At 38.8% G+C, this 288358-nt stretch overlaps 6 protein-coding genes and 1 long non-coding RNA gene across 10 annotated transcripts in view; 5 read left to right on the top strand and 2 right to left on the bottom strand.

The window, feature by feature from the left end:
• RSRC1 (arginine and serine rich coiled-coil 1) overlaps positions 1–96251 on the top strand; it is a 414405-nt gene extending 318154 nt beyond the window's left edge. The window contains exons 7-10 of the mRNA XM_057315931.1: positions 15366–15434; positions 87574–87680; positions 94798–94944; positions 95598–96251. Coding sequence (XP_057171914.1) covers positions 15366–15434; positions 87574–87680; positions 94798–94944; positions 95598–95690 — 416 coding nt within the window. The 3' untranslated portion in view covers positions 95691–96251. The remainder of the gene's footprint in view (positions 1–15365; positions 15435–87573; positions 87681–94797; positions 94945–95597) is intronic.
• A 19498-nt stretch (positions 96252–115749) lies between these two features.
• On the top strand, positions 115750–149911 carry MLF1 (myeloid leukemia factor 1). 4 transcript variants are annotated; one of them, XM_057315932.1, is made up of 8 exons: positions 115750–115841; positions 132514–132661; positions 136472–136513; positions 140046–140129; positions 141242–141370; positions 143076–143235; positions 144832–144970; positions 146498–149911. In XM_057315932.1, exons 2-8 carry the CDS (start codon positions 132542–132544, stop codon positions 146598–146600), a joined length of 777 nt encoding a protein of 258 aa, XP_057171915.1. In that variant the 5' UTR covers positions 115750–115841; positions 132514–132541; the 3' UTR covers positions 146601–149911. The 4 variants fall into 4 exon arrangements, with proteins under 4 accessions (XP_057171915.1, XP_044239452.1, XP_057171916.1 ...); XM_044383517.3 differs by having other exon boundaries at positions 115811–115995; XM_026497367.4 differs by lacking the exon at positions 136472–136513 and having other exon boundaries at positions 115816–115995.
• Positions 149912–152938: 3027 nt separating this feature from the next.
• On the top strand, positions 152939–195493 carry GFM1 (G elongation factor mitochondrial 1). The gene is made up of 18 exons (XM_026497374.4): positions 152939–153168; positions 154452–154604; positions 155511–155643; positions 156081–156285; positions 158213–158329; positions 160407–160557; positions 164725–164882; positions 165486–165570; positions 167807–167944; positions 169491–169592; positions 171187–171243; positions 174401–174538; positions 175413–175495; positions 185715–185877; positions 187917–188061; positions 193434–193594; positions 194255–194308; positions 194455–195493. The coding sequence occupies exons 1-18, from the start codon at positions 153079–153081 to the stop codon at positions 194584–194586; spliced, it is 2265 nt and encodes a 754-aa protein (XP_026353159.1). The 5' UTR covers positions 152939–153078; the 3' UTR covers positions 194587–195493.
• LOC123000937 (60S ribosomal protein L30-like) lies at positions 160564–164628 on the top strand. The gene has a single exon (XM_044383519.3). It carries the CDS (start codon positions 164226–164228, stop codon positions 164556–164558), a length of 333 nt encoding a protein of 110 aa, XP_044239454.1. The 5' UTR covers positions 160564–164225; the 3' UTR covers positions 164559–164628.
• On the bottom strand, positions 174555–183789 carry LXN (latexin). Its single transcript, XM_026497375.4, has 6 exons — positions 181391–183789; positions 180034–180096; positions 178760–178937; positions 178327–178463; positions 176123–176185; positions 174555–175853 (listed from the first exon to the last, which is right to left on the bottom strand). The coding sequence occupies exons 1-6, from the start codon at positions 181517–181519 to the stop codon at positions 175755–175757; spliced, it is 669 nt and encodes a 222-aa protein (XP_026353160.1). The 5' UTR covers positions 181520–183789; the 3' UTR covers positions 174555–175754.
• An 8635-nt stretch (positions 195494–204128) lies between the features above and the next one.
• Positions 204129–252608, bottom strand: RARRES1 (retinoic acid receptor responder 1). The gene is made up of 6 exons (XM_026497377.4): positions 252173–252608; positions 237474–237536; positions 234635–234818; positions 231078–231214; positions 205379–205441; positions 204129–204826 (listed from the first exon to the last, which is right to left on the bottom strand). Exons 1-6 carry the CDS (start codon positions 252449–252451, stop codon positions 204677–204679), a joined length of 876 nt encoding a protein of 291 aa, XP_026353162.3. The 5' UTR covers positions 252452–252608; the 3' UTR covers positions 204129–204676.
• LOC113254124 (uncharacterized) lies at positions 204263–221422 on the top strand. The gene is made up of 2 exons (XR_006409350.3): positions 204263–204347; positions 204868–221422. It is a non-coding gene; the product is annotated as an uncharacterized LOC113254124 (long non-coding RNA).
• Positions 252609–288358: the final 35750 nt, after the last annotated feature.

Below are 288358 nucleotides of genomic sequence, written 5' to 3'. Positions count from 1 at the left end.
TATTTGCAGTATTCTTTAGCATAGTAGGGGCATCCTAATTAGTAGGGCATTGATACCACTCCCTCTATCAGAATGTGGTATATGAAAAGTGCATTTAAAACATACTTTTAGGGGCGCCTGGGTAGCGCAGCCGTTAAGCGTCTGCCGTAGGCTCAGGGCGTGATCCCGGCGTTTCGGGATCAAGTCCCACATCGGGCTCCTCTGCTGGGAGCCTGCTTCTTCCTCTCCCACTCCCCCTGCTTGTGTTCCCTCTCTCGCTGGCTGTCTCTCTCTGTCAAATAAATAAACAAAATCTTAAAAAAAAAAAAAAACCCATACTTTTAACAGGATTAAATCAGGACACGGCATAAAGCTCCTTTGGGAAAAATTTGTGAACTCAGCAGTGGAAGTCTGCATTTTATCAGAAGTGTTAGCATTTTTAGTATAGAGATGTATGTGTTAAAGCACTGAAATCCAGCTATTGGCCTCAGACTTAAATGATGAGTCTCTCAAGTTGAGGCAACCAAAATCATGGCATGTACTTAAATATTGAGCATTTCATATTCCTGAAAGAAAACAATCAACTTCACAGTATTTATTAATAGCATGACAATTTCACCCCAAATTATTTACTCTCATACTTATTTTGTAATAGCATTTCATTTATGACTTTCTGACTTAATTAAAATTTAACTAAAAAAGTCAACTATTCTTTATACTTAGAAGCACTAGTAGAATTGGATTTGTATTATACAAGGTATTTCCACACAGTTTTTTAAAAAGTCATTATAGCATAATGAGAAGAGCAGACAGACCTGTTATAATTCTTGACTCACTCATTTATTAAGTATGTAACCTTGAGCAAATTATTAAGCCTCTTTGAAACTTTTTATTTCATAAATTAGACATGTTACATTTTATAAATTTAAGGTGTACAGCCTGTTACTATGATATATATATATATTGTAATATGATTGCCTTTGAAGCAATACTTATCACATTACATCATTATAGTACAATATCATTGTCTGTTTTCATTAGACTATGCATTAGATTTCTATGGCTCTTTTACTGATTGAAAGTTTGCGTACTTACACAGCATCAGTCTTATCCGTCTACCCCCTTCCCCCGGTATCCACCATTTTATTCTCTGTTTTGTTTTGTTTTTTACAGGTTTGACTTTTTTAGATTTAACATATAAGTGATATCATACATTACTTGTCTTTATCTGTCTGACTTAACTCACTTAGCATGATAGGCTCATACATGTTGTCACAAATGGCAGCATGGCCTCCTTTCTCACGACTAAATAATTTTCCATTCTGTATATACACCACATCTTTTTTTCCCTATTCACCCATTGATAGGCATCAGGGTTGTGTCCATATCTTGGCTGTCGTGAGTAATTCTGTAATGAACATGGGTGTGCCTATATCTTGTCTAAGTCCTGTTTTCATTTCCTTGGATATACAGCCTGAAGTGCAATTGCTGTGTCATACAGTAGATATATTTTTAATTTTCTGAGGAATGTCCATATTGTCTTCTGTAGTGGTTGTATTAACTTACATTCCCACCAACAGTGTATAAATGTTTCCTTTTCACCACATCCTTGCCAGAGCTTGTTTTCTCCTGTCTTCTTAATGATAGCCATTCTAACAGGTATGAGGTGAATATTTCATTGTGGTTTTTATTTGCATCTCCTTGATAATTAGTGATGGTGAGCATCTTTTCATGTACTGTTGGCCATTTGATGTCCTTTTTGGAAAAATGTCTATTTAGTTCTGCCCATTTTTAAATCATGTTGTTTGTTTGTATTAGTGTGTTCTTTTTATATTTTGGATATTAACTCCTTATCTGGTATATGATTTACAAAGCTTTTCTTCCATTCTATAGGCTGCCGTTTCATTTTGTTAATTATTTTCCATGCTGAAGTTTTTTAATATGATGTAGTTCCATTTGTTGAATTTAGCTTTTGTTTGTTGTTTTGGCTCATGTCCAAAAAATCATTGCCAAGACTGGTATCAGTGAGCTTCTCTGTTTTCTTCTAAAGGTTTTATGGTATCAGGTCTTATATTGAAGTCTTTGATCCATTTCAAGTTCATTTTTGTGTGTGGTATGAAATAGGGGTCCAATATTATTGTTCTGCATGTGTTTCTTCAGTGTTCCCAGCACCATTTGTTGAAGAGACCATCCTTCCCCCATTGGGGGTTCTTGGCTCCCTTGTCAAATAGTAGTTAACCATATATAATAGGACTTCATTCTGGGCTCTCTGTTTACTGTTCCATTGATCTCTGTGTTTGTTTTTGTGCCAGTACCATACTGTTTTTATTAATATGGCTTTGTAGTATAGCTTGAAATCAGAAAGTGTGATGCCTCTGGCTTTGTTCTTTATTCCTCAAGATTGTTTTGTCTATTTGGGGATAATTGTGGTTCCCCACAATTCTCACATTGTTTCTTCTTCTTCTACTTCTACTTCTACTTCAAAATGCCTGTGGTATTTTGATGAGAATTGCATTGAATCTGTAGATGGCTATTGGTGGTATGGCCATTTTAACAGTATTTATTCTTCTATTTCAAGAACACGGGATGTCCTTCCATTTGTTTATGTCTTCTTTGATTTCTTTCAACAAAGTCTTGTAATTTTGATTGTACAGATCTTTCACTCCCTTGGTTAAATTGAATCTTAAGTATTTTATTGTTTTGATGCCATTGTGAATGGAATGGTTCTCTTTATTTCTTTTTTGATGCTTTGTCATTAAGGTAAAGGAATGCTACTGATTTCTGTAAGTTGATTTTGTATCCTGCCACTTTACTGAAATCATTGATCAATTCCATCAGTTTTTTTCTGTTGACTCTTTGGAATTTTCTATGTGTATGATCATATTGTCAGCGCATAGTTATAGTTTTATTTCTTTCTTCCTGACTTGGGTACCTTTTATTTCTTTGTCTTACCTAATTGCTCTAGCTAGGATTTCCTGTACTAAATTGAATAGAAATTATGAGAGTCTTGTCTTTTTCCTGATCTCAGAGGAAACTCTTTCAGTTTTTCTCCATTGAGTATATTAGCTATGGGTATGTCATATCTGGCCTTTCTTATATTGAGGTATGTTCCTTCTATACCAATCTTTTAAGGGTTTTTATCATAAAAGTGTCTTGTATTTTGTCGATGCTTTTTTCTGCATTTATTGAGATGATCACATGATTTTTATCTTTTTATTGATTTGATTACATTTATTGATTTGCATTGAAACTTTCTGAGTATTGTATGAAATAACGGTATCTGAAAATACTTAGCACAGTGACTGACACATAGTAGGCCTGTATAGGTTTTTGTTTCCCCTTTAAGAACTGAAGCCATGAAAATGAATGATATAAATAAAAATATATAATTCTAATTTCTGAAAGAAGAAACACCCTTTATAAAGTAAAAATAAAGTAAAAATTATAAAAAGAAGTAGGGCATAATGTTTTTATATGGAAAATTATTGCATCTCATCCTTGATTTCTGGCATATATAATTAAGCATTGCCAATTCCAGACTTTGGTTCTTACTTTCAAAACAATTGCTTACTTTTAGTTACTCTTTAAAAATATGGTATTGATAATGTGTTTGAAGCATTACAAATCACTTAGCAAAGTCTACAATATGATTCCTTTCAAAGAGAATAATTCTGGAACTCCAAACCCCAGAGTTTTTCTAAAATGCTGAAACATCTTTCTTGGAATGGGGGTTATAATGGTGGCCGGCTGACTTCAACCTGACATCTAGTTGATGGATGTGCAATAAGTCAAAGGAACACAGAAGGATGAAGTTATTTTTATTTTCCATATCAGCATTCTGTAAAAAAGAAAAAAAAATCTAGTATTGCTTTTTTTTTTGAGACTAGACATCACAGCAGTTCTGTATCCCTATGTTGTTTTTATTGGATTGTTTTCATCTTTTTAGACTCTTATTCTTAGATTTTACTTAATGACATCCTAATTACTGTGGCTAAGTAAGCAGTTGATTCAGGTTACAGAATGGGAAGTTGGGTAAGCATCAGCTAGCAACACAATTAGAGAAGAGAAATATAAGCATGATCAGAAGGCTATAGGACTTTACACATTTTTTAAAAATCTGTTAGTTATCCACTTTTTCCTCTTAAGTTGTAATTAGATCTGTTTGATTCTTTCTTTGGCATTGAAACACTCATGGATTCCAGCAGGAACACTGGGAAGGAAAATATCTATTCCAGTGAAGGGCATTAAGATATTTTAGGTACAGCAGCACATCTGTTGGACATACTTAGTGTGTCATTCAGTAGTGAAATTGATCATCAGAGCTTTTCTAACAAATGACATAGAAGATTCTCTGATAGAACAAAAAGAAAGGACATGTAAAGTAATCCTGGCAAGTTTGGATAATCCTTAAGCCCACTTAAAGCTAAGAATTAAGAGAAAATCCAGAACACAGCGTAGGATAAAATAGTGAAAGAAAAAGCTTTCACTTTGGGAACTACTACAGAGTATAAAAAGGGAATTTTATGTAAAAGCAAATAAACCCAAATCATGCAATATGTTCCAAACATACTCCCACACTGGTGCTTACAGAAGAAGGAAGGAATTAAAAGATATCATATAATTTTGTAGTTTTCCATTTGTCACTCGCATTGAATCAACAATTTTTCAACATCACCACCATTTATTACTACTGTTGTTTTAACAATTTGCAGAAACAAATGTAAATGGTCCGCTGAGTTATATAATAACTTTAGGCATGAGATGATACAAAACCACTTCTAGACTTCAGAATAATTACACTTTGGCAGAATCAGAGCTATAAATACAGGGAACAAACTGATGATTGCCAGAGGGGCAGGGGTGGAGGGTTGGGCAACATGGGTGAGAGGGAGATACAGGCCTCCAGTTATGGAATGAGTAAGTCAGGGGAATAAAAAGCAGAGCATAAGGAATGCAGTCAATCATACTGCAGTAGCAGTGTAATGGGACAGATGGTAGCTATACTTTGAACATAGCATAATGTATAAACTTGTCAAATCACTAAGTTGTACACTTGAAACTAATGGAACATTGTCTGTCAACTATACTCAAATTAAGGAAAAGAATAATTATGCTTTGGAAGTAATGGTTCCTGTCTCCGACTATCAAAGGGGAGGGTTTTGTAAAAAATTAAATAATGAAATATCCTTATACCTCTTAGAATCTGAGTTAGAGAAAAAATTAAAATAAGTTGGTGAAAACATTAGACTAAATTAGCATTTCCCAAAGTATATTTTGTTTATTTATATCAAAAAAGAATGGTTCTTTGGTAATATAAAGTTGAGAAACACAGGCTAAACTAAGTTAAACAGGATTTTAACTGCCGAATGTTGTAGAGCTTTAAATTTGTCAGTGAGTATTGTGGCTTTCCATGAGGGAGGATTCAGTGAGTGTTGTGTTGCCCAATCTTATTCCACTGTGGGACTTGTTTAAATGGAGGATCATGGAGAATTAGTATTCCATGGAACATGCTATGTATAATGGTAGGCCAGAGAATCTCTAAAGTTCCTTATAACTCTAGACATTTATGATTTTCTGAGAATTTGACTGCATTGCATATGATTTGTAGTGCAACTTCATTCTTGACTTGTGGTCATTTTGAATCTCTAGGGTCTCCCTGGCAGTAGACAGTCTGAGCACTGTCCGTGGTTAAAAGTCCCTTGGATTCTATGATAGCATACCTCCTGGCTCTCTTCTTTCTAATGTTTATTCCATGGCCCATCAGGACTGAACTGAACTGTAAAATAAAAGATAAAACATAAATGTGCTGGTTCATGGAGACTTCATGACCCAGGTGATTGGCCTGTCCTCCTGGCTAACATTTAGTTATTCTACAAGAGGCAGCTCAAGTACACCTTCTCCTAGAAGCCTTCCCTGACCATGTCCTCTTCCTTCATTACTGCCAGAGCACCTGTATGCAGGTATTTGCTTGTTTGTTTTTACATTTCCCCTTCTAGTCTTCTTCATCTCTCAATCCTCAGCACTTAGTTCAGTGATTAGGGTACAGTATTCTGCCGGAGAATTTTATATTTTCTTCTTATCTTTTCTTATATTTTCTTTTATATTTTCTTCTTTCTATTTCGAATGGACAGATGAAGGATTTAATGAAGAAAATGCTTATAAAGTGATCTAGCAAAAATTAATGTTTTTAGAGCATTTATTAAAAATGAACAATGGCTTTTTTCTTCCTTTTTGCATTGTCTATGCAATTTTATGTCTGTAGAATAGTTTTTCAGTTATAGTGACTTGACCCTTATGGTGTTTGAGGTAGATTCAGAATAATCATTTCAAACATTACATATGATTAAACATTTTTGGGTGTACATTTGTATTTATTAGTATTTATTAGTAGATTAGTATTTATTAATTGCACAAGTTTGGTAAGGAATAAGAACTTACAATGAATAGATCTCACCTCTATGCCATGTGTGCAAAGAACGATGCAGAGGCACCAGGGTGAGCTAATATTATGATCATCCTTATATAATCTGTAAATATGCAGAAACAGCAGCCACATTCATATGTAAATTTATAAATGAATTTGTTAGTGTTACTAGCGAGTTTTTAGGTTTTCCACTGTGCTGAGATCTAGATAAGTGCAAAAACTATAGGTAAAACCCCACAAAAATATCTGAAAAAGCCTTAAAGATCATGGCCTATTAGGATTTTTTTAACATTACATTTTTCATATTATATATTTTTTTTCTCTCTGAAAGTCATCCTTAACTGTTTCTTATCTAATAGAAGTTTCATATTCTCTAAATTTTTTTCTCGTTGTTATTTTTAAGTTCACATCTAGACCTTTAGAAATCTCTGGGGTTTGCTGTTTTTAAACGTGTAAAGAAAAATCAGGCTTTTCTAGTAATTTCACTTCCTTGAATTCAAAATTTTCATGATTTTATCAACCAAGTTGTTAAATCTATAATTATCTACTTTGAAGCGTGTACACCATCCTTGATCCAAAATTATACCACTTGCCACATATCTTTATAAATTTCTTCCTGTATAACACAGACCACTATGTGTGTTTTAGACTCTTAATAAAAGTTGTTTTCTCTACTAACAATGACACTTTTCTTGCTAAAGCCTTAAAAATACCACAAACTAGTAACGGTTGCTACCAGATAGGCTGCTGGATTTGGTAAACTTACTCAGTATTTACACCTTTGTTACCTCTTCCAGCAGACACTTATTACTCCCCCTTTTCATCAAATTCTCGAAAGAGACCCTGGCATAGCTGAGCTAAGACTGCAAAATCAATTGATTTTTCTTCTCTGGGTTAAGGCGAAAACTGCCTTAACCCTCAACGTGAAAGTTCAAGGAAATTAAATCCTAAATGCAAATATCACTTTTGCTCTTTGCTAATTGTTGCTCTCACAGACACATAGCATGAAAATTAGTAATGCCTTTATTCAGGCATTTTCTCACTTAGATCCATAGTTCACTGTAGTGGTATTTTTCAGAGACAGGGTTACTGTTGAAGTATGGTGGTGTAATACTTCAGAATCGGAATTACACTTAAAAGAACCCTGCTCACTGTACTACTTTAAATGAGCTCCTGTATTTTGGAAAACTGTAGGGGGAAGAGAACTCAGAAATTCCCTTTAGACACAAAGACTTTTGGGATTCAACATAGTGCTGTGACAAGAAGCTCTCTAGATAGATTTTCTAATGCCACCTTAAATATACAAAACAAATAAGCATGTAATAATAGTTGTCACAAAGCAAGAGGCCTCTTCAGATTTTCCATGTGATTTTTTAATACAGTATCTTCAGATAGAAGTTTCTTCATAAACAGTAACTTGTTCATGGAAGCAATTTGTTATTCTCTGATTTTGCTTAATGTTTGCTTCCAAGTAAATAGATAGCCAAGAACTAGGCTTTAAAAAACATTAAACTAGAATTCACAGGTTCTGTATCTTCATTATTCTGACCTCTGGCTAATTATTTAGCTTTCTTGGGCTCTTTATTTCTTCATCAATAAAATATGCATTGTAATAACTTACCTAGATAAAATACTCCAAATTCTTTGGGAAATGAAACCTTATCGTTTATATTCTCTCTCTTTTCTTCATACTTTTTAAAAAAGCGTATAACAACATTTAAACTGAATAGACATGTGCCATTCATGATAAATGTAGTAGGAAAGAATACCAGAAAATTTTCTTAAATGTGTTTTGATGACTAATCCAATAAAGTCCATACACATGTGAAGGATGGGATAGGCAATCCTGGATATAATAATAGTGTCCTGAGTACAGATTATCCTGTTTTACAACCATTGCTTAAATATTTTGACACACCAATACCTACAAAATGCCCTCGTGTCTTGGTCCTTTTCTTAGTGTCACTGTGAAAAGCACAGAGAATTATAAAAAACTGAAATAAGCAGAAATACACATTTTGCTAGATGTCTTATTTACAACTTATTGAAACATTTCTCTCTGGGCTCCAAAATTTATGGTAGAGTATCACAAAAATCACAAAACGTTAGTATCTTAAGAGACTAATTTTCTTTATAGAAGGAATAATAGAGTACATATGTATTTTTTAAATAAAGATAATATAATAATGTAAAGAACCTGTTGGATTTGGATAGAAACTCTGCCACATTTGAGCTTAGACAAATAAATTAGGAGTTTTTCATGTTTCATAGTTCCTGTCTCCTTTTGTGCATTTACTTACATTTTCATGTATTTTATTTTATTTAGTAAATGGAATCATGCTATATATTGTTTTACGGCCTGCCTTTTTTACGTAATATCTGTCTTAGATATTAAGAAAGATCTCATTCTTTTAACAGCTTTATAGTATTTCACAATATCTTCTTAGATAGATGTTGGAATATATGGGTCTCTTTCTTCTATGCTTTTAATTCTATGACCTTGAAAAAGTTATTTTACTTCTCTGTGCTTCAGTTTCCTGATCTGTAAAATGAGGATAGAGCCAATTTGAGAATTAAGTGAAATACACACACATATATAAACACAAAGGCTCATAGTAAACCTTCAATAAATGTTAACCTTGATGATGATGATGATGTCATCTCCTAACTTCTCTCTTATGTGTGTATCTCTTTGTTCTTTTCTACTACGCTCAGGGAAAATTCCTTGGTAAGGTCTCCTCTAACACACTCATTTAGTCTTCAGCTATATCCATTCTGTGCTTCAGTTTATGTATGGAGTTCTAATTTGATGATCAAAATTTAATTTTCCAAGATGCAATCAATATCTTCTCAGATCGCTTTAAGGTTATTACGTACACTGATTCCAAAAAAATTTTTTTTTGCTTTATTAACTCTCATTCCTTTGTGTAATTTTTTTTAGAGTGTTATCGTTGTATTGTTTTTTGCTTGTTTTATCTCTCAAGGGATTGATTTTCCTCGAATGTCTGGTAATTCTAGGTTGGCCGTTCATCTTTATATTTGACAGTACCTGTAATCCTGCCATTTCAGCTCCTTATACCCAGTGTCCATTGATTGTGTCGGGGGTAAGATGTATTGCTGGTAATGACATATTAGTAACTTATCATCCCTTTTGTAGGGGTTAGTCGTTAACCAGCTCTTGCCTCACTGGGCCTGGCACCTCCCACACTCATTGCTTTAACCTGTGGTCAAACACTATGACCTGTACCCCTACTATCACATTGAGGGGGCATTGCCGTTGTTCAGCTGCTTTAATCATAATTCCCCATTTGACAGTTGCCTCAGTCCTACCACCTATGTTTGGTCTCCATTGACTTTAAAATTAAAGCATCCGTGGAACTTCTTCCATGTTTCTGTAGGCTTCTGAATATGATTGGGCTGTGATTTCTTCTAATCATTTTTCCATAGATCTGGTGCCATCTGCTTTCTGTTTTTAAGAATTCCTTGACATTTCTGGTCTACTCGTGATGGTGCAATGTCAGAGATTGGGCTACATATAGGAAAGAACTTCCAAATGAGGGTTGTTAAACCCTTCCAGAAAGATTTTCTCTGGGAATGTTAATATAGTCCTTTCTGAAAGTAGGGGACAAGTGATACCCTGTCAGTCTTTTTCAATTCTTGATTCAACTGATTGATTTCCTCTCATAGGGTATATAAACTACCTCCCCAGATCATTTAAAATCTAACTTAAGCAAACATCTACAATGATCTAAAAAACTATATCCCTATGGATTTTTTTAGTGGAATTAGTAAAGATGAGAATAAATTCTGCTAATATCTTCTTAACTACACGTACTGAATAGTTTCTCTGTTTAGCCCCACACCACCTCTGCAGCTGCTTTTCTGATCTTCATCATTCAAATGAACAGCGTAGAGGATTTTCTTTTCTGAAAGGAGACTTCACTTTAGAAGGAACGGCATAATATTTGTGTTGACTTTCAAAATCCTTTTAATTATCTGTTTAGGAAACATTCATCAAACATTTCATGTATTAGGCAAGGTGCACAAACTGCTGTAATAAACAATTCCATGATTTCAGCTCCTTTAAGGCAATATAAACTTGTTTTTTGCTCATATCACAGTGTAATGCAAGTTGTCAGGAAAGCACTACTTTCTACAGAAATTCAGTGACCCAGATTCTTTTATCTTGGGGTTCATGCTCTGTGGGTCCTCTGTCCCGGCATTTGGATAGAGAAAGAGAATGAGGATTGCGTGGGAGCTTTTTATAGGCTGGGCATGGAAGCATGATACACATTACTTATGCTCACTTTCCTTGGCTTGAACTCGGGTAAATGAATAGCAACACTGAACTTCAAGGGAGACTAGAAAATGTAGGCTGGGGGCGCCTGGGTGGCACAGCGGTTAAGCGCCTGCCTTCGGCTCAGGGCGTGGTCCCGACGTTATGGGATCGAGCCCCACATCGGGCTCCTCCACTATGAGCCTGCTTCTTCCTCTCCCACTCCCCCTGCTTGTGTTCCCTCTCTCGCTGGCTATCTCTGTTAAATAAATGAATAAAATCTTAAAAAAAAAAAAAAGAAAGAAAGAAAATGTAGGCTGTCTAAAGACTTCCGAAGAAGAGAATGCCAACAATTTCTGTCACACCTACTATGTGCCATCCTCTCAAGGAGTTGGCTATTTCCTCTAATGAAGGAGCAAAGTAGTGGACCTTCCATAAGGAAGGTATTCAAATGCTTAAGAAGAAAGGAGGAAGCAATCGGATCCACGTGGAAACAAGGGGTATTGATCAGAGAAGTTTTCATAGAAGAGAGTGACGTTTCTAAAACTTTCTGATAAGGTTTTCTCAGCAAGAAAGTGAGGTGGGCACACCAGCAAGAACAAAAGCCTGACAATACAAACAGAAGGCAGTGTGGCCCTGCAAAGCCGTGCATCCCTGAGGCAGTGAAGGAGGAGTGGTGAATGATGAGGCTAGAAAGTTACATTGAGATCAGAGTGAAAGGCTCTAGATGGTATGATAAGGAAATGGGATTTGTATATATATGCAACAGGGCGCCTTCAGAGGTAGTTTGAGCAGGGAGTGACATGATCATATTATGTGTTTTAGAATGGTACATTCATTCACTTAACAGTTATTGAACATCTCTGTGTTCTAGATACTGTGCTTATTGCTAGGGATACAAAACAAGGAACATATTCCTTGCTATGGTGGCAATAGAGAGGCTTCATTGAAGGGAACAGGATTAAAAGTACAGAGATCAAATAGGAACTCCCTTCTTATTCAAAGTGAAAAGACATAAGGCCCCGAAAGTGATTATTGGCAATGAAAATGGAAAGGACTGGATGAATTCTGTGCATAAGGATAAGATTTGGAGAGGAGTGTCACAAAGATTTCCAGCCTGAGAGAAAATAGGAAATACCAAGGGAAGAGGACCAGGTTTGAGGGCAAGGTCATGAGTTCAGTCACGGACATGATTTTGAAATATCTATGTGGAGGTTTCTATGTGGAAGTAATTGGAAAAAGAGTTCTGATAATCAGGAGATGGGCCAGAAATGGAGCTATGTATGATAGACATATGGGTTTCATTTTAGACCTTCTATAGACTGCCTAAGAACAGAACTCCAAGAAGTAAAAAGTGGGTAAAAGAGACCACGGCCAAAAAAGGTTGACAAAGATTTTTGACAAAGATGTGGTTGATTAGCGGTTTGGGTTTTTTTTTTTTTTTTAAGATTTTATTGTTTATTTGAGGTGGGGGAGCACGAGCAGGGGAAGGGGTAGAGGGAGAAGCAGACTCCCAGCTGAGCAGGAAACCTGATAGGGACTCAATGCCAGGACCCTGAGATCATAACCTGAGCTGAAGGCAGACACTTAACCGACTGAGCCACCCAGGCGCCCCAGGTTAGCAGTTTTTTAAAAAGGGGAGAGTATAAGGATAAAACTGAGATAACCAGTAGATTTGGCTGTTATAGAATTTTTGGGAGCCATTTTGCAAAAGCTGTGGGGGCAAAATCTAACAGGAACAAGAGAAAGCAGTAACTTGATTAGAAGAGTAAATATTGTACAGGATTTGTCAGACTTTGAATGTATTTATAGTCTGAGAATAAAGAGTGAGTGAGTTTGAATCTTAAGAAACAGAAAAAACCCTAAAGGATTTGGAAAGGTTTAGGTTCTAAAGCACAAGTAAATGGATTTGCTTTCTGAAACAAGGAAAAAGTAAGGATTGATAAACATAAAATTTGGAGGTAAATGGAAGTGAGGCTGAAAAAATATGAGAATCAGGGAAGCTGATGTGAGGTTCTTGGCACTTGTGGAGAAAGAATAGTAAATTGTCAGAATGAGAATGGAAACCAACTCTGGATGTTGATGAAAGATGAGCAACATGGAAGGATCCATGTTAACTTCTAAATCATTGGTATTTTCGTAGAGCTGATAACATTTAGATACTGTTTTGTAGGAAGGCTCTGAAACAAAAATAGAAAAAAAAAATGATTAGATGTGTTGATAGCAGTTTGGCAAAACAACAAAGGAATCAGGGTAATGAGGATGTTAATATGTGTGGAACTGAAATGGTTGTCTTGGGGTTCAGTTTGGGTAAGAAAGGAAGCAGAGCCTGGAGAGGACTGTCAAGTCTGGGGGAATTTGGAAGAGCCAAGGGATTGGAAGTTGTATATAAGGTTAGTGGAAGATGTAAGTATTTTTGGTAAATGGTGTGCTTTATAATAGATCCTTCTGTAAAGTCCAAAGGGAATGATCATAAATCATAAGAATACATCTTACCACTTACCATTAGTGTTCTTTGATATCAAATTATGTGGTATATCTAATGAGATTCAGTATTCCCATCTGTAAAGTGGGATTGCCATCTTTTAGAGAATATAAAAAAATTTAGGATAAACTAAATCATGTATGAATGACTATACATGTTTCCCTGTTCACATTTAAATAATACCAGAAAGCGTTTGGAAAGAAAAAAAAGTTTCTTCCAAATTCCTTTAATAATTGATGCGGGATTTATCCTAATGACTCAGTTTGAATAAATGAATTTTCTTTGAATTTATTCAGATTCTTTGTACAGAGCATGTTGATTATTGATAAAATTTTCAAATGTGTGCTTTTTAAATTATTATCTGTGCTATTTTGACATAATTCAAAGAGGTGTTTTTTATTTACACACACACACACACACAGAAATCTTGATTGACAGCATGAAGCTCCATTACATAAAATATTTAACCACAGCACAAGAGCCATTTGCAGTTTAAAAAAAAACATATAAAACAATATTCCAATGAATTGTCCATGTAAAGCAACAAATCAGTAAGAAAGGACAAACTGGCATAGTGAAATAGATAAATCAGATTTAGGCAGGGTAGTTTATTGAATTTAAATTGTGCCCAGTTGGCCCAAGAGCTATATATAAGCAATCCATCTTACGTTGTTAATGGAGGTTCTTGAAATCCACCTGATGTTTGCATTATTAAATTTCAGTCTAATGAGCTCGGCTAATACATATTGAAGATGGTTGTAAGGAGTAGAATGTGAATCTGAGCGGGATAATTTGAAAGAAACATAAGCTGAGCATTTTACATGACTCAAGGGGTATATCTACAATTACACATATAACCAAAATTGAATTTAAATGGAATTTCTATTATCCTTGTCCTTCTACCAGGGAGAATAAAGTGTAAATGAAGTAAAAGTCTTTAGAGTTACTGGTGGTTTGTTTTTATTATCTAATTTAATAGATTCTTGCAATGATACAGAGTGGCATAAAAGTTTTAATATTTCATGACTTTAAATGCAGTCTAAGTGTGTATTAAAGCTTGTAAATGGAAACAGATGTCTATGTAATTGGATATAGCACTTCACAGTACTATTATATAAGTTTTATATTTTAAGAAAGTGTCAATATTGATGGTGAAGAAAAATAAAACTTTGAAGAAAAATAGTTATGTATGTGGTGTGTGTTTTTTTAATTCCCCTTTTAAGCCAGGTTTTATACTTCTAAAGAATATGTTGATTTTGCATAGGAAAAATATATGCAGCAAAAAAACTGGAGAGCATGTTTATTTTTTGAATCACGGTTTACATTGCTGTTATCATTATAATAAAGGCTCATCCAAAGTTTAATGCTGGCACAGTTTGGTTCTTTTTCTTTTGACGAGGCAATACTTTTTTAACTTAATATTTCATCAACTATAATGCTATTAGAGACTTATTTTCACTTAGTTCACTCATCAGGCAGTGAGCTGGCAATAAAGGAGAATCGCTCCTTTGAGACATTAATGCTTTGGAATAAATGATGTGCTAGAACAGAAATTTAATTAATTTACAGAGTATATTGATAGTCCCTTGTTACTGGGCTGTATATTTTTAATCTTCTTTAACATCTGTAGTAAAGTGTTTGAAAACCCCTGCAGTTGAGCAACTAGTAGATAATTAAGTAATAAGGGAAGAGGTTTCTAGAGGGAAAAAGATTCTTTTTACCAAATGCTGTCATAACATGAATAAAGAACTGCTACTATGATATGCAATGAAAAAAAATAATATGCTACCTAATTTATACTGTTCCAAAGATATTACAAGCTTCTTACATTTAAAATGTGAATTGTAGCTTAAGAACTTTCGCCCAAAGTTTAAAATAGATTGCACTGACAAAATCAGATGACTTTTAATGACTATCAGTTATTCCCAATTCATATACCATCATATAAACTTTATATTGCTTGAATTCATTTTCTTTTTTGTACAGAGATTATCTTGAACTAAGCCTCAAAGATTCTAAATAGACATTTTAAATATTCTGAATAAATGTAAAAGGTATATTACAGATTTTCAGCCATTCTGTTTTTTTCTTCTATGTCACAAAAACTATGCAATGAACTTCTTTTCCCTTTCCCCAATATTTACAATGTTTTATGATATAGACATAAAATAAGTACAGAAATTCCATTGTTTTTGTTTCAGCAAAAGCTGATGAAGCGTTGAAAGCAAAAGAAAGAAATGAAGAAGAAGCAAAGAGAAGAAAGGAGGAAGGTAAAGGCCTGTGTCATTTTGTTTCAAAGTAGTCATTCTATTGGGGAATCACTGGCATGATCGTCTTCATTCCTGGGTAAACCATAGATTCTAATCAAATGCCTTGGGGGATACCTCATGCTACTTCATGAACCTCAACTCTGACATAATATCACACTATATTCAGTGTCTTGGATATTAATTACTGTTTGCTAGCATAAGATTAGTTTATAAGCATCCTAGTATATATTTTGAGGAAACTGGGAAGATGTAAAATTATGAAGTAGAGCTGGTGCTGGTTTGTTTCCTTCTGACTTTTAACTATAAAGTTAACAGATTATCAAAATCAGTCATAGAAATGGATTGAATTTATGTGTACATTTTGAAATATTTTAGCAGTAATGAAGAAAAGTACCCTTGTCAACAACACTTTAAAAAGCTGTTAAAAGGGAACAATAAAATATGAAATGTCGGAAATTATCGTAATTCAAATTAAGAAATTCATGTCAGAATTTTTATAGATTAAATATTTTCTGGTAATAACATTGAAGCCACCACCCAAAAATATTACACAAAGAAGTCTAATACATTTCTATCTCCCCTAACAAAGTTTTATTTCTCCTTTAGTTTGTTATGATTTATGTGAGTGAATATTTTACATTTTTCATTCACAGAGGCCTTAGATGTACTGTTGTAAATACAGTGCTTAAAGCAAGATCCAGGCAAATCTTTCTCAGTGAGTTAAGTTGATGATCCACTTGGACTGACAATCATGTCACTTTACTGGCTAATTAGCAGGGTAACTATTTCCTCTGTGAGCTTTCAAGAAACTGAAGCCTGATAATGTGTTCCAAAAATATTGGCTTTGAGTGCTATTGTCTAAATCTGAAAACTGTGATTTTTATCTTAGTACATATCATTTACTGTGACAACAAGGAAAAAAAATTATTGCACTCAACTTACAGTGGAGGCTTGAGATCCTGTCAAATCTAAAACGTTTGTGTGTGATAGCTTGGAATGCTTAAAAGCAGTATTCAGTTGGGGCCAGGGTCCCAAACAAGTAACCAACAACAACAAAAACTAGATTTAGGTGGCAGAACCTTACAAATAAGTAGATTCAAACTAAATTTGGACTAATTTATACATAAAATGGATAGTGTTCTTACCCAGTTTGACCCCCATAAGTCCTGACTTTATGCTTTTGTCCTAGATCAACTAATTTTATGCATAGTAGGAAAACAAGTGAACTCCCATGGCAAGAATTCTCAGTAGAATTCTCTTCCTCCGGCCTTCTGAAGTGCACATTTTGGCATTGTTAGTGGAAACAATCTATCTGATTTCGGTGATTTTTACGGTCACTCACAGAAAAATAGATACAGTACTAGATGCAAAGTAGCCTAAGCAAATTATAATATTTTAGTACTGCAATGTTATGTGGTATTCTGATCAATGTAACTAATTAATAACGTAATAGCCCTTATAAAACACTGTGGTACTGTAAATTACAACCAACAGAGTGAATGTATGTTGTAATAGTTATTAGTCTAATCCTATTAATTCAAATCTTAATTGGAGTCATGAGCAGTTGAAAAAGGATGACACTGATGGGGTAACCACAGATATTGAAATTGCTAAGTGCTTTATTATTGTGAAAAATATATAATATGAATGATTGTCCTAATAAGACAAACTTTTTAAATACTGTGGAACCCCTCATTTACATAGTGATAATTGATATTTATAATAATCTCTTTTTTTTCCATTAAATCACTTCTAAACATTTTAAAAGATACTAAAAATTTCTTAAGTAACTTTAACATTATATTGCAATTCTTTTGAAAGTATTTCTTTCCTTTAAACATTCAGGAAGTCAAACTGACCTTGCACTTAGTCTGTGATATACAGTAACCTTTTTCATTTCAGTACCTGAGAAGTGTTTGAAAAGCACATCCCTCTAATTATAGCTGTTGTAATTAGCATCTTTATAAGTCTGTCATCCTGACAAGAGTATAAACTCTAGGACTGTGAAGGATTTAGTATCCAGGATGCTTAGCACATAATAAATACTCAGTTTCATAATTATGGAATGAATGAATGAATGAATGAATGAATGACCAGTTTCCCCTTCGCTCTCTTAAATCCACGCTTAAATTAGTTATCTTAAGTTTACAGTTGATTTTAAATAACCTCACTGAAAGTGTAACCGAACTTTGTTATGTCTCTTTTCTAAGATAAGACCTCATCCATTAGGCTATTTCACTAAAGAATTACAGCAATTCAAAAAGAAAACAAGGAATTTCAAAATACTATCAATATTTGCTAGTGGATTTATCAAGTCTTTACCTAAGCTCACTGAATTTTGTGTGTATCCAAAAGTCATAGGAGTATTATTACCATAAATGTTGAAGAAAAATTCTACTAGGAAAAGAACGTATATGACACTGATTTCATTCCTGTTGTTTGCTTCCAAAATTTTTTTCTTATATGTTGTCTAAATACTTGAGTGCTATCAAATTAACTGAAAATGATTAATGTATAAGCTGCATTTATTTTATATCATATAATTAGTCTAGCTACAAACTGAAACCTGAGATACATCTGTATGTGTATGTGTATATATTTCTGCATCGGAAAGAGTAATAATCCTGTATTTCCAATCTATAAGCCCCTAGTAATTCATTCTATCACATCATTTATACGGTTCATCTCTTAATTTCTCAGCATGCTGATATTCAGCACAGGGTTGAAAGCATTGTTAAAATGTAGATAAATGTTATCTGCCCAGCTCCTTTTATCCATTCTCTGTTATCTCAAAAAAGCTATTGCATTAGCATAGCAAGATCTGTGCCTTGCAAATACACTCTGACTATTATGCAGTCCTTTCCTTTGAGTATTCTTAAATAGGTATCATAATTATGTTTGCAAGTATCATAGCCAAGATAAAGTCAGACTACTCACCAAAACTTGTCTGGAGTAACTACTTTGCCTTCTACCCTTGACACAATGGGAGCCCAGAGTGCTTTTCATGGTCTTTACACAGCTCTGTTGAGTTTCCACTTATGAATATCACTAGTACATTGGTATGGATCCTCTTTCTTGAACCATTTATTCTCTAACTTTCCATTTAAGTTGAATTATATAAAGGTTACATTATTTAGTAAAAGTCAACTGAATATTTAAAGTTCAGGTTTTATAGTTTCCTTCTTTAAAAATAAGTACTTTTCCCCTAATTCTAGATTACATTTTAGGAAAAATGAATAGTATTAAATCTATCAGTTCTGTTTTCTTCCTTATTCTTTGACATAATAAATGCTTGACTTCAGCTTCTGTTTTGCTTTGTATGTATTTGAAAATGTTCTGACTGTATGTAATTAGAAGTCATTTCAACTTTTATCCTTTTGGGGTTTTGTTGGTTTTTTTTTTTTATTGTTACATGCTTTAGCAAAACTGCTTAGGTTTTCTGTATTTTATTTTTATATTTAATATAGTATTTATTTAAGGGTTTTAATTGTGTTTTAAATCCATTTGTAAGCATAACAGTCTTGTGTTGTATTTTGACTTCTCTCTAATCTGAATTTCTTATTTGTGCCATAAGTATAGCAGCTTTTGAATTCTTTTTCCCCTTGTGTTTATTCAAAATAGCCCTACCCATCTGTTAGTTTTCTACTTCAAATATTTTTTTTCCAAAAATGTTAGGCAACCCAGTCTAAATTATTTATGGAAATGGTGGACAGTGATAATATGAACACAATATGAGGTAGTCAAGTGTCCAACTCTTGGTTTCAGCTCAGGTCATGATCTCAGGGTCCTGGGATCGAGCACCACATTGGGCTCCATGCTCAGCGTGGAGTCTGTTTGACATTCTCTCTCTCTCTCTCTCTCTCTCTCTCTCTCTTTCTGCCCCTCCCACTCATGCTGTCCCTCTCTTTAAAAGAGATAAATAAAATATTTAAAATAAACAAACAAATAAATAAATAAAAGCCTTCATCCTTAATTGGCTACCCATTATAATATGCAGTATTATTTCCTTCTTAGATTTAAACATTTGAAACCATCCCCCCCTTTGTCTTACTTTATTAGGTAGTTCCATTCCAAGATTTAAAATATCCTTTTTAAGGAAATTTGTGTTCCCATGTATCAGATTTAATAATTCTACATCTTTCGTAGTGTAGTATTTTGTAAAATATCTGTACAGTCTTTTAACACATTAGCTCTGATGTTAGAAAGCTGTTTTATTTTTAAAATTTAATCTGCTTAGCTTGAATGCATTGCTTTATTCCTTATTTATTTAGTCAAAAATCACTCAAGAACAAATACCCAGTTATTTAGCCTAGCCATCTGTCCGATTTCCCTCAGCAGTGATTTGTCCTTTATAGTCCCCTTGATTCTGTGTCTGCAAGATCTTGATTTTAAACATTTTAATCTTTCTTTTGTATAGTGTTGTCTGTCATATTACACAACATCAGCTGTTTATTCCTTAGTTTTAACGTTTCCAGTAAATGTGTGCTAATTCATGTTCAACTTTTTTTTTATTATTATTATATTTATTTACTTGAGACAGAGAGAGAGCACAAGCAGGAAGAAGGGTCAGAGGGAGGAGAAGCAGACTCCTCACTGAGCAGGAAGCCTGATGTGGGGCTCGATCCCAGGACCCTGAGTCATGACCCGAGCTGAATGCAGCTGCTTAACTGACTGAGCCACCCAGGCGCCCCATAACTAGATTTTTAACAAAGAAAAGGATGCCTCATTTTCCTAAAACTCACTAATACTATTTTTGCTTCATATGCATTCAACTGTGCTCTGTGTGGTCTTAGAAGCTGGTTTAGATAACATTTTATTTATTTTCAGTGAGGTTTTCATGTATATGGAATGCAGGTACTCTGATCTCTATTTAACCATTATTGGGCCTCCAGTGACCGACTGTCATGTATTTCCTTACTAATTTAAATATTGTCTGTGCTCTACACACACAAATTTCAATACCCAACTAAAGTCTACAGCTTTCTTTTCAATCAGATATTTCATTATAAATTAAACATTAGATACCTGACATACATATTGAATGCCCACAGGTGTACAATCCTGTGAATAACCAAGGGAAGTCATTGCAATATAAGGAGTCAACTGTACCCAGTGGAAATAGCCCTAGCTTATTCTAGCTGAAGTAAGAGAATGAGATTCAGAGTGCCAGCTCTACCATTTACTGGCTCTGTGACTGAATAAGTCCCTTAACTTCACTGTGACTCTAAAGTGAGGAAGATGATAAAATCTGCCGAGAATTGTGACAAATAGAAATGGCATACAGGGACACCTGGGTGGCTCAGTCAGTTAAGCAGCTGCCTTTGACTTGGGTCATGATCCCAGGGTTCTGGGATCGAGTCCCGCATCAGGCTCTTTGCTCTGCAGGGAGTCTGCTTTCCCTCTGCCTGATCTGCCTGCCACTCCCCCTGCTTGTGTCTCTCTCTCTCTCTCTCTGACAAATAAAATCTTGAAAGAAAGAAAGAAAGAAAGAAAGAAAGAAAGAAAGAAAGAAAGAAAGAGGAAGAAATGGCATACAGAATTTAAAAATCACTTTATACTACATAGTACTGTATAAATGTAAAATATTTTTTACTCAGAATTGCAACACAAAAGAGCATAATGATCATCTTCGTATCATTCATCTTTTTTTTTAAGATTTATTTATTTGAGAGAGAGAGAGTGCACGTGTTTGCTCGCATGAGTGAGGGGAGGAGCAGAGGGAGAGAATCTTCAAGTAGGCTCCCTGCTGAGCGCAGAGCGCATTGTGGGGCCCAGTCTTACGACCCATGAGATCGTGACCTGAACCAAAACCAAGGGTCAGATGCTCAACCAACTGAGCCACCCAGGCACCCCATTCATTCTTTTTCTAACTTTTATCAATTCAAAAAGTAATGCTGACCATCCAGCACATGCTGGGTACTGTTCTAAGCCATATGAATAGAGCAGGAAAAGAAAATCAAGGCTCCTATACACAAAGAGCTTGTATTTCTCGAGGGAGGTGTCAGAAGATAAACATGAAAACAAGTAATAAAATACAGTAAAATCAAATAGGGATTAGTGTTTTTTTATGCTCTGTATGATAAGAGGTCCCTTAAGCCCAATTTCCCCCTCTGTTAGTATACAAGAATGATGATAATAAGTCAACTATCATCTAAGAATGTAGTTGTGATATAGTGGATATGAAACCATTTTATAGACTTCACAAAATGTTGTGGCTATTTTATTATAAAAAAGTACTTTAGAGGGGCGCCTGGGTGGCACAGTCGTTAAGCGTCTGCCTTCGGCTCAGGGCGTGATCCCGGGGTTCTGGGATCGAGCCCCACATCAGGCTCCTCCGCTAGGAGCCTGCTTCTTCCTCTCCCACTCCCCCTGCTGTGTTCCCTCTCTCGCTGGCTGTTTCTGTCAAATAAATAAATAAAATCTTTAAAAAAAAAAAAAAAAGTATTTTAGAATGCCTCAGTGATTCACAGTAAAAAAGGGAGATCAGAGTTGAAAATATAAAATCACTTATTGAAACTTATGGGATGAAGATAATATGGTGGTACTAGCTTATTTGAACTCACCCTCCTTCTGAGAACAGATTTTTAAAAGCTGGTCAAAATATTAAGGCATATGTTTGAAGGCATCGGAGAGTTATTCAGGCAGTGGAGAAGTATGGGTCCCAGTTCCAGGAAAAAATGGTGAGCTCAACATTTGGAGCCAGTTTTTCCCTAGAGATGATTCTAGTAGTAGCATCTGTCTGCCAATTCTTAAAGAGGTCACTGAAGGACTAAGAATCTGGGCAGAGCTTTTGAGAGACTCATGGAGCTATGGGGATAAAATCTAGAATTCAGGGCCAATCAAGGAAAGAAGACTCTGATAAAACAGCAGGCTTTAGGTTGAGATCTTAACAGATTATTCCCTAAAAGTAAGGATGAGCCAGAAATAGGCACCTCTACAGAACAAAGCCTGGATTTGAATCATCTTGATTCCTGATTGAATTAAGATAATTCAGGATTGCTGGTGCATCTAGCCAATTACCAAAGCAGATATAAATCCTTTCTGGAAGAAGGTAGAATTATCCCAAATTATCTTTACAGTTGTTTCTATATGATATCCATTTAAAATAGCCAGGCATATGACAAAACAAGATAAGTTGAAGAACCATGAGAAAGAAGAGGACAAGAGAAACAACAGTCAGTAGGAACAGATTCACGGAGGATCAAGACAATGGAGTTGTGAGATGCAGATTTTAACATTACTCGGCTTAATTTTTTCATGAAAATAAAAGATGATACTGATAATTTCAAGTCATAATTAGAAACTCTTAAAAATTTAAAAGAAGGTATTGAACTAAAAAGTTCATTAACTGAAATCAGGAACTTAATGAAGGCTTACGGTCCAACTCTGCAGAGCAGAAAAAAGAAAACTGAAAGATTAGAAGAAAGCATCTTGAATGAAGCAGTGAAAAACAACAGGATGGAAAGTACAGGTAAAAGACCTAAGGAATAGGATAAAAAGATTCACAGTGTCTATATTTGCAGTCCCAGAAAAAGAAAGATTTTAGGATAAGCAGTATTTGAGAGGAAATGGCTGAGAATTTTCCAAAACTGTCAAAAGACATCAAGCTGCAAACTAATGAAATGCTACAAACTCCAAACTATATACATACAATGGAACTTCACTGAGGCATATTACATTAAAAGTTATAAAAGCCAAAGACAAAACATCTTAAAACAGCAGAGAGAAATAGGTTATATTCAAAGTAGCAAATATCAGACTGGAGCTAATTTCTGAACAGAAACATTTAGGAAGGCATACTTAAGCCAATACCTGGTAGAATGACACCTTTAAATTCATGAAAGAAAATAACTGCAAATTTACAATTCTAAACCCAGCAAAAATATCCTTCAAGAATGAAGGTGTAATGTCAAATCACTATGTTGTATACCTGAAACTAATGTAACTTGTACGTCGACAGTATTTCAAGAAAACTTAAATAGATATTTTTGTCTTTATTTTTAAAAAAAGGAATGGGGGTGCAGTAAATATAGTCAAAAACTGAGTGAAATTGTCACGAGCAGACCCTTCACTAAAAGAAATATTAATGAAACAAATGAAAGCTAGCTGTCATTCCACTTGCTAGAGACACGGAAAATGTAAACATTGTGTTGGTTATTGTGGCTATTTGCCAGTAGAGATATGTGAAATAATAAATGGTGTTAGGGGAATATGGTATAAAGTAAGCATTATACATTATTCATAGGTATGAAAAGAAGCATATATTTCCATACCCTAAGTATTTTGAATCACAGACTTTCTGATCATGGAAGGATTTCCTTCTTTCTCTGAATGATATGCTGTTAATATTCCATTGTGTGTATGTGTATGTACACCGCATCTTTATCCATTCATCTGTTGATGGGTACTTTGGTTGTTTCCCATATGTTGGCTATGGAAATAATGCTGCAATGAACAAGGGAGGGAGATATCTTTTTGAATTAGTTTTTGTTTTCTTCAGATAAATGCCCAGAAGTGGAATTTCTGGATCATATGGTAATTCTATTTTTAAATTTTTAAAGAACCTTTGTACTGTTTTCCATAGTGGTTGTACCAATTTACATTCCCACCAACAGTGCACGAGGGTTCCCTTTTCTCCATAACCTCATCAACATTTGTTATCTCTTGCCTTTTTGATGATAGCCATTCTAATAGGTGTGAAGTGATATTTCACTGTGGTTTTGATTTGCATTTCCCTAATGATTAGTGATGTTAAGCATCTTAACATGTACCTGTTGGCCATTTAGATGTTGTCTTTGGAAAAATGTCCGTTGAGTTCCTCTGCCCATTTTTAAATCAGATTGTTTTCCTTTTATTTGAGTTGTATGAATTCTTTATTTATATATTTTGGACGTTAACCACTTATCCAATATGTAGTTTGCAAATACTTCCTCTCATTCTGTAGGTTGCCTTTTCATTTTGTTGATTTATGCTGTGCAGAAGCTTTTGAGTTTTATGTAGTCCCACTTGTTGATTTTAGCTTTTATTTATACTTTGGATGTCATATCCAAGAATCATTGCCAAGACCATATATATTTGTCGTATATATTTATGATTGTTATATCTTCTTGATGAATTGACCTATTTACCATTATATCATGACCTTTCTTGTTTCTTTTTACCATTTTTGGCTTAACGTCTATTTTGTCTTAAGTACAGCTACTCCTGCTTTCTTTTGGTTTACACTTGCTTGAAATATCTTTTTCTATCCCTTCACTTTGAGCCTGTATGTGTCCTTAAATCTGAAGTGAATCTCTTGTAGATACTATGTAGTTGGGTCATTGTTTTTTTTTTAATCCGTCCAGCCACTCTGTGCTTTTTGATTGGTGAATTCAATACATGTACATTTAGACTAATCACAGATTTCCCCTGTTATCTGAAAGTAGAGCGTTCCAGTGAAATATTTTAAGCCAAAATGGTGTAAAGCAAAGCAGTTATCATTAATGTATATGCAAAATTTTTTGAGCATCCCCAGACTTAAAAACTAACCTCTTTTCTGATACTTCAGGACACATCTTGCCAATATATGCAAAGTCAGTTGAAATAAAGCACAGATGCTCACAGGCATAGTCCAAGCTATGACTCTAGGTGCTGAAATGCTGAGTGTAGTTCCTGGGAAGGATCTTGGCAGTGCCATTCTTGGGGTACATGCTGCCTCTACCGTAGCTCACTGTAAAACAAACACAGAGTGCTATTTTTACTTTTTGCCTTTTTTCGTAAAAGCGAAAATCCTCTTTGGATTGCTTTTGGTTAACAAAAATAGGTGCTAACGTAGGTCTTTTGTAAAAGTGAAGTGACATAATGTGAACTTGAGTTTTCAAACAGCAAGGGATACCTAGATTGGTATGTACTAATGCCATTGTATTAGTTGCTTTCTGGCTGTTTTATAGTTGCATTGTTTCTTTTTCCTCTGTGATTTTCCATAGTGGTTTACTCTGTTTCTCCTTTCTTTATCTTTTGTGAATCTACCCTAGGTTTTTGCTTTGTGGTTTCCATGAGGCTTACACAAAATATCTTATAGATAAGATAGTCTGTTTTAAGCTGATAGCAACTTAACTTGGATCACATACAAAAGCTCAAACCTTTTAATTCTCCCTTTTATATTTTTGATTATCACTTTTACTTCCCCCTTTTATATTTTTGATGTCACAATTTCATTAAAAAAAAAGATCGATTGATCAATTGATTTGAAAGAGAGAGAGTGCGCGAGAGGCAGGGAGGGGCAGAGGGAGAGAGAGAATCTCAAGCAGACTCCCTGTTGAGCACAGAGGCCAACAAGGGCTTGATCTCATGACCCTGAGACCATGACCAGCTGAAATCAAGAGTGGGATACTTAACCAACTGAGCCACCAGGCACCCCACGGTTGAGCTCCTTTTATATTGTGTGTTTGATAACAAACTGTAGTAACTATTTTTAATACTCTTTTCCTTTAACCTTTATACTTTAGTTAAGTGATTAAAACACCATTCTTTTTCAGAATTAGAGCTTCCTAAATCTGTGTATTTATCTTTACCAGTGTGGCGTATACTTTCATATCTTTTCATGTCACTAATTAACATTTTTTTTTTGTTTGAGGAAGTTTCCACATTTCTTGCAAGGCAGATCTAGCGGTGATGAACTCCCTAAGCTTTTATTTGTTTGGGCAAGTCTTTATTTCTCCTTCACATCTGAAGTATAACTTTGATGTATAGAATATTCTTGGCTGGCCTTTTTTTTTTTTCTTTCAACACTTTGAATATGTCATTCCACTCTCTCCTAGCCTACAGGGTTTCTGCTAAGAAATCCACTGATAGCCTGATGGGAGTTCCTTTGTAGGTTACAATCGTTTTTCTCTGGTTGTGTTTAGAATTCTCTATCTTTGATTTTTGATGGTTTCATTGTAATGTGTCTTTGAGATAATAGGCTGATCTATTAGCTTCATGAATATGAATACACAAGTCTCTCCCAGGTTTGGGAAGTTCTCAACTATTGCTCCTTTATATATTTTTTTAAGATTTTATTTATTTATTTATTTATTTGAGAGAGAAAGGAGAGAGAGAGAGAGAGAGCATGATCATGGGAAGGGACAGAGGGAAGGGGAGAAACAGACTCCCCGCAGAGCAGGGAGCCCGATATGGGGCTCATTCCGGGACTGCGGGATCATGACCCAAGGCAAAGGCAGACACTCAGCTGACTGAGCCACTCAGGTGCCCCATCAGCTATTGCTTCTTTAAATAAACTTTCTGGCTTCTCCCTCTCTTCTTCTTCTGGAATGCCAGTTATTGTAATATATGTACATTTGATAGGGTCTCATTGATCATGTGGGCTTTCTTCACTCTTTTTTATTTTGTTCTTTGTTCCTCTGTTTGAGTTATTTCAAAGTGCCTAAGCTGTCACTCACTTAATTTATCTTCCAGTTGGTCTGTTCTGATATAGATGCTCTCTGTTGCATTTCCTTCATGTCATTCATTGAATTCTTCAGCTCCAGAATTTGTTTGGTTCTCTTTTGTGATTTCTGTCTCTTTCTTAAATTTTTCGTTTTGCTCATGTGATGTTGTCCTGGATTCATTGAATTATCTTTCTCTGTTTTTTGTAGCTTGTTGAGTTTGCTCAGAACAACTATTTTGAATTGATCAGCTAGATCACAACATTCCATCCCGTTGAATTCAGTTATTCGAGGATTATTGGTATCTTTAGGTGATAACATGTTTCATTTGTTTTTCATGTTCCTTGTAGTTTCATGCTACTACTTTGCATTTGAAGTAGCAGGTACCTCCTCAAATCTTCACTATATGCCTTTAGGTGGGAAATTTGTTGGTCCTGATATATCTGGGATTTTCTCTGACCTTGCATGAATACACCTGTTCCACACTTCTTGCTCTCTCTTGTGGCCAAATTCGTAAGCTTTTATGCCTTCTCTGGTTCTTACAACTCACCATGCTGGCTGCTGGAATCTTGATTTTTAAAAGGTGGCTCGTTTTTGTGGTTTCTCCCTTGCCCACAGACCCTGGTCTATTTTTCTGAGTGTATTCTGTTTATCATTTACTGAAGTTCACTTTTGCTGCCACACTCAGAAGCATGCACAAGAGCCAGCTGCTGAGTTGGGGAGTGGAAGTGTGGGGTTAGCACTTGTAGCACTGGGGGTGCCCATGGCCCTGGTGGGGGTATCCTCAAGTGAGGTACTCCCCAGAGGCTCATGAGCAGACTTCCTGCTGAAGTCCTGAGTGTGGTCATCCAGAGCTGCATCCATTTTGATTCCCCTTGATGTTTTTGTCCTGATTTCCCTCCATCCCTCCCTGCAAATCATGGAGTCCCCACCTCAATACCCCAGGTTCTGCTAAAGAGAAACAAGTTTCTCTAGCAGCATCCCACATAGATGGAGGAGCAGAGCACTCACTCCCTGTTCTCCTTTTTCTCCACAAGAAAGGTCCCTGCCGCTGGTTCAGCTCCATACAGCATTGCCTTGGGGGACCAGCAGTGGCAAAGTTATTCTTTTGTCTCCGGTGCATCCAAACTCATTTGTTTTTGTTTTTATTTTGGCCATCGGCATGCTGGATTCTTCTTTTGGGAAAGCTGGACTTCTACTCTGTCTCGTCCATGTGTTTCTGCTCAACTCAGCCCTCTCCATAGTTTCCTCAACCATGGCTAAGAGGGTTTGGGGTAGGTTTGCCAGCTCCTGTTGGTTTTGCAGTCCATACTAAGGTCTGTCTACTTACTACCACATGCACAAGTGGGGAAGACTCCTTCCAAGCCCCTTGGCATATGGTGCTGGATCCTACAACTCTCATAAGGTGCTCTTGTGCATGGATGGGTACCAAATTACTTGTTTAAAAAGAGGGATAAAAAGGAGTGACATCTTATACCTCTGATGTCACTTCTTGGCCTAACAGTAAAATTTAATCTGAAGGGTGAATAGTTGGTAACATTTTCAGTGAAAGTCATTTTGATGAGGTTTTTCTCTAAATAATGAGAAAAATCCCCGGAAGTATGTAGATCAAAATTATTACTTGCTAAATTGCAACTTTCTTTTTTATTTTAAAAGTTTCTGCAAATACCTTTTGTGTGTCAGTTTCATTATATGAGGAGGAGTAATACCACAAAAAATAAGTGACTTTATCCACCTGCTTATTCTGACAGTTATTATCCAACAGGTTCAGCTTCTTCTTAAGGCCAGTTCTTGATCGTGATAGTGACATGTCATCTACACAAAAGATGTTTATCTGTTTACTAAGCCATCAAGACCTGCAACCAATTGATCTAAAAACTGTATTTTGTTTTATAAGTATTAGTTTGAAAGAAAGCTGGGAATTACAATTTTATAATATTTACATTCAAAAATCAGTCTTTCAAAACTCTATACCTTCGTCTTCTGATTTTAGAAGTGCCACTACGAGAGCGACTTTAAGGGAAACTGTGCTGCCAAAATGATTGCTCTGGTGATATGTGATTTCTGCTGTGGTATCAGAAGCTGAAGATGAATCAGTTAATACCATGCATTGTCTTACACTACACTTCACCATCTTCTCAGAGAAATGAAACAGTGTGGCAAAGATCAATAGAACGGTTATAACTGAAGCCTGCTTTTACGCTGTGTTTAAAAGATCTATTCTTGTTTATCAGGAAGAAAACTGATATTGAGTTGTATAAGCTAGCAACATTATCTACCTGTCAAGTTATCTTACATTTAATTTTTAGCAGAAATAAGGAGATACATCTATTTGCTAAAGATCAAACACAGGCCCGTGTTCACATCAGGAGGACAAATTAGCAAGTACATGAATCAGGTTCTATTTATGTAAGATGATGATGGCTTAGCCTCAGTAAAAACACTCTGCCTTAATCATAGTATCAGTATCTGGAAATAGTAATTACCTGTTAACTGAGAACAGATGAAATTCAAATAATTTTTGCAGTTCATAATTGTTAACTTTAGTAAGGCTCAAGTCTTATTAATAACTTTAATGATGTCAGAATATGTTCACTATAACAAATTATTAGCTCTATAAAAGAAATATGATCAAAATCCAATTAGGTGTATAAATGTTTATCTCCTACAGCACACCTTATAATCTGCCTTTGGCCATAAGATGTACGGCTATAACATATTCAGAGATAAATATTTTAAGGATATTAAATTATTGATTATATGTTAATCAATATGTATTATAAATAATGAAGTCAGTCCTAGTTTCTAAATAGAATATTTTATCCTAAAAATATTTTATTTCCCAAAACATACTTTTAGGCTTACTGGCAGACTAACAAGCTTTAATCTTGCTCTTAGAGGTTCAGATGAGCATCCAAGAAGAATTCTAATACGAAAAAGTTTTACAGAAAATCAGCCTTATTTCTCTATGCTATTAGAAATATATTTATGTGACCATTTTTACTGTAATTGGCTTTTCTTGAAAGTATATGTAGAAGTTGGTTTTTTTTTTTTGGTATCACGTGGTGTTCTTTGTTCTTATTTTATGTTACTAACTGATGGCAGAAAATTAGAAGATTAATATAACTGATAAAGTTTTTTCTAAATTACAGCTGTTTAAATTTAATTTACTTGGTGTAAAATTAAGAAATAGAATGGAGAATATTGTTAAAATAGTTTATGTCAGACCTTATTATTTGTGCAAATTTCATATGATTAGATAACTAAACACTGTTTTAGAATAGAGAAAGCTGAATTTGCTTATCTAAAATCATAGTCTGCTCAATTCTGGACATTTCCACTTTATTATAAACTATCATTAATCCAAAATGATCCCCAGGACCCAATGAGCTCATTCCTGGTGTCAAGAAAAAAAGAATTATTTCCTGTTAAACTGAATATTATTGCATAGAGCAAGTGGGATTGAGGTAGACCTAAATTTAGATTATTTTAGAGGAGACCTGAAGTTCAAGAAACTGAAATATGAAGATCATAACCCTAGACTGGAAAACCAAGCAGAAGCTAAGGCAGAGGATTTGGGCAACATCACACTAGAGCCCAGGCTTAAAAGATATGAGGCCATGAAACGAGGCTACCTCACATGAGGATTGAAAATAACAGTCTTCTCTTTCCAAAACACTTGAAATAGCTTCATGGTGGAAAAATATCTCCTTTCTGCATCCTTTCAACTTCTCTCTGAGCATCATCTGTCCAGCATTTTTTATATATACAATACACATTAAGAAATAATAACCCAGTACATATGTGCGTATGTACATATAACATAACATGTACATATGTACATGAAAAAATTACAAAAAATACTTATCCACTCTCACTTTTTTTCCTGATTACATTGCATCTTCAAACAAAACAAAAGCCACTCATTAATGGATCATGATTCTCAATTTGAAAACATTGCTCTGGAATGGGTTTCCCTCAATTTCTCCCTTACTCAAGTCACTCTCATACCTTAAGTATAAAGCCTGAGAAAATGTTCTGCTTTTGCCTAGGATTTTAGTTAAACTGAAGGTACTAAATTACTGCACACATTATTGGAGTTTTTTTAAGGTAGAATTTTAAGGTAAATCACTATACCGTAGTAACATGAAATGAAGTTAAGCCATTCAGAATTAGAAGCAACTGTATTCCTGTAAATTGGCACCCCGTGTGAACTCAGTAAATAATTCTTAACTGAGTGTACATCATTTCCCTGTAAGTATCTGCGAACTTTTAGAGGACAGTATGTGTTCCTACTTAGGATATAATTAACTGGTAAGTTTCTAGTTAATGTAAAATTTACAGCTTGTAAGTTGAATATTATATGTAGGTGATATATTTCTTCACATCTTTAAGTTAGAGTTTATTAAGCTAGATCAGAAGGACCTTCCCCGTGAGCACTGTTTTCCAACACAAATCACTAACTGCCAACGGAACTCATGTTAATGGGAATTTGATAACTGAGCCAAATCTGACTTCATAATGATTTAGATTATAAACCTGAATCCAAGTTACAGCAGTGGCCTGAATTCATGTAAGAATGTGTTGGAAGCCAGTCTATATTCAGTTTTTTTCTGTGCATGAAAATCTTTCAATTTACGAATAAATTTAAAAATAACATTATCTCAGAAATGAAAATCCAGATTTGGAACAAGTGGACTTTTGAAAAGAAAGAAAATAAAAAAGATGGGGTTTTCTTCCTAGCCAGGTTGTTTAAAGTGAATGTCCTCTAAAGTAAAAATGGCATTCCAGTTTTATTATAGCGCCAGTGATACTGTAAGTCACATAGCTGTTAGGTTGGTAAAGCCAATATTTGAGTACAGTTCTAATGCCAGAGCCCAAGATCTAATCACTATAGTAAATGATCTTCCACTGTGCTGTCCTGTGATGGTATCTCTTTTGAAAGTGATTTTATCCTCTCCATTGCCTCCCCTCAAACTAGTTTACAGTCATATATCTTTTTTAGAGATGGGACGCATAAAGATAACAAGATTTAAATTGCCACATTTTAATCTAAATGTTTATTTTTTTATGGGGAATTGATATACTACTTAGGATCTGTTTTGAAAATTTGTTTCTTAAGACTTTGTATATTGCATTTTGTTTTGCCTAGAGTTATCCTTTTAAATATAATTACATTTTTAATAATAATATGAGCCTATTTTATAGAAAATGTGAACAAGATATAAAAAGTTTGTCTGGGAAACTCTTTGTCTCTCCTCTTCTGAATGACAGCCTTGCTGGATAAAGTATTTGTGGCTGCATATTTTTCCAATTCAGCATGTTGAATATTTCCTTCCACTCCTTTCTGATCTGCTTTCCCTTGTAGGTTAAGTACTTTTTTTCCCTTGCTGCTTTCAGGATTCTTTCCTTGTCTGTGTATTTTATGAATTTGAGTATGATATGCCTTGGCGATGGTTGGCTTTTGTTGAATTTAATGGGAGTTCTCTGTGCTTCTAGGATTTTGATGTCTGTGTCCTTCCCTGAATTAGGGAAATTTTCAGCTATAATTTGTTTGAATAAATCTGCCCCTTTTTCTCTCTCTTCATCTTCTGGGACTCCCATGATATGAATGTTAATTATGTTTTAATAAGTCACTGAGTTCCCTAGATCTACCTTTGTGGTCCATTACCTTTCTTTCTCTCTTCTTTCAGCTTCATTATTTTACGTAATTTTATCTTCTGTATCATTGCTTCGTTCCTCTGGTTTGTCAGTCCTCATTTTTATGGACTCCATTTGTGTTTGCATCTCAGTTATAGCATTTTGAATTTTGGCCTGACTTAGATTTTGGTTCTTTTATCTCTGCAGTAAGGGATTCTCTAGTATCTTCTATGCTTTTTTCAAGCCTAGCTAGTATCTTTATAATCATTGTTTTAAATTCTAGTTCAGACATCTTATATCTGTATTGATTAAGTCCTTGATTGTGAGTTCTACTTTCCATTCTTTCTTTTGGAGTGAATTTCTCTGTCTTGTCATTTTGTTCAGAAAGGAGAAGAAGAAAGAAGAAAAACAAAAAAAAACTAGATATTGGGTGTGTTTTCGTCTGCTTGTTAAAAGAATCTAGATCCCAAAATACTATCTATCTATCTATATGAAAATAAACAAAAATAAAACGTATAAATAAAAATAAAAAATAATAAAAAAATTTTTTTAAAATGAAAAATAAGAAAATAAATGAAAAATAATAATTAAAAAATAAAGAATAAAAGTAAAAAGAAAGCTATACCCCGTTTCCTCCAGAGCTGAAGCTTTGCAGCACTCTGTTCAGCAGACTTGTTGAAGCGAGTTGTTTGTTCTGGTCTTCTGGGGGAGGGGCCTGCTGCACCGATTCTCAGGCTAACTTGTTTCAGTGGAAATGTGCCTCCAGGGCCAGAGGGGTGCGGCTTGATGTAAGCAGTTCCGGCCTTCACTAGGTGGCGCTGTTTTGCTCCCTGAAGGCTTTCAACAGGGGTATGGGTACGAGGAATATGGCTGCGCCTGGTTCTCTAGCCCCTGAGCTGAAAGTTTGCTCCCTCAACTTTTCAGTGAGTCCTCACGAAGAGCAGTTAATCACCGTTGTTGTGTCCCCAGTTTCCATCTGAACCCTGTGTTTACCCTGCCTGTGTCCAAGCTTTTTTATCACAGGCACCCAACTAAGTTTCCAAACTCCAAATTTTAGGGAATCCCATGGTGTGGATCACACTGTTCCTCCAGGGGAGGGTCTTGCCGTGCTTCAGCCGTTTGCCAGCTGTCCCAGGAAAGCAGTCACACTACAGCACAGTAGTTTGCAGTTTATGGCAACACAGAACAGAAAACTGGCACCAAGACCTCCTGGTCCCAGCCAGCTTTCCTGCTCCTATGCCTGGGAACAGTGCAGCATGTTGGCGCCACCCAGGGGATCCTCAGACCACATTGTCACTCCTGGGATTCTGCCTTGCTAACCCACCTGAGCGTCTTTAAGCCAGGCACATCTGCCACTATAGCAGACTTCTAAAAGTTCAGGTTTTGTGCTCCATGCTTAGGATACTCTGCAGTAGCCGCATAAACGGGCTTCCTCCCCGACATGATATTCACGTTACATCCCCCTTGAGACTACTCTCCGCACCTCCTCCCTTCCAAAAGGTGATCGCTTTTCTACGTGTAGACTTGGAAGTTCTTGTTCTCTCTAACTTCCGATTGATTTCATTGGTGTTCTGGATGTTTTGGTAACTATCTAGCTGTGTTCAAGGGACAAGACAAGCTTAGGGTCCCCCCACTCCTACGTCATCTTAATTCCTCCCCTGTAGTCAGTTTTTTAATTGGTTCGTGTGTGTGTGTGTGTTTTTTAATTGGTTCGTATTTTTGTTGAGAAAACACTAGGTCTATGGTTTGAATGATAATCTGTTTTCCAAATACAGACTTTATTTAGGAATTCTTCACTAGAATATGTATATTGCTTGGCTTCCTTCACATTTATTGGTATGACGGAAGCATGGAGCAACTTTCTGATTTCCTCTTAGTTCCTCGAAGTCAATTCATATTCCCCAGGAGTGGTAAAGCACTCTAGGTCTCACATATAATCAATGGTTTGGGCACAGCAGGCGTCAAAATTGATGTTGTTCACCTGAAGATAGAACTGCCTGAAAACCAGCTGGACTGAAAAAATAGACCAGAAAAAACTGAATGTGTTTATACATACACATACTGCAGTGGTGCCGCCAGTTAGTTAATCCTTAGTAAAAGAAAACTCATCTGAGTGGTTATCCCCATTTTTATTTTTTCATATAAAGAGAAATTATTTAGTGCTTTATTTTGCAGCCTCAGTGCATATTTAAACTACAATGAGATACTAGTTCGTACCTACTAAGATGGCTGTAATCAAAAAGACAGATAATAACAAGTATCATTGATAATGTGCAGAAACTGGAGAGAATGTAAAACATTGCTTGTGAAAAGGTAGAATGCACACTTTGAAGAACAGTTCGACAGTTTTTTAAAAAGTTAAACATAAATTTACTGTATGACTCAGCAGTTCCACTCATGGAGGTGTTTAACACAAGAAGACTTAGGGGCACCTGGGTGGGACAGCGGTTGGGCGTCTGCCTTCGGCTCAGGGCGTGATCCCAGCGTTATGGGATCGAGCCCCACATCAGTCTCCTCTGCTGTGAGCCTGCTTCTTCCTCTCCCACTCCCCCTGCTTGTGTTCCCTCTCTCGCTGGCTGTCTCTATCTCTGTCGAATAAATAAAATCTTTAAAAAAAAACACACACACACAAGAAGACTGAGATGTATGTGTACAAAACTTGCACACAAATATTCATAGCATTATTCACAATATACAAAAAGTGGAAACAATTCAAATATCCATCAAGTAGTAAACTGGTAAACAAGATGTGGTATACCCATCTGATGAGATACTATTGAGCAATAAAAAGGAATGCACTGTTGATACGTGTTACAACATAAATGAGACATAATGCTAGGTTAAAGAAGCCAGACACAAAAGACTGTATATTGTATTATTCTATTTGTATGAAATGCCTAGATAGGGGCGCCTGGGTGGCTCCCTGCTCAGCAGGGAGCCTGCTTCTCCCTCTGCCCCTCACCCTGCTCGTTCTCACTCTATCAAATAAATAAATAAATAAGTAAAACCTTAAGAAGAAGAAGAAGAAGAAGAAGAAGAAGAAGAAGAAGAAGAAGAAGAAGGAAGAAAAGAAAAGAAAAGAAAAGAAAAGAAAAGAAATGCCTAGATAGGCAAAATGTCCAGAAATCGTGCTGGGGGTAAAAACAGGGAATGTTTGCTAACTTATCTCAGCATTAGTTGGCTTTCTTCCTTTTCAAACAAAACAAAACAAAATTAGAGGGGTGCTCTTTCCTCCTTTAGGGCCTTCACCTGTGCTATTCTCTATACCTGAAAAGCTGGAAAGCTCTAACTTTCCTTTACCTGGCTAATACATACCAATACTTCAGGTGTCAGCTTAAATGTTATATCTTCAGAGCAACTGTATCCTAAACTCACAGTTTGACCAAGGCTCCTTGTGATAATTTCTTTTAGCACCTCATGCTGTCTTTTCATAGTATTTATCACAATTGTTAGTCATTTATTTATTCATTGAGTATTTACTGAACCACCTCCTATATGCCAGGCACTCTTCTAATCCTGGCCTACAGGAGAAAACAAAATATGGAGCACATTATAGTGGGGAGAGACAGATAATGAACAAATTAGTAAATATAGAATATATGAAAAGGTGATAAGTGGTAGGGAGAACAGTAGAACATGTTGAAAGATAGATGTTTTTTATATAGTATCTTCAGAAAAGGTCTGTCTAGGGGCACCTGGGTGGCTCAGTTGGTTAAGTGTCTGTCTTTGGCTCAGGTCATGATCCCAGGGTCCTGGGATCAAGCCCCACATTGGGCTCCCTGCTCAGTGGGGAGCCTCCTTCTCCCTCTCCCTGCTGCTCCCCCTACTTGTGCTCTTACTCTCTCTTTCTCTCTCTGACAAATAAATAAATAAAATCTTTAAAAAAAAATAAAGAAGAGACTCTTAATCTTAGGAAACACACTGAGGGTTGCTGGAGGGGAGAGGGGTGGAGGGATGGGGTAACTGGATGATGGACATTGGGGAGGCTATGTGTTATAATGAGCACTGGGTATTATATAAGATTGATGAATCACAGACCTGTACCCCTGAAACAAGGAATACATTATATGTTAATTAATGAATTTAAATTTTTAAAAAAAGAAAGAAAAGGCCTGTCTATATTAAGATGACATCTAAGCAGAGTTTTGAATGAAGAATATACATAACTTTCAAAGTTAGTATTTTCTTGGTTTCCTCTTTTTCTTGATAAATCCCATTCCAATAAATCCGTATTCTTAAAATTTGAACTGATTGATATTGTGTCTTCTTGATAATTCTTCAAAATAAGAGATACAGAAAATGCAAACAGCGTAATTATATCTCTTGCCAACTAATGTATGTGAATTTGTATTACATAGCATCTTATCACTGCAAACGCTTCGGCAAGTTAAAATATATTAGCATTTTCTCCAGAATGCCAGAATCATTTTACATTATTACCAAATTCTGTCCACATCTCTGAACATATGAAAAAAAAAAACAACCAATACTAATTTCTTTTGTAGAGATGTTAGAGAGTAAGAAAAGAGTGTAATTTACTAAAACTAGGAAAATTAAACTTTCATACGTGATGAAATTGAGACAGTCTTAAACATTGTACAAAGGCACAATTCAGACTATTCTTACCCTTTTCCTAGATTGTTAATAGTCTATTTGTTTTGACATTTATCTTTTATATCTGTAGAGAGCTGTATGTTACCTGTTGAGAGTTATTTTTTATTGGTAAGGACAGTCTTGTATATCTACAGAGATAGGATATCCTTTTATAACCTCCCTCTGTCTTTCCATCAATTATTTCTTTCTTTTACAGCAGTACCTTAAAGTAATAGGGTCAAAACCTGGGTAAGTTTCTGAAATAGACAAGAAAAGCTATTTAGTAGAAATTATTGTGAATCAGAAATCTGGTCTGTTTTGTCCAAGAAATTCCTTTCTTTTCTTCTCAATTTTAATATATGAAGTCCTCAGTAGTGGCTTATCAATCAGTTTTTTTCTGAAAGAAACATCTAGGGAAAGAGGTTAAAAATGGAGAGCACGGGGCGCCTGGGTGGCACAGTGGTTAAGCGTCTGCCTTCGGCTCAGGGTGTGATCCTGGCGTTATGGGATCGAGCCCCACATCAGGCTCCTCCACTATGAGCTTGCTTCTTCCTCTCCCACTCCCCCTACTTGTGTTCCCTCTCTCGCTGGCTGTCTCTATCTCTGTCGAATAAATAAATAAAATCTTTAAAAAAAAAAAATGGAGAGCGCTATTTTCATTATTTAATATGTAGAAGGTTACTGAATAAAGAAAAAAAGGAAAAAATTAGTAGAAGTAACTTATTAACAAAAAAAAAAACCTCATGGAAGATATCAGCATCATAAGGCATTTTACTATTGTGGATTAATTTTTCATTTTTTTGAACCTACCAATTATAATAGATTTTAAAAATCCATTGGATTAATCAGATCGTCCTGGCACAGCTGTCAGAATATCTTTGAGAGTTTTTTAAAAACAATATATGGATTCCTAGGCCTCACTCCAGACCAGAAGAATCAGGATAAGCCTAGCGGTTGTTATTTAAAGAACAAGTACCAAGCCATAGATTGGCATTTTTGAACCATTGCTCTAAAACCATTTATTTTGTAGCTAATAATATGAGATGGTCTATTATGTATTTTACAAATGAAGTTGGCTTTAACGAATACAAATTATTGTCTCCTTCGAAGGAGTCAGTTTTCAAGGCATTCAGTGAACTCAGCCTTATGACCGTATGGCATCACTCAATTTTGGTTTTGGTTTTGCCTTACTAGAAACAGTTTAACCAAGCTTGATGCCCTACTTCATTCACCAGGTATGATTTCAGATGTCCAACAATACTGGCAGAAATATAATTCAGCCTTCAAGGATTGAGTATTTGACAACGTTGAGATTATTCAAAAGATTGCTTGGGGGGCTATGAAAATCCAAACGTTAAAGCAATGTCTCCATCATTTGAATAAGTGATGTGTGAGGGAAAACATTTATGTGTTCTGGATTGTTTTTTTAAATCAGTCTTATTATTTCAAGCGTCATCTCCTCAACTGAATTATAGCACCTTGAATATGGAAACCGTATGTTTCATACTTCTTTGTAATCTCAGTGTTTGCACAATACCTTACTCCGAATGGTCACTTCTAATATCTGATGATAATATTTTCCCAGTAATAATGTCTCTACACTGAACTAATGAGTCTTTTACGTGTAATACTTGGTGATAAACAACACAGACTTGTTAGGGCAGTCATGTTTGTGATATTGCCGGGAGCTGTAAAATGACTTATTTAACTGATCACACCTTTAACATTGGCCTTATTACTAACAGATTTTGAGCCAATGGGTATTAGATATAGTCTAGAAATCTTGATTACCCCTCATTTTCTCTTCATTTTTAAAATTACAGATCTTGCTTTCAACCTTTCAATGTTTTTATTCAGAAGAATGTTTTCCTTAGCAAAAGTCAAGGGTAACTGTTTAGCAGCTTCAAGTTCATCTTTCACATGTATGTGCTCAGTGTTCGCCTCTGGAACCAGTCAGAATTCCCACAGCATGCAAAACTACAGGGGGAAGAAAAGATTAGAAATCATACAAAGAGGGAGCACCTGGGTGGCTCAGTAGGTTAAGCATCTGCCTTCAGCTCAGGTCATGATGCCAGGGAACTGGGGTCAAGCCCCATGTCAGACTCCCTGCTCAGCGGGGAGTCTACTTCTCCCTCTCCCTCCGCTCCCCCTGCCCGCCCCAGCTCGCCCCAGCTCGTGTTCTTTCTCTCTCACTCACTCTCTATCTCAAATAAATAAATAAAATCTTTAAAAAAAATCATACACAGAGAAAATGAGGGTTTTTTTTCCCGTAAGAATTAAAGTTCTCCATCTGTTAGTATATGTGGATGTAGTAAAATCTAGCTATAATGCAAAGAAATCTGTGTTACCGTAGTCCCCCCGTGTCCACAGTTTCAGTTACCCACGGTCAGCCGTGGTCCGGAATCAGATACCTTCCTTCTGACATTGCATAGCCTAGCACATGTCACAATGCCTACATCATTTACCTCGCGTCATCTCAGCGTTGATCATCTCACATTATCACAAGAAAAGGGGCAAGTGTAGTATAATGAGATATTTTGAGAGAGATGGGGAAGGCCCCATTCACATAAATTTTATTTATTGTAGTGCATTATTATTAATTGTTGTATTTTATTATGAGTTATAACTGTGCCTAATTTATAAATTAACTTAATCATATTATGTGTATATAGGAAAAAACATAGGGTTTGGTACTATCTATAGTTCCAGGCATCCACTGGAGATCTTGAACATATCCTCTGCAGTTAAGGGGGTCAGGGGGGTGGCAGGACTACTGTTTTTAGAAGTTTTGTAACCAATTATTTTGGAAGAAAAGAGGTAGATAATAAATTAATATAAATTATTTTGGATTTCTTTCAAAGAATAAAAAGCCCTAAAATTGAGAGGTCAACCAATTGTAAATATCAAGTGTTTTACTCTTTCTCTAGATTTATTCATTTAGCTTTTAATTAGCTTGGTCATTTAATTAATCTAGAAGTCAAAAAGATATTTATATTTATCTGAGGAGATACTTAGAGAAAAAAGTTATACATTGGACTTGAAAGTCCTCTAAATGAGAAAATTGGTGGGGTTTTTTTCTGATTTTTACTTTATAGTCTCTTAGATAGAAATTAGGCAAATTATAAACACCATGGCCTGCTTATCGGTAACTGACATTTGAGCATACTAAAACTAGATTCAGTTGTGCGTTGTACACAAATTTGTCTTTGAACTATTTTACCTTGAAAGGTGACTATTAGAAAAATATAAATGCAAATGTATTGGTTTGGTGTGGGGGTTTTTTTAAGAAGAATTCCACCTTAATACCACTTCTGCAAAATTAAATCTTGTATGCACTTTCCTAAACTCCCTTAGATTATATTTATAGTCTGTGGCTTACAGAATCTTATCATTATGCCTTTAAACATGGTTTAATTCATTATCATTAAGTGCCTATCCAGGGGTATTGTAACCCACATAATCTAGATCATATCATCACAGGTGTATTTACACAGGAACTCTGTGAATCTCTGGGGAAACAGACCAGAGACCTTTGAAACTGCTAATTTAAATCTAATTCAACAGAATTAAGATTTCCAAACAAAATTTAGAAAGAAGGACAGCTCTGAGCTTTTAGAAATGGCCTGCAGAAATAGAAAACCACCTCGCTGTTTGAAGGAGATGTTTGAGCTTTATTCTTACAGGCTGGTTTGTGGGCTGCCAGCAAGCAGCATCATTTATACTGACCTCTGACTCAGCCCCCGAGAAAGTTTTCACAGTTTCCTTGATCATCATGGATTGCTTTGTGTTTAAGGTATATCTCAGTCATGTTAAGTGTCAGACAAAACCCTCTTATTGGTTTCCTCCCTCATTCACTCCCTAATCCCCCTCAAACTAGAATCAATGACCCTCCTTTATGTATCCAGGTCGCTCTGAACTGCTCTGTTCACGTAGTTTAAGTACTGAAAGACTAATCACAAGAACTCATCAAAAACTTGCTTGTGAATAAATAAACTTTAATGATTTTCTAGTCCAGCCCTCCCACCCATTTCACACATTAGGAAATTGAGTTACAAATGGTTACTCAGACAAATCACACAAGAGAACAAACTAGATCACATGATTGGGAAAGGTCTGTGAGTTTGGAATTTAGGTTGGTCAATAGCATTGGAGTGAGTTTGTTTTTTTCATTACGTCAGCTGCAGTGAAGTTGCCAGTTCCTAAAGACGGCAGATTAAAGCAGCCCACAGAACTGCTTTGTCTCACACTAAAGACAGGAATCAAGCAAAAGTAATTTAAAGAAACTAATTGAGATTATTTTAAATGTGAATCTGTATACAAACAAATATTGGAAGCTTCTTGAAAGTATGAATGGTGTCCTATTTTTCTTTCTGTATTCTTTTCCGTTTTATAATTGGATCAACGCCCCTGCTTTTTTACATTTAAAGAATAGTAATGAGAATGTTTGTTCCACTAGAATGTGAGCTGCAACACAGCAGAGACCATGTGTGTGCTGGCTCTGGTATGTCCAGCACCCAGCACAGGGCAATTAATGTAATAATTAAAAATGATGACTCCCCAAGGAATTCTAAAAAAAAATTGGAGAGTAAAGAGTTCATTTTTAAATGTGACATTGAACCTTATCAATATAGAAAGTCAACTTAATAATAAAATCCTTTCGTGTTTTATTTCCTATTGTTTGAATATGCTTGTCTGTTTTTATCCTCGGTTTTACTGAAATTAATAAATTCTTTTTTAATAGTGAATTAACAAGTTAGTGTGATGAAATTCACATTTATGAAGTCAAAGCTACCACTCAGTAAAGAAAAAACAAATAGATGAGTATAGTTGCTGAGGATCTCATCCAAACACTAAATTAAAACAAAAGATTTAAAACTATAAATTCAAAATGTATTTGCATGTCTGCATATTTTTGTATGATTAGTAAGCCTACTAATCTTTTATGTTTTACCTATGTAACATAAGTCTTACTCCAGCAAATATTATTCTTTAACTCAATTTTTTATGTAACAGTTATAATCAAATCCATGATGTTATAAGGAAATTAAGTTTTTTAACTTCTAGTTTTCCATTTAGTTATTCTTCTCTTATCTAGCATTAAGAAGCAGCAGTTCTCCTAAAACAGCTCTTGGATTTCTCAACAGATGGAAGTTTATCTTAGATCAAAACAAAGCTTCTGTTTCAGTGTAGTCCTGCCTAAAGGCAGGAGAACAGACTAGAAAACTTAAAGTCCCCTCCATATCCTCCCTATATTTTGTTGGTAAATTTCACTAAATAGATGGACCCTATAATACCCATAAAAGAAGATAGAAATTCCGTACTTTTCTCATCAACTTTCATGCTTTGTAAAGTCATTGTCACCTTTATTATTGAAAAACTGGGCCTCAGAAATATAAAAAACAAATGAAATACTTTAAATAAAATTATTGTTTCTCAACCCATTGGAAAAAAGTTCTCATTTCTCCACTCTACAGTAATAGTATCCCTACATTATTTTTATTGTAATTGTATTGCCAAATCAGGTGTGAGATTAGATGTTGGATGTTACATGTAATCTGCACAGAAATCAAATTATTTAACCTCTAAGCCCACAATACCCCCTCCTGGTTTGCTGTTAAATATTCAGTATTTTCTTGTCATGAATACAAATGGAGGACAAATTAGAATCTACAGACAGCTGACCTGAGCTTCAGATTAGAGACTGGGGGGCTTGTGCTGTTTTAAATGTTTTAATTATCATAGTCCCAGTAGCCAGTTGAAGGACACACATAAAATCATTTTTTAACAAAAGAAAAAGAAAAAGCTTCATCTTCCTTTTTCTTCTTAATGTGAATGTTTGAGTGTGATTACATTTGCACTTCCATTGGAACTATGCTAATTTGCTGCATGAAATTAGGTCTATTAGTAGTAATAATTTTTAAACCACTAAACATTTACAGTAGTATTTTCTGTTGGTGTGTGTTTTCCTTGTAGGAAAGATGATGTATATTCCTCCTTTTATTTCATAAGCTATAGATCTGTATTTACTTGTAAAGCCTAATTTAGACAACAGGTCTGATTGTTCATATTCAGTGTGGGGAAAATATATGGGAATAATGGATGAATTTAGATGTGATAGCATGTATTTGCATCAGCAAAACGTAGAGAACCCAAGTAAAATGAGCTAGAAGAATCATTCTGGGAACGAAAAATATTGAATGCTTCAAAGTTTGAGATTTATTTTTATATGTTGCTGCTCAATTGAAAACTTATATAGAGTTGAAAGGGTCTGAGGTAATTAATAAATAGAACGTTGTGTTGGCTAATGAAATAAAGATTTTATGGATATTTACAAGGCAAGGAGATAAACTTTTAATCTTTAAAAAGACAAATTTAAGTTTTTTTTTAAAGTAACTTTCATTAATATTCATTTTCAAGAATATATTATTCTGGTGCCTACAGTCTTGAATTTGCATTTTTTGTTTCTTGTATATGTTTGTGTAACGTTGATTTGATTAGTTATGCCTGACTAGTAAGCAGTGAAACATTTTTATATACTCTTGGGAAATAAATTTGGCAGAAAATCAGCATGAGTAGATTTAATTATCACTCTGAGACCTTTTCCTTTTCTAGCTTAGTGATCCTGAAACTCCATGTGTCTCACTGAAATCTGTGTGGACGCTAAGCTTCGCTTCCCAATTTGTTCCTCCACGCAATGATAAGCCAAGCAATTACTGGTTTATTGATTTTTCATCACGGCAAATTTAAAGTTGATTTTTTCCTGAAAAGGCAGGGGTGATTAAGTGTTTCCCCTCGGTTTAGTACAAGAGAGCTATGTGGCAGAATCTAATATCCTGAGGTCAACCTCTGCAGGCAGATAATACGGTGTCTTGGCCACGTGTTAAAGAGAGAAATCAGGGCTACAAATGTGATAGGATATATGTGGAGACAGTTTAATTTGCTCCATTTATATGAACAAGTCATGTGGCACATGCTTGGAAAACATCATTTTGAATGGGCTTAGAAGTGAGGCCCACGTGGGCAGAAAGAATGAGTGAGTACAAACAGGAAAGATGTTATTAGTTATTAAGGGAATTTCACTATCATTTTTAAATGAAAATAAGTAAACCATTGGTATCTAAGATGTTCAAAACATAGAAGGAAATCCACACATGCCATTATGAAGATTTGCTGTTCTGTAAAGTGTAAAATTAAATCTCCTGTCCTGTAAGCAAATTATGATTAAGCTGTGCATACTAGTTTAAAAAATATATACTTTCTAATCTCTTCAGGCAGTTCTCTAGCAGTGGTTTATTTTTGTGCTTTTCAAAGGTAGAAATTTTTTAATCAAATACTCAATTCCTGACTCTAAAGTAATTTATAAAATGCTTTGATCAGTATTTGGAAATAATATTATTTCATAGAAGTTACTAATTACCAGTTGTAAATAGGAGTAGAGATAAATGGACATTATTGTGGGAAGCTTTAAATCTAAGAACAGTAAGAAGGCTCATCAATAATTTGAATATTTACCATAATTCTTATATAAGATGGAAGTGTTCTGGGTTTAGCTTTTCCAGTTATAGCAAGCAAATGTATTTGCTAGAATATAAAATAGAAGGTGCAATTTTCTTTGTGATGGTTTTTCTTCATCTATTGAAAGCTAAATATTTTACTGAAATGTTGAACAAATTTAACCCAGTCCTAAATCTGCAGAGCCTATTTTTCAACTGGTTTTATTATTTTCCAGTATGATTTTTCAATATTTACTCATTAGCAATCTACATTATTAAACCTTTATCACTATGATTCAGATTCTAATTGTTTTCCCCTGGTAACCTAAGAATGAAGATTGTAGGCTGCTTTCTGTATCTTGTTTACTAAACAGTCCACTTGGTTGTATCGTCAGTCATTACCTGACATTAATTGTAGATTATACTTTTGGTGAATAACTGAAATAATGCCACATTTTTAATATTCAAATGTTTTTATTTCTTCAAAAGGATAAACATTTAAATCCCTTTGAAACAGTGGTGCTAAATGCAAGTGTTTTATTATGTACATTAAGCCAAGCTTACTTCGAATTCTAATATATCTTTTTAAATCTTGCACAAAGGATATAATATAAATATATTAAGATCATTAATAGCATCTGTTCTCTCACTAAGCACCAAAGCAATGTACAGGCCCAGAGTTCTCCCTCTGATCAAGTACTTTCCTATGAATTAAAACCCATGTGGCTAGAATTAGATTGCACTTTCCATTCAGGAACCCCTTTTCTACTTCATCAGTGGATGAGTTCTGAAGTGTTGCGGTTTTTATTTTTTCTCACATCTAACAGTAACTATCTGGCTACTTTTTGAAATTGGTGAAACTGCCACCTCAAAGTTATATTTTGAAAGATTTGTGAATTATTTCTAGTCATGTGGCAGATTTACATGAGCTTATTTTTCAATACAGGTTCAATACAGTATGATTTTCACTGACCTGAAGCTGTTATTTAAAGACATTTTCCCCTAAAATAAAAATTGCAGAAAAAAAAGTTCTACCTTTAATTAAAGTTTTCTGCCTGGGTTGGTGGGACATTCACATGTATTTGAAATACCCATACTGTACTCAAAAGAATTTAGGACATGATTTGAAAGGCTGTTTGTAAGCATCAGAAACAAAATTAATTTTTGTTTCAGCAAGTATGCTTATTTGTTCAGCAACCACACTAATTATTTCTCCAGGTATTTAACAGTACTGTTCCACACACAGCCTCTTCCCTGCCCCAGAACCATTCCAGGTATTTTCAGACTAAGAAAATGAAAATATATGACTCCTTCTTTAAATGTTCCTCCCTCTACCAGCCTAAATGTTAGTTTATATAATGACTAAGTGATAATTAACGCTTTACCTGATTTCTAGTGTTGACTGAGCAGCAGTGACCTCTTACAGTTAATGGTTGTTCAAAGGAAGAGGTCCATATGGAAACTGGACCACTGCCTTGTTTTTTCATTCATATCCTTCTGTTAGCAAAACCCCAAATCTCTTCCAAACACCATGTTAAATGCGAGGGCTCTGAAGATAAGTAAGGCAAGGTTCGCTCTAAAAAAAGTTTGCAGCCTATTGGGGAGATATGTCATGATATGTATAAAACAAAATAAATAAGTATAAAACAAAGTAGAAATAAGCCCCAGTAAAGAAATACAGGTAGACTGCCTGTGAGAAGGGGGAGATTACTTGCAGCAGAGAGAATTGGGGAATGCCATGAGGAAATTGCTTACATTTTTCAAATCTGTCAGTATGAACAAGCCTGTAGTAAACATGTAGGTGGTGGGGGAGGTGAGAGAACGGCTTGTGAGTGCTTTTACCGGTGCTAGTACGGAAGCATAGCTTACCTAATTTCAGCCCCTCAGCAGCCCTGTGAATTGTATGTTCTCATTTTGTAAGCCAGGAAACTCGACGATTTAAGTGACTTGCTCAAGGTCATACACCTAGTGAGTAGTAGAGCTGGAACTTGGAAATTCATGTTCTGACTTCACACTTCATCCTTGGAACTGTGTGACAGCCAGGAAGCCTGCACAGCAATTGGACCTCGATCTTGGCTTTCACAGCAACGTGCTCTGAGCTATCCCAGTGCCTCCCAAACCTGGTGTATATCAGAATCACCTGAGGGGGGGTTTTAAGATATTTGGATTCCAAACACCTTATAGTTTTTGGAATTTTGAGGGAGTCAACCTAAGAACCTGTATAAATTCTTAAAGTTTCTGAGGTGACTCTGATTTTTTAGGCAACACTGCTGCACAGACAACATCTCTATATAGTCGAACTAACCAGTTACAACCATAATATACTACATACTGACAAGAATGAGTATGTGGTCATGTATTCATATTTAATCATATTTCTTTTGCTAACCCGTCATGATTATTTAAATATTTGATGGTATAATTTTGAAAGTGTCAGAACTACCAGTCAAAATTTGCAGAATGGGTGTCAGTAACTTGCAAGAAAGCCCTATGGACAATAGCGGAGCACCCTTTTAACAAGGCTGCTTCACAGATGCTCTTAATGGCAGAGAACGTTGCTGTGAGCAGAAACATAGACACCAACAACCCTGACTTGAAAGATTCAGAAAAATTATATTTTGAACGTGAAAAAGTTTTAGGACTACCATAGCCAATTTGTTTCTCTATCTCAGTCTTTTTGTATATGTGTAAGGGTGATATATAATTTTTTACACTTTGTTTCCAATCTAAAAGAGCTCTTTCAATAGTTATAAAAAATTCGAAGTGATAAGAAAGCATTGTGCCATGGTCTGACAGCTTTTTCTTTCTTACTGATATGTGAAAGAATTGTGCATTACAATCAGTGGCACCTTAGCTTTGATGAAATATTAGTCCCTGTATGATATTATTTTTGTTGTACTATTTTATCATTTAGTTTCTCTGTTGTGACCTGCCGTGTTCAGCTCAGATAAATAATTCTTCGTGATGATGACTGACCAAAGTATGTTTCTCAATCAATGCTGAGAATGTTAGTAATTTTAGACATTAAAGAGGAGGTACTTAAATATTAGAGTATATCAAGATGTTATTAGAAACTTTAGAAACGCTAGCAGTGTCCATTATAAAAATAAAAACCCCTGATAGTTTTCTGTTTGTTTGTTTTGATTTTTATTTATGTGTTTGAGAGAAAGAGAGAACGTGAGTGAGAGAGGGCACGAGCAGTGGGGAGGGGCAGAGGAGAGGGAGAAGCAGTCTCCCCGCGGAGCAGGGAGCCTTGTGCGGGGCTTGATCCCAGGACTCTGGGATCATGACCTGAGCCCAAGGCAGATGCTTAACCTACTGAGCCACCCAGGCATCCCTCCCCGATGGTTTTTAAAATAAAATTTTCATTTGACAGGTGAAAGAGGCCATTCCCACATTAACCTCTACGGTTAAATGAGTAGCTTATTTCTAACGAAGTTAAGCCAGGAGATGAGTCTCTTTGTTTAACACTTCTTAAAGTAAAAGTTAACATCCTGCCTTTATCTAATTGCTATCAAGGACATTAGCTTATTTGGCTCTAGCGTGATTCAATTGCATGAGGTCATGCAGCCTAGCTGTAATAACTTAAAGTGCTTCACTTGGTGATAAGAAAATATATTAAAATGCTCTCAGGTTCATTAGTTATTGCCTAAGGTCATGCTTTATGGTCAGTCCATTTACCAAAGTTTGTTGTAATAGCACTGACCTGAACTCACATTTTTAAGCCTTTCACCATAAGAAACATATTAAGTTTTAAGAAATTATGTTTGTATTTTAATCCACTTAAAGTTGTTTATTTTCATTTTCCCACTTGGTAGAAGAGTTGGAAATATATTAATGATATCCTGTCACTGAAGAATACATAAAAGATTTTTTTCTTCAGCCTTAATTTTGAAGACAAATTTTAAAACCTTTAACAAAAAAAATTCTGCTATGTAAATGGGAAGGCTTTGATTTAATTTCATTTTTACTTTGATTTCAAATCCTTCTCTATACTTTCATAAATAACCAAATGAGAGCGGGTCCCTCCAAGTCCACCCTTTGTATCCCTTATGAGCATGTGTTGCTTCATTAGGCTAGCTCCACCACCTGGTGTGGAATCTTTGGTCTCAGGAGACTCTGTCAACATCTGGCATTGGCTATGATCTTTATATGTATGGTTAGTCTTTCTATTGACATTTTATAAAGAAAAAGAATGTGAGACAAATTAAGAAATTACATATAGGACAATATAAAATTAAGCTGTAGTGGATCTAATATGCCATATTTTACATTACAGTAGATAGAAGAAACAAACCAGTAAACAGAAGATTAATAAGTATATCAAATTAGTTTATTTTAATAGCTTAGTGTAATATATATGATATAAAAGATACATTTATTTTATATGGGATATTGTTTGTTGAGTTATCCTTAAAAAGAAGTGATATATTTCAGTCTGCTATTAAACCTTAGTTGTGCATTTTTAGTATCCTTTTTAGTAGATTAAAAATATAGGATGATTTGATAGTCAAACAGGAAAAGGGATTGCTATTTTATTTCCTTTCTGAAAGATAATGTAGTTGAATTTCTGAACTAGGGAATATTGAGATAATGTATGAAAGTGAGTGTTTTCTTATCACAGAACAACCAAAGAACATCGTCCATTATGTCCTGAAAAAAAAGTAAAAGAGAATGGTATTGGGTAACTATAACTGAACTAGCTGCAACGGAAACAAAAATACTATGGCTGGTTTTTAATTGAAAATCTATTTCTTTATTACCTTAAAGAATTTTTAAATAAATATAACAAAACAAACTGATTATTTTTAGTGTAATTCTTTAAATTATCCTATGTACTTAAAATGAAGCAAAACAGGCACCATGGGCAGAAAATAAAAGCAATGTGTTGTATGTTTTTATAGATGTAGTCATTCCATGTAGTAGTATGTAATATTTTTATTAGAAGCAAATTAAAAATGAATTATCAAATAAAGTATAGCTGTCCTTTGTATCTATTTAATTTAGATAAGGTGAACATTAAGCTTCATAATGTGTAGGCTTACTTACGGTATGGGACAATGTTAAGATCATATGTAATAGGTCTGTAGGTGAACAGAGAGAAATTTCTGCCTGTAGCCCAGAAGATGGAGACTTACTCTGATCTTAATCTGCTGACCTGCTGAGTGATCTTGATTAGTGTTCCTATTATATGTACAGCTAAGATTGTGAAGATTGTGCAGCTATTAAATGCATTACTTTTATAACTTAATGGGACAAAGATTAACAGTAGCATTGAGCACTAATTTAATATAACAGATTCACTAAGTGTAATTTTAGCAGTTGAAGACAAACCTCTCTAATAATTGGGGGGGGGGAGTGGAAACATCATTTATTATTCTGATACTTAAGTGAGGTCAGTACGTTAAACTATACAAAACTTTTGCTTTTCAAATATTATCTTTCCCTATTTTGAGGTCAACTGAAATTGGTCATTTTATCATGGTTTTCCTGGTTTATGTGATTTATATAATAGATATCTCATTTCCTGTTGTCAACTAGGAAATAGGCCAGAAGAAGGAACTCTAGAGAAAGTAAAATAATAGCTATAGCAGTACTTTCACTGAAAACGTCTTTGCTCATGGAAGACTTTTTTAAAAATTTCACAGAAAAAAATGGGAAAAGATGTATAGTACCCTATTTGTGGAAAGATGTAAACTTAAACTGGTTTTCACAGTCAGATAATTCAGTCAAATTCTACATTATTCAGGATTATGGGAGTACCAGGATTTTGGTTTTGGGGTTTGTTTTTTGTTTGGCTGGTTGTTTTCCTGAGCAGGTATAGGCTTTTTAGATCCGAAATGAAGAATGTTAAGGGTTTTCATATAATTGACCCTGTTAAAATTGTATCGTTTTTAACTGATTGGCAATTCCTAAAAGTGTATTTAAAATTTTAAATAGATTTGATTAACCATTTGGAGTGTATAGCAACATAATATTATTGGACAGATACCATCATCTTCAGTTATCAAATTATGTGCTGAAATAGTGAAAATGAAGATACGTCAGTGTAATACACACGTATGATCACAGCACATATCAACAGTCAAAACCGTCTGTACTTTCAGTATTTTTGATGCCGGTAGTCTGGGTATGCCTTCTATTTTGATATATTGAAGAGAATTTTTCTTATCTCAGTAGCATTTATTCATAAAGGTTTTTTTCTGACTTGTATTATTTATTGTAAGCCTTTCCTAACAGTGTTAAATAATAAGACAGTTTTTAAAGTCATAATGTATTTTCAATTAAATAATACTCTCATTCCATTCAGATAGTTTTGAACAAATCTGCCAAAGCTATTCATAGACCATTTTCTCTACAGAATGCTCTCTAGATAGCTGCAGCTGTAGAAAATTGATCTGAATGTGTTCTGCTCCAGGACACACTCCAGAAGTAGGCGGGAGGTGGGGCGGTTCTCTTGTTATTTTCCCTTTCTTTTTTTCTGATAAATAAATTGCCAGTAAGTTCTGGTTAAATGACTTCTGTTCTCAGATACTTTTCAAGTTAACATGTCATTTCTGAGTGCCATTTTATTCCTCTCTGTTCCATCAGAAATAAATGAAGTCATAAAATGATAGAGCTGTGAGGAATCTTAAAAATCGTATTTAGTTCAGCTATCTCATTGTTGTCTTACTTTATAACCAAGAATTCATTTTCCCCCATCTCCTCCACTCCCCACCTCAAATAGCACCCCTACCCCCAGCTCACCAGAAATGTGCTGTGGTGAAGAGGAAAAAGCAAAACCAGGTCGAGGGGAGGAAAGTGGCTGTGGTTCAGAGAAAGAAGCTCTAAATGTCATCTTGCTTGAAAAAGTGGCCATTTCTGCAAGGAAAACTTGCTCTGGGGGGACAGTGGTACTACAGCAAGAGGTAGAAAGAGGCAGTCTCGTATCCTATGTTAACTAACTCTACTCAGTGGTTCCTGACCTGACTCTGGAGTTTTACAGTAGCCTATACCTTCATTTCTCTTCAACATGGACTCGGGGAGTTCTAGGAAGCAGATTGAAGTAGAGTAAGACTTGTTAAATCCCTTATAGCAAATGCTGCAAGAAGCCCTTAATCATCACCTACTGAGTTGAAGCATTAGATCGCCGTTCATGACTAACCAGTTGCTGAGTACCTTGTCTTGGAGGCTTCAGTAAACTTATTCTCTCAACTTGGGAGTAGAAGCTTTTGAAGCAGTTTTAGTCAGGTCCCATATTCATGTTTTGAGGTTTGGACTCTTAATTTGTTTTCTGTTGAGGGGTGAACATGGCAAGAGGAGTCTAAGCGGAGAATAAGAAATATTCGTTGTCACATGCCTTCCTTTTGGAGTTGCTTCAAAAACAACTTGTTCTTTTTTTAAAAGATGCTCCATAGATGAGCCAAACTAGAGAAAATAGATTTTTTGATCTATCCAAATAAGTTATATTGGGAAAGATTTGAGGCTAGAATGAAAATTATACTTGAAGTTGTTTTAAAAAAGGGGTGGTTAAAGGTTTAGCAATGAATTCTTGAAATTTTTTATTACTTCAATGCAGGTAGGAAAACATTGAAATATTTTGTATTCTCAGGGCTTACTTAGCAAACAGAGGAACAAGGGGCCCAATCAGATCAAAGAAACCTATAATGTGCTAATGATAAGCACCTTGTCCTATTCTGTGCTTTCTCATTTAGTTTTCTTAAAGATTTATTTATTTTAGAGAGAGAGAGAGCCTACAGACAGAGGAAGGGGCAGAGGGAAAGGGAGAGAAAGAATCCTCAGGCGGACTCCCTGCTGAGCACAGAGCCAGACTTGGGGCTCAATCCCAGTACCCTGAGATCATGACCTGAGGCAAAATCAAGAACAGGACGCTCATTCCACTGAGCCACCCAGGTGCCCTCTCTCTCGTTTAGTTTTATGCTCACAAGAATCTTCTAAGGTGGATGACATTTTACAAGTAAAGAAATGGAATCTTAGAAAAGTTGAATAATTCTTTGTAGTCACACTGTTAATATGACCAGAACCAGGACTCAAACTCAGTTTGTATATGCCAAACCCTTGATTTTTTTTAAGTTGTCTCAGTACCCATTAAAAAAGAAGAAGAAGAAACTTGGCTCTAAACAACAACAGTTCACAAAGTAGAATATTTCTGTTGTCACAACACCCACTAGTCATTAAATCCACGGCTATCAGTGAGTACTTACTAAGTACATAGCACCTTATTAGATACAAACAAGCACTTCTAAGATGTTTCCCCTCAAAAAGCTTCTATTTTTGAAATTTGATTCTGTAGATACCTTGAAAGGTATATACGTAATCTCAATTTATCACATCATGTGTACTTTCTTTTCATAAAGCAGTATCTGCACTGTGAATTATTCATGCAGCGTTTGGTCCCTGATTATGCACACACTGCCCTCAGTCGCTCAGGAAATTCAGGTAATGGAAATGTGTTTTAATGACAGCTTAAATTGGGGGGTCAGTATACGACAGCCAACCTGCCAAATCCAGCCCACCACCTGATTTCGTAAATAAAGTACTATTGGAACAAAAGCCACACTCATCGTTTGCATATTGTCCGTGGCCGCTTTTGTGCTATAACTGCAGAATCTGTTAGTTACGAAAGAGACGGAGTGGTCTGCAAAGCCTAACATATTTACTGTCTGGCCCTTTATGGGAAAAGTTGGACGACCCCTGGCCTAGATCAATATCATAGTAATTCTAGTATCATGATATAATTATGAATATTATAAAATATTTTAATTATTAAATTAAATTGTTAAAATATTATAAAATATTATATTATATTCATAATTATATTATGATATTAGAATCACGACCCTGAGATCAGGACCTGAGCTGAAACCAAGAGTCAGATGCTTAACCAACTGCACCCACACCGGTCACCCCCGAACTTCAGTTTTTGTGTACAAATGAAGAAAACAATGCGTATCTCACAGGGGTGAGGAATTTTGTAAGGACTAACTATATGAAAGTACTTTATGCAAGTGTTAGCTGAAGGGTGTATGATTTCAAAATCTTGACTTAGGAAAGAAGTAAAAATCTATTAGGAAATGATCCCATCTTTAGAATAAAGGAAACTTTTAAAGTTTGTCAGAAGAAGATAATGACCAAGACTGACTTCACTGAGTTATTAAGTTATTAGAATCATTTGTTACATATTTCATTTAAATTCTGAGGTTTGGCTTTCAAATTTCCATTAATTTGGACTGTTTAGACTTTTGAGGTTTTCGTTTGTCAAAATTGTTAGCTCAGGGGTATTACTAACACAGATATTGATGTGTAGCTTTGGCCTGTTAGCTATCAATGGAAATCAGAAAATCAATAAACTTAATAGTTGTTCATTACATAGTTGATGCATTTGCAGGACTATGTTGAGTACTGTCAGCGAGTAATCAATTCAGTCAAAATCTATTACCAGATCACTGCCAGAAGTTTTTTCCTGTTTTATTTATGACTTTATATAACTACTACAGCATTTTTTTGTGAAGCAGTCTTTTGTCTTATGGGATTCAAACTACTTATAATTTGTGGTCTTTTCACCCAGTTGGAAGCACCTACCAGCTAGGGGTTACCATTCCTAGATTAGCCCTCTCTTGCTAGAAGCAGGGCTGTAGCTCTCAGATCAGCTTCTGCCCTAGGATTAATTCCATCCAGTCCATTCACTCAGCCAGCTTATACTTTACAAAGTTCTCCTATGTGCTAAGTACTATGGGAGTACATGTATCTGGGCTTTTTTGTAGTATATCAGCTATTGGGGAGAGGAATGTATAAAACTATAATATAAGGAGAATAAAATAAATGCCATCTGGGGGTTCCAGAAACAGTAAACTCTAATCAGTGGATTTGGGAAGGCGTCATCGGGAGTGGCATTTGAGCTGAATTTTGCAGAAATAAAATTCATTTTGTGAAGACTAGATGATAGACATTCCAGCCTGAGGGAAGAACTTGAAAAGAAGTATTGCATGCTGTAGAAGTACATAGAAGGATTCGTAATCAGACTTACAGGTCAAGGGAAGATTTCCGGAGAAGATAAATTATAAGGGATTGAGGTTAAGGAAAACTAAGAGCGCTCCAGAGGAAAGGGGGAAAGGAGAGGAATGTACTAGATAGGGGACATAGCATTTGTGAAACCTAGAGATAAGAGAACATAGTTCCTCGAATAATTAGGAACTGGATGAAGTTTAGTATGGCTGATATCAAGTGTTTCAAGTCGAGAATTGGTATTTTCCAAGTATAGAGCCCTTATCATGCAGATTTAACCCCCCCCCCCATGAGGCCCCTAGGTAACTCAATAGGTTAAGCATCCGACTCTTGATTTTCACTCAGATCATGATCTCAGGGTCATGAGATAAAGCCCTGCAGGGAGCCCACACGGAGTCTCCTTGAGATTCCCTCTCTCCCTCTGCCCTTCCTCCCCTCACACTCGCTCACACTCTCTCTCTCCCCCCCAAATAAATAAATAAATAAATAAACAAAAGCTCTTTTTTAAGGTTTGATTAATTTATTTGAGAAAGAGAGAGATAGTGAGAGAGCATGAGCAGGAGGGAAAGGGAGATGGGGCTTTATCCCATTGTCCTGGGATCATGACCTGAGCTGAAGGCTTAACCAACTGAGCCATGCAAGCGTCCCAATAAATAAATAAAATCTTTTAAAAAAGGAAAAGAAAACCTTCCTTAACAAAGAAAAACATTCCAGAAATTTGTTAGGGCTAGAGATTTACCCACAGAACAGATTTTTATAGGTGATACTAAGAACGTCTGTTGTTCTAAATAAAGCACCTTGTTCTAGTAGCAGCACCTTGAAAGTCCACAAAAGAATAATGTTGCTTAATGAAAGTAAGTGGCCTTTTTTGTGTATGAAATAAAATGTGACATTTCTTGCTTTGTAGCAGGGTTAGGATTGTCCTCTATTCCAAAAGAAGAGTTGGGGGGGAGGGGGGAAGATTTCAGGAATGCTAGTTTCCAAATTTTAAACAAAACCTTTTTATAAGAATTCCTTTAATCGGTTTTTAATCTGGGTCATTAGGCTTTTTGTGTTGGTTTGTTTCTTGTTCTTTTAAATATTCTTTCCTTTAAATAATATTTGTTGTTTGTTTCTGAGAGCTTTAGCCAACCTCAAGGCTATGTTACCAGGCTGTCCCCACCTTCAGCAAAGAAGAGTGCTGATATTTAGGTATGGGGGAGGAATGGGAGAAGCAGCAGCTGAAGCTGGGGGGAGTGGTGAGAGTGCCCCATGACACTCCTGTCCCTTGGGACACTCTGACACCCTGTCACAGAGCCAAAAATCTTCCCTCTCTCTCCCCATCCTATTTGTTTTCCTTCTCTTTCTCTTCTCTTTCTTATCTTTTTTTTTTTTCATTTCTCCTTCCTGTTTTTTCCTGCCTTTTGTGTGAGTCTCTTTATGTCACATAGGCCTCCCCACTCTCTCTCTGCATCTCCTTCTCCCCTAACTCTGATTTTCCTTCCTCAATTGGCCACAATATATAACTGAGGTCTGTGTTATGTTTGTTATACTTAAATGTCATTTTGTTTCCCTCTTCTTTTAAAATACATATAAATGAAATATTTTACATTTCTCTCCAGATACGTTCACTTTTCCATGTATGTAAACGTATATGGTTTGCTCACTTATATATTCTTTTTCCCCCACTATGGGTCAGTGACATTTAACTGAAAAAAGATCAGTCTTTCCTCATTGACTGTACACAACAGGCTAGGAGGAAGCTGATAGGGGTCATCCTCAATTGCTATCAGTGCCTACAGATGATTTTAGCAGAGGTTAGGTTGGCCTATTTTCCTAGAGTCCTTGTAGCATAGAAGATATTATTACTAAAATGATCTGAGAAGGCTTCTCGGAGGAGTAACTAAGGTGACAACATTCTACCTGATTTTTTTTTTTAAGATTTTATTTATTTATTCGACAGAGATAGAGACAGCCAGCGAGACAGGGAACACAAGCAGGGGGAGTGGGAGAGGAAGAAGCAGGCTCATAGAGGAAGAGCCTGATGTGGAGCTCGATCCCATAACGCCAGGATCACGCCCTGAGCTGAAGGCAGACACTTAACCGCTGTGCCACCCAGGCGCCCCCTCTACCTGATTTTTAACTCTAACATTTTCTAGGCACAAGCATCATGTGTGTGTTAACATCCATCTCATGTTCATTCTGGCCACCCTGTTCTCACACAGGCACTACCGCCTCATTGCTGTATACCACACTCACTAATCTCCATAATATGTTAAGAAGACTACCTTTTTGCAAAATTAAAGTTGAAAAATAATAATCTGGTACCAATGCGCTATACTAAAAACAAAAGAACTGTTTATATAAAATGTTCACTTTGGATAACCTCTTTGATACTGCCAAATAATTTTCCGATTCTTTAATAAGTACTCATGGAAAAATGATTCTGATTATTCCATGCTAAAAGATTCAGAACTGATTCTTTAATAGACCACTGACACTCTGCCTCAGCAGTGTGTTTCAGGAGATAAAACATGGCCTACAAGTCAGAGAGGTATGACTACAAATCCTAGCTCTGCCATTTACTAGCCATTTACCAACTGAGTGGTTTCTCATCATCACAGACCTCCAGCAGACACATCAAACTTCTACATCCACCCACTGCATTTCTCCAGTAGTCCCACTGTCCCAAGTCAAACATGGCGCATCTTTCTTTTCAAACCTACCACAGCCCCTTCTCTCGACACATGCTTAGCCGATGACCTACCTCATGCTTCCTTGACCAATAGGATCCATTAGACAGGAGCTTCCTCATCTTGCCACCTGCACATCTATCGCCAACTGGAATTTGCTCTGACCCTTTTCTTCCTTTTATATTAAGAGGGTTATCATCTCCTCTAATGCTATTCTGAGGCCTCTATGTCAATAGGAAACAAGCACGCTCTATGATCCCCCATCTAAAGTAACCTCCCTTAAACCTACAATCATCATCCTGTTTCTCTGTTTCTTTTCGTAGCCAGATTCTTTTTACATTCATAACTTGCACTATTTTTCCTCTCACTCACTCTTTAAAAGATACGCTAGCTTAACTGAAATATAATTCAGGTACCATGCAATTAATTCATTAAAGGATACAATTCAGTAGCTATATTATATTGAAAGGGTTGTATAACCATTGCCCAGTCAATTTCAAACCATTTTCAGCTTGTCAAAAAGAAACCCTGTACCTATGAGGAGTCACTCCTCATCCCCTTGTCAAAGGCAACCACTTGTCTACTTTCTGCCTGTGTAATTTGCCTATTCTGGACATTACATATAAATGAAGTCAATATATGGTGTTTTGTGACTGGCTTCTTTCACTCAGCATAATATTTTCAAGGTTCATCCATGTCGTAGCATGTTTCAGTTCTTCATCCCTTTTATGGCTGAAAAATATTCCATTGAATGAACCTACTACACTGCACTTATCCAATCCTCATTTGATGGACATTTAAGTTGTGTCCCTTTTTGCTCATTATGAATGAGGCTTCTATGAACATCCATCTCTAAGGTTATGTGCGGATGGATATATTTTCCTTTCTCCGTATATACCTAAGAGTAGAATTGCTGGATTATGTGGTAAGTCAGTGTTTACCCCAATATGAACTGCCAGACTCTTTTCCAAAGTGGCTGCACTGTTTCAGATGGAGCTAGAGAGTATAATGCTAAGTGAAATAAGCCAGTCAGAGAAAAAACAAATACCATATGATTTCACTCATATGTGGAATTTAAGAAACAAAACAAAGGGGGGGGGAGAGAGAAACAAAACAAAACAAAACAAAACAAAAAAATGCTTAACTGTGGAGAACAAACAGATGGTTACCAGAGGTGAGGTGGGGGGTGGGATGGGTGAAACAGGTAAAGGGGATTAAGGTACACATATCTTGAGCACTGAGTAATATATGGGATTGTTGAATCACTGTATTGTACACCTGAAACTAATATAACTCTTTGTTAACTACACTGGGATTAAAAAAAAATTTTTTTTAAGTGCACCATTTTATATTCCCACCAGCAGTGTATGAGGGTTCCAGTTTCTCCACATCCTAAACAACACGTGTTATTGTCTGTCTTTTTTATTATAGCAGTCCTAGTGGTTATGAAGTTATATCTCTGATTTTTACTTTCATTTCCCTGATGGCTAATGATAGTGAACATCTTTTTTATGGACTTATGAGCATTTGTATAAATTCTTTGAAAACAATGTCTGTCTATTCAGATCCTTTGCCCATTTTTTAATTGTTATTTGTCTTATTTAGAGTTCTTTTTTTTATATTTTCTGGATATTCAACCCTTAATAGGTATATGATTTGAACAGATTTTCTCCTATTATGTTAATTGTCTTTTCACTTTCTTATTGGCATTCTTGGAAGCCCAAACTTTTTCATTTTGATGAAGCATGGTTCGTCTGCTTTATCTCATGTCACTTGTGCTTTTGGTGTCACATCTAAGAAGACTTTGCCTATCCCAAGGTCTCAAAGGCTTACTATATTTTCCTCTAAGACTTTTACAGTTTTAGCTCTTACATATGGCTCTGGGATCCATTTTGAGTTCATTTTTGTGTGGGTATGAGGAAGGAGTTCAACTTCATTCTTTTGTGTGTGGTTATCCAGTTGTCCCAGCACCATTTGTTGAGCTCATTCACTTTTAAACTATTTTTATTAAGTATGAAATACATTCAAAGGCCTATTTATAGTATATATGAAAGGTTTAAAACAGCAGTAATAAAGACACCTGCACACATTTCCCAACTTGAGATACAGTGAAACCCCTTCTTGCAGTGTTCTCCAATCTTACCTATCCTGAATTTTGTGCCTGTTATTCTCGTGCTGCTCTGTGTGTTTCACTACATTTGTGTGTATTCCCAATAACATAACATTTAGTTTTAGATGCTTTTTAGCTTTCTATAAATAAAAAAATAGTGTGTGCTTTTTTTATGACTTGCTTTCTTTTTCTGTTCAACATTATTATACACATCCATAGTAATGCTTATAGTTGTAGTTGATTCGTTTTAACTGTTGGAAACTATTCTATTTTACGAATATACCCAAATGTATTCATTCTCCTGTTGATAGCCATTTGGATTGTTTCACATTTTTTGCAATCACAAACATTGCTGATATAAACATTCAGTTCCTCTCTCCTGGTGCACTTGTGTAAGACCTTTTCTAGGGCATGTATGTCTAGGAGTAGAACTGCTGAGATATAAGATAGACATATCTTCAGTTCTACCGGATAGTGCCCAGTTGGTACCAAAGTGGTTGGTGCCAGTCTTTACTCACAAAAGTATGGTATGGCATTTCTGGTTGCTTGACATCCTTGTTATACCTGATATTTACAGACTTCTTTATTTTTGCCAATGTGTGGTCTTATTGCCACAATGTGGTAACTATAAAACGGTATCTGATCTCGGTTTGAATGAGCATTTCCAAGATTACTAATGGAGTTGAGTTTCTTCTAAAGTATGTGTTGGTCATTGGTATTTCTTCATCTGTGACCTGCCTATTCAGGTTTTTAACGCATTTTTCTATTGGTTTCAGCATTTTCAAATTTTTTGTCAACTCTTGTGTTATAGATATCTTTCTCAGTAGGTCTTAGTTTTTATGTGTTTGAATTTATCAATCCTCCCTTTTATATTCTATACTTTTTTATGTCCTGTTCTATAAATTCTTCCCTAATTCAGGGTCATAAGCATATTCTCCTTCACTGTCTTCTAAAAATTTTGTCTTTCACAGTTAAATCTTTAATCCACCAGGAATTGATTTCTTTATACGGTGCACTGTAGGGGTCCCAATTTTTTTTCATATGGGTAACTGTTTATTCCAACATCATTTATTGAATTTTCGCTCTTTTTCCCTACTGAACTGCAATGCCAGCTCCTTCATCAGCCAAGCTTCTCTTTTTTTTTTTTTTATTTTTGAAATAACATGTTGCATTTATTTTATTACATGAGTAGTACGTAACCATTATAATTACAAATCATAAATTCACATAATAAGAAAAAATCATTCAATCTTACCATCCAGAGAAGACATCTGTAATGACATCTACATACGTGCACACACACACACACACACACACACACACCTTTTTTCCCATGCAAACATGTGTTTCTATGATAATCACATTTAAATGTGATTTTTTTTTCCTTTATTTATTTTTTTTTATTTATTTATTTTTTTAAATGATTTTTATTATATTATGTTAGTCACCATACAGTACATCCCCGGTTTCCGATGTAAGGCTCGATGATTCATTAGTTGTGTATAACACCCAGTGCACCATGCAATACGTGCCCTCCTTACTACCCATCACCGGTCTATCCCATTCCCCCACCCCCCTCCCCTCTGAAGTCCTCAGTTTGTTTCTCATAGTCCATAGTCTCTCATGTTTCATTCCCCCTTCTGATTACCCCCCCTTTCTTTATCCCTTTCTTCCCCTACCGATCATCCTAGTTCTTATGTTCCATAGATGAGAGAAATCATATGATAGTTGTCTTTCTCTGCTTGACTTATTTCACTTAGCATTATCTCCTCCAGTGCTGTCCATGTTGTAGCAAATGTTGAGAACTCGTTCTTTCTGATAGCTGAGTAATATTCCATTGTATATATGGACCACAACTTCTTAATCCAGTCATCTGTTGAAGGGCATCTCGGCTCCTTCCACAATTTAGCTATTGTGGACATTGCTGCTATGAACATTGGGGTGCATATGGCCCTTCTCTTCACTACGTCTGTATCTTTGGGGTAAATACCCAGTAGTGCAATGGCTGGATCATAGGGTAGCTCAATTTTTAACTTTTTAAGGGACCTCCACACTGTTTTCCAGAGTGGCTGTACCAACTTGCATTCCCACCAACAATGTAGGAGGGATCCCCTTTCTCCACATCCTCTCCAACAATTGTTGTTTCTTGCCTTGTCTATTTTTGCCATTCTAACTGGCGTAAGGTGGTATCTCAGTGTGGTTTTGATTTGAATTTCCTTGATGGCTAATGATTTTGAACATTTTTTCATGTGTCTGTTAGCCATTTGTATGTCTTCATTGGAAAAGTGTCTGTTCATATCTTCTGCCCATTTTTTGATTTGTTTATTTGTTTCTTGTGTATTGAGTTTGAGAAGTTCTTTGTAGATCTTGGATACCAGTCCTTTATCTGTAGTGTCATTTGCAAATATCTTCTCCCATTCCGTGGGCTGCCTCTTAGTTTTTCTGACTGTTTCCTTGGCTGTGCAGAAACTTTTAATCTTGATGAAGTCCCATAAATTCATTTTATCTTTTGTTTCTCTTGCCTTTGGGGATGTGTCATGAAAAAGGTTGCTTTGGCCAATGTCGTAGAGGTTGTTGCCTATGTTCTCCTCTAGAATTTTGATGGATTCCTGTCTCACATCGAGGTCTTTCATCCATTTGGAGTTTATTTTTGTGTATGGTGTGAGATAGTGGTCAAGTTTCATTCTCTTGCATGTAGCTGTCCAATTTTCCCAGCACCATTTATTGAAGAGACTGTCTTTTTCCCACCGGATGTTTTTTCCTGCTTTATCAAATATTAGTTGCCCAAAGAGCCGAGGGTCCATTTCTGGGCTCTCTATTCTGTTCCATTGGTCTATGTGTCTGTTTTTGTGCCAGTACCATGCTGTCTTTGTGATCACAGCTTTGTAGTACAGCTCGAAATCCGGCATTGTGATGCCCCCAGCTTTGTTTTTCCTTTTCAGCAGTTCCTTGGAGATTCGGGGCCTTTTCTGTTTCCATACAAATTTAAGGACTGTTTGTTCCAGTTCTTTGAAAAATGTCCTTGGTATTTTGATCGGGATAGCATTGAAAGTGTAGATTGCTCTGGGTAGCATGGACATTTTAACTATGTTAATTCTTCCGATCCATGAGCATGGAATATCTTTCCATCTTTTTATGTCTTCCTCAATGTCTTTTAAGAGTGATTTATAGTTTCTAGAATATAGGTCCTTTACGTCTCTGGTTAAGTTAATTCCAAGGTAACGTATGGTTTTTGGTGCTATTGTAAATGGGATGGATTCCCTAATTTCTCTTTCTTCGGTCTCGTTATTCGTGTATAGAAATGCAACTTATTTCTGAGCATTTATTTTGTATCCTGCCACGTTACTGAATTGCTCTATAACTTCTAATAGTTTGGGAGTGGCTTCTTTTGGGTTTTCCATATAGAGTATCATGTCATCTGCAAAGAGAGACATTTTGACTTCTTCTTTGCCAATTTGAATACCTTTGATCCCTTTTTGTCGTCTGATTGCTGTTGCAAGGACTTCTAGTACTATGTTGAATAATAGTGGCGAGAGTGGGCATCCTTGTCGAGTTCCTGATCTTAAGGGAAAGGCTTCCAGCTTTTCCCCATTGAGAATAATATTTGCAGTAGGCTTTTCATAGATGGCTTTTATGAGATTGAGAAATGTACCTTCTGTTCCTACACTCTGAAGGGTTTTAATCAGGAAAGGATGCTGTATTTTGTCAAATGCTTTTTCGGCATCGATTGAGAGGATCATATGGTTCCTGAGTCTTTTCTTGTTGATATGATGTATCACGCTGATTGATTTGCGAATATTGAACCACGCTTGCATCCCAGGTATGAATCCCACTTGATCGTGATGGATAATCCTTTTAATGTACTGTTGGATTCTATTAGCAAGTATCTTGTTGAGGATTTTGGCGTCCATATTCATTAGGGAAATCGGTCTGTAATTCTCCTTTTTGATGGGGTCTTTGCCTGGTTTGGGGATCAAGGTAATATTGGCCTCATAGAATGAGTTTGGTAGCTTTCCTTCTGTTTCTATTTTTTGAAATAGCTTTAGGAGAATAGGTATTATTTCTTCTTTGAATGTTTGGTAGAATTCCCCAGGAAAACCGTCCGGGCCTGGAGTTTTGTTATTTGGAAGGTTGTTTATCACTGACTCAATTTCTTCATAATTAATTGGCCTGTTTAAGGAATCAATTTCTTCCGGTTTCAATCTTGGTAGTTTATAGGTTTCCAGGAAGGATTCCATCTCTTCCAGATTGCTTAGTTTATTGGCATATAGCTGTTGATAAAAATTTCTAATAATCCTTCCAATTTCAATGGTGCTCGTCGTGACCTCTCCTTTTTCATTCATAATTTTAATAATCTGGGTCCTTTCTCTTTTCTTTTGGATAAGTCTTGCCAGTGGTCTGTCAATTTTATTGATTCTCTCAAAGAACCAGCTTCTAGTCCTGTTGATCTGCTCTACTGTACTTCTGGTTTCTGCTTGATTGATTTCAGCTCTAATTTTGGTCAACTGCTTCCTCATGCGTGGATTAGGCCTGTCCCTCTGTTGCTGTTCCAGCTTCTTGAGGTGAGAATATAAAAACTGCATTTTAGATTTTTCTATTCTTTTGAGTGAGGCTTGGATGGCTATGTATTTCCCCCTTAGGACTGCCTTTGCAGTATCCCATAGGTTTTGGACTGTTGTATTTTCATTCTCATTGGTCTCCATAAATTGTTTAATTTGATTTTTGATTTCCTGGTTTATCGAGTCATTCCTGAGCAGGATGGTTCTTAGTCTCCAAGTGTTTGAGTTTCTTCCAAATTTTTCCTTGTGGTTGAGTTCCAATTTCAGAGCGTTGTGGTCTGAGAATATGCAGGGGATAATTTCAATCTTTTGGTATCGGTTGAGACCTGTTTTGTGTCCCAGAACATGGTCTATTCTTGAGAATGTTCCATGGGCATTAGAATAGAATGAGTATTCTTTGGTTTTGGGGTGTAGTGTTCTATATATATCTATGAGGTCCAACTCGTCGAGTATGGCATTCAAAGCCTTTGATTCTTTGCTTAGTTTTTGCCAGGGTGTTCTGTCTATTTCTGATAGTGGAGTGTTGAGGTCCCCTACTATTAATGTATTTTTATTTATATGTCTCTTTATTCTGGTTAAGAGTTGGCTTGTGTATCTTGCTGCTCCCCTGTTGGGGGCATATATATTTATAATTGTCATATCCACTTGTTGAATACTTCCCTTAAGAATAATATAGTGCCCTTCTGCATCTCTAACTATAGTCTGTAGTTTAAAATCCAATTTATCTGATATGAGAATTGCTACCCCAGCTTTCTTTTGAGGTCCATTTGCGTGAAAGATGGTACTCCATCCCCTTACTCTCAGTCTGAATGCATCTTTGGGTTTGAAATGAGACTCTTGTAGACAGCAAATGGATGGGTCATTTCTTTTTATCCAATCCGCAACCCTGTGGCGTTTTATGGGATGGTTCAAACCATTTACATTAAGACTGATTACTGAGAGATATGATTTTAATGTTGCCATGTTGCCAGTAAAGTCTTTGTTTGTATTGGCTGTGACTTTCTGTTCTGTATCACTCTTGGGGCCTTTTTACTTTTATAGAACCCCCCGTAATATCTCCTGTAGGGCTGGTTTCGTGGTTACAAAATTGGTTAGTGACTGGCGATTCTGAAATGTCTTTATTTCTCCATCAATTCTGAATGACAGCCTTGCTGGATAAAGGATCCTTGGCTGCATGTTTTTCTCTGAAAGAGCTTTAAATATGCTCCCCCAACCCTTTCTCTCATTCCAGGTCTGTGTAGACAGGTCTGACGTAATTCTGATGCCTTTGCCTTGGTACGTGAGAAATTTCTTTGCCCTGGCCGCTTTCAATACTGTATCCTTGCATCTAATATTTGCGAATTGCACTATGACGTGACGTGGCGTAGGTTTGTCATGGTTGAGCTTGGGAGGGGTCCTCTCTGCCTCTTGGACACGAATGTTTGTTTCCCTTGCTAGATTAGGGAAGTTTTCAGCTACAATTTGTTCAAATATCTCTTCTAGACCTCTGTTTTTCTCCACCCCCTCGGGGATGCCGATGATTCTAACATTGGATCGTTTCATTGAGTCAGTAATCTCCCGTAACCTACATTTGTGGGCGTGGATTTTTTTAAGACCATCTTCTATTTTCATTTTTTCCTCTATTAACCCATCCTCCAATTCACTAACCCGTTCCTCTGCTTCTGCGACCCTGGCCGTCAGAGCCTCTAGTTTTGCCTGCATTTGGCTCATAGAATTTTTAATTTCTGTCAGATTCGCTCTCATTTCTGTCCTTAGGGATTCTATATTCTCAGTAACCTTTTCGTTAATAGTTTTTTCAATTCTACTCATCATTTTGACCATCGTTACTCTGAATTCCATTTCTGATAATTTGGTTACATCCATATCCATTATTTCTGTGGCAGAGGCCACAGAATCACTGTCTTTTCTTTGCTGGGGGGGGCTTCTCCTTCTTGTCATTCTGATGAAGAGAGGTTGCGGGGTTTCCAGAGCCCAATTTATTGACTGGGTCCCAGGCCGTGCCCCTTGTTTTATAGGGATCTTAGGGATGTGGGCTTCTTCTTTAAAGATTTTATTTATTTATGTGGCAGCCAACCAGCGAGAGAGGGAACAGAAGCAGGGGAGTGGGAGAGGAAGAAGCAGGCTCCCAGCGGAGGAGCCCGATGAGGGACTCCTTTCCGGAACGCCGGGATCACGCCCTAAGCCGAAGGCAGGCGCTCAATGACTGCGCCACCCAGGCGCCCGGGTTGTGGGCTTCTTGATTTTTCAGCCTGCCTTCTGGGGGAGGGGCCTGCCGCGCCGATACTCAGGCAGCCATGTTTGGGTAGAGTCTCCGTGTCCCCTGCGAGGGGGGATGGGGATGGGCGCTCCCTGAGCCGGTATTTCCAGGCTTTTGTTCTCTGGCGGCTTTCCCTGGCGGTTTGCCGTGCCTCTTCTGAGAGTCAGAGCAGCAGCGGCCGAATTTCAGCCTCTGTCACAGAACAGAGGGATTGCGGCCCGTTCTCTACTAATGTTCTGGCCACTTTAACTCTGTTTCTGTTGGTGCTGCTCAACCCTGCAGCGTCCGGGATGTGCGCCCCACACCCGGCGTCCCAGCCCTCACTTCCAGGGCCGGCGCGTCTCTGTCCTTTGTGTTTCTAATGCCGCCAGCCGCCCCGCGCGCGCGCTCCCGGATCTCCCGGTCTCAGTCTGGATCCAGTAAGCGCACCGGGATTCCGGTGTTCCGCGAGATGCCTGGTGGCGCGTGCACCCGGCTCACGGTCTCAGTCTGCTGTTTTGCGGGTGCCGTCCGCGAGCCCCGCCCGCTCTCCCGTGCAAGTGGCTACCGCTTCCCGGCGCCCGAACGCGGTGGCTCCCTCCCCCTTCCGTTTATCTTCCGATATCTGTGCACAGTTTCATGGCTCCCCGCTTCGTACCTCAATACTCAGCGCTGGAGATGTTCATTTGTAGAGATCCAGATGCGTCTTCCTGCGTCTCAGGCTGGTTCCGTGGTTGTTTAGGCTGGTCTGGTACCTATCCCACTCGACTCGGAGGACCGGCTGAAAACGGTGTCTCCTACTCCTCCGCCATCTTAACTCCCATCAGCCAAGCTTCTCAATAGTGTAGAATATTTCTGGCCTCTCTGTCCTGTTGTATGTCCTACTTGATCAAATTAATTATCCCTACCCTAACAGTGTATGTATTAATTACTAGCTTTATAATAAGTCAGGATATCTGGTAAGACAAGTCATCCAGCTCATTTTTCTCTATATGAATATTTTGGTTATTTTTAATCTTTGCTTTTCCATATACATTTGAGAATGAATTTTTCGAGATTCACTAAATTGATAAATGAATAGACTGATCATTTGATAACTCTGGGTTTTTATTGATATTATGTTGAATCCATAGGTTTGGTAAGAAATGACATCTTTATGATATTATATCTTCTTATCTTTGAGCATGGTATAGCCCCACATGCTTACTGGTGTCTTCTCTAGTGTCTGTTGGTAAACTTTCACAATTTTGTCCCTAATGGACTAGCATATTGCTCATTGGATTTGTTCTTAGGTACTTTATATTTTTATGCTATTAAAATAGTATCTTTTTTAAAATTATATTTTCTGCTCATGGCTGATGTACACAAGTGCAGTCAACTCTTAAATATTGGTTTTATACTTAACTAATAAATTATCTGTAAGTACTTATAGGTTTTCTCTACAATTATTTATTAATAGTCACCTGTATGTTTCTTCCTTTCTAATTGTTACATCATTTGTTTCCTTGTTTTAATCTTTTTTTTTTTTTTTAAAGATTTTATTTATTTATTCGACAGAGAGAGACAGCCAGCGAGAGAGGGAACACAAGCAGGGGGAGTGGGAGAGGAAGAAGCAGGCCCACAGCGGAAGAGCCCGATGTGGGGCTCGATCCCGCAATGCCAGGATCACGCCCTGAGCCGAAGGCAGACGCCCAACCGCTGTGCCACCCAGGCGCCCCTGTTTCCTTGTTTTAATCTTATTGCACTGACTAGGACCACCAGTACCTAATAGAAATGATAGCTAGCATGATTATTCTGTTTGTGGGCAAAAGGATACTTTTTTTAACATTGTATCATTAAGTGTGATATTAACCTTACCTATTTCAGGTTAACTTGGTTTTGTGGGGGAGGGAGGAGTAGATTCCCTTTTTTCAGGTTAGAGATGTTTCCTTCCTTCCCTTGTTTGTTTCTAATCTCAAATAAATGTTGAATTTTTTTGAAAACTTTAGTTTTTTAGTTTAGTTTTTCTCCTTTAATCAGACAATCTTCTGAATTACACTAATGTATCTTCTAATGCTGAACTAAATCTGTGGTCCTGGAATTAATTAATTCAACACGATTATGATGTATTATAATACATCATAATACTTTTTTTATGTTCCTGGATTTCATTTGTTTGTATATGAATTATACATAAATATGTATGTATGTTTGTGTACAACATTGTGTGTGTGTATATATATTGTTTTCATTCTTTTACTCTTTTTGCATCTGCATTCATGATTTCTATAATGTTTCCCTTTTTGTACTGTTCTTGACTAGTTCTGAAAGCAAATTTGTGCTATCCTTTTTTTTTCTTTTTTAAAGATTTTATTTATTTATTTATTTGACACAGAGAGAGACAGCCAGCCAGAGAGGGAACACAAGCAGGGGGAGTGGGACAGGAAGAAGCAGGCTCCCAGCGGAGCAGGGAGCCCGATGCGGGGCTCGATCCCAGATCCCTGGGATCAGGCCCTGAGCTGAAGGCAGATGCTTAACGACTGAGCCACCCAGGAGCCCCAAATTTGTGCTATCCTAATAAAATGAGTTAGGAAGTCAATTTGGGTGACATCAAATTATCTTGTCCTTGAAGGTTTGGTAGAATTTTGCTATAAAGCTTTCTGAACCTAGCATTTATTAAAAAGTTTTTTGCAGGTGGTTCAATTTCCTTATGAGTTAGAGGACTACTAGGACTGTTGACTTTACTTTTGGTCTTTGCGGATTCCTTACCTCATGTGATCTCAACAATACATTTAATCTGATTTTTTAAAATATTCTGTCCAGTATTATTTGTTGTTGTGTTCAGCACAAGTATCATTTACAGAACCTTATCCTCCATTATCTAGGAAATGGGAGTTTTTATTTAAACATCATCTTTCTCTAATGTGATTTACCACATCAATCCATTAAAACTCCTTTTTTCCAAAATACCAATACTCTCTAATTTGCCAAATCTAGTGGAATTTTTCTCATCATATTCAACCTTGCAGCAGCGTTCAACACAACTCACCATACTAGTCTTCTTGAAACGTGTCATTTTCACTTTATATGGCATTTTATAATACTTACCTGATTTTCCTGCCAGTCGTGGCTAGCCCTGTCTCTTCTTTCTACCCAGTCTTCAAGTATTGGCATTCACTGAAATTCAGTTCTTTTTTCTCTGTAACCTTTGTCCCTAGGTGAATTTGTCATTTTCCATTAGAGTAAATACTTGTATATGCTTGTTACTTCCAAATTTATATCTTCAGCCCAGACTTTATCTTCTGAAGTCCAGACTTGGAGACATTTTTTTTTTTTAACATACAAGCATGTCAAAGTCCATTATGTCTAAAACAGCTGTCAGTTCCCACCTGATCAGGGTAGTCATCAGCTTTTGCCTACATTCCCGTAATAGCCTCACAATTAACTCATTTCTCTACTTTCTCTTGATATACTAGAGAATGACTAGTGACTGCTTTGGACTGAGTGCTCTGGAAAGGCCTCCCTGAAGAGCTGGCATTTAAATTAAATCTGAATGAGAAGGGACTTGCTATGAAAAGAGCATTCTAGGTGAAGGGAACAGCTTCTGTAAATATCCTAAGGTGAAAGTAAATTTAGAATGCTTAACAACTACGAGGAAGGCCAGTGTGGCTAGGGCAAGGTTTAGAGATTTGGATGAAGAACTTAGTAGGAGCCAGATTATGTAGGATTTTATAGGATTTTGTAAGTAAGAGTATGGAGTTTGAATTTTATTCTAAATGTGATAGGAAGCCAATGAAACATGATAGTTTAAATTTAGGGGGTAAGATAAGAGAGAAAAATCAAGGTCTGGAGGTTGGTAAAGATATCAAGGCTAGACCTGAAGATGTGAGGGTCATTAGCATGTAAATGATATTTATAGCTATGGGGCACCTAGAGAGAAAATAAAGATCGAAAAGAGGAGGGGGTTCAATCGGAACATTGCGGCACCCTAACATTTAGAGGGGCCAGTATCAGAAAATGAAGAATTGTGCCTAATGAGGAGAAAGAAAATGAGGAGCATATGGTGTCATGGAAGCCAAATGAAAAATACATCAAGACTGAGGAAGTGGTTACTTGTATTTAATGATGGGTAGAAGTAGAAATGGAAATATAATCCTGTTCCTATAAAGGTCATCATTTAGTAGTTTCAAGGACAATGAAAAAATAGCTCTTAATTACTATCTAGAAATTCATGAGAGCAATAAACAAGTATCTGCCATTTTCCCAAAATTAAAAAAAGAGAGAGAATCTTTAAAGAGCTTCCATCCCCACTATAGGAAAACCACATTCTTTAGCAACAGTAGCCTGTCTTTAGCTGACCATTCAGCAAATACCTACTAGATTCCTTGTGAATGCTTAGTGTGATCCAAACGCTGTTCTTGTTAGACTTTCAAATATAACGTTTGGTTCCTTAATTTGTGCAGGTTTGGCCCATTGCTGTTTTGTAGCAAAATTTAAGGACGATTGATAACCTTTTGGACCAGATGAGATTTTATTAGAGCTTACAGCTTTGCAGTATGTCTGACTGGATGAGCATAAAGAATGTAGGAACAAGTAAACTTGGCTTGTTTAGAGGGACCTTTCTTCAGTTGCCTATTTTGAACAAAGACTTTTAGCAGTGAGTAATTATTGTTTGAAGTAGTAACTGGCTTTTATAGAATACTTACTAAAAAAGATTTTTAGAAAGGGGATAGCAGGGAGATACTGAAATTTCTAAATCCATTCCCTGACTGTTTTGGTCAATTGGCTTTCTGACGTGTTGGACAGTAATTGCTTCCAGGGACTTGTTTTACTGTCTGACTAATCACTGTGTCATTGCTTCTGGATTACTGACCTCCTATGTCCATCTGGCTACCAGGATCAAGCCCAGAGTCAACCTGTAAAAACTCTTCTTGAAATGTTTTAAATTAAGTGTGGATTTGTAGTGGTTTCATTTTCAAAGGTTTATTTTTAGTATGAATATTGTGATACAATATCAGTTTTGTAATTATTAAATGAATTTAAGTAGGCCTGAGTGTTTATGCATGTATGTGTTTGTGTAAAGTTTATATTTTTACCCAGTCTTAGTGTTCATGACTTCAAACTTTATTCTTAAATTTTTTACTTAAAGTTTACCTATATCCAACATAAGTAATATGCCCTGGTTATTCCAGTTACAGATGCTACGAATTGGCAAGTATACCTTCTTAAGGTTATAAACCTTTGAGGTTTATAAATTTCTCCACTTCTATGGACCCATTATAGATTTTTCTGCTCAGATTTTGAGTTACTATAGAATGATTGCCAAACGCTGCCATCTCCCCTTTCCCAAAGATCAGAGGTCTTTAGAACACTCATCGTATGTCGGTAGTTGATGTGGATCCATAAGAATTAAAATATATAGGGACGCCTGGGTGGCACAGCGGTTAAGCGTCTGCCTTCGGCTCAGGGCATGATCCCGGCGTTGTGGGATCGAGCCCCACATCAGGCTCCTCTGCTATGAGCCTGCTTCTTCCTCTCCCACTCCCCCTGCTTGTGTTCCCTCTCTCGCTGGCTGTCTCTATCTCTGTCAAATAAATAAATAAAATCTTAAAAAAAAAAAAGAATTAAAATGTATAAAGAATAGATTACTCAGAAATTATGTTCCTACAGTTAGAGATTTGTCCAGAGCCACTGTCCTCCCATACTGGGCTGGAATTGGAAGCTCTGCATGTGAAGCTCAGAACTGTTGTAAATGTTCTGTTACCATCTCCCTTCCCTTTCTTGCCCTGCCCCCTTTTCACACATCTTCAGAACCCCTTGTCTTACCTTAATCCCAAGGTTTAGCTCCGAAACAATCCTGATCTTCCCATCAGTTCCTCATCTCCTGGAGTTTTCCTTTCTCTGAATTTATCAGTCCTGCAGGGCACTGCTCTCTTCTACGGAATGATAAACTCCTCTCTGCTAAAGTGTTTCTTCCATCCAGAGGTCATGTTTGTACTTTAGTAGATACCATATCTTAATTTGGAAGAGAAGATGGAAATTTAATGGGAATACTTGTCCAAGATAATATAATTTGTTGTGAAGCTGGATCTTACAGTGCAAGTTTTCACAGTCGCTTACTTCACGCTTAAGTAGAGCTGGACTTGCCTATTATTTTGTAACTTTATAACTTAAAACATTGTGTTTTTCATGAAAAAATACTATTAGAAAAAAATGAATGGTTAATATTAATGTTACCTTGTTCCTATAGCTGATTTCTGTCACAGTCATGGAGGAATGGGCTAAAATATATATCTCATTTCCCATTTGTTACTTTATTTCTTTGTTTATACTCTGCTCCTTATCAATCTGAATGGCTCTATACAGGTCTCAATTTAATGTGGCAAATGTGGGAATTATGGTATGGTGTACTTTATTGAAATCATAATGTATTAGAAACAGGTTAAAATGTGGAAGCTTTTCTCCATTTTTATTAAGGTTATGATCATTATTGATGTGAGATTTTCAACTTAAATATTTGCTACCCTCTTTTTCTTAAAGTACAGTTTAAAAAACCAAATCATTAGGCTATCTCACCAGAATATTTTAATTGGAAAAAATATACAGCTATGCATATAATTCATAACTGTGACTTACTATCATATAATTATCATAACATCATCAAGGAGATTTTAAGACTACCTAAAGTTAGCAGCAATAAATTAAACCAAATAAGAATTACACAATATTTCTTTGCATGCAGCTTGACCAACTTTATTGGAACATACAGAAACATGCAGAGTTTACTTTAGTAATATAGATTTATGATTACCTATACTTAAATAATATAGATAATGTGGCAGTTAGGACTTTTCTTAATTAAAAGCCAAGAATCTTTTTTGCATTTATTTGAACGGTAAGACTGTAAAGAGAACAAAGTACTGGCAAAATAATGGACCAAACAGAAAGCAGATTATAATTAACAGACATCAGAGTTCATTTAGGATGTGTAGGTGTGTTGCTTCTTAAATGATAGTTTGCGAAGTAGAGATTATTCATCCATTTGATTTGGGGTTAGACGCCCCAGTTCTTTTCCCTGAACAGGTAGAATTTCTCCAGGTATTTCAGACTCTTAAACATATGCACTCACCCTTGGTTCCTTACAAGTCCCTGAAATACTTTCCTCTTCTATTAGTCTCATCCTTTATTCTCCCTTCTGTTTTTTCTTTCATCAGTTCTACCTGAGTACACTTTCCAGACTACATTCTTTAACTAAAAAAACAAAACAAAAAACTTGCCATCAACATTTAGTCATTTAAACTATTATCTTCTTATGTAGCAATTCCTTTATAAACTAATATGAATGTGGCTCAATTTTTTATTCTAAAATCGGAAGAAATAAAAACATAGCAGTATCTCTTGGTAATAAATAACGTTTTTACAACTTGATCCCAAAAACTATTTTTAAAGTTGATTTAAGTAATTGGCAATTCTTTTCTTTTTCTAAGTTTTGTACCTAATTAATATTTGGAGAGTGTCTAATTTTATTTGTAAAATAATTTGTGTTTGTATTTCAACTTATTCCTGAAACTGAATTTCATTATGTATTACATTTTGCATCCTAATGCTAAAATTCAACATTAAGTGTTAGGAGCAAAGTTTCTACTAAGAATCAATTTTATTTAAAATGCAAATAATGTGAAATAATTAAAGCAGTTTTTTAAAAGAACAAAAGCCTATGATTTACACTCCCTAATTTCAAGATTTACTATAAAATTACGGTAATTAAGACTGTGGATTGTTGTAAAGATAGACATAGAGATAAATGGAACAGACTAGAGAGACCGGAAATTAACCTTCGCATATATGGCCAATTAATTTTCAGCAGAACTACCAAGGCAATTCAGTGGGGAAAAGAAAGTCTTTTTAATAAATGGTGCTGAAAAACTGGGTATCCTTATGGGGAAAAGAAACAATGACACTTATCTCACACCACACATAAGAATTATCTTGAAATGTATTATACATCTAGAAGAAAATATAGGAGAAAAATCTTTGAGGCCTTGAGGTAGGCAGATATTTGTTTGATAGACACAAAAAGCACAAATTTTTTAAAATAATAAATTGCACTTTTTTAATTAAAAAGTTTTGCTCTTTAGGGAACCTGGGTGGTTCAGTTGGTTAAGCATCCGACTCTCGATTTCGGCTCAGGTCATGATCTCAGGGTCCTGGAATTGAGCCCCACATTGGGCTCTGCGCTCAATGTGGGGTCTGCGTGGGATTCTCTCTCCCTCTCCCTCGGACCCACCCCCTGCTTGTGTGCTCTTGCCCGTGAGCTCTCTCTCTCTCAAATAAATAAATAAAATCTTTCAAAAAAAATAAAAAGTTTTACTCTTTGATAAACACCATAAAGAACAAAAAGGCAAGTCACAGAATGAAAAAAAATATTGGCAAATATATATATATTGACAAAGGATGTATATTCAGTACAGATAAAGAATTCTTGTAACTCAATAATAAGACAGGCAACCTAGTTAAATAATGAACCAAAAATTTGAAACAATTTTAAAAAGAAATGAATGGTCAGGGGTGCCTGTTTGGCTCAGTCCGTTAAAGCATCTGCCTTCAGCTCATGATCTCCAGGTCCTGGGATCAAGTCCCGCATCGGGCTTCCTGCTCAGCAGGGAGTCTGCTCCTCTCTCTTTCTCTCCCTTTTCCCCTCCCCACCGCTCATTCTCTCTCTCTCTCAAATAAATAAATAAAATCTTTTTTAAAAAAATGGTCAGTAGTGCACTACAAAATGCTCAATATCATTAGTCATCAGAGAAATACAAACGTAACCATATAATCCAGCCATTCCAATATTATATATTTACCCAAGAGAAGTGAAAATACACAAAGACTCTAACATAGATGTTAACTATAACATAAACGTTACAGTAACTTAATTCTCAAAAGCCAGAAACTGGAAACAACCCAAATGTCTATCAACAAGCTAATGGATAAACAAATTGTGATTATTCATGTAACAGAATTCTACCAGTAATGAAAAGAACCAACAACAGATCTACCCAATAACACGGAGCGATAGTACAAAAACATGCTGAGTGAAAAACATCAGACATGAAAGAGTGTACCATTTGTATGAAATTCTAGAAAATGCAGACTAACCCATACTGGGTTTCTTTAAGTGCAATGATTTTATATGCTGCACTTCATTAATATAGCAAAATACTCTGCTTTTAAGAAAAAGAAATTAATATCTTCTACTGTTCATTACCATTCTCCCTACCCCATCTCTTTAAAAGATCAAAATTGAGGGGCACTTGGGTGGCTCAGTTGGTTAAACATCTGACTCTTGATTTTGGCTCAGGTCATGATCTCAGGGTCATGGAATTGAGCCCCATGCCAGGCTCTGTGCTCAGCACGGAGTCTGCTTGAGATTCTTCTCCTCTCCCTCTGCCCTTCCCCCTGCTCTCTCTCTCTAAAATAAGTAGATGAAATCTTTTTAAAAAGATCAAAATTGCATATAAATTTGATAAGCATGTAAAAGAAGCATAAAGAATCATAACTCTTCATTATGTAAGGTTATCAGCTTCAAAAGCTACAGAGGCACCTGGTTCAGTGAGAACCATACAGAATCTGAAATACAAAGACATGGTTTCGTACTCCAACTCTGCCTCTTTTAGTACCTCTTAAACTTTGAGAGTATCAAATGGTGTATTTGAAAAATGGAGATATTATTTATTACCAAAAATTGTATCTGTTTCAGAATCAAAAAAGATGTCATTTCAACCAGAAGTCTCCAGCACCGGGCAGATATAGGTCCTAAATACATACTGGCTGAATTAATTTCAATTTGTTTTTGAACCCCAGCATTTTTTTAATATGTTAAGGAAATTAAGGCATGTGGAGCCATGGACTATTTCCTATAAGCTTATGAACCCTAAGACAAAATGCTTATAAGAAGAGGTCTTTGAACTCACAACTTTGTATTGACAACTTTAATGTCCAAATACAATATGTTAGTTACCTGTTTGCTTCTGGTGTAAAGGAACAGATCACAAAAGACTTGAGTTTAGGCTGTCTGCTTATCCTGGCCGAGCAAGTCCCATGATGAAAAGAATCCAAGTCCTTGCAGAATTAAGCCCCACCGCTTCTAGTCCATGTATAACTTTCTGTTAAGAAATCTAATAAGGAACTAGCCATTGGGGGGGGTGGGGACAGAAGATATCTTTATGCTGATGATACATTAACATAAGAATCCCTTTTTGGGTAGAAGATTCCTGAGTGTACTCTCTACTCCCTACCCCAGTCCCCTGGTGCTAGGGGTAGGCAGCCGCTGCGCAGCTTCAAAAGGTAACTGGGCTGCCACCAACCCAGTGCTTCCGATGTTTTCCCATTAAGTTTTTTTTTTCCCTCCATAAGTTTTATTTCATTAATCTTAATGCCGCATATGCACCCTTTCTCTAGCTAGTGGGCGGCCAGAACATAACAACTTGCAAACAAAGGCAAAGGCGTTACTGGGTTGATAGAAGAGAGTTGCAGGGGTTTTGTTGGGTTTTTTTTGTTGTTGTTTTTTTATCTCCTCTGCACCTAGGAGTGAGCATAACCAGTGCTTTTGGGGGGCTATAAGGGGAGTACGACTTTTGACTTTCTCTGGGTTGGAGGAAGGAGTGGATTGCTGCCTCTGGGTTCAGTATATGTTTCTGGAAAAGCTGTCACTAGTATCGTCCTCATATATACCCATGCATCTGCTTTGCAAAATGTAAGACTGTGGAGTTCTTATATGCACTTGTAAACATACTCTTGGATAAATGGTTCTTTTGATCATCCAGTACTCTTCATTGTCATCTCATTCATTTCTAGGTTTAACACAATTTTTTTAAATAAGTATTTAAATATAAAACATTAACCCTAGGTAAAGAACTAAGGGATTTTGATATGCCATAGTTATTCTTTCTTTTTTTAGTAGTTGTTTAACCCTTACGTGTGCATATAATAGTCAGTTGCTGTTAATATTCCTATTTTCTTTCTCTCATTTGTTACAAAATTATAACTTTAATACAATGATACATTACATTTTAATTATGTATTATTATATTTGAACCTGAACTACCATATGAATTTGTGAGATCTTATTTTTATATTAACATCTATATTTTATAATGTATGTGGTGTGTGCATATACATATATATGTTTATTGTAGATACATCTGACTACGTTTATATGGTCACAAAGATTTATATAGAGGCATTAAAAAAACAAACAGGCATAGCCAGTCATGGGTGTTTGTTATATATAAAGGTTATTGGGGATGCAAAGATATAAAAGATAGAAGAACCTAGTAATTGCCTTTAAGATCAGAGCACAAAGCATTAGTTTGGATTTTACAAGGCCAGCCAGCAACAAAAGAGCAGTAATTTATGAGCTCAGCGTAAAAGAATAGCATAATTGCATTAAAAATTAATGCTAATGAACACTAAAATGGGGAAGGTGGTTATGATGAAAGTTTGTATTCATCTTCTCTGGTTTGAATGATGGCTAGTGGCTTGATTAATGGCTTAATTTCTATCAATTAGCGGGGAAAAATCTCCTGCGAGACAAGGGTAAATTGAGCATTGAATTACATATCTTGCTTTTGTGTGCTAAGAAAAAAGAGCTGCGTATCTCTGATATTAGCCACAGTGACAAATGTGGTGTGCCCTGCGATGTCTGCATTAGCTCTCCTGACAGGCAAGTTGTGTGTGGTTATGGGGTGTTTGGAGATGGCTGGCAGACAGCGTTCACTGCAAGCTCCTTAGAAACATACAACTCTTCCATCTACAGAATTTTAATTAGAGTCAATAAGAATTCTAGAATTAAAATGGACAGCAAACAGCATATTCAGGTTCTGTATTCTGCCCTGTTAATCTGGTATACCTCGAATTATATTCCTTTCTTCAGTCCTATTCAAATAAGAAAGCTTCCAGAAGCTTTAGCTTTGTTGGAGTTATTCTTTCTTACCATTCTATTAAAGTAGATTTGACTACCCAAGTGTGTTACACTTGAAACAAGCATAAGGCAATAGTCTGTGTAGTAGATTACATAGTGGTTACTGGTTTCGCCAAATTTACAGAAGCCATTCTAGTTCTTTGCAATAATAATTGCTACATGATAAAGAACAGCTCTGAAGTGGTTATTTACTGCTCAGGTGGTTTTCAGGCTTAAAGGAAAGAATGCGGGTTCTCTAAAAACTTATTTTTTAATACATTAGTAAAAGTTTTGGGGATGTGACATACATAATTCTTTTTTTTTAATATTTTTTTTATTATATTATGTTAGTCACCATACAGTACATCCCTGGTTTTTGATGTAAAGTTCGATGATTCATTAGTTGCGTATAACACCCAGTGCACCATGCAATACGTGCCCTCCCCACCACCCATCACCAGCCTATGTGACATACATAATTCTTTCAAAACTTTTTCAAATGTGTAAGCTTCTAAAAATATCATTTGTAACTTAGCTCAAGATAATGCCAGAAGACCAAGATAATATTTATGGCATCTTCTCTACGAATAAAGCTCTACAATACATTGTATTGAATGAATAAGCATTAAAATGCAGAATAAGAACAATACCAAGAACATTTATTATTCCTAGTAAATGGATGGCAAAGAGGGAAAAAATAATCTGTTGTTTGGCAGGTGTGGGTAAAGAACTTATTAGATGAGGAAATAATGACTAGATCACAATGACTGGATCCCCCATTTCTACAGCCAACTAGTTATGTGACCCTGACCAAGTTACTTCGCCTTAGCTTCTCATCTGTACAATGAGGATAATAATAGTACTATCCGTCATGGTTATGAGGGTTAACTGAGGTAATCCATGTGAAGTTCTTAGCGCAGAGTGCCATAAATGTAAGCTTCTGTTACTGCTGGGATTACTACTCCTTCCACCAGAGCCGCTCATCTGGCCTTTTCAACAACCATTTAAATGAAAAATTAGCCTTTGTGACCTTCCTCACTGGAAAGGCGTTCCAGGATACTGGTGATCAAAGCAAAGTGTCTGTGGACTTACAGACACTAAAGTAAAATACGTTTGCTTTATAACCCAATTTCTACCACGCAACTACTATTTTGGGGAGTCTGTGTTACTGGACACCGTTAGGAAGCCACAGGGCCTCCCATCGCCTGAGTCGCTGGAGGCTGGGAGGCCATGTGTCCGTGAAGCACTGTTCCCCATTCAGCCTGCAGCATTCAGTGCGTCAGGGTGGACTCCAGTGTCTTGGCGGGTGATAAAACTCAGCTGGGCCTTCCGTGCCTTCTCGGCGATGTGCACAGGCCTGTCCTCTCTTCCAGTCTTTCCCACCGCCCTGCCACACCACAGGCGATGCCCCAAAAAGTGTGAGCTAAAGCCACTATTACCTGGCTGAACTCAAAAAGGTTGCCAGCCTGAAACCGTATGACCAGAAATTGAGAAGTTTATATGTAAACTTTTTAGGCAACTTCCATGTCTTTACTACTATGACTGAATTAGCACTCGAGTACTATCACTAGTCTGTCATTTATGAAGTGCTTCTGTTTCCTTACCCTGTGCTAGCACACAGACCCTCTCCTACGTTTTCTTGGCTCGATCCTTCACGTGATTCTTCTCTGCTGGATTCACCGTGTCAGAGAGGATTTCCCTGAGCATCCCATCTGAAATAGCTCCTTTCTCCTTTCTAGCCTCTACCCTGCTCTGTTTTTCTTGATATTATATCGTTTATTTACGTGTTTATTATTTGTCTCTCCCAGTATCAGCTCCATGAGGAAAGAAACTCTTGTTTCTAAACCCTTGTGTGCTGAACAATGCCTGGTGCATCGAATGTGCTCAGATATTTGAAAGGAGGAAAGGGGAGAGAAAGGAAGGGAGGGAAGGAGAGAGTCAACCTCAGCTGTTCTGTGTTTATTCCCATGCCACCGAGAAGAACCCTGAAACCATTACGACTTGAACCACTTGCCCAAGGTCACACAACTAGTAAATAGCAGAGACAGGGCTTAATCCAGATAGTCTGAACCCAGAGCTGTTAAAACTAACCATTTAAAGACCCTCGATTTTTTAAGTTACAACAACTTCTTATAATTTGACATTCCCCCCCAAGTAGTTTTATTTTTTTAATGGTTACTTTAATGCCCTTTCATTTTTAGTTTTTCAATGAAAGTTTATGGACTGCTTACTAAATAATAAAGCATACTACACTAAGTCCTGGAGTTGACACAAAAAGTTATGTCCCCTCTAGCTGGGGAAACAGAGCTTTCACTAATGAAGAGATTAATATCCGTGCAAGGCAACATATGCTAAGAGCCAAATGAATTATGGAAGAGGCCTTTTCTCACCGGTGGGAAGAGAAGGTGATAGGGAAGATTGAGAAAAGGTGAGAGCATTTTAGGTGAGAGGAGCTAAGTGAGGTATTCTGTGCGTAGTTTGTTTTTAATAAAGCCAACCTTGATACGCAGTTCACTTGCACTTATTAAAATGTTTCTCAGAAACTCTTCACTGGTACAGTCATATTAAAGTTATTCCTATTACTTAATTTGATACAGAAAGCAGTTTAATATAAGATTAGTCTGTCTTGGACCTTATCCAAGGAGGGTTGTTATTAGAAGCCTTCGGGAGACTCATTGACATACATAACCTGGTTCTGTATTAACGGCTTCCAGAAGACCAATAGACCAGCCACCTTCTACTTACGAAGTTTTCTCATCTTTCAAGTTATTTGTGGATATCAGTTCTAGGAATTTGTGCCCAGGAATCTGGGTCTTATGAACACCCTTAAAATGTTGAGGTTAGGTGAATTTCTAATATGCGCTTTGTATGTTTTATGAAAGAAACTTATTATTTAAAATGTACTGTTTTGAAGGGAAAGCAATGGCTGTGTTTCGTTAAAATGTGTGTTCATGATAAATTGTTATAACTTTAGAATTTCAAGCAAGCTTTGTGGCTTTTTCCAAGTAGGTTTTGTTTAGAGTTTACTGAATAACTATGTTTGTTTGTTTGTTTATTGGCCAGAATCTGTTGTTTGTTTGTTTTTGTTCTTATAACAGCACTTGAAAATGCTTTACATTTCAAAGACTGTTTTGCTTTCAGTATCGATATTTTACCATAAAGAGGAATTCATGGATGTTTCCATTCTTGACTAAAATTTAAGTCAATTTAAACTGAAAATAAGATATTCTTTTGTATTATTCATGTATTTATAGTAGTACTATTCATGTATAAATATTTTTTTTTTACTGGAAGAATAGCATGAGTACCTCAATAACTATGAGGCCAACTGACCCAAACTCTTTGTAACATAAAATGCATTTTAACTTTGGGGAAATTCATAAAATATTAATATTCAGAAGGAGTCAGTTGAAGATGAGATTTTCATGTGTAAGATACCCTCCATAAACTCATGTTGGCAGTTATCCCATGATTACATCTTGGGTAATAGCGCCATCTGCTGTTCTGAGCCTCGCATTGCTGCCAGTTTAGAGAGAGCGGTTTGTGTAATCTACAAATGGTATCTAGATTAAAATTTTGCCTTTTCAAATAAAAGGTCTATATTGGACCTTATCATCTTTACTTATTAATCTTAAATTTGTGTACCATTGGATAATTTTTTTAAAAAAATTCTGTAAAAGTTGTGTCATGTAAAATTCTCAAATATAACTTGAAGTGGTTGGTGAGCCTAATTTGTATAACAGCAACAGTATCGAATGAAATATATGATTTTAATTTTTATCACAAAAGGAACAAAATTATTTTCCATGTGGTGAGTTAGTCTGGATTTTTTTAGCCTGTAGTGACTTCGCTTTCTGACTCCAGTAATTTTTATTTTTACTATGAAATATGTATCCCTTCTACTGAAATTTTACAAACTACCTATGAAAGTCATTTTATTTACCAATAATGTGTTTATCAGACTGGATGAAATGCTAATAGATCTCTTTTCTTTGTGTTTACCATGTTAATGTTTAAAAACATCCTATAATTTTGATTCTCCCAGTAACGTTATTCCGTGTCTTTATTTTTTACCTCACGGCTGGTGAATACAAGATACTTTGTATGCTAGGCATTCATGCCAAGCATATAAATGATGAGTAGTTTTCATTCACATTTTTCCTATTCTTAAAATTGGTAAAGAATTTTTCAATGACAAATTGGTCTGTAAAACTTAAGAACCTGAATTTAAAACAATTTACTCTATCTTACTGATGTGTTTTATTCTGCTTCCCAAAATCACAGGATTATATTCAAGACCTATATTTGGGGGCACTGATATTTGAATTTTGACTATGAAGCCATTTAAAACATGCTTTATGCCTGTTTTCAAACAGCATGAAGCTGAACTATTTATAAGACTAGAAATGTAAATCTCCCGTGAATTTTTCAAGTTTTAATTTAAATCTCTCTCTCTTACTCCTTAATTTAAATATCACACTCTTTAAATATCACTGGTAAAATGGTTCCCACAAAAAGCAAAAGCTGTGTTGGTTTGTTTTCATATTGTAAGTCAGGCAAACTGGCTTCTCTTATCTGCGCTGTCACTTTGTGTCGTCCTGAAGTGATCTTTAAAGAAACACAAAGATAACGTTCTGATTTTCTCTAATCTTTTCCCTTCCTTCCTTTATAATTTCTCCAAGGCTATTTTGTTAAACATACTGGCCTCTGGGCCAGCTTCTATGATAATACTTTTATTTGTATTAGGAGCTGGTTGTATGTCTGTATTTGAAGCTGCAAACACTATAAGCTTTAGACATCGAGTACTATTTGTGAACTCACCTCTGACTTCTAATACTAATGATGTGCTTTGTAAATCCAAATGAGAGAATATGTTAGGAAAAAAACCCAAGGTTTCAAATAGTTGATACATATGAGACATCATCCTGAAGTCTGAAATACTGTCTTTTGGTTGGGAATTAATGATGGTGAAATAATAGACTGAAACCTGTACAAACAAATGTATGTTCACATTGGCAAATTAAAGTTGGATCACACGGAATGGTATCCATTATGACTTTTTTCTGCCATATTAACACTATTATACACGTAAGTAATAAAAATATCATCCACTGGTATAAATATATTCACATTAATAAATTAGCTGGGCAAAGAATCTCCTCATTTTATATGCTCAATTAATACATTGCATAATTAAAATCCACAGGAGCTTTTATTCTAAAGCATGTGAAGTATTTGCTCATCCATGACACTCTGACAGTACTTGCTTCTATGTTGTAAACTATATTCTTCCTAAGTTGGGAGTGTTGGCCCTGGCAGCTATTACTTCCAGACATTCCATGCATTATTTTTCACACGAGAAAGGACTAGTTAGAGCTGTCAGGGACACATCGCCAGAAGACTATCTTTCCCTTAAATAAACTGGAGGTTGCATAGTACTATGTGATTATAATTTGCAATTGGCCAAAAGTTAGAACAAAGATTTTTCATAAGTTGTTAATTTTTATTGAAATATTAAACCAAATTTCTTTTCATACTCTTTATAACACTTAGTCTTTTAAGCTTAGATCTGCTGGGATATAAAAATTACTCTTATTTAAACAACTATCTTATTGTCAAATCACTTTTTATGGTTGTTTCTCAGAATGTAAATCTAGTTATTGTCTACGAAGTCTAAAATCCCAAAAATGTTTAGATGCCTTTGTTGAATATATGGTGGCTCCTAATCCAGCTATATATTCATACCAGCTTAGAGCAAGAGTTTAAACAGTGAGTGTGTGAACCATAATGTTGCATTTCTCCTGCCCAGCCCGGCATGTGAAAAAAAAAAAAACAAACAAAAATATGAAACAGTGCATTTCTTAAAGCACTAATTGGAAAAGCAAAAGACTGAAAACAACTCAAATGACCACCAATAGAGCACTGGTGGGAAAAAACTCATAAAACCATAAAACAGTTAACTATATAGCTGTAAAATAGAATGGGGAAGTCTCTATACTGGGGTGGAGTGTTACTGAAGACATAATATGTAGTATGTTAATTTTGTTTAAGAAAGAAGAGATTATAGTTACTTTTTCAGAAAGAAACAAAGGAAAGATAAAAACCAAAACCTAAGGGGCGCCTGGGTAGCGCAGTCGTTAAAGCGTCTGCCTTCGGCTCAGGGCGTGATCCTGGCGTACCGGGATCGAGTCCCACATCAGGCTCCTCTGCTATGAGCCTGCTTCTTCCTCTCCCACTCCCCCTGCTGTGTTCCCTCTCTCGCTGGCTGTCTCTCTCTGTCAAATAAATAAATAAAATCTTTAAAAAAAAAAAAAAAAAAAACTAATAAAAATGGTTACCTATAGATTGGGGCAAGAACTGAGAGAATGAGGAAAGGAAACCTAGACTTCTCTGAATGATGTTTTACGTTTTGGCTTTGGAATCACGTGTTTTATGCAACTAAAAAATAAATATTAAAGACAAGAAATAACAAGTGTTGTCAAGAACATGGAGAAAAATGAACCCTTGTGCACTGGTGGTGGGAAGAAAAATTGGTGCAGCCACTGTAGAAACAGAATGGAGGTTCCTCACAAAGTTAAAAATAGAAATACCACATGGTCCAGTAACGCCACAATTCCATTACTAGGTATTTACCAAAGGAAAACGAAAACATAAATTCAAAAAGATAATACGTACCCGTATGTCTATTGCAGCATTATTTACAATAGCCAAGATAAGGAAGCACCTCAGTGTCCATCGATGGGTGAATGGGCAAAGAAGATGCAGTGTGTACACACACACACACACACACACACACAGGAATAACACAGGAATAACACAGCCATAAAAAAGGATGAGATCTTGCCATTTGCAACAACATGGATGGGCCTAGAGGCTATTATGCTAAGTGAAATAAGTCAGACAGAAAAGGAAGACGCCAGATGATTTCACTTATATGTGGAATCTAAAGAAACAAAACAAAAAGCAGAATCATATCTACAAATACAGAGATGCCAGTTGCCAGAGGGGAGAGGGGTTGGGAGATGGGCAAAATGGGTGAAGGGGAGTGAGAGGTACAGGCTTCCAGTAATGGAATGAATAAGTCCTGGGAGCAAAAGGTATAGTATAGGGAATATAGTCAGTGGTATCATTATAGCGTTTTATTATGATAGTAGCTCCACCTGTGGTGAGCACAGCATAAACATAGTTCTTGGATTACTATGAACAACAGTATGCCTGAAACTAATGTAACGTTATGTGTCAACTATACTCAAATAAAAAATATTACTATTAAGGAGGCCTGGGTGCGCAGTCGGTGAAGTGTCTGCCTTCAGCTCGGGTCATGATCCTAGGGTCCTGGTATCGAGTCCTGCATCAGGCTCCTTGCTCAGCGGGGAGCCTGCTTCTCCCTCTGCCTGCCGCTCCCCCTGCTTGTGCTCACTCGCTTTCTTTCTCTCAGACAAATAAATAAATATTTTTTTAAATGTGTTGATCACAAAGACAATAAAAGAAAAAGCAAGACCTAAATCAAAAATAAACTGAAACGAATTGAACCTAGCTATAAATCTAGTTGGTAGCATAATCACATGGAGAATTAACTCAGGTAACTTTAGAGTATACTGTTTTGACAATTCATCTTGTTTATAGTGATATTTGTCTTTTTATTTTGAAACTAGTACATACTTAACTTTAGTATTAAGAGAAACAACTAAGTACTTTTGATCATATCATTAAGACTTAAGATTTTTTAAATGAGAGAAAAAATATACAAATATAAAATCAGAGACTTTAAAAGCCCTTGTCTTTAATTTGATTGATAGTATCAGCATGAACTCATATTACTTTTTTTTTCTTAAAATATGCATTTCCCATCCCGCCCACTGAAAAAGCTGAGACGCAGTGACAAACCACAAACAGTGAACACCCCTGGTGCCCAAGTTACTGTCTTTAAATATCACTCCCCACTAAAAGCAGTCTGAGCCCTTTGGAGAAATGGCTAAGTTCAGGTCTCGGGCAGGAACTGTACAAAATGAGCCTGGAACATCTTGTTGCACCTTAACTATGAGGGATCATATCAAAAGGATGCAGGGCCAACTTCAGGATGTCCCCACTACCCAAAGGTAGAATAATTTGAGCAACAAAATATGAAAATGATTACACAGAGTAAAATACGTTAAGTGTATAAATATTCAGGAATTCATAATGCTCATCTATGGATCAAAATTGATAAATAAAGGGAAAAATTAAACATTTATTCTGCCTTTCCTGTACAGACTATACTTTACAGTCAGTAAGGGAAGTTCTTCTTTACAGAGGATCCTGCTAATAAATGCAGGGAGAATAATAGAATTAGGAAATCACCATTTTGCAACATTTCATGAAGTAATGGATCTAATCAACAAACATTAATGTCTGCCAAAAACATTAAGTGAAAAGCTGATGAAGAAATTTATAATAGGGCCAGGCTGACATCACCTTGGACCCACTGATCAATCTTAACGCCTTTAAAATTGGGAGAAGCACATCCCGATACGGTGTAATGGGAATTACACAGCATCACCTATGATGTATCCTTGACCAAAAGAAATTGAACCAGAATCATATCCAGCCTCTAGATCTAACTATTGGTTTACACAAAATATGAAGAATAGAGAAGCATGTTAAATGACATCGTGAGGATAAAATCAGCCAGATCTAGAATGTAGAAAATTTTCAAGTGTAAACGATCCATTCTCTGCAATAAATAAATGGCAATGAAAGGGAGGGCCTGAAGGCTGTCAGTGACTAAAAGGGATATAAGAGACTTATCAACCAAGTCTAATGTGTGGACCTTGTTTGGATCCTGTTTCAAACAAACTACCTGTAAAAAGACATTTTTTTTGGACAGTGAAAATTAAACATGGACTGTATAAGATGATATTAAGGCATTATTGATAATATTATTGGATATGAAGATGGTATTGTAGTTATATTACTTTTGGTTTTTTTAAGTCCTTATCTGAAATGCCTACTAAATATTTGGGGTAATATGGCACGATGTCTGGGAGTTACTTTTGAGTACTCCAGGTCTACCCAAGAAAATGAAGTGAGGATCAATAAATAAGAAGTAACAGAGAGTTCATGGCTATAGGAGCTGGGTGATGGGTGCAGATGGAATCATTGTGCTGTTAATTCCTTTTATATGTATTTCCATAATAAGTGTTTTTTTTTTTAATTTTTAAAGCCCTCCCACAAGATTAGCCCAGATTAGCTTGGATCATGATAGCAGTGCCTTCTCAGCAATGTTTCATTAGGTTTTAGGTGAGAGCCTTGGTGTGTAGGAAGGTTATATTTGTGGTTCTCAAGGGGAAAATAGTTTTTTGTTAGAGCTTAACTGTAACATCTTTTCATCCAGTTAAATTCCAGAAGTCATAAAATTACTTCATAGAAAGAAAGAACCTTGCTTAGAATAGTGTTGTTAACAAGCTTACACACCAAAATACACTGACATTGTACCCTTTTTTTTTTTTTTTTAGACCAAGCCACCCTGGTTGAACAAGTAAAAAGAGTAAAAGAAATTGAAGCCATTGAAAGTGATTCTTTTGTTCAGCAGACATTCAGATCAAGTAAAGAAGTCAAAAAGGTAAGTTTTCATCCAGACATTATGAATAAGCCTTTAGATGCCCACTGAAGAGATGCTTTATTAATGGATTTTACTTAAATGTAAGTGCTTCCTTCTAACAGAGAGATGAAGTAGGGTGAGCGAGTGTCAGTGTGTTATTGAGAGAGAGAGAATGAATCAGTGAGAAGCAGTTCAAGTTTAACTTGTAAAAATATGTCTGATGCCATTTTTATTTTAAAACTCACTGAGAAGACAAAGTAAAATGCCAACAGTTCTAAAGTAGTAATATGCATTTCATCAACATACAGTTTTCTTTTCAAGTGTCTACATCTACTTTTTGAATTGACACTGCTAGAGGAAAGTTAGAAAAGAGCTTTAACAATCAGATTATTACCCAAATAGTAATGTGTCTACACTCTTTGCCCAGATGGCTGTCACTTCTTCAACTCCAGTAAAAGGAGTTTTGATTGGCATTTTATTTCTGTTGAATATTGCATGTGTTCTTTCAATTATTATCAGGGCCAGCTTTAGGAATGTGTTCCTTTAGTCAGAAAAGGTATTCTACTGTGAGGCGCATGTATTCTTTAATAACATACATGTAATAAAGACATGGTATTGTTACCACTTATTCAAAAATATTCTACATCTGTAAATATATTAATGACTGTACAGTATCCTGCTGATGAAGTTATCATAAATTTATCATAATTCATTTATTTTTTCTCTGATACTAGATATTCAAGTTGTTGTAAGCTTGAAGGTATTACATATATGCTTGTAAATATCCATTATTATCTCCTTAAGATCAATTTTTCAAGATGGAGTTATTTGCTTAGGGTTAATATTATTTATTTTCACACATGTTCTCATGGTCATCCTCCACATACATTGTACCAATCCAGACTCTGCCCACAAGTACAAGGAGAAGTCTGCCTCTCACACCCTGGTTAACACCAAGTCCTTTTTCACATTCTGACCTGATAGGTAGTCAGGCGAAAATTGACCTTTTGTTTTCCTAGTAGCATTTCTCTTGATGCTAGTGACATGCACAGCTTTTCAGTTACCGTATACTTTTTAAAATGTCACCGGAGAGGTGACTTGAGCATGTGCTGCGTGCTGGGTGCACGGCACCAGCCAGCCCTGTTAACCCGTGGTCCCTGCCTTTGTTTGCTGATTTCGTTTGAACTTTTTGTAGTTTGCCACACAACAACTCCAAAAAATGGTGGAACTGTAAAATGAACATCCATAAGTATAGTTGCTCATTTTATTTAATATCTTATTCTTGAATATCTTACATATTAAAAGGTCATTCATATGTCCTGAAAGAATTGTAATTTATTTTTAAATTTACTTTCCTAATATTTGTTTTCTGAGGTTCACCCTGACTTACTGGACTCACTTAAGATAAACTAGCATTTTCTTTCTGTGGACATACGTATTCTTCTCTAGTTAATACACCAGGTTTTCCTCTAAACAACTTTTCCCCTTTTGATACTAATTATTAATAATAAACTTATTTTTGGGCGCCTGGGTGGCTCAGTCGGTTAAGCGGCTGCTGTCAGCTCAGGTCATGATCCGAGGGTCCAGGATCAAGTCCCGCATCAGTCTCCCTGCTCAGCAGGGAGTTGTCTTCTCCCTCTTCCCCTCCCCCTTGCCGGAGATCTCTCTCACACTCTCTCGCTCTCAAATAAATAAATAAAATATTTTTTAATTATTTAAAATAATAATAAACTTATTTTTAAGTCCATTTTTTTCCTCCAAGGTACTGGCAGCTCTTCCAATAACTAGCAAAACCAGCAGCGAGCAAGGAAATTGATCAGAAGCGTACCTGATACAGAGGAAAGAGGATGGGGCTTTGGATTCAAGGAGATCTGAGTTTGAATCTTAACTCTCACACTTCCTGCCATGATTTATGGTCTTTAGCAAGCTTCTCAACCTCTTCAGCCCTCAATTTCCAAATTCGTAAAATAGAACTGCAAAAATGGAGTTCTTGAGGAGTAAATATAATGAGTATCAAATATCTAACATGGCTCTTGATCCAATAAGTGCTTATTTTTAAATAACATACTCTAGCACCTAAATTATTCTATATCTAAGTACATTCTGTAAACTAAGCGTAGTGCTTAAAAACTTCTACTGTAGGTGCTCCGTCTCTCTTAAGTGTCACCACCTTAGCCCATTTACATTTTTTAATATTCCGCAAGTTTCCATGCTCACCAGTAAGGCAGACCTCTTGCTGGGAAACACAGAAAATCTTTAGATCTGGTTTTACCTTTAAAGTCTTTTGAAAGGTATAAATGTAATAATACCTGTATATTTCAGTTCCAGAATTAGTAATGTTTTCACCTCATTGTATCCCCTAGAAAAGTTTTTAAAAGATTATTTCCCTTAACATCTGAAGGTTATTAATTTTAAGCTGACTAAATCCAAGAGAAGAAGTCTTCTTCCTAAATCTCTAACAAAACCCTGTATAGTTAAATGGCTTTCCATGGAACCAGTATAAAGGAATTTCAACTATATCGCTGATCAAAGGGACCATCATTATTAATTCTTTTAATAATTAGTTTCTGTTGTTTTAGTTTTCAGTGCTGAGTTGGAACTTTCTCTCACCTTCAGTATAGCTTCTCGCACTTCTAATTCAGATACCACCATAAGGGGTAGAGAGGATTAAGATGAAATAGGGGCCTCTAGGGGCACTTGGGGTGGCTTCATCACTTAAGCATCTGACTCTTGATTTCAGTTCAGGTCATGATCTCAGGGTCATGAGATCAAGCCCCACATCGGGGAGTCTGCTTGAGCTTCCCTGTCCCTTTCCCTCCGCCCCTCCCCCCTCACACGTGCTCTCACTCTTTCTAAAATAAATAAATCTTTTTTTTTTTAAAGATGAAATAGGGACCTCTCAATTTCATAAGGAACGCTCATGAATCTGAGTAAGAGAAACCCATCTACTGTTTCAGCTGTCTTTTAAAAGAGGTGGCCCTTAACAGTAATTCACACAAAGAAATAAAATCAATTCTGGAAAGCCTTGAGCTGGCTAGTTCTAGATTGGATAAGCATGATGGAGAAGCAAAAGCAACCTAGAAATACTAATCCAGCACTCTGAGCTGAGCCACTTAAAAATGTATTTAATTAAAATATTTTACCAACATTTTTCTTTCCTCTAAAATTAAAGCCAAATAACAATAAATCTTAGGTTTAGCAGTTGGGAAGCATTGGTCGAAAGCATGAGATACAGGGTCAGACAGATACAGGATCAGGGCTGATTCTGTCACTTACTGGCTGTGTGTCCTTAAGCCACATGATAACCGCATGGCTCACTTTATCTTAAAAGGGAGGTAATACCCCTGGCAGAAGTTTGTATAAGGATGAGCAAGATAACTTCACATAAAACAGTTGGCCAAGTGCCTGACACTCAGGAAGGAAAGCGGTTGCTGTTCTTCCTCTCTCTGCTTCTGCTCCACCTCTTCCCCTTCCCGAATGCCGAAGGCTGCGTTTGGCTGTGGCTTTCTGAAAAGGAATTGGGGATGCAAAGATTCTCATTCTGGCTGGGTCACAGATTGTTTTATGTAATTTTTTATGGTTGATAGACCCTAAAATTCTCATTGGAGGCTTGGTGACCTATTGTATTCCTAAGCAAATAGTTAAAACACTACTTCACAGTTTTACATAGTAGCTTACTGGTTTAGCGTACAGACATCAGCTTGGGCCAATTTGTGTCAACACAGCATTTGGAAACATTAAAGCACTAAGCAAATGATGTAAAACAATGTTGTAACATAACCCCACTTTGTTTTTTACGTTTGAATAACTTAAAGTGACTAAACTAGTAATGGCTACCGTTAATACTAGACATTTAGCATATATAAGTTATCTGAAATCCCGGTAACCTTTATTTAAAACTAAGCAAGCTGAGGCTCAGCAAATTTTATAACCCATGGTCAAAGTGCTAATAAATGACAAGAAAGAGCACCCACACAAAATGTATTAAACTCCAGAGCCCGTGTTTGTTTTTACTCATCAAATGTCTCTCATAATTGTGAACTCAGTGCACATTCCCTATTAAGTATAAAGAAAGCATGAATTCACTAATGGGGGAATATGCTAAAAAAGAAGAAGAAAAAGAAGAAGAAGAAGAAGAAGAAGAAGCAGCAGCATTTACCTTGGTGAACGTACAACAGTCTAAAGTATTAGCCATCCAACACTGGACTTTATTAGTCACTGCATTTCAAAATGATCAGAAAGGAGTGATGGGCCAACAGTGAATAAATTGACGCTCAGCTGTAATATAAAACGGAAGTCCAATTTATTAGTTTAGAAAATGATATCCCTTTCCAGTTTCTAAAATGTCTGTGTCTGCAATAGAAGGTAGTGATTCAGGATGCCTGAGAAGCTGAATTATTTATCAGGAGATTACTTAGCAAAGGGAGGTAAATTATCTTGAGGACCACTTCATCCAGATCCTGGGGAGATAGGGGCTATCCCTGATGCATAGCAAAGACTAACTCTCTTGAGGACTAAATTACTCATGACCCAGGTTTCAACATCTTTCTCTTCTGGACAGTTCTACACACATTGGTATAAAGTTTGTATCTCTGGAAAAGGCTTCTCTGTGTTAACAACCCCTTCAGTTGGTAGAGTCTTTCTTCAGCTGTGTGAATTCCACTAATTAAGCTAAGGAGCTGTTACCAGAAAGTGGCTATTACCAATAACAAGCTAGACATTGTGTCTCCGTCAACACATATCGATTTAACAGGTTAACTCTGCAATCGCGTCTCTCTTGAGTGAGGAGATAATCTGATAGCTCCTGCCGTATCATCAACTTCAGGAACCAAGAGGCAGTTTATTTCCAAACTGCTGTCCCAGATAAGCTTATTGCCAGTTATCCAACCCAAAAATTGTTGTAGCTGGCAGATATCCACCTATCTTCAGAAAGAGGGCAAATAACCCTAAGCAGCAGGGTCTAACTTACTCTTACTTGGAAATACATTTTAAAACAAGAAACGGAACCACCAGGTGGCAGTGCTACTCGAAGCCAGATACTTGATAGTGGCCATGTTGTGGGTTTTTTATAGTCAAACTTTCTCCAGCAGTTTTCCTCAGTTAAATCAAGAAGCAATTGATGATTCCTGTCATACATTTTTTTAATTACCCCTTTAAATAATAACTTCCATGCTCTGATCCTAATGTTTAAAAACTTTACCTGAAAGCACATAAGCACTTCTCAAAGAAAATGTTAATGTACAGCAGGTAAAAACAAAATGAGATCCCTTCCCTTTTGTAGTAGAATGTTATCTCTGCCACCTGAATGTGTGCGATCCACATCTTTGGGAGCTAGAATAACAGCACTCCACCATTCTTCAAGGCAGTTCAGTACTGCCGGTCTCCTAGCTAAGCCCTGTCAAAGCATGGCTAAGACAGGCAGAATGACATGCCCTTCTGTTCTCTGCATGGAAGCAGAGACTACCAAAAAATGATGTCTGGACCTCAGTAGATTAGCATACTTCCCACCTTTCCCTATGCAGAATGTTGGGCTTTACTGATCTACAGCCTCGGTTTTATAAAGGGTCAGTATAATATCACACAGGGCTGTAGGCCTTCTAGACCCGGTATGTTGGAGACATAGAAAGGTTTGACACCTAGGGGTGGAGGTTGGGGGAGTATTGGCTTCCAAATACAGGAAGAAAACTGCCAAATTTAACAGTTACCTCTTTAAGTATCTCTACGTCCCTTGTTAAAATTTGTGATTATGTCTTTATTTTGATATCTATTTGTTAGTAATCTGCCAGTCCCATTAGCAAAATGTAATCCCCATTTGGTACAGGGAACATACCTGTTTTACTCTCCCTTGTGTACTCAGTGCTTAGCAGTTAGTAGCACTCAATAAATACTAAATAGATGGATATCCAGTTCTAAGATAAATCATTCTAAGAAAGGATCAACTAATTCATGGAGATTTCATTTTCTAGATGTTTTTCCCCGTGGCATCTGTTTCACCCTTCATTCAGAGAAGTGGATGCTCGGAAGTAGCTAAATTAAAAGAAAATGGAGGTTCAAAAACTACATGTATAGAACCAGTAGGTGTAGAAAAAAGGCTGAGTGGTGGAATTAATCTCCCAGTCATGTTGGGTTTTTTTATTTTAACGTTCAATTTCAGCTTCTCATCAAGTCCATTGCAAAATGTTATCCCTGCAGCCTTGCTGCTAATTAGCCACTTCCCTGGTCTTTTCCTTTCTCAGAGGGGGAGGTATGGGAATTAACCCAAGAGAGCACAGCACTGCTGGCTTCTTGCAGGCAGCAGCAACGATTTATCAGTCCTCGTGTCTGCAGCCCTGAGCCCAGGGCCTGGCACCTAGTGTTCTGCGATGGAATATCCCGGGGCAATAAAATGGAATGACGTACTGATGCATGCTTCAGCCTTTCATGGATGAACCTTGAAAGCATGCTAAATGAAAGCAGCCAGTCACAGAAAACAAAACAAACCAATGACAACAAAAAACTACAGAATGTGTGATCTTTTGTATGAAGTGTCCAGAATAAACACATCCGTAGTGACAGAAACTAGATTAGTAGTCACATAGGGGTGGGGAGGCTGGGAGAAATGGGGAGCAGTGACTGCTAATGGGTACGGGGTTTTGTGGGAGGAGGATGAAAATATTCTGAAGTTGCTTGTGGTGTTGGTCGTGAAACTGTGGATATGCTAAAAGCTATGTGAATTGTGATATGTGAATTATATCTCACTGAGGCTGTGATTTAAAAAGCAAAAACAAAATAACCTTTGAATTTGCTTTTCATCTCTAAAGAGACCAAATGAATGCTGGAGATTTGTTGCTTATTTTGACTAATAGAATTTAGATTTATGAAATATGTTTTTCTGTAATGTAGACTCATAAGTCCCAATTTCTGAAGAAAAATATGATCATAAAAAAATGATGAACACTTTCTCCATGTTTTTGTATTTGTTTGCTTGTTTTAAGAAGAATTGTTTCTCATTCAGTCACCTAGAGTCTTTTTATGATTAGTATTATCTCAAAGGAGACTAAATGAACAATTACTATTCAAAATAAGAAATTTTGTTAAAGCAAAATTTTAACTGCATATTGTGACCTAATTAATAAAATATTGACATAACACGTTTCAGTCCGTGGAGCCCGGTGAGGTGAAGCACACAGCTGTGACGTCAGCACCAGCAGCTGCTGGTCCTCCCAGCGGGGAAAAAGAAATAGAGCCCAGCAGCATCCCCACCGCCATCAAGTACCAAGATGACAATTCTCTGGCCCATCCAAACGTAAGCTCCTTAGATCTGAAGAATGCCCGCTGAAATCTAGCTGACTGAAGTGAATTCAAACTGTTGTCATCTTGTGCTGACGACAAGACTGTTGGAGGAAATGGATTCGTACGTTCCTATTTGCTAGAAACAAGCAGCTGACCCCCGTCCCTTAGAGCGGTTACACAGATTTGAATCTGGTATGGTCCAAATCACTTGTCTGACTTTCAGAAGTCTTCTTTCTATGCTTAACAAAAATAGGCCAAAAGAAGAGGTTGGTTTGTTTGTTGTTTAAATCTGACCCAAAAGATCTAATTCTGCCTCTAATTTGGTTCATTGAACAGAGCATGTCATGGACATCATATTGTGCTCTCTGCTCTGAATTGGTGTCATTCCACTGTGTCTCTGAGAAAGGGTCTAGAAAATAAACCTCACAAAATACGGTGTAAAATTGTGAACAAATAGTGTTGATATTAGTCCTTTTACTCCAAGACTTTCTGAGCATTATTAATTCCAAATAGGTTTTCTTTAGTTGAGAAGTCCCCAAAAGTTAAACAGTATCCAAATCTCGTGCTAGAAGATGTATTCTGTAAAGGTAATTTATGTTACATAAGGTCTAATCCAAGTTATTGGCAAACAATAACATTTTTTCCTTGTTCTTTTTCTTATTTCAGTTATTTATTGAGAAAGCTGATGCTGAGGAAAAGTGGTTCAAGAGATTAATTGCTCTCCGACAAGAAAGGCTAATGGGCAGTCCTGTGGCCTAAGTAACGTACATATGGTTGAATTAACAGTAACATTGGAAATTTAGGTTTTTAAATCCCAATATTAACTTTTTACTCTTAAAAAGCAGTTAGCTGATTATGTGAAAAGGTAATATTTCATTCATTCTCATGTAGGCTTGAATATTTGTTGATTTGAACTTAATCAAACATCGTGAACACTAAAACTAGTGTAAAATTTAACAACGCATGAAAATGTCATACTGTTAATAAAGTTAATCCTGAAAATATCAGTGGTAAAATAAATGGTACACGGTAGTGTTTGAGTAAAATTGGAAAAATATCAAGTCGTCATTTAAGGACATAATTTTAATTAATAATGCATATGTAAGAATCAAACTATATGCTCTCCATGTGAGATTTCATCTTCCATGTATGATGAAACCATTTTTGAATCTTTCATTTCACCTTATTGTAAAAATTTAGGCAGAATGAAAAGCACTCTAAACAATCTTAAGCAGAATGAGCATGTTAATCTTACAGGAAAAACGTATTTTTTGAAAACGTTTCTTGAAAATTAAATAAATTGATGATTTATTGCTTAGAGATCAGCATTTACTAAGTGTTCCTTTTAAAAATGTTGGCAGATCCCAGCTCATTCTTCTAGAAACCATATGTTCATACTAGACCTCATCAGTTGAACAAATACCCATGATGGGGAAATCATTTCTGAGAAAGCTGGTAAGAGCTCTCACTTCAGTCTTACTGAACCAACTGCTGTTCCTTGCAGAGGAAGCCAGCTAATTGTAATTTTGATAAGGCAATCTGTCATTGTAGAATACCTTTCTCTAGTAGCTGAATGAAACTCAACTATGCATTCCATACTAAACATGCCAGAGATAAGGATTTCTAGGCCTTGCCTTACAAAACTAGTTTTCAACAGCTGACATGAATATTTCCCTTCTATTTTGTTCTGTTGTCTGGTCTCTCTAATCTGGTCTCTGTGAAGACTGTGCCTTACAATACAAGATAAACCTGAAAAGTTTTTGGGAGAGGATTACCAATATATAGGACAGTTTAAAGCCATCTTTGTTATATTTGTGAAACTACTAAAACTCTAATTACTGTTAAAAAACTTTAAAAATACAAAGATTCCAGTTGCAAAAGGCATGGAAAATAGACCGATGACAAAATACTTGTTCTCATAAAACATAGTTCACATTCTAAGGAGGTCCTAGTGGTTTTTTTCTTTTCTTTTCTTTTCTTCTCTCTTTTTTTTTTTTCTTTTCTTTTCCTTTCTTTTTTAGCTGTCAGTAAAAGTACCCAGCATAAACTCAGATTTGTGTGATTTTTAATACAGATACACACATTTTTAGTGACTAAAAAAGAGATTACAATTTTTGAAATATTTTGTATTTCATTCTTTGCATAACTTGTAAACAGTAAAAGGATTCTCACTCTTTTGAAAAGTATATTTCAGTGGTCTAGGCAAGAATATGGGTTGTCATTTGGGCCACCAGTTATTCTCCAGGGAACCTGGACTAGGCATTTTTTTCCAGTATACCTGATGTTCCTTACCTATAACTAGTGAAAATATTGTGATCTACGTTAATTATATTTAACACCAGTGTTCCTTTGTGGCAAGTAGCCCAAATACAGAAGTTACAGTTGATTTGTATTTTATAGCTAAATTTTTCACAGAGATGGAGAGTCAAGTTATTTTTTTAATTAACTAAACTTTAGTCCCTGAAGGAACTCAATGACTATTCCCCTCCTTCCTGATTTCCAGTATGATTCATTTTAATGTATTATTAACTTCATTTACCTACATTCCTATTGAAGACTACAATATTACCACACAAGCCAAATCAAATTTAATGAGAAAGACTTCAGAGAACACTATCAAATATATCACCATACTCAAGCTAGGTGATGCATCCCAGCCTCTTAATATCCTAATATAATGAGTCCATAAAACACAACGATCCTTTTCATGTCACTTGACTAATGATAACAATTTGGACTTACATGAGACCTTGGTGTTTATTGAAACGTTGATTTCATACAAAATGATGAGTGCTAGTAATATAAGTTAGGTTTTCATTTCTGACTACATTCTCGGGGAAAATGGAATAAGAACATTAAGTCATTCACCTGCTTCGCTTCGGCATCCTCACCTATAAAATGAGGATGCTAAGAGTGGACCTGCCTTCTTTGATCTTTCAGCAAAATAACGTAAAAGAATGCCCTTCATAGAAGAAGCATTCTGTTTATGCCAACATAACATTTTAGCATGCTAGCCATCTTAATGAAATATGGAACAAATAGTTGCATGGGTAATGGTGTGAAAAGCTGCACCCCAACATCAGTGTACTCCTTATGTATGCACTTGAAATTCCGTGGTCAGTGGATTCCATCCAGCTTTGTCCCCAGCTTTCCCTGATCGCCCTCCTGGCCAAGAACACAGGAAACCCTATTTGCTCTGCAGTTAATGACCTATACCGTCTACTTACATGAGGGATCTCAGGTCTTCTTCAGTCAAATTTAGCCACTTATTCATTAATCTTTTTTTTTCAATACCTAGGTTGCACTGGGCACCATAAGTGCAGTTGGGTATACACAGGTGAATCTAGTGGGGATCCTGCCTCCAATAGGTTTGGTTAGGAATCCCAGACCGGTATATGACATAAGAAATATAATACTTAGTGGCAGAGGAGAGGACATGGTTGCAACCATGTTGAAAAGAGAAATTACTCCAAGTTAGAAAATTAGGGAAGACTTCATGCAAGAAATCACAACTGATGAAGACTTGAAGGATAAGATGGCTCCTGGAGCCACAAGGACTCACAGCCATCCCCCTCCATTTTCCTAATAGTTGCCTTGGAGGCTGGGAACTATCACAGTTCTAATCCAGGGAAGCATCCCTCTTGTGAAAGACCCAGGTGGCCCTGCCTCTCACTCTTAGGAAAAATCCAGGCAAAATTTGTGGTTCCTTGTTACCCTTTGGCTTTCTCTGACCATTTCTTCCTTTTGGTAGAGAATTGGATGAATAAGCCAAGCCTTCATTTGGCCACTGGCATCAACAGTCTTGTATCACCACCAAGATGACATGAGCCAAGACGTGCAAAGGTAACTCCAAGGAGACTTTCAGTACCTCTGAGAGAGCATCGCACCTGCCAGTAAAGCCTTGCACAGCTGTGTGGATCACTGTGCGTTCCCCGATACTCTCTGTTTTTCCACTGTGTACTGTTATAGAAAGCATCATTTTGGAACTAAAAGATAGGGTCCACTTCTCTGTGGTTAGATCTTACCCCAAATTTTCCTTTCATTTGGGCATCCAGTGAAAATCTTTAAGTGAACAAATAAGATAGTAACAAAAGCTGGAAATGGAACGAGACAGGTGACATTTTTATCACTGAACTGTGGATGAATTGATCTGGAATTCTTGTGCCCATGTTACTCCTTCCTTCCCCCTTTTCCCTACCCCAAAACTCCTTGTGAGTATTACAAAGGGATTTTTATTTATTTTTTTAAAGAATTATTTGAGAAAGAGAGCAGGGGGGAGGGGCAGTGGGAGAAGGAGAGAGAGTCTTAAGCAGGCTTTGTGCTGACCACAAAGACCCTGAGATCACGACCCTGAGCTGAAACCAAGAATCAGACACTTAGCCAACTGCGCTACGCAGGCACCCCTACAGAAGGAATTTTAAACCAGCTCTTGGCCATTACTCAATTGATACAGTACTTGAATTATTTAGAAAATGTTTAAATGCCATCCTTTAAATGTAAGCCTGACTCCTTGGAACTCAGTTATGGAATGATGAAAAAGCTCATCACCTTCATAAGAAAATACTTGAGTCTTCACCACAGAACAGGAGTAAAAACAAAGGTAAGAAAGGACACTTTGTGAATTCTCTAACCATCTTCACCTTTTATCACAGGGATGGATATTGATCAATATATTTAGCTGGTGGGTTTTTTCTAAATCAAACAAAATGCTCTTATCATCTGTATTTCCAAGTTATTTTTGCTATCGTTGTACCCCCAGGATCTAGCCCATTCCTGACACAGAAAGCTCTCAATAAATATTTTCCAATGAAAGAAGAATGAATTTGCCCATGTCGAATGAGCAGTCTATTTAACAGTCTGGTTATTTAAATTACTCAAGCTATTTGAAACCAGTACAAAAAATAAATATGCACCTATGTATATACCAAAAGAATTGAAAGTACAGTCTCAAAGAGATGCTTGCACACCCGTGTTCATAATGCATTATTTGCAATAGCTAAAACATGGAAGTAGCCCAAGTGTCCATGGATGGATGAATGGATGAGTAAAATGTGGTGTATACATACAATGGAATAAATATTATTCAGCCTTAAAGAGGAAGGAAATTCTAAACGAAATAAGTCAGTCAGAGAAAGAGAAATACCATACGATCTCACTCATGTGGAATTTAAGCAGAACAAATGAGCAAAGATTAAAAAAAGAGAAAGAGACAAACCAAGAAACAGACTCTTAGCTGTAGAGAACAATCTGATGGTTACCAGGCGGGGGAGAGAGTGGGGGGATGGGTGAAATAGGTGATGGGGATTAAGGAAGGCACCTCTGATGAGCACAGGGTGATGTATGGAAGTGCTGAATCACTATATTGTACACTTAAAACTGGCATAATAGTGTACGTTAACTTAAAAAGGAGGAAGGAAATTCTACAATACACAACAACATGGATGAGCCTTGAGGACACTATGTTAAATGAAATAACCCTATCACAAAAAGACAAACACTGTTATAAAGACAGAAGGTTTAGCGGTAGTTGCCCAGGCTAGAGGAGGGGAAAACGAGCTATTGTTTAATGAGTAAAGAGTTTCAGTTCCACAAGGTGAAAAGTGTTATGGGGATGGATGGTGGTGATGATTTCACAACACTGTGAATGTATTTAATAACACTGAACTGCAGACATAAAAATGGTTAAGATGGTAATTGCTATGTGTATTTTACCACAATTTAAAAAAAAATCCTAAATAAATGTCACGGGTAAATACAGAGTACATGGTGCCTTTCTGTTGCATTTGGGGCCACAACAGTGGAGTAGAGTTTAAGCAGGGATCTTACTAGTTCTACACTAGTCCAGACTTTCTAGTGTAATTTTTTTATTGCTTAAATAATATTTCAGATGTTGTGGATGTGGTCCTTCAGGGCCCACCCGCTGGCTCCTGTGATTGCTGTCCTTGCAGGCCATAGGCCGGTGCTCAAGAAGTAAAGGCTACCAGTATAGTAATACACCACTGTAAACTCAACAGTGTACCATTTTATTTTTAGATCTTAAGAAGGAATGGCAAAATGATCCTGGTACAGCTCTCAGACAGAACGATGAACTGAACTGACCCTCTCTTAGCATCTTGTAACACGATACTTGGGCTGAAATCCCACAGTGTAAAAAGCGTAGTAAGCGCGGGCTCCCTTCATAATCTTTTTAAAAACGAACTGCTAAAATCCCATGTCCTTACTGTGGAGTAAACTCCAGAACTACAGCCTATCTATCTGTGAGGGTTCCACAAGAAGTATGGCATAAAATTAAAATGGAATTGAAAGCATAAATAATTGAGAAATAAATGTTTTCCAAATACCAGCACAATGGACAAATGACTACTGCTAAAAATTCCTAGATTTTTTAAACAAATTCTGTAACTGGACTATTTATTTAGCCCCATTGTTGCTTTTCTCTCTTCTCTTTCTGCCATGGTACGTCTAATTGGCCTGGAGAAGATAACTCATAACTATTAGTAGTTTGAAAAAATACTCTTTTCAAAATGCCGTGTATTTGAATCCGCTGCAATCTCAGTATATGAGGTGAAAATGGAAAGTCATCCAAAATTATCCTCTCCCATAAATACAGTTTTCTGCATGTTTAAAATATTTCATTAAATTTGTGGACCTACCATAGGGCATAATCAGCATCCAAAGTCCTGTGTTACTTAACAGCTGTTCTACCAGAAACACTTCAAGGCAAATACCGATTCACATTAACACTGTCCCTACAACCAGCCTTGTGTTTCAGAGGTCCTGTGGGCTGCTTTCAGAAAAAGATGCTCAGAGACTTTTAACTTCCCTTCTTTATAATTAATAAGAGAATAACAAATATGTTACCATTCACCATACCTCAGAAAATACCAGAGACTTCGTTTTTATTTGCTGTCCTTAACGAAATTCCAATTTCTACGTATTCTCATCTTGCTATAATAACTGTGCAATGTAATTCCCAAGAGACTCTGTTCAATTAATTTCTAAATCCTTTGAAAGGCATTTAAACAGACCTTAAAGAGCAATGAAAAAGTTGTAAAAATATGCTTTTTTCTCTTATTTTTTGAAAAGCTACCTTAAAATTCTCACAGTCTATAACAAAGATCTCTGTCCTTTTGCCAGCAAAGACAGCATAGCATAAAAATGTATTTTTACTTTTAGAGACAAAAAATCAATCTAATTAAATGTCACTGGGAGATTTGAATTTTGGTCTCTAGTTCAATGCGGAATGTGTATATTAAATGTGAATGGCCACTATTTCATTAAACTAGTTCTGTTTCTAAGTACTTCAAAGTGTACTCAATCATCATGTGTATGTTTTCTATAAATTACATAATTTCAATGTGCCAGCTAGCAAATGGTCACATATAATTTATTAAATGTGCTCATTTGCTGGCCTCATATAAATACAGGCAACATCAGCCTGGTAAAAGAATATACGTAATGAAAGTTATATCAAGAATTAACCTTTTTCTTAAGTGATATCTTCTACATTTTTGTGACTTGAGGTTTTTATTTCATTTAATATTTTTTTATAAAACAGGAAAGTCAAGTCATCCATATGCAACCAGTTTTGTTACACTGCTGCTCTGTCTCCCTGCCAAGTGACCATTATTAACCGTCCTTCCCAGACTTGCCCTATGTTTAAACAAATACATCTCTGTAGAGATATTGACATATGGGCTCCCTTTTCAGACCGTGGAAACATTGGTCTGCGGTTAACTCTTTCCCCTGGTATGTTGCCTTGGATAACTCTGAAGCAGTACATCTGTGTGCCTCATTCTTTTTGAATGGCTGCATAGATTTCCTAAAAGTGAAACTGCTAAGCCATAGAGTATGTACCTTTTATTTATACTATAATAGCAACAGTAAATAAAATTTCAAATTACATTATTTTATGCAAAATAAGATTATATCACTCTCTTCTTCAAATCATTTAAGAACTAAAAAGTCACTTTTTAAATAGGATACATTTTATGCAGCTAGTTCCCTCCATATTCCCCCTAAAATCATTGGTCGCAATGTCCCAGGAGGCTGACCTTATAGACTGTAACATCCTGTTTCCCTTGCCCTCCAGCCTTTGGTTGGGTTCAGCCAATTGGAGGCATTGGCAGGAAGTTAGAGGAAGGAGCAGAGAGAACTGGGTCTCTGTCCCTTTGCTGGGCCATGTTTCAGTTGTGGCTGCTTTCCGAAGGCCACAGCTCTAGTAGGCTAGCCCCTTTCCCAAAGGTGTACCTCTCGCCATATTCTAGTAACAGCTCCTTCCTCCTGCCCCTCAGACCTGGGGCCTGGAACAGTTTCCTATAGCTACTACTCCCTGATTGGGGCCCTTACCCCTGCCCGCATCCCTGTATTTAATACCTTCATTAAACGCTTTTGCCTAGGTCCTCTGTTCCCTGCTGAGACCAAAGCTGATAAAATTTATCTTCAAGGGCAGTGTATCAATTAGGATTAATTAAGTGTATCCATTTCATAACAATAGCATAACAACAATAGCAACAACAAACAATGGCTTAAATAGGAAAAATGTTTCTCAAGGAAAAGACATTTAAGGCAGTTACGATGGAGTCAGACATTAGGGACTGGAGCTCTTCGGTCAGTGGCTTCCAGCACGTACTTCAGTCTGACTGAGGCTGGAGCTAGCATTCTCACATTCCACATGCCCACAATGCAGGCAGCAGAAAGATGTCCTCCCTGCCTTTCAGGAAGACTAAGAAGTTAAAAGAGACCTGGAAGTTTACAACACAACTAAAACTTAATCAAATGACTGCTCTCCTGTTGCAAGAATGATTGGGAAATGTAGTGTTTTAGCTCGTCAGAGCAGAAAATACCCTGATAATTATGAATCATAAGATAATATTTCCTTTAAAAATATAGTAAAATCCTGAAACAGACTCTTAACTATAGAGAACAAACTGATGGTCACCAGAGGGGAGGCGGGTGGGGGATGGGTGAAATAGTGGATGGGGATCAAGGAGTGCGCTTGTCGTGATGAGCACGGAGTAATGTAGAGAATTGTTGAGTCACTGTATTGTACACCCAAAACTAATGTAACACTGTATGTTAACTATACTGAATTATAATAAAAACCTAATTAAAAATAAAAATATAGGGGCGCCTGGGTGGCACAGTGGTTGGGCGTCTGCCTTCGGCTCAGGGCGTGATCCCGGCGTTATGGGATCGAGCCCCACATCAGGCTCCTCCGCTGGGAGCCTGCTTCTTCCTCTCCCACTCCCCCTGCTTGTGTTCCCTCTCTCGCTGGCTGTCTCTGTCTCTGTCGAATAAATAAATAAAATCTTTAAAAAATAAAAATAAAAAAAATAAAAATATAGCTAGCAAAATCCTGAAGAAACCCAACTACATACCCCATCTACTCATTCAAATTTCCATTAATTCAGAAAACAATTTCTAGGAATACTGCTAGAGGTGGCATGTTCCCTTTCCCAGGTCTCCAAAGGCTACTAGACACCTTTTCCATGAAGTTATATTAAGCAGTAACAGTAATAGTTTATATGTAAACGTTTCAAACACCACATGAGTGGCATTTAGACCCTGAGAATTCCTAATCACCATTGTTCTTTGCTCTATTGCAGGCCAATACTAATCAGTTAAGAGTGGTTCTCTGAGCCTGAATGTATCACCTTTAGAGAGACGCAGCACGCATGTTTCAGCTTGACTTTATGTCGTACTGGTATGATCTCTTGGGTGAGGAGCCAAGGGAAAGGAGTCACCAAATCATCAATCTAACGCTGGTACCTAACCACCTCCTTTTACATTTAAGTAGTTTCCATGTCTTTATTCAACTTTTTCTCCTCTAAAGGAAAGGGAAAAAAGACCCTTTCATTCATCTTCTATTGTAAGCACATGGAAAACGCTGAATTCAATTCTAATTCTACATTTACCAATCAACCACTTGATCAATAGTTTCTTGTCAACAAATATTTTAATTTGCTAAAGATTGAATTAACAAGTGCATTATTGTGTGTGAGTGAAGCAATAAATTTGAATTTTTTAGCCTGCTCTTGGTCCTGAAAAGCCAAGACAAACTAAGGTAAAGGAGAGGCATAGTCTGTCTCTTTCTGTCTGTCCTTAAAAGAAATGGTTGAAAAGAGGTCTCCCAATCCTTGTAGCAAGGTAGCATATCAGCTAGAAAGTAGGGGCAGAAGCCCCAGCTAGTAATAGAGGTACATTTGCCTTGAGCATGCCCTTGTTTATATTTCTGGGAACAAAATGAGTCAGCAGAAGGGGATGGGGTCCAACAAGAGAGATAGATGAGAACCCCAAATCCAACCTGTAAGCCAGAGACAGCAGTATGTGGTAGAGTATTTGTTATATGCTGTGATGGCTTTAAAACACGTCTGCAAATTCTTTGATACTTTTCCCATTGAAAGGTGGGAGTCTAGGTCCCCTTCCTTGAATCTTTTAACCAAAAGAATGTATCAGAAGTGGCCCAGCCTAACTTCCAAGCCTGGTTCAGGAAAGGCCCATGCCTAATTCTCAGGATCCTCACCCTTGGGGCCCTGGGTGGGCATTATAAGATGACCAACTACCCAGGAGCTGCCCTGTTGTGAGGACACCCAGGCCATATGGGGGTTCTGGCTGACAGTTCCGTCTGAGGTTCCAGCCAACACCCAGCATGTGAGTGAAGACCTCTCCAACCTCTGAGCTCCCTCGCTGAGGCCCAGAGATAAACCACCGTCATTTCCCTGTCTAAATTCTTTACTGGTAGAATTTATGAGTGTCATAAAATGGCTTTTTTGCACCATAAAGCTTGGAGGTGTTTGTTGCACACCAACTCTATGGAGTCACTGAAAATCTGGTTGAGCTACACACTGGTAAGCACTGATGTTTATGTGCAGGTCCGCTGCTGGCGGATTGCTGCTGTCGAGACTGCATGGCATGGTGGTATGAGCATGAGCTATCTACTGAATCTACTTCCTGAATCTCTGTTCCAATATCTAGTAAGCAGGATTGAGGGGGGCAGGGTGCCTGGGTGGCTCAGTCCTTTCAGCAGCGGCCTCTTGGTTTCAGTTCAGGTCATGATCTCAGGGTCGTGAGACTGAGCCCCAGTGGGTCTCTGCACTCAGCGTGGAGTCTGCTTGAGAGTCTCTTTCTCCCTTTCTCTCCGCCCCTCTCCCCCACCGCAACACGTGAGCCCCACCCCCTCTCAATAAATACACAAATAAATAAATGTTTTTTAAAAACACAACGGAATGGTAATACCTATCTTGCAGAGTTCCCATGTGGATTAGAGTTGATGTATGTAAAACACTCAGCACAGTGCCTACCAGAGAACCAGAATCAATTAAAAAATAGTTGAAAACTGCAATGCTATGATTTTCGGATTTTATGTTCCCTGCCATTTCACTTAGAATGAAGCTTACCCTCTTGTGAGTGATCTTATTCTATAAAGCCAACTCACCATAGACAGCTAAGTTGGACAGACAAACCTTTAAGAGTATTTGGGTTAAATGATAAATATAATTAGAAAATGAAAGTGCCATGTAAAAACAAATACAGGGTCAGTTAGCGCCCTTAGCTAGAAATCAGCATGTCCTATAAAACTGACTGCCACGCATAAGATTGAATCAACCATAATCATCAAAATGACTGAGAATTAAGAAAGAAAATTAATTCCCAAAGGAAATCACTGTAGATCTCATTAGTTCAGGAATAACCTACCTTAGGACTTTAATTAAAAATAATATTTATTCCAAATAAATGAGTGCTGACAGGTTTCTGCAGAATCCATAATCTTGGTTATGCTAAATCTTCTTATATTAAGGCAGACATCATTAATCTCATTTGAGATGCCCTCCAGTCTGACAGCTCTCACAGCACTGGGGCAATTTCTTGCAGCAACCTTTTTATCTTCACAAAGGAGTTATAACTCATGCAGATACCTAATGTAAAAAGGTCTAGGCAATTAGAGACATCACTCTGAGATCTACACCGGCATTTTATCATGTTAGAAAGCATCTCATAATGAGTTTGTTCTCAAACGGAGGCCAATATCTCAACCCTACCATCAAATTAACAGTGGTTATTTTATTATTTTATTTATTGCTACCATTCTTTTTTTCTAGAAAAGCATCAAGTGTTTTATAAAAATGCATAGAATATGGCAAGATAAAAGAGAAATTTTAACAAGTCGATGAAGAAAATAGGGCAAAGGAGGGAATGAGAGTAGAGTAGAAAGGTAGGAAGAAGTTAGAAGGAATCAGGTTAATATCCAAAAAGCATACTGTAAAGTTTTATAAAAGTGTGCACTTTCAAGCTGCCAGCCGATTGTTGGCTTATATTTCAAGTCTTATTTAATGATTAAGAATTTTGTTCTGTACCTATTCTGACTATTTTTGTACAACTTACTAATAGATGCATGAGCTGGGTTGAAGGGTGTCCTCGCCACCCCCAAAAATTTCACTCCCCCCAAAAAATTCACCTCAAACCTGCAGTGCCCTTTTTTGGAAATAAGGTCCTCGCAGATGGAATCAAATTAGGAGTTCATCCTGGACTAGGGTGGGTCCTAAATCCAGTGACTGGTGTCCTTGTAAGAAGGAGATTTGGATTCAGAGACTCAGAAGGGAGAAGGTCATGTGATGACAGAGGACTAATGGGAGTGTTACAGGGATAAGGCGGGGAGCACTGAGGACTGTCAGCTAGGCAGAGGCAAGGAAGGACCCCTCCTTAGAGCCTTTAGAGGGAGCATGACTCTGCTGACAGCTTGACTTGGCACCCCCAGAACTGTGAGAGAATAAACCCGTTGTTTAAGTCAGCCAGTTTGTTGTACTCTGTTATGACAGCCCTGAGAAACTCAGAACAGCACTTAAAGATGTTTTCTTAAGAGCCTAGAATATATGCCCAGAATGAACATAAAGGCCTAAAGAAGAAAAAATGAAGTAAAAGAAACAAAATTCTAAAAATGTTGCCTAGTAAACTTTTTGTCTAAAACCTATGGCTCGGGGTGCTTGGTGGTTCAGTGGGTTAAGCACCTGCCTTCAGCTCAGGTCATGATCCCAGGGTCCTGGGATCGAGTCCCACATCGGGCTCCCTGCTCAGCAGGGAGCCTGCTTCTCCTTCTCCCCCTGCTGCTCCCCCTGCTTGTGCGCTCTTTCTCTGTCAAATAAATAAATAAAATCTTTAAAAATAAAAAATAAAACCTATGGCTCCCCTATACATGCTGGCTGGTGACAAAACAAGTATCAAGTAAACAAGTGACAAATATTAAGAGGGGAAAAAAGCATCCACTCACATTTAGTTTAACAGATTATTTGTATATGGATAAATGGCCTTTTGAAATTTTATTACATACGTTGCTAGATTCTACTTCTTCCAAAGTGGTACAGGGACGACAGTCTTCAATAAATAAAAAATTGGAATACAAGCAGATAGTTTACAGGCAAGATGATTTCAGGTCCCTTTAAGACTGAACAGAATTAGAAAGTTAATATAATACCCAGGACCTGATAAATTTATGCTAGCCTTTTGCAAGCCAGATGAAAACATTAGTTTGTAATCTAAATATCCTTTAGAAAGGAAACTACTGCCTCATGGCCCCGATATTTTAAGATCTGGACAGCCAGCAACGTGGTGGTGACTGGTGTCCACTCACAAAGGCCTTTTGTGAGGAGTCAGGACACTTCTCAGCTCTCACCACACAGGACTTGCTGTCAACACAGTTCTGAGTTACATTCAGAAGCCAATATGCGGATGTTACTGGGCTCGGGTATCCTCTCATGCCATGAAAACTCACACTCTCCGTAACTAGATCACAGACTCGAAGCCTGGGGGCCAGATTCAGCCCCCAGGCTAGTTTTGTTTGCCCTGCTCAGGTATTTTGTTTTTAATTAATTGCTAACTTTTAAAAATTGGGAGATTTCGTGTGAAATTCCATATTACCAGTGGGCATGAATTTCTGCAGGGCAATCATCTGGAGCTGAGTAGCAGTTTCTGCCTTTGCTGGAAGCATGTCCAGTGCCCCCCCTGTGCACCCCTCCAGGAGCCCACAGCTATAGGCACAGGGCTAAGAGTGCAGGCCCTCGGGCCGGACTCCTGGATGTGTGACCTTGAGCAAGTGTTTTCTCTTCTGTGACCCTCAGCTTCCTCTCAGGTGCAAGGGGCATAATAATAGCGTCCATCTCGTGAGATTGTTCAGGGGATTGAGAGTGTTATACCATGTAAAGCACTTAGAGTGTGCCAGACGCACAGTGGCAACCAATAAATGTCTGTTGTTATTTTGATTATTACTAATTCTTAGCATCGTGCCGATCCCACTTCCCTCTTTTATTACTTGCCTGGCGTCTCTTGTGTTTTTGACTCCAGCTCTAGGTATAGACCCGCCCTCGACTGGAGGAAAGGAGACAATCCTACTAAGTGCTAGCACAGGTCTGCCTGGTGTATTAATAAGAGCCCAGAGTCTACCGTCAGACAAGCTGCCTTTCAATCCCAACTCCACTACTTCCTAGCAGTAGGTCCTTAGACAGATTACTTAACTCTCTAAAGCCCGTGTTTCCTTACTTCCGTAAGGTAGTAATGGAACTGTTATGAGTCAGTGGGTTAGCACATAGTAGGTTTCAGCTTTTCAGGTTTTATTATTAAGAACAGCAGACCACAACATTCTCCCTGGGCCTGGGTCACTCAGTTTCTCCCAGCAGGCTGCCAGTGCCAATCAGTAGTATAAGCCTCGCTGGAGGCTGTGTCCCAAGGGGCTTTCTAGGTGAGGGAGATACGAATTAGGAGAAAACCAGGTAGAGCTTGGAGCCACTCATAAATAATCCCCTGTCTTCCCCTTATCTTGTTACCCTAAAATATATACCCTAGATAGCACTAAAACTTGCATGGCCTTGAAATTAAAAACAATTCTTCTAAGATGGAAGCAGATTTTTTTTCTACATTTCAAATAATAAAAGCATCTAAGCACATGACAAAGGGATGAAGGCATTTCAAGTTCTTAATGTTTTCCAAAATAATCCCTTAACCCCTAGACAGACTTCTCAAATCATTGCCTTCACAGCGGGACATCCACCCACAGCTTGAATTCTCTCCAAATCTTATCAAAGATTTAAAAATAACTTTTAAAATAGCACTGTAGACAGTCACATTAAACAGTGTCTGAGAACAGATGACCTCAACAGTATTTCTTAAAGAATACTTTCTACTCTTCAATTTGTTTTAGGCTCTATGATTCTAAAACTTTTCATTTCTTAGAAGAAGCAAAAAAGTATTTCTTCCACCCACAAAAGAAATAGACAGTCACAAACATCAAAGTGTTGACTCCTTATGAAATTATTGCCTGTAGAGAAAAGCTTTCTGAATCTCAATGACAATGAGATTAAAAAATAGCTGAATGTTAAATCAATTTTTAAAACTAATCAAGACATAGACGAGAATGATCATAGCAGCTTTATTCTTAAAAGCCAAAAAAAAAAAAAGAAAGAAAGAAGAAAAAGAAAGAAAGCAAGAGGGCAAGGGAGGAAGAAAAAGGAAGAAAGAAGAGGAACAAAAATTGATCAACAGTAGTTGAGTAACTTGGGGTAAATTCATACAGTGAAATAATACACAGGAAGGAAAAAGAATAAAGCACTGCTCTATGTAACAAGATGAATGAATTTTGCAGACATAATGTTAAGCAAAAGAAACAAATCTCAGAATATTGGTTACCTTTGAGAGAGATTGGGAGGGAGTGGGAGGGAATTTTCTGGGGCATCGGAAATGCTTTAGATCTCCAGCTGGATGGTGTTTTCATAGGTTTATTTGTACGTAAAAATTTACTGAGCTGTACACTTTGGATTAGAAAGTAAATTAAAAAGTAAATTTTAAAAATGAATTAGGCTTTGGATGTGTTTATCAACTACACATGGGTCTTATGGCTCTGTAGGAAGTTTGAGCTTTGTCACTAAAAAAAAATTAATATAACATATTTGTATTTTACATTGTCATTAAAATTCTTTGCCTTTAGAGTAATGGTCTTTGTTTTATTAAGTAACACTTTTGGGGTGCCTGGGTGGCTCAGTCAGTTAAGTGTCTGCCTTCGGCTCAGGTCATGATCCCAGGGTCCTGGGATCGAGTCCCATGATGGGCTCCTGGCTCCCTGCTTCTCCCTCTCCCTCTGCCCTTCCTTCCCACTCGTGCTCACTCTCGTGCATGTGCTCTCTGTCTCTCTTGCTCCCTCTCTCTCAAATAAATTTTTTAAAAAGTAACATTTTGTTGTTTTTCAGGAAAATTTAAAAATCTCTTCATGGATGTACTGTATGGTGACTAACATAATAGAATAAAAAATCATTAAAAAATAAAATAAAAAAAAAATAAAAATCTCTTCATGTACTTAAACCAACAACCTATGTCAAGTTTGAACAATCCTGGAAGCCTCATGTTTCCATAACTCTATACCATTGAGTCCTGTTTTGTATGAGAGTTGGCTATGGGTGCAGTGAGAAGAAAATGGCCTTGAGATGGTTAGATCTGGATCAGAACCCCTATTCTACCAGTGGCCAGCTAGAGGACCTTGGCAAATCACTCTCGCTCCCGGAATCTCTGTGTTCTTATCTGCAAAATGAAGGCGATTCCTCCTTCATAGGGTTGAGAGAATCCTTTGACAAAAAGAGGTACACACTTTTTAAATGCAAACTATTGCTAAATGAAAGACAGCATTTATCTAAGTCTTTATTTTAAAAAGCGCACGACACATGTTCCAAAGTCTCCAAGCCCCAAAGATTTACATCTAAGAAGTGTAGGAGAAGCCAAAACTTTTGCCCATTTTTATTAACACTAGTATAATCTTTGGTTCAGCCCTGACCCTACAGTGAGTCTTCACTTCCTCCCCAGCCTTTTCTAATATCTCCATCCTCTCTGGCCTTCCATCACTACAACAGAACATTCCTTTGCTTTTCTCTCCGGAACTCCCCGTCAGCCACCTGAATGTTGGTCCTGCGCCAGGGCCTGGAGCCTCCACTTCCACACTTCCACCCCAAGAGGCTGCCGAAAGCATCTTTCCATAAAGGCTGATCATCGTTACCAAAATCCCAGAAGGTGACATAGTCCTTACATTTTTCCGAATAAAATAACTCAGTTACAGTTTGTGAAAAATACACAGCCAGCCATGAATATACATGTCCACAGGATGGAAAACAAACACGACTGAGAAAGTCTGCAGCTTGTTTGTAGTTCAGTGTGAAGAAAACTCCAGGCCCCAGCCTCAGTAGCAGGCACCGAAAAGAAGTTAATATTGGAAAATTCCCTCTGTAACTCAAACTTGCTTTGAATTTCTGTGTCACTGGAGGAAAATACTCCCTTTGAGAGTATTTCTCAAAAGGAGAGGGCGCTATGGGCATTTAGGGCAGGACAATTCTTCCCTGCGGCTTCCGCGCTGCTGCACAGATAAACACCAGGAAGAAAATGAATCCTATCATTAAGGCTTGTTTACTTCTTCTTGGGCACTTGAGATAATTTCTCTGAAAACAATTTGAAAAGTCTCAGTGTAACAATGGTAACTGCAGAATTAGCTGCTGAAAGAGCTGCCCGCTAGCATGGAAGCTCCAAGAGGCCAGGAAGCTTTGTATCCTCAATGCCTAGAGTGGTGCCTGGTATATAACTGGTCCTTAATAAATAGATGATGTATTAATAGATGAAAGAAAAGAGGACTCATTGACATTTTGAACTCTTGGTACTCAACTCTATTAAAGAGTTGTAAGTTTGGCCTGGGTCTTACACTTTTCTCTGTTTTCTCAACTCAATCAGTGACCTTGCAAATGAGACACAAGTTGTAGTATAGTTAAAGATTATATATATACATAGAGGCACTCAGCAAATGGTTAATTTTTTTATAGGGAGGCAAAGTAGGGTGGTGGCAGGAATAGAAGCTTTGGGGCAGGATTAATCTGGATTCGAACTGACTGGACATGTACCAAATTTCTACGGGCCTCGGCTTTTTCCACATGTAACAGGGGGATAAACATCTTAGCATACAGGATTGTTATAAGGATTAAATGAGAAAATGTATGCAAAGCACTTAATGCAATGCCAGGAACATAGGAAGTATAAATAGGAGCTATTATCCCAATATATAATTTTCACTTTACTTAGCTCAGCTCATTCCTCTGAAGGTAATTTCAGGACATAGGAATAGACTGTATATTATATACACCAGGCACATGCTACCTCAGGACCTTTGCGTTGACCGGGAATGTTTTTCCGACAGATGTCCATTTTCTTCCAGTGAATCTCCTCAGATTTACCTTCTCAAAGTGGCCTACACAGGATTCCCCATTCATAATTCACAAGTCCATCCCCCTTACCCTGCTCAGTTTTTCCCTCCAACACCTATCACCTTTTAACATACTGCTTTCTGTGCCTTTTCTTTCTATTCGGTGCTCACAAGAATATAAATTCCAGGACAGGGATTTTTGTCTGCTTTGTTCACCAACACCTTAATGTCTAGTTCAGTGCCTGACACAAGGTAGGCACTCAATAAATATTTGTAAAATTGAATTCTTGATTTGAATATATTCCTACTAAATTTTATGCTTTTTAGTTTGGACCCATTGTTTAGTTTGTCAGCATGATTCTGAGAAATAATTACCTGCTTTCATCCTGAATCCCTCAGCGTGGCTCATCACCCACATTCCATGCAACCAGCCACACCAGGGAAACTCCAGGCCACCAACCCTGTTCGGTAACTAGCTGTGTGAACCTTGGCAATTTACTTAGCCTCTCTGTGTTTTGGTTGTATCACTTAAAAATGAAGATGAAAACCATCTCTCCTCCACAAAATCTTAGGAGGATTCAAAGAGCCAACGCACAGGAAGAGCTTTCCACAGTGCCTGACACCCAATCAATAAATATTAGCTATTGTGAGTCTATGTACAGCCAGATCCAGGACCCTCTCCCCTTTAATTCTACTCTGCATCCCTATTGCTCCTGCTGGGGTAGTCATCCTCTCCTACCACTTCTTTCAGATCAGAAACTATGCTGTCTCCTCAGCTTCGACTCGCCTCTTTCATTAACCCCCCCCCCTCTTTTTTTTTTTAAAGCATTTGCTATTAGGCCCAAATTGCTCTTGGGATCTCCAGGTAACTCTGCGAATAACCTGTGCCTGGACTAAAGCTTTCATGTTTTAGCACTGTGGGTCTAAGTAAAATCCCCATGGGAACAAGGGGGAAATTGTTCTTACAAGTTGCTTTATTTGACGTTGATCTAAAACTATTTTAATACTATCCTTTATCACCAGTAATCTACCCCATTTCATTTAAGGGTGTTTTGTTTTGTTTTGGGGGGGGTTAGGAACAGAGGGAGAGGGAGAGAGAGAATCTTAAGCAAGCTCCACACCCAGCGCAGAGCCAGAGGTGGGGCTCAATCTCAGGATTCTGAGATCATGACCTGAGCCGAAACTAAGAGTCGGACACTTAACCAATTGTGCCACCCAGGCACTCTTGTTTTTAGTTTTTAAACAAGGTGGCCTTCCTTAACATCTTGGGTTGTACTATTTTAAAGAGAAAATAATATCAAGCCTCCTGAAACAAATTTTTTTGCCTTGAAACTAATTTAGAAATCCCTAATATGTATATGCTCTCTGAACTTCATTCTTATGCCAGAGGAGAAGAAAATAGCCTATTCCCTGGAAAGGCTATGCTATCTTAACTTGGACAGCGTAAAATCTGCCCTACCTCACGTCACCAGTCTCAGGAAAAGGAGGCTGCCAGCGAACTTGGCTAAAGGTGGGGAGGTAAGAGGTCCAAAGAATTAAATTTCCAACTCCCAAAATAACCTCTGAGTACTCCTGTCACCTCAAATCAGGTCCTACATGCTTCTTCATGTTGGAAGAGTGCCACCTCTCTGGCCCGATCCCAGGAGGCCCTGTGGAGCCTGGGATGGCCCTCTGTCTCCAGAGGACAGCCCTCTAGAGAGGCTGGGGAGCCCACTGTGTTCAAGGTAGACATACATACATACATGTCCAAATCCCACCTGTACTAGTTCCTTAAATTAGCTCACTTTTTCACTCACATTTGTAAAGACTAGTTATTAATGTATAACACTGCTTTAAAGTTAAAACCATTTTCACTTGCCATAAACAGAAGGCTCACACATAAATATAATTAAAACAAAGCTATATAGTAATGGAATTTTAGTTGGACATGGTGCAGGTCTTGTGACTGGGTCCTACTCTATTAGGTTAAGGAATGCTGGAGAAGTGTGAAAGACGTGCTGGCATCAAAGTGAGACTTGTTCCTTGAAATGGAGACTGGAAGGAGGACCAAAAAGAGAGCAACTTGCTCATCTTGTTTTTAAATACCATGTCTATGTAAAACTTAAGCATTCCCACTTCGGGAAATATTGCTTTGAATTTTAGGCTCACATAAGGCAAAGAAGTTTGTGAAATTTTGTAAGCTTCATTTCCTTCAAGCAGGCACTGAGTACATTGTTTATTAACTGTACTCAAAAACTTGTTGCACATTTATTCTAAGTATTTGTGCACAGCTCTTGACCAACTACCACAGAGTGTTTTGGATATAAGACTTCGATCCCGTGGATCACAAAATGCGGCAAGTGAATGGATCTTTGGAAGCCATCTAGCCCAAATCTTGACCTATTTCCATTTTCCCGAAAAGAGAGTTGGGGTTCGAGGCCGAGGGCGATTTGCCCAAGGTCACGCAGAGGGTGGTCTAATTTCTGTGTTCCTGCAGGCCGGGGAACAAGCTATCTCGTCCCTCAGAAAGCTTCATGAAGGGTTGCCTGGCTGGCGGGAAGCCAAACCTCTCGCCTCCACTGTGTTGATCGCAGTTGCTATGGCAGCGGCGCATTATTCCCCGCCTCGTCTTGGTGACGTCAGGAAACCAGCGTCCAATGGGAAATCATCTCGGCGTCACGCACAGCCCCGGCGGGCACCGCCTTCTCAGCCGGGTGAGTAGCGTTGAGGGCGTGGGGAAGGCTGGCTCGGGTCGCGGCCGCGGCGAGTTACATCGTTTTCCAGTCTGTCCGCGTCCGCCGCCGCCCGTGACAGAGCCAGGATGTTCGGGATGCTGAGCAGCAGCTTTGAGGATGATCCCTTCTTCTCGTGAGTGTCGGGAGACGGGAGCCCCCGGTCGCGCGGGAGTTCAGGGATCTTGGGAGCTATTTTAAGGGAAAAGTGCGAGTTAAAACTGTGAGGAAGGCGAGAGGGAATTTGAGTAACTTCACGAGGCGGCTGGGAGAAGAGGACTCGAGGGAGTAAGAAGGGAAGGGAGAAGAGAATTTAAGGATGTGGGAGGGAGGGGAGAGAAGGATGGGGGGTTGAGGAGGGAGAGGAAGATTCGGGGGTGTGGGAAGGAGAGGAGAAGGATTGGGGGGCGGTGGGGAGGGAGAAGTACTGGGGACATGGGAGGGAGGGGGGAGAAGGATTTGGAAGCGTGAGGTGGGGAGAGGTGCGAGCCGGCCCCCTGCACACAAACCCAGGTGCCCCCTGCTCTCCGCTTGGCCGGACTTCGGGTGCCTGGGTTGGTTCCCGCGTTCGGAGGCCCGCCTTCGCAGCCGCAGAGCTTTGCAGGTGATGGTAACTGCCCTCTAGGTGGAACTTCTGGTGAGAATTATGCTTAGAGGACCCTATCCACACCTGTTGCAGTTCCAAATGAGAGGCAGGGAATGTTTTACAAGATGACAACTGTTTGAAAAGGAAAACATTTTTAAAACAGCATTTTCATAAATGCGCATTTCTGAGAGCACAACAAAGTCGGAGAGTTGTGCTGTGTCTCACGTCGAAGTGGTTGGAGGTTGCCAAGCGCGCTGTTTGTTTTCTTTGCTTGCCTTGTTACAAAGCTAGTCTTGCTTGTAAAGGGACTTCTCTGTCAAAAGTACAAATAGGGCAGGGAAGCAGAGAGTGGGTGCATTTAACACCTCAGGTAAATGTCAAACCTGTGGACAGTTCCAAGTGAGTTAACGTGATGCCTTAGGAAGAAGGCTTCCAGAACTTAATTGGTTGCTTCATTATAATCTAGTTTTCTTGGGGGGGGGGGGTGTTGGTTTTGGGTTTTTTTTAGTTCTTGCTTTGGCGATTATATAAAAATGATAACACAATCTAGTTGGATTCCTAAGACTGGATGTCTTGTGTTACTTTTTTGCCCAAGTGTTTTACCAGTTTGAATCTTGACTTGGTGTCCTAATTTATTTTGATCGATTAAAATCTCTACCTGTGCAACTCGGAGACTTTTTTTTTTAAGTTTAAAATGTCAACAGTTTACTACATAGTATTATTGTTTTTAAAGGAAAATTTGTTGGCTTACATGTGTTAGTACTATTTTTAAACCAAATAACATAAAAGTAACAATTGAAAGAATAATGGTAAAAAGATGAAATGACTAATATAGAAAAATAAAATATAGAAAAATAAAAATTTAAATTACAATTAAGAGGTGTGTAGATTCAGGCAGGTTTATTATGCTGTTTTAGTTGACTTGTTTAGGAGTTTTGGGACATTTACAATTAATGCCATTTTGACGAATTTTAAATTTTGTGCTGTATTATGATTTGCTCTTTTAAAAGTCTCTGAGAGTAGGGACTAAATATATCCATAGATTAGTTGAGCTGTTGAAATGATTCTTATGTAATTGTGACATCACTACAATGGGTAATAGTTAAGGAGATTATGATAGACAACATTTGAGTTGCATTATGTCCTCAATTATATCAAAAACAGCAATGGCCTTAACTAAACTGTGAGTGTATAATTAGTACCTTTTTTAAAACGTCTAGCAAAAGTGTAATTTAAACTCTTGGGGAACTGTCTGAGCAAAGGCAATGAACCCAAGAGTCAGGGTCAGAAATAGTAACAGACCACAAATAGTAGGCATACATCAAAGAACACTCTTCCCTGTGCTTAGGATGGAAAGGACCATCGGTTACATGTCAATGGGTCTTTCAGTCATCACTCTCCATTGCCTTCTTCAAATGCAGACAGGCATATCATAAAAAGTCAGGATAAAATTATTGTAATTAACTTTATAAAACAGATTAATGCTTCTAATTTCATTGTCCACAATTAACTGTATAGAGAGTAAACACAATGGGGGGGAGTAAGAAAGAAAGAGAATGTGTGTTTCTGTTTATTTCAAGTAATTTGTCATTTGACCCACCTCTTTTACTCTAACCCCAAACAAAATGAGTATGCATTACTTAATATAAGTCCAACATAAAAAATTCTTAAAGGTTACAGACTCCTTATCAAATCATTCATTGACCTTAACACAGAAGGGTTCCTTGACCACCATCTTTTGTATAAATATTAGCCCTATTGCTAACATAATGTGTCATTGGATTCCTTTACTGGTAAATTAATATCTGACATGTAGAAAGTATTCAGTAAATGTTGTTTAATGATAGTCTCGTGTCCTTTACATTTTGTATTGTAGTTACTCTGGTGTTTAGTTGGTTGCTGAAAGTATTTGCATTCAACACATGCTGTTGTTGATGTTGACACTTTCTTATTTGAACACTACCATTGTCTAACCATTAGTTCAGTATCAAGGATGTTAATACAAGCACAATCTACTAATTTACTAATTATTCAAAAGTGGGCAGACAGATACTTTTTGGACATAAAAGTAGAATTATTAAATAATTTGAAACTGGTAAAATACTGTAATCAAACTGTCAGATGTTTAAAAGATTTGAATTAAAAAACGATTAAAATCTATAGTCTTGAATTCAAATATGTTCATTTTCAATGTTTACCCTAAAAGTTGCACCTTAAATGTTTCATCAGAAAATTAAAAGGAAACTTTAAAAGTGATATGTTGAAGTTTTTTAGTGTTTTATGATATATTTGGAAAATTTCTTTTGTATCTGATGTTGCAGAGCTGAAATTCAGTGAAAGTTGCCATACAGTGTACCCTCATATATACCTTCTTAAGTAAATAATACTTGTAATTTCGTTCAAAACACAAAAGCCAAAAAGCTGGCACTTCTGGCATGCAGTTTATTCTCAAGGATACTACTTTCCCTTCCCATTTATATTTGCTTAAGAAATAGAAACACATATGTATGGATAGGAAAATTAATTTGAGGTTCAAATGATTTTGGCATCTATCCTATATTCTAAAAACATTGATTATTTAGTATAAAAATTTACCTATATCTGGTCCAGTCTAAAAATGTCTACGTTGTGCAGAAACATGAACTTTGAATCTTCTGAGCTACAGAAATGAAAGTCTGATCATGCAGGTTTACAAAGAATAGCTATGTTACCATGTATCAGCTATTAGATATTAAAGGCTCAGAAGCAAGTTGACAGATCTATCAGCCTCATTTTTAATTATAAATTGTTAGCATTTCCTTAAGGGCACCCTATGTATAACAACCAGTCTTTGGTCAAAGAACCCCTACATATATTCATGGGATATTACTTTTTCCATCTCTTTGCTCTTAGCAGGAGCTAAAACTTACATATCTATATCTTTTTAAGTTAAAAAATTTTATTTTGCCCTTTGGAGGTAGGCTTTGACTTACTCACTAACTGAGTTGACAGTGAATATATTCCATGTACAAGACAGGCCTTCACTGATATTTTCTTGATTGAGAATATTGTCATAAAACAGGAAATAGGGGCACCTGGGTGGCGCAGTCGTTGGGCGTCTGCCTTCAGCTCAGGGCATGATCCTGGCGTTATGGGATCAAGCCCCACATCAGGCTCCTTCGCTATGAGCCTGCTTCTTCCTCTCCCACTCCCCCTGCTTGTGTTCCCTCTTCTAGCTGGCTGTCTCTATCTCTGTCAAATAAATAAATAAAAATCTTTAAAAAATAAATAAAATAAAATAAATAAAACAGGAAATAAAATCACCTTTCTAAATAAGCTTTTGTGAACAATGAATGTTTGGGTTACTCACGTACTTGTTTTCAGACTTAAAGTCTGAGGTAGGGTCTTCATCAAGATGACATAGTTTGGTGCTAATTAGTATTCTGCCACAATTGTAATCATTTAATAAAGGCAGCTTGAGAGTACTCAGCTAAAATTTAAGGTTTTGATTTTCAGGATCCCATTTTATGTTAAGACACCTAATAGCCTCTGTGATTTTTAGCGCTTAAAAATTTGTTCTCAGAAATATTTTAATACATATATTTCTTATAAATGAACTTTGCAGATTTCAAAATCATATTTGATAGAATGAGGCATTATGAGCCTTGAACTGAAAGAATTTCTAACGTAGACTTTGGGGGCTTCCTGTGGTTCATTAGATATAAACCATTGAATTAGGAGCCAAGGAGCACAACGTGAGTATGACATAGTTGCTGAATCAAGGAATGTCATTTGGTAGCATCTAATCGTATCATAGTGCTTGGTTCTATCACTGAACGTTGTAAATATCCACACAAAAGTAGGAAAGTACTTATAGGATGAGAGGGGGCCATAGCCATTCCTACAACCCTTTTAGTATAAAAGCCTTCTACCACACCACCATTTTAAACTGTGCTTCTAAACAGTGGGGAAATAAAGAATTGCCTATGGAAATGTAATTCATTCTTCAAATACTTCTTAGGTTTCTATTATATGCCTAATGCTGTGAACTCTATTATAAATTTGTGAAGTCATGGCCTATTCCCTCAAGATTCTCTTATGAATGTAATATGCATTATTTCTAGTGTCAAAACTTGGATCACCTAATGTTTTTTCTTTATGGATCTTTACACCTCATTGCAACTAGGGAACATTTCTTTATGATCAAGAGAGCTATAACAATGTGATGATAAGCTTTTTGCCACCACTTTGTATAGTGGAAGGAAGGAATTTCTCTTGATAACTGGAACTGCCATGTCATTTATCTGAGACCCTTATGTATAAAGAATAATGTATTGCTTTTTACTATAGTATTGTACTAGTCAAATAAAATTGTAACTGGTCAGTATATATTTGAGAGGGTCTTAAAAACAGGACCTAATTTGGAAGTAAAACTTACTATCCCTTAAAAAGAAACCTTTTATTTTGAAATTATTCCCAATCTAAGAGTTAAGTCCTTTTTTTTTCTTTTTTTTTTTTTTTTTTGGTGGGGGGGCAAACTTTATTTTTCATAGCTTGTGATAGGTTAATAATATGGAGTAGAAAAGGTACATTTGGTGCCAAATATCGTTCGTTTGGTTGTGGTTTGTGCAGCAATCCTAAAAGAGGTAGTATGGCTATCATAATAGTATAAGTAAATTTTTTCTGATTTAAATGAAAATGCATCCTCATGGAAAATCTGAAAACTATAGGAAGTTTGGTAAAGGAAATCATGCAACCAAGATTTTATCATTTTGGTATATTTTGTTTCCATTTTCCATATATGAAAAATATTTTCCAAAATTAGAACAAAGCTTTATGATCATAAATATACAGTTTTTCCTCTACTATACCACGATCATTTTCCTCGTCTTCGGATATTCTCTAGAATATGAATTTAGCATCTGCAAAGTCTTGCATCTTGTGGATGTACGAAGATTATTTTTCTCTAAATCTTTAACCACGTTTCAAATTATTACTTTAGACTAGTTTATGTATATGAAATGACCAGTTTATAATGTATGAAGTTTATAAAGCCTTGCCATATATCCAATTTATTTTCCTAGAATGAAACATTAATTTTCAAGAGAATAATGTGAATAGGTAGAAAAATATAAAAATGATTGACTTCTCACCTGAGAAAAGAAACTCTGCATTTGGTTAATTCTTAAAATAATAAAATAGTTCCTTGCTATTGCAGGAGATTTTTGGCTTTGATAAAAAAGAATTCAAGCTTGAACAAGAGAAATTTTAAATTAATTTTAAATTTTAAAGTCTTATCTCTGGACAGCTGCTGTCCAAGAATTGAACTCACTTCAGGGCCCAGCCAGATTTCTTCCTGAATGGTTTAGACAGGTGCAAAAGCCAGACTGTGAGCACAATTTTGTCTTAATGCTTTTTCCAAGAAGCAGCCTTTTGTTCATGTCACTCAAAACATAAAGACATTTTTAACAGTTGTTCTACATATAAATATACCTACTTCTATTTAAATAAAGAGAAACCTGGGCAACATATTAAATGAAGCACATTTAGTTGTTGAATTTGTAGCTCAATTATAATGCAATCAGAAAAATAAATCTCACTAAATTACATGTTTCTACAGGAAAATAATAGCTGCTTAATACTCGTTCACAGAACAAAATCTAGTATTCTCTGAAGTATTTTTCTTCTTTGCAGTTGAATCTCATCCACATATCTAAAGGGAAAGTTGACTGGTTTTCTTAAGTGACTAAGAAATTGATAAGAATGAACATTTTAATCTCTACACTGGTACCCATATTCTAAGCTGTAAATGTCCAGTGAGTATGGAGCTCTAAGCAAAAGGACTGTCTTTTGAATCATCCACTTTAAAACATCAGATGGTATGAAATCCTTTAACTCCACATAGTTCTATTTCTTTTTCTTTAAAAATTTTTTAATGAAACATTGCAAACATATACTACAAAAGTATAACAATTGTGTATCTGTCACCCAGAATTTCAAAATTCATACTTGCTTTATCCATCTCTATTTCTGCTGATATCTCAAATGTGTTTTAAAACAAATCCAGATTTCTTGTCATCTAACCCCTGTATATTTCCAAATACATTTCTGCAAAATATGGTTATCTTACATAACCACAGTACCATATCACATGTAATAAAACTTAAAATAATTCCAATTGCTTGGTATCATTTGGCATTAAGTGTCATCTAGATATGAAGTAGTTTGGAATAATCTAGTTTTTGAGGTAAGAATTAAAAAATTGTTCCTTAGACAACTCTTTATGGGTCTTAGAACTACTTGAAATTCTCTTCCTTTAAGTAAAAAGTGGGAGATCCAGACACCAAATTCTGATTCCTTAATTATAAACTAACTTGATCTTCAGACCTTGATTTCGGGAGCATGAAACAACTCCCTTTCTGCTCTCCGGTGTGTTCAAACCTGAGTTGCTCATTGTGTGCCATTGATCCATTTAATTTTTAAATGTTACAACTTCCTTATAACGCTAGTTACCTACAATCCTGTTAGAGTAGTGATTCTGAAACCTTTAACAGGTGGAAAATTTAGGAATAGTAGTCTGTTAAATTTTCTGTGCCTGTCACCCTTATCAATAAGACAAAAATCCCAAACTAAAAATCCCACAAGAATTCATGGAAAAATGACCTTGTTTATGATATATTTCTGCATCGTATGTATAATATCTTGGTTTTTTCTTAATATGTTAAAGTCTGTCTTTAGTTGGAAATAATAAGATATATATAATAGCTAAGTAAAGCTAATGTCTGGTGTCTTCATTTTATATTTCCTGAGTGAATTTAGTACAATTACGTTTTTCCAGTTAATACCCAACATTTATCTAAAAAGACTCTTCATTCTGAGAGATTGAGTTAATAATTTGATTAATTAATTTTCCTGTAGAAATTTTTATATTCAGTTGCAATAAGAGTATCTTCAACCTGCACACACTGGAGAGAGCACTTTCCTTTTATGACTTTGCATAAAATTTGTCAGTGAGCAGGGAGAAGGCTGGAAAGTACAGCAGTGTTCCTAAGTGGATTGGTATGTAGAGGACAAGAGAGTTATGGCAGGAGAGCAAATGGAGAAGTAAGAGTACTGACATGTTACAATTTTTTAGAATATGGATTTGTCAAACAAGTGATTTTTAAAGTGGTTATCAATCATCCAGACCAGCAGTGGTCCTAATGCGGAGGTGGTTGGAAATTATCATGTTGGTCAGGTAAGCAGGTAACCTGCTATTGATATTTAAGTCATTATTAACTATATTTTTCTATTTAACAGTTACTGTTAAAACAACTGATATTGGACAAGAATAAACAGATCTGTAGAATAAAGCAGTCTAGAAACACTCTCATATACAGCCTCCCTGTTAGATTTATTTAGAGAATACTCATCTTTTTATTTTTTAATACTTTGTAATATCATCAAGTGTACCTGGGCAATGGCACTGCTTTCTGAGAAGATTAAATTGTGATTGATGGAACTATTAACACCTTGTTCTTTATTTTTAGTAAAACTTTACTGCTGAGACACCGTGTTTCTGAACTGCAAAGCAGTGTTAGTTAACCACCGTAGTTAAAAAAAAATCAAATACGGGACGCCTGGGTGGCACAGCGGTTGAGCGTCTGCCTTCAGCTCAGGGCGTGATCCTGGCGTTATGGGATCAAACCCCACGTCAGGCTCTTCCGCTGTGAGCCTGCTTCTTCCTCTCCCACTCCCCCTGCTTGTGTTCTGTCTCTCGCTGGCTTTCTCTATCTCTGTCGAATAAATAAATAAAATCTTAAAAAAAAAATCAAATCCTTTAAGTAAAAAACACTCACCTTTGCACCATATATGGTAGACTCAATCGTTCAAAACAATATAACAAATTTCTACACTCAATTTTCAGGAATTATGTCCCAAGTTTAATCAAGGCAATAAGGTCTCAGAACTACACAATGTTTTTGGAGTGCAGTTTCTGCCTTAGCATATTTTTAAAACTAATACCTAATTGATAACAGTTGGGAACTATTACTTCATTAAAACATAAAATTTAGTGGCGTCTCACCACAAACTTTGACAAGCTAATATACTTTCAGGGTTTTCACAGAATAAGATAAATTGGCATACTTTATTTTACAGCATTATTTAGTGGGATTTGCTAAGAGATAAGCTTTATTACTATTAAGGAAGAAAAACACATTTATACAGCCTGGAATGAACATTTGCATATGATTTGGAATTGCAGAACTCTTTTCCCATATCAATTTTCCATATTTACATGTGCACTAGAAGACTTGAAAATTTTTTTTTTAAAACTTAAAATTCAGTAACATCCAACATTTGGTAATTAATACCTTATTTTATAAGGTATCAAGGTACTTTACATTTTCAAAAGTGTGTTTTGGGAATATGTAATACATGCTTATGGCAAAAACAAAAGCTACAAAAGAGTATATGGTTATAAAAGACTCCCTTTCCACAACAATGTGAGTATACTTAACACTAAACTGTGCATTTAAAAATGCTTAAGATGGGAAAAAAGCTCAGTGAGTTATACAATTATGATCTGTGTACTTTTCTGTATGTTCTATACTTCAATAAAATAGCTTATTGAGACCAAAAAGAAAAAAAAAAGACTCCCTCTCACCTTTGGCCCTCAACCATCTAGTTACCCTCCCGAATGCAACCACGGTGACCAGTTTGCTGCATAACTTCCTAGGGATATGTTCTATGTATTTATAAGCATATATATATATATGAATTTTTTTACACAAATGGAGGTATACTGTATATCTTGTTAATCCTTCCATGTCAGCGCATAAACATCTGCCTTGCTCTTTTAAAGGTGGCATAATATTCCATTTAAATTCTTTAAAAAGTGCTGAAAAGTTTTTAATGGCTCTTTTCCTGTCCTTTTTTAGTTATTGTTCCATCAGTCAGTAAAGAAATATCTGCAGGCTAATTTTGGATAGTGGAGTGAGCAAGAGAGACGTTCATGATCCTCCAGAAGCTTTTAATCTAGCAGAAAAGACAAACAGTATTTTCTGTATGTTATTTTATTATCAATAGTCTTTACTTATGAAGAGGATGGGCTAACACAAATAACAAGACTATTTTTAACTTGAATTTTAAAAAATTTCCCCTTTGAAATAATGATAACCTATGCCTTCTTTTTGAGGGAAAGAAAAGAAAGTAGAAAAGAAAAAGAAAAGATTACTTAAAAGAAACATGTTAAAGTAGTTTGAATAATCATTACTTCTTAGAAGTGCTAGAGTGGGATTAAGGTAAATGTATACTTTCCTACTTACATTGGTTCAGTTGTAGAAAACAAAATTTACTGACTTTAGGCAGAAAAGAATTTATTACAGGGCTTTAAACAGCTTGGAGAATCATTATGATGGCCTAAGAAACAGCCTCTCGATTGGACTTTCAGGAATGACTCCCAAAGCCATGTCAGAGGTCCAGACCACGGAGGGAGCAGTGGTCACTTCCCGCACTAGGAATTGTTGAATTGGGAAGCTGCTGCTACTGCTGGGGGCTCTAAAGTCGTGGTGTACCTGTGAGGAGCCATACCAGCAAAATGGATTTCCCTTGCCTGGCCCCCAATACCCATAAGCTGTAGTGATCACCCTCGGAGTTCTGGCAACACTGCTACAGAAAGACTATGTACCTCTTTGTCCATGCTTACCATCACCCTCGGAGTTCTGGCAACACTGCTACAGAAAGACTATGTACCTCTGTGTCCATGCTTACCAAATAGTACACACAGACTCTGCCGCACTTCTACTTTCCAGTTCTCAAATAATGGCCCATAATTGGCAGAACCTAAATCCAGAAACTTTGCTGCAATAGAGTCTAGGAAACTAAATCTTAAGCTTTCCAGTGTCTGCAGTATAGAAAAGCACCTTGAGAGGAGTTTGAAATGGATTGAATGTGAAAAACTTTAGAGATGTCGGAGGATAGTGCATTCGTTTTGAACAAACTAACCAGAGATACTAGAAGTTAAAATTTTGATTTTAAAATGAAAAAAAAAATGAGTTAAGTAGAATTTTCACAAAGACTAAATTAGTAACCTGGGAAACTGAGCCAAGGAATTTCTTCCAATATGTGGGATAAAAATCACAGAAGGTTCAAAGTTCTACGAAGAAGGAACAGATAGAATAGTAAATATACAAAGAAATGTTTTAAGAACAATTTCTAAAACAAGCCAAAGACTGAAATCCTTAGAACACAGATCGGAAAGGGAAATTTGAGGGTTGTCAGGATTTTTTAAAAGTTCTATACCTGGATGCATGATAATGTAATTTTGATACATTAAAAAATATATAAAGAAAAGAATCATAGATCTTCCAGAGAGTGTAGATTCTTTAAGATTTTATTTATTTATTTATTTATTTATTTATTTATTTATTTGAGAGAGAGAGAGAATGAGCGCAGGCGCATGAGCGGGGGAGAGGCAGACTGCGGCTGAGCAGGGAGCCGGACGCAGGGCTCAATCCTAGGGCCCCATGATCATGCCCTGAGCTGAAAGCAGATGCTCTACTGACTGAGCCATGAGAGTGTAGATTCTTTTTTTTTTTTTTTTTTTAAAGATTTTATTTATTTATTTGACAGAGATAGAGAACCAGTGAGAGAGGGAACACAAGCAGGGGGAATGGGAGAGGAAGAAGCAGGCTCATAGCGGAAGAGCCTGATGTGGGGCTCGATCCCGTAACACCGGGATCACGCCCTGAGCCGAAGGCAGGCGCTTAACCGCTGTGCCACCCAGGCGCCCCGAGAGTGTAGATTCTTTAGAAAGAATGAGAACCAGATTGTCATGACTCTTCTCTTAACACTAAGGAAGGAAGATAATGAAGCAATATAGATCCTCAAAATAGGAGAAATGATCTAGATTTCTATGCCCAGATAAGCCATGTGTAGCATTCTCATGCCATCATAATTCCAAAAATCATTAAGTAAAACCATCATTAAGTAAAACCATCATTAAGTAAAACCATCATTAAGTAAAACCAAGTTGGGAACTATATGTCTTTAGGAGACAGTACTTTTTAACATTCTAATGTCACTCACAATTAGAAAATATTTACAAAGCATCTTGGGGTACAAGAAGGAAAGACTGATGAAAGATAGAAGTAACCAGCGCCAGGGGTTTTGGCTGGCTCAGGCCCCAACCGACTGCTTCAAGGCTGAGCATGTCAACATTTTGACACACCAGTTGTCTATCTGTAACACTCAGGAAGCTCTGTCAAGCATGAGAAGGAAAATGAACAATGAAAATTTAAAGGAGACATTTATCAGACAATGCTCCGAACAATACATTGCTCCAAAGTTAGACATGCTGCGTATTCAAGGAACAGGAATGACTTTTGGGTTTCAGTAATTGGAAGGTTGAGGGACTCCTTGGAGCTTTAATGCAGAGGTGAAGGGAAGGAAAGGGGCATTTGTAAAATAAAGTGAATGCTCCAAGTAAAGGATACAAGTGTAGATGACTACTGGAAGATTTTAACTGCTAAAGGGAAGGAGACAGTAGCTCGAAGAGTTTAAGGAAATGGGTTTGGTGGGGCAGAGAAGTATACTAGATGCCTTACTTTGGTACATTAAGAACAGAAAGTAGTTTTCATTGGTAGGATTTTGTTAAGTTCTTACTTTTTTTTTTTTTTTTTTTTTTTTTTTAGTAGTCTAAGAAAAGGATCTCAAAAGTCACTTGGAATTATAAGAAGAAATAATGGTTGCAAATCAGGCCATTTAGTGCAGAGACAATGCTGCCATTGAGGTGGATACTTCAGGAGCTGATGCTTTCAAGAACTTTTTTGGCTTATCGTAATGTAGGCTTATGTTCTTTATTACTGTCTTAATCATCAGTCATAGAAATCCCATTCAGTATTCTAGTGCCAGCTTAATCACAGGTGTATTTTATAGCATTTCAATCTTCTAAGACTTATGCAGACTAGGAAGAACAGTTGGAACGCTTTAAATGTGATTTTAAGAATATGTCTGTAGTAGGTGGAATAATTCCCCTTCTCCCAAAGATGTCCATGTCCTAACCCCAGAATTTGTGAGTATGTTCATTTACATGACACGGAGGAATTAAGGTTACAAATGAAATTAAGATTAGTAATCACCTTAAAATAAGAGATTAACCTGCATTACCCAGGTAGGCTCAGTTTAATCACAAGGGTCCTTTAAATGTGGAAGACTCAGAGAGATTTGAAGATGCTATGCTGCTGGCTTTGAAAATGGGAAAAAAATAGGTCGCAAGCCAAGGAATAGGGGCAGTCTCTAGAAGCTTGAAAAAAGGCAAGGAAAAAACAGATTTCCCCCACAGCCTCCAGAATGAACCCGGCCCTGCCAACGCCTTGATTGTAGCCCAGTGATATCCATTCTGGGCTTCTGACCTCTGAACTATAAAAGTGTAAATTGGTTGTTTTAAATCACTGAATTTATGGCAATTTCTTACATTAGCTAAGCTAATATCCAAGTTTTATAATCTTAGTTTTAAAACATATGTCTCATTTCTCTTCGGACTGTAAATTCCTCTAGACCACAAATCAGCGTCTGTGCTTGACACACGGTATACATGATACATGTTTATTGAATTTGAATCATTCTGTATATCAGGTGGGGTCTCCATCATTTTGGGGGAGGGTTGCTTCCTGTTCTTAAAGTCCCTACTCCCCTGGGTCATGCTACATAGAGAAGCAGCTGCATTGCAGTCAGTACCTGCAGTTCTGAACCTCTTCCTTAGTGACTTTTGATTGGAGAAGGGGTACTCACTTAAACCAGTTGGTTTTCTCTGGCTCAAGTGTTTTAATACATGAGACTTATATCTTCTAGTCAACAGTTTCATGGGGTTCTTGTGCCTCCGTTTCAACTGTTCTAGAGTAAGATTAGCTGTCTGAGAAACCCCATACTCCTGAGGTTTATAGAAGCTTATATTTTAATTTGTACCATCCCAAACATAGTCTCAAAATTGTTGAAAATCTAAAAAAAATTTCCTCACAATGCCAAAACAGACCTACAGACAAACTACTTATTTTTATGGATTTGCATTCATTTCCTTCCCAGTCTTTAGATTAAAAACCAGCAAAATTGAAGACTTAGAATACGTACAGTTTTAGATGTGTTATGTACTGTTCCTTGGGATATAATATGTATTAGTAATCTATTGCTGCTGTAATTTAGTAGCTTAAAACAACAAACATTTATTATATAATCTCTGTTGGTTAGAAACCCAGGAGCCGCTTACCTAGGTGGTTGTGACTCAGGGCTTCTTAGGGGGCTGCATCAAGTCATGAGTCAAAGCTGCCGTCATCTCAAGGCTTGACTGATGGAGAATTTACTTCCAAGTTCTTTCACGTGGTTGTTGACTGGTCTCAAAAATCTGCTTCTAAGCTCACTTATGTAGGCCTCACAGGGCTACATCACAGCGTAGCCGCTGCTTGCCCCAGAGCGAGTCGTCTTGCTAAGACAATGCCCAAGCAGAAGCCACATTCTATTAGAGACAAGTCAGTAAATCCAGCCCATACTTAAGGGAAGGGGATCATTGGGGGCCATCTTAGAAGCTGCCTACCACACATATAAATTAGTGAGTTCATTAGTTTACCAGAGACTAGATAATCAAGTTTATAATATTCTTAACTGAAATAAAGTTTAATAATATCAAACATTTTGTGAGAAAACCACAAATGAATTTCTCATATTAGAAGATATAAAATAAAAACAGAAGCCTTTTAACTTTCACAGAGTAAATTCAGAAGGTACATTAAAATAACACAATTCACTTTCTTTAACCATACTTCCCTCAGTTTGTCTACTTCTAACTTCCTATTCCAATTCGTCCCTTCATTTTAAAAACTGTACTTACCCCTCATCTCCTAAAAACAATTGAAAGCCGCTTATAGAAATATGTAAAATGTTATAAGAATTGAAATTGAACAAAGATGACAGGAAAGACAGAGATAGAAAACTAAGTCAGAAATAAAACTACTACACAAAAGTCATAGTCTGGTGAAAACTGAAGATCTAACAAAGATCCGTAGCTATGTGGCTGAATAGGTTGATGTTAAGAAAATGAGAAGGCAAGACCAAGACTAGGAAAAAAAATACTTACAAGACGAATATCTGATAAAAGTCTTATGTCTACAACATATAAAGAACTCTTGCAAGTCCATAACAATAAGACAAACAACCTGGTTTTTTAAAATGGGGGGGAAATTTAACACCTGTTTTATCAAAGAAGATCTATGAATGACATACAAAATATGAGGTACTATTACACCACCACTCAAATGGCTAGAATTAAAAAGACCGACAGTACCAACTATCCGTAAGAATGTAGCACAACTAGAACTCTCAGTTCACATTTTTTATAAAGTTAATCACTCAACCCCACTCCTCGTTATTTTCCACAAGAGAAATGAAACTGCATATACACAAAGAACAGTAGATGAATGTTCATAGGAGCTTTATTCTCAATAGCAAAAAAACTAGAAACAGTTTTATGATTACATTGTGATATAGTCATATACATACAATGTACCTAGCAATGAAACTGAATGAACTAATGATAAATGGACCAATGCATTTCTGTATGCAAATACTGCATAATTCAAAAGAAAAGGTTTTTCTGCCTGGGACTACTGAAGGAAGACAATTTTTGAGCTTTCTCATGATGACATAAGAAGATTGGAGTTTAGAATTAGAAGTGGGAAGAGTGACATAAGGAGGATGACACTAGGGTGGAAAAGTCTGAAAGGGGGACTGGCTATTAGGGGACTCCAACATTATGGGGAAGACTAAGATTGCCTTGGTAAAGTACGCTCCAGTGGTGATGTGCCTTAAGTTCTAGAGTGAGCAATAAGGAATTGACCAGTGGGTGACTTTCCAACTGAAATGAAGATAAAAAACCACTATAATAAGGCAATAAAAATTTCACATTCTTGAATGGGACTTGTGGTGAATGGGATAACATCACATTAAGAACACCGATATTTATACAAATAGAAAAGGGCCTGAAACATGATTATTGTTATATGTATTTTTAAATAATACATATATCTTTTTTCAATGAGAGATATTTAATATCAATAATAGAATGATAGGGAGTGGCATTCATTTATGAGTTAAGAAGAGAGGTAAGGGAAATTAACATTCAGCATATTCTATGGACCAGATACGATGCTTTGTGCCTTCAGATTACGTGCTTTAATCTCAACAACAAGGAATGTGCAATATTATCCTCATTTTACAGCTGTGGAAACTTAGGTTCAGGAAGAAAGGCTTGGGTTCTAATTAACTCAGGTACTACATATACAGAAGGGATACTATTCCTCAAAGTTTGGTGAAGAGACTACTTGAAATAAGGTCACCAGGGAGGCATGTCCACAAATCATACCCAGAACTAGTAAATTCGATTGGAATATTGTTGGGAGACAGAAATCTGCATTTCTAACCTGCTCATTGGTTACTTGGTAATTTCAAAAAAAGTTTGAGAACAGCTATCTAAAGACTTAGGAGATATTTTTACTATGTGGTGATTTCTGATACTAAGAGTTCCTAGAAACAAAAGCCTCATAAAGTGATCTATAGCTTTATTTTTTACTATTAAAATAATGTATATTTACAGTATTTATAACATAACTATAGTTCTCAATGCTCGTATTTCATAAACAAGAGTTAAAAACTAAATAAGCCAGCATTCTTTATTGGTTCTTACTAGAATTTATATTTTTGGCTGCCTAAATGAGCTCTACCTGGTAGCAGTATTTTTCAGCCCTTTTTTGCCATTTCCCTTAGTGCTGGCTTAAGCTACCTGAGATGTGTTCGTTTGTATTTGTCATTGTTATACATTAAGGGATAAATAAAGGTGTATTTTTATTATACATAGATTAATTGTAGTAGATAGCAAATGGAACAGTTTTTGTATTCATGAGTAATGGGTCTTTGTGAGATAATTCCATTTGCCTAAACTCTTCTTTTGTCTCTTTAACAAGCATATCAACTCAAAATAATTATTTGTAATATTTAGCTGCCTACTTATTATTAAAATTCCAACACTTACTCTTGGATGATTATATGTCTTTTCAACAGTGATTCTTTTATTGCACACCGAGAAAGTATGCGACAGATGATGAGAAGTTTTTCTGAACCTTTTGGAAGAGACTTGCTCAGCATCTCTGATGGTAGAGGAAGAGCTCATAATCATATGAGACATGATGATGGCGAAAATTCCTTGACTGTAAGTTATTTTAAGTTAGTGAGAAGGTCCTATGGAATTTGAAGAAAATTATTATGGAAGAATATATCTATGATGTTAGGATATGAATAATGCTTATGTTATAGAAATAACTATTATATAAAAAGATGGACCTGTTGGAAAGTGAATCCTTAAACAATGAATTGTTAGCTTTATGAAATTCCACCGCACTATCAAACTTTAGGACCATAGAGTTATATATTATAAGCCAAACTTAAAGCATCGTTTTTCATGTAGTTTGTTTTGCATGGATACTTTGGGCCTTCAAAACTTAGATTAACTTTTAACTGTATTTAAATACTTGCATAACTACAGAATATTTTCATAAGTTTTATCTGAGAGCAAAACTAGGTGGTTACAAATATATTCAACTAAAAAAAAAATCCAGGATGCTTATATATCTTAATTACTTTCTTGTCTATTTTATTTCTATTGAATTTTCAGTCTCAGGAATGGCAGTTCTAGAATAAAAATCCCACAGGAGTTTCTGGTTTTGTTTTCTATTAATTAGTTAATTTTTACTATTACATAAGTCTTTCATACTTAGACATAAATATGTCATATGTATAGCAACCTAGGGAGGAAAGGTGAGCCATATCTCGCCAGTATAAATTGTAAATATACAGGAAAAAATGAGTTTTGGCTAAAAGAGAGGCTGAATATTTCAAATACTCCTAAGAAGTTTGATGTATAAAATTAGATTTACCACATAAATGAAATTTTCACATTCTTTTTCTTCTTATTCCATATGTATTACTCATATTCCAATTTGTTTTCTTTCAATTAGTGACGAGTGGTATTTTTATATATATTTTTTACTTTTAGGGCTATCAGTTTCCATAAAAGTCTAAAATTAAGATCTAAGGAAAAATTATCAAGGAGGGCAGAAATATCAATTGTAAAGACATTCTGAAATTTTATCTTTCACATGAGCATTGAAATATTTTGTCTATCTGCTCTAACCATAGCAAGGCAGATGTAGGGCTCTATATAGTACTTTGTATTTATGTGCATAAATGAGCTACTTGTAGCTTTTGTAGAAGAACGAAGAAGTGACAATTTTATTCCCGATGGAAAAAGTCATTATATCGTATCAACTATCTTAGAATGCTAACACCCATGCACTTTTTTCTTGTTCAAATTTTATGAAAACCCTTTGCCAGCCAAGAGTACTGATATTATCCTAGGGCAGTAATAGTTTTTAAAATATAGATTTACAGCAGAGTTACAGCAGATTTTCCAAGGAACATTCAGCCTCTCTTTTAGCCAAAACTCATTTTATAATTTATCCTGGGGAGAAATGCCTCTCCTTTTTTCCCATAGGGTGTGATACATTTGACATGTGTATGTCTAAATGTGAAAGACTAAATGTAATAGCAAAAATAAATAAATAAATTTTTTAAAAAATAGCAACAAAAGACCTCTATGCCAACTTGAACTTTTCTAAGTCAGTGTTTTATAACTAGAGGTGAAGGTAAGAACAGAAATTAGAAATTGACTGCAGGGGGCGCCTGAGTGGCGCAGTCGTTAAGTGTCTGCGTTCAGCTCAGTGTGTGATCCCAGCGTTCTGGGATGGAGCCCCACATCAGGCTTCTCCACTAGGAGCCTGCTTCTTCCTCTCCCACTCCCCCTGCTTGTGTTTCCTCTCTCGCTGGCTGTCTCTCTCTATCAAATAAATAAATGAAATCTTAAAAAAAAAAAAAAAAGAAATTGACTGCAGAAGATGGGAAATACTGCTGCTATTTGAAAAGAGCACAGCCAAGAGAACAATAGGCTTTTTTGAGCATGTGAGCAGTTCTAGTCCATTTAAACTTTAATAAAAATTCATAGAAAGCTTCTCTCTCTCTCTCTCTCGTGAAGCCATAAAGTTTAAAAAATTTTTTTTAAAGATTTTTCTTATGTATTTGAGAGAGGGAGAAAGAGAGTGCATGTATGCCCATGAGTGGGGGGAGGGGCAGAGGGAAAGGGAGAGAGAGAATCCTAAGCAGACACCATGCCCAGTGCACAGCCTGATGCTGGGCTCGATCTCATGACCTTGAGATCATGACCTAAGCTGAAATCAAGAGTCAGGTGCTTAACCAACTGAGCCACCCAGGCTCTCTGACATTTGTCATCTTTATCAGCCATTTTATGAAGGAAAACAGACTCCTACAAAAATAGGGAAGCATCAGCTATGCTATTTTCTTGTTTATATTATTAGCATTTTCTTTAGTTCATGATTTCTTTATGGGGATATTTTTAAACCACTTGTCCATTTTGGGAGGATTAGTTTTGCTTAAAACTAGATAATTAATTTTTTTAATTTTTTTAATTTTTTAGATTTTACTTATTCATTTTAGAGATAGAGCATGAGCGGGAGGTGGGGAGGAGTAGAGGGAGGGGCAGAGGGAAAGGGACAAGCAGACTGCACACCCCATTTTGGGGCTCGATACCATGACACTGAGATCATGACCCCAACTGAAATCAAAAGTCGGCTGCCCAACTGACTGAGCCACCCAGAGGCCCCTAAAACTAGATAATTCAATCTGTAAATATATTTAATTAAGCAGTTTATAATTCAAGATATGACATGTGACCATCTAACATTTAGATAGAGTGATGGCACCAAAGTCAATCTACAATGTTTTTGATTTCAGTGAAAAGAAATAGAGAAATTATATTGATGTGTCCAATATTCTTTGGAGATTACTGTTCTAAATATATAGTATAGGGGCGCCTGGGTAGTGCAGTCGTTAAGCGTCTGCCTTCGGCTCAGGGCATGATCCCTGTGTTCCGGGATCGAGTCCCACATCGGGCTCCTCCGCTGGGAGCCTGCTTCTTCCTCTCCCACTCCCCTGCTGTGTTCCCTCTCTTGCTGGCTGTCTCTTTGTCACATAAATAAATAAAATCTTTAAAAATAAATAAATAAATAGTATAAATATATGTAATCTGATAACATTTATTATAAAATTTAATATAAATACACAGTGTTCTCTATTTTTCAACATAATTTACCCAAGGAGGAAATTATCACTGAATGATGGTAAAACTTTATATATACCATTTACCCAAAAAATTAAATTTTACTTTCAATATTTGAAATTTCCAAGTAATGAAAGTTTTTAATGTGTATATATGTTTGTCTAAAATTTTATTTTTACTTATCTGAATCTACTGAGGAATACAATTTGTAAAATATTAGATAATTCCATCTATTATACTTAACATTCTTTTGCTTATCAAAGACCCTGCATATTTTTAAATCTGTGTGTGATCCTTTCTGAAGTCTATATTTTTTATTCCATGTATTAGTTCTTGGGAAATATTAATTTTTTTGCCCAATATCTCTACTTTTGAAATGTTATTAATGTAAATAATTGCTTATTTTAATTGGTTATAAGCAAGATTAACTCATCTTTTAAAAATATGGTATAGTTGAGCGAAGGAAAGATGAGATCTTAATCATTGTGCCTTATGTTTTAATTAATTTTGTGTGAATTTGCATTTTCTTTGAGAAATGTTTGTCTTAATCTATAGCAAAGACTTTTTCTTTCAACTGCCTTTGGTAAATACCACAGTAGTCACATTTAAAAGTGGTATATGGTCTCCCCCTTTGTCTTCCAGGCTCCTGTCAGGCTCTATGATGAATAATAAGTGGATAGTTTTTAAAATATATTTTGAGGATTTTTTTATTAAGTGGATCTAAAAGTTTGTTAGCTCTGAACTACGTGATTATATAGTACATTTCTTTCTTTTTTGGGGATTATTATATAATAAATATCATAACCAAAATTAACTGGATTTTTTTTCTAGGCAATGAATTCTCTTGTGCCTTTTGGCAGTTTTGGTGGTATGGTTCGTATCATGAGACACAAACCATTTTAGCAATATTTTCTGACAAATATTTATTTTTTATTAACTCAAGCAAAGTGAATTGGCATGCAGTTTCACTTATTTTCAAAATAGCTTTTTAGAATTTGTACTGAAACCTGTTTTATGTATTAGAGTATTCAGGCATGTTTTTTCTGAATTAAGTCACATCAACATATATAAAATCAGTCTTCAGAAAAGAAAAAATACATTTTAACAGATGAATATTCGCTTGATTTACAAAAGGGATCCCCATAGTTTGTTTGAAAGTTTGGACACTTCCACATGCTTATGATGACTTTCCCAAAGATGAAAAAGCACCAAACTGTAGCTAGAGGAGCACATTGGAGAAGCTCAGATTGTCTGCTTTTTCTAAAAGTTTTCTAAAGTTAATTTGTTCATGCAGCTTTTCCTTTCCCACATCTAAGTATGGCTACTCTACAACCAGCTTTTCTCCCACTCGTGTTTCTTTCTTTTCTGTGATGCTAGTTTCTAATACAGTTAAAAGCAGCCTGGGGAGTAGCAGAGAATAGCATGACTTTGGAACATTTCCTATGGATGCATCTATTCTCTTATGAAAAAGTTTCTTCTTCTTGTATTAGACTTAAGCCATCTGTCTCCTTAAAGTCTGACATACCTAACATTTGTCCTTTCTGATCAGAGTTTACAGTGGGACAAATTGACAAATTAAAAAAGTAGTTATAGCACAGAGTTATCAGTAAAATGATCAGGAAGTTTAGCATGCTATGGAAGCACAGATAGAAAAAAAAACCCTGTTACCCAGACCTTTTGGTGGTAGGGTGGTGGTGTGGAGGTTAATCAGAGATTTCTGGGACCTTAAGGTTGAATAGGAGTTAGCAAGGGAAAGCAGGGAGAGGAGAAAAAGAGTATTCAACACAGAAGAGACAGCATATGCAAAGACCTGGTGGCTCAGGAGCTCAAAGATGTTTAGGATCACTTGGCCCTGGAGCATAAGTTGGAGAGTAGATAAAGATAGGATGGTAACCAGGGACTTCTTTTGATCCTGCTAAGGACTGTGGACATTATCTTAAGAACAGGGGAATCAGTTGATGAATTTTCAGCAAAATGGTGATAGAGGCAGATTCTCATTTTTAAAGATTATTGTGCCTTCAGTGGAAGGACAGATTAGAAGGGAACACCAGTCGAGGCAGGGAGGCCAGGAGGCTGTTAGGGTGTTCTGGGAAATATTAGTAATGGGTTCTACTAGGGCAATGCCTGCAGTGTCTCATTTGAGAGTTAAAGAGGTGAAATGGGTAAAACTAGGGGATTTACTGGGTTGAAAGGACAGTAAAGAGGGAAAAGGAAAGTACTATGCCCATTTTTTGGCATGAAGAATTAGCTAGATGGGAATGCCGCTGAGCTAAGGAATGGTGCGTTCATACAGTACAGATATGAGAGCAGGGGTGGTCAAAGGATCATTTCAGTTTGCGGTGTTGGGCATTTGAGGCATCTGTAGTATGTCCAGGTGGATTTATCTGGTGAAGAATTGAATATATGGGTTTGAGCCAAACTAGAGATAATTTGTTCATTCATTCAGCAAATGTTTATTGAGCCCTCCTTATGTGCCAGGGAATTACTTTAAAAGTATTGAGGATATAATAATGAATAAGACAGAGAGGATAGCCCTGCCTTCACAGAGATGATTTCTATGGAGTGGGAAGACAGGCAATAAAAAACAAAATAATTTCAGATAAAGTACTTCAAAGAGCTCTGAAGGAGATGAAGCAGGGTAATGATATAATGACAGATGGGAGGTGAAGCAGAGATTACTTTTATAGGTGGCCCTTCTAAGGAGGTGTAAATGGAATGATGAGAAGAAACTATGCTGAGAGTCAGGATAAAAACATTCAGGCAGAGAGAAGAGCGTGTGTACAAAGTTCCCGAAGTCTTTAGGAGCCCACTGGAATCTTAGCTCTAATTTGTTCCCACACTTTTGTCACTCCAAGGTTTTGGGCCACCCCACAGCAAGTACAGGTACATTTTGGATGGCGATTTGACAGTGAATTGAGAAAAGGGCATAATATACCCAAACATCTGATCTTTTCTTCCTTCTCCTCTGATTTGGGTTAGCCTTTCCAATTCTCATGAATTGTATCTCTTATATAGCCCTGATTTCTCAACCTGGTGTTGAAACAAAGTATTCAGAATGTTTCGTGAATTGTGTTGAATCTCTGAAATGCAGATTAATTCTACTGCAGTCCTTTGTGTACCCAAAGATATATCAGTATCTCCTAAATGTGCCTTTGTTGTTCCTTATGGTGTTAAGTGCAGGTTTTAAAGAAGAATTTGGTTTTCTCTTCTGTTTCCCATTGTTACAAGTAATAAAAACCCATTGGAAGGCAGAGACATAGACAGGCCTTTGATAATTCTTTATTGAGTCCCAGCTTGGCTTACAGTAAAAGAATCTCTAGAGGGGCTGAAATACTGGCACTGAACTACAGTGTCTTACAGGATTAAAAGACTCCTGTTTGAGTGGAGGAGTTCCTTGAATCAAATGCTTCTGTTTTATAGTAGTAAACAATGTATCAGCTGGCACACTAAAATGTGTGCTTCACTTTTTAATTTCCCGTGAGTGTTCTAATGGTAAAACTTAAAAGATTTTTCGAGAGCAGAGCCGCTCAGCCCCTGACACCATTGTCATTTTAGGCTAGATAATTCTTGTTCTGGGGGGCTGTCCTATTTTTTGTAGGATTTTAGCAGCGTCTCTGACGTTTACTCACTAAATGGCAGTCATACCCCCTCCTCAGTTGTGACACACAAAAATGAATATAATTATTAATGAATGTCCCCTGGGAGTCAAAATCAATCTTTACTAAAAAACCACAGTTCTAGAGGAATTAACTATTCTTCTAAAGAAGCATATGCCATACCTACAGGGAATGTTCTATTGAGCCTTCCACTGTAGGTAGCAAATTCCAGGTCTATGAGTAGAGTGAATTAGCCTCTATTACTTGGATCCTCTTATGTAAAGGAGAGCTGGAGACCTCAGAGGCAGTTTCTATCAGCTGTGTCGTACTGGTGGAAGTGACATTGGTATCTTATACCCAAGTTTTATCGATTTGCATGGTGAGATATTGAGAGGGAAGAAGGAAAAACTTGAAAACTAGTCTATGCTAGAATTGTCCCAGCCCAGAATACACCACTCAGGACTTAAATATTAACTGAATTGTGTTTTGAGAAAGTTGATAAATGTGTTTATATGTTCATGCATGTATATATGTGTATATATACACATGTATGTATGCATGTATTTATAGTGTTGCAACTCCCTGATTATTTATATGTTGGCTGTTTGAGATTTTGTGTGTGCTTCCATTTTTTCTTTAACAAATCGCTTTTTCGTATAGTTCTTAAATTATCTTTGCCTGGTCAATTGCTGCATGAGCTCCCACTGTGTAAATCAAGAAAAAAAATTTTTTCAGCTGTTTCAGGAAGGTTGATTTGCTTCTTTTGTGTTGTACTTATAGTTAATAACATACTTCCTAATATCCTGTAGCGTACAGATGTCAACCCTTTTCAGGCAATGGACCGAATGATGTTAAATATGCGAAACAGTATGCAGGAATTACAAAGAAACTTTGTAAGTACTAAAAAATTGATGAGAACATTATTTCAGTTATTGGTACCCTATATTATAGTGGCTTTCAACTTTTTTTAATCGTGGTCCACGGTGGCTGAAAAATGTATCTTAACAGTATGACCCAGTACACAATACTTGTGTACTGTAAAAATAAACCCGAAACAGAAGTTTTGTGAGAAAATGATCATATTATTTACAGTGTGTGCTCTTATTTTCTATTTTAGTTCATATTTTAAAAATCCTGGTTAGAACCCACCAAATTGATTTCACAACCCACGAGTTTGAAAAATAGCATTAATTAACTTTCAAAATTAAAAAAAACACAACAACCTCAAAAACATTTATCCTGCTGAAAATCACTATTGTAAATGAACATTTTATATATGAACTTAGACTTTTTAATTATTTTTAGCTTGTCTACTTAAAAGGATTTGTAACATTTAGGAAATCAAGTTTTAGTGTTTTCTTTTAAAAAGCTGAAGACAGAAATTTCAGGAATGATGTTTAGGCATTGGATTAGATCCATAAAGTCCAAATAGTCATAAACTAGTGCTAATACTCTTTTCTACTCATGATATTAACATCAAAAATTAACTTGATTCAATATGAAGAAGACTCATATTATTTTAGTCATCCAGTTTAGAATCTAAGGATCATTTCAGAATGTCCAAATCATTCTTAATGGCATTATTAATGATTTTCATAATCTAGCGATCTGGTACCCACGGGAGGTATAAAACTTCTTGGTGTATGGCTAATTGGCTCAGCATTGGCAAAATTGCACACAGGGGTCAACCACTGACTGTAAAAGCATCATAGGCTTCAGGGCACAGCATCTGTATTTAAATCTGAGCTGTAAGTCTTTGGTCACAAAGACTTAAGGATCTCGGAGTGAGTCACTTCTTACTGTTCCTCGCAAGGAGAGTGAGAATTGGTACCTAACATGGAAGGAGATGAGGACCTTCCTGGGGGTGCCATTTGGATATACCATACTGATAGTATGGTACCCTTAGTAGATCTTTAGCTAGTATTGTTACTTATTTGAATCCTCTGATGTCAATTCTTCGTATTTGACTAAACTCTCTGGACTTAAAATTTATATTTACCTCTAGGGTCACCTTTCAGTGGATCCAAATGGACATTCATTTAGTTCTTCCTCAGTTATGACTTATTCCAAAGTAGGAGATGAACCACCAAAGGTTTTCCAGGCCTCAACTCAAACCCGTAGGGCTCCAGGAGGAGTAAGTATTTTCTGAGCATTCTTGGAACTTCATAAAGTTGTGGAATGATAGATCACCTATATTGGATTTTAATTATTAAAGCTTGATCTGATATTCTGGGGGTAGAGATAAGGAAAGAAGACACATATCACTGTGAAAAACAATAATGCTAACTGTACTTACTTAGTTTAAGGCATTTTTTTCCTACCCCTAACCCCTACCTCAGGCGCCTTTTTTCATGTGAGTATCTATTGATGTTTATTATTACCTTTACATGTTTACCAGGTAAGTAGGCACTAAAAGAAGTCTTTGTCTCATGAAATAAATGCCTACTTTTACTTTATATCTGAAGTAAATGAGTTTTGTTAACTCCTGAAATACTTCAAATGTACAGAAAAGATATAGAAAATAATATAATAGATATCCACATTCCTCCCACCCAGTTTAGTCAAATCATAACATTTTTCTCTATCTGCTGTAAGTTGTCTGTTTTGTTTTCTTTTTAAGCAAAAATATTAGATGCAGTTAAAGCTTTCAGTGCACTGTTCCCTCCCTGGTTCCTTTTCCCTTTTATTCTCTCCACAAAACAACCATTTTCTTGTATCTGGAACTTATCATTTTCATGTATGTTTTTATAATTTTCTTATGTATGCTTTCATAAAATATATGATAATTATTTTACGGGTTTCTAAACTTCATATAAATGGTTTCATGCTGCGTGTGTCCTCTGCAACTTGACTTTGCTCAGTAATATGCTTCTGAGATTTATTCAAGTTGATATATGCAGCTCTATTTCTTTATTTTGACTTCTATGTATTATCCAAAATATGAATATACCAGTTTTTAATCTATTTTCCTGTTGATTGATATTTAGGTATTTCTAATTTTTCACTTATCATTACACATGTCTTCTTATGCAAATAGTCTAGGAATGGTATTGCTGATTTGTAGGAGGTGGGTGTCTTCATCTTTATGTAAAAATTACTAAGTTACTATCACATAGTGATTGAAACAGTTGGCTCCCACAAAGTCTGGTATGAGAGTTCCCATTTCCACACTTCCTCATTAGTATTTATAGTAAAAAACCATTAGGTTTGCCTGTTTAATGGGTATGAATAGTTCATTTTTTAGTTCTTACATATAAAGACATAACTTTTAATGATGCTCTTGCCATAGAGCAGACATTTTCATTTTAACTTGCTAAAAACGACATACCTCTTAAATGTAAACAATTCAGTTGTAGACATCCCATAGCAAACCATGCTAATATTAATAGTCTCTGGCTATCATGAATATTCTCATAAACCATAGAGTTGATATGTAGGACCCATGAGATTCAAGCCCATCAGCATGACTGCTGAATAATCAGTTGCCCTTGCTTAGTAGGGATGTACTCCCAATTATTACACTGTGTTAAGGACAGTGTTGAAGGCACTAAGTTTTATATAATTATTATTTGTTTACACTATTTGATTATAACTTAGAAAAAGTTTAAATTGTGGTTCTATTTGCCCTAGACATTTTAATTTTAAGCAGTTCTGAAAATATCAGAGAACAATTACCACAATTTTACTGCAAGTTAGTAGTGGAAGTGAGTACCCAGTGTTTTTAAAGCTGTAGATTTATGGTCTTACCTCTGTAAGTAAACAGGTCCTGAGGAGTTGAGAATTACATCCATTCTCTGTATATTCAAGTAATAACTAATCTTTTTTCTTCATTTTTACAGATAAAGGAAACTAGGAGAGCAATGAGAGATTCTGACAGTGGACTAGAAAAAATGGCTATTGGTCATCATCTTCATGACCGAGCTCATGTCATTAAAAAGTCAAAGAACAACAAGACTGGAGATGAAGAGGTCAATCAAGAGTTCATCAATATGAATGAAAGTAAGTTGTCACAGAAAATAGCATTCTTCCTCTTAAAATAACAGCTGTACTGGTAGAACCCAATGTTTTTTGTAGAAACATTTCATAAGATGTCATTTTGAGGTATTTTATGAGCGATATGTGTAAGGACTACCTTATCAAAATAATAAAATTGTGGTTTCATTGTTTCATAGTACATTTGTTTTTTTTATAGTGATTTTTGGTAATGTTTTTTTTGTTTTGTTTTGTTTTATACTTGGAAAATGGAATCTTTTGGATTGCCATTTAATAAGACTTCCAGTAGGCAAAATGAGTTTTTAAATATTTCTGAGGTATATTTGAAAAGTATTAAAGAGAATAAAGAAGAAAATTAAAATTATCCATAATCTCAACCCAAAATAACTACTAATGTTTTAGTGTATTTGTTCCTAGTAGTTTTATGTATATATAAACACATTCATTTTTTCTCAAAATTGGTATTTTACTATCTAGTTTATATTGTGCTTATTTTAATTCACCATTATAATTGCAAAAACAGTCACCTATGATATTATTTTTCAAAAACATTCTAAATGGTTACCTAAAAGTTTTCATGAAGGGGCCATAATTTATTTAAACCATTCTGTATTGTTGGACACTTTAGGTTTTGTATAGATAAGATTTTAATTTCTTGTATTGTTAGATAATATATCATGTATATGTCTTTCCATTTTCTAGATTTTATATTCATTCTTCAATGCATTTAAGTCCTTCCAGTGTTTTAACTCTTCTCATTGTAGTTTTTGGGTTATATTCATCTCCTACTTTCAATAAGTATTTTGAATGAAAGTGTTTTGTCACTTTAAATTTAAATTTTTTGAATGAAAATGGCTTAAATTATATCATTTTAGAAAAAGAAATTCTCTTATGGTTGGCTTAGAGAAAATTCTTATGCAATGAGATAGAAGCTACAACATCTTAACCTTTCTTTAATTTTAACCTTTATAGTTTTGTCATAGTTAAATGTACACAGAATACTTCACAGTAATTAACATTTTGAAGAAAATTTTAGTGAGGGAACACATTATTATTATAAAGGCCACCTGATGGAACAAGTATTATCATTTACCCATTGTTGTTGTTATTGAAGTTAGATTGCCTACTTCATAACAAATTGACAGTTGAGATGAGTAACCTGTCTTAGGAAACTGACAACAGAAGCTTTCCAGGTAGGCCAAGTTATGTAGGAAAACAGTGAGGTTAATAGGAAGTGCTAGTTACAGGAGAAGTGCCCAAGTACAGAGGAAAAGCATGATTACCAGGAAGATGATCCAGGAAGAAAGACTGTAAGTCAGTGTAATTGGGTCAAAGCGTTCATTGGATAGAATAATATATCCAGCAGGTGCATGAAAAACCAGATCGTCAGTAACCAAATTATCAATAGGAATAAAAGAGGAACAAACAAAAAAGGAAATATTACTCTGAATCAAAAACCTTTATATTTGGAACAGTTCCCTACCTCTATCTTGAGGTTAGGCTGATGGAAGCACAAGGCCAGAGTCAAGTATGTGGGAGCCAAGGCAGTTACTGACAGTTGATATCTTAATACTTGCCCCTTTATTTTGATATTTAATGTAGGTGATGCTCATGCTTTTGACAATGAGTGGCAAAATGAGATTTTGAAGTACAAACCAGCGGGACAGTGGCGCAATGTAGAAAACCCTAGGGTGCGAAGTGTTGGTCATGAGAATTCAGGCTGCCGAGAACTTAAAAGAAGGTAAAGGTTATTTCTAAAATAAATTGTGTTTTTTAAGAAGAATTAGAAGAAAGGTTATGTAACTTTACCTCTGTGTCAGGAAGTTTTGATTAACATCCGTTGTTTGTATCAACAGTATCTTTTGTGAAGGATGTAATGATTTTACCTTATATCTGAGCATTCCACACAAATTTGAATTTGTATCTAAAAACCCATAATATTTTAAGATTGTATGATTAGTAGCTCACTAGCAAATTATGCCTCAGAAGATAGGGGCTAAAATCCTTCTAAGGAAAAGTGAAATACTATAATGTAATTATTCTTATAAAACAGATTTTACTCTGAATATAGTAAGAGTCATACATTTCATGCCAAGTAAAGATACTGGTATCTAGAGATATGATAAGGGGAGAGGGGCTCTATTTGAAAAGCTTAACAAAAATTCCCTAGCAAGTCAATGGTAAATGCATTTTTAGATACTTGCATAATATATAACATTATTTGCACCTATATTAGGTATTAGAAATTAGATATTTTGGAAGCATTTTTCCAAAACTTTAGCCTCCTTTGGGATTACCATTGGAATAGCTGTGCTGAAACCACACCTTAAAGATTATAGAGATTTTTTACATTTAGTGTATATTCTAGTATATTCTAGAGTTAAGATTTAATTTGTTTCTCTGGGGAAAAAATGGAAAACAATACCTAGTTCCTATTAAATCTACACTTAAGAGAGAGAGACGCCTCACCAGGCCTTAAAACAGAAATCTGTTCTAGGCCATAAGAGAGTGGAGGATTGCTGCGGAAGGTGGAAGGCTTCACAGAATCAGCGGTGGACAAGTGGGTATCAAGTAAATCAGAAGCCTTGAGCAGTATTTTATGTGCTAGCATCTTTTATTTTAATATACTTATTTAGGAATTTAGAACTCTAATATTTTCCATAGAAAATTAGCTTCCATATTACTTTCAGACACTATTTGTCTCACTTTGTAAAGTTTATTGATAAAAAAACTTTACAGTGCTAAGTTTGACTATGAAATCCAGGTCCCTGTTAGAGAAAGCTTTGCTCTTTAAGGATGATCTATAAGTCTATGGCCCTATCAGTGGCATTTTCTATAAACTAACACTGTCCAATAGAACTTTCAGGAATGATTTTCTGTAATAACAAAAATGTTGTGTATCTATACTGTCCAATATGGCAGCCAAGAGCCACATGTGGCTGTTGAACCACATTGAAATATGGCTGATGCAGCTGAGGAACTGAATTTTAAACTTTATTTTATTTTAATTAATTTAAATGTGAATGATGTGGCTAGTGGCTACCATGTTGAATGGCATGGTTAAACAGTTCAATCTAGCTCAGGAAAGCAGCTGTTGCTTTCTTAAATGTGAATGAAATAGTCTCTCATATGTTTTTCAAAGCTATTACGGAAGTTTAGATAAAACTCTCCATAAATTGCATTGGTTTTTTGTTAAGTCATGTTTGTATTGATTTGTAAACTATTGGCCATTTAAAAATGGTATTAATGTTCATATTATATTTCTCAGGGAGAAACATCAAAGTCCAGCCATTGAACGTGGAAGGAGATCAAATGTTTTTGTGGACAAACTCAACATCAAAGGATCACCTGTGACAATCAACAAAAAATAAATAGCCTTGCATTTGATTTGTTTAGTTTTGATTGTTTTAACAGAGAAAGTAATGGTGCTGGGTTATACACATAAGACCAATCTCTTGTTAAATCAGTACTGTACTTAACTTTCTTCTGATATCTGAATGTTCTTGGATGTGCTAGCTTTATATTGTCCGTACTTTAGGAGTAAAACTTTGATATTCAACAACTTAAGTAAGTTGCTAAACATTCTATAAAACTCTTAAAACATACTAATTTTTAAAGCTGATTTTGCTTACCCAATTATCGCCCTATTGGCTATGTATTCTTTTATATATTCAAGATTGAATGTACAGCTAGCTAGGTTTATCATATGTATTAGTTATAAGAAAGTAAAATGTTAAAAAACAGTCTCAGTTTTCACTAACACAATACTACAGTGATGTTAATAAAGGTAAAATTATTTAAATCAGATTTTATGTGTTATATAATAGCCAGCTAGCTTTAAGATTTTAAAAAATAAAGCGAAATTATCCTAGTACTGTTTTATGAGAAATTATTTTGATAAATTACATTGAAATAATCAAATAATTCTGAATTTTAAGGAAAGATTTTAAATTGCTAGTATATATGAGTTTTATTCTTATTTCTTTACACAGTGTATTCCTTTTTGTTCCATATTACATTCTTAACATTCATCAGACTTTACATTGATCTTTCTCTTTAACTTCTTAAGGTAGCATATTTCTGCTCTCCTTTCCCACAAACAGCTTAATCTGTCTCCACAGTTAACATTCGGAGTGTCCTTGGAGAAACTCTGCTCAGCCTTTTTGTGACATTTAGAAAAATGCATTTGGTATTCTGTAAACCTGAATGATTGATTGTCTCAAAATTTCTTAGACAGGTGATATGTGTGTTTGAGCAAGATACTTAATTCAGTCGTTCCCTTTTATACCATTTAAAAATTCAGCTTGAGCTTTTTTATTCTAGAATTCAAGCATTAATCTGTTTTTAGGAAAAGTTTGAAGTTTATGAGAATATAAAATCTTAACCCTTAAGTTTTGGTTGTTTCAGAGGGGAAAAAAGAAAATCCACTATCACTCTATAATCCTAGTATCTTGCTTTCTTCACTTTGGAAATAGAACTATGTGATTGTGCTTATATTCTCCTAGTTTTCCATATTACATCCTGTTAATTTTATCAGTGTGTTTCATGCCTGTAATTAGTTATTAGAATAAGATGCATACATGTCTGTTCATTTTTATAACAAAAAGTAATTGAGCATGTATTAATTAAAGATGTTAACATTTTCCTCTTATGCATACTTTAGTATACTAATAACATTGGGAAGTTGTCATAAAGCATAAATTCTAAATAACACTTCTGCATAAATTTACTTGATAGAGAAAATCCCAATAGAATAGATGTTGTAATTATTCTTTTTCTGCTTAAATCATTACACTGATGATAACTTGAGTCAGTATATTCAAATATGAAAACACACTTTAATAAATAATTGTATTTAAAACAGTGTAACTTCTACACATCATGTAGCAGTTAGAGCATTTATAGCTATTTTTTCCCTCCCAATTTGTTTATCATAGAAAGTAAACAAAAATTGAATTAAATATATATTTCTTCTTATGACACAGTGCTTCATGTGGGGCCACCCATAAAACTATGTGACATAGATTAAATGTCAATTCTTTATGTTCACATGTTGCTGAAATTGCCTCTTTTCAGAATTATTTTTACCAGGGCGCCTGGGTGGCTCAGTCGTTAAGCGTCTGCCTTCCGCTCAGGGCGTGATCCCAGGGTCCTGACATCTAGCCCCACATCAGGCTCCCTGATCTGCTGGGAACCTGCTCTTTCCTCTCCCACTCCCCCTGCTTGTGTTCCCTCCCTCACTGGCTGTCTCTCTCTCTCTGTCGAATAAATATCTTTAAAAAATAAAAAAAATAAAATTTTTTTAAAAAGAATTATTTTTACCATACTGCTGGAGTCAACCGTGTAAGAAGAAGGTTCTCTGTAGCTTGTAGTTCATATTATTTTTCCTTTGTGGACAACCATTGATCTTTCTGGAACCCTCGATCTTTTGGGAATGGAAAGATAGCAACAATTTGGTGAATGTGGCCTTGGCAATGAGGCCAAATTGCATACTTACACTCCTTGCTACATTAGAGGTTTTCCTGGTACCTAGCAGTCTCAGTGATAGGTTTCCATTACTCTATCTTTATGACTCCATTATCCTTACTGTCACAAGGGCAGGAGCACATTGGGGCAGGAGCACATTGGAATCAGATGGTGCCCTAAATGTGGCATTATGATGATGATGGTATTTGGAGCACTCCTGAGCTCAGGAGCACTGATGAGGGTGGAGCGCTCCTGAATAGGATTAGTGCCTTTATAACAGAGACACTAGAGAGCTCCCTTACCTTTTTTTTTCTTTTAAGATTTTATTTGTGTATTTGACAGAGAGAGGGAGAGAGAGCACACAAGCAGGGGGAGCGACAGGCTTCTTGGCGAGTGGGGAGCCCAACTCGGGACTCAATCCTAGGACCCTGGTATCATGACCTGAGCCAAAGCCAGACACTTAACCGCACCCAGGTGCCCCTCCCTTACCCTACTTCTGTTGTTTATAAGCCACTATATTGTTTATGGTATTTTTGTTGCAGCAGCCTGAATGGACTAAGACAGTGGTCTTAGGCTGATAGGGCTAGGACAATTTAGAGATTCTACTGAAGTGTGACCTAGACCCTCACTGCAGTGAATTAGGATCTTCAATTTTTTAATAATGTACATGTCTGAGACCTCTTGAGTCCCTTCTGTCCCTGATTACATGGAATTTGCTGTAAATCTGCATTCTGGTGATTTGTCCCCAGGATCATGCTTATTGTCTCTTGCAGTTTGGGGGTTCTGATCAGACTTTGGTGTCCTCTGGCAAATTTGACTTTAAGCACCATCTCCTATCTTCTGACTACTTGCCTACCATCTTATATTATTTTTCTGTGAAAATTTTCCTCAGTCTTGTCACTTGTATGAGAAGTTTGCTTTGGGAGAGACTTTCCAACTACCCATGTAGTTTGCATAAAAAATGTGGATAAGTGCATTTAAATAATAGCTTTTGTTAGTATAATTATAAGAAGAAAGTTTTCAAGATAAAAGAGGAAATTTTAAATATGATTGAATGATTATAAGGTTTATGAAGTACTTTTTAAAAAGTTTTATGAAATATATCTGATAAATAGATGGATTTGGGTAAAGGAATGAATATTTGAAGGCAACTATATGTCTTCCAGTTTTTATTATGTAAAATAAATGCTAATAAAATCTTCTAGTTTTTATAAAACTAAGGTTGAACTCATGATTTAAACTTTCCAAATTTCCTCTATTGATCTTATGGGTCAAATAAGTTATCATTGACTCCATCAATTGTGTAAGATTACAAAATATAAAATGGTGTTTATCTACATAAATTTGCAATGCAGATGTCTTTTAAAGGGGTTTTAATCTTACATGATTATTATAATACTATTATAAGGACTGAATGTGTTAGTTAAAGTTGTAATTTTTCAAATTCTTAGTTAACTTTTCCAGAGCTTAGAAAATAAATTAGTCCTTGGACACTTGGACAGTTTCTATGTAAAAACTGATACAAGATTTTGGTCACTGAAGATAGTTTCAATTTTCTTAGAGATTATAAAATGACTATGAATTTACAGTGTGGAAATGTTTTGGATGATATTGTATATGTGTATTCTGCCACTTTAAAACAACAGAAGTAGGGGTGCTTGAGTGGCTCAGTTGGTTGGGCGTCTGATTCTCAATTTTGGCTCTGGTCATGATCTCAGGGTCGTGAGATCCAGCCTACATAGGGTTCTGCATTGGGCATGGAGCCTGCTTAAGATTCTCTCTCTCCCTCTGCCCTGTGCCCCCAGCAAGCTCTTGCTCTCTCTCTAAACACACACACACACACCTTAACAGAGATCATCTATAATATGTACTCATAAAAATTTAGCTAGACAGTTCTTGGTTTTCTATCTTCCAGTTTTCTTTTTGGAGTAAAGAAAACTTGATTACCTTGGTTAAAAGTGATTAATACAAATAAGAATATATTCAGTATAATAATTACAGAATAATATGAATATATACAAATATACACATGATAATGAGCATGAATTTTTACTTAAGGAAACTATTAGTTTGTTAAAGTGATTTTAGTGTAGTAGATATACTATTTTATGTAACAATTATATCTTTAACCTTAATTTTATGATCATTTGCATAATTATGTATTTATATATTTTAAACATACATATAAAGGCTTATAAAAACTGAATTTTTGAAAGTCTATAAACAAGGGCGCCTGGGTGGCTCAGTCAGTAAAGTGTCTGCCTTCAGTTCAGGTCATGATCCCGGCATCCTGGGATCAAGGCCAGTGTCAGGCTCCCTGCTGTGTCAGGCTCCCTGGCTCCCTGCTCAGCGGGGAGCCTGCTTCTCCCTCTCCAGTTCCCCCCTGCATGTGTTCCCTCTCTCCCTGTCTCTGTCAAATAAATAAGTAAAATCTTAAAGTCTATAAACAAAAAAGTTTATTTGGTATATTCAACATTGATTTATTCCTCAGTTTACAAATCCTTTATTGCAAATTAATACATTGATGACATACAAAAAGTAAATTTGAAATTCATCATTGAAACTTTTTCTTTTCTCATCCCCTGTAATTTACTCTGATTTCTATTTATTTGTTCTCATTTAACTAACACTTAGCACCTAGCATATGCCAAGGGATACAGAAATTAACAAAACCAAATCAGCCTCCTTATGGAACCTACATTCCCATTGGGAAAGCCGGACAATAAACAGGGATGTGAAAATGTTTGAATATATCTGAGAAGTGTTCTGAAGGAAAATGAAACAGCATGAGAAGATAGAAAGTGGGGAGCCTGCTGTTTTAGAAAAGTTGGCTAGGGAACATCTCATTGATGAGGTTATTGAAAATAAAGGAAAGAGCTGCCACCGTATCTAGGGAAGAGCAAAGTCTCTGGTTACCCGAGGATCAGCAAGGAGGCCAATGTGGCTGGAACAGAACCAGCAAGGGAAATAAGGCTATGTCAGCTTGGCTGCTGAAGCAGGGCCTTTGTAGGCCCTTACCCTGAGGGGGAGAGGAAGCCATTTCAGAATTTTTTAAAAATTTAGTTATGAAAAGTTTCAAACCTACACAAAAATAGAGATAACGGCAACAATGAACTCACTGGATGGAGTATTTTCAGCAGAGAAATGACAGAGTCTGGCTGAAAAGGATCCCTCTAGTTACTATGTGAGAATAGACTGAATTGTCTCCGGGCAGAAGCAGTGAGATCCTTCAGGAAATCTCTTACAGTAATTCGGTCGAGAGATGGCAGTGTCAAGAGGCGGGGAGAAAGCGCAGGTCCTGGATCTATTTTTGAAAGTGGTGCCTCTGACATATGGGGACAGATGTGACCGGAGGTGTCAAAGAGTGGTGTTGAACTGACTAACGTTTTAGGTCTGGGCAACTTGAACGGAGTTCACATTTTCGAAAGAAAGACTGCAGAAGAAGGTTTTGGGGAAGAAGATGAGAAGCTCCGTTTTGGACGTACTGAGTAACACCTGTAAGAGATCTAACTGGAATCCTCTAGGATGCTGTCTTCCATATGGACTGAACACGTAACGTTTAACATCGAAGGATGAACTTTCTGAAATGAGAAAAAACATAATTGATAGTTCATTTTTCCACATTCTTTTCAGTCATGTTTTTTTTTTTTTTTTTTTTTTTTTTTTAGATTTTATTTGAGAGAGAGAACATGAGCTTGGAGAAGGGGGGGCGAGGGCGAGGGAAAGTGAGAAGTAGACTCCCCACAGAGCAGGGAGCCCCATGCTATTCTCCATCCCAGGACCCTGAGCAGAAGGCAGATGTTTGACCAACTGAGCCACTTAGGCGCCCTTCAGGTCATGGCTTAGAATTTTTTTTTTTTTTTTGTATTTGTAATAACATAGATAACAATTTTGCTTTTTTTTTTTTTTCATTTAAATTCTGTTATAAACATTTCTCCACATTGCTATATTGGTGTGGCTGTTCAAGCAGGGCCTTCTAGGCACTTTGCAGGGGAGAGGAAGCCATTTCAGATTTTTTAGAAGTTATGAAAAATTTAAAACCTACGCAAAAGTAGACATGACGGCAACAATGAATACGCAAAATAACCACGTTTCAAAGGTTGCATTTTTCTAGGAACGTGCAAATGCTTGATTAGCTCGCCAAAGCGACTGCACTTTCTCTTCCAAGTCCACAGAGGGCGCGAGGGCAGCGGAGGGGACTGCTCTGCGCTGAGGTCCGGAAGTCCCTCCTCTCTCCTTTCCTGTCTCCTCCCCCGCGTCCTTCGACCCGGAAGCCCTCTTCCGGCACTTCTTGCCAGCGTGACTTTGAGCGCTTCCCGGTGTGGGTCAGGTTGCTGAGCGGACCCACAACTGCCGGACTTTGACGCTCGTTCTGCGCTTGCCATGAGACTGCTGGGAGCAGCCGCCGCCGCGGCTTTGGGGCGCGGGCCGCTCCCGCGGGTCCCCGCCACCCTGTCCTGGCAAGGGAAGCAGGTACTGGAACCCGGCGAGGCGAGACCGAACCAGGGACTGCATACGGGACCTTGCTGTCCCTCCAGGGCTGGGGAACAGTGATGCCTTCCCGGGGACCTCCTGACAGCTCTGGATACGAGGTGTCGTGCCTCAGTGCTGAAAAGCCTTTCGGTACCTGCACATCCTCGTTATTCATGAGCTGCGGCTCGGTGCCCTGGGAGAGTGGGCGGACGGGCCACCAAATTACGGTTCAGCCTCTCTCTCTCTCTCTCTCTCTCTCTCTCTCTCTCTCTGTTATACCTTAAAAAGAAGTGACTGGAGTGACGGTCAGAATAGCTGAAAAATTCGTGTGTTCAGGGTTCGAACCCAGGGCTTCTGACTCATTATCGAGTGCTCTTTTTACTGCACAGTACCCCTGGGCTGTGGACGGCCCTCTTTGGGCCGACCCTGGGTGGTTTTGGCGTTCGAACTTCCCAGTACTTTTCTTTGATCGTATTTCTGCCTTTTGCGGGGGATGCGGAGTGGAGTAGGTTTGGGTACGAGTTGAGCCTTTCCTAGGACGCAGACACGTTTGCTTTCGTTGCTGGTATTCATGGGATTTCATCTAAGTGCCTGTTCACCAGAATCCATTTAGTATTTGACCACCTTTTCCAAGTTCTTCTGTTTCCCTTTCCCCGGAAGTGCTGCAGTGTATTTTAGATGTGCGGTCCTATAGGGAGAGGTTTAGATTTTAGATTGTGTCTTGATTACATAAAATGCAAGATTTTCCCTTACCCCCGCCTCCACCAAAATGAAATAAAGTTTTTTTCAAGAGTAATTGTTTTTGTGCAGAAGGAATTGGAAAGCTTTTGTGGGCTCCCTTGGAGCTGTCCGCACCTCAGCACAGGGCATATGTGTTGGAAAACACGCTTGCTGGCTGTGAACTACAGTAAGGGAGAAGGGGGGGTGGGGAGTAAAATTTAAAACATGTGTTTCCTATTAAAGTAGTTGTTGGAAGTTGTCTTTCTGGTTTTATCAGCCTCAGCATGTTTTCAAACCTGTGACATTTGGAAAAGTATCTGTCCCTTTTTATTTAACTAGCTTATCTGAATATATTTTTCTGATTGATTTATTTTTAAGAATGTGTATGTCCTTTCTGTCCTCTCTTGCAGCTTCTCCTCTGGTTACAGGAGTTGCAGTTTGAGGCATTCCTTCTTTTGCCTTTCCAGGCTATCACATGACGTTTTGTGTCCACTGAGATTCCTGGGTGGAAGGATCCCAACCTCTCATAAAAAGTGCATTGATTTAAGTTCTAATTTTTCCAGGTTAATTGGAAAGTCTGCCGATGGTGTTCATCAGGAGTGATTCCTAATGAAAAGATACGAAATATTGGAATCTCAGCTCACATTGATTCTGGGAAAACTACGTTAACAGAACGAGTGCTTTACTACACTGGCAGAATTGCAAAGATGCATGAGGTATGGGGTTTATGGTTGATTCCAAGCTACTTAGAGCTTGGTTTTAATTGTTTAGCAGTTATGATTTAATAAAGCATCACAAAACCTAAAAGGTTAAAAGAATGGTTACAGTGGATCTTTATCGAGGTCCCGTCACAAAGGGGATACATAGCTCAAACTGGCTTGCAGTGTTGTGAGGAATCTTCCTAGAAACTATGAGTATCCTCAGTAGATTTTTTAGGAATGTTAAGTCTCCACCTGAAACTAATATAACTGTTAATTATACTTCAATTAAAAAGTCATGTGTATACTTAAGCAGCTGTTAAAGTTGTATTTACATATTTTTTAATGTTATGGAAAGGTGTTTATAATGTTAAGTGGAAAAGGGTTTAAAACTATATATAGTATGATGTTAATAATTACAAAATACATTCATCAGGGAAAAAAATTTTTAACTTGAAAGTCTTCTAAAGAAATTACCATATCATTGAGTAACTTAACTCTCCATTTCTTCAGATGAAGTTCATTTTGTTAAATCACGTATTTTGAAAGCTGAATCCTTCCCACCCAGGCCTCAAAATCCACATGTCGTAGAGCAGGGACAAATCTGTCCTTTGAGCATCTGCTCATGGACTACCACTAGGCTGGTGGACAGGAACGGTGCAGAGGAAACGAGGTTGGCTCTGAGACTGAGGCGATTGCTCTATGTTAGCCATTGCTGGAAACAGCAGTGGAAAGAGGGTTAGAGAGTAAATAGAGGACAAAACTTGTAATCACTTTTCTGTTTCACAAGATATGTTCTGACGATAGCCTTCTCTAAAAATTGCTTCAGTTAACTATCTGTGTTCTAGTTCCATCTCAGTAAAGATTTCTTTCCTTCTTGGGATGCAGGGACAGGGGACTCTGAATTTCTGTGCTTGTGTTTAGGTGAAAGGTAAAGATGGCGTTGGTGCTGTCATGGATTCCATGGAACTAGAGAGACAAAGAGGAATCACTATTCAGTCGGCAGCCACCTATACCATGTGGAAAGATGTCAATATCAACATCATAGATACTCCTGGTGAGCTGAATTCTTATTCTTATTGTTGCAGCTTGTTTTGACAAAAGCTCATTTAATTCTTTACTATGGCCCAGCTCATTTTTGAGTGTCAAATGATATTTAAAAGTGTGACTGTGAATTCGTGTTGGAGAAATCTGACTTGGGACCTAGAGCACTTCATCATTATTTGTTTTCCTTAAAAAACAGTGCAAATGAATTGTGAGTGGGAAGGTTCTTGCCTGTTGAAAGCTGTAGCTGATTTAAAGGTGCCCATGCCCTCATAGTTTTTTGAAGAGATGGGCCCCTGGACCTTATGGTGAGTAAATAGTATGGTGTTCTAAGAATTCCACATTCTAATTAGAAGACCTATGTCATGAGCAGAGATACAAAAGCTTGTAATCGTGCATGTTACAGAAATTCATACTTTAAGACCCTCACACTTCTTTGTCTCCATTTAGGACATGTGGACTTCACAATAGAAGTTGAAAGGGCCCTGAGAGTGTTGGATGGTGCAGTCCTTGTTCTCTGTGCTGTTGGAGGGGTGCAGTGCCAGACCATGACTGTTAATCGTCAGATGAAGCGCTACAATGTTCCTTTTCTAACTTTCATTAACAAATTGGACCGAATGGGCTCCAACCCTGCCAGGGCCCTGCAGCAAATGAGGTACTGAGCCTTAGAAAGAATAGGAGGGGCTGTGATGATTTGGATAAGAAACCTTACATACAGAAGGACAATTAATTCAGTGTCATTAAGCTTTATTCCTAAAAAAATTTTTTCTCTAAAAAATTTATTTATCTGAGTGACTTACTGTAGTAAAAGAAACAACGAGGTCAGCAGTTTGGTTTGTGGTGTGATCTCATGAGCTACCTTCTCTGTAGAATGGGGAAAACATGATTTAAATTGTAGGGAGGTTTAAGGTGAGTTCAGAAAACAGTCTGGCGATTCACTGTTTTGCTGTGATTAGAGAATAATGTAGTGTGGATTCTAAAAGTACTTTATATGTTTAGGCCAACCTAGAGGGTCATCTTCTGTGTTAACCTTTGCTGGAGAAATTTTAATTAATGCCCTTAAGTAGTATGGTGTATTCCCTTGGGTTCATATGGTAACATACTTGCTAAGACATAGTAACACTTCTTTCTGTACCAGATGTAACTGAGTCATGGTTGTAGCATTTTACACTTTACCCAATAGTGTATGTTTCACATGGCCTTTGAAAAGAGTGGAAGTTTCACTTTTCACCTTTGGTAGATGTGTAAATGGAGCTCTCAGGTTCCTATTCATATTTTAGGGCCGATGAAAATAGTAAAGTTTGTGGTAGTGGAGAGACCAAGAGTGATTGATGTGTCCGATGACGAAGGATGTGGTGTGAAAGAACTTAAAGTGACAGTATTGCTGTGTGCATTGATGGAAGTGTTGTATTTGGGAATATGAGCATGAAAGTTTTCTTTATTGGGTATTTGTAATAATTTCTTGGCAAAACAAAACCTTTTCACTTTTTGTCCTTTTTACTTATATTTTACTTGTACTTGGCAGTGGATAGACTGTTTCCACCAAGTCTTTGAATTCCAGGAAAATTCTCTTTTAACATTTGACTACTGCAGTTCTCTTTCTGCTGTACTCCCTTTTATCTGCATTTTGTAACTCCTTTTAAACAGATTTTAGAACTTCTGGATCTCATCTACATGTATTCACTTTTCTACCATACATTCTCATACATTTTGTTTCTTCTCATTTTGGATTGGGTTATGAGAGAATTCTTGAGGTCAGTCTTCCAGCTTACTAATCTGATAGTCATCTGTGTCCCTTCTGTTAGCCTGTTTTTTTTCTTTTTAATTTCTGCAATTATGTAATTAATTTCTTAAACTTTTTTATTGCATCGTCTTCATTAATAGAGAGGTAGTTACTTCTCAAATCTGTACATTTTATTTTAATAACTCTCTCCTTGGAAGTTAATATTGTTTCTTGAGCTCACACCCCTCTTTCAAGCTATTGGTAACCTTCAAATATTTGTTGATTCTTAGTTATCTATCCATAGTTACAGATGGGGGCCTAGAGTCTAGACTAAACAATGGTAGCCAGAGCATATTTCTTTTGAGTGAGAATTCCTGCCAGTGAATCTCTTCGGTAGCCGTGCCTGATTGAGGGTACCGGCTGATGATGAATGTCTGATTTTTAACATGTGTGCTAAAAGTTCTCCTGTAGGAACTTCCTCTTCAGATAACTGTACTTAGCTTTGCTAGAGTCGGCTGATCTAAGAAGGAGAGATGGGCAAGGTGATCCCACTGTCCTTTAATTTTCTGACCAACCACCTTTGACTTGTTCTTCCCCCTTATGTTTTTGATCCAGGATATTCTGGGGCTCTGATGGGAAAATACTTATTTTAGAGTTCTTTTATTGCCTAAATAGGGTTTTGGCTTCCTGAGCATGGTGAGTTTGGTTGTTCCCAGCTGTTTTATATTTTCTGTTTTGAGCGCCTGATGATACACCTCTCAGTTCCACAACATCTTTTATTTTTATTTGTCATTTCAAAGGGATTTACGGAGGACATATGTATTTTTGTTTGGTAAACATATGTATTTTTATTTTTCAGGTCTAAACTGAGTCAAAATGCAGCATTTATGCAGATACCCATTGGTTTGGAGGGCAATTTTAGAGGTATAATAGACCTTATTGAGGAACGAGCCATCTATTTTGATGGAGACTTTGGGTAAGTTAAAAATGTATTATTAATGTCTTACATTTTAAAAAGCATCAAAGAGAAGAAAAAGGATGATTTCTTTAAACATAGACAAAACATCTTTTTAAAATGTGGCTGGAGGAATATACTCCAAAATGATTGTGTTTTAATGCCTTTAATCCTAGTTGCTTCCCATTTTGCTTAGTATTCATTCCAAGGGAGAGTATGTTACTTTTTGGGTAATTTATATCATGTTATGATATGCATGGTATGGTGAAAGGCCTTCAGCTTGGGCTAATAATGTATCTCTTTTTCCACTTGTTCATTCATTGATTCATTCTGCAGACTTTTATGGAGTAGCTGCTGTGTCCTGGGTATTGTGATAAAAACTGGGAAAAAATATGGATCATGCATGTTCGCTCTACTTTATAAGACTAGAAAGATAAAATGATAATATGTAAAAAGCAGTTAAAAATAGTACAAATATGGTTTGGATAATGGATAATATAAGAAGCAGATTGGTAATTTTTTGACATGGCATTTGATCCATCAATGAATTTTAAGTGACGTCTACATACAAAAGTGGTTATCAAAATTTGACATTCAGAAAAATCACCTGAGAGCTTGTTAAAACACATGCCTGGATCCACCTCCAGAAGATTCTGATTCAGTAGATCAAGGGTGGAACCTGGAATTTGCATTTCTGGAAGGCTCTCAGGTGATGCTATCATTTATGTGACCACATTATAAGTGGCACTGTTTTGGACAATGTGGGAAGTCATAAATGACCCTTCATTATGAGGAGTGGCCCCAACAGCCTAGCAGTTTCTCCGGAGGTAATTCCTGAGAGGTTTGCTTTCTCTGCTTTCTCTGCTGTGAAACTGGGATTGCTAGTCTGGGAGGTGGGTGAATGGTGTCGTGTTCAGTTAACTATCATTTATTCTCATCAGCTGTCTTGTAGGCAGGGAAAGGGTGTAGGCTGTCTAGTAGATGAGGTATTTTTCTCACTTTGTGTGTGATAATAGTGACTATAGTTTATCTACTATTTCTTAGAATGTAAGGCCCAAGAGGACAGGGATATTTTATCAAGTTATTCAGTGCTGTCCCCAGCCCTAGAACTTGCTGGTACACAATATGGACTCAGAAAATATTTGTAAATGAATGAATAAATCCACTTTCCCAAAGTTACCAGGGCACACGTTTGTCTCCTAAAGTAAAGGCTCTTAAACTTTGTTGTATGCCCCAACCACAGATGAAATTTGTTAATATACCTGCCCCCTTTCCCAGCCCTAGACCTCTGGGTATATAAATTTCAAGAGGACCCGCAGCTGATTCTGACATAAGAGGCTAAGAACCAGGGAGCTTGACAGGAAGGATGAAATTATGATCTGAAGGCTGTGAAGAGGTTTTTTGGGGATAATAGGAATTATTTTCTGACTATATGCAGTAGGCTTCTTTTACTTTTTTAATTTAGGAACATGTTTTCTGAAAAGCTTATTTTTTTACATTAGTTTCCATTTTTAAAGAAATACTTTGAAACCTTTGAGACTGATGTTTTTAAATATCAAGTATATCCATTTCTCAGTTGTGCATATTTTATTTGTAACTCTTAACCTATCCCTCCCCCAGCGAAATGGAGACCTGGGGCTAGGGTTGAAGAGTTTGTCATATTTAGTAACCTTTTTTTTTACTATAAAGCATTCTGTGTTAAAATTGTGTGATTGGGTTTGTTATTAATGGGAAGGAACAGAGTCAGGTCTCTATTCCTCCTTGTTAGTGACTGTGATATTCTGATTAATTTGGTTAATAGAATTTTCAAGAGTCCTATGAGCCTAAGAATCAGAAGGCCTTTGAATCTTGGCTCTTACATTTACTAGTAGCACAGCCTTTGCAGTTTGCTGTGCCTGTTTAAATATTTTTGCCCACTATTCTGTCTAAATTTTAAAGATCTGCATTAGTCTTACTTGCCACTTTAATGCAAATACATCAGAGCTCTTTCTCATCTATAAAAATTTTTTAGCCATTAGGGTTTATCTTTTTCATTGGTGCTTTGTAGTGTTTAATTGAATATCTTTACAGTAGTAAAATAAAGCATTTCTTTTCTTAGTCAGGTGGTGCGATATGGGGAAATTCCAGCAGAATTCAGGGCAGCAGCAGCTGACCATCGGCAAGAGCTGATTGAATGTGTTGCCGATTCAGATGAGCAGCTTGGTGAGATGTTCCTGGAGGAAAGAATCCCCTCAGTTTCTGATTTAAAGGCAAGTGCTCTCAAAATAAGTCTTGCAATAACAAAAAAAAGAGGGTGGGGTTTTTTGTTTGATTTTATGTGGGTAAGAGACATGATGCTTTTATGCCTGGGTTTTATTAATGAAAGCTGAGTGAATTTAACATTGTTGGTTTTTTCAAAAAATACTTGGTATGGCACATTACTTTTTAAGTAATGAGTTCTGTAACATCTTAAAATGGGAAAGGAGTCATAGTTCTAAAAAAGAAAAGATATTTAAACATCCAACCTTTTGAGTATATCTTAAGAAAGAAGATAAACAAGTGTTACAGCAATAAGACAGGTTAAGTGACAAGGCTGCTGAGTGTTTGCAGACCAAATGTTGATACTTGTACTGTTTAGAAGGCTGTATACATTCCTTCACTTGATCATTTAGCTCCTTAAAGTAAAAAGATCTCTGCTTAAGACTGGTATTTATTTTTCAAATAGAGAATTTTTCCATAGGAGACAAGCAGATGGCCAGTAAGCACACGACAAGATGCCCGGCATCACTGGTTATTAGGGAAGGCAAATCAGAATCGTGAGATGTCACTTTATCCACTAGGACAGCTATTATTTAAAAAAAAATTTTTTTTCTGTTAATGATAGTAAAATAGCAAGTATTGGTGAAGATGTAGAGAAATTGGAACTCTTGTGCATTGCTAGTGGGAATGTAAAATGAAGTAGTCACTGTGGAAGAAGTGTGGCCATTCCTCAAAAAATTAAACCTAGAACTATGATATGGATCCAGCAATTTCACTTCTGAATAATATCCAAAAGAATTACCCAAATAGGTATTTGTACACCTGTGTTGAGAGCAGCACTATTCATAATAGCAAAAAGCTGGAAACTATTTATTTATTTATTTATTTATTTATTTTTAAAGATTTTATTTATTTATTCGACAGAGATAGAGACAGCCAGCGAGAGAGGGAACACAAGCAGGGGGAGTGGGAGAGGAAGAAGCAGGCTCCCAGCAGAGGAGCCTGATGCGGGGCTCGATCCCATAACGCCAGGATCACACCCTGAGCCGAAGGCAGACGCTTAACCGCTGTGCCACCCAGGCGCCCCAAAAAGCTGGAAACAATTTAAATTCCCATCAGTGGATGAATGGATAAACCAAATTAGTTTATACCTACAATGGGCTATGATTTAGCCTTAAACCAGAATGAAATTCTGATATGTAGCGTGGACGAACCATGAAGACATGCTAAATGACATGAACTGGCGTCAAAGGACAAATATTGTATGGTTCCACCTAAATGAGGTACCCAGAATAGTCAGAGTTCCTAGAGACAGAATAGTGGTTACCAGGGGTGGTGGCACAAGGCTGGGTTACAGAACAGAGAGTTCAGGCAGTACAGAGTTTCCATTTGAGATGATGAAAAAGTTCTGGAGATGGATAGTGATAACGGTAGCATGGCAGTATAAATGTACTTAATGCCACTGAACTGTATACTTAAAAATGGTTAAAATGATAAATTTTATGTTTATTTTACCATTAAAAAAACTGAACTTATTTTGCAGACCACATGGTAGGCTTAGCAGAGATCAGATAAATGGTTACTGTAAGACCTTGCACAATGGAGTTTATAGTAGGTCAGATGCACAAGGAAAGAACCCTATCGAAGCTGAGGATGCTTACTAATATATCTCATAACTTGAGTCCTTTAGCTTTCACAAACTATGTAGGAAGGCATAGGTCAAGCATTGTGTCCTGGTAACCACAACACAGAGTTAGGTTTTTATCTATTAAAGGGCATATGTCAGAGGTCCCCTAGACCATTCCCAGGTTCAGTGATTCACGAGGATTGCTCAGAGTTCTCAACACATTATCATACTCATGACTATGATTTATTACAGTGAAAGGATACAAAGCAAAAACAGCAAAGGGAAAAGACACAGGTGAAATCCAGAAGAAATCATGTATAAGCTTCCAAGAGTCCTCTGCCAGTGGAGTCATGGCAGGGCACGCCTCATTCCTCCAGCAGTGAGTTGTGACTGTACCGTGAATCTCATCTGTTAGAAACGCGGTGCCTTCGGTTTGATTAGGGGCTAGTCACAGACATCCTCTGCCTCGAACGTACCCAGATTCCAGACTTCCAGGGGGAAAGCAGGTGTTTAGCATCCACTCCATTGTTTATTCAGATAGTGTAGTCACAGTGAACCATTCTGGGAATGCTGGGAACCCTCCTGAAATCCAGGTTCCCAGACACCAGCCAGGGGGCCAGCCTTGTAAACAGGCCTTTCTAAGCATAGCCGATTCGGTGCTGCCATGTTTACTGTTTTCTGCAGAGGATACGTGGGTATACCTCTGTATTGTTGGATATATTATTAGGGACAATGGAAAGGCAACACCTTTGAAGTGTGAAAATGGTTCTTAGGAAAACAAGGGAAATTTTTGGAAAAATAAAGCTTTGTTAGGCTGTATTAGGATAGTTGTAATTTTTTTTTCTATTTATCTACCACCCTCCTGTTTTTCTGTTGTAAAGTAAATGTCGTAAGATTCTTCTGTGTCCCTACTTGCATGTAAGGGAGGGGTGGTAAGTCAGAGTTGTGGTCCTGTGGCTTAAGGGAGCTTAAGTGGTTAGTGACCTAGCCATTTCTGGATCCTGGCAACAGCGAAAGCAAGCTTTTAAGATATTTTCAAATAGTAATTGCTTTCTTGCCATGCACATTTCCCCCTTTCTTATACTCCCTTTATTGTATGCAGCTGTTATCCTACTTTTCACTGTGGTGATGTTTAGAAATTGTGGTTGTAAGTGTTTTGCTTTAAGGTTTTTTTAGGATAACTAGTTTTCTATTTTTTCATGAGGACTGAGAAATAATTGTGCACTGGTTCCCTATTTCTGCTGTGGCAGCTTGTGGCCACAGCACTGCTGTTGACCTCTTTCAGCTGTGAGGACCTAAAGTTAGTTCCACTGCTTGCTCTCCAAGACCTGCTTAGCCAGGAGGGCCACCTGTGGCACGCAGCTGGGACACATTCATAGTGCTTGCACTAGGGTTGAGGTAGGCCTGGAGGTCGTTATTTTAGAGCCTGTTACTCTCATGGCTCTTAATTTATGAGTGATCTGTACTACTTGGCTTCCTGTAGGTATGTTATTTAAAAAAAAAAACATCTATTAAATTTTTTTAACAGATGATATTTTCGTAGGTTTTAAACATTTAAAAGTATACAAAGGTACACAGTAAAGAAAAAATCTCCCATGTCTCCTATTTGCCTAGTTCTCTGCCTCCTCCCTAAAACAGTTTACCAGCTAATAGTTTTTGGTGTATCTTTCCAGAGATACTGTGTGTGTGTGTGTGTGTGTGTGTGTGTGTGTATTACTTTTCCTTATGTTTTACATAATTGTTAGCATACTGTTTACACATTTCTATGTGTGTGCCTATTTTCTATGTGTATATATATTTTTTGTCATTTTGAAAATTAGTGACATTCCAAGAGTGTTGAAAGCATTTATACATTAAATAGCTTCCTAGCCTGAAGAAGGAACCAATTTTTTTTCTTGTATTTTGACCTTAAGTTATAGAGGACCCGATCTGATTCTAGTCTCCACTATAGCCCGTACTCCAAAAAGTGTCATTTCTCCTCTTTCCTTTCCCTCTCCCGTCCATTTTGGTGGCTGCTATTGGTTGGGCCCGTCCCGCATCTAAGGCAGGAAGATGATGGCCGCAAAGAAAACAAAAAAGTCTCTGGAGTCGATCAACTCTAGGCTCCGGCTCGTTACGAAAAGGGGGAAGTACATGCTGGGGTACAAGGAGGCTCTGAAAATGATCAGACATGGCACAGCGAAACTGGTCATCCCCGCCAACAACTGCCCAGCCTGGAGGAAATCTGAAATAGAATACTACGCCATGTTGGCCAAAACTGGTGTCCATCGCTGCAGTGGCAATAATATTGACTTGGGCACAGCATGTGGGAAATACTACAGAGCATGCACACTGGCTATCATTGATCCAGGAGATTCTGATATCATCAGAAGCATGCCAGAATAGGCTGGTGAAAAGTAAATCACGCAAAATTTTTCTTTAATAAAACTGGCCACAGCTTGTTTAAAAAAAAAAAGTGTCATTCCTTTTATTCACTTGTTGGTTTGTAATTGATCTGAAATACAAAACTTTTTTTTAAGGTTAACTGTTAATTTTTTTTTTTTTTTTGTAGTGTGCAATCCGAAGAGCTACTCTAAATAGGTCATTTACTCCTGTCTTTTTGGGAAGTGCGCTGAAGAACAAAGGAGTTCAGCCTCTTTTAGATGCTGTTTTGGAATACCTCCCAAATCCATCTGAAGTCCAAAATTATGCTATTCTCAATCAGGAGGAGTAAGTCTTAGAAGCTGAATCTTAGTTTATGCAGAAATACGTTAACATTTATGCACTATGAAGGAATTTAAGAATGGTACTTTTGATTAAGCTGTGTTTGTGGGGTTTTCTTCCCCATAATTTATGAAAAGCAATTGCCAGTTTCTATTTGGGTAACACTTTTGACACATAAAAAACTATTATACCACTTGCCATATCATATTCTGTTTGTGAGTTAGAAGTATGATTTATTATCTACCAAGGTTTACGTCATTAGTAAGTTTTTTCATTTGGGACTAGCCGTTTTCAGCCACACCAAAACAACAGCAGCAACAACAAAAACCTTGAACTTTGAAAAAAAAACAAACTTTTTTTTAAGCTCTCATTGATTATTTTTCTTTTCTTTCTCTGCCATTTTTGTGTTTTTTAAATCTGTTCTGGTCCTCTCGTAGTAACTAAGCCCTGAGAAGTTATTCTTACTGATCTTTTCCAGTGAAATTTCACTTATGTGAGGTCGGAAATCTTTAGTACGTATATGCTTTTTCTCAGATATACTCTGATGAAACAAAAGGATATAAAATAAATATCAAATAATGCATCTCACAGATTTCTGTTTTTTTTAAGTGACTCAAAAGAGAAAAACAAAATCTTAATGAACTCCGAGAGAAACAGTTCCCACCCATTTGTAGGCCTGGCTTTTAAACTGGAGGTAAGTTGCTTTCTAATGTATTTAATTGCTGTATGTGGAAATTTTCTTTTAAGGTCGTCTCTCTGTTACAAAAAGACTTTGTTACAAATTTCTCTGCTGAAAGTTACTCCCCCTTCTCCCCTTTCCATACTGCCTCTGCCGGAGAAAGCTGCTGTACTAGGCCCACACTCAGCTGTGGGGCATTATGCTCCGCCCCCTGAGGGAGCCGTATCTACTGTTACTCGGGATTCTTTTATATGGGAGAGATGCCTTCTCTCCCCCATTTATATTTTTATTCAGTCATTTCTTTATATTAGTGTGGCCTCATAGATATGTATTTTGAGTTCTAATGAGTAGTGTGTGATTTCTTTTGTTGTGCTGGTTGGCCGGGTTTGGCCATTGGAGCTCTTTTAGCTGCTCCTGTGTCCTTTTGACATTCTGCAATATTTTGTTCTTTTGAATACTTCCTGACTTTGTGGGACTGCGGGATCCTCCACATTTATCCTCCCTGTCTCCACCCTAGAATCAACTGTTTCTCTAGGTGCCTCGGTTCCATTTCTTGTAATCGAGAATGTTATTAGGAAACCAAGATTTGGGCACCTGGGAGTACTTTTTGTTAAGTTGTTCTTGCTTCTGTTCATACTATTTTAAAGGGGAAAGAAGGTGGTTAAGTTAGTGTTATTTCTGGGATGGGATTATATTTTGGGGGCTTTCAGTTTTTAAAATTTTTACAATATATTTATTACTTCTAAAAAACATAATTTTAAGTTAAAAAGTACAAATAACACTGTGGTGACAATTTTTATGGGTAAAGCTTTTAAAAATATACATTTAGGAATGTTGTCTTAGGATTCCTGGAATGGCAATTACTGAACTAAAGGAATGGGATGTTTTAATATTTAATCGTTTATTGCCAGGTTTCTTTCATATTTCTGAGTCTTTATCAACATTATTATTTTAAAATTATTACTGGTTTTATAAGTGAAAGTTAATAATTCATCTTGCTTTAAGTCCTTTTTTGTAAATAGTATTTTATATCTTGCTTTATTTCCTAATGGTAGAGAACATTTTTCCATATATTGATTATGCAGTTACAATTCCTCCTTGCAATGGAGTCACTTCTTATTTTTAAATTAGTGTTAAAGTGTTTACTAAATGATCTTTCTCTAATAAAGCTTATTTTTAAAAACGATCAGCAGTTTAAAATTTATAGTGAAATGTATCAGTCTTTTGTAGTTCTCTCATTTTTAACCTTAGAAACCCTCTTCTTTGTATATATTTCATAAATGTTTTCTACTTTTTGTATGACGGTTCTTTTTTCATTGTTAATTTAACTGGAATTTGTTTTGCGGGGTCCTGTGAGGTGGACTCTAAATGTGTCTCCTCTGCCTCCAAATAGAGGACCAGTTGTCCAGCTCCCAGTTTTGCAACAATGCTGTACTTTTCCATTGTTCTGTCTCTTGTCTTCATCATCTGTTGACAAATGTATTTTACATTTTAGGTATTTTTACTCTGTGGGCTAGTCAGTTTAATTTGTGCTACTTCTGTACCTTTTAAGTTTGGAATATTTAGTATGTTTGTATATTGGTCATGGTTAGCTTCTTCTCATTGCCATAATACTTCAGAAATTTCTATTTTTATCCATTTATTCTTATTAATCATATGTTTAAAAATTCCTCTTGGGATTTTTATTGCTGTTGTGTTAAACCTGTAAATTAATATGGGAAGAATTGGCAACTTTTAAAACATTGGTTAGTGGTAGTATTGAGGAGTTGATTCTTGATTATTTTATATTCAGTTACTTTAAAGAATGCTTATTTATATAGCTTTCTAGGTTCTATGTCAAAAGTTTTTTTTTTTAGATGTATAGTCTTAACATTTCTAAATATATTTTTGTTGTCTTTGTATAATTATAACTTATTTGTGTTTTATATCTTAATTGTATTAAACCAAACTTAAGAAATAATAATAGAAAGCAGAAGGATGTTACCTTATTGCATACACAATTTAAAATTATTTTCTAATTTTTATTTTAGAGGCATCAGAAGTAGTACCAAAAAGATCAACAATAACCATCTAACTCATGTATATTTAAAGCTAGTATTTAAGTATTTCAGACAATAAGCCAAAGCATGTATAAAATATACTACTAAAATTGATAGGGAATAATTGGAGGTTGTCGTGAAGTTTTTCCTCTTAATTTTGATTCTTAAGTTTGCTTATTCTTCTTTCTGCTTTACCCAATCTTGACTTGTAGGCTGGGCGATTTGGACAGTTAACTTATGTCCGCAATTATCAAGGAGAGCTGAAGAAGGGTGACACCATCTACAACACAAGAACAGGAAAGAAAGTGCGGGTGCAGCGGCTGGTTCGCCTGCATGCTGACATGATGGAGGCAAGTATATGTCTTTCCTGGCAGATCAGAAATTTCTCTAATGCAGGTGAAATAGATCTACCTTCTTGGTATCCCGACCCCACAAGAAAGTCACTTCTATTTGAATATTTTTCTAGCTTCTTCCTTTTTACTTAGTTGTGCTATAATTCTGATGGAGCACTTTGGTATGGGCTAAATTGGCAGATGTTCAGGACACATTTTATACACTGTGATTAGCTGTATTTCCTCAATGGCCGAGGTTAAGGAGAAGGGCCAGTCAGTTCCCTAAGACTTAGAACCCAGAACCCAAGATTTAGCACCTTTCTCAAGAGCTGTCATTACAAAGAGTGTAACAGATTGGGACAGTGGAACTGTGGTTCTCGAAGGTAATTGAGAGTAATCAGTTCACACACAGTGTCCCACATTGTTCAGTGAATTTACTTTCAGAAATATGGCCCCGTGTGAAAAGCCCTGTTGAATCCCAGAGTTTTTTATTCCTGTTATAGAACGAACACCCCCAGAAGGATCATATAGGTGCTCGAATCCGTCTGAAGATTGAGAACCTCTCAAGGTCTTATCTGGGAAATAAACTTTGATTTATGGCTTGAATTTTTGAATTGCCTCTGAATCTATTCTAGCCTTCTATGTGGTCTTTTAGGGTTAAGCCTTAGTAGAAATGCCGAGTGTGTGGGGTTGTCTCCTACTCCTGCTCTTTCCCCAGTCAGCTCTATATTCCTAGAGAAGTTTATTAGTCTGAGCAAACTCTTAACGACATTCAGAAATTTGTGGTAGCCATAACTGTCTCTCCTGGAAGATGAATAAGCAGTCTTTCAAAATTGGATGTTATTGCTGTTCTGTGAGATAGGCAGCAGGGGGCCTGATACAGGGATTAGTGATTGTCACAGATGTTTTTATGGGCCAGAGGCTACGAGATGTTTACATCTGTGGACCGATAGAGACTCAGGCACCCTTGTCATTCACAGCCACAGCTGTTATGAATGAGCTGTCAGTATAAATGGACAAAAACTAGGAAGCTTAAGAGGCACCAGTGCTTTGTTCTTAGATTTCCTGTGTTTATTTGACTGCTTGCATCTGTGAGAAATTAAGGTTATTTTAAGTACAATGGGCTGAATTCTCCCGCCTTTGTTTTCAAAACTTCCTTTGCAGTTTTTCCTTGTACATCTCCGTCTTGCATATCTCATTGTTGGACTGTCGCAGCCCATGTACGACATCCTTTTTAATCCACAGAAATCCCTTCGGCAGTATAAGGCTGTGTTCTGTCAGTACTACAGATCCTCCCGCTAGTGAGGCCATAGCTCTGAGTTTCTGTGTAAAGTAAAATCTTGTCAGTTGAGATGTGGTTTAAATAAAGGCCCTATTCAAGGTAAATCTTGCCTTGGTTGATGATTGGTATTACATTGGTTCTAGCAGATCCATTCTCTGTAGAATGCGTGGTGAGATGCTGCCATGTGTGTTTATGTACAGTGTGTTCGTTGTGCGATCACTCTTCAGTTACCATGTCCTGATTTGTATTATTTGCAAGTACTATTTTGTGTTCTTTATTCAGGATGTTGAGGAAGTGTATGCAGGAGACATCTGTGCGTTGTTCGGCATTGACTGTGCTAGTGGAGACACATTCACAAACAAAAGTAACAGTGGCCTTTCTATGGTAAGTCATTTAATTTCGAAGCTGTTTATCACTTGAGTTTTAGAAGTCTATGTGTTTGTGTAGTACATTTAGTAGTTCAGAAAAACAATCACAGAACTTTTCATTTATTGCCACAGGGATCACTATAGGTTTGTCTTGGCTCTTTGCATGTCAGTTAGACAAGTGCTCTGTGTAAGCTAACCTATCTGGTTTTTCTTAGTAAAATGATTCCACAGTCCTCTAAGGTTTAGTGTGGAGGGAAAAATCTTCACTAGATACACCTGAACTGTGTGGCGCTGACTCCTCTACTCAGAGATTTGCTTTCCCATTGCGGATTCCTCTCTAATTCCTATCACTAGGATCAGGCTGGTCCCAGTGGATGGCCACTTACGAACATAACAGCCAGAGTGGGCCCTAGCCTCAATCCCCCAGAGAACGGTAACGTGTAGACTAGGGGATAACAGAATGGAACCTTGCTCAACCAGACAGTCTGACTTACTGCACACAGCCTTCCCTGTGGAACTCAGAGGTCCTTTTTCATGACTGAGGGGTCCCGAAGGGAAGAGCATGCTTGGGCACTTTCTGCCTTGAGTCCCCTTCACTCACTTCTCTCTTTTGCCCCTGTAGGAGAGTAGGCTCTCCGACAGTATGATCCTCTCTCCATGGGGGTGGTCCCTCTCCTGAATTCAGTAAAGAAAGAATATGAGTACGTTCGGGGTTGGGTAATTTGCCATGAAGAAATTTACAGTGGGTCATTTACATAAGAACTGGTCCAGCCCTAACAGATGAGCACTATAATAGTCCCTGTATTATGTGATGAATTAATAATTTTATAATTTAGCTTTTCTGTAAAAGATATTCTCTGATGTCTATGGTTTTACAGGTTGATTTAAGATACTACAGGAAATCAAAATCTATACAGGTTTTTGGGGGATCTAGAGAAGGGGCATGGTGTGTAAACAAATATTGTTGATAAGGCCTTGTCTAAATACTTTTATTTAGTAATATGAAGGACTGGAAGTTGTGGGAAGTGCTTAGGCTTTGAAGCAAATAGACCTTGATTAGAGTCTCACCTCTGCGGAGTTATTTTGTCTTTCCAAGCCTTTAATGATTTTATTTGTAAAATGGGGATAATAATATCTGCTTGTCAGAGTTGTGACTGAATGAGGTATTGTATGTATAAGGAATCTAGTGCCCTTTCTCTGTTTTATCAGTTGTGGTATATTTTGATTAAAGTAATTTATCAAAAGACAGCAACAGCTCGTGTAGCCACTAGCCAATAAGAATTTTACATCTTGGCATTTGGGTTCATTACGATTATGTTTAAAATGAATGTGTCGATAAACTTAAGGGTCTTAAACAGTTATAAACAAGTTATTTTTGTTATTTTGGAAGGGAGGAGATCGTGTAAATATATGCATTTATTTATTAATGTGTTATATTTATATTGATATATTTAATACAAAGCAGACCAAGATATGTATTGTCTAGCATAAACATGTTGACTAGTATTTGTCCTTTGTTCTTTTGTAAGTAGCACATTAAAATTAGTCCATCCCTGACCCAAACAGTGCTGTATTTGAATTCTTCTCTTTTCTTTTAAAAAATATTTTAGGAGTCAATTCATGTTCCTGATCCTGTCATTTCAGTAGCAATGAAGCCTTCCAACAAGGTAGGATTTTGGTTTCAGTCTCAGTACAGCACAATAAAAACTTGAGCTCTTTTTTATCTTTCTCCACAGTGCACATAGTATCTTGTGATAACCAGCAGTCTTATGGTCTCTATTTCTTCTTTTGGTATTGAGATCACCTTCTAAAACTACCAGTCTCTTGGTAATAATTAGTTCTCACTATATCTGAAAAAATTGATGGTATTAAATAGGCACAAGACTGTGCTTTCTGACTCTTTACAGTATCTTGGCTCCAAAGTGGTAAGAATATTTTCCTATATCCAGATCATAAAGGAATCGTAAAGGAAAAGGGGGGAACAGGGACATTTGTCCTAAGTTGTAAAACCTCGCTGAAGTACATTAGATTACTACATGGGTTAATTGCCTCATGGATTATAATACATCTCTGGATTTGAGGTAGTTATAAAGTATATGTCTGATTATAACATGGAAAGCCTGCAAACAAGACTTTCTCACCTTTTTTTTTTTTTAAAGATTGTATTTATTTATTTGAGAGAGAAGGAGAGGGAGCAGGAGCAGGGGGAGAAGCAGACTCGCCTCTGAGCAGGGAGCCCGATGTAAGGTGATCCCAGGCCTCTGGGGTCATGACCTGAGCTGAAGCCAGAAGCTAACTGACTGAGCCACCAGGCGCCCCATCACTTTTTTTTTTTTTTTTTTTTGAGTAGGCTCCATGCTGGGTGTGGATATGGGGCTTGAGCTCAGGACCCTGAGATCAAGACCTGAGTGAGATCCAAGAGTCAGACAGTTAACCAACTGAACCGCCTGGGCACCCCTTTCTCAGTTTCAAATATAATAGTTTTATGGTTGCATTTGCTGTCATTTAGCTTTTTATGAAACCAGAATTGCTTGATAGGTTCTTACTCACATTACTGCCATTGGAATTGGTTTGCATTGCTGCCATAATTGTTTGTGTTCTTATGTTGCTTTAACATTCATAACAGTCATGTTAATATGGTAAATGGAAATGAACTCATTCATGCATTGAGTGACTATTTTATGACCTTTTGTCATCTGGGAACTATTGTTTACAGAACATACTCTGATGTATTGTCTTGTGGATGCATTAACAGGTACTTCTTCCTCTGTTTTGAGTAAATGAGCTTTTCCAGACCCTTCTCAGTATAGAAAAGAGGATGTTGAGGGAGCAAGAAACATTATGTCATTCCATCTCAGAAATTTGAGGAAAGGCAAACCGTGGCATCTTACCACACAGGGAAATGCCACATTGCCAGGTGCTTTGCTAAATTGCTGGCTTTTCCCTTCTGCATAATCAGGGAGAGAAGTTAAAGATACTATGCTTCTTCATCCCTACTTCAGAGTTTATATACGATATTTAACTGTTGATAGTTTCCAACAGTGGAGGAAAATCAAAGGCATCGATATCTAAAAGGTTCGTGGTGTCTCAGGGTCGTCTGCTCGCTGCAGTACGTTAATTTAAATACCATACGGAAGTCACTGCGTGAAGCTGTGGCTCTCGCTAGCGGGGGCGGGGGCAGGGATGATCTTGTAAGTTGGGAGTACCTGGGTAACGTGGGGAAAAGGCAGAAGACTTCAGAGAGAGCCTGACCGAGGACTCAGTCCCGGCTTTGGCGTGCGCTAGCTCTGTGGCCTTGAGCGGGTCACTCAACCTTTCTACACCTAGTTTCCTCACCTGTGCAATGTGGGTAATTCTGGCTTGCAGCATTGTGGTTAGAATTTGAGGTACATATTCAAAACATACAGCACAGTTCCATGCACACGTGATAGCTGTTAAATACTGGTGATTCGGGGGTGTTAGTTTTCTATTGCTGCCATAAGAAAGTACCAGACACTTGGTGGCTTAAAATAGCACAAATGTATTCTTTTACACTGTTAGAAATCTGACATTGTTCTTAATCGACTGAAATCAAGATATTGACAGGACTGTTCCTTTCTGGAGTCTCTGGGGGACATTTTTTTTTTCTTTTTTTGCTTACTCAGATTTTTGGCAAAATTCAGCTCCTTGTGACTGTTGGGACTGGGGTCCCCATTTCTTTGATGACTGCCACCTGGGGCCTGTTTCTGGCTTCTAGAGGCTGTCCATTTTCGTAGGCTTGTGGCCCCATCCTCTTGTCTTCAGTGCTCTCAACCACGAAATCAGTCCCTTCTGTGCTTCAGATTTCTTCTGCCTCTTCTTCCCTCATTCCATCTTTCTAACTTAACCCTTCTGTTTTCCTCTTCCTTTTTAAAGGCACATGTGATTACATTGGGCCAACCCAGATTCTTCATGGTAATCTTCCCATCGCAGAGTCTGTAACTTTAATCATATCTGCACAGTCCCCTTCACCACATAAAGTATCATTCCTGGGTTTGGGGGATTAGGGCAGATCCCTAGAGGACCATAATTTTACTTACCACGTATGGAATTATATCTAAGGAGAATAAGGGTGCATGCAATCACATCCAAGCAGGTTGCTTTGAAAGGGAGAAGTCTCGGTGTGCCATCTGCCTTACTCTTCGTCTTAACTGTTCTGCTTGACTCTACAATCAAGTGGTGGTAAACATGCTGATTCCTTTGATTATGTATAGAATTTCTTTTTTTTTTTTTTTTTTTAAGATTTTATTTATTCGACAGAGATAGAGACAGCCAGTGAGAGAGGGAACACAAGCAGGGGGAGTGGGAGAGGAAGAAGCAGGCCCATAGCGGAGGAGCCCGATGTGGGGCTCGATCCCATAACGCCGGGATCACGCCCTGAGCCGAAGGCAGGCGCTTAACCAAGCTGTGCCACCCAGGCGCCCCTATGTATAGAATTTCTGAAATGTAATAGAGTAACACAGATTCTCCTTTCTCCTTCATGGAGAAAGTTTTCCCCAAATGGACAGTTTTCCCCAAATGGACAGTTTCTATGTATATCCAAGAATAAAATAGGAAAGGGCATAGTTAAGCCCTACAGTCTTGTTTTTTATCTTGCTGTGGAAAGAAAATTCTGTCAGCCAGCTATTCCCTGCTCTCTCCACTGTGTGATGTCCCAGCTCACATATTGAAAGGGTTTGACCTAGGAACTGGATGGGGATCATTGTTATTTCCTGTTAATGTACTTGATTTCATTTAGTAAAATTCTTTCAACAATCCCATTGCTTATCACGTTTACTAAAAAGTGTAATGACTCTTTTTTTAAAGAATGATCTGGAAAAATTTTCAAAAGGTATCGGCAGATTTACAAGAGAAGATCCCACATTTAAAGTCCACTTCGACACTGAGAGCAAAGAGACAATTGTATCTGGAATGGGAGAATTACACTTAGAAATCTATGCTCAGGTAATGAATAACAAGGAAGTTGACTTAAATTCATTTTATTTATGTCTGTGCTTTGTTACAAGTTAATAATTCTCAGTCTAATGACTGTAAAATAATAGTGGTTCTTCAGACAACATTTGGTTTGTATCCAGATGTGCTATACTGTGTTACAAATGTTACTGTCTCTTACAGATTAAGTATTTTTGAATTCTAAATCCTGTTATTTGTAAAACATTTGCAGACTCCTAGAGCAAGACTCAAATATTTGCAGTAAGAGCATCCGTCCACCCCTAGGTCATGGTTAGTTGGGTCCCAGCCAGGGAGACAACCTGCAGGGAGAGACCTGCGGAGGAAGTTGGCCCACCAGGACCCACTCTTGAGGCCATTTCTTGCCTGTTTTCTTCTCAAGTCAGTACTTGAAAATCATTAGAATTTAGATAGTAGAAAGATTATATGGGCTGTATTTTCCCTAGGAAACAGAAAAGGTCTTCTGTATCTATGAATGGAGGCAAAAGCTGTTTGGCTTATGAATAAAAATTCTGGTTGTGATCATATTTTTGAAGTTAAGGTAGTAGAAAGCCCTGACAACAGATTCATAGGCTATTTCAGAGAATATGTAATAAGAAACAAAGCTGAAGTTTTAGTGGATAGATTAATTAGAGGTAAGTGTAGTTAAACAGTCTAAATTAGAATTCATTTATATAAAATCTTTAAAAGTAGTTTGTATTACTTAATATCATGTATTTAACCTTTGTAAGATACTTAAGTGATTTAAGATTGATCATTTTGTATCATATTTAAATGAGTGCTTCAAAGGTAATTAAGATTCTTATGATTTTTCTTTCAGTTTATTTTTTTAAGTATACCAAAAAATTATCTCCCCTCTTCTTTTTAGAGGATGGAAAGAGAATATGGCTGTCCTTGTGTCACAGGAAAGCCAAAAGTTGCTTTTAGAGAGACCATTACTGCCCCTGTCCCGTAAGTATGCAACACAATTAAACATACTGTGAGGCCAGAATTGAAGCTTTTTATTATGGGATATACATACCACTATTAGTGCTGGGACACTTTTACATCATGATAGTGTCTGGAATCTGTATAGTTCTATACTGTAATGAAGACATGTATACAAAGTGACATTTTGGGATTTGCTCGGCCCCATAAACTAGGTATCATGAAGACTGGCATACACGCATCATTGATAAGCATGTTGACACTTTGGTGTTAAGGTCTTCATTTATTCCAGCTGTGCCTCCTTCGGCAGACGGCTGTTATGTTTGACTTTAGTACCATATTGCGGATGCCAGAGAACTTGCATTTGCCAAGGAATAATCTCCTGCAAGTAAAGGAAACTAATGCTATGACAAAATTCAGAAAACATTTAAGAAAACAATGTTGGGTTTAGATTTTGTTAGAGACAAAACAGTCCTTACAAAGAACAGCAAAAAAGAAGTTAAATGGCTACAAGTATATACTTCAACCTGGTGTCTATATTAATTTACATGAATTCTGATTTAGAGTCAAAATTAATAAGGCATACACTGTGGCTATAAAACAAGTCTCCGTTTTCAAAGTCTCATCAGATAAAGGTAAATGATACTTTACCTGAGATGCAATGTCATGAAGTAGAACGGTGTAGTCTAACTCAATGAAGTCATCATTTCTTTGCTATCATAAAAAATAAAAACCTGGTGTTTGAAACTAGTATCGTTGGCAAAAATGATATGTTCATTTTAAAATTCAGCTTTTGTTATTAGGTGATAATACTTCCAATTAATAAGTAAAAACAAAAATTGAATGTTATGATTTATTTAGCCTGATAAATAAATTGGGGCACGTGGGTGGCTTAGGCGGTTAAGTGTCCAGCTCTTGGTTTTGGCTCAGGTCACGATCTCAGGGTCATGAGAGGGAGCCCTGCATTGGGCTGGCACTGGGTTTGGAGCCTGCTTGAGATTCCCTCTCCCACCCTCTGCCTTTCCTACCCAATGCCCATGCCCACTCTCTGTCTCTCCAAAAAAAAGAAAGAAAGAAAAACTATGTTCTTATAAAAAAAGTTTTCTTTCAAACTACATTTTAAAAGCGTGATTTTTCACCTGTTACTCTAAAAGTTGTGTATCCTTTCTTAGGTTCTGAGTTGTGATACCTACCTCAGAGCAGTATGATCTGAAGTTTGTCATTTAAGATTTCCTTAATGTTTCTATTGTTCAAAAAAGCATCGTTTTGAGGGATAAACTACTGAAATGAGTGTTTACATGAAAGGAAACCAATTTTATAATAGAAATTCTCCTTTTAAAAACTGAGAATAGGAAATGTAACGAGTGTAGTTAATATGGTGTGTGCTGCTTATTGTTTTGGGCATATAAAGTATTTATACCATCAGCTACACAGAAATACTTCATCCACATAGTTTAAAACTACATTCACCAGAGATTGCTGTACAGAGATTATGATCAATGTGTTCAAACAAGCCCTGGCCTCCGAGGGGCAGCATGAGCTCCTGTGGCCCCTTTGGTTAATAGCGATTATAAATGTGCAGTAAACCTTTCCACTGAAATTTTAATAATGCTTTAAAACTTTGATGAAGGGTCGCAGGAGTTTTCTTTCATAAAACTTCTGGCACTATGTTGAGCATGTTTTGATACAAAATCATGCCTAGAAAACCATGATGATGATTGTATAACCTCTGTAACCTGGATCTGTTAATTATTTGAGCCTCAGTACCCCAGTAGGAATTTGTAACCAAAGATGATGTCTACAGAAATGCATTAAAAAAATCCTCTGTTGGGATGCCTGGGTGGCTCAGACGGTTAAGCGTCTGACTCTTGATCCCAGCTCAGGCCTTGATCTCAGGGTCGTGAGTTCAAGCCCTCTGCTGGACTCCATTCTGGGTGCAGAGCCTACTCAAAAATTTAAAAAACAAAAAAAAGGCTCTGTTTCTTAAAATGTTGTTGTGGTATTTATGTTAGGTTTTGGCATCATATTCTAACTGTTGTGATTGTGTATCCTGCCCTCCAGTGCCCGTAGGTGTCTAATAAGTGGTTGCAAAAGCCTGTGGAGTAAAGGTGCTCCGGCTGCCTTGCAGTTTGTTTCCAGCAAGCTGAAACAAGTCATTTGGAAAGTCCTTTTCTCTTATAGAACTAAAACTGTTTGTTGTGGTTTCTTCGCACTCTGTTTTTCTTCATATCCGTTAGGTAGCAACAGTTGACTTTTTTTTCTTTTTAACCTATTAATAAAGCTAAAGTGTGAAGCTGACTTTATGTCTTTAAAGACCAGAAAGAGGCAGTTTTAAATAGCCATATCAGACTTAAAAGAATGCCAGGCTAGCAGTAAGACAGGACGTTGTAGATTAGGACTAAACGGGTTTTAAAAGAAAATGATATACAGCAAGCCTCACAAAGATTAAAAGACGCTCAGATATTTGTTCTGGCTGATCCTTGGGGCAAAAAAAGGCCAGCCATGTCTCTGAGTAGCTCTGGCACCACCATTCCAATAGAGGAGAAAAGCAGAGGTAGTTTCATTGCATAGCTATAGAAATGTGAATACAAAATTTAGATCACCAAAGGATATAATCTGTATTAAGGTGAGCACAAAAACTGAATGCCAAATTATTTATAACTCAATACTTACTTTCTTGAAACTGCAGCTTCAACTTTTTTAGCTTTAGTTGTAACTGACCTCTCCTTCAAAATACCAGGTTCACTATTTTAAATACAAAATGACTAAAGGAGCACTATTTATCCAGTTTTGAATTATCACACTTTTAGTAAAATAAAACCCTGTTAATAGTGTATTTTCTAGAAATCGCTTACCACTTGCTTGACAGTTTGAATTTTTACCATTTTATACCATGTGTTTTCGGTAGAATTCTGCCATATTATATAACCACAGGCAACCCAGGCTAAGTGTCGAACTGGCTTCATTTCTGGAGATACATTTCCAAAGCTGTCTGTTGAGGGAAACATTTAAATGGTAAATGGAATTATTTCATATATACAGTGTTAACCTTTAAGAAATCTAAATTCTAAGTCATATTTTAGTTTCCTTCAAATGTGTACAGAATGTAATTTAAGCCATGGATCTGTGAATTTGCAAGGCCCTTTTTTGTTGAATTAGACTGGTAATGAATATTTTTGCAAAAGCCAGTATATTTCCAACATATTATTAACATCTAACCATTCTGAGCACAGATAATTAATATTGATCTTAAAGTTGAAAATTTTTTTCCATGCCATATTTATATACCTGGAATATTTTGTGCTTCAAGTGGTTCCTTCATGGACTTGAGTCTTTGATAAAATGTGTTATCTTCTTTATCTGGGTTCTTTCCAATTTCTCCTTCAAATGTGAAGTTGACTTCTGGTGCAGTATCTTGTCCCGTTAGAGGGTAAAGTACTTCAGCAGTACAGTTCAGTGTATCTTGCTGTTTGAAACATTTTGCAAAATATCTTTACATGTAAATGGCCATCCATTCCTAATTGTCATTCTTGAGATAGAACATTTAAAGTGTTGGCTGGCCCCCTAATGTGTTTCAAACTTGACTTCAGAGCATCTGTTACAGAGATATCTAAGTGGGTGTGGCCTACTGGTTTCTTGAAGGTATCTAAGATAGACAACTTATTTTTTAACTTATAAAGTATCATAATCTAATATTTCACGTTAAAACTTCATTATTTCTGTGTAAATGGGTGTGCAGTTTGTAAGGTCATATTTTAGTCTGACTTCATGTACTGCCTCTAGACTTTGGTTATTTTTTTAAGTCTATTACTCTACCCTCTACTTCTGAAATAACAGAAATATTCTCAAGCCCAGATAAAGTAATCTGTATCTAGATGTAAAATTAAAAAATAGTAGCATTGGTTCTGCTTGGAAAGATGGCTGTCTAGCAGCTCAGATATCTTTTAATCTTTTAGCCTATATCTCTTCTGAATTATGCTCAACAAAAGGGCAAGCCTTTTTTTTTTTTAATTTTAAAATGGTTATGGTACAAATTGCAGTTCCTTTTTTAAAAAAGTTTATCTCACTAGTAATTTGGCAGGTATATAATATTTAAAACTTTCCCTGCCCCATTACCGAAAGATTCCTATGAACATATTGGTATCATTTTGGTGATTTTATTGCTCATAAATATCTAAAAGCAGTGGCTTTCTTTAAATGAAAGCAAAAACAGAATGAGAAAGGCAGACATAAAGTGATGGTGACTGGAGAGTAAATTACTTCATTTGTTCATATTAGGCATAAGTTCAGACTGCCCTAAGAATATACAACATTTTTAAGGGAATTTATTTGAACTGAAATGTGTAGTCTTTTCTAAATAGCTCAATAGAATTACTTCATGTATCTCAGAATATATTTTTAAAAGAGTATAATCTGACCCTTGTGTGCTCTTTATTTTTTTCAAGGCAGGGATTTCACAATTTAAAAAAAAAAAAGTTAATCCTATGATTTGATCTGCAAAAGGTGATCTAAAATATTTATAGAGTCAAATTTTATTTCAGAATGAAGGACATTTCACTTACTTTTTGGATAATTTCTTCCACAGAAAATTTAAGGCAATACTTGTGTCCTCTTCCTGGAATATCCTGTTAAGAAAATGCGATGAATTATTACAAGAATAGCTCTGTTCTTTGTGTTGTTAGAAAAATACACTCTCATTTGGTTGGGGCAGAGGGCTGACTGGTGAGGGTAAATGATTAAAGCCTTAGACCTTAAAAAAGGCATGTCACCATGTATGTAACATCTAATTCAGGAGGTCCTTTATGAGATTTATTTTGGATAAAAACAGAAGAGTGGGATAAAAGCATATATAAAATGGGTTATAAATCACTTTCAAGTATCAGAGGACTTCAGCTTCTGGATCTATGATCCTGAATTCTCTACAAAACAAATTGTGAAACACCTTTTGATTCTAAGACAGAAAACAGGAATATACCATTGAATACACTTTCAAAAAGCCCTCTGTGTACCCTCCAAAGACTGTTCAACGAAGGTGAATTCCATTTGGGGGCAGATTACTGCGAAGTGGTTAGAGATGTTAAGTACTGTTTTTACTTGTACATTAGTGGACCTGCAAAGTGATACTTTAACGAATTTTATAACCGTAAGACAATTGTTTGGGTATTTCACTTTTGAATCAAGATATAATTAAGAGTGTATAGCTAATTATCTGGTGCACTTTTGAAGTAACATCTACTCCCCGTCAGCTTTTACACACTGTCAGTTAAATTTATGTCCGATAACTAAGCGACAATCTCAAATCTTACATTTTAGTAACATGGAAACAAGCCTGGTTAGTGACAGCTGTGGCCTTAAGCATTTAATTTAACCCTTTGCCAGAGGGAGCATATCTTTTACAGCAGCCCACAGTGTTTTTGTTCTCTGGTTGTCAGTTTGTCTTGCTGTTTGCTTCTCCCTTCATTTTGGTCAAAGGGTCTGATGAAGATTGTTCCTAAAGTTTAGGCAAAGAAGTATTGTTTGGAAGACGGGAGCTTTTGTTGGTTCAGATTGGAGTAGTAGATGAGAAACATAGTAGCAGTTTTGGGATTCTTTTGAGTGGTTCCTACGGCTTTCACTGAGTAAAGGGTAAAATGCCGGCTCACATTTAGAACATTTTTCCATTTCTTTTTAATAGTGCCATTAAAAACCGTATCTATGTCTCTGCCTTTCCAAGAAAAAACAAACAGCCCTGGCTGTCCTGGAGTGTCAGCTATCCCCAGAAATGTTAACTTCCCTAGACCTGACGTCAACAGCTAGTCCCAAAACAGGCAAGGGTGGAAGTGGAAGGGAAGTCGCGCGAAGAACGGGGCTGAGACCCCCGGGAGTGGAAGGAAAGCGAGTAGGTGCAGGAGCCCGCCCACTGCCCTCTGCGGGACTCACCTCCATGCTGGCTTGTTTGATAGTCTGCACCAGAAACACCTTGTGGGGGGTCCCCTGCTGGTAGTTGATGCAGTTCTCCGCCACCGAGGCTGCCCTGGAGGCTGGGAAGTGGGTCGGGGGGATTTCCATTCCTGGTGGGAGCTTACGGCTGCTCAAGTTTAAGGGACCGGACGGGAGCAGTGCACCGCTGGTTCAGCCTCCTGCTGGGTGGCTGAGACGGAAGAGTCGGCACGCCTTGGTCGAGCTGAGTGTGGGCGGGATCGCCAGCTCCTACCCTCCCTCTCTTCCTCCTTCCCTCCTTCCGATTCAGGAAGCTGCAGCAGGGGCGCTGGCTCCCACGGCTGCTCCTGTGGCCCCGCCCAGCTGCCGCCCACATCACCGACTGGTTCCTGCGAGGGGGAGAGCCCTGGCCTTTCCCGCTGGCGGCTGGCGAGGGTGGAGGTGTGGGGAGGGAGTCGGTGGGTTTGGTGGGCTGGGACTTCATCCTTCCTTTCAGTGACCTTTACTGAAGTGCAGGGAGGGGCGTTCTGGCTTTTTCCTTTATGGAGTGTCTCTGGGGCTTCCAGTTTCCTCTCCGTGGAAGAAATCTGGGTACTTCACATGCAGTCTGGAGCGCACCTTCCTTATACACCACGCCCAATGTCAGGCACAGGGCAAAGTGCAAAGGAGCTCCAGGTAGTGAGTCGGTTACTTCTTTTTCCTTCCCACTCTGAGGTCCGGGAGCTCCAGGAGCACGCTTGGTTAATCCCTCCTTTGTGTGGGTTTGGACCAGTGCTGCCCAAATCAGGATATGAGAAACTTAAAAGGATAGCATTAATTTGGAGGATTATGTAATTTGGATCAGGAGAAATAAATACACCTGCACCCTCTCTCCCTTTACTAATCTTAGAAAAATGAGGTTTTGCTGTAAAACCATGCTTTTAACCTTCTGAATCACTTTGACATTTTTACTTTAAGAATTAAAACATATTTAAGAACTGAACTTAAAGCACTATCTTGAAGTAACTTCTAACAAAGACGAGTTTTTAAAGCTGTTTAAGTAAACCTTTGAGTAGACAGTACATTTCCATTCTCCAGGTTTCTTAATTTCCTTCTTGTTTTACCTTTGAAGGGGCTATAATTTAGGCTTTGGATTTGCTTTAGATCAGGAAGCTAAGTTCCTTGTTATCTGTACGCCCAAACCTTCCCTTACGCTCATTTGCTTGGAAATAGAGTTTCTTTGCTTTTTTTCTCAAAATGGATTTTTGACGGTTCTTTGAAAGTTCTTTGGGTGGGCATATGTGTTGTGGTGCTTTAAAGAATAAACCTAAAAATGTATTTGTAATGTGTTCTCTTCCTCAAATACCCTTTTCAATTTACTAATAAAATCTTTATTTGGAGTAAGTATATATTTTTTTAATGTAAGGAATAAGGCATTTCTGTTTTTCTAGTTATATTAGCCAACCAACTGTCAAGTAAGTAGAGGATAAAGGGATTTGTTTCTCCTCTTAAGGCTCTTTCTTAAATTAAAAAAAAAAAAAAAGGTTTTTTTCTTTTTGGGTGTGAGAGGGTGAGTCATTCATGTATCAGCCATCCTCTTAGGTTGTCATTGTGTGTGTGTCTGAATCGTTCAAATCACATGTTTCTTTGATAGTGCCCAGGAAAGAGTGGCTGAGTACATTTTGATGATGCCGAAAGAGCTTTTTGCTGATAATGAAATTTTAAGTTTCGCAGATAGCTTTAACATCTTCTGGTTATTTCTAGTTAGAGTTGTTAGAAATATAATATGTGAGCTTCCTAGATAAAGTCACCATTTGAAGCTTTATGAATACCATCACTATAGGTCAAAGCTAGTTAGTAGGTTGTGACATATTAGGCATTTACAAAGCACATATACTAATTTATATTCTTTTCAAAGTATAATTATTACATGAAAACATTTAACTGCCTATCCAGATGTTAAGTAAAGTGTATTAAGAGAATCTTATTCCTATACTTGAGTCCTTGAAATCTTACCTACTAAAGCTTTATGAATGGTTAGTCTAAAGTCTGTTATCCTCAGATTTGAATAATGTATGGACTACCTTCAAAGTAACAAAATTATTGGGGGTCTCTGGGATCAGGTAAATTATTATGATTTTATATAACTTGCATGAATATAAAGCTAAGTAAAAAGGTCTGTAGCTTGCAACTTTGGTACAACTATAAAATCCAAATAAGTCTACCAAATAGAGATAAAACCAGTATAGTTATGGGGCGCCGGGGTGGTTCAGTCAGTTAAGTGTCTGCCTGTGGCTCAGGTCATGATCTCGGGGGTCCTGGGATCAAGCCCAGTGTCGGGCTCCCTGCTCAGTGGGGCGTCTGCTTCTCCCTCTCCCCACCATTCATGCTCTCTCTTTTAAATAATAAAAGCTAAAAAACCCAACACCGTTCTAATTAATGTTAATTTTATCATGAGAGATGTTATTCTGCCAAAACAAAATTGACTTTCTAACATGCTAGTGGTCTGATGCCCAGGGCCTGAGTTCTTTTACCTCCAGCACTCCTGTTAGCTGCCTACCAAGTGACGTCTTAGTTCTTCTGCCTCTTCTCTAAGCTACTGTAAAGTCTGTCTTCGCGTACTGCCGCCCTCTAACAGCTTTTTCAGTGAAATTATCATTTGCAGGTTACGTCAGCTTATGTTCTTGTTAGCCTTCTAGAAAAATGTTTGATTAAGAGCATTGGTTTTGGTGCAAATCCTGGCTCTGCCACCTAACTGCATCATGTTTGACAAGTTACTTTCTCAACTGAAAATCGTGATAGAAATAGTACACACATCATAGTTTGTGGTGAAGAACAAATAAAATGCTCCATAAAAACTGCTTAGCACAAGCCTGGCACCTACATGTTTCATTATTGGCATCAACTTGGTTACGATTCAGACGTGGCCCCTGAACATGTTTGTGAACTGGTCCTGCAGGGCAGTGCTGGAAATTCCAGTTCTCTGTGCTGCCCTGTACTGTAGCCACTTGGACTGTTAACCACCTAAAATGTGACTAGTGCAACCGAGGAGCTGAATTTTAAGTTTTTTAAAAATTTTAACTTAAATGTAAACATCCCTGGTTCGTGATTACCCTATAGATAGCACAGAGTGAGTGTATGTCTGTATTGATCTTATCTTATTGTCAGATTGAAAACGAAACTTTAAATGTCTCGGAGAAGTTGTGCATACCCAAGAGTTTGTTGGTGGGCCACGGTTGTGCGGTCCCTGCAGTAATTCCGTGGGCTTTGGCACTCGCTTCCCTTCTGCTTTCGTTCGCTTAGTTCTGATAGCTGTTGTTTCCCCTCCCAGAAAAATGAACCTTTCAGCATTTTGTTTTTCTCGGCTCCTCCTGAATCTCTTGGCAACAGGAAGACTAACTGAAGGCAGTTCGTCAGGCACATTCACACTTAGGCTTTTTATGGAACCCGCATATTCCAAGCTGGCATCGCCTACCAAAATGAATATTTACTAATTCCAAACCACCACAGATCTGTAGGTAGGAACACACTCATGGGTGTCCCTTTACCTGCAGTTATCTGAGACAGTTTTGAAAGCAGCTGGCCTCTTTCATCTTGAGGTCTTGAAGGAGGTTTCAGTTTAAAGGAAGAAATGCTTTGCAGGCAGTAGATACTCATGAAATGTTTTTTTTCAGGGAAATAGTGTATGTTTACAAATGCTTAATACGTACATAAAGTGCTTATTCTGTTTATTTGCCATTAGTGGTTGGAAGTAAACACTGACCTGTCTGTATATGTGTCTATTTAAGTGACTGACTTACGTTAGTCATCATTCTGCCATTACTCTTTTCAGGTATTAATCCACCTGAAACTCCCTTCCCTTGTATTACATCACTCCATCAAGTCCCAGTAGTAAACTCAGGTAGGAACTCTCTGCATAAATTAACTGCAGAGCTCCTATTTTCAAGTAACTGTCTTTAGTTGTAGAGATTTAAGAAGACAACACTGTGTCCCAGGGAAGGGAGACATTCCAAAAGAAGAGGGCGAGCTCTTTGGAATGTAGGTTACTAGAGCAAGAACCTTAGACTGACTTTCAACACTTCTACTTTTCTACTTGTGAAGTAAAGAATTGACAGAATTAAAACCGTGGATTACTTTGGGGTTGTACCTCACCCTCACCTCCAAGTAGAAACCTGAAAGAAAGAATTACCTTTTAAATAAATTTTATAATTTTATGGCAAGGTATTCAAAGGAGCAAGTGAAAATGGTGAAATGTGGTTTTTCATTTAAATCAGTGAGAATTATTTCACTTTGGTAATTAACATAATGCTGTGTTGATTTTTCCCCCTTCCTAAATCACTTTCAGGTTTGAATTTACACATAAAAAACAATCGGGTGGTGCAGGCCAGTTTGGAAAAGTGATAGGTGTACTGGAGCCCCTGGACCCAGAGAACTACACTAAATTGGAGTTTTCAGATGAAACATTCGGGGCAAATGTTCCAAAGCAGTTTGTGCCTGCAGTAGAAAAGGTAACAACAAAAATAACTTTATTACTTTTTTTTTTCAAACAGTTTATTTAGGTATCAAATCATATTTCTTTTTTTTTTTTTAAGTTTTATTTATCTAAGTAGTCTCTACACCCAACGTGGGACTCGAACTCACGACCCCAAGATCAAGAGTCACATTCTCTTCTGACTGAGCCAGCTAGGTGCCTCTCAAATCCTATTTTTGTTGCATTGTCTTCCATGGTTCATTTTAGTTACAGTCCTTTTTCTTTATCTGATTGTCAAGCTTTCCATATGATTTAGAATCTTCAATTCATTATATTGAAGAGCTATAAATACATGCTGTGATAATGAGGGGGAACTCATTCTGGTTTTTTGTTTTCTTTATTTTTTCGAAAACAAAGCAGTAGTTCTTTCTCTAAGAGGGCTTATTTGCTTTCTCATAGTCCAACCGTCTCAAAATTATAGCCAGCTTTTAAAGACATGCACTTAGCAAATATTTATTAAGCATTTTTCATCTGTAAAGCACTCTTCTAGGGGGCAGAGGGAGAGAGAGAGAGAATCTTAAGCAGGCTCTGTGCCCAGTGCAGAGCCTGATAGAGGGCTTGATCTCACGACCCTGAGATCGTGACCTGAGCTGAAATCAAGAGTTGGATGCTTAACCAACTGAGCCACTCAGGTACCCCTCATTCTGTTTCTTAATCATAGTTATTCTCTTTCTTTTGATAAATTGAATCTACTTTGTAAATTGCAATCAACAATTAAAATTTATAGCAGTCGTTAGGGATTTATGAAAGTTTTAAGTTTACTGTTGTAGTGGCATAATCATTCGTTAAGATTCCCAACATCTGATTTCTCCTATCATCTTTGCTACTGATTAATGTGCTTTTTGGTAAATCATGGTGTTCAGAGCCAGTTTCTTCATTTGTAAACTGAGAGTAAATAAAAAATTTAAGCCTGAACCTCACCAACTTGAGGATCAGATAATACTCTGTGACATTTTTTTGTAAATTGTGAAGTGCTTTGCACGTGTAAGAGGTTAGTGTTTTGTTTGCTTCCTAGGTCACTGGCTTTAAGACTGTGGCTTTAAAACTTCAGCAGTCTGTTCTCATACATTGAGATTTTAGGTTTTCATTTACCCTTTTAACTTAGAAATCGTTACTAATAGATTATAATTTTCATTTGAGTGGTGGTAGCATTTTTTTGTGTTTTAGTGATTTCGTTCATTATACTTTGTTTCAAGACAGTATTGTGTCCCTGTCATACTTTTAAGTTCCGTTCTCCAAGATTAATGTAGGTGAAGGAGAGCTTATATTTTTTTCAACATACAGAGTTTGTAGTTTTGCGGTGTCAGAAATATATTGTACTATATCTGCAGCAGTGGGATTGTTTGCCAAGAAAAACTAACTCGAATTGTGGGAGCTCTACGAATGTTGAAGGGACTGAAAAAGAATTGCGAACGTATCAAGTTGTACTTTTAAAATATGTTTAGTTTATTGTGTATCAGTCATACTTCAGTGAAGCTGTTTTTTTAAAAAAAGAACCGCATTAGGAAAAGTGACCTGACTTTTGAATTCCAGTTCTTACTGACGTGTATAACACCAAAGCCGTAATGTAGTCATCTGCCAACGAGGCACAGCAGCGATGGGTGTATAGTGGGAGCTCAAGGCGCAGCCGTTGGGTCAGTGCCAGGTTTGATGGAGGTGCTCTGACTTGCCTTTCCTCTCTTTCCTCCTTATAAAATTAAGAGCAGGCTGTCTGTATAATGGGTTATAAGAGGTAAGTCGTTCCTGAAGATGTGAAGTGTTAGCACCATCGGCATCACTTTCAAACCAGCTCACGCCTTTAAGTGATGTGCTTTTCCAAGGGATCGTTCGTCTGGATGCCACAATAATAAAACTTAGTTAAGCTGCTGAACTTTTTAAAAACTTCTTTTCTGAGGGGTGAAATGTAGTATTCATAAAAACGCTTCACTTCTGAGCAGTAAAATGTGTGAGTATTCTTGGTAATTCGCGTGCAGGAGAAACCCACTGACTCCGGAGGTTGTGCTCATTCGTTAACAGGGGTTTTTGGATGCCTGCGAGAAAGGCCCTCTCTCTGGCCACAAGCTGTCCGGGCTCCGGTTTGTCCTGCAGGATGGGGCGCACCACATGGTTGATTCCAATGAAATCTCTTTCATCCGCGCAGGAGAAGGTGCTCTTAAACAAGGTATTGTGTGTTCTGGCACTTTCTGCAACCCTGTGTCTGTTTTCCCTGATAGAGCATCAGAGACTCAGAACGCAATGCTGTGTTTTAGTCTTGTCCTCTTAGAGTACTAGGCAGCCCACCAAGAAACATGGCAGGTTCTGGGCAAATATTTATAGAATTGAAGTGAGGGTAGATTACTGTGTTCTCTTTCTAATGAAATTAAAAGCCTACCTTGTTCTCCTAAATTATCTAGTATTTTTCATATGCTTAAATTTATAGATGATCTGTAAGTTCTGTTTTTTTGCCACTTTAAAAAAATCAACTAGCATATGGTATATTATTAGCTTCAGAGATAGTTTAGTGAGTCATCAGTTGCATATAACACCCAGTGCTCACTCCATTATGTGCCCTCCTTAATGCCCATCACAGTTACCCCATCCCCTACCCACCACCCCTTCAGCAGCCCTCAAGTTTGTTACCTTAATTAAGTCTCTTATGGTTTACCTCCCTCTCTGATTTCACCTTATTTTATTCCCCCCCCTGCTCCTGTGTTCATCTGTTTTGTTTCTTAAAATCCACATGAGTGAAATCATGATATTTGACTTTCTCTGACTTTCACTTACCGTAATAACCTCAAGATTTCATTCTTTTTGATGGCTGACTCATATTCCATTGTGTGTGTGATATGTGTGTGTGTATGCATGCCACATCTTTATCCATTCGTCTGTCTAAGGACATCTGGGCTCTTTCCATATTTTGGCTTTGTGTGTTTTGTTTTGTTTTTTAAAGGTTTTATGTATTTATTTGACAGAGAGGGCAGCGAGAGAGGGAACACAAGCAGGGAGAGTGTGAGAGGGAGAAGCGGGCTTCCCGCTGAGCAGGGAACCCGATGCAGGGCTCGATCCCTGAACGCTGGGATCATGACCTGAGCCGAAGGCAGGCTCAACGACTGAGCCACCCAGGTGCTCCATGGCTATTGTGTTTTTAATAAAGAAGATAGATGTGCTTGGAGTACTAAGAAATATTTAAAGAAACATTACAGTCATGTGCTGTTTTTAGTGACTTAATCAGATGTCAGGAAATCCATAAATTTGTAAGGAATTTTTGTAACGTGTGACATTGTAGGCTTTTAGGCATTTTGAGAATGACACCATATTTTGAAGGAGCTCAATAAACTTTATTTACAGCGCAGACCTCTTGCTAAACTGGTGGAATTTTCAACCTTTTCCACACAGAATAACCAGTGTATTAAAACCCTAATGAACCAGAAACCTAAACAATTGCAAGTATATTTGATTCATTGTTTTTAAAAGAGAAAAGCAAATAAACAGCAATTTGACATCAGGCTTATTCAACGAAGGAACTCGAAACTTGTATCCTGAACGCAGAAAATGTATTCCCTTTGTCATCTCTTCCATATTCATTATTAATAATGTCCATAAGTATCTTTACACAGGAGAATTATGTTAGGATTTACAAAACATTTCAGGAACATTTTTATCAAAGAGGGGGTCAAAATGGACAGTAAAAATTAGATAAATCATAATACTTTTTAAGCATTCTGTAAATCACGATTTTATCGATTGATTCTTAATGAATTTTGGACTTCGTGTTGTTTTTCTGTTTGCATGTCTGATCAGGTGTGGGGCAGTGGTTGGAAAAGGTTGCTCATTTCTTGACCAGGTTGCTAAGTCCTTATATTACTTAAACTAATGGCAACTGTTAGTAATTTGTGTTTTAGTTTCTCAGTTGTGAAAGGGAGAGAAAACCCTTCGTTTTCTCTATGCCACCTCTCTGTTAAAAATGCAGTTGAAATCTGTGATCTGGAAATCTTGTCATAATCCGAAGACTGTGTTAATAGGAAAAAGGGAAATTAAGTCACAAAGAAAATAAGATTTTCTTAGGCATGATTCACATTAAAACACCTGCCTCTTTTGCCATCTAGGGTGTTTACCACTTCAGTAAATCTTAAACTAGACAAACTAGTTGTAATCACTTTTGTACTTCTTTTAAAGCTTTATTGCAGTGGAATTGACAAAATTGTGAGATATTTTAGGTGTACACGTGATTATTTGATATATACATATTGTGATACTTTCTACAAGTACAGCTACATTAGAAATCACCGATTGTTCTATGCTGGTTCTTGACTGGAAATCAGTAGCTCTCCTGGAGATAGAGTTTACACAAAGCCCGATAATCTGTATGGTTGTCAGTTAGCAAAGAGCCTCATCATCGTTTTCATTGCTCCTGTAGGAAATATAATTAAATGTAGATGTATATGCCCGTAATTTACACATATGCACCCATGAAACAGTCTGTATATCTATGAATATTAAGTAAACAGATAAATATGCGCCATTTACTTTTAATTATTTAAGTGTACAGACATTAATTATGATTAACTGCCTGGTGGGTGTGCAAAGGAAAAGCACTAGATAGTAATTGAGATTTTTTTTTTTTTTTTTTGCCAGGTAAACATGTACAAATCAGGGTGCTAGCATGAAAGATGAATTACTTTGCTGTTTCTTCATCCGTTATTGAGTCACGCGTAATAGGAAGAAGTGTATAGGCTGAAAGGAACTTTTCTTAGTTCAGTAAGAAAATCAGCTTTTCATGCATAAACCTTATTGAATGCCATCTGAGAGTTTTGGGGTGAAAATGTCGATAAATGAGCCCCGTATCAGAATAGCTTAGACTTAATGAGCCGTTCTCTATTATCAAAATTGGAAGAAAAATAGTTCAGATTCTCATTTTTTCATTAAAAAAATGAAAACTGGAACTGTGTTGGGTCACAGTTTAAACGTCGTCCCTGATAGTTAATCAGTGATGTAACTAAAACTGAATCTAGAATTGAATGTTCTGTTTGGGCACGTTTCCCCTTACACATGTGACCATTGCCATCGTTTTCTGTGGCCAGGTTTTAGAGCACTGTGCTTGGTCTCCTCCAAAATCCCAAACTTGTAGCCACTCTCATAAGAGAGATAGAGACCTAGAAGTAAAGGTAGCTCATTTAACTTGACAGCACCCCTTCTTTGATCTCTGCCCCATTATGTGATGCGCTTGGAGATTAAATCCCAGCTCTGCTCCGTACTTGCTATGTGGAAATGCGCAAGTCCTAGGAACTTCCCCCAGGCTGCTTGGAGACTGTAATTCCATAACATTATATGAGAGCATATAAAATTAAATATATGAGTGTATTTGAAAACACTTGCACGTGCATACTTGGGCAGTGAATGCTCATCAGTCTTTCCTTCATATTACCTTTGACCTGGTACTGTGCCATGCCACCATTCCCTAGCTTCTTGGAGTGCTCATAATAACATTGATTGATCACTAATGTGCTGTGTATTATGCTGAGTACACGAATTATCATATCTTACGTTCACAGTGACCTTACAGTTGAGAAAATTAGGACTCAGAGTAGTTAATTGAATGGCTCAAGATTACACGATAGTGGTGGAGCTGAGAGTCAAACCCAGCCCAGAGTCCTAGCCCTTGAACACCACCTCATATGGCCTCTTCAACACCTGTCCTGGTGTTATCAACGGTATTCCTAGTGGGCTAGGAATAAAAATATTACCACCTCTTGTCACCACTTCAGGCTTAAAAGTTCTATGATGATGTTGGTATTTTTACCTGTGGTCTTAAAAAGCCATAGAGCACATGGATCTGCTTGAGGAAACATAGCTTTTGGGAGTGGGGGCCCTGTGACTGTTGAATACGGCAGGGTGAATTCATTCCAGAGTGTTGTCACAGCGGGTTAGAAGAAGGCATGAATAAGGACAAGATTCTTTGGAAGTGAGTCCAGAGGTGAATTTATGGAGAGAGAGGGAGTTGAAAGGAAGGGAGCAGGATGAGAGAATACGAAACTGAGAACTGGGCTGAACATCCTCAGCAGCTAAGTGGTGGGCAGTGTATACCTGGCCCTTTCTTCCCTTTAAAATATGACCCTTTCACGGTCTAGCTCTTCTGTACCACTGACTGACGGTAAACACTAGGTACTGTGTACTGAAAATATGCTCACGTCTGTCTTTCTGGGTGTCGCCTTCTGCATTGATTGCATTTATTTAGAGCCAGGGAAGCTCTGCTGTTGTGATAACCCAAGACGTTACAAGAAATAGAGCTGTTTCTACAGTCCCGAATCGTTAGTCTGCTGCGTTAGACGTCTGTGCAGGGTTCTTTGGGGCTTAGCTGAGGAAGCTTAGGAGTCTGCCACGTTTAGTTATTTCTCTTTGTAGAATAAAATTCACTGATTAGGACTAATTAGTCAAAGGTAAGTCTGAGCTATGATTTGAATTAGAAAATTTTTCAAAGAAATCCAAGCGTATTAAATTGCTGTTCTTAAAATTATTCCACTTAAGCTAATAGTGTCTTTAGGAGAAGTGCTTTAATAACATGCAAGAATGATTGCCGATTAATTTATTATAAAGAAATTGATGCCTGGAAAGCTATGATTATCTTAAAACAGAATATTTTTTCATCTTTTCTGTGTTTTGCTTAAAGTCTTTATTTAGAAATAATTCATTCAGTCTGAGGCTGAAGTATTATTTCACACTGTCATAACATACAAATTAAATATGAATGTTTGAAATGTAACTATATTCTCTCCACATTGTTAAACATAACCCTCAGTCAGCATTTGTCACAATAAGAAGTGTTCTGATTATGTAGTAAGGTGGATAAAAATAAGCTTGGACACACACATTTTAGTGCTTAAATGTCTCTTCACATCCAGTGTCTTTATTTTGTAGGTGAAGAAACTTGACGGCTGGACACCTTTTGTTTTTCTAAAAGGCATATATAACTTGTTAGAGTCAGAGCAGAAACCAGAAACTTGGTCTTCTGATTCTCAATAACATGTTGAAATTGTTTAATCTAGAAAAGGAAAGACAGAACTCAGGTGTGACTTGATTTTTGTCTCCAAATATATGATAAAAATTATTCTCTTATTGTTAAAAATAACTATCTTCTAGGGACCAACCAGAAAGAATTGGTTTACCTGGTCAAAGACTTAACAGTGAGTGTCTTTACTCCTGAAAGTATTCAGAAAGAATAAGTAACCCTCAACCGGATAATTTAGGTGGTAAAGGAGTTGATTGAATGTTGTTTGAAGGCCCGTTTTATATTCTCTGCAGCTTAGTAATGTTTAAGGATAAAAATTAGTAATAGAAATATTAATACTGTAATCAAGTGTTGTCTTATTGGAATTTACACTTAGGAGAGTGACTATTACGCTTCTAGAAAAAAAGAGTCCAGATCAAATATTTTAACCTCATCACTCATGTGTGTGCCTTTGGAGAGCACTCTCCCTTTTGTATATCTGGGTAGGGAAGAGTTCCCATTTGTTTAAAGATTAATAAACTAATTTGTGTCTTTTTTTCTTAACCCAGCTTTGGCAAATGTAACATTATGTATTCTTGAACCTATTATGTCTGTGGAAGTTATAGCCCCAAATGAATTCCATGGACCTGTGATTGCGGGGATTAACCGGCGCCATGGGGTAATCACAGGGCAAGATGGGATTGAGGACTATTTTACAGTGTATGCAGATGTAAGTACTATTGGTCACTGACAGTCTTGCTTTTAGTAACCTTTCTATAATTTGCTGTTTAGAGCAACTCTTAAATGCAAAAGCTAAAAATAAGATTTATGTGGGCCTTTATGAATATGTCATTTTCTTAGATGTATAAAAGTTATCTTTCTCATAAGTTTCATTTGTATAGCCTCTTTATCATGTTATCTCTGATTTACTAGAGAATATTGAGTTCCATTGCCAGTACTTTACTTAAATCTCATGGGAGAAAGTGTATATCACATTACATAAGGCCTCTTAGAAGACACTACTGTCAGCATATTACTGAGGGGTCCAGAGGAAATTGTATTAGCATTTTCACAGAAGAAACACTTCTCCATCTTTGAGCTGCAGCCAGAGTGTGGAGTGGGTATGAGCGGGGAAGGCTGTCAGTGGTGTCCACCCTGTGAAACAGAAAGATTGGGTTTCTAGTTGTGACTGTCACATTAAATTCTTTTTAAATAAGATTTTTACTTTCAGTAAAACAAAAATATACATCTCTGGCTTTTAATTCTTTTAAATCAAGAGTGGTTAGTAGAAACCTAAGTTTAAAGGAATTAAATGCCTAAGGCTTTCCTGTACTTTTCTCAAATACTTTGCAATAAGTAATACTAAGATATCTACTGTGTTTGTTTTCAGGTCCCTCTAAACGATATGTTCGGTTATTCCACAGAGCTTAGGTCATGCACAGAGGTAAGCAGGTGTTTAAACTTTCCTCAAGTGCTCTTTAAGAAACCACCCTACACAGTGCTCAGGTGTGTGAAATCCTGTCTTTGCATGACTTTTCCTTGGTAGATGTACCAAACAAACAAAGTCTCTGTTGTTTTTTAACTCCTTAGGGAAAGGGAGAATACACAATGGAGTACTGCAGATACCAGCCCTGTTCACCATCTACGCAAGAAGACCTCATCAATAAGTACTTAGAAGCTACAGGTCAACTTCCCGTAAAAAAAGGAAAAGCCAAGAACTAACTTTCCTCACTTTAAGTTGACTAGCTGTAACTGACTCTGCAAGATCTATATACTTCAGTGGATATTGGGGAAATGAATCAGGCCGAAACAAATTGTAGAAGCCCTTCCTGTTATGTTCAGGAGCTTCTGATATAGTCAAAGGTAATTATACGTATATCCCAACTCTGTGGATTGGTCTTACAGTTCATTGAAAAACCTCAAACAAAATACGATTGTTACTGAAATATATTTAATATCTAAGGAAGAAGAGACTGATTTCAGTTATACTTCTAAGCTTAGAATGGTATGTAAACTTCCTTTCCGAATTTTTTATGCTAAGAATTTTCAACATATAGAAAGACCGAAAAAGACAGTACAGAGAACAGGCCTATACCTTCCATCTAGACTCAATAATGAACAATCTTGTTAACAGTTTGTTCATCACATAATAATTTATTTTGTCATCTTTGCTTTATCTGTTTGTCTATGTCTCATACCTCTATATTTAAATTTTTTTTAATTATTGTTTTGCTAAACAGTAATTTGAAAGTGAATGGCTTATATCCTGACACTTGGGAGTGTCCTCTTTTAATGAGCAGGCTTTTGTGGAGGCAGCTGTGCTCGCCACTATACCACTAACGCACACTTGAACAAGAGTTTTTTAAGAGTGGATTTCATATGTTCTTAATAGAGAGCATTTTTCAGATGCTTCATTGGGATATTACAATGGCTAGTAAATTTCTAGCTGTTTTATATATAGGTGATTGCTTCAGTTTGTGGCTTCTGCAAATTTGTAAATGCCTATTTTTGTGTTAGTTTCTTGTGGACATTTTAAAATGAAAAGCAGACCCTTGCAGATTGCTGTTCTTACCTATGTTCATTTTAATGTTTCTGCAACTCTGAATAATAAAATATAATTTACATAGTTGCTGCCTGGTCAGTTTCATTCACCTGGTAAACGCTAGTTGAATTTGAGTCTGTTGGAATTTATCGTATATTGCATTCATTGACATTGTGAAAGAATAGATGTTAAGTGTTTGTTTCTAGAATAGGTTGGACTTTCCCGGACAGTTCTACCATGTTGTTTAGGGTTACTTCACCCAAAATCATCTGATGGGACAGGCATTTCCTGGTCCTTTCTCTTAGTGGATAATAGAAATAAAATAATGGTCTTAAATTCCTTTCTTTTTCTTGATTTACAGATTTGGCTTTATAACTTAAGGTTTCTACAAAAAGATCTTTTAAAGTATTGAGCATGTTTTCAAAGCATCTGCTAAATGCTTTAAGTGCACTTAATTTAGTTTTCACAGCCCTATGAAAGTGGGTACTGTTACTATTGTCTATTTTGTAATAGAAGAAGCAAAAGCACGGAGAAGGTAAATAACTTGTCCAACACCACACAGCTTGCTCAATTTTCAAGTTGATAATTGGTTGTATTCATGAAACCGAGTGCATTTTCCCCATGAATATGTCTGTTGCTGTAGCACCATTAGGCCTGAATAGTATTGGCTTTGGCATTTCATCAACATCTCATGCTGTTGACAGTGACTTTGAAAATTGTTCCTGTTGAGGAAATACCTTCCTGGAATTTAGTAGTTTCTTTGGGCTATTATACCAACTGTTAGGAATATTGAAACTAAGGTAAGTTTTGATGTGTTTTTAACTTGTTTAACATTCTGCTTATAAAGATAGAGCATCAGAAAAAAACCTAGATATTTAATCCAACACCAGCATTTCATAGGCAAAAACACAAGCCTGACTGGTGGGAGTAACAAGAGTAGGGTGACCGCGCAGAATCTACAACCCACAGCACGTCCGTCCTAGGTATTAGTTTGGCTCTGGGAGACCCAGCACTTAGCTAAAGCTGTTAATGTGCACGTCAGAAAAACCAGATGCGGTTCTTCCTGTCGTCTTGTTATCTGTCCTAAGAGCTTGGCTTCGATCAGTAAGAATCCTCTCTGTGGTCTTCACCGTCTGGACGGTACACTTGCAGGTGTGCACCTTGATGGCCAAATAGACCGGGGTTCCAAGACCCGCAGTCACAAGCAGCCCGCTCTGGCCATGCCAGTTCTCGGGGGAGCTTGTCATGAAAGGTCCTAGCCCGTAAGGGGCCTTCGTCATGTCTTCCTTCCTTGCTTGTTAGCGTCAGAAAGTCCCATTCTAGTAGTGTCTGGCTGCTGTCACAGCTAGCGGATCTGTTCATTTTTGTGGGAGACTGAGGACACCGTTTTCACCACCCCATCCTTACTGCCTGTGCAGCAAAGTCCTCGCTTTCTTAGACAATCTTCGGGAGTAAACTTTTGTATGATAGGGGCCGCATCGTCTGCCCTCTCTCGGGTCATCTCTCGCGTCTTCGATAATGCCGTAAAAGGGCTTATTGGTTTGACTTGCTACTGGAATTAATAAGATCCTACTTGTCAGTGGCTGGAAGAGGGGTCCTTTAAATTGGCTATATTTGCAAGGAAAAATTACTTATGGAGAGCTCTCAATTGTCTGATCAGTATAATCACTAAACTTAGGGACTCCCCGAATGAGATGAAAAAAAAATTAGACCTAAGACATTAATGTCCACATCCAACATAAATTCCCTTTCCTAAAATCCAACCCCATCTGCCCATTTTAACTTTCCCTGGAAGACTTACAGAGAACACTCTGATCTCTAGGTTTAAAGTACACAGGTTACTCGGGCTAGTCATGTCCATGCTGAAAGCCAGAAAGTGAATTTAGCAGAAGCACCTGGGACCGGCAGCAGGGCTGGCCTTGCTGTAATCAGGCCCTTTCAGCTTCCGGAATTTCTGGGCGGTAGCTTCGTGGATGTATCCTAGACCCCACCACTGCAAAGCCATGTCTCCTGAACAGCAGCAGGTCTTTTGAATTAAAAAGCCTTTTTTCCTCCACTTTCAGAAGATCCCACCAAACTCAGGAATTAGGTTAATGCCTATTCCCAGTCCCACTCACAGAGACCTTGACTGGCTGTGAAGGTGAGTTCTTCCACCCCATGATTATACTAAGGTTATTCCGCCAAACAGGCCCGTGGAGAAACCCTCCCTTCACAGAGGAAAACAGGCGACCAAAATTTCTCCTGCCTTCTTCCAAATGAATCGGGAAGGCCAATATTCAGGCACTAATGGAAGCCAAGGTTAAATTGTGTACTCAGAAAAAAAAGACTTTTGTTAAAATGCTTGAATTGATACAGATTTTACAAAGGCATAAATCTTTTGATTCCTTTTTTAGTTGAAAATCTCCCTGATATAAAAAAAAAATAAGTTTTTGGAGTGCCTGGGTGGCACAGTTGGGTGTCTACTCTTGGTTTTGGCTCAGGTCATCATCTCAGCTTTGTGGGATCGAGCCCCATGTCAAGCCCTGCATTGCGAGGCTCTATCCTCAGCATGGAGTCTGCTTCTCTCTCCCTCTCCACCTCCCCCTTCTCATGTGCTCTCTCTCTAAAATAAATAAATCTTTAAAAAAAAAAAAGTAATTAAAAAGGCTGGTCCGGGAGTTCTGGGTGGCTCAGTTGGTTAAGCATCTGCCTTCAGCTCAGGTCGTGATCTCAGGGTCCTGGGATCAAGTCCCTCACCAGGCTCCTTGCTGAGCAAGGAGCCTGCTTTTCTGTCTGCCTGCCACTCTCCCCGCTTGTGCTCTCGCTCTCTGACAAATAAAAATCTTTTAAAAAAATAATAAAAAGGCAGGTCAATCTGTATTCAGGCTATAATCATTGGGGGGAATCGGAAACAACTTTGTCTTACAAATTGCTACAAATCCAGAGATGCAATTCTAGAAACCTTTCAAGCTCACCTTTTTTTTTTTTAAGTTTAAAATTTTGATTCCAGTATAGTTAATATGCAGTGTTATATTAGTTTCAGGTATACAATATAGTGATTCAACAATTCTATACATTACTCAGTGGTCGTTATGATAAGTGGACTCTCTTTTTAAGATTATTTATTTTAGCGAGAGAGCACAAGTTGGGGGAGGAACGGGGGGGGGGGGGGGAGAAGCAGACTCCTCACTGAGTGTGGAGCCTGACAAACGGCTAGATCTCACAACCCTGAAGTTATGACCTGAGCTGAAATCAAGAGTCAGTCATTTAGTTGGACTGAGCCACCCAGGTGCCCCATAAGTGTACTCTTAATTCCCTTCACATATTTCACCCATCTTCCCACCTACCTCCCCTCTGGTAACCACCTGTTTTTTTACTATAGTTTTTTTTTTTTTTTGGTTTGTCTTTTTTTTTTTTTTCCTTTGTTTTGTTTCCATATATGAGTGAAATCATATGGTATTTGTCTTTCTCTGACTGATTTCACGTAGCATAATACACTCTAGCTCCATCCATGTTGTTGCAAATGTTAGATTTCTTTTTTTGTGGCTAAATAATATTCCATTGTATATGTATATCACATCTTCTTTATCCATTCTTCTATGGCTGGACACTTGGGCTGCTTCCATCATTTGGCTGTTGTAAATACTGCTGCAATGAACACAGGGGTGCATGATGATGAGTGATGTTGAGCATATTTTCATGTGTCCGTTGCCCATCTGGATGTCTTTTTTGGAGAGATGTCTGTTCATGTCTTCTGCCCATTTTTAACTGGATTATTTGGCTTTTGGGTGTTGAGTTGTAGCAGTTCTTTATGTATTTGGATACTAATCCTTTACCAGGTATGTCATTTGCAAATGTCTTCTCCCATTCAGTAGGTTGTCTTTTATGTTTTGTTGATTGTTTCCTTTGCTGTGTAGAAGCTTTTTATTTTGATAAGAGTTCCAGTAGTTTATTTTTGGTTTTATTTCCCCTGAGATAGAATTTTAAAAAGGGAAAAGAGGCTTTTTTGAAATGCAGACTGCTAAAAGGGCTGTTATACCCAGACTAGCACCTCTGATAAGAAGCCAGTATGTTCCAAAAACTGCACCTTGGAGAAAACTCGGATTCTTTCTCTATGTCTTTTCTACCCCCATCTTCTCTGGGACCTGTGAGCCATTCTTTGAAATATAAACTTAAAGAAGTTTCTCATCAGAAAAACAAAACAGAGTGTTTGGAAATCAGGCCTATAATGTTCTCACCACATATATTAGTAAAAATAAAAGCTATAAGATTTTTGTTTGTATCTGTATGTTTGTGTGTCTATCTATCTGTCTTGCTAAAATTAGTTTGTAAAAGAGCTCTATTTATTTGGTTTGAAGGCAAGCGCTTGTAAGGATTGGGCATTCTAAAACTCTTAGAAACTAACCCAAATGTTTTTCAAGTTCACATGATCTGAAAAAATATTCTGTATTGAAGCTAATTTAAGGTTGTTGGTTTAAAATAGACATGTTTTTAACATTACCAGCATTAAAATTAAAAATTTTATTCTGTTTGGGTTTACTTAGAGTCAGATAAGTTGATGTTATCTCTGTTACCAAATGTTTAAAAAAATAATCACCATTACTTGGGAGGATGACTGACTTTGCCATCTCTTGAAGTTTTTATGGGTAACTTAAGCATACTTGTTAAGAACAAGTAAATTGAATAGATGTAAGTAAGAAAAAAAATTTTAGGTGAATTTTTTTTTTAAGATTTTATTTATTAATTTGACAGAAACAGCCAGCAAGAGAGGGAACACAAGCCAGCGAGAGAGGGAACACAAGCAGGGGAAGAAGCAGGCTTCCAGCGGAGGAGCCTGATGTGGGGCTCGATCCCAGACGCTGGGATCACGCCCTGAGCCAAAGGCAGACGCTTAACGACTGTGCCACCCAGGCGCCCCTTTAGGTGAACTTTTTAAATAGTTTCCCCTAGATCTTTTTGGTAACCTTGAAGCTTTGAAGTTTTGCTACGTTTAAGTGCTAAATTATGTTGAATTCATTGAATGTCTAGGTCATTTCCAAATAAGACAAAATAAACATTAATTACTAAACATAAGTTTATCTACTTTTGGTTTCCTTATTACAGAGAAACTAAAAATCAATTTGGGACTGTTAGTAAACATGTTTTGTGCTTTATTAAAAGATTATACTATGAAGAAACTCATGTTCCTAGAAATTATAAAATGCATTCATAAATGCGCCAATGTAAAAATTGCTGATGTACCAGGCAATTCATAATTGCTTCCTACTTAGTTTTCCCTAGAAATTAAGTTTTCTGAGGGTGAGGAATTCTAATATATGGTATTAAATGTACTAGAAATAAGAGAAACAACTCTGTATGCAAGGAGAGTAAGATGTTTTTGGTAAGAAAAAGTATGAGATATAAAAAATACATTTTTGTTGAGGGAAAAGAAAACAATTTTGTTCTAAAGTGAGCCTAATTATTTGAAGAGGGAAAACTTAGGACAAAATCTGAGTGTAAAACAGTTGTAGAAGGTTTCTAGCAAAGGGGCCTTTGGAAAGGAATTTTATTTGTATTGATTACTGTCTAAGATTAAATTTATTTAAGAATGAGTTTTATCAAAAGTACACTGGTACAAAATTAGAATTTTTTTCTCTCTGTTAAAAGGAAAAGATTTTCTTAGATTATTGATTTACTTTTTATAAGAGTTTGTTAAAGTTTTTCTTTATCTTTCATGTAATCTGCCTGGAAACACAAAGATTCTATGTTTTGTCTGTTGGGTCTTTACCAAAAAAGCCTGAGCCTTCTTGCTCACAACTATATAACCTTCTGTACTTGCTTTTGAAATCTTTCATCACTATGGTTAAATATAGGTAAGTATTGTTTCGGAATGATCTGTGAGCCTATTTAATCAACTGTTCAAACCTTTTGATATTTTTTGAGAAACTTGTCAAAGTCTAAAATGAAATCTTTTAATCACACTCTTAAGTGAAATATTCCAGAGGCCCGATGGAACATTTCAAAAGTTTTGTTCTCCTTATACAAACAGAGGTATATTACACTAATTAGGCTTATTATGTTCAATTACATGGGAAGCATTGTCAATAAGTGATATTAAACCCTCTTAAATTATATTTGTGTAGTTATTAAAATAAGTGTTTAAAAAGTGTTACGTGTCACAGAAAACCAAAGTTACTTGTCCACTGCCTTATCATTCATTCTAATCAGCTGTTTCACCGTGGCCATTTTTAAGTCTTTTATCATTTACAGACACATATACTTCTACTCAGATGCTTTCACAAAAGCTTCCCTGCATATGTGTTTCATCTTCAGTGAGACTCCTGGAAGGAACTCTGAGTACGTTTCTTTTGATGACCTTGATTATAAAACTGAACTGGGTAAGAATTTCCGGGAACTAGTGGAAACTAAACTAGATTCAAGCAGAAAAGAATAACATGGGACTGAGTGAACTGAAGAGGATGATTATAATTTCTATGACCTTTCTGTTGGAACCATTAATGATTTTTTAAAATATTTTGTTTTCAGATTTAAGGGAAAGTTTTTCTCTTATACTATGACTTACAACAATTTGATAAATATTTTGGTTTGTTCACAAAGGTACATTTTATCTTTTTTTCCCTAGCTTGATCTTTCCAGAACTCCTAAACTTTCAGTGAGTATTCTTACAATTTCATAACAGTTTTCTATTTGCATAAGTTCAGTAAAAATTTGTTCTCCTTGTAACAGGACACAACTGGAAACACTGATTATATTACCATGGTTTTCACTGGAATGTTGTATTTGAGGGAGACATGCATAGACTCATGCCCACTCAGCTTTAAGGTTGACTTTATTGGAACCAATAAAGCTCCTTGGAGAAACAGCCTGATACCTTGCTTACAGGGTTCCAAGAAGCCTTACTGGGTGAGTAAACATGGTCACTTCATTGTGGGTGCAAGAACTTCAGGATATTTGGGGGAACCTCAAGAAGAGAGGAATTAACCCAAAACCATAGATATTACAGGCGAAGTCTCATGCAAGTATTTGGGTTGGCTTCTGGCCTTCAGAGGCTGTTAAAAGTTCAGTCAGGAGATTCCTTACAAAAAGTTCAAGCAAGGCAGATTTAAAAGAGCCTTTATGATCAATCACTATTTTTGCTGTACTTATGTAAATAATCAGGCCAAGTTTATTGAAACTAGATTTATTTTGTAAACAAATTAGCCTTAATCTGGCTATCTTTGGTAAAAATAAGGGTGATTATAGAGAGAAAAATTTTGTTTCACTAACACACTTTTGTGGATATTAGATTCTAACGCAGTTATTATAAACTGGACTAGATCCTGATTTCTTTTCCTCCAATGCCTGGCTCACCAAGTGAACATTTTCAATTTTTTTGCCATCCTTTTGACTTGGAATCATTGAGAACTAAAACTGACCTTTTTCCTGAAGCCCTGCAAACTGGATATGAACAACGTGGTGTAAACTTAAGAGAAATCACCACAACAGCTCATTTATAGACAATCTTCATGCCTGTCGTTCTATGGGCTACTCAAAATCACCAGAAATACTCGAAGTACAAAGAAAATCTGTCAGATCGACACCACCACCCCTAAAAGCACCTAAGTTCTCTAAGCCTGCCTCTAGAAATCCACTCGACCAGCTACCCTCAGTACTCAGAAACTGGTTGATAATTTGATCCAGTCCTTAACCATTGTTCTTTCTTTTATTTCCACAGAAATGCCTCTTATTATCTGATTATTTGAACCACAGGCTTAACTTTGAGAAGACACCTACAGCACTGTGTCCTGAAATGAGTTTAACTGAATTGACCTATTGTCAGACTGAGAGATTCAACAAGAAGGAACAATCTACCACCTCGGTTTGTAATGTGTGAAACTTCCAGGAAAGCTTCAGTGGAGGGGCTGTAGAGGCCAAGGGCAGGCCACCCCAGAATGTCCCCTTTGGCATATTGATTATTTTAAATAAAAGTTACTTAGATTACACAAGAGGGACACTCAGATCCTCCTCTGTCTTCCTGAAAGCAGGAAATAAATCTCCCATGTGAAAAGGTACGCTTTCCGTACCACAGGGTAGAGATACCGTTGCCAGAGATAGGAAATTTAGAGCTAAAAAGGCTGCACAGACATCCTGGTTACTTGTTATTAACTTATTACCTCAGTCCAGATTCGGTTTAGAATTCCCTACTAACTGAGGCTCCCAAAGTTAAGTTTTCTTTGCCCTGCCAATTCCTTATAGATTTATACTCTGTTATAAAGTATAAAAACTGCCTACCTTGGTCATTTCTTTAGGTCTCAACTGCATTATTGGGCCTGTTTTTTTTCTGTTAATCTGTCTCATGTCAATTAGTCTTAGGCCAGCTGGAAGAACCTTGATGGGCAGAATAAAATTTGAATTCCTCCCCTACAAATGATATGAATTTTGAGAGGCGAATGATGGCCGTGTTTCCTGGATCACTTCTTCCTGCCTTGGGGAGGTACTCTACTGAATTTGATTATGGTATATTTTGTGTTTACTTTTATAAATTAATTTAGGCCAACACTGGGTGCAAATTGTTGTTAGAAATGAAAATTGTACATATTTGATAGAATTTCAGTTACATCACTATTCCGTTTGCAGACACTTGGCTTTATCTGTGAAACACTATATTTTTATTCATAAAATTTGAATTAAGCAATATTAAGAGTTAATGGTTTAGCACAAATTTTGCATATGTATACAAATCTCTACAAACACATTGAACACATTTTATATAGAAATGTAAACATTTATTTAAAAGTAGATATCAAAAAAGAATACTTGCTTGAAATGATAAAAAATAGTAAAGTTCCTTCTAAATTGATAACATTTTCCCTACAATTTACTTTCATTGAGATATATTATCTTTTTTACATCCTAGGTAGAAGGAATTTAGCAACAGAAAATGGTTTGCTGTGCTACGTTCAATGTAATGAGGAATACAGAGGTGAGACCATCAATTTTTGTTTTGTTTTGCTAAACACTTATTGATCCAATTACAGCATATACTGAGTGGTTTTTACATTTTAGGGCTGAACCCTTGAGCATGGAGGGAACTGTTTAGCACTGAGCAGGGTTTAGTGTATGCCTATGGTCCCAGAATTAAATAAACCAAACCAACTGAAAAACAGAAACCCCAGCATCTTTTAATTTTTGAGCATTGTAATTGCGGGCTTTCTCAAATATTAGGCTACCTTATACCTTACCTATTTTATCAGAGTAATTATTTAAGCTATTAAGTATGTCACTTTGGTATAAGCAGGTCCTTTTTTCTTTTCAGAAATTATTAAGCTCTGTTGGTACCACAGCAGAACCTTCTTCAGTTCCAGAGGCTTCTTCTGGCATTGGTAGCTCTTGACAGTGGTACTTCACTTTAAGTGGTTTACCAGGGTACCAGACCAAGTGTATACGACAGGGAATGATTTCCTAGAAAATAAATAAGAGTTCTATAATATTATGATCTGCAGCAATCTCCGGTGAGCGCAGTTCTGTGCTGTACGAGTGCGGCCGTACTGACTCCGGCCCCGGCCCTCCACCTTGTTCACGTCCGTGCAGTGACCTCCCTCGGGAGCACCTTCCAGGCCCCTCGGAGGTAATGTGTGCCCTGCCCCGAATGCAGGAAGGCTTGTTTTGATCGTCCCCAAAGTTTTGGTAACTAGGAGAGATCCCCCAACCCCATCCAGGTGGTGCCTGAGGTCTGTTAAAATAGCAAACCCCTGACCTCACCACAATGGCCTCTGCACATCCCCTTGTTCTATCAAATCTGTGGATGAACAGTCTGGACTTTGCAGAGAAGAGCTGTGTGGTGCCTCGATCCCTGCCTGCTGACCCCCCGTGGCCATATGTTACCCCGAATCAAACTCTATGTAAACCGTGGAGCTGCCAGCTTCGCTGTTTGGTCTCCAGGTGGCTTCTCAGTTTGGATGATACTTTAGTGCCCCTCCTCTACCTTGTAACGTACGTACAGTTTTGTTTTACCTGTGTCGAGAATTCATGGAGTAGAACCGTATAATCAAAATCAATTGCATCATCATTTGTTTTCTAGAGAAATAAAAAAAGAGTGTAATGAATAGGGTAGATTTATATTAGCTCAGAGTTTGTCATTATAAATTCCTGTTTGGATGAGCACCTCGAAGCTCCTGCTGCCTCTTCAATTTGTGCCTCAGCTCTTCTAGAAGCAGCCCGCATTGAGATGTGAAAGTCATGGAGTCGCACTGCTCTGCCACCGAGTTAGATGAAAATCTAGTTGAGTATCTATCACTTTTGCTCTCTAATAAGTATGGTTTTGATAGAGGCTAAGTTCTACGGGAATAGGGAGACTTTCGACGGCCTGTGGAATCTAGATCTTGTCTATGCACCTCCATCTGCTAGGTTACCCTGATATGCCAAACGACAGGACAAGGGGCAGCGCAACTGGTATCTCTAAAATGTTACGTGGACCAGGTTCTGTGCTAAATACTTTATTCATGTTGTCATGTAATTCTCTGTCTTACAAGAGTATGTATCATGAGCCTGGTTTTGAGGTTACAGCTCATAAGTGAAAAACCGGAATTTGAACCCAGATGCACTGACTCTCCCACCCGTGTTCTTTATGTGCTGCTTCTAAGACCAGAACCCTAGATATTTATAGGTAGGCAGGCAGACTATTTACTGTGTATTTCTATAGTTTAAAAATTGGCTTTCTTGTAAACTTGTGTTTTTTCAGGACAATGCCTTCTGTTTTTGAAAGTAGCATTTCTGGAGGAAATCATAGCAGTCTCTAGATTTTAGGCAAAAAAGAGAAAAGCCTGAAACAAATGATGGGTTTCCAACTCCATTAGATAAACTACTTTGCTAATTACACAGAGTGTTACATATTTTTTAATACAAAAATTGGGGTTACTAGAATGTTTGTAAACCCTGTACCATTTAATGAAGACCTTCCTCCGTAACATTATTAAACCTTTCCATTTTTGTTTTCATAGATGGCTCCCCCTTCGGGAGGAAGCACCCTTACGCCAGTCCAAAAAGCAGAGCTTGTTAAACTGCAGCCGGGACACTGCACACCCCGGCCCGGCAGAGCGTCCCCGGCTTGTGCTGACCTCACCAAGCCAGGCTCTGCCAAGAAGTAGTTATTTTTAATGTTATTCAGAAATAATCTCCTTGGCTTCTGTTCAAATTATCACAAATGCCAAATCCTTATAATCCAAATTAATGATTTACTGTTACATTTTCCAGTATTTCAGCACTTTAATCATCCTAGAGACAGACTAGAAGTGTTTTGTTTGTTCCCTTTTATTACTCATGATCCCCACCAGAATCTGTGTGGTTTCAGTAGAGAGTAAGTAGACTTAAATTATTAATATATACTATCCAAAGTAGACTTCCTAGTCGAATAAATAAGGTCGGTAAGAAGGCTTCTATAATGCACCCTTGGCCAGTGGGGGCCTCCAGGTAGGGTAAGGCCTCGGGCTGATTGCTGCAGGATAATTTGGGGTGCTGACAGTGTCTGGTTTGGACTCATAAGACTCGAAACAGTGCTCAGTTTTACTTTTCTCAATTCAGGCTAAGGGTGTGAGGAAAGTCCTCATCTGTTTCTGTTTTTGTTTTTTCTTCCCTAGCCAGCAAATATCTCCCTTGCCCTCGGTACAGTCCTCATGGCATTAGGAATGGCATCTGTCCTCAGTTCTAAAGTGATAATCGTGCCAATCAGATGGCACAATTACTTTATATCTGCATTTAAGTCTTGTTACCCCACTCTTCTCTCAGGCCTTGTTCATTGGAGCTCTGAGTTTGTAAGCCTGCCCTTCCTTACACTACTGCGTCAAAGGGGACTTTCACCCTGAGTGTAAAGAAAGTAGTTCCCACCCAAAAAGCTTTTGGAAAAACAATAATCTCTCCGGTCCTGAGCCACCTTGGGCCACAGAGCACCTGCAGTCCCTTCCTACTCCTGTACTGTCTTGGCTTTATCAGCCCCACCATCCTGTGTCTAGTCCCCTAGAACAGTATATAGATCTGATCTCAGTGACTTCTGAAACATGGTTTCTTGGTTTGCTTGTTGCTGGGTTACTACTTTTGCTGAAAGATCATGTGAATCCTTAGTGGCTACATAATAGCAGAATCTGGAAATCTATGTGGATATTTTTTTTTTAAGGAAACTCAATGTGTATCAACTTTGAAACCAAATTTACCAGTTGCTTCAGTGATTTAGATTTATGTTAATTTCAAGATCTTCAATAAATTTGTTAATCCTCATTTAATAGGCCCTAAGAGATGAAGAGATTTGCCTTGGGCAGCCCAGCAAGCCAGCTGCATATTCAATTATTATTTACCTAAAACCCAAACCTCACAGGGTAAAAAAAAAAAAAGCTGAAGTTTCTACTAAGTGACCATTCTCCCTCTGCATTTTTGTTTTCTTAACTCTACAATTACTTTTATCCCAATTTTCCCACTTGTAGGTTGGGTGAATGATATTGATGGATAGATGAGAGGCATCAAAGACTGGCTAGAACAAGACAGAAATAGAGCTGCTGTATTTGGACCACACTATGGTCTGGTGGTTGTTGGTTTGGTAATGTGTCGTGTACAACCGCAAATGAAAAGAAAGTACTGGCAGTAAGAGATCCTAAGGAGTGGGAAGAAGGCACCATAGGACGATCCCAAGCTCATCTCATCAGTGGACACACTGAAGCAACAACCGCATGGATTGCAACTAACTCTGAAGACAACCCGAAGACTGGCAGAGCTCTTCCGCCGCTGGTTGTGGAGAGAAGGCCGCATCAAAACAGGTGGAGACACAGTGGGACACCAAACCCCTGACATGACAACAAACAGGAGGGATATCACAAGCACAGAAGAGTGAGAGAATCAAACCTCACACCAGACACCCCTGACCCTGGGGACCCACCCTGGAAAGAAGAGTCCCCATAATATTTAGCTATGAAATCAGTGGGGCTTAGCTCTGGGAGAGATGGACGGTATAGGAAATGAAGCCCTTCAAGAGCCAGGGCACTAAATAATAAGGCCCAAGACAGCACAGAAGGAGCACTTTGCAAAGCACCTGGGGTATATGTGAAGGGGCTTTACTGACTAATTTTAGGACATGTGACAAAGGGACAGGGATCTACAGATTTCTCCAGGAGCAAAAGTGGTGATTCCTGCTCTTTTCTTGCCCTCCCCAGCCTAGATAACCCGATGCTTATGGGAGCTATGTATTAGACAGATGCGATGTCTAATACTGTCCATCTACCTTGCTCTAGGACCCTGTGCCCACCCCGGAGTTCCCTTGCAGCCCTACCACACCCAGCAGGCAGCACTGGTAAGAACTGGTGCCCCTCCTAAGCCACTCCTGCCCTGGGGAGAGGAGACAGAGATAACCCTACAAACTAGCATGCCCACAGTTCTTGGGGCTGGGCCTCTTAGCTGGCTATGCAGGGAGAAAAGCCCTGTACTTTGGGGTACCCACAGCTTTTGCAATGGCTAACTGCATCCAGCCACAGTGAGGGCCAGCCCTGCTCACCAGTGATCCCACAGCTGCCGTAGACAGGCCCCTCAACACCATGGAGAGCAAACCCTGCCCCGTGTGCCTGCAACAGGTGCACTGAGAGCGAGCCCCAACCGGTGGCATGCCCACAGCATTCACAGCTTATCAAAAACAGGAGGGTACATGCAGCCCACACAGGGGACATCTTTGGAGCACCCAGTTCTGAAGACTAGGGTGGGGCGATTGTCCCCTGTGGGGACACCACAGGACTGCTTCTACACAAGGCCACTAATTTCAAGACCAGAAGACTTAGACAAAATGAGGAGACAGAGGAATATATCCCAAATGTAAGAATAAGACAGAATCACCGAACAAAAGAGAGATCAAAGTAACGGCCATAAAGAAACTCACTATACCTACAAAAAGTGCATGAACTCAGAACTTCAACAGAAGGACAGAAAATATAAGAACCAGTCAGAGAGGAAGAATGCAATACCTGAAATGAAAAATACACTAAAGGGAAATAGCAGCAGAACAGATCAGTGACCTGGGAGACAGGGTAATGGACAGCACCCAAGCTGAACAGCAAAAAGAAAGAATAAAAAGAGAGTAGGTTAAGAGACCTTTGTGACCTCATCAGGCGTAATAACATTCTCATTATAGGGATCCCAGAAGAAGAAGAGAGGAAAAAGGGGGCAGAAAACTTACGAAAACCTCTCTAACCTGAGGAAACAGATATCCAAGTCTAGAAATCACAGAAAGCCCCAAACAAGGTGAACAAAGAATGTCCACACCAAGACACATAACTACAATGCCTAAAGTAATGATAAAGAGAATTTTTAAGGCAGCAAGAGAAAACAAATAGTTAAACACAAGGAAAACCCCATTAGGCTGTCAGCTAATATTTCAGCAGAAACTTCAAAGACCGGAAGATGGTATGATGCATCAAAGTGCTGAAAGGAAAAAAAACCTATAACCAAGAATACCTGACAAAGTCATCATTCAGAACTGAAGGAGAGGAAGAGTTTTCCAAACAAAAATTAAAGGATTTTATTACCACTAGCCAGCCTTACAAAAAATGTTAAAGGGAATTCTTCTTTAAAAAGAAAAGGCCATAAGTAGAAGAAAATGATAAAAGGAAAATTTCACTGGTAAAAAGACAACTAGTAAAGGTAGTAGATTAGTCACTAATAAAGCCAGTATGGAAGTTAAAATGCAAAAGTAGTAAATTGAATTTTATCTACAAAAGTTAGTCAAGAGATACTAAAAAATATGCAAAATAAGAGTAAAAACTTAGTGCTTTTAGAATGTGTTCAAACTTAAGTGACCATCAACATAGATTGCTATACACATAGGATGTTTTACATGAATACCATGGCAACCACAAATCAAAAACCTGTAACAGATAAAATATAAAGTGAAAGCAATTCAAGAATATACTAAAGAAAGCCATTAAGTCACAGGGAAGAAAGCAAGAGAAGGAAGAAACCCAGAGAACTGCAAAAATAACCAGAAAAATTAACAAAATAGCAATAAGTATATGCCTATCAATAATTACTTTAAATATAAATGCTCTAAAGGCTCCAGTAAAAAGACAGAGGGTGACTAAATGGATAAAAATGAAGACCCATCTGTATGCTGCCTACAAGAGACTCGCTTCACACCTAAAGACACAAGCAGATTGAAATGGAAGGAATGGAAAAAGATAGTGCTTGCAAATGGAAGTAACAAAAAAGCCAGGGCAGCAATACTTAGACAAAATAGACTTTAAAACAAAGACTGTAGCAAGAGACAAAGAAGGGTGTTACATAATAAATCAATTTCACAAGAGCATAGATAATATAGGAGCACGTAAAAACATGAAGCAATAATTAGCAGACATAAAGGGAGAAACATGAACAGTAGGGAACTCTAACAGCCCACTTACATCAATGAATATATCAGACAAAATCAATTAAGGAAACAGAGGTTTTGATCAACATATTAGACCAGATGGACTTAAATTTGTTGAGACTTGTGGCCTAAAATGTGGTCTGTCCTGGAGAATGTTTCATGTATACTTGAAAAATGTGTATTCTGCTGTTTTTGGATAGAATATTCTGTGTATACAGCAGACAAAGCTCAAAGTCATTAGAAGGAAATAAAGATTAGACAGAAAAGATGAAGCCAAGACCTGGTTCTTTGAAAAGATAAAATTCATAAACCTTTAGCCAGACTCTAGAAATGAAAGAGGAGAAATAATGATACCACAGAAATACAAAGGTTTATTAGAGAATACTAAGAAAAATGAAATGCCAACAAATTGGACTACCTAAGAGAAATAAGAACAAATTCCTAGAAAAATACAATCTTCTAAAACTGAATCAGAAAGAAAATCAGAAAAGACTGATTACTAGTAACAAAATTCTATCAGTTAAAAAAAAAAAATCTCCTCACAAGCAAAAGTCCAGGACCAGAAGACTTCACAGATGAATTCTACGGAACATTTGAAGAAGAGTTAATGTCAGTTCTTCTCAACCTATTACAAAAAATAGAAGGGGAAGGAAAACTAGCAAATTCATCTTAGTCCAGAATTATCCTGATGCCTTAACCAGACAAAGACACTACAAGAAAAGAAAACTATAGGCCAATATTCCTGACGAAGATAGATGTAAAAATACTCAACAAAATATTAGCCAACTGAATTTAACAGTAATCTTAAAGGATTATTCATCACAATCAAGTGGGATTTACTCCAGGGATGCAAGGGTGATTCAATATTTGCAAATCAGTCAAAGTGATACATCACATTAACAAGAGGAAGGATAAAAATCATATGATAATTTCAATAGATGCAGAGAAGATATTTAGCAAATTCAATATCCGGTCATGATAAAAACTCTCAACAAAGCAGGCTTAAGCAGGAACATATCTCAACATAATAAAGGCCACATATGAAAAACCGACAGCTAACATCATACTGAATATTGAAAAACTCTAAAGTTTTTCTTTAAGATCAGGAACAATAAGATCAGGAACAAGACAAGGATATGCAGTGTCACCACTTTTATTCAACACAAAGTCACATGAAGTCCTAGCTGCACCAATCAGAGAAGAAAAAAAAGGCATCCAACTTGGTAAACAGGAAGTAAAACTTTTGATATTTTCAGATAACATGATACTCTATATAATAAACCCTAAAGACTCCACCAAAAAACTACTAGAACTTATAAATGACTTCCGTAAATTTCCAGGACACAAAATTAAAATACAGAAATCTGTTGCATTTCTATACACTAATAATTAGCAGAAAGCAAAATTAAGAAAACAATTCCATTCACAATTGCACTAAAAGAATGAAGTAACTAGGAATTGATTTAAACAAGGAGGTTAAAGATGTATACTCTGAAATGTACAGGACATTGATGAAAGAAGTTGAAGATAACACAAATGGAAAGGTATATCATCCTCATGAATATTGGAAGAAAGAGTATCATTAAAATGTCCCTACCACCCAAAACAATCTACAAATTCAGTGCAATCCCTATGAAAATACCAACAGTATTTTTCACAGAAGTAGAACAAATAATCTTAAATTTTGTTTGGAACCACAAAGGACCCCAAATAGCCAAAGCAGTCTTGAGAAAGAACAAAGTTGGAAGTATCCCAATTCCAGATTTCAAGATATACTACTAAGCTATAGTAATCAAAACAGTATGATAACTAGCACAAATACAGACACCTACATCAGTGGAATACGAAAAAGAACCCAGAAATAAACCCACACTTAAATATAGTCAATCTACAACAAAGATAGCAAGAATATACAATGGGGAAAAGATAGTCTCTTCAAAAAATGGTGCTGCGAAAACTGAACAGCTACATGCAAAAGAATGAAACCTGGGTTTTTTTTTCTTTTACAGCATAAACAAAAATAAACTCAAAATGGATTAAAGAGCCAAAAATGTGAGACATGAAACCATAAAACTACTAAAAGAAAACATAACCATCAACAATATGAAAAGGCAACTTACTGAATGGGAGATGATATTTCTAAATGATTTATCCAGTAAGGGGTTGATATTTAAATATGTAAAGAACTCATTCAATTCAACACCAAAAGAACAACAACAAGACCAAAGAAGCCTCCAACAATCCAGTTTAAAAAATGGGCAGAGGACATGAATAGATGTTTTGCAGATAAGACCTACAGATGGCCAAAGGACACATGAAAAGATGGTCAATATCACAAATCATCAGGGAAATGCAAATCAAAACCACAATGAGCTCTCACCTAGCACCTGTCAGAATGGCTAGTATCAAAATGACAACGTGTTGGCGAATACGTAGAGAAAAGGGAATCCTTGCACACTATTGGGGGGAATTTGGTGAAACCACTGTGGAAAATAGTATGGAAGTTCCTCAAAAATTAAAAATAGAAATACCATAGGATCCAATAATTCCACAATTAGGTATTTATCTAAAGAATATGAAAACATTAATTTGAAAAGATAAATGTACCCCTATATTCATTACAGCATTATTTACAATAGCAAAGCTATGGATACAACCTAAGTATCCATCTATAGATAAATGGATAATGAAGATGTGGTATAACGAAAATGTGGTATATATATAACAGGAAGTTTTACCCAGCCATAAAAAAAGAATGCAATGGCCATTTGTAACAACATGGATGAGTCTAGAAGAGTACTATTGTAAGTCAGGCAGAGAAGGACCTATACCATATGATTTCACTTATATATGGAATGTAAAAAACACAACAAAAAAGACTCATAAGAACAGAGAACACCGTGCTCACTGCTAGCGGGGAGAAGGTGGAGGGGATGAGGAAATAGGTGAAAAGGATCAAGAGGTACAACCTTCCAGTTATAAAATAAATAAGTCACAGACATGGAAAGTACAGCACAGGCAATAGAGTCAATAATATTAAATAATGTATCGTGAAGTTGTGACTCTACTTACGGTGATGAGCACTAATGTACAGACGTGCTGAATCACTATACTGTTTACCTGAAACTAATACGACATGGTATGTCAACTGTACTTGAACAAGTAAATAAATCAATAAAAGTGTTTGAAAAAAATCCATCTCTTTCCTCTGTTGTGTCTGTATTGCTATATTCTTACTGTGTTTTTTTCTCAGATTCATTACAATTAGTTCTAAATTACCTTGACATCATTTTCTACAGTGTAAACCAAGTCTCCCCTAAACTTTCACTTAAAGTCTCTTGTGAATATAATCATCTTGGTAGATAAAAGAGAGCCAGAAAGAGGTAGAGAAACTTCTATGTGGCATCTTGACTTGAAATATAACAGTAATCAATTAGATGATAGTTTCTATTAAAAGCATTCTATAAAGGGAAAGAAATGTGTTGATTTTGGTAACTAATTAAAAAAAAACGATTTCTCATCTGTTTTACAAGTGGTTTTTGAACAACACATCAAACTTACTGGCATTAATAATGCTTACTTGACATGGCGCGAGGGTCCAATATGGCAACTCGGGGAGACCCTGGACTCACCTCCGCGGACACACTGAGGCCACACCTACATATAGAACGATTCCTCTTAAAGAACTCAGCTGACTGAACGGCTTCTGAACAACAAAGGATAAAGGGGTCACATAAAGAATGCCAGGAAAGATGGAGACACAGTAGCCTTGGGAACCCCAGTCAAGGCTGCAAAGTGCAGTGAGGAGGGATGATACCACAGAAAAAAAAGCCATGGTTTAAAAGGGCAACTAGAATTTAAAGAAACTAGCTCTTGAGTGTCTTCCAAACAGGAGGGAACCCATGGAACATTCTCTGGGGTTGGAGAGGTTGGTGAGAGGTATTTATGCTCCCCCTCCACCGTGACAGTGCAGATGGGAGTACAGTCCAGCACCCTAGTTGGCTGCGCCATTCCAATCCCAGCTGCCCAGTAGACAGGAAAAAAGCCATGGATTAAGAAAACAACTAGCGTATGAAGGAAAGAGCCCTAGAGGAGCTGCGGGAATGCTCTCCAGGGTCAGAGGGGCTGGCACACACCAACGTTTACAACCCCCCCCCCACTTCAGCCTTGATGGTGTGAATCAGAGCAGGGTGCAGGAACCCTGGCCAGCTGACTGCCTTACTGAGCCCAGGGCTCCTGGCCACATAACCCCCAGCTGTCTCCCCAAAAAGACTCCCCTCAACAGCCTGAGCTCCAGCCATCCCACCAGGGTGGCCCCAGTATAGCACACAACAGAATGCCCCAGGACAGCACCCACTACAGCTCCAGCCGTATCACCAATGTGTCAGAGGAGCAAAACATCCTGGAACATGCCAGGGCTGCTCCTGCTTCAGCTCCAGATAACTTATCAGGGCAGCCCTTGCGTGGAACACCACAGGACACCCTGGCATGTGCCCCATCTTGGCTCTAGCCATCCAGCCAGAGCACTCCCTTGCATGTAGCGCCCTGGGGCACCTTGGCCCACACCTGCCTCAACTTCAGCTGCCCTGCCTGGGTGCCCTATGCTGAGCACCCTGGGACCACCCCTGCCTTGTACCCACTTCAGCTATAGCTGTCCTGCCAGGATGTCTTCTATGCAGAAAGCCACTGCCCCCCCCCCCCATTTGTCCCCACTTCAGCTTCAGGTGACCTGCCAGGGTACCCTCTGTGAGGAGTGCTCAGGGACCCCCAGCTTGCACCCACTTTAGTTTTAGCTGTCCTGCCAGGGTGCCCTCTCTGCAAAGAACCCTGGGACCACCCTAACCCATGCCCGCTTCAGCTTCAGCCATCACCAGGACAGCCTCAGCACAAAGTGCCTCATGACCCCTAGCCCATGCCAGCCACAGTTCCAGCTGGCCAGCCAAAGTCACCAGGTACACAGTCTACACAGGGGATGACCATATACAAGACTATCCCTTCAAGTTTAGGAGAAGTAGCTGTTCTAATTCACAGAAACAGACACACAAAAGTCAAGCTAAATGGGAAGACAGAGGAATATACTCCAAATGAAAGAACAAGATAAAACATCAGAAAAAGGACCAGATGAAATGGAGACAAGCATTCTCTCTGATAGAGTTCAACGTAATGATCATAAAGATGCTTGCCAGACTGAAGAGTGAACGAACTTCGTGAGATCTTCAACAAATAGAAAATATAAAAATAGAACCAATCATAGTTGAAGAAAACAATAACTGAAATTAAAAATACACTTGAGAGAATCAACATTACATTAGCAGATGCAGAAGAATGGATTGGTGATCTGGAAGACACAGAAATGGAAAGCTACTAAGCCAAACAGCAAAAAGAAAAAAAAGAATGAAAAAATCAGGATAGGTTAAGGGACCTCTGGGACAACATCAAGTATACTAACATTAGCTTTATAGGGATTCAAAAAAAAAGAAGAGAGAGAATGGGGCAGAAAACTTATTTAAAGAAATAGCAGGTGAAAACTTCACTAATCTGGGGAAGGAAATGGACATGTAGCTCCAGGAAGGACAGAAAGACCCAAACAGGGTGAAGCCAAGGAGGTACACCAAGACAATTAAAATACCAAAGATTAAAGAGAGAGAATCTTAAAAGCAGCAGGAGAAAAGGAACTAGTTATGTCCAAAGGAAATCCCATAAGGCTTCAGCAGAAAATTTGCAGGCCAGAAGGGAGTGGGATGATATATTCAAAGTCCTGGAGAAAATACCTACAACCAAGACTACTCTATCTGGCAAGGTCATCAATCAGAGTCAAAGGAGAAATAAACAGTCTTCCAAACAAAAGTTAAAGGAGTTTTCCGCCACTACACTGGCCTTACAAGAAATTCTAAAGGGACTTCCTTAAGTGGAAAAGAAAAGGTCATAAGTAAAAAAGAAAAGAAGAAAAAAAGAGAAAATGTCATGAGTAGAAGAAAAATATGAAAGGAAATATTTCATGATCAAAAGCAAACTTACAATAAAGTTAGTAGACCAATCACATATAACACTAGTATGAAGGTTAAAAGAGAAACAGTAAGATCAATTACATCAAAAAAATTAGTTAAGGGACTCATAAAGTAAGATGTAAATTAAAATTTTGGGGGGAATAAACATATAGTACTTTTAGAATGTGTGTGAACTTAAGTGACCATTAGCTAAATATAGACTGCTGTATATTTAGAATATTATATATGAACTACATGGTAACCATATATGAAAAACCCGTAGTAGATAACAAAAAAATAAAAAGGAATCCAATAAAAAGGAAGTCATCACAAAGGGAGAAAAAGAAAAAGGAACAGAGAACAAATATAAAACAACCAGTAAGCAATTAAGAAAATTACAGTAAGTACATACCAATCAATAATAGCTTTAAATGTAAATGGTCTAATTGCTCAATCAAAAGACACAGGATGAATAAATGGATAAAAAAAAAAAGACCCATCTATATGTTGCCTACAAGAGACTCAATTCAGACCTAAAGATGCATAGAGACTGAAAGAGAAGGGATCCAAAAAAGATACACCATGCAAATGGAAGTAACAAAAAAGCCAGGGTAGCAATTCTTTTTATCAGACAAAACAGACTTTAAAACAAAGGCTGTATAGCAAGAGACAAAAATGGGCACAACAAAATGATAAAGGGATCTATCCTATGAGAGGAGATAACAATTATAAATACCTATGCAACCAAGATAGGAACACTTAAATACATTAAACAAGTATTAACACACAAAGGGAGAATCTGACAAATATTAAGACATAAGGGTAGAAATACAATAATAGTTGGCCTGAGACAACATAGAATCCACAGTTTAAAAAGTCCTTGGGGCATACGTGAAAAACATTCATTTACTAATCCAAGAACATGTCTTGGAGGAATAGGGATCTTCAGGAGATTTCTCCAGAAACGAAAGTGCTGATGGGTACCATTTCTCTTCCTCTCCCCCAGCCTGTACAGTTGGACACTTGTGGGAGCCAGTGATAACACTCTCCATCGATCTTGCTAGCGCTACAGGCCCTTTCCCGTCCAACACACCTGCTAGTGCAGGTGTCCCTCCAAAGCAGGGCCTGCCCAAACACACCCTGCAAGCAACCCTGAGCGGGGGCTGGTACCACTCCGAAGTGACTCCTGCCTTGGAAGGGTGGTGAGATAACCCCCCACACCTGCAAGCCCACAGTTCCTGCAGCCAGTCCTTTTTGTTGCCTTCCCAGGGATCAAATCTTGCCATGAGGGGTATGCCGCAGGTGTGACAGAGAAGCAGACTGCAGACACCTAGTCTGACTGCTGGCCCCATTCATCAGTATGCCTGTGGCGGCCTCAGAGAAGCCTCTCAACAGTACAGGAACCAAACTGTCCATACCAGTCAAGGCGGGACATTGTAGCTGGCTGGACTGAAGGCAAATGGGGCTCAGCCACGACACATAGCCCTCACAGGGAACACTCCTGGAGTGCCTGATTCTGGCGACCAAGAGGGATTGCACCACAGGGCACCAACCAACTTCTACCCACGACCACTACTTTCAAAACTAGGAGATGTAGCTCACCTCCCTTCTACACAGAAATAAGCACAGAGAGACAATGAGGGGACAGAAAAATACACTCCAAGAGAAAGAACAACACAACCAAGGGAAAAAAACTAAATAAAACAGAGATAAGTAATAAGCCTGAAAAAGAATTTAAAGTAATAGTCATAAAGATAATCACTGTTCTTGAGAAAAGACTGGATGAACTCTGAAAACTTCAACAAAGAATATAAAAAGAAAAAAGAAAAAAAGAACCAGTCAGAGATGAAGAATTCAATGACAAAAAAATAGACTAGTGGGAATCAACAGCAGATTAGAGCATGCAGCTGAATGGATCAGCATTCTGGAAGACAGGATAATGGAAAGCAAACAAGCAAAACAACAAAAAGAATAGTGAAAAATGAGACTAGGTTAAGGGAACTAAGCAATATCATTGAGCATACTATGCATTACAGGGATCCCGGAAGGAGAAGACAGGATGAAAAGGGCAAAACAGCTTATTTGAAGAAATAATAGCTGAAAATTCCCTAGTCTAGGGAAGGAACTACATCGAGGTAGAGGAAGCAGGGAGCACACTTCATAAGATGAATCTAAGGCGGTCCCCACCAAGACACATCACTGCAATAGCAAACAGGAATGATAAAGAGAGAATTTTAAAAACAGCAAGAGAAAAGAAAACAGTTACATTCAAGAGAAACCCCATAAAGGTTCTCTGCTGATTTTTCAGCACAAACTTTGTGGGCCAGAAGGCAGTGGCATGATATATTCAAAGCGCTGAAAGGAAAAAAGTCTGCTACCAAGAATACTCTACCCAGCAATATTGTTCAGAATAGGAGAGAGAGAATTTCCCAAACAGAAGTCAAAGGAGTTCATGACCACTACACTAGCCTTACAAAAAAAATGATAAAGAGAAAGAAAAGGCCATGACTTTTGAAAATTATGAAAGGAAAAAAATTTACAGGTAAAAATATACAGAGTAAAGGTATTAGATTAATTACTTGAAAAGCCAGTATGGAGGTTAAAACACAAACATAGTAAAATCCATTATATCTGCAAAAGTTAGTTGAGGGATACACAAAAATATGTAAAATATGACCTTAAGTACATAAAATGTGAAGAGGGGAGAAAAAAATTAGTCCTGTGTTTGAACTTAAATGACCATGAATTTAATACTGACTGAGAAACACAGAGGATATTATATGTGAACCAATAGTAACCACAAATCAAAACCTCTCGTGGATACACAACAAATAAACAGAAAGGAATCCAAGTCAACACTAAAGAAAGCCATCAAACCAGAAAGTAAGCGAACGAGCACAGAATAAAGGGAGAAGAAGTACAAACACAACCAGACAACAAATAACAAATGGCAATAAGTACATACTTAATAATTACCTTAAATGGGGGAGGGGGGTGGGGCAATGGGATAGACCGGTGGTGGGTAGTAAGGAGGGCACGTATTGCATGGTGCACTGGGTGTTATACGCAACTAATGAATCATCGAACTTTACATCAGAAACCAGGAATGTACTGTATGGTGACTAACATAATATAATAAAAAATCATTAATTAAAAAAATAATAATAATTACCTTAAATGTAAGTGGACTAAATGTTCCACTCAAAAGATACTGGTTGACTGGATTAAAAAAAAAAAAAGACCCATCTGTATCCTAAAAAAGACTCACTTCAGACCTAAAGACACATAGAGACTGAATGTGAAGGGATGGAAAAACATTTCCAATTCAAATGGAAGCAAAAAAAATAAAATAACAGCAATACCTATATCAGACAAAAAAAGACTAAGACAAAGACTGTAGTAAGAGACAAAGAAGGGCACTATATAATGATAAAGAGATTGATCCCATAAGAGTAGATAAAAATTGTAAATATCTCTGCATCCAACACAGGAGCACCCAAATAACACAAAGCAAATATTAACAGACATAAAGGGAGAAATGGATAGCGATAAAATAATAGTAGAGGACTTTAACAGCTCAACCACATCAAAGAATAGTTCGTAAAGACAGAAAATCAACAAGGAAACAGTGGCTTCGAGCAACACATTAGACCAGATGGATCTAACAGATATGTACAGAACATTCCATCCAAAAAGAGCAGAAAACACATTCTTTTCAAGTGAGCATGGAACATTCTCCAGGTCAGAACACGTTAGGCCACAAGACAAATGTCAATAAATTAAGAAGATTGAAATCATGCTAATTATCTTTTCTAACCACAATGGTATGAAATTAGAAATCAATTATAAGAAAAAAATACTGGAAAGAACCCACAAACATAGGGAGGCTAAACAATATGCCCCTAAAAAAACCAGAGTCAATAAAGAAATCAAAAGGAAATAAAAATATATGGAGACAATTGAAAATGAAAACACAATAGTCCAAAATCTTTGGGACGCAGCAATAGCAGTTCGAAGAGAGAAATTTATAGGCCTACCTTAAGAAATAAGAAAAATCTTGGGACTTCTGGAAAAGATGGCAAACTAGAAGGATCCTTAGCTCATCTCATCCCACAGATACAACTAGATAACACCCATACTAGTGTAAATAACCCAGAAAATGACACAAATACTGGCAGAAGAGACTTTCCACAGCTAAATGTGGAGAACAGGCTACACTGAAGAGGGGAGAAAAGGCGGAGATGAGGTGGGGAGTCAGACAGACTCACTGGACTGTCCATGAGGAGGTGTGCAGTGGACACGGAGAGAGGAGCAGATCTCCACAGACCCCCACAGGGCACGGGGGACCCCAGGTATGGGGGGACCCTCACAAGGAAGAAATCACAGCAAGAGAGCTAAATGAAATGGAGATAAGTAATATGCCTCATAGAGAATTTAAAGTAATGGTCATAAAGATACTCACTGGACTTGAGAAAAGAGTGGAGGACCTCAGTAAGACCCTCAACAAAAAGACAGGAAACATAAAAAATAACCAATCAGAGAGGAAGAACTCAATAACTGATATTAAGAATATGCTAGATAGAATAAATAGTAGATGAGAGGAAGTAGAAAGAATCAGCCCCGGAGGACAGAGTAATGGAAAGCAATCAAGCCTAAGAGGAGAGACGAAAAAAAAATAAATGAAAATAGACTTAGGGAACTCAGTGACACCATCAAGCATAATAACATTTGCTTTATAGGGATCCTAGAAGAAGAAGAAGAGAGAGAAAAGGGGGCAGAAAATTTATTTCAAGAAATAATAGCTGAAAACTTCCCTAAATCTGTGGAAGGAAAAAGAAATTCAGATCTAGGAGGCACAGAACCTCCAAGAATAACAACCCAAGGAGGTCCATGCCAAGACATATAGTACTTAAAATGGCAATAAGTAGTAAATAAGAGAATTTTAAAAACAGCGATTAAAAAGAAAATAGTTACATACAAGGGAGACTCCATAAGGGTATCAACTGAGTTTTCAGCACAAACTCTGTAGGTCAGAACAGAGTGGCATGATATATTCCAAGTGCTGAAGGAAGGAAACCTGCAACCAAAAGTACTCTATCCACAGGCACCTGCATGGCACAGTTCGTTGAGCGTCTGATTCTTGGTTTCAGCTCAGGTCATGATCTCAGGGTAGTGAGATCGAGCCCCACCTCAGGTTGCACGCTCAGCTCGGAGTCTGCTTGGGATTCTCTCTCCCTCTGCCTCTCCCCACTGTGCGCTCTCTCTCAAATAAATAAATCTTTAAAAAATATATACTCTATCCAATAAGGCTTTCATTCAGAAGTGAAGGAGAGATAAAGAGCTTCCCAGACAAACAAAAGTAAACGAAATCTATCAGCATTAAACCAACCCTATAGGAAATGTTAAAGGGGACACTTTGTGTGGAAAGCAAAGACCGTAAGTAGGAGTAAGAAAGGTAGGAGGCACAAAAGTGCTAAAATTAAGTATATCTATAAAAATCAGTCAAGGATTCACAAAAAATAAAAGGATGTGAAATGTGACACCTAAAACATGGGGCTGGGGGTAGAGGAGTAAAGAATGGGCTCAAACTTAAGTGGCCATCAACTTAATATAGCCTGCTATATGCATAACATATTATATATAAACCTAACAGTAACCACAAATCAAAAATCAGTAATAGATACCCCAAAAATAAGGAGAAAGGAATCCAAGTATATCACCAAAGAGCAATGAGAGAAGAGAGCAAGAGAAAAAAAAGGAACAGAGACGAAATACAAAAACCATAGAGCAAGTAACAAAACAATAAGTACAGACCTCAATAATCAATAATACTATGAATGTAAACGGAGTAAATAATCAAAAGACATGGGTGATGGGATGAATAAAAAAGCAAGACCGATCTTTATGCTGCCTTTCAAAGGACAAGTTTCAGTCCTTGACACATGTAGACTGAAAGCGAAGATATAGAAAAGTATTTATCATACAAATGGAGAGGAAAAGAAAGCAGGATAGCAATACTTACATTAGACAAGATGGATCTGAGATCAAAGACTAACAGAGACAAAGAAGGACAATATGTAAGCATTAAGGGAACAATCCACAGAACGTTATTAAAACTGTAAATGTTTATGCACCAAACATGGGAGCCCCAAAATACATAAACCAGCTAATAACAAACATAAGGAAGTAATCGACAGTAATACAATAATAGTAGGGGACTTTAACACCTAACTTACATAAAGGGATAGGTAATCCAAACAGACAACGAATAAGGAAACAGTGGCTTTGAATGATTCATTGAACCAGATGGATCTAATACATACATTCAGAGTATTTCATCAAAAACAGAATACACATTCTTTTCAAGTACATATGGAACATTCTCCAGAACAGCTCACATATTTGGCCACAAAACAAGTCTCAACAAATTCAAAAAGATCAAGGCCATAACATACATCTTTTTTGACCACAATGCTATGAAACTAGATATCGACCATAAGAAAACTCTGGAAAGAGCACAAGTACATGGAGGTTAAAGAACACGCTCCTAAACAATGAATGGGTCAACCAGGAAACCAAAGAGGAAATTAAAAAAAAAATACATGGAGACAAATGACAATGAAAACACAATAGTCCAGTATCTTTGGGATGCAGCAAAAGCTGTTCAAAGAGGAAGTTTATTGCTATCCAGGCCCACCTCAAGGAGCTATAAAAATCTCAAATAAACAACCTAACCTTACATCTAAAGGAGCAAGAAAAAGAACAAACAAAACCCAAAACCAGTAGAAGGAAGGAAATTATAAAGATTAGAGCAGAAATAAAGTAGAAACTGAAAAAAAGCACAGTAGAACAGATCAATGAAACTAGAGCCGGTTCTTTGAAAAGATAAACAAAATTGATAAATATTTAGTCAGATTCATTAAGAGAGAGAGAGTGATTGAGAGACAGAGGACTCAACAAAATAAGAACTGAAAGAGGAGGTATAACTGACACCACAGAAATACAAAGGATTATAAGAATATTATGAAAGATTATATGCCAACAAATTGGACAACCTAAAAGAGAGAAATTTGTAGAAACATAGAACCTCCTAGAACTGAATCAGGAAGAAATAGCAAATCTGAACAGATTGACCACCCGCAATGAAATCCAATCGGTGATCACGAAACTCTCAACAAACAAAAGTTCAGGACCAGAAGGCTTCACAGGTGAATTCTACCAAACATTTAGAAAAGTTTATACCTATTCTTCTCCAACTATCCCCCCACCAAAAAAAAAAAAGAGGAAAGAAAGCTTACAAATTCATTTTATGAGCATTACCTTGATACCAAAACCAGATAAAGACACTACAAAGAAAGAGAACTACAATAATACCTTTGAAAAAGCATTCATCATGATCAAGTGTGATTTATTCCTGGGATGCAAGGGTGGTTTGATATTTGCAAGTCAATCAAACTGATTCATTATATCAATAAGAGAAAGGACAAAAACTGTATGATCATTTCAATAGGTACAGAAAAAGCATCTGACAAAGCACAACATCCATTCATGATTAAAAACAAAACAAAACACCTCAACAAAGTAGGCTTACAGGTAATATACTGTAACATAATAAAGGCCATAAATGAAAAACTCACAGTTAATATCATACACAATGGTGAAAACCTGGGAGCTTTCCTCCTATGGTCAGGAACAAGACAGATGTCCACTATAACCACTTTCTTCAACATAGTACTGGAAGCCCTAGCTGCGGCAATCAGACAAGAGATAAAAGGTACCCAAACTGGTAAGGAAGAAGTACAACTTTCACTATAGGAAACCTTAAAGACCACCAAAAAAACTACCAGAACTGATAAATTAATTCCATAAGGTCACAGGATACAGAAATCTGTTGCATTTCTATACACTAATAATGAGGTAGCGGAAAGAGACAATAAGAAAACGATCCCATCTATAATTGCACCAAAAAGTATAAAATACCTAAGAATAAAGCTAATCAAGGAAGGTAGATGTCCTATTCTCTGAAAACTATAAAGAATAAGAGAATGAAATTGAGGATGACAAATACAAAAGTAAAGATATTCCATGTTCATAGATTGGAAAAAACAATATTGTTAAAATGTCTATACTACCCACAGCGATCTACACACTTAATGCAATCCCTCACAAAATACCAACAGCATTTTTCACAGAACTAGAACAAACAATCCTAAAATCTGTATGGAACAACAACAACAAAAAAGACCTTGGATAGCCAAAGCAATCTTGGGGAAAAAAAAAAAAAAAAAAGGAACAAAAAACTGGAGGTATCACACTCCCAATTTCAAGATACACTACAAAGCTGTAGTAATCAAAACAGTATGGTATTGACACAAAAACAGACACATAGATCAATGGAACAGAATAGAGAGCCCAGAAATAAACCCATGATTATATAGTCAATCTTTTACAAAGGAGGCAAGAATATACAATGGGAAAAAAGCAATTTCTTCAACAAATGGTGTTGGGAGAACTGGACAGATATATATACAGAAGAAACTGGGCCGCTTTCTCACACTATACACAAAAGTAGACTAAAAATGGATTAAAGACCTAAATGTGAGACCTGAAGCTATAAAAATGCTAGAAGAGAACACAGACAGTAATTTCCCTGATGTTGGTCACAGCAACATATTTACGGGTATGTCTTCTGAGGCAAGGGAAACAAAAGCAACAATAAATTATTGGGACTACTTCAAAATAAAAAACTTCTGCACAGTAAGGGAATCAATAAAACTAAAAGATAACCTAATGAATGGGAGAAGATATTTGCAAATGACATATCTGATAAAGGGTCAGTATCAAAATACATAAAGGATTTTTACAACTCAACACACACAAAAAAAACAAATAATCCAATTAAAAATGGGCAGGAAACATGAATAGACATTTCTCCAAAAAAGACACCCAGATGGCCAATAGACACATGAAAAGATGTTCAACATTGGTAATTATCAGGGAAATGCTAATCAAAACCACAAAGAGATACCACCTAACACCTCTCAGAATGGCTAAAATCAAAGCACCAAGAAACAAGTGTTGGCAAGCATGTAGAGAAAAGGAACCCTTGCGCACTACTGGTGGGAATGCAAACAGTATGGAGGTTCCTCAAAACGTTAAAAATAAAATTACCATATGATCTAGTAATTCCACTACTGGGGATTTACTCAAGGAATACAAAAAACACTAATTCAAAAAGATATATGCACCACTATGTATCTTGAAGCATTATTTACAGTAGCCAAATTATAGAAGCAGCCAAGTGTCCATCGATAGATGAATGGTCTATATACACGGTGGAATATTGTTCAGCCATAAAAAGGAAGGAGATCTCGCCATTTGTAACAACATGGACAGACCTAGAGGGTAGAATGCTAAGTGAAATAAGTCAATCAGAGAAAGACAAATACCATATGATTTCACTTATTTGTAGAATTTAAGAAACAAAAAAAGGAGCAAAAAATAAAAGAGATGGACCAAAAACAGGACTCTTAACTCTGGAGAACAAAGTGATGGTTACCAGAGGGGAGGTGGGTGGGGAGATGAATGAAATAGGTGATGGAGATTAAGAGTACACTTACCATGATAAGCACTAAGTAATGTATAGAATTGTTGAATCACTACATTTAACACCCGAAACTCATGTAACACGGTTAACTATACTAAAATTATAATTTAAAAAATACAAAGAGCTTTCAGAGTAAGCTAACTACAAAGAATACCTGTGTAAACAAATATCTGAGATAAATTCAACTGGTATCTCTTGAATAACCTTTCCCGAAAGAAATGATTTATTTTGGGGGTTAATAAAGATAAGTTCGGTGTTATTAAATGGCATAAGGGAAATAACAAAAAGATTGTACAAGGGAATGTCACACATTCTTTAAAAAGTTTTGTTAAGTTTTATGAATCAATTTACTATTGCCAATAGTATAACAGACCATCCTTTTTTTTTTTTAAGGTTTTATTTGTTTATTTGTCAAAGAGAGAGGGGGAGAGAGCACAAGCAGGGGGGAGCAGCAGGCAGAGGGAGAAGCAGGCACCCTGCTGCGCAAGGAGCCCAATGTGGGACTTGATTCCAGGACCCTGGGATCATGACCTGAGCCGAAGGCAGACGCTAAACTGACTGAGCCACCCAGGTGTCCCCAGACCATCCTTTCTGATGAAAAAAAAAAAAAAAAGAATAGGAAATTCATATGGAAATCTGTTGCATTTCTATACACTTATAATGAAGTAGCAGAAAGAGAAATTAAAAAAACGATACCATTGACAATTGTACCAAAAAGAATAAAATACCTAGGAATATATTTAACAAAGGATGTGAAAGACCTATACACTGAAATCTATAAGACACTGATGAAAGAAATTAAAGGCAACACAAATGGAAAGGTATGCCATGCTTATGAATTGGAAGAATATTATTAAAATGTCCATACTGCCCAAAGCAATCTATAGATTTAACGTAAGCTCTATCAAAATACCAACAGCATTTTTCTCAGAACTAGAATAATCCTAAATTTGTATGAAACCACAAAAGAACTCAAATAGCCAAAGCAATCTTGACAAAGAAAAACAAAACTGGAAGTATCATAATTTCAGATCTCAAGATATACTACAAAGCTACAGTAATCAAAACAGGATGGTCCTCGCACAGAAACAGAGACAGAGAGATCAATGGAACAAAGTAGCCCAGAAATAAGCCCACACCTATATGGTCAATTAATCTATGACAAAGGAGGCAAGAATATACAATGGGGAAAAGGCAGTTTCTTCAACAAATGGTGTTGGGAAAACTGGACAGCTACATACAAGGAAGAAACTGGGCCGCTTTCTTATATCACACACAAAAATAAACTCAAAATAGATTGAAGACCTCAATGTGAGACCTGAAACCTTAAAACTCCTAAAAAAACAAAAAACAAAAAACTATAGGCAGTATGTTTGCACACTGCTTTTACCAACATATTTATGGATATGTCTCTTGAGGCAAGGGAAACAAAAGCAAAAACAAACTATTAGGACCACACCAGTATGAAAGGTTCTACACAGCAAAGGAAAATCACCAAGACAAAAAATCAACCTATGAATGGGAGAAGATATTTAAAAATAATTTCTCAGATAAGGGGTTAATATCCAAAATATATAAAGGACTCATTCAACTCAACACACACACACATACACACACACACACACACACACACCAAACAATCTGATTAAAATAGGCAGAGGGCCTGAATAGACATTTCTTCAAAGAAGTCGTCCAGATGGCCAACAGACACATGAAAAGATGCTCAACATCGCTCATCATCAGGAAAATGCACATCAAAACCACAGTGAGATACCATCTCTCACCTGTCAGAATGGCTAAAATCAAAAAGACAGGAAATAACACGTGCTGGCAAGGATGTGGAGAAAAGGGAACCCTCACACACTGCTGGTAGGAATGTCAACTGACGCAACCACTGTGGAAAACAGCATGGAGGTTCTTCAAAAAATTTAAAATAGAAATACCACACAATTGAGTAATTCCACGACTTGGCATTTACCCAAAGAAAATGAAAACACTAAGTGGAAAAGATACATACATCTTTTGTTCACTGCAACATCATTTATAACTAACCAAGCTATGGAAGCCATCTAAGTGTCCATCAGTAGATGAATGGATAGGGTGATGTGGTGTGCAGTGGAATGGAATATGACTCAACTGCAAAATGAAGATCTTGCCATTTGCAACAACGTGGAGGAACCTCGAGGCTGCTACAGTAATAATGAAATAAGCCAGGCAGAGAAAGACACATATGAGCTCACTTACATGTGGAATATAAAGAGCAAAACAAACAAAACAGACTCATAAGTCCAGATAACTGATGGTTATCAGAGGTGGGGACGAGGGGAAATGAGTGAATTAGGTGAAGGGAATTAAGAGACACAAACTTCCAGTTATAAAATACACACACCATGGAGATGAAAAGTACAGCACGTGGCATAGAGTCAATAATACTGTAATCACGCCGCGCAGTGACAGATGGTAACTGTTTTCTGGTGAGCACCGGCTAACGTACAGAAGTGTCCAATCCTTATGTTGTGCGTCTGAAACTACTGTAGCATTCACTATCAACTATACTTAAAGAATAAACATTTTTTAAGGGCTTGATAACGGGCAAATCTTGGTACTCAGAAGATATTCACTAATGGTCCACCCACAGGTGAATCCACTATTTCACCCATCCGTGAAGAAAGTGGATTTTAGAAATTTGTACTTAAGGTGAGCTCGTCTTGCCTCTCTCAGAGCAGTTGACTTTGTTTCCTGTGGAAATGCCCCTCTCTCTCTACATCATACTTTCCTGAGAAGAACGCCTACGTGGGCTACATCCACCTCTCCGCCTACTCCACCCACACCCAGAAAGCTCAGCGTAAGTGGTCCTCCCCTACGTCCATGAGCGCAGCTCCTTCCAGGAGCCCGTAGGGCTGCACAATGCCAAGTCCATGCACCCCCCACGCACACACTTCCAACTCCTCTGCTCTTATCCTTGCTCCCACATGATGACTTGGTCTCATTCTTCACCGAGAACACAGAAGCAGCGAGAACTTCCATGCCTCCCACCAGGATATCTAGCCTGCCGTCAGCGTCCGTGACACTGCGCCTCGGCCCTCCCTCCAGGCGAACTCTGCCCGTTCCTGTCTAAGAGCATCTCCTGGACGGATCCTATCCTCTTGCCTGTTCAAAGATATGAACACCAACATTTCTTCTTTCGCTTTCCTACAAGTCCTCCTTTGCTCCTCTCTATTGGATTTTTCTCATCAACATATAAATACGCTGTTAAACCTTCCAACCTAAAACTGCAACAGAAAACAAACTCTCTTTCAACCCTGTGCTCACCCATCCTGCAGCTACGGCCCCTTGCTTTCTTGTACTCCCCTTTATAGCTCAATTCCTCGAAAGAGAGGAGTGTCCCCTTCCCTTCTCCCAGTCTTTCCCAACATACTTCACTCAAGTTTTCACACACACTGCGCCAGTGAGATAGCTCTTGACAAGCTCTCCAATGACTTCCGACCACCTGAGTCTAACGGTCCATCTCAGGCCTCGTCGTATGTGATTCTCCGGCAGCACCGGACACAGTCAAGCTTCATCCTTGAAACACCTTCTCTCATATCCGAAACCTCTGAAGTTACAAGTGTCGCAGGACTCCACACAGAACTTCTTTTCTCTATCTACACATTCTCTGTGACGGCGTCCACTCTTGTGGCTTTAAATACCATCTATATGGTAATTTAGAATTCAGTCTGCCCCGAATCAAGCTTCTTTCTTCCCAAATCTGTTCCCCCTTCAGTCTTCCCCAGTCGGTAAATGACAACTCTATCCTTCCAGTTACTCAGGCCAAAATCCTCAGACTCATCCCTGACTTTTCTCGCTCTTGGATACATCTACAGTCAACCCACCAACAAACTGTGTTGGTCTAACTTCAAACTGTATGAAGAATGCAAACACTTCTCACCACCTCCACTGTGACCACTGGTCCCAGTCACCCCCAGGCCTTACCTAGATTATTGCCAACACTTCGCTGGTCTCCCTGCTTCCACGTAGTCTCTCTCTGGTCTGTTCTCAACACAGCAGCCAGAATGATGGTGTTGTAAGTCAGATCATGTCACTCCTGTGCTAAAAACCCTCTAAAGAGTAAAAGACAAGGTTCTTCTACTGGCCTGTGAGGTCTTACAGGAACTGGGCCTCTCCATTTGATTTCATCTCCTGGCACACTCCCCTTGCTGACTCTGTTCCAAGCACAGTAGCCCCACTGCTATTTCTCCAACCCATCAGCCACGTTGCTGCCCTCAGTTCCTTCTGCCTAAAATCCTCTTCCCTTATGGAGGCATGGTCCACTCATTTCCCCTAGGCCTGATCCACTGTCACCCCTGCTCAAATTAGAGGGGCCTTACTTGAGACAATATAAGTAGCAAGTCTACCAACCCCTTGCATTCCCTTCTCCCTGGTTTTTTCCATAGCGCTTACTACCACCATTTGATATAGATTATCTGTTTATTAGCTCACTGTCTTTATCTTCTCTCACTAGAATTAATTTCAGTGAAGGCAGCTACACTGTGTTTTTTGTTCACTGCTAAATCCACACTCTCTAAAACTACACCTGGTCCATTGCAGGCATGGACATATTTACTGAATGAATGAAATGCAAGTAAAACTGTTTCCATAAAACTAGAGATTCACATTAATTTAGTCTTAGAACACCGCACTGGTTGTATCTCTTACAACATATATTAATTTTCAGGATTGTTTTCTTACCCATTGGTTAACACTGCTGATCTGTGCCATGTAGTAGTGTAAAAACTGGGTTGTCTTTTCCCACATCACGTAAGAGCTGCCAAGAAAAGCCAAGTCCCAAATGGGTCTCAGAGAGGGATCAATATGTCCGTGACTATCTGAGAGGGAGAAAAAAAAAAAGCACATTTTCGTTATGGCATTTTGGAGACACAACTTCGTATGTTTCAGGAATGAAACAGCAGCTTACACTCAGCCACATCAGCCCTTAGAGCAAGACCTTGTGCTGGACACAGGATTTGTTCTTTTCTGTTTCCACATCATATGGAGATTTATGTGCTTTAACATATCCTTCTGAGTAAAGCCACTACAAAAAAATTAAGGGCTATTTGCTATACCATATTAATGCAAAGTAACAACCATTATGATACTCAAAGTTAACCTAAAGTCTAGTTAGTTGAGAAGCATTTTAAAATTAGACTGGGTGGCTCAGTTGGTTAAGCAACTGCCATTCGGCTCAGGCCACGATCCCAGGATCCTGGAATCGAGCCCTGCGTCGGGCTCCCTGCTCAGCGGGGAGTCTGCTTGTCCCTCTCCCTCTGCCTCTTTGCCCACTCATGCTCTCTCTCACTCTCTTTCAAGTAAATAAAATCTTTAAAATAAGACTGAAAAGTCTATAAATTATCTTCACATTACCTTCTGGTCTGGGTCTACGGTCAATGCAATGGTCTTTGCCAATTGCTAAATGTCTTTGTCCTTCTCTGATCGTTGGCTTTAAAGCTAATCAATGAATTGGCAGTATCTCTGTCACTGATTCTGAACACATGAAGAAATCAAGTGGGTTCTTTCTGTGGTACTGTTTTTGGAACGGCAATCATTTTATTTCAGCATACATTTATACAAACCTACTTCATATCAGACACTGCAAGAGGTGGGGATACTAGGATTAATAAATTACCTTTTGTGGCTTTTAGGAACTCAAGTTTTAGCACGGAATTTATGAGATAACTGTTCATGGACCATCATTTTATGCAATTTGGAGGAAATATGCTTAAATAAAGGCCCAACAATAGCATAATATGTGAGGAATAGGAACAAACTTATTAGGAAACTAATCTTTCTTGGGAAAGTAATCTTTAGCATAAGTTCTTCTTTGTACTGGTGGAACTTGACTTGGCTGGCTTGTAATGACAGTCAATGCAAGGAGCATTCATGGATTGCTTGGGTGCCATGAGAGACCCGAGGATGGGTCCCTACCGTCCACTTGTGGACACTGCGGAGACACAGCTGATACGTTGCTCAAGAGAAGGGGCATCGAAATGCTGACGGAACACAGGGAAGGGAGAGGTTGCCTTGGGCTAGAGAGATCTGGACAAGGCTTCACAGAGAAGAGGTATGAGCTGAGCCTCGGACTCCCGTGGTGTGTGGGGGGGGGGGGTGGGAGTGAGAGAGAGTGAAAGCCTCCTTCATCCGCGGGATTCATCTTACAGGGCCACTGCGAGCTCCACAACGCCCCTGCTCATAGGCAAGTTAGTCACACTAAGCGCCGGGAGTAACGGGGACAGCTGAGCGGATAAACGCCGGCAGCACGGTTCAGGAATCACTCAGGTGATTCTCATCACGCAGGACTTAGGCTGGTTGTTCCCAGCTCTTCAGTTTTTTCCTCTGTAGTGTACTTGGGCTCATCCAGAGGAAGTTTGTAAATTCATCAGAAAAGTGAAAATTGTACTCATCATAAAAACCAAACGACCACGAGGGGAAAAGTAGTGTGGAGCAAGGATATCCTGAAATGGATTAGATGGTCTCACCTATCAATTGTAGAGAACGCCGCCCTACAGAAGCCCAGCGCCGCGGACCGACCGCGGACTGAACAGAGGCTGCTGAGATCTGAACTGGCCAATCTGAGGAAGCTCCGCTGCTCTGATTCACTTTTGTCTAAAACCAAACCTTTCCAGTTTTAATAATTTTGTATACACAGATAAGCTATAAATAGTACCATTATGTGCCTCCACTGAACTTAAAGTGACAGTGGAACCTGTAAATTGTTAATAGAAAGGTACCCTCTATTAAAGAAGTTTTTGGAGCTTCATGCCACACTCAGTTTGTTACAGAATGATCCTTGTGGGTGTGTAGGACGTATTAAATGAACATAATGCAGTTTACCTGCACAAAAAAAGTGTCCAAAATCTAGTCATCCCATAGCAAATATTCAAAGAAAAGGTCTTATACCATTTCTAAAATGTGTGTTTTAAGGAGGATATATAAATTTTACTTCCCCAGCTAATTCTAAAGGGGGAAAAATCCCTAAATAACTGTAGATTTTAAGCATCAGTCATTAGCCCATCTATTGCAGACAGCACTAAATATAAGCAAATTCTACTACAACCTAAGATTTTGAATTGTCCCTCATAATTCTTTGGGACAGGATTTAAGTTGAGTTGTCAGAGAATTACTACGAGAAACATCCAGGCTTCTGACTTGTAGAAAGGCGAGGAGCAGTATTCTGCCTACAGGTTTTTAAGAACACTTAGTCTCGACAAATGGAGGGGGCACAGATGCTCTCGGGAGTGGAGACCACAGGTCCAGCCATGCAGACCTGGGTCCCTTTCAGCCGCTGGGCAAATGAGGGAGCCGGGAAAGAGTGTGGGATGCGGAGTGCTGATGTCAAGCTTAATACCCGAGCACAAGTCCAGAGATGACTTCTGTGGTTTTGAAAATTGGATTTGCCAGTAAGTGCTGAGTCTCCAGCACTGCCCACGCACGCACTCAGTAACACTGAGCGTCAGGACGAACGGGCTCTGCTTCCCTTCAGCCGAGCCACTTCGGAGGGCAAGGCTCATTTCTTATTAAAGACGCCAGCGCTGCCCATTAGCTCTTGACCTAAATGAGACAAACTTGATTCCGCGGCAGCCTCCCAGCAAGGCCCCGAGACGGCTGGCTCGCCCAGCCCCGCGCGGACGTCGGCAGTGCGCACCGGGGGTCTTGCGATGGTGTCTCATCACCTGTTTCCAAGGCCAACACCACAAATCTTTAGAAATGTCACCTCAGACTCTGGGCTCAGCCCTGAAAACTGCAGCCCGACGTGCACGTCCTGTGGCGACTCCACCTCTTCTCTGAAGGTTGAGCTCTTGCCCTGACCCCTGTCTGGGATGGGCAGTGGGGAGCTTACAAGGGCACAGAGAGGGGCACCTGGGTGGCGCAGTCGTTAAGCGTCTGCCTTCTGCTCAGGGCGTGATCCCGGCGTTCTGGGATCGAGTCCCACATCAGGCTCCTCTGCTAGGAGCCTGCTTCTTCCTCTCCCACTCCCCCTGCTTGTGTTCCCTCTCTCACTGGCTGTCTCTGTCAAATACATAAATAAAATCTTTACAAGGGCACAGAGAGCTCCTGATGGAGCTGCCATATTGTCCTGGAGATGACAGGAAAATGACTCTTCTGAGTTTTGTTTAAATAACAGGGTGTACCACATTCAATAGATGAATTAAAGTGCCACTTCGGGGATAAAAATGTAAATGATCATTCTACTTCAGATTTACTATGGACATGCATTCCCTAACACAGAGATTCCAGACACTCGTTCATACCAGGTATGCTGACCACATCCAAGGGGGTTTTAAGTTGCTTCATGTGCTTGTAAAGCAGGTAATCCTCTTGTTGTCTTTTGTTCTTCTCAATGAGCCGTGTACAAGTTACATTAATGGCCGGTCTGGGTTTCTGATTCCTGAAAAACACTCGAGCAGAACATTTCCCCAAATGTTCCTCACCGTCCTGAAATAAAGATTTTGGCATTAAACAGAATGGCTACTTATCACTGCCCACCCACGCCAACACACAGCTACACACAGGATTGAGAAGTTCCTCGTATGTGGCGGCACGCACTGGCATCCATATGGAGGCCGTGGTCTTGGCTTTGTGGAAAGTGATTTTTGTGCTCACACCTGAACACAACAGTCCTTCACTATTTGCTGCCATTTAAACTCCTGCTTTCTGATGATGCCTTATACAATAATGGTGGGCCTACTGGAAAGAAAGATTGTTGATGTCTGTTGAGTACTGCTTGGTTCAAACCTCAAGGACAGTGGGTACTTTATTCTCTACTGTGGACGAACATAGTGCTTAGCTGGACCTCAAGCTTGCTACCTTGAAGCAAAAGATGAAGCTTGTTCCCATTAACAAAAGTGCATCGTCATACTGCCCTATGAATTCAGGTCTCTTATACCCACTTTACAGATTAAATACTGAAGTCTAAAGAGGAACTTACTCCAAGGTCTCACAGCTAGTAAATGCAAAGCCAGGAATTGAGCTCACATCTGTCTGATGCCAAAACCCCGGCTCTATACTAACCCCTCTCGCTAGTCCAAGATCTGATCTGGAAGGAATAGAGGCAGATGTCACCCAAATAGGACCAATTCAAGGGATGTCTGTTTGCATCCATGTTTAAATGCAGACATACGGAGCATCGTGGGATCACCCTCACTTATCTCCCAACCCAGAGACACCTGGAGGTGGACAGCTGGATGCCTCAAGTAAACATTAAACGTATGACTCGACCAGAGGACAGTGCTTCTGTATCCTCACAGGGCACAGATTCCTTACCCCAACAACAACAAAAAGCCAGAATCTATTCCCAGAAAAATGCATGTATGCTCAGACCATCATCACTGAGCCTAGAATTTGAGGAAGTTCATGGGCCACTAGTCACGGCCCCACCCAAACCCATCCATGGGCCTCTAGTTAAGAACTCCTGTTACAAAGTGGTTGGTTGAGCAGCTCAGCTCTTTTCACTTGTACAGTCATTGAAACTGCATGACAACAACCAAAAAGAAACTTTGAACAAAAAAAGCCCACAAGGAAACAAATTTTAATGAAAATTGGATCTGTTTAATAAGTCCATTTCTCGCACTAACTCAAAGAACTGAAGCATGCTTTCCAACGGGAGACTCTTAGCCCTGTGAGTGCTACTTGGAATGAGAGGGGATTTCAGCATTAAAATCCTAATTATCGGTGGCAGCCTAGAAGACAGGTGAAGGGAGCATCCCGGAAGAGGCTTATCAAAGGCAGAAGAGAGAGCTGGCACAAAATCTCCTTTGGTGTCTGTTTCCAGAAAAGAGAAAAGGAACCGGGTATTGTCCCCTTTGGTTTTCCTTCCTTTTTGCCCCACCCCCACCCGGAAACAGCTCCACAGAATCAAAGCAAAGCACTCTCCTCATCCTCCGAAATGGAACATTTCAATTAGCTAACTGTGCTCTTCACAGAAACATTGTTGGTCAGAATAGTCTAGTAATTATTTTCCCTTTAGCTTTAATTTAACATTTTCAGTTTGTAACACTAGAAATCAAAGGGGTCTTCCTTATGCTTTAAGAAAATGTTTAGTTCAGGGCGCCTGGGTGGCTCAGTCGTTAAGCGTCTGCCTTCAGCTCAGGGCGTCATCCCGGCGGCGTTCCGGGATCGAGCCCCACATCAGTCTCCTCCGCTGGAAGCCTGCTTCTCCCTCTCCCACTCCCCCTGCTTGTGTTCCCTCTCTCGCTGTCTCTCTCTGTGTCAAATAAATAAATAAATAAAATCTTAAAAAAAAAAAAAAAGAAAGAAAATGTTTAGTTCTTGGGTGAAGTAGCAAAGTAAGAATACATTGTCATCTTGTTAGAACTTGTTTCTGTATAATGGTAAGCATTCTTCCAGAAGCCTCCCTCTGGGCTGGGGGGCGGGGGTCATGCCTTCCCCTCAGAAGCTCTGCCCCCCCCCCCCACACTTAATGCAATGCTGCTTGCTTTGACTCAGCACCACACAGAGAGCATCTGGGCTGGTCTCTCCAGCCATGTTCCAGTTGCTGACTCCCAGCCTAGCCCACGGCAGGTCATCTGGCTCTAATTTGTGTATGAGTCTTCTGTTTACTCTCTCCCTAAGAACGGGTAAAGGAAACTTGGCAAACCATGGCCTGGCTTGGTCGGGACTGCAGAGACATTCATCATGCCTGTGGCACACTGGTACCGCTCTGTGTTTTACAGAATACTTCTGTGTGGACGCTCCCGGGATCGGCCTCGTGCGAGGCCAGCCTCTAACGGGAAGTGTCAACAGCTGACAGCAAGAGGAACAGGTTGACATTTTCCCAAATGAGTCATTCTGAGCATTCAGAGGTGCTAGAAGCGGAACCGAAGGGACTGTGAAATTCCCTCCCAGGGGCAAAGCAAGGAGGGGACAGTGGCTCTGGGGACTGTTTTAAATGCAATAAGGCCATGAAGTTGAAGGAGTTCAGTCTGTTAGCTCTGTTCTTCAATTCTTGAGATCAGAAAAGAAAGCATAAAAAAACCAAACCAGGAGCTAACCTCCAGGTCGCTATATATTCAGATTTTCACCTTTTTTTTTTTTTTTTAATAAATCCACATGAGTAGCTAATCGGATACTTCACCAATTATGGCAGCTTACCTCTGGGTTATAGTGATCTGTGGTAAACACCAGGTCAACCTGACATTCCTTCTTTGGATTAACCTGAAACATAGAAATGGAATCTTAGCCTCGTAGAAGCTCTGTTAACACCTTCCTATCCAAGAATCACTCTCTTGGGATAGCATGGCATGCAAATGGTACCGTAGCATTTATACCGGAATAAAATCAGTCCTTTTTCACAAGGAGAAAAGAGCTCGAATTTCGGTCTGATCGTGATACACTGGTGCTAGTGTGACACCTACTCACGAAAGGGGGTTGCGAGGGGGAAATGGTTGTGTTGAGGGGCCAGTTGGCTTTGTGAGAGCGACGTGTGCAGGCCAGGCTGGGAGGGAGCGCCTCTCCCCGCCCCGGGTGCCCGGACATCTGGGAGGGTGCCGGCCAGGGAGAGCCCTCATGCCGCTCACGGTCAACAGGGAAGATGGCGGCAACGCTGCACCCCATTATAGATAATGGGTTTTTCAGATGGTGGTAAATGAAGGAGGGGGGGTGGGCAGAAGTGGCTACCTTCACTAAGGCAGCCCAGGAGGACGCCCTGGGGAGGACGCTTCAGCTCCAACACACAGTAGGGAAGCAGCCACCCCCAGAGTCTGTGGGCAGAGGGGACCTGCCACTGGGGCCGGGGGTCTGGGACAGGATGGAGCACCGACACTGAAGATCCTCAAATGTACGGGCTCTCCCTCCCTGGCAGCTTTCACCGGCGCATGTATTTCTAAATTCTGGAAATGCACGTGTAGCCTATTAAACTTGTCAGCGACTCCAGCGCATAGTTTTAGACGCACAAAGCCGTATCTCTGAGGCAATTTCAACTGTTTAGAAGAACTCATGCTATTTGCCATCAAGTTGGACTCTGGAAACACTGATTTTCTTTAAATCTTAGCCCAGGAACACAATAACCAAACAGGATAGTTATTTTAAATAGGCCGAATATCCATTCCTATTTTAGATCCTTAAACAATTCTGGAAAGCTGGAGAATGGAGGGATAGGATTCTCTGGCAATTATTTATGTAAAGAATATTTAAACATGTGAATGTATAGATGTCACTGGGGGGGGGGGGCAGGGGAGCACCCAGACCACAGCGCAGGGCAGTTTGCTTAGGACTCATTTTTAATATTGAGAAAGCTCTGGGGTAAGCTGAAACACAGATTTCAATTTACAGAATTCACACACACAAGTCTGACTTCTCCCTCAATCACTGTTGGCCACCTACCCTGGCAAGCATGGGGTGGGGGATGGGATACAGAGAACCGGAACATCCAGTCCAGCCTTACCAGAAACCCACTTGTACTGTGGCAACAGGCACTAGAGACACTAGAGACATAGCAGGCTCATCTGTGTGGCTGAAAGCTGCACGTGGGCAAGGGGCTAAGTGCACGAGGCTTTCTACCGCACGGGAGGCCTGAACTAGTTCTTTGAGGAACACGGACTGGCTGGGCAAGGGTGTGGGAATAGGGTATAGGGGCTGGCATTTCAGGGGAGGCAATGAAGCTAGAAAAAAGGCTGTGTGGGGTGACTGGTGCAAGGTTATGGAAGGCCTCTTTTTTTTTTTTTTTTTTTTTAAATGAAGAGGACTTGGAACTTGATCCTGAACTCAGAGGGGAGGGAGTTCCCAGTAAACATAACTACAGTACTTACGGTGTTGTGAAGAATAAGATATGGCATAAAAGGGCTTAGACAGGGTCAGGGTCAAAGTTCAATGTATGTTCACAATTTTTATCATTAGTAAAATCTATAGACCTGAGGGAGAGAAAGAACTATGCTGGAAATTAGAGTCCCGCCCAAGTTCCAGGGTAGGGAAGAATGGCAACACGGAGTCAAGGTTGCTTTTGCTTTGGTTTACTCCTGCCTGAAGCTCCCAAATGAGTGGTTAACGGGTTTGAGATCTGCGTGGAAGTCACTGGATAAGACTTTCCACGGCCTCAGTCTCTGACACTCCTCCAGTTTGGGGTCTTTGCTTCCCGAGTTAAAGGAACACAAGGAACGGCGGCCTTGCTGCCTGTGACTCCCGCACCACGCGGGCACCCACCAAGAACTAGTACTCACAGAAGGCAGCCCCTGTGCTTGCCGGCAGGCTCTAAGCCTTGACCCGCTTGTTGCACCAGCCCTGAGGCCCTCTCACCTGCTGCAGGCAGGGCCTTTGTTGCATCCACTTCGAGGACCCCCTGAGAATAGGCCTCCTACACAGGAGTCAGGTACCCCCATTGGCTGGTGTTGGGGGTGGGCAGGATGGGTGGGGAGACCATTCATAAGAAGAGAAGGAGGAAGCAGAGTGGGTAGGTAGGTAGGTTCCTGATGCCCAGGAACAAGGGAGAGAAGTCCAAAAGGCAGCTGAATGTTGTAGGAGATTCAGTGGAGGTAGAGTGGTTGAAGCCACGGAATTGGATGCAACCCCCCAGGGAAGACCTACTGTGTACAGAGAGAAGAATCCAAGGACCACCAACCTTCATATCAATAATACATGGGGGGGGGGGGTTCTTTGCCATCGACAAGGATTCACAAAAGTCTTCCTCATCCATGATACGACTGTGCATATTTTAAATAAACTACTTGAGATATATTTGAAAACACACAGAGGCAAATGCGGTCTCAGTACGCACTCTCTTCGTAGGGAAAGAAACAGAACTCGATGAACAAAGGCTGCGGGCTGAGTCAGAATGGCGCCTGGCCTTTTGAAGAGTTATTTTCCTTGCTGATTTGATTTCCTTATTTTAATCAGGCACTCTTAAAAGCATCCACATGTTGTCCAAAATAAGAGGTTTGTATTTTCGGTTGTACTGTATCAGTTATCAAGACGCGGAGCTTTTCTCTCCCACAAAGGCGGCTGCCTTCTTCCTCGTGAGTCACAGGCTCCGTGGGCGGCGGCGCGGTGCTCCTGCGAGAAGCCCGGGGAGCAGCAGCAGCCCGCGTCCGCTCCGGGCTCAGGGCTCCGCTGGGGCAGCGCGTCTCGGGCTCCCCCGGCCGTTGAGGGGTTGTGTTTCCCTCTGGCTGTGCGACCCCCACTGCAGGACTGGCTGCGCTCGGAGCCCGTGCAAGATGCTGGAACTCGGCAGGACAGTGGTAGCCTGCGCCCTCGGCACGGCTGGGGGGCGGGGGACAAGGACTTCAAAGAGATCCGCGTGGAACTGACGATCTGAGTGTAGACGACTTAAGAGCTATGAAAGGATAACTGGGGGACTGATCCAGCCTCAGGATCAGGGAAGTGACCTCTAAACGGAACCGTGAAGATTAAGAAGGAATGGACTTGGGGGGGGGGGGGGCAGCGGTGCAGGCAAATCATTCCACGGGGAGGAACAGTGGGGAGGAAGGTCCCCGAGGAGCTGCCAGTGGGGCCAGAGGGCAGAGAGACGGGAGCCAGGATAAGGAGGGGCCGCCCGCAGGCTGTGGTGAGGATTTTATGGTAAGAGAAATAGGAAGCCATAGATAGGAGAGATTTTTAAAAGATCCCTCTGGCTGGAGCGTGGAGAGCTGCAGCCGCAGTGAGGAGGTGTCCAGAGTGAACGCAGGGCACAGAGACTGAAAGAGGCGAGCCGAGGGCCGTGGATGAACCAAGGCGGGAACAGGGGCAATGGAGAGAAGTATACGGTGGACAGATAGGAAGGCCACAGTGGAAGATAAACACTGAATGCAATTCAAGGGCAGAAATAACCACGAGAATGTAAGTTTTATATTAGGACATGACTACACCAACCATCATTTAAATGATGCTTGTATTTACAGAACAGATGCCCTAGCGGGTCTGTGCGGGGTACTGTTCGAGCACTCCACAGGTCCGAATTGTGCTAACAGAGCTCTGAAGGCCGGTTCGAACTCATGAGGAAGCGGAGAAATGCAAATTGAAGAAGCCATGAGGTATCACTGTACACCTACTAGACCGGCAATAAATTAGAAAGTGGCTAGGGCAACTGCGGGCCAGGTTTGGGGGCTTACTGGCTTACTGAGAGCAGTCTGGCTGCGTGGTCACATCAAGCTTACATGTGCCCTGCAAGCTAACAAACCCAGCCCTGGGTACCTATCCCAGAGAAGCTGCGATGCTGGTTCAGGCCACTCAAAAGAGGGTGCTCCTTGGGACACCACATGTGTAGTGGGAGCTGGAGGCAACCTGGTGTCCGTCCCTGGAGGGTGGGCAGGTAAAATGGGGGTGCCGGCCCCAGAGAGCCATTCGGAGGGCCAGGTAGCAAACTGGCGCCATGACACACAGCAATGTACATAGATCCTAAATTCTGTGAGTGAAAACAGAAACAAAAAATGTATGGCATAAAACCATTTATAAAAAATTGTTTAAATAAAAATTTGCACACAAGCCCAACAATATCTTTTATAAGAATACTGACAGATGAAAACACATCAGACTTTTTTGAGTGGTGGCCCATGGGAGGGTAGGGTGAGTGGGGATAAAAGAATAAATTCCAGAAGGAGCCTCCCTGGACCAAAGACAAAAATGGCCCTGGAAATGAGGCATGGTCCTCCCTCAGCTGTGTACCTGGGACCAAGAGCACATGAACACACTTTTTAAAAAGATAAAAAGTCATTTAAAAATGTTAAGCCTAAAGTAACTGAGCATGGATGTCCTCACCCCATATCTCAGATTTAGGTCTTTGTTTCTCCCGGTTAGTGGGATTAGCTTTGAGGCGTGTGCTAAACAAATGAGACGTGGTTTCAAATCTAGAGGTTCTGTTCCCGGGATGAGGCCAAACTCCCCAGGTTGGGTGGTCCTCGCTCCGCAGCTGGCTCTTGGCTTGCTACAGCTGCATGGTGCAAAGCTAAGCCATCCATTCATAGCTATTTAAAAAAAAAAAACCAAAAAACTAAATAGATATTTCTTGAAAGAGCTTACTCTAATTCTGGGAAAGGTGGCAACCGTTCTGGCTTCCCGAAGGGAAGGACTGTTCCTGGAATAGCAGGTCACTGTGCTACACCCTTTCACCCTCCTCCCCCCACTGCCAAACTGTCCAAATGGGAGACAAATTAGGAAGTCTCATATGCGTTTCTTAAAACACAGCAAGAGGTACAGGATGCTGTTCTCGTATTTTCCAGAATATTGGCGCTTTATATAAAGGAAAAGTCTGCAAACAAAGCAAATGACCGTGTGCCTGTATAGCCTGCAGGGGTGAATTAGGAGCTCTTTGCTACAGATTTCTTTTTAATTATGTATAAAAGAGGATTTATGGGCTGTAGCCTAGAACAAAATGCTTTATAATCAGGGACCCCTAATGACATGGATTATATTCTAATCTGGCTTCTGTGTGTGTTTTGTTTTCCAGGTTTCTTGGTCCCCCCCCCCCCCCCCCCCCCCCCGCACTGGCTGCTAAGAAAGGCAGCCCCCTCCCATGTGCGCTTTGCATATGCCGAGCCTCACAACCAACGGGCTCTTAGGGCAACGAGCAGCACTTTGATTTGGGGCTTCCCTTGCAGTAGGCAGGGTAACAGGCTGCTTTTAAAGTCCTGTTTGAGGAAATGCATAAAGGAAAGTGCACAAAGGAAGACTGAACTCAGTACACTCAATTTTGGGGGAGAGGGTAAGAGACATGCTCCTCAAATCCTTACCAAATCAGTACCAAGCATTTATTTTATGCCTGCATGTAAAGCATCCCGCTGGCCACTGGGAAAGAACACGTGATAAAGCCAGAATACCTACAACGGGCTCTCACTCCATGCTTCTCGTGGTTCTACACGGTGCCTGTGTGTTCGCACGTCCCCAGAGCTGTTGCAGGTAGATACTACCATTGCCCCATGTTAAGGATGAAGAAATGGAGTCAACTGCCCAAAGTCACAGAGCTAGTAAGTAATAAAGCCTCGCCCCAGACTGCTGCTCTGCCCTCAGAGGGAACAGAAGCTGTGTAGACAGAGCCAGCAACCTCTAAGGGACGGTGGAAAGAAAGCTGTTTAATGTGTGCTTGAGGGGACAGGGAGCAGAGGGAGACTGACTGTGCTTATAACCGTGGTTCCTATAGGCAAGACCACCCAAACCTTCTGGAAGGAGATGGCCAGGCCAGGCATGTGTATCCGTTTCCTAGGGCAGGCGTAACAAAGTACCACAAATCACATGCCTTAACAGAAATGGATACTCTCTCAGTCTTGCAGGCTGGAAGTCCAAAACCAAGGTATCGTCAGGGCTGTGCCCCCTCTGGGACTCTGGGGAGAATCCCTCCTTGCCTCTCCCTGGCTGCTGGTGGTGGCCGGCAGGCCTTGACGTTTCCTTGGCTTGCAGCTGCAGCGTTTCAACCTCAACTCTGTCTTTAAACAGCATTTTTCTCTCATGTGGTCTTCCTCTAAGGGCATCAATCATTGGACTTAGGGCCCATCTAATGCAGTATGGCTTCGTCTTAACCTGGTTACATCTGCAGAGACTATTTCCAGGGAAGGTCAGAATCCCAGGTGCATGGGTTAGGACCTCAGTGTATCATCGCTGATGGCACCACAACCCCCACCAGCACGGAAGTGAAGACGATCTGAGATTTTGTAAGGAGCCCTGGATGCGCTATTTCAGGTAAGGTAGAAAGGGGAGCATGAGCCAGTGCAGGTGAGGAAATGCCAGGGAGGACTGGGGCGGAGGGAAGCTGAGAGAAAGGGAGAGGCACCCAGCACAAGCAAGAGAGTGTGAGTCCCGGCATGCAGGCGAGCAGCCGGATTGGGAGGTTGGCAAGTGAATGGAAGGATGTACTTGGAGTGAAGGTTAGGATGGTGGACTGGGGCCAGATTAGAGAAGGTCTCTTACAGAGACTGTTCTAGAGTGGTGGCTCTCCAACTTCAGCTGCAAGAGTCTCTGGGACAGCCTGCTAAAACACAGCGCGGTGGGCCTCACCTCCAGAGCTCTGAGTCTGCAAACCTGGGAATCTGCATTTTATTGCGTTCCAAGTGGCTCTGCTGCTGCTGGTCTGGGGACCACCATCTGAGAGCTGCTCTCGAGGAGCTGAGTAGAACCGCTGAAGTTCTGAGGGAGGGGTAGAAGTGACAAGTAGCTCGGTGACGGTCACTAGAATACAGCTGACTGACACACTGAGCGCACGACAACTCTGAGGGCCCAAGGCTTTCACGAGGACTAAACGGAGGAATGTAACTCAAAGTCTGGGTGGCAGAGTGTCTCTGGCAATTAGGTCGCGGGCCTTAGAAGGTTAAGATGGCAGGCCTACCCTGTGCTTCAGGGAGTGCACTCAGTCAACTCCGTGACGACAGAGGGTGTGCTCTTCTGCAAGCAGGAACACTGAAGGCGGCGCTCTGGACTGACGCAGTTCAAATACACAAAATGTTGAAGAAAATTCGCTCCTTGCTTCCTATTACATGGAGGCTACTTTGCCACGTACAGGCATTTATGTGTGCATCAAGAAGTTAAAACGGGGGCACCTGGGTGCTCAGTCAGTTGAACATCCGACTCTTGGTTTCGGCTCACATCATGATCTCAGGGTCGTGGGATCCAGCCCCCCATTGGGCTCTACGCTCAGGGGGAGTCTGCTTGAGGATTCTCTCGCTGTCTCTCTCTCGCTCTCTATGCCACACACACCGCTCATGCATGCTCTTTCTAAAAAAATGAATAAAATCTTCTAAAAATTAAAAATAAATTTTAAAAAGGAAGTTAAAACTGCCCATTCTAATAGCGACTCTACAAAGTCATGGCTTATTTTCAGTAAAAAGCTGTTTACTATAAAACAGAAAGGGTTGTTTTCATGCCAACAGATCAAAGATTTTTCTTCCAGCACATGTCTGGACTATATTTATATTAGATACAACGTTTATTTGTTTAAAGTCAAGTCACTGAAATATTGGAAATTGTGAATATTGCAAATAAACCTGAGGACCTTAATGAGGAATAGAGAATAGGTATTTATTTCATTTTAGAAACCTAACACCCCCTTTACACTCACTCAAAAACTTGGAGCCGACGAAAGAGCAGGAACGGTGTCCCCAAGAAGCCTTTGCCCTCGGCTGCCGCAGGGAGGCCCTGACAATGCTGTGCCTCTAGGTTTCCAAAGACACGATTCTGCCAAAAGCTAATCTACAGAAAGAAAAGCCTGTGCTCTCGGGGAAACGCTGTCCTTGCTTTTCCCCTCTCTGGGGGTGGTTGCTCAGCACAGTCCCTTCGTGTTGCCTTAGAGCTGGTGACAACTTTCAGCGTCATGCTTTCAGGCTGAGGGGATGGGGGGTGGGGACCACTAACTCCGGCTGTCATCAAGTTCCAGGTGATTCTAATCTCCCTTCCCACACACACTGGGCCCCACTGGCCTGACAGACTCTGCTTCCAAATGTCCCCTCCAGCCTTCACATTTGGTAGGAAAACATAAATGTCATGCCATTTCAGTAAAAGCAAACTTCTTCATTTTGTAAGGTTAGCTTTATGAGTCAGGCTCAGTGGCAGAGAAGTAAACGAGTCATTTGTGGATAAAAATTGCTGTGTTCTTATGTTCTGGACAGAGAGCTCCAGGGTATTACATTATACCCGGGAATTATCTTATTGCATTTTCCCTCTCTTAGGCAATGCCAGATAAAGCAAACAGTCTATGGAGCCAAAGTCCGCAACCTTCAGGCCCCATCCCGTGGGGTCCAAGGAGACCTTCGCCGGTGGAAAGACACAGAGCACTGGTTAGCCAACTCTGGCTCCAAGTTCCTGACCCTGGGAAAGAAGCTAAAGTGGACATGGCCAGAGGCAGTGTTGCCCTCTGCCTCCCCTCTAGCTCAGGGGGTGCTAACTGGAAAAGGCTGGTTGTAAGACGGGTACTCGGTACGGGGTCTCCCTCATTCCTCTGCAAGGGCTGGGCCTGGCCCAGCTCGTGTTCCGGATGCCCCATGGTGCCAGCACCCTTCCAGCTACCTTTATTTTCACTGAACGAATATTTAATACTTGTTCCTTACAGGGCCCGCCGTCAGAGGAAAGGTGGAACAAAGAGGTCTGAGGGCTTTCCCAGCACAGCAACACAGTCTTGTGGAAGGGCCAGCACAAGGCAGCCCCCAGTCGAGTACCAGGCCGGGGTGCGGAGGGCGACGTGTTTGGAGGTGAGGAGATCGCCCAGGCTGCAGAGATCAGCCAGACAAGAGGTGTGAGCAAGAGCTGCCATTTCTCGGGTGCAGTCACCCATCCAGCGGTGTGGGAAGTACTTGCATGAACCCAGAGCTACCCCAGAAACTGGGTGAGGGCTATTCACCTTTGAGGCCGGTGAATAGCCCTCAAAGGTGCCCAAGTCCTAATTCCTGGAACTATGTTACCTGACATGGCAAAGGGAACGTCACCCGTGTGCGGCCTGAGGGCCCTCGAGTTAAGGATCCTGAGACTGGCAGAAGCCCGCATTACCCAGGTGGGCTGAATCGGTGTGTTGACGAGAGCCCTTCTGCGGAGGAGACAGTGGTGCCGCATTCAGGAGCTGCTGTGCTGCTGGCTTGGACGACGGAAGATGGAAACCTGAGCCCAGGAACTGGAGAAGGCAAGGAAATGGATCCTCCCCTACAGACTCTGGAAGCAATACAGCCCTTCCACCACCTTGCTCTAGACTCGCTTGGACTTCTGACCAAGAGAATAAGAGAATAAACCTGTGGGGTCTTTTAACCTATAAAGTGTGTGGTAATTTGTTACAGCAGTGAATCTAATTACAGATGTTGGCAATTCTTAATGTGTTCTGTGTGGGCAGGTCCTTTGGGGACCATTGTGGTTTTATATACATCCTACATACAGCGACGGTACAAGACCCCCTTTGATAACTTGACTTTACGGGGTAGAGACAGGCTGAACAGAATTAACCTAGAGTGGAGACTTGCTATGGCTCCTATCCCCAACCAGTCCTGTGCGACCAGCTCTGAAAAACCTCTCCAACCAAGGCATCAGCGCAAAGCCTGCATATGTGAGGATAAATCTGTAGGGTGACTCACTGTCCATACACGGCGATCAAAGGCCAGGTCGGATTCGGGAGATATTGTGTGTATTTAACATTCCATGCCTCATTAATCAGCCATTTTAGGGTTCGGTATTTATATTCTATCTCTAGCAGAGCCACCTAGGTGTTTCAAGGAAGCGTGTGCCACTAAGCCAGACTCCTGGTGGTTAGGTTCATGACCCACCACCACCAGGGAGCTTTATATGGGGCCACTGCTCATAATCTGTGATCACACACGTCCCTGGCTAGGACACCACATGTGGCAAGTCAAGTGGAAAAGGGTTGTGGACTGGTTTAAAAAAAAAAAAAGTTTGTGGTTCAAAACAATTTATTACAAGGAGATCCAAAGCATTCCTACTTACTAGCTCGTCTGGGTGCAGCTGGCTTGGGTGACTGGGGCTAGGTGCCACGAAGCCAAGGCCTAAATTTATCATCAGGGCCAGGTGGCCTTTTCCCATCCCGTGCTAGACCCAGACTCTGCAATCAGAGCCTACAGACCAGATGGGTGCTGTGGTGGGAGGCTGGGCAGAGACCTTGGGTGCACCTGTGCCTTTTCAGCAGGAGCAATGCCTGCGAAGGAGGGAATCTCTGTTTTGCGCTCTCAGGACTATTAGGTTCCATCCCCAGGGCAGCGTGAGGGCACAGAGAGAAATACCATGTTCATCTTGCAAATCCCACCCCTGTTCTTCTGTGATGACTGTAAAAGCAGCTAGAAGGCTCCCCTGAGTGAAAGCAAAGATTGGAAAGTGATAGAGGAAGACCGTTTTTCTTAATAGAGTAAGTGCTCTCCTAAATGCTTGTGGCTCAGCAGACAGGCTCCGTTCCACTGTCAGACACGTAGGCGGGTGCCCACAGTAGTCCAGCCTGTCTGCCCCAGTGGTGGCCTGATGCTTGCCAGAAGTCCATGGTTTTCCTCCCAAACTCGCTCCTGCCAGGGGTACCTATTACCTAACTGCATGCAAACTGTCACATAAACTGTGAAGAATGAGAGAGAAAAAAAAAAGTATGTCCACAAAATTCAAGTTAAATTTGTAGAAGAAATTCTCTAAAACTCTTGCTGTTGAATTGCATGTGGATGAGTCAAGATTGAGCAAGAAGGAAGAAAAAAGGGTGAAAGTAGAGGAGGTATTCTTTGCAAGTGCTCCCTGCACTGTAAGTAAGCCAAAATGGAAATCACAGATGATCCATAACAGCTGAGTTTTCTTGCTAGAAAAACTGTAAGGGGGGACAATGAAATGGCCATGGCCCTATGCCCCAAAACAGGGGATACATTTACAATTTATTGATTTTCATTTAAATTGAAGTATTTTGAGGTACGGACATAACCTCCCTCCTCCAAACACAGGAGCCAAGAAGTGCAGCTGGCATTCACCTTAAGTGACAATTCCCAAACAAGAGCTGATTCCTGAGTGGGTTGCGTTTCTCATGAAGTACATCACACAAAGACCTCTAAATGTCAGGGGAAGGGCTGGCCTCTCGTCATCTGCTAGGGGCAGTGGGCTCAGGGCTTGCTAAGACTTGTCTCAGTGTAAAGGGCAGCCTCGTATGGGAGGAGGGAATTGGGAGTGGAGCTGATCCAGGATACCCTGGGTATCAGCGCCACCCAACATCTCCCACCACTCCGCACTGTGGGCCATGACGCTGTGCCACATCCTATGTGGAGGGTAAAGCCAGAAAAAAGATGGCACCAGGTAGGACAGTGAGGGAACATGAGCTGTGGTCTGCGATCTCTTCCTATAATTTAGTAAACAAAACAAAACAGAATGCTCACTTGGCTCTTTCAGCCTCTGGCACGGATTTCTCAAAACTTGGCTAGATTTACTACCACAGCTATTACTGGATTTCACCACAAGAGGGCGATAGTGTTTCTAAAATGAGAGGTTGTGCACAACTAGGAAATCACTTAAAATCAATCAGGGCTGAAGAGGTCTTAAAAATCACTTGCTTCACTGGTTTTCAAAATCCTTTTAGTTGAAACCCACAGCAAGAACTGAATTCTTCATAGCGAACTAGTTCATAAATATATATTTGAAACACATTTTAGGTACCATTTACTCTTACTTTTGCAACACACTCTAATAGTTTGTATTCCAACCAATTTTGTTAAAAATAAACCAACAAACCACAAAACATCTGCAACCTACTAACTTGATTTCCTAACCCACTAGTGGGCCATTACTTTGAAAACCCCTGACTTGGCTCCAGCCTCTCATCTTACAAAGGGGTGCATGGACCCTTAGGGTGAAGAGGGCTCCCTATGAGCTATACTTTTCACCCACACCCAGCCACCTGCTCACCCTAGGGGCAGTCCTGGAAGAGTGACAGACATTGTGTAGCAACTGAGCACTCACTCTGCAAATGCACTGATTTAATAAAGTATGCAGACCCATTTGGGGGATGTATCATTTTTCACTTCTTGTCCATACTACGACTTCTTGTAAGCAGAGCAGAAATTTCTTAAGCCACTACACGGAAAGCTCCCTGCAGGTGAGGTCTGTGCTCCTCATTCAGGTAGCCAAGAGACTGCTTTGAAACTGAATGAATCTCAAAGAGGCTTACCCTATGATCCCACCCCAATCTGAATTAGGGCCATAATATCTAACCAGTTCCAGGCACATAGTAAGTGCTCAAGAAATAACTCATGGATAAATGGATCACCCCTCAGACAGTATAATGGTAACTCACATTTTTTTATATTTTACAACTGGTACTTATATCCTCTTTTAGCACTCTTAAGGACACCTAGTGTGGTTGGCAGAACATGGATTATTTACACTCCAAATGAGGAAATAATCAGAAAAGACATGATCTTTCTTCTTCAGGTTGTGTGGCTCCCTAGAGGCAAAGCAGGAGCTGGAATCCGGGTTTCCTACACCACCACACTGACTGGTCCCCCTCATTCTGGAAAGGCAGCCCATGGCAGCTCCAAAGTAGGAAACAGCACTCAATCTCAGGGGACCCCTGCTAGGCTTCTGCCACCCCAAGGATCCTGGCAGGCCACGGCCACAAATTAAGACACACCTTGCCCCAGGCTGCCCCAATCACCCTTGAGGGTGAGCCTCCATTTAGCGGTGATGTTTGAAGGTGGTAGAGGAATGGAGAAAAAATTTCACTGAATTCCTGGGGAAAAACTGAAACCACTTTAGCCGCTAGAGACTCTTGGCCCTGAAAGTCACTGAGCTCTCTTTCCTGGCTCCTTGATTTAGAAACATGTATAACCATTTTCAGAAGAAATGTAAAGGTAAACCAAATGACCATAGGAAGTTATCCTTTCTTAGGGTCAATACCCTGCATTCCCCTACTTATTAAGTACGCCCTCCCCCCACACCCATATCTGCTCTGATTTATTGTCCCACCCGTTTTTGGTCAAAAGGAGAATTCCTTTAAAATTCAGGAACATTATATATACCATTACAGATGAAAAACACTAACTGAGCCCCTTGTGGAAGAGACAGGGAATTTCTACTTAACTCACTTGGGTTTCGAGAGCTTAGTTATTTTGTGAAAGATGCCAAGTATTTAACTTTCTTTCAAGGGGATGACTAAATGCATAAAAAAGCGAAGTAGTATTATTTAGTTTTTTATGGTCTTGGAAGGAAGAAAAGAATTTCTGGAACTTGAAAACTGAGTTTGCTGTAGGGAATCCTCCTCAATGATAACCAGGGAGCAAATCTTCATGGATGCTCTCTTTGGGCTCTGGGAGGTGACTACTCTCCAACTTTACTAGAAAGTTCTCAAGCTCTGTTTCTTGCACTTCTCTGTTGCCCTAGTAAAACTTTTCTCCCTGAGACAGCAAGGATTGTTAAAAAAAAGGTAAGAAAAGTTGGTTGCCTTTTTCTAGGAAAAAATTGATTTCCTCAGTCAATAGATGTAACCACCTTAAGTACAGATTAAGTCTTTGAGGAACAAAGCCTAGGTTTCCAAAAGGCCTTCCCCACCCCTGTATCTGTCAGCAAGTCTAGAACAATCTTAAAAATCCTACTGCCCCTCTTTAAAACTCTCCCTACTTACACTCTACACTTAATTCTAGATTTTTTGAGGCTGAGTCTGCAGGCTCTGTGGAATATTTGGGGATTACTGGAAAGAGCATCGCTACTTTCGGGACAGAGCGGAGCTCTGTAACCGTGCATTCCTCTGTTTGACGAAACAAGTAACGTAGCTCCACAGACACAACAAAATGAGGTTCCTACAGCCGGTGCCTGGAAATCAGCGACCGAGTCAGGAGCTGCCAAATTCTCATTCATTCCATTCACATGGAAAACAGCCCTGGTCCACTCCCATTAAAATAGACGCCGGTATTGGGAAGGTTCCCCCCCACCCCCGCACCCTCCCGCCAACTCACGAATTCCAACCACATTATCCGGAAGCCCTTGCAGGGTCGCCTGCTGGTAAGACACAGTCCGTCCACGGTCCGCAGGGGAACTGGCACGGATTTCAGAAATCCCACCCAGCACTTCTGCTGGAGCCGTGGTGACCACCCCTTTGGCAAAGCACCTCTGGATACCGCCAGACAAGATCAAGCCTCGCTTTGGGGGCCTGTTCCTCAGTTTCCCCATGCACCTCTTTCCCAGGAATGGAAGCTGCCCTGTGAAAAATCTGTCGCCTCATAAAAGCCGAAAGAGCCAGCCAGCTTTCTGGGGACTCTGAGCAACCACGGTCCCCTACACCGCCTGACCACTTCGGAGGCGCCGTGGCACCAGCCCGACCTCCCCCAATGTCGCACTGCTCACACACCCGGCCTCGGACCTGCCGCGGGGCGGGCGCGCGCGCACACAGGTGTCGCTGCCCACGCGGGGCGCGGCCGCGTCCCTCAGGCACTCACCGTGGCGCGGCCCTCCAGCACGGCGGCCAGCACTCGCAGGGCGCTCGGCGAGCCCGCGCGGAAGTTGAAGAAGTGCAGCGCCGCGCGCGCCGCCTGCTGCAGGAGTCCGCGCGGGAGCTCCGCGTCCTGGAGCCCCGGGGAGTCCTCGCGCCCCCCGGCCGCCGCGGGCGCCGCCGCCACCCCTTGGAGGGCGAACAACAGCAGCGGCGCGAGCAGCAGGACGGCGGGGCGAGGGCCCTCGGGCCCAGACGTGGGCTGCGGTTGCCGGCGGGGCGGCATGGACGCGGGCGGGTAGGCGCGGCGTTCGACGGACGGGGCTCCGGGAGGGCCGCGCCGGCGCTCGAGGAAATAAGGCCGCGGTGGGCCACTCCCCTCCGCCCCCGGGGCGGCCCGCTGCGGGGAGCCCGAGTCCTCGCTCGGCCGCGCCCTCTCAGCGCGGCCTCCAGCCCCGGGCCCCTCCGCCCCGCCCCACTCCGCCTGGGCCCCAGCTGCTCCGGCTCGAAGCCCGGACGCGACGGCGCCTTCGCGGCACGGGGCCGGCCGGGGGTGTCTGGCCCGGGCCGCGCTGGCAGGGGGACGAGGGGGCAGTGGAAACTCCTCCCCCGAGGGAGCGCAACCTGCCCGCCGCCGCTCTGCTCCGCGCCCCCAGCCCAGTCGGGGACCCGGCTGCTCTCTGCCGTTGCTTCGATTTCGAAATCCTTTGGGTTTCATTTGATGGGGCTACCTGTGGCACAATGACGTTGGGAGTGGCACAGGTCGCCTGAGGGCTGGGGCTGGAGAGGAGGCTGTAGTGGTCAGCAGGACCCTCCACCCCCTGGTCATTGTGGGGGGAGGGAGGTTCAGGTGTAGGCTCGGGACCTTACTCGGGTGAGTGAATCAGGAGTTGTTCGTGAGGTCTCGGAGAGAAACTCTTGCTCCTCTAGAGAATGAGCTCTCTCCTCCCCCTTGCTGCGCCTTTGAGAGGAAGCCTGTAGCCCCGAAACTGATGGTGCCGTCATGCCACCCTCTGGAAAGTGGGCATCAGGATGAAGCCAGCTCGGTGGAAGGTAGAAATGAGGCACGGAAAGAAATCAAGTCCTTGGCTTGACTTCAGGACCCACCTGAAGCCGGCCCTATCTCTAGACTTGGCAGTTTTAAGAACTAATAAACCACATTCATTCTTTAAGCCAACTTGAGCATGATTTTGTTATACCAGTTGAAAAATTCCTAATGCCCTGCCGAGGCAACTACTACTAGCAGGAACCGGAGATATAAGGCTTCCCCGTGTGTGTGGAGGGGGTCTGCTTGTGCCAGCACCGGGAAACACAGTCTGGGAATACCTCAGCTGCCCCCCACCTGGAGAAGATCATATTGGCAGGTTCCACAACTTTGGGCTGAACCAGGTGGGGAAGGGACTCCCAGCCACGCTGGTGGAATCTAGCCAGCCATAGGGGTCAGGCCAGGCTGGGAGCCTGGAGAAGTGATTGCTTCCAGGCTGGACAACTGTCAGCTTCTCTCTCAGGCTCTTTTCTATGAAAACCAAGGTCAGGAGGAGTGAGAGGGAAAAAGGACCCTGCAGGAGAAGAAGGAATCCCTTAGAGACTTGAACCTGGGCCAGGTCTCAGAGTCCTATCCAGAGATAATGGAATCATTGCGGTAGATGGAATATTTTGTAAAGCCCGGAGTACTCTTTATTGATAACTTAGTTTTCTCCCCTCCCCTCATCCCTATCTCGCCAGTGCAAGCACCCCCATGGGGTTTGGAAAGCACAGATGATATCAGTTATTAGAAAACCGGTAAAAACAACTAATTTATGCATGAGTGAGACACGATGTAACACCACGACTCCTTTCTACATGCTGATGCTTGCACAGACCATCTGGAAGGACAATCAGAAACTGGGAACAGTGGTTGCCTCCGAAGAGGGAGCTGGGGGTGGGAGGAGTTTACTCTAACTGCAGTTCTTTGATTCTTTGCTATCATCTCTTGCTGGTAGTACAGCAGCTGGGAGGGTGGACTCGGAGCCAGACTGCAGGGTTTGAAGAGCAGCTTCACCAGTGTGTTACTGGACTGCTCTGCTCTTCTTGGTGCCTCCTAATGGTTTGCATGTGCTAATATCCATGCATACGTAAAGCACACAGTAATGGCTATGTGAGTGATGGCTGTTATTATAGCTGTTAACCTAAAAAATTAGATATAATCTTGAAAATAATGCAGTCAGCTGTGGATTTCTTTTGACAAATGATGAGAAGGGATGGCAGGGACTAAAACCCGCTGGGCCATTAAATAAGATCTTAGCTATTACTTTTAGCCTTCTTAACCCAACCTTTTATCAGAGCTATTAGCAAGTCAGAAAATGTGACTCGAGGGGTGCCTGAATGGCTCAGTCATTAAGCGTCTGCCTTCAGCTCAGGGGGTGATCCCAGAATCCTGGGATCAAGCCCCACATCAGGCTCCTCTGCTGGGAGCCTTCTTCCTCTCCCACTCCCCCTGCCTGTGTTCCCTCTCTCACTGGCTGTCTCTCTCTGTCAAATAAATAAATCTTTAAAAAAGAAAAGAAAAAAAAAGAAAATGTGACTGTATATCCATTTTCTAGTCTCCGTGGCAGGTGAAAGTGAAGGTAGGTGGGATTGGGAGAAGAATACAGATAATCAGCCCTTGACTACTGAAACCTGATTAACCAAAGCTCAGATGTGACTGAGATGATCCTTTTTCTCTGAGACTTGGAACCAGGAACACCTGTGGAGAAAGTGTCACTCACCTGGTTCCTTGGGTCTGCGTCTTGCATGCTGTAAGGTGACTGGAGCTTTTGTTTCAGTTAAGCGCTGGAGACCTATATACTTTCCATGCTATGTCTCCAGGCCTGTAACGTCTGTCCCAAAACCCCAGGAGGAAGGCACTTTGCTGGTCATGCAAAGAACAGAAGGCCTGCTGGACGAGTGAGCTGTTTTCCTAGAACATTTGGCTTCCTGATCTCTTCCTTAAAGGTGCCTAGGACTCATGGAGGAATTCATTGTCCTCAACATTGGGCCCATAAGCTACCTGATGCTCACGCTGTCTGCAGCGAGTCCCCAGAGATGGGAACCAGACCCAGGGCTTGGAGCATCACACCTACACCTCACCAGCCTGTCAACAGCAAGACAAACAGCAAGGGGCACCTGCAGTGCCAAGGGCTCTAGAATGCAGGTCTGGGCTGTGATAGTTTTCTGAATCTGTGAGGTTAAAAAGGGAGCCTTTCTAGCTTGACCAGTGAGAATGAATTCTTTGAGATGCAGAAGTGGAGACAGGCTCTTTCTAAAAGAGATGTGATAGAAAATAGAGTGGTTACATTTATCCCTGTCACCAAGGAAAGGTTTCTCATGACGTAGTTTAGTTAGAGGCTGACATGGATGTGTTTGGAAGCCTCAAAATCCAAGTGGATAAGGTAACCAGCACTATCTGATAGAATTTTCTAATGAAAATGGCTCTATATGTGCGTTGTCTAATATGGTAGGCACTAGTTACATGTAGCTACTGACTTTGAAATGTGGTTAGTGCAATCGAAGAACTGAATTTTTAATTGTATTTCATTTTAATTGATTTAAATATACATAGCCACTCGGGGCTGATGATTGCCGTACTAGCACGGTTAGAGACAACTGACTTTTCACTACAGCAATGACTTGGGGAAAGAGGGAAAATAATATTTGGGGGAGCTGTGTTTCAGATATATCGTTACGTGCTTGCTGTAACAGAATTATCTCCCAATCTGCACAGTCTAGAGGAGTCAACTGGAGGCCAGAGAGAGGTTACAGGACTTGCCCAAGGTTGCATTACTAGCAAAGATCAGGAAAGGGGTTGGCACTCAGGTGTGGGCCACCCTTTCTCCAAGCACCGTTTGGTGTATTCCACAAGCAGGCACTCAAGATGGAGGGGTTTAGATTACATCAACAAAACTAAAGAAGGGTGAGAAAATACAACTTTGTGGTCAGAACAGTTGGGATTATTTTATTTCAAGAGAAGAATACTGAAGGAGCCACTCAATCTTCAGTGCTAAATTACAAGATTTTTTAGAGGAGAGTAGTGGGCTGTCTCTGTCACCACTAGTGAAACTTCATTTTATTCTGGTTATTCTCAGGGGCATGGAGGAATTCATACAGCCTTGGTTCTGATGTGTGGGCATCTCTCTTTATATCTCAGGGAGCCTGGTTGGACTTCAGGCCCCCGAAGGAACTCAATCGCTTGGGCCTTGGGACACTGTATGAGTAGCATCTGCTTTGACATCAAGAGACCGGTGGCTTCTAAAGAAGATAAGAAGCATCAAGATTCCTATATTCAAATTGTTTGGTGATCACAACCCTGGTTGTTAGCTAAGGGACAGAGCGGGTGGGGACAACCTATTTGCTTGACTACTCTCAATTCGGAGTCATTGCTACATTTGAGCAGATAAATAGAACCGTTACCCAATTCTCTGTCCACTTACCTGTGAGAATGAAACAATTCTTTTAAAATCCACCATGTGTTCACAGTTAAAACTGAAAGTAATTTAGCTGGTGTGGCTTTGACAAAAATTTCTTCTCTTGCAAAGATTTGACAAGCCCATTTTGATACACAATTGCCAACAGATGTTTTTTAAAATGTAATGAACATGGTTAGTACCCGATGTATTGGATTTTGCATTTTTCCAAAGTAAGCCCTCATTTTTGGCATGTCATGCTAGTTAGAAATGCAACATCTTTATAGATCAATTACACATGTTCTGACGAATCTGGCATGGCATTTTGTTTTTCCATCCATCACTTAAGACAGGATATTTGCCATTCCAAGAATGAATTAACATTCTGCTTGATTGATAAACTGTGATGTAAAGTAAATTACAAGTTGGGACTGTTTTAATTTTCCAAGCAAAGGATATTCAAGTAAAGCTTGAAATTGTAAAGTTTATTCTTTCTTGAGAAGATGCTATATTTATTCAGAGTGAAATAAAAAAATTTTAAAGTCCCTCCCCTGCCGCCAGCAGTAATACTTAGAATTTTCTGTTCTTCAGAGAAAAATCCCTAGTAATTGTTAATCTTTGTATACCATGAACTCCCTGGACTGGTTGATTTACGAAACTCTGTTTATGACACTAGTGTTCACCAGTCAAACTTCATAGGGTATGTTATCAGGGCAAAAGAAAATCAATTCCTCATACCACAGAAGATTCCATCTGCCCACATAGGGCAGCCTAGATAGTAAGACAATGTGTTATAAAACCCACATTGTATTTTTTTCCTTCTCACCATTCTTTCCACAGACATGACAAGGCATGCATCTCACAGTGAGAACAAAATACTGATAAGTAAATCACCTGACTGATTAGTAGACGACACAATCACCTAGACTTATATACATAGAGAGCTGGCTGAGCTCCTTGTACTGATGCGGTGCATGGATTTTCAGGTTGGGCAGTTATTCAAGAAAACCTGCATCTGTGGTGGGGTTAGAAGAGTCAGCAAGTCGTGAGAACATCAAGGTGGGGACTGTTCCAGGCAGGAGGGATGGCCTGAATGAATGGATTGTAGGGAGGGTCGAACACAGGACAGCAGTGAGACCGGCTGGGATGGTGCCAAAGGCTACCTGAGGTAAAGGAACAAGGTGGGAGAAGTGGAAGCCCAGAAAAAGGCATTTTGTTCTTAGAGGTTCCCAGAAGTTCCCACACACCTAGGCTGAAAAGAATGCACAATGCGCAAAGTGAGTTAGAGTGTATGAACATTGTTTTTTGGAAATAAATGCTAGCGCAACAATGATTTTCTCTTCACTGGTAAATAACAGAAATATCAGACTTTAGGATAAGGCGGTGCTAGTGTGGGCTAATATGAAATTCTATCTTTTGATTCTTAAAGGACCAACAAGTACACAGAGTGTAAAGGGCTCTGGTCTGAGAAGCAGGAGGAAAGAGTTCCAGTCCAGCTCAGCCTTCGTAACTGGCTTCAGTCTTCTCTGTGTAAGGGGCTGGGTTTGGGGTGAATTAGATGATAGTCAGAAGGAAGAGCCAGTTTGGAACACTGTGGTTATATTCTCCTTTAGCTGTGCCTACCCAAGGCAAGAGAGGCTTGCTGGATTGTCCCTCCTTTGGACTGGTCTCAGTGATATTGTCCCACCTTCTTCAGGAAGCCCTGTTCTCTCTCACCAGCATGCAGGTATCGTAGATGGACTTATTACCTGGTATTTTATCTTATTTTTTCAGTACTTCTTTTTTATTTAGTTTACATTTTATTTGTGTATTTCTCAGCTATTTTTGGATTTTAAAAAATCCAAACCAAAAAAAGATTCATAGTTTAATTTTTATGCCTATTATCTGAATTAAATGAGACAATCAGATGTTTGGGATTTGGTAAATGAGATGACTCATGTTTTAGATGGCGAGTAAACTGTGTAGCAGTCAGGATAGGTTAGAATATGCTGCAGTAATGAACAAGGCTTAACGCTGAGGTTTGGCTGGGGGCTGTGCCTGTATCACTCGTTCCAGGGAGCAGGCTGAGGGAACAGCCTGTTCAGGAGCACGCCTCCTTGCTGTGGCTGAGGGGAAAGCAGAGCAAGAGGGAGTTGCGCTCAGGCTGTTAAAGTTCCCGTCATTGGCCAAAGCATGTCATGTGACCATGCCTAACTTCTGCAGGGGGTGGGGCAGTACACTATGTTCCCCAGGAACTGGCAAGCTGGAAATATTTGGAACAGCAACAAATGTCTACCACAACAGTAATTATCAGGCAAGGCCCGACTTAGTCATAAGTCTTTTTGTACGTCATATTCGTCTGCTAGGGCTGCCATAGCAAACTACCACAGACTGGGCGGATTGAACAGCAGAAGTTCATTTTCTCACAGATCCGGAGGCTAGAAGTCTGAGATTAGGGTAGTGGTAGGGTTGGTTTCATCTGAGGCCTCTCTCCTTGGTTTGCAGATGGCCACCTTCTTTGTGTCTCCACATGGTCTTCTCTCTGTGTGTGCCTGTGTCCTAATCACCTCTTTTTATTGGGACACCAGTCGTATTGGATTAGGGCCTACACTAATGACTTCATTTTACCTCATTACCTCTTCCAAGGTCTTATCTCCAAATATAGTCAGAAGTACTACGGGTTGGACTTCAACATGAATTTTGGGGGACATGATTCAGCCCATAATAATACGTTAAAATTGGGGCCTGTCTCACTAAGTAAGGCTATAACAATGACAGGAAGATGCAAAACTTTTCAGTACATTTTATCCAAACTCCAATGAGATCAATTTTTGTAAATAGATCACTCCTTACTATAACTTGCAAGACAGATATAAAGAGATGCTGTGATTAGAATAAAAAAAATTAAGAAATACAAATTTAATTACAGGCCTGCAGAGAGTTTCCCTCATTCCTCCCTACCCTAAACTCTCTGAATTGGTTGGATAGTTTAGAGTCCAGATTTAACTTTTTACTGGTTTTAATGAGTCTCTTACAAAATGTGTTAGAAAAGCATAGACTGATTGCTCGTACTGAATACGTCCCTGCTATTGGACAATGGCTTAGGTTAGTGTTCTGAAATCTGTGTGTGTCTCAGAATCCCAGGAGGTCTGGGATGGGCTTGAGGCTTTGCGTTTCTGACCAGTTCCGAGGGGATGTGGATGCTGCTGGTATCAGACTTCAAATGCCAGTGCTGGAGGAAGTTGCAGCCGGCATAATGGAGAATGACCTTCGTCTACTTCTCATCTCTGGGTGTCTGCATGAGGGGTGCCAGAAGTCACCCCGGTTAATGTAGGTACACCCGTTGGCACCTTCCAGGCATGGGCAGACAGCGAGCAAGAGAGCCAGAACTGTGAATCATCCAACCAGGACTAGCTCTTTCGCATTTTCTTTTGCATTTCTTAATCATAACACGAGCCATGTAATATTACCCACTCTGCACAAGGCTGCTTCCTCTTGACTCACTCTTCAGTCGTTTTGTTTTTGTTTTTTGAACAGAGGGTCCTGGTAGAACATTCTTTTTAATAGCTATGCCAATTCCACCAAAGTCTTGAGGAAAAGAAAAAAGACTTACCCAATCCTTTTTTCCATATCCAACTGTGCTATTTTTCTGAAAGGAAACTCTCCAGGGGCTAGTGTTAACTGTGACCACCTCTGCTCTGGGAGTCACAGAGCTCCTTGCCAGGACACAGCACTGCAGCCTGCACTCATTCTCTTCTTAATGTCCTTGTGCCCTCCTGTTTGGGGCTGCACGCTCAGGCTGTGCCATTAGGTCTGGTGGTTTTCCAGTTTCCCAAGGAGAAGTGAGGTGGGAAGGTGACGAATGTATAGCCCAAAGGAGGTAGCTGGTGGGGGAGGGGGTTACAGTGCTCTCTGCCTACCCAATATCCCTTCTCCTTTTCTTCCTTACTAACTGAGCCCCAGTGTTGTTCAGGGTGGCAGTGTGTCCACTAAATACTGCACCGGTGGCCTTGCAGCTGGGGTAGCTGTGTGACCTGATGCTGGCCAATGATATCTAAGGAGTTTCCACACATGGCTTCTGGGAATGGCTTTTAAAGGGTTTGGCTTCCCAGAGAAAGACAATTATCGTATGATCTCCCTCATGTGCAATTTAAGAAACAAAACAGAAGATCATAGGGGAAGAGAGGAAAAAAATAAGACAGAATCTGAGAGGGAGACAAACCATAAGAGACCCTTAATCATAGGAAACAAACTGAAGGTTGCTGGAGGGGAGGGGGGATGGGGTAACTGGGTGACGGACATTAGTAAAGCATGTGATGTAAGGAGCACTGGGTATTATATAAGACTGATGAATCGCTGACCTCTACCTCTGAAACCAATAATATATTGTATGTTAATTAATTGAATTTAAATTAAAAAAAATAAAATTTTAAAAGTGTCTGGAGTTGGGTCTCGAGGTTCATGACCCTGGATCCTATAGCTTATATCTCTCAGTTATGGACTGATGTTTCTGTCCCTCCCCAACCCCCAATCATATGTTGAAGACTTAACCCCCAATGTGATGATGTTTGGAGGTGGAGCGTTTGGGAGATAATCAGGTTTAGATGAGGTTATGAGGGGGACACTATTCTCCTTGATGGAATGGTGTCTTTATAAGCAGAAGACAGACCAGAGCATGCTCCTTCTCCCCACCATGTGAGGACACAGTGAGAAGGTGACCATCTGCAAGCCAGGCAGAGAGTCTGCACAGGTCTTAACCTAAAGTTGTGTGTCTGAAAACTCCCCTAAGTCCCAGGCAAACCAAGACAGTTAGTCACCTAACTTGTACCTCTTTACTCTTTTTCAGCCTGAACAATGCATTTCCTGAAATGTTTGTGGTAGAATGAGGTGTCTACTTCTACCTGATCCCCCTCTCTGGCAGACACTCCAGTTTGTCAATGTCACTCTTAAAATGCAGCACCTGTAACCAAAGGAGATAAGCAGCATTGAGTTTAGTGGACTTGTCTGTCAATGTGTTCAATTTTTCACCAACTGTACCACACCATTGGCATAGAAATGCACATGTGATCACTGAAAACCATAGGGCTTTTTTCTGTCAAATCATTCCCCACTCCCACCCTGGATTTGGCAATTGGCTTCTGGACCGAATGGCAGTTTACTTTTTAATTTATTCTAGTTTAACTTTTTGGCTTAGGCCCAATGTTCCTGTTTAGGTAATGTGAATTATGAGCCTGTAGCCCATCTTAACTGGTGGTCTCACCCCTGTGTGTGGCTTCTGAACACTGGGTAAATGCATCTTCTATGCCCTCACCCAAACTGTTGATTAAAATGTTGAAGAACCCTGAGGATCGGTCAGTCAATAATTTATAGTTTTCCTGTCCAGCCACCTAGGAATAAATCGAATTATGTTTGGGCCCTCAGGGGTAACCCTAGAGGCTTTTGAGCACATGCTCATGAAAAATTGGGATCCTTTAGGGATTGAAGCCTTTTCCAGAAAGCATAGGGTGTCATCGGGTCAACTCCACTCTGAATGAGCACGGATAATTGAGGCGTTGACCCTGGAATTATGTAGGCGGTATACTCCCAGCAAAGGCCTAATCTTCAGTTGACTCCCTTTGCCACTCTGAGCTCTCTGAGTCACCTCCTCTCACCTTCAGCTATTTATCAAACTTCGAGATTTTATTCCATCATAAAGAAACTGGTAGGATATACCTTCAAGTGTAACCTTTTAGAATTTGTGTTCTAACTTTTTTATTCCTCTACATGTTCCTGTAATGTCAATTAAAACTGAGTTAGTACCTACGGAGAAATGCTCAGATCTTAAGTGTGCAGGTCTGAGTTTTGACAAATGTATAGACCCATGTAGCCAGCATTCTGATCAGAATACAGATCCTGTCCATCACCCTAGAAAGGTCCCTTTCCTCATCCCTCACATGTTCTATGGCTCTAACACTCTTACAGGTCTTAGACCCTGTGAAAATATATTGGGGGGGGGAGAATAAATCACCTATAAAGATAAAGTGAGACAGATATACATGATTTACAAATACCTACAGTTTAAAATTCCCCATCCCCCTCCATGAGACAGGTAACTAAGTGTTAACTATGCTGTTTTCCCACATTTTCCATTGTATAATTTTCTTTAAATAGTTCAGTACGTCATACCAATTAAAGCATTTATTCTGTGTTGTAACTTGTAGTATTTTTCAAATATGTATATAAAATTGAATTGAAATGGAGACGATCTGCCTGGTCCTGAATGTCTTTTCGTATGTAAGGACCTTCATGGTAATTGATTGGTGGAACTGACTCATGAGGTCTGTGGCTGGGACAGGTGCACACAGGTGCATGAGTGGGTGCTGGCCAGCCTCCCCCACCGGTTTGCGTTGGCTGCTGTGTATGGAGACCTGCATGGCAAGAGCATCACTGACTGCTGTAGCTGACATACCTGCAGGTGTCTGTGGAATGTGGGTGACTGGTACCGACTGGTCTTGCAGATAATGAAGACAGGCGATAAACTGGACTGGCCCACTCATCACAGGTGGACAGAAGACAACTCTCTGTAATTCCACTTGATAAAGAGTGCGTCCCATTTATTAGTACAACAGTGACTTTAGGAAAATCCTGAGACATTCTCTAAGCCTGATAGCAAATTACATTTTAGCTATCCTCTGTAGGTTCTGCTTTGGTGTTTTTGCCCAGCTGTGGTTAGTTGATACTCAGATCATTAGGTAGCAAAGAAGAAATATTAGAAACAATAATAAATACCACCACCATCATGATAATAACAGTAACAATTTACTGACTGCTCATCATGCTGAAAACTGCACTGAGGAGCTTATGTAGATCATTTAAATTAATTCCCATGATAGGACCATTTCTAGATGAAGTAACTGGAGCCAGACAGGTTAAGTAACTTGCCTAATAGGTTAAAAGCAGAATTTGTACTAGATATACCAGTCAGTGTCCAGGAAGAGAGCAGATGGCAAATTTAAGTTGAGCAATTAGAAGCGAGTATAATAAAAGTGTGGACAGGGATTAGGGAAACCATAAGGGCTCCTAATATGGGGGGTATTGTACCCCTAGGCTGATGGGACAGAGAAGGAACCTGGGGACAGTGAGGCTATGTGGAGAGGGCTCTTTAGGGGCTGTGGTCTTTGGTTGAGAGTCATAGACAGTTACGGAGACATCCATGGATACTGGAAGAATAGATGCACTGGCTTCATAATATTTGCCTGCCTCTGGTCTATTGGGCTCTTCACTGATAAACCCAATGGAAGCAAGAGAGTGGGGATCCTGTTGATGTAGTCAGTTATATGCCTAGAAAATATCTTCTCTCAGTCTGCGCATTGTTTTTTCACTTTATGTGTACTGACTTTTGTTCTATATATGTTTTACATTTTACTTTTTTAAGATTTTATTTATTTGCCAGAGAGAGAGAGAGCAAGCAGCGGGAGTGGCAGGCAGAGGGAGAGGGAGAAGCAGGCTCCCCACTGAGCAGGGAGCCCAACACAGGACAGGATCCCAGGACCCTGGGATCATGACCTTAGCCAAAGGCAGACACTTAACCACTTAACCGACTGAGCCACCCAGGCGTCCCATGTTTTACATTTTAATGTAATCAAAATTTTCTTTCATGGTTTGTGCTTTTATATCTTATTCAGGAAATTTCTTTCCTACTTCAATGTCATAAAAATAATCTCTTATTTTCTTCTAAAGATATTAAGATATTGTTTTCCACGTCGAGTCTTCATCATACGTAATTTTGAATATGTGTGAGAGTGATTTTCTTCCCAAATCAACAGCCAGTTGTCCCAGTATCATTTATTGGTCTAGATAGTAATGCCGCCTCTGTCATAAACGGTGTTTTCCTGTGTGTGAGGACCTGTATCTAGATGTGCTCCTTGCTCTCTTTGTCTGTCTGGGCCCATACTCGGCACTCGTTACTTTAGAGTTTCTAGCTTCACAGTAAGTCACATTATCCAGAAACATGAGTCTCCTTCTTCCTCAGTTTTTTCTTAGCTGTACTTTTCTATTCTTATCACTCTGAGGGTGAACTTGACAAGTTCCATGAAAAAAAGTCTGTTGGGGTTTTGTTTAAATTGCACAGCATTTACTAATTTGGAGAGAACCAACTTATTTAAGATAACTAACTTTTATTACCATTTGTGACTGTGGTAAATAGGGCCACGTGCTTAGGTCTCCTTTCATGTCCTTCTTTATAGTTTGAGAGTTTTCCCTAGACCTTGCACTGCTTTTGTTAGATTTTTTTTTTCCCTAGTTAGGTACCTGGTGGTTTTGTTTTGTATTAATACTGAAATCTTCTTTCCCATTGCATTCTTATTAGTTGATTCTGGTCTAAATACTTTGGCTTTTTGTTGGTTGATTGTGTATTTAGCAACCTGTTAAACTGTCACATTTTTAGTAATAGTTTTAAAAAATCTCTTGGATTTACCATATTGTGGTAGGCAAAACTCTAAGAAGGCCCCCAGGATTTTTACCTTCTGGTGTACACACCCCTTCTAATCCCCTCCCCTGAGTGTGGGTAGGACCTGGAAATATGATAGAATGGTAACTCCCTTGGTTTGGATATTTTGTATGACAAAGGTGATGGGATAGTCACCCCCATTATTACATTGTATCATATAAGACCCAGTCATAGTTCACCAGAAAGGAGAGATTCTCCTGGTGGCTTTGAATGAGTATGCTGTCACAGTGGGAGCCATGTGACAAGAGAATGCGGCCAGCTTCAGGGAGCTGAGAGCAGCTCTCCGATGACAGCCATCAAGGAAACAGAAACCTCAGTCCTACAATCACAAGGAACTGAATCCTGCCAACAACGATGTGAGCTTGAAAAAGGACCCTGTGATCCAGCTGAGAACAGAAGCAGAGCCCCACTTTGATTTCTGCCTCCTTCGACCCTGAGCAGAGAACAGAGTTCTGACCGACAGAACTGTGAGATAATAAATGTGTGCTGTTTGAAGTTGCTAAATTTGTAGTAATTTGTTATCTAGAAACAGAAGACAAATACATACATAAACAATATATTGTCTACAATTAATGGTAAGGTTGTTTCTTCCTTTCTATTCCTTACACGTTTTATATTCACCTCTGGTCTTCTTGTGCTGGCTAAAACTTTGAGTGAAATATAAGTGATAATAGTGGAAAATCCTTGAATTTTTCTTGATTGTGAGGAAACGCTTCTAGTATTTCATTCTTAAGTATAATGTTTGCTGTAATTTTTTGGAGGACATCTTTTGTGGGGTCATGAGTTTCCCTTCTATTCCTACTTTGCTAAACGTTTATTTTCTGATCATTAATGGGCTTTAGAGTTGTTAAATGACTTTTTCTAGATCTATTGAAATAATCATATATTTTCTCTTTTTAAATTATTTATTTTTCTTTATTAGGCTGTCTCCTATATTGATAAAGTTTTTGTAGTTAAACCACTGTTTCATTCTGGGAATAAGCCTTACATGTGTGGTTTTTCGTTTTTTGTTTTGTTTTGTTTTTAGTTTCAATATACTGCTGGATTTAGTTTGCTGATGTCATGTTTAAATTTTTGTTACCTCTCTTCGAAAATTTGATAAAACAATTGTGAAACCATCAAAGATTGTTGCTTTTTTTTTCATTTAAATAGATTATTTTTTTAAAGAGCAGTTTTAGGTTGACCGCAAAATTGAGCAGAAAGAACAGAAAGTTCCCCTATACTCCCTGTCGCTCCCTGCAAACCCCCAGCGCCCCCACCCCACCAACTATCAACATCCCACATCAGAATGGTGCATTTGTTACAAGTGATGAATGTACACGAACACATCATTATCACCCAAAGTCCATAGTTTACATCAGGGTTCACTCGTGGTGTCCTACATTTCTTTACGGGTTTTGATAAATGTATGATGACATGTATGCACCATTATAGTATCATACAGAATAGTTTCACTGCTCTAAAAATCCTCTGTGATCTGCCTGTTCAACACCTCCTATCCCTAGCCCCTGGCAATCACTAATATTTTTACTGACTCCTTAGTTTTGCCCTTTCCAGAATGTCATATGGTTGGAATTGTACAGTATGTAGCTTTTCAGATTGGCTTCTTTCAATAATAACATGCATTTAACTTTTTTCCATGTCTTTTCATGTCTGGATGCACTATTTTATTTATCCATTTGCCTACCAAGTTTTAATAATTGCTTCCAAGTCTTGGTAATAATAAAGAAAGCTACTATAAACACCCATGAACATATTTTTGTGTAGCTAAGAGTTTTCAGCTCCTTTATGTAAATACCAAGAAGCATGACTGCTGGATCATATGAGTATGTTTACAGCTTTGTAAGTAACCACCAAACTAACATCCAAAGTAGCTGTGCCATTTTGAAGGATTGTTGTTTTCAGGGGTTGATTTATTTTATTTTTAAAAAATTTTTAAAGATTTTATTTATTTATTTGTCAGAGAGAGAGAGATTGAGAGAGAGAAAGAAAGAAAGCACAAGCAGGGAAAGCGTCAGGCAAAGGGAGAAGCAGGCTCCCCACTGAGCAAGGAGCCTGATGCAATGTGGGACTTGATCCCAGGACCCTGGGATCATGACCTGAGCCAAAGGCAGATGCTTCACCGGCTGAGTCACTCAGGCGTCCCTGATTTTTTTTAAATTACTGATTCAACTTGTTTTTAAATGTGTACAGATCTTGGGGCACCTGGGTGGCTCAGTTGCTTAAGCAACTACCTTCGGCTCAGGTCATAATCCCAGGGTCCTGGGATCGAGCCCCACATTAGGCTCCCCCTGCTCTGTGGGAAACCTGCTTCTCCCTCTCCCTGCCACTCCCCCTGCTTGTGCTCTCTCTCTCTCTCTGTCAAATAAATAAATAAAATCTTTATAAAAAAATGAGTACAGATCTTTTCAGGTTTTTTATTCTCCTTGAGTTGTTTGATTTTTTATATTTTTCTAGAAAATTGTCTATTACATCTAATTATTTAATGGCATATTGTTCATAGTATTCTTTCATGAAATTAAAAAAATTCCTATACCAGAAGAGTCCAAGATGGTGGAGGAGTAGGAGACCTTAGTTTTGTCTGGTCCCAGCAATTCAGCTAGATAGCTATAAAATCACTGAACACTTGCAAGCTCAACCAGAGATCTAAGAAAAGAACAGCTGCAATTCTACAAACAGAAAATCAACCATGTTCTGCAAGCATGACAAGATGGAAAAACCTCAAAAAAGAGAACAAGAGGCAGTACTGACTGCCAGGGACCTGAACAGTATGGATATAAGTAAGACGTCAGAACTCGAGTTCAGAATAATGATTATAAAGATACTAGCTGGCTCTTTCCACAGTTTAGCTATTGTGGGCATTGCTGCTATGAACACCGGGGTGCAGGTGCCCCTTTGGATCACTGCATTTGTATCTTTGGGGTAAATACCCAGGAGTGCAATTGCTGGATCATAGGGTAGGTCTATTTTTAACTTCTCGAGGAAACCCCACACTATTTTCCAGAGTGGCCGTACCAGCTTGCATTCTCACCAATAGTGTAAGAGGGTTCCCCTTTCTCTGCATCCTTGCCAACATTTGTTATTTCTTGACTTGTTAGTTTTAGCCATCCTGACTGGTGTGAGATGGTATCTCATTATGGTTTTGTATTTCTCTGATGCCAAGTGATGTGGAACATTTTTTCATGTGTCTGTTGGCCATTTGTCTGTTGGAGAAATGTCTGTTCATGTCTTTTGCCCATTTCTTGACTGGATTATTTATTTTTTGGGTGTTGAGTTTGATAAGTTCTTTATAGATCTTGGATACTAGCCCTTTATCTGATATGTCATTTGCAAATATTTTCTCCCATTCTGTAGGTTGCCTTTTAGTTTTCTTGACTGTTTCCTTTGCTATGCGGAAGTTTTTATCTTGATGAAGTCCCAAAAGTTTATTTTTGCTTTTGTTTCCCTTGCCTTTGGAGATGTGTCGAGCAAGAAGTTGCTGCGGCCAACGTTGAAGAGGTTGTTGTCTGTGTTCTCCTCTAGGATTTTGATGGATTCCTGTCTCACATTTAGGTCTTTCATCCATTTTGAGTTTATCTTTGTGTGTGGTGTAAGAAAATGGCCCAGTTTCATTCTTCTACATGTGGCTGTCCAATTTTCCCAGCACCATTTATTGAAGAGACTGCCCTTTTTCCATTGGATATTCTTACTTGCTTTGTAGAATATTAGTCAAACTCTCACTCTTCACAGATGACCTGATACTTTATGTGGAAAACCCAAAAGACTCCCCCCCAAAAGTGCTAGAACTCATATAGGAATTCAGTAAAGTGGCAGGATACAAAATGCGCAGAAATCAGTTGCATTTCTATACACTAACAATGAGACAGAAGGAGGAGAAATTCAGGAATCGATCCCACTTACAACTGCACCAAAACACATCAATAAACCTAGTCAAAGAGGTAAAGGATCTGTACTCTTAAAAACTACAGAACACTTATGAAAGAAATTGAGGAAGACACAAAGAGATGGAAAAACATCCCCTGCTCATGGATTGGAAGAATAAGTATTGTTAAAATGTCTATGCTGCCCAGAGCAATCTACACATTCATTGCAATCCCCATCAAAATACCATCGACATTTTTCACAGAGCTGGAACGAACAATCTTAAAATTTGTATGGAACTGGAAAAGACCCCGAATAGTCAGAGAAATGTTGAAAAAGAAAACCAAAGCTGGAAGCATCCCAATTCCAGTCTTCAAGCTGCATTACAAAGCTGTAGTCATCAAGACAGTATGGTACTGGCATGAGAACAGACACATAGATCAATGGAACAGAACAGAGAGCCCAGAAATGGACCCTCAACTCTGCGGTCAACTAATCTTTGACAAATCCAGAGAGAATATCCAATAGAAAAAGGATGGTCTTTTTTTTTTAAGTAGATCTTTATGATATGTTGGGCAGGGACTGTTTGATTTTCTCTACTGTGTCATTACTACATCCAACTGAGCTGGTCGCAGTTTATTTGACCCGCCAGCCCCACAGGTGGACGGCCACCGAAGACTTCAGAAGATCTCAAGTTGGGAATATAATCACTCTGAATGAAGAAACCACAGTAAATAAAGCGTGCTGTATTTGGAAGAAGTAGGATCGGAGTGAGGTAAAGTCTTTTTTTAAATGCTAAAAACAGCCCTTTGATTTCTCGATGAAGACAAGTCATCTTAGAATGCTTAGACCATTCGACCTAATAAGATGTCCATTTAATTCTTTACTCCATCATAGTTCTGAACTCAGTTGCTTTTGGACTCGTTTAGTTTCCTCAGGTTGTGAAAGATGGGTGGAAGCTCTCACTGAAGCATGCCATGTGTATCCCATTTCTCTGAGCTGGCTTACCCCATCCTCTGCCAGCCCATCTTCCCCTAACTCAAAACAGCACCTTGTAACTTTTATCAACATTTTTATCAATAAAATTAATCCTCAAAAAATTATTTTTACTCTTTGACAGGCAGGATTGTTTGTTTACACTAACCCCCAGTTTGCATCAGAATACACATGGTAGGTGATCCACAGAACGTGCTGCTTCAGAAAGAAGTAATACTAGGAATGATCAATATCTTTGAGCATTTGCTCTATGACTGATACTTTAAATGGGCTCTTATCTGATCCTCATGCCAATTCTGTGAGGAAAGAGCAAATTTTTTATTCTGAAACTTAGAACTCAGCAAGATTTGAATTCTCATTTACTGTAGCTCTGCTGGCTTGTATTGTTCAGATAATTTTTTTTAAAAATTTATTTATTTGACAGAGTTAGAAACAGCCAGCGAGAGAGGGAACACAAGCAGGGGGAGTGGGAGAAGAAGAAGCAGGCTCATAGTGGAGGAGCCTGATGTGGGGCTCGATCCCATAACGCCGGGATCACGCCCTGAGCCGAAGGCAGACGCTTAACCGCTGTGCCACCCAGGCGCCCCTGTTCAGATAATTTTTTTTGTTGTACTTTGCTCTTTATGCTGACCTTGACCTTGAAATGCAGGTAATACGATTGCCTTGAAAGAATAGTTGAAGGTATAAAAATAATTCTTAAAATAATTCTTTCTTACTTTGATGCAACTACAGGAGTTTTTCTTCCCTTGATCATTACCAGCATGTCTAGAACAGACAAGACATACTCAGATCACCCTACAACCACATGACAGAGGATGGAGAAGGAAAGACCAGTCCTAAGGTATAAGGGAGGACTGATTCATAGAGTAAATTAACAAATGACCAGAATTGTAGCTTCAGTTTCACAAAGTACTGTGTAATGGAGAGAATATGAGCTTTGGGATTGGGCCGGGTTTGAAACAGCATCTGCTGCTTACTGATGTCCTCATCCAGGACACATTACATAAGCTCGCCCAGCCTCAGCTGCCTTGAAGAAACAGAGCAGAAAAGAAAAAAAAAAAAAGTTTTGGTGGTGAATGAAATCTCTAAGAAAAGTAGTTTATAACAGTATGATATGCTCAACTGGAGCATGACTGCAACTACAATCTTTAAGGCACTTCCCTCTAGTGGTACTGATGGAGAACAGTAGTAGGGGTACTTTTCCTGACATTCTTCTATGCAACCCCTCCGCCCAGAATTGGTCTCTCTGAGGATCCAGGCCCCCCAGACGGTAGCTGATTGCATGTGTTGGCCTGCAAAATCCTGAGGGTTGATCTGGAGCAAAACAAGAATGCTTTCCAGGACTTGAGGAGCTGTGCTGAAAGAACATAGAGGTTGACCGAAGGGGTTCCTGGCTGCCTTTGGCAGTACAACTATCACGAAGAAAATGGTAATTACAGTTAACTGGAATTGTTGAGTTTGTAAAAAGTTAGATATGTCAAAATTAATATAAAGTGAACAAGAGGAAGTTATAGTAGAAGAATGAATACAATCATACATGTTTAATTTTGTGTTGATAGTAAGAAGTAGGAGAACAGTAATACATGTGGGCTTTCTATTTCTCCCCTTGGCTGCATTTCCTTACCAATACTGGGTATGGATGGATGCTTGTTACGGACTGTAAGGAGAGAGGGTGAAGAGCACTACTGGGTTCAGCTCTAGCACTGATGAGATGGGTGGGCTCTGTATGTTGGTGGGAGAGTAGATTTCAAATTTCTTGCAAGGCAGTGGTGGCAGCAGGAGTGCTTGGGAGCCTTGCACAGGCAATGTTTGTGCACCCTGGTAACAGCACTTTCCTCTTGCTCTTCCAGTAGCTTGAGGGTAATGGTGTGCTCCTGCTGCTGTCAAACTCTGTGTTAAATTTCCGATGTCTAAAATACCCTGAGTGGGTCTGATTTTCCCAGCTGGACACTGAGTGATAAGGCCATTCTTTTCTTTTGGCCTGGAATATTGTATAATACTTGGAAGGTATTGAAATAAGTAATTATGCATTTTCTACAGACTTGGGAAAGCATAAGAAGGACAGAAATACTTAGATAAGTTGGGTTGATATTTTAAAATAGTTTTAAGGGTTTTGTAGTCATTACATTTGTGTTTGAACTGTTCAGAAATTAGTTATGCTAAAATTTCACTGTAGCTTAAATGCTTAAAGGTAATTTAAGTAAATAATCTATTCTCAAATGTATGAGAAATTTTGATTTTCAAAGTTTTATTAAACTTGTAGATTTTAAAAAATTGAGCATTAAACAAAATACAAATAGCGAGCGTTCTTTCTATGGGGAGTTCTTAAAAATAATGAATGCAATCACCTTTTTTGTGTGTGGGTGTGTTAGAGATATTTATGAGTATTAAATGGATTATGGCCTGAAAAGCAGGATATAAACTTTCTCTTTAAACAAGTACTCAAATTTTATTGTCTTTTTCTTTCTGGATGGTAAAGAGCTGCTTGGTCCATTCTGGGTGTGAGGGGAGCTTTCTCCAGGGCTAAGAGGTAATATCTCTCTTCTCTCCTTGGAGTGAAGATTAGACTATTGGGTTTGATGAAGAATGAGTACCACCAGCCCTTGAGGACTGACATGGTGATGTCAGTTGCTAGCAACTGGGGCTCAGCACTGATAGGGCGATTGAGAGTCTTCCCAATAATAGGCCAACCGCAGATAATGTGAGGGAAGAGAAGAGATGAAGGCTTTGGCTCAGAGAATAAAAGGGGTAGTGGTCAGAAGAGGAGAGAGGCCACAGAAGTCAGGGGAAACCAGGCCCCCTTACACTGTGTTTGCAATCCTTAAATAGGGGCCTTGGCCTAGAGGCAGCCCCAAGCGGGTCAAGTGAAGAATGACTTCCCAGGAGCCACAGTGGATTACAGCCTTGACCAGGCACCGTGCAGGATTTACAGTATGGATTTCCCATTCATGCTCATTAATCCGGTGCCCAGAGGACTGCGGCTGCTGACACAAAAGCCCTGGCACCTGTCAGGTTTCACGGTCTTACAACGTATCCAATCCCTGGCAGAGCTGTTTTATTCTTGCTATTCTTTTCGACCAATGCTGACTCTTCCTTGACAACTCCACAAAAGTTGAGAAGAAAAACCACTTTAAATAAAGAAATTAAGCTAGAAATGGGAGTGCTTTACTTCAGGGAAGAGGGGGCGTGGTATCCATCGGTGACACAGAGAGCGCTGAAGAACGAGGAATGCACCCCAGCTGCGCGTGCGTGGGCTTCAGTTCCCAGACAACCGCCCAAAGGGACAGCACATGAAAAGCCAGGAGAAACTTCTTTGTCTGTTAGGTGAATCAAGATTCAAGTGATATTCCACTAGCACTTGTGGGGCAGGAAGAGGGTCTCTGACAGTGGGAAAAAACTAGGAAGCTCAGCTACCTTGCCTAGACTGTTCAATATTTGCCTAACGTTTGAAACATCCAGTCAAAACAACTGAGTCTCATTTAATACCACGAGTCTATGATGATTTTCTTTCTTTCGGAGGATGGAGATGCACGAATTGAAGCCATCAATACACTGTTAAATTCCAGAGAATAAGGTGTGAGTAAACCTTTACCGTATTCGGGATACGAGTTTGTATGCTGATTACACCTTGTGCTGGAATGGCGGGGAGTGAATCCGAATATTACATTTATAAGGGATGGGGCAGCACTCTACCTTTTGTTCATGCATCAAGCATTTATCAAGAGTCTATGATGCACCCTCCGCCAGGCATTGGGAAAAAACACAGTGAGCAAAACATACATGGGCCTATGGAGAGCGCAGCTTAAGCGGAGGAGGAAGACGTTAATCAGATGATCACACACATGACGGCATATCGCATATGTGATGCATTCTTGAGGGAAAAACACTTGGTTCCGGGAAAAGTAAACTAGTCTGCGGCAGGAAGTTTATTGAGGAACAGACTTAAGTTGAGATCGCAAGTACTAGTGTGCGCCAAGAGCCAAGGCAAAGGGTGGGTGGGGGTGGGAGGGGGGAACAGCCTGGACGGAGCTCTGTGGCATGAAAGTGACCTCGTGGAATGCTTGAGGAGCTTACAGAAGACCAGCGTGCAGGAGCAAGAAGTGGAAGATGACGGTGAAGTGGGCAGGAGTCAATACCAAATCCTGAAGACCATATTAGGATTTGGTCTTTGTTTTAAGACTAGCGGGAGGCCTGACCGGTTCAGCAGAGGTGTGACACAATCAGACTGGGTCTGCGAAGAGTCACTCTGGCTGCCCTGCTGTGCACATACGGGAACAGGCACAGTGGGGAGCTCCGTGGGGAGGGTGTGACTGTAACCTGTGGTGCTCAGTATTGCTTTCTTCCTCCCCTCAATGTGTCCATCAGCATGAAGGACATCAGGCTACACGATACTTGTTGCAATAACCTTTCCCAGGCACTTGAGGCTCTGAGTCTATGGTAGAGCTTTGAGGGGCTTCCAAGGGTTCAAAAGCACCCCAGGAGTGCTAAATATTGTTATTACTGACTCAAGGGGCATGAGGCCTCCTAAATCATAACTCCCACGTCCTGCTATACCCTATGTGCTTTTTGTCCTGCTTGAGTTCTCTCCAATCCTAACTCCACTTTGCCTGAGAAAATGATCCTGGGAAGCCCGAGGGTACATGGCTTTGGGCCATACCTTGAGCGATCTTGATACTTTATGAAAATCATTTCTCTTTTCCTCTTTACTGACCCGCAGAACTTTTACTTACATCATTTCAGGATGAATTATGAATTTTGAGGCAATGTCAATGTAAAATGATATGCTCTTTCAAACTATAATACAAAGAAGTGAAATTATTTTTCTCTAGCGGAATTATTAGTGGAACTATTACTTTTTTGTAGTGTTAATTTTTCATCACAAAATAATAAATAGTAACAACAAAATAATATGGTACCAACCTTCTACAGATTAAAGCTAGTTTTAAGGAATCTGAGTAAGATTTAGGGCTACACTACATCTTAGATTCAGCAATCAACACAGGTTATTTAGGGATAGATTGTATTGAAAAAGTGCTTTGTTCTTCTCTAATTAGAGAGAGATTCCCATTTTATCAAAAGATATCAAATCTACTCTGTCCATCATCTTGGAGCCTGCTGGGAACAGGACTTCTGAGTGGTGACTACGTCAGGGAGGCTGTTGTCCAGGGCTGTTTTTAATGGCAGTGTCTCCAGAACCAGAGAGAGCACACAACTCTCTTTAAAATTGAAGGTGTTTGTTTATTCCTGACATGAAACTGAATTCTACTTGGGCAAGAGATGTGCTTATGAGCATAAAGCACAACACAGAGACTCCTGGTGGCAAACCAAACAAAATCAGAAGGATCTGGAGAAAGGTAACTCATGCCGTGGAAAGGGTGGCATGGTTCTTTCCAAACCATGAAGCAGCCTTCCTGAGAAGGTCACTGCACATAGAATCCTTGCAATGTTGTACCCCTCAAGGATTTAAATTTATCAAAAAGTAAATAAGAAGTTGCATTGAAAAAAAATCTTGAAAAAACAACAGATATCAAATTCTGATGTGTAGGAAGGGACAAACAATGGAATATGGAGTTTAAGTTGAGGACAACACATTAGGGTTCTTCCTTCTGACCTGCCCTTTATGTCACAAAGGCAGTCTGTCTGGAATATCCTTCCATTTGCCATCTGCGCTACTTCCCCAGTGGATCCCTGATAGGCTGTTCTGCTCTCCCCAAGGGGCCTTCCATAGGGCCTCAAGGGTGTCCTTTCTAAGGCGATGATCCAGGCAGAGGTTAAGACCCAAAACTAATTAGATGAAAATGTTGAGCAGCTTGAGGTCAGGACAGTGAGAGTAGGTCTGAATTTTATGAGGAATCATTAAAAGAGCTGCCATCTGCAAGCTGGAGACCCATGGGAGCTGGTAGTGTAATTCTAGTCCAAGTGCCCAAGTAGACCGGTGTTCCAGCTGGAAAGCAGCCAGATGGTTTATAAGCTGCTTTAGTATGATGGGCTGCAGCAAGCCCTACTGATAACGTGAGCTGAGGTGACAGACCTTGGCCTGGTCAGCTCTGTGGTCGGTTTTGGGTGGACATATTTAAACTAGAGTATTAAAAAAAACTTCCAGGGACGCCTGGCTGGCTCAGTCGGTTAAGCGTCTGCCTGCGGCTCAGGTCATGATCCCGAGGTCCTGGGATCCATATAGGGCTTTCTGCTCAACAGGGAGCCTGCTTCTCCCTCACCCTCTGCCTGCTGCTCCCCCTGCTTGCGCTTGCTCTCTCTCTGTCAAATAAATAAATAAAATTTTAAAGAAATTAAAAAAAAATAAAAAAAAACTGCCAGTAGGACCACCTCACACCCATTTGGATGGCTAATTAAAAAGAAAGAAAAAAAAAGCTGGCGAGGATGTGGAGAAATTGGAACTCCTGTTGGAGGGAATGTAAAGTGATAAGCATTTTGACAGTACAGAGTTTCCTCAAGAAATTAAAAAATAAAATTATCATATGACTCAGCAATTCCGCTTTGCATACAGACTCAAAATAATTGAAAGCAGAGTACTGAAAAGATATTTGTACACCCACATTTATAGCAGCATTATTCACAATAGCTAAAACATGGAAGCAAACCCAAGTGTCCAGCCATGGATGAATGAATAAGCAAAATGTGGTACCTACATGCAATGAAATATTGTACAGTCTGAAAAGAAAGGCCATTCTGCAATATGCTACAACATGGATGAACCTTGAGGATATTATGCTAAGTGAAACCAGCCAGTCACAAAAAGACAAATGTTGTAGGACTGCAAATATTAGGTACTTAGAGTGTCAAAATCATAAAGACAAAGTGTCATGGTGGTTGGCAGGGGCTAGGGGAAGGAGAAATGGGGAGTTATGGTTTAATGAATATAGAGTTTCAGTTTCGCAAGATGAAAAGAGTTATGGGGATGGAGGGTGGTGATGGCTGCACAACGATGTGAATGTATTTAATACCACTGAACTGTACACTTAGAAATGGTTGTGGGGCACTTGGGGGGCTCAGTTGGTTAAGCAGCTGACTCTTGATTTCGACTCAGGTCATGATCTCAGGGTCCTGGGATCTAGACTCACATCAGGCTCTGTGCTCAGTGGGGAGTCTGCTTGAGGACTCTCTCTCTCCCTCTGCCCCTTCCCCCACTCTCTTTCTCTAAAATAAATTAAAAAATAAAATTTAAAAAATGCTTGAGATGGTAAGGTTTATGTTATGTATATTTCGACCAAAAAACACAGACATGGCTATGTCTTAAAAAATGAAAAGGAACAAACAAACCAATTTTAACAACAACAACAAAAGGTAGCAGCATAATGGCTAAAGAAAATTAAACCATTTTATCCTTTCTAGCATGAAAGATGTGCCTGGAAATTCCAAGGAAGTTAATCCTTATCTAACATAAAGAGACTCATTGAGGAGACCCAAGTAGGATTGTCCCTTGGATGACCCTTTTGGGTCTTTTTTGGCTCCTGGCAACAAGCCACTGGGTGCAGGAGTTTTATGGGACTTTCATGGCTCAGCTTCCCTCCTGACCCCGAGTCAGCTGGTAGGAGGTTATCTCCACTACCAGCCTTCCTGACCATAAAAACCTTCAGTCACACCATCAGTCAGGTTCTACCACCCGCTCTCAATCTCAAAGTCCACAGCAAAAGGGAGAGCCACAGGGGTTCTCTCTCCCGAAGCACAAGGATGGCAGTGTCCATCTTGGTCTGGCCTAAGCAATTCTTTCTTGAATGACACATGACTTGGGAATGACATTCATGCTCTTGCTGACCCTCCTCCCCTAGTCACTGAAACTGTACCATGTGACACTGTGGAGTTTGCACCAGCACTTCACTTAACAACAATTTAAATAACTCTGGGGCAGCATTGTCCAATTGACTTTTCTATGATAATGGAAATGTCCTATGATATCTGTGCTGCCTAATATGGTAGCCACTAGCCATTTGAGCCATTGAACACCTGCAAGGTGGCAAGTGTGAGTGAGGAACTGAATTTTAAATTTTATTCAATTGTAATTATTTTAAATTTCAATAGGTACATGCATCCTAGGGACGCATGCAACCTAGGGATGCTCTAGGGACCTGACCGGAATGGATGTGTTACCTTGGTCTTGGTTAAATTCTAGCCTTGGAATGTTAAACTGACCTTGAAATGTGCTCTGATTCTTCAGTTGGAGAGCTATTAATGACTAGTTATATCACTTTAAAATCAACTAACTAATCCAGCAACTAACTAGTCAACTGCCCTCCCTTGATCCACACTTCCTCCAGGTATCACCCATGCCTGATCTTTCCCTTCACAGACAGAATTTTGAAATCACTTCCTGTAACTGTTGGACATTTCCTCATACTTGCTCACTCCTTGGTTCCTGCCACCTGAACTCCCATTCATGCTACTCTCACAGCAGCCCCTCTCATCAAAGTCACCACCATGGCTGTGTTTGTTTGCAAGAGCTGCCACCACAACGTACCACAGACTGGGTGGCTTACACAACAGAAATTTAGTTACTCGTAGTTCTGGAAGTTGGCAGTCTAAGATCAAGGTATTGGAGGGGTCGGTCATATTGGATTAAAGCCTACCCATCTGACCTCATTTTAACTTAATTATCTCTTTAAAGACCCTATTTCCAAACAGAGTCACATTCTGGGGTACTAGTGGTTAAACAACATATGAATTGTGGGGGACAAAATTCAACTCAAAACAACTGCTTTGCTGCTAAATCCCAACATATACTTTTCCACCCTTATGCTGCTTAATCTCTCAGCATCACTGGACAATAGCGTCCACCCACACCTACAACTCTAGCTCCCTTGTTTCTGTGACTCCACACTCCTGGGTTTTCTCCCACCTCTCTGGCTGTTTCCTCTCAATCTATGCTATAGATTCCTCTCTCTCTCCTTTCAATCTTGCCTTTAAATATTGGTGCTCCTTAGGGTTTTGTTCTTGTTTTCTCTTATCCTTTTACACCCTCTAATCCACTTCCGTGGCTTTTATTACCATCTTGTGCTGACGCTGTCCAAATCCTTGCCTTCAGCCCAGGTTCTCGGATGAACTCTACATCCAAATACATTACCATCTAATGGACGTTTATCTATACTTGGCTGTCCTACACATGACTCAAATTCAACAGGTTCAGACCGAATCAATCATCCTCCTACCTTCTCCAAATCTGCCGTTCCTCTGTGAGCGCTAGGTCAGGGAATGGCATCTCTGTTCATTCAGCTGCAGCTTCATCTTGACTTCCCCCACCTCTCATCTATCATATCCATCCCCTCCCCCTCCCATATTCTGTCTCCTTAAAGATTGTTAAATTCTGTTGCTTTTCTTCATCTCCAACTATTGCTCCGCTGGTTTAAATCACTATCTGATATTTCTAAAATGCAAATATGATTATGTTCCTAACCTGCTTAAAATACTTCAGTGACTTCCCATTTCTCTCAAGATAAAGCCCAAACCTCTTAACATGATTCCTCTATGACCTGCCCCCTGCTTCCCTCACCCTCTCTCATCTGTGGCTGCTTCCTCTTGCTTACTCTGTTCCAGGCTTAGACCAAATACATTACAGCATTTCTCACCTATGAGACTTCCCACCCGCTGTTCCCCTGCTGGAACCCTCTCCTTGTCCACCTGCTTTGGCCTGGTTTTAGTTCTTGGAAGACACTCCGTGTGGTAGTCTAGGCCAAGTGTACCTCAGGTGCCCCAGAGGACTCTGTAACTTCCAGCCTCTTCTATGAGACTGCAAGTTCCTTAAAAGCAGAGATTGTGTCTGTCTTATTTCCCACTGATATATAGTAGGTGCTCAACCCCCACAAAAGAATTCTTAAATGGAGCATGGCTGTGGCAGGGCTTTTGGGGACCTTCTTCCCAAGAATTCTAAGGTGAAACCTCCATCTGCTTTCTCTTACACAGAGATTTTTCTATACAGTAAGCCATGCTAATGGCCTATATAGTTCATGGAAAGTGGTAGCTGGAACCCCGTCCTCCTAGAGCTGGTCTTATGAAAAAGATTATTTGGAAAGAGCCAGGAGAGAGGCCTCTTCCCTTACTCTTGAGACATGCAGCCACTAGATTAATCAGCATAAGCTGGTTCCCAGGGCAGCCTCAAACAAAATAGGTGGAATCTATGTAAGTTTGCAGGACGGCCAAGTAGATTTGAAGATAACACAAAATAGAACTCTCCAGTACTCTCATATTGTGGTAAGATGACCTTACGGCCAACAGATGAAAGGTTTTGATTTTTCATTCATCTAAAAATACTTATCCAGGGACTTCTCTGTGCCAGGCTCTGTTCTGGATGCACAGAGTTAGAACTGAGCACTCTACACACACAGCAGCAACCATCCTATAGAGTTTAAGGGCCTTTTAAAGGTTCAGTTCCTCTTGTAATTATCTTATTTCCTGAAGGCAGGGACATTTAAATGTCAAGGGTGTGAATACTGGTAAAAAGAAATATTTACAAAACTGAAAGAACACTGCATCTCCAGATATTCTCTACAAGTAAATAAAAGTAAAGTAGCTAAAGCTAAAGACATGAAGACTTTATGTTTTGAGGTCTGAAACTCTAAATCTAAAGTGCAGGGTGAGACCAAGAATTCTGCTCTATTAGGATATTCCTCCTAGAACACGGAAGGGGCTACTCTCACGTGAATTGGTGGGGCTGGCAGGGAATGTGGTGCCACAGAACACAGGAATGGAGACATAGAGTTCTAGAATTAGAAAACACAAAAAGGAGCCCAAAGGCAGTGAAAATTCTCTTAGCTACTCCTGTATAATGGTTTGATCATCGTTCCAATGGGAAGTAATACCCAAATGGGGGAAACAATTGACATCTGCAGTCATGCAGGGAGCAGAGCAGGCAAACAGTGGTACCTCTCTCATAGCAGGAGCAAAAGACTGGTGAGATTTCATCACCAGAAGACCTGTTCTTTTTCTTCTTTAGAGTGAAAGTGCTAAAGCAAACATGAGAACGCTTGTGGGATATCAACTAAATCTGTGCTTTGTTGACTTTTGTTAACAAGAGCATTACTTGGTATGACACTTTCTTCCCCTCTTCCCATTTCCCATCTTCACTGTGAGCAAAAACACTTGGAAACCACCCTAGGGACTCTGCAGCCAGTACTGGGAAAGTCATGCCTCCCTACACCAGACCCATATTCAGGTTATGAGTTCAAATCCCACAGTAGCCTCTTTGCACCCACTGCTCAGCTATCTGTGGCTGTATGTTTAAACTTGTTTATTCACATTTTGCCTCCCCGAACAGATTGTTATCTTTGAAGGCAGGAATGTTCCTTGTACATTAGAGGTGCCCACTTCATATATAACAAAACACACAACAGGCTGTTAAATCTGAGTGAATCAGAAAGAAGCATTAGAGGCAAAATAGTGTCGGCCCTAGTTTGTAGACATTCATAATGTATGAAAAATAATGGGTTCTTTTGTTGTTCATTCATTCATTCATTCATTCATTCTTTAACTCATTCAAGCATGTACTGAGTGCCTGGTATTTGGGGTGGCTAGTGAAGACACTCATAGTTCTTCATGTCGCTAGGAAACACAGATGCAAGAGGCTCAGGGAATAGACCTGCTGCACTAACACCCCACCTATCTGTGTGGGCTCTGGCTCTTTCACCATTAGTTATGACACTTCTGGCTCAGAAAAAAAGGATGAACAAAGTTCAAATGAAGTTCATTGTGTGTGTTTGTGTGTTCCTTAGAGCTTACACTTGGCAAACCTCAAGGGAGGACTCTGGCTGAACCCAGTGAACTAGAGGGAAAGAATCACAAAAGTCTGGGATTTGTTGACCAGAAAAATTCCCTGTGGTCTGACAGACTACCATTTCCCACATGGTCCTACCCATCAGAGACACGGAAGTGTCACTTTCAACTGGCTAAGGGCTTTCTTCTGGATCTTTCTCCTGTGTGTCTAAATAATATGCCTCTGTATTGACTTTTCAGATTTAGATATAAACCTTGACCTCCTCCTATGAAAGATGAGGATTTAGCACCCTTGTTCTCTGCATTCTTCCAACATAAATATATCATAATATTTGGTTAAATCAGTATTCAAAGTTAACACTGTTGTGATTATTGTAAATATCTTCCCCAGCTAAGGCATGCAGCATGCACTAATAATGTTTCTTTTGTTATACAACTTCTTTTCTCCCTGGAGTTCAAAATTATATTATGTTTTGATTTATACCTATCCCTAATGCTCCTCCAACTCTTTGCCCAAACCGTTAATCTCCTCTTAATAGTTCAAACTTGGGGTGCCTGGATAGCTCAGTTGGTTTAGTGTCCAATTCTTGGTTTCAGCTCAGGTCATGATCATGGGTCGTGGGGTCGAGCCCCACATCAGGCTCTGTGCTCAGTAAGGAGTCTGCTTGAAGATTCTCTCCCACTGCACCTCCCCCCACTCTCGCACGCACACTCTCTCTCCCCCTCTAAAATAAATAAATAAATCTTTAAAAGAATAGTTCAGGGGCACCTGGGTGGCGCAGTGGTTAAGCGTCTGCCTTCGGCTCAGGGCGTGATCCCGGCGTTGTGGGATCGAGCCCCACGTCAGGCTCCTCCGCTAGGAGCCTGCTTCTTCCTCTCCCACTCCCCCTCTTGTGTTCCCTCTCTCGCTGGCTGTCTCTATCTCTGTCTAATAAATAAATAAAATCTTTAAAAAAAATAAAATAAAAGAATAGTTCAAATATGTCAAGTACTCTGTTGATTTTTAAAATTTTTAACATATCCCCTCTAGAGCCCACTGTCCTCCTGCTCTGATGTGTCATCCAACTTCCTTGCATCAGATTCCTTTTTCCGGAATCCTGTATCTTCTTTTTTCCTGGTTTATTCCCTCATTTTGGTGGAGTACATCCTCAGGTGGTTTCCCTTAAAGCATGCTTGGATTCTATTGAAAAAATTTTTTCCTGTTTTTATTTTTTAAAGATTTTATTTATATTTTTGACAGAGACAGAGGCAGCGAGAGAGGAAACACAAGCAGGGGGAGTGGGAGAGGGAGAAGCAGGTTTCCCTCTGAGCAGGGAGCCCACTGCAGGGCTTGATCCCAGAATGCTGGGATCGTGACCTGAGCTGAAAGCAGATGCTTAACGACTGAGCCACCAGGCACCCCTGTTTTTATATTTTTTAAAACTGAGGACTCATTTTTTTCTGTGAGCCAGTCTATTCTTTTTTTATTGATACAATTATCTTTTATTATCTCCCTGAAGATATGATTTTCCTGACAATTTACTCTGCTCTTCATGCTGTCTCAGTTTTCTCTGAATTTCTATGTTTTATTAGGATTCCCAATAAGCATTTTAAGTTTTTCTTTGAAGAACTCAGTTTCCCTAGAGAGGAAACTTCCAGGCTGCTGCCTTAAGTGTCTAAGCTAGGCCACCAGGATTCTCAGATGCACCGGGGGAAAAGTTACTAGTGGTTCTCACCATTCATTCAGCATGCCAACTGGCCCTCAATCTCCTTCTCCAGTATACTTTCTGTTGGATGAGAGAGCTGACTCATGGGGTGGGGAGGCAAAGGGATCTAGGGGTCTCCCTGCATTTAGTACAGGCTTTTAACCAACACCCCGGCTCCAGAGCAGTTCCTGGTGCCTCCAATCCTGTGTGCCTTTCAGGAGCTCTATAGGGCCGATCTGTCAGCTTCCTGCGTCCTCTCTGCACCCCACACCCAGTCTCTCAGTCACTCATCATTGGCTATTTGCTTTCCGGTTGCTGACGCTGTGTTCACATCTCTCTTTCCATTCTTGTTGCCTTTTCTTTCAGTGTTGTCCCTGAGGATTTTGTTGCCTTTAACAAAATCTTTATATTTTAATGAGGTTTTGAGAGGAAACAGAGGCAAAAAAGGGTGTTTAATGAGTCATGTTTACTTCCTTAACCCTATCTTTCCTCAATGGGAAAAAAGCACTTAAAATAGATTCTGTGGAAATTCTATCTACTTTGAGAATGTTAATAAATCTTCATGTTTCTAAGCCCAGTTCACAACTCTCATGGAGTTGGCATCTGTCATATAAAAGGTGAGCAATTACTGTTTGTTGACCATTTGAATGAATAAATGAATTAGGTGTTCACTGGTAGTGCTACTGACTCCTTTGGAAGCTAAAGGACTCTGCAAACTCAGAAGAGGGGACAGCACAGCAGATGCAGTAAACTAGGGAAGAGCGACTCCCTCATTTGGTTGCAAATTAGTATCACTCGGGAAGATTCTACAATTACAGATCCCTGGCGATCATTCCAGAACTAACTGAATCCTGTTCTCAGGATTCTTGAGAAACCTGCATTTTTACAAAGCAACTGCTTACCTCTAGTCTTTTTGTTGAAAGAATAAACCTTTTTTGTATGGAAAAAATAAACCTCTGATGTTTAAGGTACTGCTAATCGTATTTTTTGTTGCTTGCAGCGGAAAGCATTCCTAACATACACATGGGGCCCACGAGAATCCTAAAACACTGATGTGGAAAGGATGACCATTCAGGGGAGTGTGGAAGGGACCTGACAAACATCTCCAGGGGTACATAGCCAGCTGAGGGCCTCCTGGGGGAAGTGGTGGTAATGGGAAATGTTCCAAAGTGCTCCCCAGGTTCCCAGTGCTGACCTACTTTTCTCCATGAGTTCCTTCCTGTTCCTCCCCTTGCCCACCACACTGGTGCCCCTGGAAACACTGGGATGTGGTTGTCTGGCAATTCCTCTAGTCTCTCTCCTCCTCCGTGTTTCTTCATGTGCTTCATGCCTCAAACCTCACTTTTTGAGTCTCAAAAGCTATTTCAGAGTCACAAAGCTCAGCATGAACTATTCTCAGCTCTTTTAATCCCCTTCTATCAACTTTACTCTTCCATGGGGCCACTTGCTTATTCTACAAGGAAGTGGGGGAAAAACTCCACAGATTAGTATCTCAAGATAGTATCTTGCCAGGTTGTTTAATGACAGTCTGGCCATTGTCCACCCCCCAGTCCTACCCTCAGCAAGAGAGGCTGAGTTTACTCCTTGGACCACTAGAGGCAGATTATGTAGGATCCTACAGAGGTAGCAGAAATACAAAGAAGTCTGGGGAGACAGCAGTGGCTAAACCCCAAGGGAGGTCCCAGGGACCAAAGAAAAGTAAGGGGAGGCTTTTTACCCTTGGGTGAAAGGAAATGGGTGAACTCCAGGGCCAAAGCCGCATGTCAGGGAGGCAATGGGAGAGGGGATACCCCAAAAGGATGGTGCACATTCTTTGAAGGTTAAAGCTGGGCAAATGTAGCAGAGTAATTAGTAGAAATTCACTCTTCAGAGCAATTTTGAACTTGATCAATGATTTCCCTCAGTGGATTTCAGATATGTCAATTTTTTAGTTTTTGTATTTTGAAGCTAAGTTATTGGGTGTGCAAGGATTTGAGATTGTGCTATTTTTCTATCGGATTGACTCCCTGATCATTATAAAGTGTCCCTCTTTCTCTTGGGTGAGGCTTCTTGCCTCACAACTTACTCCGCCTGACATTAGGATAGCTATACAAGCTCCTTGTGATGAATGTTTGCATGGTGATTTTTTTTTCCCAATCTCTCAATTTCAATCTTTCTGTGTTTTTATATTTAAAATGAGTGGGAGGGTCCAACATGGTGATGTAGGAAGAAACTGAACTTACCACCTCCATGGACATATTAAATCTACACTTATTTATAGAGCAATTCCTCCTGAAAAAGAACTGAGAGCTGACTGAACAGCTCGTGCACAACAAAAGATAGAGACCACACAGAGAATGGCAAGAGAGATGGAGACACAGTAATGAAGGGAACCCACATACCTGATGCTATGAACTGCAGTGGGGAGGGATAGCACCTAGGGACCAGGAGTAAATTCATCTGCCTTGAAGCACAGAAAAAAAGCTGCAGTTTAAAAGGGCAACTAGAATATAAAGGAACCAGCCCTAGAACCTTGCCAAATGGCAGGGGAGATGTTAGAACGCTTCCAGGTTCAGAGGAGCTGGTAAGCACTACAGTTTATGTTCCCTTTCCACCTTGACAGTGCAGATGGGAGCAGGGTCCAGGTGCCTTAGCCAGCCTGTCACCTCAGCACTCCCTGAGTCCCCAGCCCATATTAGCCCTCGTCACCCTGGGGCACAGAAAAAAAAAAAAAAGCCATGGTTTAAAAGAGCAACTAGACCCAAAGCAATCTACAGATTCAATGCGATCTCTATTAAAATATCAGTAGCATATTTCACAGAATTAGAAAAAGTAATTCTAAAATTTGTATGGAATCACAAGACACCCCAAAGAGCTAAAATGATCTTCAGAAAGAAGAAGAAAACTGGAGGTATCACAATCCCAGATTTCAAGATACACTACAAAGCTGCAGTAATCAAAGCAGTATGGTACCGACACGAAAAGAGACACATAGAACAGACGGTCCAGACATAAAGCCACGCTTACGTGGTCAGTTAATCTATGACAAAGGAGGCAAGAATATACAATGGGGGAAAGAATCTCTTCAATAAATGGTGTTGAGAAAACTGGACAGCTGCATGCAAAAGAATGAAACTGGGCCACTTTCTTACACCACACACTAAAATAAGTGTAAATAAAATGGTTTAAGAACCTAAATGTGAGGGGCGCCTGGGTGGCACAGCGGTTAAGCGTCTGCCTTCGGCTCAGGGCGTGGTCCCGGCGTTATGGGATCGAGCCCCACATCAGGCTCCTCCGCTATGAGCCTGCTTCTTCCTCTCCCACTCCCCCTGCTTGTGTTCCCTCTCTCGCTGGCTGATCCTATCTCTATCAAATAAATAAATAAAATCTTTAAAGAAAAAAAAAAAAGAACCTAAATGTGAGACCAGAAACCATAAAACTTCTAGAACAAAACATAGTAATCTCTCTGACATTGGCTTTAGCTACATTTTTCTAGCTACACCTCCGCAGGCAATGGAAAGAAAAGCTAAAATAAACAAATGGGACTAAGTCAAACTGAAAAGCTTTTGCCCAGAGAAGGAAACCATCAACAAAGCAAAAAGCCAACCTACTGACTGGGAGAAGATATCCAATAAGGGGTTAACATCCATATATATATATATATATACTGGGAGAAATATCCAATAAGGGGTTAATCTCTCTCTCTCCCTCTCTTTCTCTCTCTCTCTATATATATGAATTTATACAACTCAACACCAAAAACCCAAATAATCCAATTAAAAATGGGCAGAACACCTCTACAGACATTTTTCCAAAGAAGACATTATGCAGATGGCAAATAGACACAAGAAAAGATGCTTAACATCACTCATAATCAGGAAAATGCACATCAAAACCACAATGAGATATCACCTCGCACCTGTCAGAATGGCTAGAATCAAAAAGACCAGACATAACTAGGGCCGGTGAGGATGTGAAGAAAGGAATCTGGTGCATTGTGGGTGGCAATGTAAATTGGCACAGCTACTGCGGAGTAGAGTATGGAGGTTTCCCCCCAAAATTAAAAATAGAAATACCATATGATCCAGGAATTCCACTACTGGGTATTCACCCAAAGAAGAGAACATTAATTCAAGATATATGCACCCTTAAGTTCACTGCAGCATTATTTACAATAGCCAAGATATGGAAGCAACCTAAGTGTCTGCTGATAGATGAATGGATAAAAAAGAGTGGTATATATACACACAATATCCTATTGTTCAGACATCAAAAAGAATGAGATCTTGTAATTTGCAAAAACATAAATGGACCTAGAGGGTATCATGCTAAGTGAAATAAGTCAAACAGAAAAAACAAATACCATATGATTTCAGTTACGTGTGGAATCTAAAAAACAAAACAAATGAACAAACAAAACAGAAACAGACCCAAAAATACAGAAAACAAACTGGTGCCTACCAGAGAGAGGGAGTTAGGGGGGTGGGTAAAATGGGTGAAGGGGAGCGGGAGATATAAACTTCCAGTTACGGAATGAATAAGTCACGGGGATGAAAGGCACAGCATAGGGAATACAGTCAGTGGTACTGTAATGACGTTTTATGATGACAGATGGTAGCGACACTTGTGCTGAGCATAGCATAACGTATAGAGGTGTCAAACCACTATGCTGAATGCCTAAAACTAATGTAACATCGTGTGTCAACTGTACTTCAACAAAAAGAGTGTCTATTGTTTTTTTTAAAGATTTTCTTTATTTATTCGACAGAGATAGAGACAGCCAGCGAGAGAGGGAACACAAGCAGGGGGAGTGGGAGAGGAAGAAGCAGGCTCATAGCAGAGGAGCCTGATGTGGGGCTCGATCCCAGAATGCCGGGATCACGCCCTGAGCCGAAGGCAGACGCTTAACCGCTGTGCCACCCAGGCGCCCCGTGTCTATTGTTTTTTTATCCAGTATTGCAGTTTTAGTTTTTTACTCGGATTAGTCCATTTATATTTGACTTAGTGGAGTTTATAGTGACTCTTACTGTTTTATAATTAACCCACCTACTTTGTGTTACATT

The sequence above is a fragment of the Ursus arctos genome, unplaced genomic scaffold (genome assembly GCF_023065955.2).
Source record: "Ursus arctos isolate Adak ecotype North America unplaced genomic scaffold, UrsArc2.0 scaffold_20, whole genome shotgun sequence".
NCBI lineage: Eukaryota > Metazoa > Chordata > Mammalia > Carnivora > Ursidae > Ursus > Ursus arctos.
This window is presented reverse-complemented; position numbering and strand designations above follow the sequence as displayed.

What these genes read in the sequence shown, in the direction of transcription:
- MLF1 (XM_044383517.3), top strand. Translation starts at nt 115,949, where the DNA reads ATGTTCGGGATGCTGAGCAGCAGCTTTGAGGATGATCCCTTCTTCTC. An exon ending in ATGGCGAAAATTCCTTGACT is followed by an intron (nt 132,662 to 136,471) that starts GTAAGTTATTTT and finishes TTTTTTTTCTAG; the next exon opens with GCAATGAATTCTCTTGTGCC. An exon ending in CCCGTAGGGCTCCAGGAGGA is followed by an intron (nt 141,371 to 143,075) that starts GTAAGTATTTTC and finishes TCATTTTTACAG; the next exon opens with ATAAAGGAAACTAGGAGAGC.
- GFM1 (XM_026497374.4), top strand. Translation starts at nt 153,079, where the DNA reads ATGAGACTGCTGGGAGCAGCCGCCGCCGCGGCTTTGGGGCGCGGGCCG. An exon ending in GTAACAGTGGCCTTTCTATG is followed by an intron (nt 169,593 to 171,186) that starts GTAAGTCATTTA and finishes AAAATATTTTAG; the next exon opens with GAGTCAATTCATGTTCCTGA. An exon ending in AGAAGGTGCTCTTAAACAAG is followed by an intron (nt 188,062 to 193,433) that starts GTATTGTGTGTT and finishes TTCTTAACCCAG; the next exon opens with CTTTGGCAAATGTAACATTA.
- LOC123000937 (XM_044383519.3), top strand. Translation starts at nt 164,226, where the DNA reads ATGATGGCCGCAAAGAAAACAAAAAAGTCTCTGGAGTCGATCAACTCT.
- LXN (XM_026497375.4), bottom strand. Translation starts at nt 181,519, where the DNA reads ATGGAAATCCCCCCGACCCACTTCCCAGCCTCCAGGGCAGCCTCGGTG. An exon ending in TCAAACAAGCCAGCATGGAG is followed by an intron (nt 180,097 to 181,390) that starts GTGAGTCCCGCA and finishes TTTTCTTAACAG; the next exon opens with GATATTCCAGGAAGAGGACA. An exon ending in TGAAGCACAAAATATTCCAG is followed by an intron (nt 178,464 to 178,759) that starts GTATATAAATAT and finishes TTCCCTCAACAG; the next exon opens with ACAGCTTTGGAAATGTATCT.
- RARRES1 (XM_026497377.4), bottom strand. Translation starts at nt 252,451, where the DNA reads ATGCCGCCCCGCCGGCAACCGCAGCCCACGTCTGGGCCCGAGGGCCCT. An exon ending in CAGATCACTATAACCCAGAG is followed by an intron (nt 234,819 to 237,473) that starts GTAAGCTGCCAT and finishes TCTTTATTTCAG; the next exon opens with GACGGTGAGGAACATTTGGG. An exon ending in GGATGTGGTCAGCATACCTG is followed by an intron (nt 231,215 to 234,634) that starts GTATGAACGAGT and finishes TCTCCCTCTCAG; the next exon opens with ATAGTCACGGACATATTGAT.